This window comes from Camelus ferus, chromosome 8, assembly GCF_009834535.1.
Source record: "Camelus ferus isolate YT-003-E chromosome 8, BCGSAC_Cfer_1.0, whole genome shotgun sequence".
Taxonomy (NCBI): domain Eukaryota; kingdom Metazoa; phylum Chordata; class Mammalia; order Artiodactyla; family Camelidae; genus Camelus; species Camelus ferus.
The window spans coordinates 19,752,062-20,040,419 of NC_045703.1; the positions used below are offsets into that span (position 1 = coordinate 19,752,062).

At 39.3% G+C, this 288,358-nt stretch overlaps 1 protein-coding gene and 1 long non-coding RNA gene across 3 annotated transcripts; one reads left to right on the forward strand and one right to left on the reverse strand.

Annotated features, from left to right (window-relative positions):
- Positions 1-2,961: 2,961 nt before the first annotated feature.
- On the reverse strand, positions 2,962-10,075 carry TENT5A (terminal nucleotidyltransferase 5A). 2 transcript variants are annotated; one of them, XM_032484511.1, is made up of 3 exons: positions 9,645-10,075; positions 8,834-9,395; positions 2,962-7,712 (listed from the first exon to the last, which is right to left on the reverse strand). In XM_032484511.1, the coding sequence occupies exons 2-3, from the start codon at positions 9,356-9,358 to the stop codon at positions 6,936-6,938; spliced, it is 1,302 nt and encodes a 433-aa protein (XP_032340402.1). In that variant the 5' UTR covers positions 9,359-9,395; positions 9,645-10,075; the 3' UTR covers positions 2,962-6,935. The 2 variants fall into 2 exon arrangements, with proteins under 2 accessions (XP_032340402.1, XP_032340401.1); XM_032484510.1 differs by having other exon boundaries at positions 9,590-9,928.
- A 155-nt stretch (positions 10,076-10,230) lies between these two features.
- LOC116665284 lies at positions 10,231-243,273 on the forward strand. Its single transcript, XR_004321820.1, has 4 exons — positions 10,231-10,792; positions 17,346-17,418; positions 103,325-103,480; positions 242,916-243,273. It is a non-coding gene; the product is annotated as an uncharacterized LOC116665284 (long non-coding RNA).
- The last annotated feature ends 45,085 nt before the right edge of the window (positions 243,274-288,358 follow it).

The following is a 288,358-nucleotide window of genomic DNA, read 5'->3' on the forward strand; positions in this document are numbered from 1 at the left end:
GATAAATTGTGGAAGTGGCTATTTATATTAAATAATAATTCATTTCGACATTCCACAAAATATTAGCTTCCCCCAGCATTTAGGAAAAAATTCTATCATTTACTCCCTCGCAAGATGTGCCTAAACAACTTCCCATGGTTTTCTGTATATTTGAGCGATGAAATTTTAGTCCTTTGCTTATTTTAGAATTCCGTGTTTATGAATATCTACACTATGGTCTGTAGTTACATTTCACATTCCCCCTCCTTAAAATTCTAAGGTAATGTGAATTCCTCCTGCTAATCTACAGGAAAACACTTGCCTATATAACTCAGCTCTCTCTAAACTGCTTTCCTTTTCCCTAAAACTTGCAGATAAAGCTTCACTAACCCTGTGGAATAAAACACATCATCTTAGTTTCACTCTTCTACATGCTCTTCTAACACTTTAAGTACAGTAGACATTAGAAAATAACACTCAGCATTCACTATGATTTTTACAAATGGAGTCGCTTCCCTAGAAATAGCAAAGAAAGATCATTCAGTCTTCATTTTTTAAATAAATGTTTTATTGGAGAATAGTTTAAGATCTATATAAAAACTGTGAAGATAATACAGAGTTCCCATAGATCCCACACCCACTTTCCCCCTTGTTAATGTCCCACATTAGCGTGGTACCTTTGTCATAACTAATGAACTAATATTTGTGGTATTTGTGGTACCTTTGTCATAACTAATGAAATAATATTATTATTTCAGTAATACAGTACTTCATGCAGATTCCCTTAGGTTTTACCTCATGTCCCTTTCTGTCCCAGATCTCATCCAAGACACAATACATGTAGTTGTCATGTCTCCTTAGGCTCCTGTTGGCTGTGGCAGTTTTCAGATTTTCCTTGTTTTGATGATTTAAGGACTACTAGTCTGATAATATACAGCATGCCCCTCAATTTAAGTTTGCCTGATGCTTTTCTCATAATAAGACATTGTGGGTTTGGGGACAAAGATGTCAGAGGTAAGTGTTATTTTCATCACATCATGGCAAAGGTATCTCACATCATCATGATTTATCACTGGTGATGGGGACCATGATCACCTGGCTTAAGACAGTTGCTCTTTCATCACCCTTTTCAGTATGGTTCACTTTGGAAGGAAGTCACTATGCACAGCTCACTCTTAAGAGGTAGGGAGTTAAGTGCCACCTCCTTGAGCGGGTGGTCTCTACCTGGATTACTTGGAAATCTGCCCAGGAAATTTGTCTTCTTGCCTTCACTTATTTATTTATTCAATCATCTATTCCCATGCATGTGGACTCATGGATATTTTATTCTTTGGGTCATAATCCAAACACTATTTATCCACTTTGTTGCTCAAATTGTCCAAGCTTTGGCCACTGGAGTTCTTTCAGATGGCCCCTATGTCCTTTTGACATGCCCCTATCATTGTGGCGTTTTGTTTTGTTTTTTCCCACATCCTTGCTTTCTGGAACTGCAAGATGCTCCATGAGGTTCCTCCAGGATATTCTGCTCCAGCCCTTGATCCAGCCGTTTGTCAAAGGAGACCTGGTTCTGTTTTTTGGAGCATGGCATTAGAAACCAAGCCCTGGGCCTTGCTGGGTGAAAGTCATTGTCATTTTAAAATAATTTCTCCTCCCCCTTTTCCTACCTGACTGTATTTGCTATTAGACTAAAGGACATTCATATTGTTTATTTCAAACTTGGTTCTCAGAAGGAAATTACAGTTTAATTTCTGAGGTATTTGATGATTTTAACAGTTCTTATTCTACTTTATATTTAAAAACTATGATTTTAATTTCCTTTTTTTTTTTTGCTTTTCTGAGTATTTTCTTTTCTTTTTGCCTTTTGTTTTCCTTCTTAAAGGAATTGAACGTTAAAGGAATAAGATTCCTAAGGAAAGAAAGAGTGGGTTTCTTCTCTCCAGGCTTAGTTAGCTTGGTACAGCATGCTGATCCAACTAGAAATAGCAGGGTGTACCAAAGTCCAGGAGGAGCTTAACATATACTGTCCTTATTCAACCTTCACTTAAAAAGAATTATGTGATGACCACAGACATGTGAGGGATGGTTGTAGAAGAATGAAGAGGTTGCAACAAAGGAAGAGAATAACACACAAATACCACCACCAAACCAAATAACCACTTTGCATTTTTATGATGTATATGTGAGGGCAGCTGGCTCTTAATATCAGAAGTGGTTCTTTCGTAAATGTAGTGTCAAGCATACATTCTGTCCAACATCAGGACTTTGAATGGTTTTAAAAACCACAAGTATGGCCTGTAATAGTCTAGGCTTACCAAATTCTCATGCGACTAGTATTGAGAAAGTCTCCAAAACTACACACAAACACAAATTAATAAATACATGTACACTCCCTGGCGATGTGAACAGGTGAGATGACATTCAGTGCTCGTCAAAAGGGCCAATTCTTTGCACCCAGCACATGCATGAACACAGAGTACATTTGAGATCCTGTGATCACTCTCCCTTCCCCATCCCCTTCCAGTTATTGGCTCCCCAAATGTATTCCCTTCCTCCAGATGCAAACACTCTGAATAACACTACAGAGCCTCAAACAGATGATGTACGTATATAAAAACAGATGACTGAATCACAGCACTTGGGCTACTAGCGAAAACCAAGGCCCACTCAGGGCTACTGCAGCCCGGCTGCTCAGAGCCATAAGTCTCTACTGATAACTGGAAAACAGCTCTGACTGGGTAGCTTAACACAGCTAAGTTAATGGCCAGATTGAAAATGCCAGCAGCCATCACCTAGGTTATTTTACAGCTCACTGAGCCAGTCAGAGATGGGCTGGTGGAAAGCTGGGCATTTTAATGAGTTATATTCCAATCAGAAGTTGATGAAGGTTGGTCTTCCCCAAATCCTGCCTTGTCTTTTCTCACAGACACGGGTTGTATTCAGATGATACAGTCTAGCCAGCACAGACACAAGTCAACACACAGATCAATAGAAAAAAATAACTTCTTTTTATTTACAAAAAAAAAAAAATCCAAATATTGGATGCTGTAAACAAAATTCACAATCTGTTCCCTCTAGCACTGATTCGAACATGTCAGTTTCTAAGAGTCCATTCTCCGTCAACTCCTTTTCTGCCTGTGACACAGTCTAAAGTGAAAATATTCCGGGTGCAGCTTGCTGCAATGGGACATCTCAGAGCAGGCAATGGTTGGAGAGAGGTTGGACAGAGAGACAGCCGGCGGGCAGAGCCATCTCCATTCTGCAAGGATTTGCAGCAAGTCTCGCCAAGTTACTTGACATCTTCCAACTTTGTATTTTGACCATGTACTTCATGAGCAAGCCGTTATTACAACAAAATATTACATAAAGATTCTCAGCACTGAAAAGGCTATGCTATAAGAGATCATAAAGAAAGATTATATTCAAATAGGTGCTATATATGAAAGTACTTTTTTTTGGCTTTTTGGTTTCATCTAACATATTTTGTCTTCAAACAACAACAAAAAAAGCTTATTTTTGAACTGCTGACAGCTTTCAACATAATACGTTTCATTTACAGAAGAGTTCACAATATTTATTTGACAAGCATTGCGTTGAAAACAACTTTATGCACAATAAGGCAACCAACGATAAGCAAACAGAGAGGGGTGGTAAGAACAGTAGGTTCACTTTTCTTTGCGTTTCCTCCTTGGCCTGGCTTACAGACATCCTCCCATCCTTGCATTTCTTTTGGAGCCACGTTCAAACAGTCCACCGAATACCAAAGTAAGCAGATACTTGATCTCATTTCTGGACGGGAAAAGTCCAGCTTGATGTAGGACTTCTCGAGGCAACTCAATTTTTGCTGCAAATGAAGTAAATGTGGTAAAAGGGCACTATCACAGGTGAGGTGTTTCCTGATGTGCCAGACTCAACAGGTGAGAAGAGCCTCGAGACAGTAAAACTTCTTCCTGTTTTAAAGTCACAGCACGCTAGGCCAGATAAACACAAAGGTAAGCACATCACAGGCACTAATCAGGAGTTGAGAGCTGTTCTTTTCTCTGACCTATTACACATGGCTCTCTCTCACCAGACATTCAAATTTTTAGGCCACACATCCACAAAGAGAGACAAAAATTCCACTGTTTGTTCAACTACATATGCACAAGACTATAGTACAGACAAAAGAGAAATAAATTATATAAGTCTTAAAGTAAACGCAGAAGGTTGTCTTGAATACAGCCTGTTCTATCTGAATGGCAGTCCAACTATGCTACCAACCCTGGAGTAAGCAAGAAGAGAACATAAATATCTGAGAAAACAAATGAAAAGTGTATTTTCAAATAAGGCCCCTCCCAAAAAAACCTGTGTCATAAAATAACAGCAGGTTGCGGCTGTGGCAGAGCAGAGACCTCCAGATTCTTCCAAAATAGTGGACGACTCATTGGCCAAGAGTCAGGATGAGAAGGAAGAAGGCAGATCACCAGCTGCTCCCCCTGTGTTCCCGAGGGATCCCTTAGCTTTCTGTTAGAAAACCTCCAAACAGGTAAGTAGGCGGAGCTCTGGTTTCTGACAGTTCAGTATCCAGCTTAAATCTGCAAATGGAGTATTTCCTGGGAATTTCACAACTAATTTTTCAAACCCAGGGCTGGAGTGAGGGAGTCTGAGCCAACACAGGAGAAGAAAGAGTTCCCTCGGAAACAGTGAGTGGCAGTGCAGTAGCTGTTACAGCTTGGACAGAATTCACAGGGACGCTGCTACAGCAAACCCATCAAGTTCCTGTTAAGGCTTCAAAGAAACTGTGCAAGAAAGGTAGTTCGGATGGACTAAACTAGCCTCAAGCATCTGAGTGATGCTCAGGGAACAAATTACACTGCCAGTAGGATGATGCTACTTCCTTCCCCAATCCCTCTTTAACCGATGACAGAAATCTGGTTGACTCCTCAGAGGAATTACCATAGTAAGTAGTCATCCACTAGAGTTGGTGGGGATTATGTGGCTGTTTCACAACACAAAGGGAAGGTTTTCAGGTGTTAGTTTTGTTTGTAACAAATGCATTTTCAGAGACCAGTGTCCAAAGGGATTAAGGGCTGAGAGAAGGGACAGGTTTAGGATTAGCTGTCACTGAACTGAAGTAGTAATGCCAGTTCATTTCACAAAGGTGTAACTGGTCTCTTGGGAAACAGAAAATAAAAGTTGGATTTGATTCAATGCAAAGTGACTGAATTTAAAGTACAGTACTAAATATTTAAATGCAGTGTGACAACCAGATCAAAGATGCTTCATATTGGTGTGAATTTATAAAATTTCATATATAATATACATCTCATATATAAATTTTAAGCAATTGTGCAAATACTCTTTAAAAAGGGTCATTTCACATTTATTAAATTCTAGTGGTCCTGGAATGCAGAAGGCATTCATTTAAAAATTCATTTAAATATTCGTAAGTAGTGTTCAGATCACCAGAAATTCTTTTTAGCAGTCAGGGATTTAAATAGACTATCACTGATCCATTATCCATTGGATTATACACCATGGAGGTATGCAAGTATTACAAAAACTTAAACGGTTCAAACTGTCAAAACGGCAGTTCTGTACAAAGAGTGCTCTGCCAAACAAATATTCTCCCATTTGTGGAATTCCATGCCTCACAAAAAAAGGAAAAAAAAAAAAAACTCACTAAAAAATGTATAATCTCTGCTCTTCCTATCAAATATATTAACTGTTTTCCTCCTTCATTTGCTTTTAATTTTTTTAGATGTGGGTTTTAACTCATAACTGCAATATGCCCACGTCTCATGTCATCCTGTTGAAAACATAAAAGCACACAGTATTTAAACATTTCCTATTTGCTACAATATTCTAGACCATAGCCAATGTATTGTGTGTATATACACATATCACAAATATGTATATATATACACATAATATGCACTCACATACACATGTAGCTATAATATCACACCAACAATGTTAACTTTATACAAGTATTTGCCAAGAAAAAAAATAGGGCATTTCCTCCATCATTCACAAGCTTATGTGTTATTTTCTTCTTGAGTCCCTGATAAAATAAAAGTCATTAAACCACAAAATTTTTCCACTTCAAATTTTCAGAAGGCAACAGGCACTTTGATGTGTACTGGTGTGTAACAAATATAGTAACTCTTTATATATTCTACTATATCTCTTCTACTTGGGTATTTTTATCTGTTAAATCTTTGGTCCTTGAGCATACTTTCTTTGCTACAGCTGTTTTTGCTTGCATTTTCACATTTAAAAAATGCGAGCTATGCACGCAGCTGGAAATAATGGATTGTGTCATCATAAGTTCTGCTGTTTGTTATGAGAACTTCACCAACCTACTACTGTTCATTCGGAGCAAGCCGTTTTATCAGCGCAAGAGGAGAATTCCACAGAAAGCACTTGCTGCAAGTCTCAGATAGTAATTCCAATGTTGGAATTCCCTTTCTTCCTCTATTACTGTTACTATCTTAACTCCTGAATTGATAATTAAGTTGGAGTGAGACCTTTTTTCCTCTGTGTTTTCCCTTTTGTGAATTCCATCTTACAAGAAAGTCTACACTTTTCTTTTTTTCCTATGGCAAAGCTATGGGAGCAGGTAGTGCAAACCCATATTGTCATCAAGCATTTTCTTTCTTTCCCTTGTTATTTTAGGCAAACCTGGTTGCTTTTAATGACAGGTCTCTTTTGTTTCAGGATAGAATCCAATGGGGCAGGAGGATCAGGTTAGGAGGGTTGATGGTAGGGGGGAAGGGGAGGGTGGTCATTTTGAGATCATGCTCCCATACCTATGAAAAGATCCAAAGCTTTGCCAAGTTTAAAACCAGGAGCAGATCATCATTGCACAAAACACATCCCTAATCAGGGCTGGGTCACTCAGCCCTTTTTATTCTTTTCTATTTTTTTTCCCTATCTTGTCTGAAATGGCTTCCCCACTGGACATTTTTAAATGATTCTTAATTGCAGGGTAGCCAAGTGGAGTATGTCTGTTGTTGGCATGTGAATACCGGCTGGACCTGTGCAATGTAGTAATTGCTAAAGTTGGCATCTGCTACATAGGGGGCTGGCTGGTAATAGCAAGTGACATTTGCCACATTGGGGATGACATTTTGGTCAGCTAGCACCCGGATAGCCAGCATTGTGATCAGGTTTAAAGTCTGTCTTCTCTCATGTCCCATCAGGCACACCGTACTCTCATTCACCACTCCATGAAGGGTCATGAGATAGTCATACTTGCGGTCTTCCAATCCCACGAAGTGGTTCTGCAAATAGGACTCCAGTTTTCTCTGCTGCTCTCCAATGTCTGAGAAGTCAATGAAGAACCTGGAACACATATACCTCTGAAGGGTCTTGATCTCATCAGAGGCGGGCCTAAAGCCCCTCACTAAGAGGTTGCAGTACTTAAGCAGGCCTCCCCCCCTGATTTCTTCTGGGTTCCTGGTAGCAATGATCTTGTTACAAAGGTGATCAAAGGCTTCGTGGAAATCCCCGTAGACACTCTCCCCGATTATCGTGGGGTGAAACGTTTCAGTCATTGGGTTCTCTGAACATTCATAAAAGAGGAGAAGAGAGTCTAATTTGATTTGAAAAGAATCTACACTAAATTCAAACTGCCTCCGGAGGGAATCCACAAATTTCAGTTCCACATTTTTGCCACTGTTGTTTGACAGGGATATGAGACTCCATCGGTCAGAGTCATTGCACACTTTAACCATTTTCTGCACATAAGCTTCCTACAATTTAAAAGATAAAACAAGAAGATGAGCACACCTAGAAAAAATAATATATAGATAAATAAATAAATGCATCCTCGGCACAACTGAGAATTACTCCTTCCCTTTTGCTTTGTCAAGTTTCAGCAAAACACTACCCTACAGGTTTAAACATTAGTCTTTTTGAAAACAAAACAAAAAAAATTTAACGAGTGGTTTTGCCGTCGGGGAAAGAGGCTAGAAGTAATAGTTTGAGGCTTTTGGCAGACGGAGGATAGCACCAAGAGCTTCTGTTGTCATGTCTGACTTTGAAATGTTATTTTTTGAAAACAGTCTTCTAGGTACAACAGTCACACACTACCACCACAATACTCAAAAATCAGAATAGAAGGGCATACAGTGAAAAGTTGATCTCACCCTTGTCCCCAGTCACCCAGTACTCCCCCGCCCCCGAAGCAACTGATTTAATCAGTATCTTTCAGGTCCCTTCAGGGATTCTGCAGTTAGTATCAAATATGAACTAAATCCAGACATTCGGGGACGCTGGTTCCCCACACAGTTTTAACTAACTGTATAAACCGCGCTTTGAACCAAAGTGAGGAGGTGGGGACTCATTATATCCTGAACAGATGAACCAACTCGGAGAAGCACCGAATATATCCTTAACACACGGAGTCAGCTGAATTCAGCTAGGGAATCTAGTCACACTTTCCAATACAATAATAAGCCCATTAACTCGACTCTCCTGCAGGCTGCTCTTTTCCCAAAGACTAAATCACCAAATGACTCAAGAGAAAAACAAAAGAAAAGGAAAAAACGATTTACATCATTTCACTCTTCCACTTAACAGAATCTACTCTGGACACGACTCAAGCAAGGGAAGCCAAGGGTTAAGAAATAAGGAGAAGGAAGAGCAGAGGAGGAAGCAGAAAGCTTGCGGCGCTGAAGCAGCAAGTAAACTAGAACGCTCCACACGGTCCACGCACCTCGGTTTACTCATTAAAAACCTCAAAAGCAAAACAGGCAAGGGCGCCCACACCAGTCAGGGCGGCAGATCGAGCCCCTCTGCCCACTGCACCGTACCCGCCCCCGAGCGCGGCCCGGTGCGGCCCCCGGCCCATTCCGGGGTTGGGGGGCTTTACCTTGAGCGTGAGTGGTGTGATCTTCTCCTTGTTCACCCCTTCGGGTAAGAAGTCCAACAGGCAGTCCAGCACGACGTCCTTCACAGTCTGAAACTCCTCTTCCCCGCGCAAGTCGGCGCAGAAGATGAGGTCCAGGTCCTTGTAACCCAGGCCGCTGTCCTGGTGCAGGACGTGGCTGGCGGCCGAGCCGTTGAGGCGCACGTCGCGGACGCCGATGCGCTTCTCGGCCAGGCGCCGCCGCACCACCTTCACGATCAGGCTGGGCTGCAGCTCGAGCGTGGGGAAGTTGCCGCGCCCGTGGATCGGGATGGTCTCGCTCAGGATGCCGTCCAGCCGCTGCACTTGCTCCCAGTTCAGCACGTTGCAGTGCGCCGTGGGACTTTCGCAATAGTCCAAGCAGGGCCCGCCGAAGCCGCCGCCGCCGCCGCCGAAGTCGCCGCCGCTGAAGTCGCCGGCCAGGGGGATGTAGGCGCCTCCGGCCAGCTCGTCCTCGGCCATGGCAAAGTACCCTTCGCCTTCCGCCATGAAGTGCCCGCCGAACGCCACTGGGCCCTGGTCGGTCCTAGAAGAAAACGGGGAAGGAGAGCGGTGAGGACGCGCGGCGGCGGCGGCGGCGGGGCGGCGGGGGGCCCGCGGAGGAAAGAGCGCGCCCCCTCAGTTTTGGCCCCCGCCTCAGGGGCTCCCCGGAGACTCTCCCTCCCCAGGCCCCCGCGGTCCCCAGCCACGCGCCCCGCGCCCCGCAGAGCAGCCCCGCACCAAAAGTATCTCTGATGCATCTGGAAAGCGCAAGCGGGAGTCCCGTCTGTGTCACCTGGAGGCGGCCGCCCCTTCTAGGAGCGCGGCGAGTAAGGAAGTGCGAGGCGACAACACTTTCAGGAGCTGCGACTGCGCTCCCGGCAGCGGCGAGTGACTGAGTCTTTCCCCGACCCCGGCCGCCTGCGCTGGACACTCCCGCCCCTCACCCCCGCCCGCGCTGCGCCGCCTCAGCCGCGGTGGTCCCGGAGGTGGCGGCTCCTGCTGCTGCCGCCGCCGCCGCCGCCGCCGCACACGCTCCCGTCTCTGGAGCTTTAGCAGTTGTGTGAGGGAAATGTCCTCAGTACTTTTTTTATACCGGGGCTTCTCAGCGCTTCCGGGGCCCGGCGCCACACGCTCGCCACACCCTCCTCATCTGCATAGGGCGCCGCCCCCGCCCGCCCCGCGGCCGGAGTCTGGCGGAGCCGAGCGCTGCGGCGAGCGGTCCCCGGAGCGGGAGGCCGGCGGCGGTCCGTGTGTGCACATATAGGCATGGACATATATTTGATGTATGCCCGGCCCCCCTCCCCAGCCCCCGCCTCTCTAGTTTTTCCGCAAGGAGGAGACACTTCAGATGCCTCAGGAGTCTTAAGTGGCCCCCAAACACCGGGTCGCGGCTTAAGTCGCGCAACTGCAGAAACTTCCCAAACAGAAAATTCTCGTCAGACACAGCGCGGCATGATAGCTTAGTGATGGGGCTCCAAAGGTTCTTCCCGACCTCTTCTTAAGCAGTGTATGGTGTAGAATTAGACCGTTGACCCCATTAATAAACCGGGTCTCGGTGTGAACGAAGGAGTCCACTTCCCGGTGCCAGTCCGTCTCGGCGTGCAAGGGGCAGGGCTCGCTCTCTGGGTTTCGATTCTTGAAACCGCGGGTGACAGGGGAGCTCGGGGCGAGCCCGCGGAGCGCCGCGGCGGCGGCGGCGGGGGCGGGGCCGAGCGTGCGTCCGTCTCCCGCGCGCGAGCGGCTCGGGGACGACGGGAGCGCGGCGCGGGCCAGCGCGCGTCCTCGAGCGGACGCCCCGGAGGGTCGGGCGACAGGACTGGCGAGTGGCCAATGGCCGAGGACGGGGCGGGGCCGGAGCGCGGCGCGGGGCGGAACGCTTGGCGGCGCGTTCTCTGGCCGAGAACCTGAGGAGGCGAAGCGCGTTCGTCGCCTGGCGCTAAGGTTTGGCTTTTTCAAATGAATGTAAATGTCAGCGTGAAATGAGCTAGTTTGCCACGAGCCGTGAAAGTACAAGTTCAAAGGATACAAGAGTGCCTCCCCCAGCCCTCAACTTCGGTCGCCTTATCGGATGAAGTGTAGCGTTATCTCCGTGCGCGCCCGCGCTCACACTTCAGTCTTTGCTAGAAAGCGCCCCCCCCCTTGCTTCTGGCCGTCGATTCTGGCCGCTTGCTGCCTCTTTACAAACTGAGAGTAACTTGCCTTCACTTGGTGGTCGCGGGAGGCTGAGGTGGGAGCAAAGGGGGGGGGGCGCGCCTGGAGAGCCGAATCCCCCGCCCGTGGCCCGGTGCCACCCCAGCTCCCCAACCTGGGAGGAAGACCCACCCTCCCTCCAAATTGGGGGAGCTCCGGCCCAGTCACCAAAGCTGTGCGCCTGGGGGTGTGAGGGGGGCGGGGATGGGGGGGGGACGGTCGCCCGCGGAGCATCCGGCTGCGTGGCAACGCCGCCCCCTGCCGGTGACCTGCGGAGCTGAGTCCCAAAGCGGAGGAACCGTTCGGAACTCAGATGGAGGCAGTTATCCTTAAGCGCCTGCCTCACGGTGGGCGGGGGTGTCGGGGAAGGGACCCTAGGACAAGCACACAGCTCTCATAGGCCCATCGCTTCCCCGAAAGCACGCTCGTGTATCCAGCCATCCATGCGTGAATGCATCCATTTTACTCAGGCATTCCGAAAAATAATGTGTGTGTATGTATAATGTATATATGATTTGACTACGTGTTATGTGCCAGGCACCAAGCTAAATGCTAAGGATTTAAGAATTACAGCGTTTTACACAGTCTAGTGGGCATGACAGGCCAAGTACGTAATTATGGTTCATGTACATGTATTATGAGCAAGGAATGTTACAACAGAGAGAAGCGGTGGGCTGACTGGGACCAGGGGAACTGGGAGAGAAGACCAGAGGAGAGATGTCCTTTCGATTGGATCTTGAAAAGTAGATTTTCCTTGGTAGTTGAGGACAAAGGAGGTAGGTGCTATCAGCAAAGGGAAAAGTATAAGAGATTATTAGAATTAGAGTTTGAGAAAGGATATATAGGCCACCATGGTGAGGACTGAGATTGGTGATGAATTTGGATAAAGTTCGGGGAGGTTCCCAGAACTTACTGAACACCTCTGGGCTGTCCTCTGCTTAGCTCTTGACACATAAAACCTCATTTAATCGTCAGTTGAGAAGATACTCTATGTCACAGGGATTTGGAAACAGGAACTGATAGGTAAAGAGACTCGTTCAAGTTTCATGGCTAATAAGTGGTGAGGTCAGGCCCTGAACCCAAACCAGTTCTCTGTTCTATTTAGCTGTCATTTTCAGGAATGGGATACCTGTAGCTTACCAGTACCTCCTTATTGGAAAGCAAGACAAAAACAGCAGGAAAAACGGTAAGAAAGAAAAAGAAAAGCCCTGTTTCTCTCAAAAACGTTTCTCTCAAAGGCTAGTATGAATTCTGCCCCTTAAAACAAGGGCAGAGGAATAGATTGTGTATTAGGTGTACCGCATGGAAAAAATCAAGGGTTTATAGCCCCACGGCCATTATTTTGATCTTTATTTTAACACATTTTCGGAAGAGGTGAAAAAATACACCTGAAGCTAACTCAACATTATAAATTAACTATATATACTTCGATTTTCAAAAATGGTTTTAAAAAAAAGCAGAAGAGTCTCAGAGCTGGTGAGTACCCGTGCTTCATGCATGCCTGCAGTTTTGTTCTGTGGGACAAAAGGAATCTGCATTTTACTGAGTCTTTCATGTGATCCTGACACAAGGACCCAGCCACACTTCACACCGCACTGACAAGGGCCACTGCAATCTGGTTCTCTGGGTGGGGACCCTCTCCACGGCAGAGGCTGCTCTCCTCGGCCCAGCTGCTCCCATGGCCTCTCCTGAGAATGGAGGGCATGGACAAGAGGGAAAAGTGGAGCAAGAAGCCAGGCACGGGGGACCTGCGATGCATCAGACCCTGTGCTGGGGAAAAGATGAGTCTCAGTGGCAGTAGGGAAAGACTCCTTTTCCCAAGCTGCCAGGACTTTGTGGCTGATACTTCCCCGACCACAAAGCCTTCCCCGACCACAAAGCCTTCCCCCTCCCAGCTGGGTTCTCCCTTTACAGCATCCTTCCAAATCCCCATCATCCAGACCCACTACCTCCTGCAATAGGACATCTGGGAGATCTTACTCTTGGCAGCACTTGATGGTGCTTTGACTGTATTCATATGTGCCTGACTCGTAGTGGCCATTGGATACATACTGTTGAACGAAAGCATCTATTGTTCTTTGTCCCTCTTCTCCCTATCTTCAAACTGAGATAATAATTTACACATTCAGGGGTGGGGGGAAATATTCATCCTTACATGAAATTGCAAATTTTACAACTGCAAGCATTTTTTTCCCCTAGATACCCAGAGTAATTATCAAATGAGAAAGTCTATACTTTCAGACACATTCACGGCCAAGATCATCTCTCATTGCAGTTATCCTCAGATTAAATGTAGATGCAGAGTTGCCATATATGTGTGTAGGTATATATTTATTTTAGGCTTAACTTCTGAATCTATTTGGTAAATAATTTACCTTTCCTCATTTTAAAAGGGAAAAAAAGATCTGTGGCAATATGATGCTATGTGTCTCTACCTGTAATTCTTAAAAGAAAGCTTTACATACATTTTTAAAGAAAGAAACACTGTGATTAGTTGACCTTGATTTAAAAGGTACAGTAACAATCAATCTGGATTTAGTACAATAAGAAGAAATTAAGTTTTGGCCTGAATAGTAGTTACCATTATTGAGTCGGTTATAATGTGCCAGACAGTATGCTTAGTATTTCATATACATCATTTCCTTTAAACTTTTCAAATATCAGAGCTTTACATAACATGTCTCTGTTTTCCAGATAGGGAAAATGAGGCAGAGGAAGGCTCAGTAACTTACAGAAGTGGCAGAACTTTGGTTCAGAGCCAAGCGTGTGGCTACTCTCAGTCCCTTTCCTCCTGAGAGCCTGTCTTCTCCCTGTCTTAGACTGAAAACTTACTGGAACTGCCCTCTGCTCCTTCTCTCTTTCCAAGTTCTTTATGTTCAGATTGAACACAACATCAAAGACCAAGCTGTTTTATCCTGAAACGGCTTCTGGGGCCTGAATGCACAGGGACCTGCAATTCCTGAAATTTCTGATGGGAATTTCTTCATCGGTCAGGAAGGGCCTGCTTCCATGGCAAGGTGGACGGAGCAAGCTAGCAGCCTCCAGAGAGCCTGCGAGAAGCTCCCACCCACGCTGAAACACAGTGGGAGGTTTGGAGCCTGCCCCAAGTTCACTAAGCTGTCATGCTTCCTTTCCCACTTTGCTTTGTCTGCTTCATGTCTTTTCAGAAGGTTTCAGAAGATAAGAAGCAAACAAATACGCAGTGATTCCCCCAAGCTCTTACCCAGAAGGAGAGAGAGAAGAGCTCAGAAAAGTGCTCTTAGGCTGACTTCTTTTGCCCCATATTCTTTGTCTTGCTCTGGGTCTTTTCACACCAGCCCTTTCCACACCCTCCATTGATTTTTCCACCTTCCACTGCTTCTGCTCTTTGATCTTTTCCACCAAAAGTGTCAGGACCCCATAGAAACACATCGCCCCCCCCCCGCCCTACCCCCCAGGGAAGAGCAGTGACAAGGTGAAGAATTTGTGCCACTCCCTATCCCCTTGCTGCTCACTGCCTTCATAAGGCAAAGCCCAGTGATTCCCAGGCCACTGAGGGACAGACAGGCGTCCTTTCTCAAGCATGCACGTGCAGAAGTCCACATTGCAGAGCAAACTGGCACTCTCTCTGCTGTCCAGTTAGCATTAGTAGGACAGCAGCCAATCACAGCACTTCATGTAAAAATCAGAACTCACTTGGGAAACTAAATTACCTGTTTTCCCAGGAAACGGTGCTTGTGAAACAACTTTCTCCATATTTTCAGGGAAATAAATGTTTAACCAGGGCCTATTGAAGGCCAGAAACATCGTAAGTCATACAATGTCTAGATTAGTTTGGGAATAGCTGTCCAACTTTTAATTACTTGTATGGTTATTAGCAATCAACAGGTTAACTTCTGTAATTTAGACTTTTCAACTCTTTTCAATCTATATTATTTTATCTTCAAAATTATTCTGACCAATGTGCAGTCCTAATTTTAAAGATGAAGAAAGACTAGGTGGTTTTCACAAGTTTACATAGCTAGTTATAGAAAAATGAAAGTTACACTTAGTTGCTCTCAGTCATGGGCCAGCACTCCTTTCTGGTGACCACAATGTTTAATCTTATATCTGTAAATATATTTAAATGATTGGTAACAAATCCTTCAGTTTGAAGGGATCCTCTAGCTACACAGAGAGTCATTTGTGTGGCCTACATTCTCACCTGTGAACATCTTACAAAGAATCCTTACTCTACTGTTGAGCATCTTTTAAGTGTAATTTCCTAAGGTTATTTTTAAGGGTATTTATTTGAAGTGTATGACCACATAAAAATAGTTCTGTGTTCAGTCACGGATCAGTGAGCTTAGGAAATTCAGTATGCAAGCAATAAATACAGTGGACAGTCCTGCATCGTCACTCTTAAAGTCAGACTCAATATAGATTGTCCTCTAATAGAATTCTTCATCAGAAAGACTAGCCGGTATTTTCTTGTGCTACTACCAGTGCCAGTTACGCCAGAACATCTTCCTGTTTTGACATCTTGGTGAAACACTTGTCGTTTCAATCCATGTTGCAAGTCCCGTGGATCAGACAGTTTTCTTTACCCCAGCAAAAGAGACATTCAAAAGTCACATTCATTTGGAAAGATGGAAACTAGAAATATACATATATTTTCAAAACCTACCAAATATGAATAAGTAAACTGCTTTTCCCCAAAGTAATATTTATATTACGAGTTTTTCCTTCTGCAAGTTTGTACTAGGAGAATGTTTAACTTCTCTGAGGAAAATGTTGATGTTTACCTGTGTTTATAAAGCTTTGAGAGGATACAAGGGGGATATAATGAATTATTCCTCTTTTCTAAAAGGAATTTGGCCGAAATATTTGTGTACCTTGTGAAAGGAAAAAAAAAAAAAAAAAAAAAAAAAGACCGTCTTCTGTGGGTATACCCAGCTCGTTTTGATATATTTTCAGCCAATTCTTACTATGTACCTATGTTGATATATTTATTGGCCACTGATAGTTGATTTATATGAGCTTTCAACATTTCAGCGATAATTAAACATGGTATATATTCATTTTATTAGCACCACTTTGATATGCTAGATTCAGAAATTGCATAACTAACATATGAATTTGTAGCAGCTGCAAAAAGTACATTTGCTCACTTGTTTAAACTATGCGCTGATTCAATAATACATTTACTTCCTTATTTGAAAGGATTATTTTTTAATATATCTACTATCATTTTCTTTTTAAGTCTTTTCCTCTTAACTTCCTTCCCTTCCCTTAAAATCAGCTGCTGCAAAGAAAGAAAGAACAAAGTAAATAGAACAACAAATGTTATCTTGATATTTGGGAGAAATTACTATGGAATACTGTAAGCAACCAAAAAACACATTTTCTTAGAACGTCTGAGAAACTCAACACAACAAATAATACTTAAAAGGAAGGTTTTTTTTTTTTTTCCTGAAGCTATTAGGATGATGAACATTTTTAAAAGACAGGTTTTTGAGTTTTTTTAACTGTTCAAATCAGACTCTGGAAAGATCAGTTTAACTACCTTGAAAATCCTGAACTCCTTAAGTATGAACGAGGAAACTGGCTATAGACTCCATGTCAGAGGAGCCCTAAGACACCTGGATTTATTCTAGCAATAGGGGATAAAAGAGATTCAAGTGTAACTGTCTAATAAGAAGAAAGACTTCAGGATGCTAGTGGATTAGGCATTACTTAAGAAGGTGTGGGAGAAAAAAAAAAGAGCTATTGAAGTTATTAATATAGGAACCATGGAAGCTTCTGACTGGAGATTGATTTGTAAGAAGCCACAACTCCAGCAGGGGTCCTAGGGATTAAAAGGGAATTTGGACTAATACATAATTAAGTAGCCACAGTTTAGATAAGATATCTCTAAAGGGCAGTAAACTAACTGCCCTCCAGCTTTTGAAATTTGTAATTATTCAATGAAGTGATTGCTTGGCATAAAAGAGGTGACATTCTTAATTTTTCTTTGCAGAAAGCCATTTTAGAATATTAAAAAGAAAAAAAAATATATGGCAACTGAGAGTCTTTGCCCCACAGCCTCGCCCTGGTTTCCGTTAAATTCTGAAGATACTCATTTTTTTCTTCACTGGCATTAATTTGGCAACCAGACTCACCCCGTCTACTTCATATGAGTTCTCTGTGAGCAGTAATTCAACATAATTGCACTAACCAGGAATATATAGCTTTTCTGTGTGTTAAAAATAAATGCTTCTTGCATGTACCTGTGACTTTATTTTATTCTAGTCTTCTACTCCTGACATGTGGTGGACCATTATCTCTGTCCTTCTGTGTGTTACAGGGCTTGTTGAGAAGGTCACCATTAACAGGCACATGGACCTTGAACTCTCCGGAGCACCGAAAACACCTGCAAGGTTAGTCCATTTCATGCTCAAGAGTAGCACACCTATATTTTTAATTCATTATTTGGAAAATAAAATTAGTAATCATAAAAATATAACCTGAAGAACAGTCATTATATTTCACTTTAAATTTTATTATAACATGATATATTTAGTAGTACTTTGAAATGTTTTCTGTTTTATTTGTTATAATTCTAGACCAACTGCAGAGATGACTTCAGAATATTTCTAACATGAAAGCAGTTACCCTTTGCGCATTGGACAGGTCATTATTTTGAGTCACACTGTCTTCATAAATCAAAGAAATTGAGTTATCATGACTAATTCTTAATCCACTTTGTGTCTAAAGATAGCAAACATTTGGATTAAAAAACTGAAAAACAGGCTAATTATTTAGATGTTTTATCTATGTGATATTAGACAGCCTGATGTCTGGTTAAACTTCTTGTTTTTAATAGAGCAAAATGGAAATTTCAGTTGTCTTCTAAATTTAATTAAAGACCAATTTGATAAAAACATTTACTCTGGAACTTGCATTATTGATTTTGAATGCCTGTATTGATCAAATTAAACCAGAGGCTTTACAGATTACATTTTAAGCTGCACTAAAACCTGGGTATCCCTAGCCTTCAGCTCCCCTTAAATCCTAATGCAGTGCCCAATCCCTGAATCGTTAAGTCTCAATATGTGTGTGTGTGTGTGTGTGTGTATTGCAGGAGGGGTTTGGTCACAGCTGCAGTGGTGAGAGTATGGTTAAACACAGGTGCTTATATCTTCCCTAATTTTTTCTCTGGATATTTGTTCTCTCACACATCCTTTCTCATTTCCTGTTCATGAATACAGATAAATGGCTATTGAATCAATCTTGTGCTATCAGCTGCTATTAACCTTTTGAAAATCCTTAAGGTCTGATCACTATGGTTACCTAAAAATCACCTGGCAAATAATCTAGATTAAGTAGCTTAAATCTGTGTGTTGCTAGTAAAATTTTTCTACTTAGGAAGATAATGGTTTCAGTTGGAATATGGTCAACTTTAAAGTTTTAATAAATGTCCTCAATGCTATTATAAAGCAAAGTTTCCAATTTTATGATCGTTTGATAACACATTTTTCTGAAGCCCCAGTTAGGTATGATTAATGGTATTTTACTGCAGATTTAACTTTTCTCTCTTGTTTATTTTTCAATGCTTCTGGGAATACTTCAGAAGTTTTCACCACTGTTCTCTTTTTTAATCAAGTGATAAATCAAGAATAATCAGTTTTCAATTTCAAATTATGCTTTCATACATGAGATATAAAATTTAAAATATAGCATTTACTTATATGAGGACATTATGTTACTACTTATTCAAATTCTATGTAATAAGCATTTTGTTTAAAACTTTTGCTCTTTTTATATTCTTAGAACGTTTAAGTGTAGTGACTATATATCTCAAAAGAAAATGATGTGGCCTGAAAATACTAATATGCTTATGAGGACAAAGGACTAGTGCATTTTAAATCTGTTTAGTTCTTCAAAAATCTAAGATTTGATGGTCATCCAACCCGCTAATAGGATTCTGATTATGCCGTCAGTTCATTCCTCGCTGGCAGCAGCGTTTCATATCATCTATTGGTTATTGTTAAGTTACAGCAGAAATGAAATATAGGGGATTCAATTCCACATTCACAAACCCATAGAGATATCGCCATACTCTTCCACTTAAAGACTTTTATGCACCTAACTGAAAACTCACCACAAATACCAGTTTTGTGAAATTGAAATGTAAGTTATTCTCCCAAAGCTTGTAGACAAATGTGATGTCTCACTGAAGAGCACTGGAGTCTTCTCAAATGCGGGGGGCCCAGTTTTATGTCTCTTGCTGTGACTTTTTGGCTGTCCATAAGGCTCCCTTCACCTTTGGCCTCAGCCAAGTTTGCTTTCATTTGGGGCCAATACCACTTTGTTTTTTTAAATCCAATTTTGGCTAATAAATGTCTATAATATATCTTATTATATTAAATTGTGCTCGGAAATTGAACTTTGATTACAATCAAGTAGAACATATCAAATATGATATCATTATAGCATAAGTTGTTTCAGCATCTGTGCTAGATTACATTATCCACACACATGAAACAGTCAGATTTCTGACTGGACCATCCCCTGCAGGCAATGACCTGCTGCTTCTTGCCAGTTAAATTCTGTTTTCCTTTAGTGCTCTCACTGTTAGTGGATTATCCTCATAATTCCATAAATGCTGTTGAACTCCCAGTGGTTTCTTCTTATCTGTTACATTATTCCAGTATAAGATACCACTTTAAGAAGGGAGGGAGGGAGGAAAGAAGGAAGGAAGAAAGGAAGAAGGAAAAAGGAGACAAAGTCTGCTCTTACAGAACCTCACAAACCATTTTCAATCAGGACTTAGGTAATACCTCAAACCCTAACCCAAAAATAGCCAGTTCATGTTGTTTTTAATAAATTTTAATTCAAAGCATCTTAGCCCTAGGAAGAAACTATGTTTGACTGCCTTAGTTAATGCCACATCTTATTATTCGTTGTTTGGGAAAAGTCAACAGCTGTCTCAGAAATAGCCGAGTGCATTATTCTAAAATGAAGTGATTAAATCATGAGGTTGAGGGTCGGTTACAGGAACCAGGGGATGGATATTTTTTCCCAGTTTTTTCACATAGGTTTTTTACAACAACAATTATTCCCTTTAAAGAGAGCCCATACTTCATTTGATGTGGTCGAAGTAAACTCTCTTCAAGGTTGAGCCTCAGGGGGAGGGAGAAGGAGTAAAATAGTTAACACTAATCTTTGTTGGGGGATTATAGGGGCCCAGAGAGATGTGGCCTGTAACACCCACCATACATGCACATTTATGTCATAGCTTTGGAGAAATGATCCCCTAGTGCTGAGCTGAAGAGGAATAAACACAAGCTTGTAATGGTTGGCCAAGCTGGAAGAGCAGACTGGGCGATGTTAAATGAGAGAATACAAGTCAGTGGATCTTAGAGTGTGCCTGGGATTTTGTAGGCTAACTCTTCTGCAGGAGCTGGAGTGGAGCCTAAGGCCTAGCGGTAGAAACCCACGATGGCAAAGGGAGGGGCCGCGAGCCAGGTGGCATCAAGCCCTGGGAAATGGGAGTTCAAAGGATGCTCCTGACCTCAGGCTTCAGGGAATTCTCTCTCAGAGCATTCATCTTGAAGGCCAGCCTAAATGTAGCTGATTCCAGGTCCCACCTGAACTCCAAAGAAGGTATATCCTGATCTCTATCTTCCAACTGGCTGCTGGTAAAGCATTACACCATGTACAAAATCTGCTTGTAGATCTGGGACTACTGAGATAGAAATAGGGACTTTTATGTATGGAGGTTCCTTAAAAAGCTAAAAACAGAGTTACCATGTGATCCAGCAATCCCATTCTTGGGCATATATGCAGAGAAAACTCTAATTTGAAAAGATACATGCACCCCAATGTTCATAGCAGCACTATTTACAATAGACAAAACATGGAAGCAACCTAAATGTCCACTGACAGATGATTGGATAAAGAAGATGTGGTGTGTGTATATGCAATGGAATATTACTCGGCCATGAAAATGAAATAATGCCATTTGCAGCAACATGGATGGACCCAGAGATTATCATACTAAGTGAAGTAAATCAGAGAAAGACAAATATCATATGATACCACTTATATGTGGAATCTAAAACAATGGCACAACTTATTTACAGAGTAGAAACAGACTTACTTATATAGGAAACAAACTTATGATTACCAAAGGGGAAAGGAAGGAAGGAATAAATTAGGAATTTGGGATTTGCAGATACTGACTACTATATGTAAAATAGATAAACAACAAGGTCCTACTGTAGAGCACAGGGAACTATATTCAATACCTTGTAATAACCTATAATGAAAAATATATATGAAAAAGAATAGATATATATATGTATAAATGAATCACTATGTTGTACACCAGGAACTAACACCACATTGTAAATCAACTGTACTTCTAAAAAAAAAAAAGTTAAAGAAATAAATAGGGGCTTTTAGTCCCTAGGACAGAACTTTTACAGTACTTCTTCAATAGGACTGCCTGTGTACTAAGCTGGCGCGTTATCCATGGTATCAGTGACAGGAAGGATTTCCAAAGTTAGAGAAGTGGTTGTTCAAGGCTGGAAACATCTTCCATATTAAAGCACCACATAAAACCCTCTAATTAAGTTCTGAGTCAAGAAGAGATCTTAAAGAGAACCACCAGCTGGCAGGAGCTGGTCTTACCAACAGCCTCTGACCCTTTCACCTGAGCACTGTCTTTCTGTACGGTCTGTCACTTTGATTACATCTGTCACCACTAATTCTGGGACCTGAGAGCCTCTCTTTAAATTGTTGGCCTATGTGTAACTCCCCCCTTCCTTTTCTTCATTCTTCTTGTGCAACAGAGACGTGTTGCATTTTCTATATCAACGTGATTCAGTACCAAACTCAGATGAAAAGGCATTCATTACAGGCAAGATGCCTTGCATAAAGTCACATTTCCAAAGTCCAAATTCTTGATCCTAAGATGAATATGATGCAGCCCCTAGAACTGTGTGATCTCCTGCTCTGTGTCCTCCCACCACCCCATCCCTATGTGGTAATCAGTCAAAGTTTTCTACCTGTCATATTTTAATTCATGTTTCCAGCATGTTAGATATTCACACAATAGGCTGAAATAGGTAGTAAGAAGGGATGATTTATTCCAACTAGGTTGGTCAAGAAAGGCCTCTCTGTAGAGAGAATAATTAAGCCAAGAACTACAGGAGAAGCCGCTGCTAACCATGACGAGTTGGGGAAAGAGTGTTCCTTGCAGATGGAGCAGCCTGTACCCAGGCAGCAAGTAATCTGGTATTCCAGAGGTAAAGACACAAGTTCTGGAGGACCAGAGTATATTAAGGAAGGGAGAGAGGGCATGAGATGAGGCTATAGAGAAAGTCAAGGGCTCGATCATGTAAGCCATGGTGAAGAGTTTGGACTTTATTATTAATGCAAGAAGCCACTCAAGGCTTTAAGCAGGGGAGGGAGTGTCGTGTTCTGATGTACCTTTTGAGATCCTTTTTGCTACTCTGTGGAATAGGGAATCCAAGAGGAAAGAAGTAGAAAAAGAGAAACTAGTTAATAGACTGCTGCAGATATCCAGGAGACGATGATGTATCTTTGACTACTGTTTTTTTGTCTGTGGGTCACACAATCATTTTGGTGGTCTGGACCAGCAATATCAGTGAAAAAGAATGATGTGCAGTAGAAGATATCAGAGGCCATCATATCACTTCATGGTATTTTCTTTCAGTTTCTTATGCATATAGTTTTACATAATACAGGTAGTGGATTGTGCTGTGAAGTGAATTTTTATCAACTCTGCATGGTGATCAAAGAAGCCACTGGCCAATACCAAGATGGTAATAGTGGAGGCTGGAAAGAAGAGGATATTTTTCAAAATATAGATGTCTTCAAATACATAGAGATGGAAGAGATCACCTTAGAAAGGACATAGAGAGTAGACAGAGTTCTGTGATACATTTTTCTTCCTTTTAAGCATTACATTCTTACATTTACTCCCTGCCTATTCTTTAAAAAAAACATGTATAATAACTTATGGAGAGTAATAATATACTAAGATTGTACCATTTGATAATAGGAAGATGACAGATAACCAGCCATTGTTTTCAAAAGGATGCATTTAAAAAGAATTGGAACATAACCTGGTGGTCACCAGTAGGTCTCTCTCTCACCTTTCAGTTGGGCATTACTTTTCTGGATCATTGATGGATCCTTAGCAGAATTTACCAACAAATTCAGAATATTTACCAAAAAAAAAAAGCTACATGAAGAGGAGGAAATATTAAACTCTGTGTCTAGTCAGTCTCATTTCTTCTGAGAGAGAGTGTCCCTTGGTCTCCTGGGATAACAATACTAGCTTTGCTGAGCTGCTTCAGAATGCACTCTGACTTCTGCTTGGTCTAATGTACAAAGTCACCACCTTACAACTAACTGTTCAAAAACTTGCATCATCACCACAGTGAGTAATAAAAAATGTATTGTGCCTTGGGTCAAATGCCATGTTTATGGTTTCACTTTGCCTAGTGTAGGATATAATGACCTCTCATAGAGAAGGTGATCTCAGTGAGTCTATCCGTATCTACTTGTGCGGCTTGGATTTCATCTGCTCTTTGGGAGAGTCTAACTTGATGAGAAATAGATTTATAATAAATCGTCACTGAAATTCAGAGACTTGCCTTGAAAAGAAAGAGTACATGCCATGGGCAATTAACAAATGCAGAAATCCTTTAATTATAAATTATGCTCTTGCCTGAGGACTTTGTACTATGCTGACGAGAGGCGGAATCTAATAGTAAGCCTTTTCATTTTACGTACACATACACACACACCCACAATCTAGGAACATGTTAAGACCTATCTGTTCAAACAACCCATTTACAAATTGCTAGATGAGACCAGCATTAACCTCTACTCCCTCTGCCATTTAAAGAAACCAAGCTTACTGTCTCATCATGTTTCTTCTTCCTTGGATCCTCTCCATCCGTTGTGAAAATATGCCTCTCTCCCCTCCTCCTATCATACACTTGTCTTGCTTTGGAGTAGGTGACAACCAAAGACTGCAACTGTATTTTAATAGCAGACTCTTAAAGATTTCCTAGTCAAAGGAATGAGTCTCTAATTGTAGGAAATTAACTTCCCCTGGGAACTTTATTAGTTGCTATTTGAGATGCCTTCCCCATAGCTTCTCAAATTGGACCACCCAGGTAACTAACTGCATACGCTGAATGTCCACACATTTTGATAAAGCCACCCAGAGAGCCTCTCCTGACCCAAGTGGTTGTGCTGCTACTGACTACTGTAAAGCCATTCCTGTGCCAAATGAACCACAGACTTTCAGCAAGTAAGGAGATGAAGAAAGGGCAGCAGCATCATTTTCAATCTGTTTTTTTAATCTCAAACCTCACAATGCTGGACCTTTCTGCAGAATTTCAGTTTGATTTGTATTATCCACTGAGGAAGTCTGGTGCATGTAACAGCTTCCTCTTAGCATAGATAAGACCAGCAGGCTAACAGTTCTTTGAAAAAGTAGGATTAATTATCAGGAAGCTGTTGATAGTTCATTACTAACCTGTAAAAACCTAGCAAGAATAAGGTCAGCTAAAATAATGGGTCCATTTAAAGTTTGGGTCATATAAGACGTCATTAAGGATCACATTATTTCAGCAAAGAAAATATTCCAGAGAGCTCTTTTCTTAAAAGAAAATAGTTTTTCTGCTGGAGAGCTTCCAAACCGCACCATTGCAAAACCTAAACACTTCAAACCATTGAAAGCTAATGTTTAACTGTCTGGTTCTAGTTGTCTTGAAAACCCTTTCCCCCTTGGTAATTGATTTTTGTTGAAATCCAGGTGTCCTTTGGCTTTTAATCCCAATTATGTTCCTTATGCTAGATGAACATACTTTCATTGCCCAGGGGTTATTTTTTTACATCCTGTGTGATGTTAGGGTGTATTCTGCCCTGCTCTGTGTGATTAGGAGGAGTAGCAATCAGCATTTTACTAGAGTTGGGGAAAAACAGTAAAAAGCAGGGCTGGCCCAAGGCATGATTGTGAAATGCCTGAAATGTTTTAAGCCCTTGTCTTCCAGTTTGTCATTTAACTCCTTTTGTGCCCTAATCTCTGGGAATCTTGTTCAGCCAGGATTTGGTGGCAGCCCTAAGCACCTTCTGTTGGAGGATGGACTGAGACCAGGCATAATACAATGTGCAATGTCCTGATACCTATTAGATGTTCAGAAATTAGTCAGTCAGCATCCTCCCCAGAAGCATCTCCTAAGCCTCAGGACTAAGGGCTACTTAATACTGATTTACAACGAAACTGCTTGTGAGAACGTTTGCTTTTAATAACTTCATTCTTGAAGACTGAATAACTTTCTGAACCCAAAGGAATGTGTCTGTGATTCTGACATTTTAGGCCTCGTAGGAGGTAGAGAAGAGACGTGGTAGTGGTTTGGGGAAGACTTCACTCCTCTGAAGTGATGACAGCTTCCTGTTCATTAGACCCGCCTTGCTGGAAAAAATGTGATCATGGAAACCAGGCATCGTGTGGGACCTGATCACTCACACCAGAGCCAGAGAGCCCCAGTCCCAGCTCAGTGCCAAGACCACTCCCCTGGTAGCCCACAGGTCTGGATTCTCCCATCTTTTCCCTGCCACCAACCATTCATGAAGGGTCTGAATAGTTAGTGCATTTTTAAGTGCCAGTATGACAGAGGTAGATATAGGATTTGCAGAATCTGAAGCCTATACAATTACAGGAGCCCTCTTTAATAGAAAGAGCACTAAGTAATAAATAATAGGTACAAATGTGACTATTTAATTAGAATATGAAAAGAAATCACCACGAAGTATACATTTAGAAAGCCAACAAATACATCACAAAATGGATAAAAATAATCTTTTTTTTCATTACCTTCCTGATATACCCAATAGTATGTTAGTATATTTTTCCTACTTTTTCCCCCCCTTGGTTGCATACTCTGATTGCTCCCTCATGAATCTCTTGATAGGGGAGAACTTCTGAGTTAATTAACCATTGGATGCCTCTAGTTTTTCATGTAGGATGATTTGAAGAACTTTCCACAAATGGGCTTCGGGCTCTGAACATTTCAAACCTTCTTTATACTCTGTATCCACATACTTCTGGCATTGTAGGGACATGCTCAGCTCACATTACAACCTCTAACCCTTTGTCTTCATTCCTTGACCCCCAAATGAGTAGACAGCAGGAGTATTTCTGAACGTACTCCTGCATGAGGACAGGTAGCAAAACTTAGCTATCCCTGGAAGTGACTGCAATCCACAAAATACATCCTACCAGACCCAAACTAAAAGGATCCCCAATTCAATTTGCCATTAGCCAAATAGCCAAAATGTCCATAGCCAGTCTGACACCACCCAACGTGAAGGTATTGTGGTTAAAATATTTTACTTTTTTCAAATTTTACAAAAGCATATGCCTGAACTAAGGAGAGTCCCTGAACATTTAAACTTCTTTAGCTTCACAGGAGATGAACCTCTGCACAGAGGGGATACCCCAACACAGAATTCTAAGAAAGAGAGGTCCTACTCTCCCCCTTTATGGAAAGAACTCTTTTATGCTGAAGTTCTTGGTAACCTATAAAACTTACATATATGTCATAAAAATAATATCAGTGTTATTACTGAAGTCCTTTTGGCTCAAGCGTAAGACAATCTCAGAGGCAGAAATCATGATATCTGGCTCCCTGGATAATGGAAGGGGAATCTTCCTATACTGAGAAGAACCTGGTTTCACTTCCCCCTCCTTCAGCACTGCCCAAGGCAAGCTGAAGCAACTTAAATTATGTTAAGAAATTTTTAAATCTAGTTTAATAATTGGAATTATCTGATTCTTAAAATCCTAACTCTACCTTGCCACTAAGAAGCTGTGTGAGCTTGGACAAATTAGTTCACCTCTCTAAGCGTTTGTTTTTTCTCATCTCCAAAATGGCAATAATACTACTTGCAGAATTGTGGAAAGAATTGAATGAATAGCACAGGTAGACTGCTTGGTACCTAACAGATGACTAAGACATTGTAGTTATGGTACTTAACTGTCCACATTTCAAGTGATAACTATAAGGGAAGAACCAAGAAGAGGATGTCAGACAGCCCGGGGCCCAAGGACTCCAGATGTACCAACATGGCGCAGAAGGTCAAACTCTATAAATACTAAGGGGTGAAGCTCTCAGTGTCAGCTTCTTCACTTTGCCCCGGGGCCCAGTGACAACCCAGTGAAAGTGGCCATGGCAGCAGGACAGCCACAGCACTCTTATGAACAGAGTTTGTCAATCAGCGTGAGGCTCCTGGGAGGCAAGAGTAATTCGGATCAGGCTCAGATCATCCTCGTGAGGTGGGGGTCTGACTCTGAAATTGCATGAGATTTGGGGCATGTTCTAGCCTCAGATAGTTTGATATTTGAACAAGAACAGCAAATAGCCGCAGTAATGGCTGCAAAGAACTGACCCAGTGCACCTACCAGGCAGTGAGGGCTCTGTAAAGGTTTTTTCAATCCACCTGAAGTGATCTCTCCTCAGAGGGCCTGGGCACTGCTACTTGGACACAGCACAGGCTCTGAGTAGCCTGAGACATCAGGTGGTTTGAGGCAAGAGAGCTCTGTCACTAGTGATCGACTCTGAAGCCGGAACACACTGGGACCCAAATCCCAGCTGCAGAACTTAACATCTTTACCACCTTGGGCAAAGTTACTTAGATTCTTTGTGTTCTGGTCCCTCAGTCCAGTGAGGCTAATAAAGCATTTACCTCATCGGGTTAAAGTGAGTATCAAAATGAGTATTATACGAGATAATGTTTTTCTAAGGCTTCACATTGCACATTGCAAGTCCTGGCCCCCTGCAAGTACTCGGCAATGGCTAGATCACCTATTAAATGGGAGATCTGGTAGAGGTGTCCAGCTGGTCTTTGTTTTGTAGATCTGGCACTTGGAAAAGAAGTAGTAATTACGGACATAGAGTTTAGATTTTCTTGTTGTATTAGTTTCCTGAGCTGCTTTTTAACTTGGAGTTTAATTCAACAGAGATTTGTTCTCCCACAGTTCCGGAGGCCAGAAGTCCAAAATCAGTATCACTAGGCCAAAGTCATGGTGCTGGCAGGCCAGGCTCCCTCCCTCCACAGACTCTAGGGGAGGGTCTGTTTCTTCTTCTTCCAGCTTCTGATGGCCGCTGGTATTTCTTGTACTGCAAACTCATCATTCCAGTCTCTGCCTCATGTTGTCTTCTCCTCTGCTGTCTGTATCAAATATGCATCTCCCTCTCTCTCTTATAAAGACACAGGTGTTGTCATTGAGGGCCCACCTGGATAATCCAGAATAATCTCCCCATCTGAAGACCACTATCTTAATCATATCTACGAGGTAACATCTATAGTTCCAGGAATTAAGACCTGATATCTTGGGAGGCCATTATTTAGCCTGCTTCACTAGGGAGTATATGGTACTATAAAACATGGATGAAAATGAAATGATGAGAAGAAAAGAGATCTAAATATAGAACACTGGGAACCATAAATATGCAACAGCAAAGAAAGAGGAGCCACTACAGGGAATTGAGCAGAAGAGAGGAACAGGGGAAGGAGATAACTGTGGAGGGGAAGGGGGCGTGTTTTAGATTCCAAGGACGTAGTACTTTCACAAACGACAGCATGCTGGAAACGCTGCAGGAAACAAAGGGAGGGCTGAAAAGGAATCATTGGGTTTGACTATTAGGAAGAATACCCATAAATTTAGCCAAAGTGGATTTATTGACATGGGAGAGAGAAAACCAAGTTGTGGTGGACTGAGTATGGAGTTGCTTACCTCTGCGGTATACTTTGTGCGCAGGCAGAGTTGGAAGGGAAGACGGTACAAACACACGTCTTGACAAGCCACTCTTCCACCTCATCTCAGTAGTATTTTCTTTGGATTCCCAACAGCAAAAGCTCAAAGGCCCTAAACTTGCCAAGGAAGAAATGACCCATATTAAAAGGAGAAGACAATGCCTCCTTCCCATATAAATATGTTTGCTCTTCAGCTGAAGAGAGGTCAATGACAAAGTCTTATTCATCTTTATAATTGTTCAGCCGACTCTCTCTCTAGGGTGTTAATGGCTAGACTAGTCAAGTAGTGACATTTTTAATTGTTATACTCTTTTACAATATCTTCAAAAGGATCCTAAATAGTTTAAATTTTTTTCTATTATATAAACATGATTTAGTCACTCAACAATCTTACAGATCTCAAACAATGGACTAAGCATCATATTAGAGATAATATAAATATTTTAGGGCTACTAAAAGGTTAAGATAATATTAATAGCTAACATTCTAGTGCTTTGTATGCAACAGACACTGATCTAAGTGTCTAAGTGACACTTATTTCAATAATTTGATGAGAAAGGAGATAATAGTGTTGCTGCCCTTATTTTACAGAAGAGGGGACTAAGGTACAGAGATAAGAAGAAGTCACGACTAGGAAGTGTGAAGTGAGGATTATCTGGGCCTATTCTCTGAACCACTAAGACATGCATTTTTTTCAACATCTGCAAGAAAACATCTCTCATACAAATAAGCATTATTTCAAAGTGCTTTAACAAAAATTAGTTTTTGATTTTAAGAAAAACCTCATAATCCTGCAAATTCTTATCCATTAACATTTTCATACTTACAGAGTATCTACAATGTACTAGGCACTGTTCTAGAAACTGAACTTTCAAAAATGAACAAAACCCCTGCCCTTCTGGTTAAGATGGACCTGGCGCCATCTTTCAGTGTCACGCAGTAATCAGCGCTGCCACCCTCATCCCGAGCTGAGATGAAGCCAGCTCTCCCCTCACGGTGTGTAAGAGATAGCATTGAATCATCAGAAGGAGAATTACATCGTATAACAGAAACTACCACTACCCACTTCTGAAATCATCCTTCTGGAGGAAATTGTGCTATCCTGAACAAAAGGTGAAAAATTACAGAGGGAAACAATGGAAAATCATACATAGAGAATTGTTTTCCTTGCAGTTCACTGACCTTTCAGGCATCTAAATCAATAATCCAGGTTCATCAAGGCACTGTCTCCACAGTATTGAGCAATTCATTTGACGCTGTGGGGTCTGTTTCTTGAGGATAGTCTAACCTGACATCTAAGATCATTGTCAGTCTGACTTTCTATGACCCTCAAGCAATAAATATCAGGAGTTACAAGGAAGCTGAGCACCACGTGTCCCACTTCCCACCCACTCAAAGGCAGGAGTCTAGGGAAATTCAGAACCTCAGTTCTCAGAGTGAGGTAGCGTGGTCCAGGCCTCTCCAGCAGTGCAGACGGAGCTCCACACCTGAGCCCCTCCCCATCAGAATTTACCATTGAGACTCATTTGTCCTTTATCCCAAAAGAAAACTCTGGACTCCCTCTTTAGCCCTCATCCCCTGGCATGGTTGCCAGATAAAATACAGGATGTCAAGTTGAATTTAACTAGACATCCTGTATTTTTATTAGCTAAGTCTGGCAACCTAAACCAGGTCTTTCAGCCCCTTAGGAGAACAGGCCACTGTATGCAGGAAGACTTCCCTGATCACCCAGCCTATGTTGAACTGCAGTCTCTCCTTCCTCAGTACTCCCTGTTTTTCTCCTGTGTTAATTTTCCGCATAGCGTTTATCATCATCTGACATATGATACATTTTGTTTGATTGTGTTTTGTTTTCTTACTCTCTGTTCTCCCCACCTCCCACCAGGATGAAAGTCCCCGGAGGCTATATGTATTTATCTCCTGTGTTTATGCTATGTATCTTCAGTACCTACAGTAATGCCTGGCATAGAGTAAATGTTTGGTAAATATTTGTGAATGAATTTGTTAAATGTCTATTCATTTGATGTCAAAAATGATATTACTGTTATGATAAATATCATAGGTAAATTGAATAATAATAACAAACCATACAAAGAGATGATATTTACTCAGCATATACTATTTACCAGGCAGAATGCTAAGCAGTTAATGTGGTTTAACTCACTCACTGCTCACAAAAATCCAGTGAGGTAGGAATTGTTATCCCCAGTCTACAGCTGAGCTAACTGATACTAAAAAAAATAAAGTCAGGGGAGGGTGTAGCTCAGTGGCAGAGTGCATGCTGTCCTGGGTTAAATCCCCAGTACCTCAATTAAAAAATAAATAAATAAACCTAATTACCTCCCCCACAACAAAATTTTAAAAATAAATAAATTAAATTAAATTAAAATAAATAACATTTAAAAAGAAAAAGAAAGTGATTGCCCAAGGGCTCACAGGGTAATATTGAGATTCAAACTGAGCTCTCTGAGCTCTGTCCCTGAATCCTGTCCTTGAAAAGAATGCTTTCCCCTAGAGACACTAAAAATATGAAAAAGAGGTTAAATGCTCACATAAACTATTAAAGGCTTTTGAATGAATAAATTACTGCCCTAGGCCAAAGAATTTTGTTTAATTGATTGATGTATGTGAAATAGAACCTGGATTTGGACAAATGAAGACCTCCTTATGTAACAGACTTCAGTAATAGAACTTTTGGCCAGAGGAGATGAGGGAGTGGGTCATGGCTGCTCATCTTTTTCCCTCACTTTGAAGTTCAAAATCTTGACTCCAGTCAGCACCAACTTATCACTGGCCAAGATACCATATATACTTAAGAAGTTTCTTAGGACTTTATAAAGATGGGAAAGGGATTTGTAGGTAAGAACCAAAGCCATCACAGATCCTAGAATGAAAATGATATTCATTTTACTAACAATTATTTTGAACACAAATATGTACGATTCTGGTAGGACCTGCTTTAAACTTCTGGTTCCTCCTCACTAAGGAACCGGCTGTATATAATCCCTACCACTTGTACAGAGGGAATCCCCTCTACTCTTAGGCTTTTCTTCCCCCTTCTGTGTTGCTGTTTCTATTTCACACTGCTCTGTGCTGGGTTCCTTTCTCGTATCAAGATACATACTGTCATTTTCACATTACTCTGAATCTCTGCTAAAAGATCCCAAGTTGATGTCAAGGACTCCCTATTATTTGATTTGAAGACTAGTGCACTATACCAGTACCAGGAAACGATGTGTGGAAAGCAGTACCCAAGGGCTGTTACTGGTTAACTATCACATGCTCTTTTATGGGCAATGCTTTGCTTGTCTTCTGAGCATTCATCCCAAAGATCAGCAATCTATAGCCAGCGGGCAAAATCCAGCCAACAGCCTGTTTTTGTATAGCGCCAGTAGCTAAGAATGATTTTTACAGAAGAACATTTGCAATCAATTGGATGATAAGGGAACACTAAGGCTGAACCTCTATTAAGTAAAATGAGTTAAGTAACAAAAAAAAAAATCCATTCCTTTCATTAGTAGACTTTTATTACAAAAAATTGTACTCAGTTATTATTATTAGGTATTTAATTTTGTCAATAAAAATTGTGGAAATTTGTTTTCTATTTTCTATATAGGTACCAACTTATTATACTCAGTTTGGTCTCTTCGCCCACAAAGGCTAAATTATTTACAATCTGGTCTTTTACAGAAAAAGTTTGTTGATCCCTGATCTGATATTTGATGTTGAGCAGTATGATTCAAAAAAAAGATCAATTGGTAATTATTTTTAAAAAGAGAGCAATTATAGTTTCGCCAATTCCAACTTTCTTTATATATAATTCAAGTATACTGTTTTGTGGTATCACTTTCAGAATTCATATTTATTTGCCACACTCAGGGTTTGTTTTTTTGGGGGGTGGGGGGGTTGTTCTTGTTTTTCATTTTCAAAAGATGCTCAAATTTTCAGCCTGTTTGTCACATTCACATTGTCACAATTAACTAATTGTTACTAAAACATTCCATTTGATGGCTTGTTTTTAGTGGGTGCCAAATTATACACAGAGCAGTGTGAAAAGATAATTCAGATCATGTAAAAATACGTTTCCATAAGCGCACAATCTAGAAAGGCTTTTGGTTTGGGATCATCTCTTCCTACATCAGCATCAACAAAGATGGTAATAATTTTTTTTTTCAATTGACTACCATCTCATTTTGGGGAAAAAAATTTTTTAAGAGAATCTCCTGAAGAAAACTGAAAATTGTATGAATAGCCACTCTTACATATGACAAGGTTATGATTTGCTCCATATTAAACATTTTTTTTAAGCTGCTCCTTTTTTTCTCGGTGGACCTTGAATCAACAAGGGCAGGAGCACGTAGGAGTAACTGCGTCTCTGAAGCTCACTCTAAAGGCCATCATTGGATTTAGCCTGACTGTTTAGTCTTCATTTACTAATCCACTCAACACACCTTTACAGAGAACTCACTGTGAGCACTAGGACAACAGTTTCTGCTTCAGAGGAATTCATAGTTAATTTAATCCTGTTCTGCCAGGGTAACCCTAGGACAAACTGTAGTTTGAGTAAATATAATTAGCTGTCTCACTTTGTTTATACTGCCTTCACCCTTGAAAGTTACCAATATTATTACCCTAAGATACCAAAGATATGTAACCCAGCCCTGCCATTTCTGCCTTAGGTTCTGGAAGTCAGAACCTCCTCTCTGACACCACCTTCTCAGCCTTCCCTAAGGCTCAGATCTCCAAGCCATCCCCACAGCACCCAAAGCCAAGATTCCCCTTTTACTGCCCTATTTTACCTCTTTCCCATCTCATTCCTTCAGGAAAAGATTGATTCTAAAAAGTCAACTACCGCTTTAGAAAGTGGATTAACTGCAGATTTTTAGATGAGAATAGCACTTAATGTCAATCAGATCTGAACAATACACTTACATATTCTGTTCTATTCACTTTACCCGAATTAACTCACTTTCCTCCCACAGTAACCTAATGGTGTAAGCACTCCTATTATTCCGCTTTTTGAAGATGAGGAGACGGCACAAAAAAATTCAGTAATTTGTTCAAGTCTGTCTGCTGAGAAGTACAAGGCCTGGATACAAAGTCAGGCAGGCTGCCCCGAAGCCTCTGTTGTTTCTAACTTGTAGATTGTACATAGATTTTAAGCATTGATTAGCCGGAGGCAGTCTTCTAAATTTAACTTAACCCCAGAAAGGACTCTGAGGAGAGGATTTTTGAGCTGAGCCCTAGGAAATAGGCAGGCTTTCTTCGGGGGAAGGTGATTTCAGTAAAAGGTCATCCTCCAGTGGTTGGTGTCTGACCTGGAAGCCTGGCAGGAAAAGTTTCCCTTCAGAAGATATGTCTGTTTCTTGAAAAGTCAGAAACACTCAACCTTTTAGGCTTCAGTGTCCTGACCTGGCTCACCTTGTTCTTGTGGGTAATCCTCCCTCTTGGGCCTACCTAGGGTGGCTTGTTCACGCAGCAACAGGGTGAACCTAAGGCCAGGTTGTGGCCAGGACAAGGAGTTATCAAGTCCAACAACGGCTTGACGCACCCACTCCAGTCGGAGGCCAAGGCCGTCAGAGAAATCCATTCCTTTGTCACATGGGGAGTTAGAGGCTGGAGCCAGATGGCCAGCTGTCAAGGTTTCTGAGCTGCAAAACCCTTCAAGTGTGGGACACGTTATGTCAGAGTGGGTCACTGAGAATGAATACATGAATAAGCTAAAACTGCCAGAATGAGTTTTGAGTTTTGACTTTTGTGTATGTGCCTGTCCTCCAAAAGCTGTGTAGAATGTGTCAAAAGAAGCTTTCTGTTGTGAGTTCATACCAGAATAAGTGACAGCAGGGCAAGTTGTAAGAACAGCTTCCACATGGGCAGACCTGGAGATTATCAGACTGAAGTAAGTCAGACAGAGAAAGACAAATACCATATGATATCACTTATATGTGGAATCTGAAAAAAAAATGACACAAATGAACTTATTCACAAAACAGAAACACTCAAGGACATAGAAAACAAACTGTGGTTAACAAAGGAGAAAGACGAGTGGGGAGGGATAAATTGGGAGTTCTGGATTAACAGATGTACACTACCATATATAAAATAGGTAAACAACAAGGACCTATTGTATAGCACAGGGAACTATAGTCAATATCTTGTAACAACCCAAAATGGGAAAGAATCTGAAAAAGAATATATATGTGTGTGTATGAGTGTGTGTATATATATTTATTTATATTCAAATCACTTTGCTGTACACTTGAAACTAACACAATATTATTAATCAACTATACTTCAATTAAAAGAAGAAAAAGAAAAATTCAAGAAACTCAAGAAAACAAACAAAAAAACAGCCCCCACAGCATTCCTAAGCTTTGTGGCATCCCACTTCCTCCAATGGACTCTGGGGCTGACTAGCTTAGATTCTGGACAACAGAGAAAACCCAGCCGCAGGTGCTTGAAATGACAAAAATCTATGCCCCACAGCAATGTGGTGAGGATGAAGATAGGGTGAATTCAGTTACTGTAAGAACAATGTCAGTCATCCTTACCTCTTTTGCAAGGAGAGCTTTAACTCCAGGGCTGGCTGTTCAGTTGACCTCTCAGCTCACACATAATTCTTTACTACCTGCCCTCTTGCTTTGGACTGATATTTGACGTTTAACTTGGATAAGTGAGGTTGCAGGCTCCTAAAGTGACTGCCAGAGAGGTTGGCATGTTTGTTTGTTTGTTTGTTTGTTTGTTTTCTGTTTGCAAACACCAGGCTCCATTCCCCATAAATAAAATAATTTGGAGATTATTTGAAATAGATTTTCCAGGACATTAGAAGTGGCAAGAATCTTTCAGAATTCTCAGATATTCTGTGAAAATGTGCTTTATGTTCCAATGCACAGAACCAAATCCACCAGGATGCCCAAAGGCACATATTCTACACTGGCCTGTAGGATAGAGCTTGACCCTCTAATAACTGGAAAAGAGCAGAACAGAGAGACTGCAGAGGGGGTAATGAATCCTGGGTCAGGCTTACAGGAATGCACGGACAGTACAGCTTCCTAGAAGTCCATTGTTTCTTTCTTCCCTTCATTCCTTCCTTCCTCCCTCCCTCCCTCCCTCCACTTTTACTGTTTCTTATTGTGGAAAGAGTAAAAGATTTGAAGTTTGAGTTTAAAATCTTGGCTTTACCTTTTCCTATTTGCTAGGGTCTTTCTCATATGTCAAATGGAAATGATACCTCACAGGTAATTGTGAGGATGACAGGAGAGAACATTCAGGGAGTTGAGAATAAGAGCCTGATGCATAGGAAACACTCAACAGTTAGAGTCACTTTTTCCTCACATGTTCAGATGATACTAGAAACCCTTTAATTCTGAAGAAAAAGCCTTTCGATTAGAGATAAGAATTGGTAACAATTCAAGTCGATATATTAATAGCGTCTACACCAGATTTGGATGGAGAGGAGCAAAGGCCCATCTGTCTTAGAGATCTCTAACTGGAAGATGCCACACTTGATGCTTTACATTTCACCAGACTTCTTTAGGGAACTCAGTTGCGGAAATAGGAAGATAATTCAGTCGGTTGGGTTAGTTCCATCTAAAGAGGTAATCAAGCCAGGGTTTTCTTCTTTGACCATCTATATTTTTAAGAAATAAAGATAACAGATTAATGTAGTCTTTTAAAGTGTATTATTATTTTTAAAAAGTTATGTTCTCTCATTAGTAAATAGTAAATTACCAGAAATCAAAGGAAGAAATGTTAAGGCAATAACTAATTGCCAATTTTTACTGAGTTCTTATCCTTGCCAAACACTATTCTAAATGTTTTTTAAGTGTGAATCTGTTCCATCTCACAACAGTATCCTGTTAAATACCCTTATTGTTTCAGCTATATGGGCAAGGAAACTGATTTGCCCAAGGTCACAAAGCTAGTAAATAGTAGGTCTGGATTCAAGCCCAGGCCTTCCAGCCCCAGAGCTCACACTCTTAATCACCCCACTGCCTGCCTGGTCTTTGATTGTAAAATATTGACTAAACAGATGGAATAGTTATCCCAGGAGCATTTTATTCAACTTAATAGGCATCCTTTTATAACCAACAGGCTTTAGATTTAGGTCTATACTGCATCGTGTGAAAAGGGGAGTTGGTAATTGTCTTGTTTATTCATGGTCATATAATTTTAAAGCTCAAAAAGATAGGGACCGTCTAACCAACTCTCTAATTTTACTGATAGAGAAATTAAGAGATTTGACTATAGTTATACAGTTAATTAGTAGTAGGTCTGATACTAAATTTTAGACCTTCTAACTTCCTATTTTTCAGCTCAGGGCTCTCCTACTCTGTTCTACTGTATTATTTTATTTTATTTTTATGTCCTTTTACCAACCTCTCCCTATTGTTCCCATCCCACAGCAGCCCCTGGCAACCATTTTGAATTCTTTGTAAAAATGAGCTTGACTTTTTTTTGTATTTGTTTTTCTCTGTCTGGCTTACTTCAATTAGCATATTGCCCATTAATATTGTTGTAAATGGCAGGATTTCCTTCTTTCTCATGGATGAAAAATACATATATCACATATTCTTTATCCATTCATCCATCAGCAGACACTTTAGGTTGTTCCCATATTTTGCCGTTGTGACTAACGCTGCAGTGAACATGGGAATACAGATGTCTTCAATATCTTGTTTTCATTTCCTTTGGATGTACACCCAGAAGTGGGATTACTGAATCATATGATAGTTCTATTTTTAATTTTTTGAGGAACCTCCATTCTGTTTTCCATAGTGGCTGCACCAGTTTACATTCCCACCAGCAGTGCATGAGGGTTCCCTGTTCTCTGCATCCTTACCAATGCTTGTTATCTTTTATCTTTTTGATGATAGTCATTCTAACAGGTGTGAGGTGATACCTCATTATGGTATTGAGTTGATTTTTCTGATGATTGGGGATGTTGGGCACCTTTTCACGTACGTGTTGGGTATTTGTATTTCTTCTTTGGAAAAATGTCTGTTCAGATCCTTTGCCTGTTTCTTTAACTGTGTTAGTTTTTTTGCTATTAGTTATATGAGTTCCTTATAAATTTTGGATATTAACCCCTTATTGGATATATGATTTGCAAATACTTTCTCTTATTCTTTAGGTTTCCTTTTCATTTTGTTAATGGCCTTGTTTGCTGTGCAGAAGCTTTTTAGCTTGATGTAGCCCAACTTGTTGATTTTTCTTTTGTTGCCTTTGCTTTTGGTGTCATATCCAGAAAATCATTGCCAAGACTGATGTCAAGGAACTCACCCTCTATGTTTTCTTCTAGGAGTCATATGGCTTCAGATATTAAGTTCAAGTATTTATCCATTTTAAGTTGATTTTTGTGTGTGCTGTAAGATAGTGGTCCTGTTTCATTCTTTTGTGTGTGGTCGTGCAGTTTTCCAGCACTAGTTATTAAAGAGACTATCCTTCCTCCATTGTGTATTCTTGGCTCCTTTGTCATAAATTAATTGACCATATATGCATGAGTTTATTTCTGGGCTTTCCATGCTGTTCCATTGATCAATATGTCTGTTTTTATGCCAGTATCGTGCTGTTTTGATTACTATGCCTTTGTAATATAATTTGAAATTAGGAGGTGTGATGCCTCCAGCTTTGTTGTTTTCTTTCAATATTGCTTTGGCTATTTGGGGTCTTTCATGGTTCCATATAAATTTTAGGTTTTTTTTTTAAATTTCTGTGAAAAATGTCATTGGAATTCTAATAGAGATTGCATTGAACCTATAGATTGTTTTGGATGGTATGGACATTTTAATAATATTAATTCTTCCAATCCATGAGCATGTAATACGTTTTCATTTATTTATGTCTTCTTCAATTTCTTTTATCAATGTCTTACAGTTTTCAGTGTGCAGATCTTTCTCCTCCATGGTTAAATTTATCATAGATATTTTATTCTTTTTGATGCAATTATAAATAGGATTGTTTCCTTAATTTCTCTTTCTGATAGTCCCTTATTAGTGTATAGAAATGCAACAGATTTTTGTATATTGATTTTATATTCTGAAACTTTACTGAATTTGTTTATTAGTTCTAATGGTTTTTTGGTGGACTTTCTAGGATTTTCTACAGATAATATCATGTCATCTGCAAATAGAGACAGTTTTACATCTTTCTTTCAGATTTGTGTGCTTTTTATATCTTTTTCCTGCCAATATGCCCTGGCTAGTATTTCCAGTTGTATATTGAATAAAAGTGGTGACACTGGGCATCTTCATATTGTTCCCAATCTTAGAGGAAAAGCTTTCAGATGATATTAGCTGTGGACATGTCATATATGGCTTTTATTATGTTGAGGTACATTTCCTCTATACCCAGTTTGTTGATATTCTACTATATTCTAATAATAACAACAGTGAGGGCTTGCTGTGTGTTATGCCATTGCTTTATGTTTTCTATTTAATCTTCCCCCAAGTCCTACTAGCATTCATTTATAGACGAGGAACTATACAGCCTATGTGTATAAGACCCAAAGGCCATGCTATTAACCTCTGCTTTAGTAGCATCATACATACTAGATTTATTAGTTAATTGAAATAACTGGAGGCCTGAAAGACTTTTGTTGTTTTACTTCAGGTTGTTTGAGGTAGCTGTCTCTTCAATTTGCTGGTAGTAGCACATCTCTCTGTAACACTAAATTGAGAACATTAGTACTCTATGCTACCTGTTGGTCTTTCTTGTTTATGTAAGAAAAAAGAATGAAGTAAAAGGTTCCACAAGCCCAAAAGCTTTTCTTATAAGTGAAAATCCTTTTGAAAGGTACTCGAACCTATTTTTAGTTTCATGACTCATTTCAAGAGCCTTTGTTATTTAGAAAGCAAATGTTAGGAGCAGAGTGGAATGTCTTCTTACATGTGCAGTAAAATCCAGCCCATATCGGTGTGCTTTTCAAACACGTGAATTTGGCCACCTTTCTAGAGGAAGCAGGAAATCTTTCAGTGTGTTTTGGTTGCTGTATGAAGAGGAATTAAATACCAGCCAGAATTAAGAAGCAGTGCAGAATTCTGATCTCTTTTGCGAATAACGCAGGCTTATTTGTTTTTATTTTTGATTTTGTATTTTGTTGTTGTTCTTGTTGTTTTCTATTATCTCCATTCTCAATGATCAGTTCAATTAACTGCCCATCAAATCATCCGTGATGAGGCATATCAAAAGGTGCTTTCCACTTAGAACACAAGAGAAAATCATGGACTCATATACTGATTTGAGGATTAACCCATGTTAAACATAAATTAAAATGAAATCCCTGTTAACTATTCAATAGGTAATAAATAATTAAATCAATTATAGATGAAAATAATTATTTGTGCTAATAAATCATCTGAGCAACTGAAATTCTGAAGAGGAGGTGCAAAAGGAACAGTGCAAACTGAACATTTAAACCAACTTTACATTGACAATTCCTTATTATTATTTAAGAAAAAAAATCCACACACACAAAAATCAGCAGTCTTTCATTTCCAGAAGTCCATATTTACTAGGCACCCTTTAGGTCAATTATACTTTTTTGACCAAAGTCCAATGTTGCTTTAACCTTCATGACATTTCATTGTCTATGTATAGCTTCACTGCCCCTCTAAAAAAGCAAATATAGGATAATCATTTTAAATAAATTACGTCTTATAAGGTATTTTAATGCTTATTACAAATCATCCATTAGCCTCAAACCAACACATATCACACATCTTCACAGTCACATTGTATAAATTGTTAATTGATGTTCAAAGGCCTTTACTTCAATGAAAAAAAAATTAACTACATCTGGAAAAAGATTTACCAGTCAGCTTCGAACATTTGCCTCTTAGAAATTAGGAACATACTTCTAATGGTTAACTAAAAATAAGCAAACAACAACAATGACAAAAACCAAACCTGGAAGTACTCTGTGCTGTGTGATTCAGCTCTGTGACCAGCATACTGGATTTATGATTGTTTCCTTAGCATGTGGGCAGCTTTTTAAACACTTAAATTACAGTTTGCATTTTAAACTACATATCCCTTAATAATGGCTATTAATGCAATTCCTGAGTATAACATATTTGCTTAATTTTAAAATTTGAAGGTCTCTTCGGAAGACCTATAATCTGTCTTACATCAAAGACTTTACTTAAACTTCAGAAATGTCTAAATCTGAAGGAAATTTCATAACTTTGTTGGTCTGTGATGGTGACAAGTTGTAGAAGATTGTATTTTCCAGGAAGACTGCCATGGGAGCCCCGATCCCACGTGCTCTCCTACAGTGTGCCCCTCCTCTTGTGTCTATGCTGGTTTATGACTCATTGGGAATTAGCAGAATGTAGCAAAAGTGATGCGTATGACTTCCACAGCCAAGTCAGAAAGCCAATGCAGCTTTTGCCTTGCACTCTGGAAAACGGACTTTTGGAGCCTTCAGTTGCCATACAAAATTTTCAACTGCCTGAGATTGGCATATTATGGAGAAGCCATAAATGACATGAAGAAACCACAAGCAGGTGTTCTGGTCAGTTGCCCAGCTGAGATGCCAGTCAACAGCCAGCATTAACTAACATACACATGAGATCAATGATGTCCAGTAAGAATATGAACTACATATAAAATTTTAAATTTTCTATTAGCCACATTTTAAAAATTAAAAAGAAACAAGTGAAATTAATGTTAATATATTTTATTTCACCAGAATAATATCCAGTATCACTAATAATATCCAGATACTATTATTTCAATGTGTAATCAATATACAAATTATTAATGATAGTTTCAACTCCTTATTTTTAATTCTAAGGTTTTGGAATATTATATGTATATATGTGTTTGTATATGTGTATGTGTATGTATTTCACTTAGAACACAACTCAGTTCAGGCTAGACACATTTCAAGTAGCTGATAACCACATGAGGTTAGTGCCTACTGTGTTGGACAGCATAGTTGCAGATGATTCCAATCTCCAGGCATCATGAACCCCCTCACCTACTTCTCCCAGCTACCGACTCTTCCCAGCTGAGCACCAGACAATGTGGAGGTCTCCCCACAGCCCTGACTCTCATGACACCTATTTTAATCCACTAAGTTTGGGGGTAATATGGCGAGCACTGATAGTACAGCATAGGTACCACTAGAAACAAGCGTTATGGAAACAGATGTGTTTTTGCCCTCTTTTCAAGCTTAATTATTTTAGAGAAAAATTAAATCATAGAATCTTAGAGGCCCTGAAAAAGCCCTTAGAGAGCATTTATTTCAACCTCCTACCCAGTGCCAAAATCATGATTCTGTCACTCACATCATTGGGTCTGCTTATCATTGCTTGATTATTTACAAGTTATACCTCACAAGGGAATGTGCTGAAGTTTTGAACAACCTTGACTTTTTGAAATTTTTCTTTATAAAGAAAAAATGACCTAATTCCTCTGATGTAACAGCCACTCAAAGCTTCGGAGACAATGAGCAAACACTTTCCCTGCCAATATCACTCTACCCCCCACCACTACCAATATTCCTTTCTCCAGGCTGATCATCTCAAATTCTTTTGATTATTCCTTATTTTAAAAGGCATAGTTTCCAGAACTCTAGTCACTTGACAAATTCCTGGCTGTTCTTTACTTTATGACTTTTCATAATTCTCAAACCTTCCATAGGATTCTCAGAATAGAATATATGCTCCAGATATGGCCTGACCAAAACACCCAGTTCAATAAGAATGTTAGTCTTGTCCTGTGTGTTGTATTTTTATGAAGGCAAGTTAAGATAGCTATTCACCAGAGGTGTTTTGATGAAGACAGGACCCCCCTATTGTTCATACATGGTCCGTTAGCTGCACACAGCACCTTAATGTATCTTAGGAGGAGCCTGAAACTTAAAAACACCTAATCTTGAGTTCGGTCAGCAGTTTACTAAATGTGTGACTTTGGGAAAGTTGTTTTTATTTATATCACAGTTACACTGTCTGTATTTATTAAAAAGTGATAATATAGGACCATAGTATTTTTGGTAGGTATTGAATGGAATAAGTATGTGTACATGATTTGTAATCTGTCAAAATCTATACAAACATAAGGTCCTGTTATTATTAATATCAACTTAAGAAAAGGACTTGATTTCCATTAAACTTGAGCTTCCTGGTGTGGGCTCACCATCACTGCTTGTGGAGAACTTCCTTTAAAATGTCACTCTGTCTGGTTTAGTAATTCAGTAAACATTTATGAAGCATTTATTCTGTGTAAGACAGAGCATGATCAGCTCTCCTCAAGGCCTTAGAAAGTCTACCAAGCTTTCAGACTCCCTAGGTCATCCATCAACTGCCCTCAGGTATCAGAGTCTTTTGTCAAAAGAAGTGATTTAAGACTCAAGATTCTGTTCTTTGCACTTGCTGATCTGGAATCCTGAGTCAGGCTGCCCAGAACAGCAGCAGCAGCAGCAGCAGGAACAGGTAAACCCAGGTTCACTTTAGGGGCTGGTACAAGAAGGCCACCTGCATAGTTTCCTTCTTCGTTCCAAAGCTCCAGAAGTCAGAGCCAGCCAAACCGTTGGCAGAATAGAAGACCCTTTTTCGTTACTGGAGATTCGGACTTATGCCAGTCCACAGTATACCCCCATGGGAAAAAAACCAAGAGAGAAGCACATTTGTCATCCTCTTTTCTTCTACTTTATTTTATTTTCCTGTCTCACGCAATAACATCTATATAAAGTAAAGCAACTTTAACTTCCCTGTAAGTGGTATGGCAGAGAATGGCGAGCTAGTTTTCAAATACAATATGGCATAGATAAATGACTGATTTCTCCTTTCCTATAGGTCACGTATACTTGCAGGGACCTTATGGGTCATTGGCCTTATGGGCTTGTTTGACGCACTCATTTTACAGGAGAAGACTGGCCTGCAGTTGGTGGTATAAGATTCACAGCAAATGAGCAACAGCACAGACTACAATTTTCTGCCTAATGAATTTCCTCTCTGCCCCACTGAGTAAGCAGTTAGGGAGTTAAGCAGCTGAGACGATCACAAACACACATACATACACGCACGCACGCATGCACACACACGTTAAGTTGGAGTGACCTTCACATTTAATCTGATTCACAGCAGTTTCTCCTCATGAATGGGAACTGGGTGGACCGGTTATATATTTCTGGGTTTTTGTTGTTTTTTTAAAGCAACAAGGAACTGACTGAAAATTATTTAATTTATTTGATTTAATAGGTCCACTGTTATTATGCAGACCCAGTCCTAGTTTCAGGTAGTGTCCTAAAACTCTATCAACATCTTACAGGTTCTTGCATGAGTCTTTTAAATGAGGGGTTGAAAATAAAATCAACAAGGAAGCATGGGAGTCGATCATGGAAGGTTTTACAGAAGAGGTAGATCTTACAGAGGGTAAGAGTAATGCATTACTCTCGAGAAAGGAGGACAACAAGTGAAATGATTTTTTCACCATTTAAAAATATAGGAGAGGACGCAATCAAGTGGTGTGAGGGGAGATGGCAGGCAAATAGTCTTGCCTGAAGTTGGGGGGTGCAGATCTGTGGAGAGCCAGTGGACTAGGGTGTGAAAAGGTGGTCTGGTTGTGTCTTGACACCATCTGGATACACCAGTGTGAACAAGCCACCTCTACTGCTTGTTGTACAGGCAGTAATTCCTGGGTGAAAACTGGAGAACACTTTGTATTTGTAGTATCTTGCGAGGTAGGTTTCAGAGTTAAATGCATGCTTCCCAAATGTGGACTTGATTAGGACTAATTAACACCAGTTCTGTTGCACAAAATGAGAGAGCAGAAGTACTCACACCTCACTGTTTTTCCATCAAAATCACTTTGTAAATCAAAGCAAGTCCTTAATTTGAATTACTGTCGGTAACTTTATGTACTGTGCATTTATTAGCATTTCACGGTTTACTAAGTACGTTCACAGATATGTTTTATTTGACTGTCTCAACAATCCTGTGAGTTAGGCTATCATTACTCACATCTCAAGCTGAGTCTTGCGAAGTTCAGTGAATTGCCTGAGCTCATTCAGCGGGTAGGTCAGCGCTGGAGCTCAAACCCAGGTTCTGAATCCAAGTCAAGTTCTCTTTCAACTTAGCCATTGCAGAGAATAATGATAGATATCTCTTTGGGTCCATCACCTATTGGAACAAAGTCTTCCTGGCAGAAGAAATTTCTATTTAGGTGGTAGAGACATTCCCTAGCCACTCTAAAGAGTTAAGTATTAGACCAGAGCCTCCTTCTCTGAAGGGCACTTTTTAATATCCTTAAATGTTGCACTTGCTCACATGGGAAAGTCAACCATAAACATCAGGGCAGTGGATTGTGTGACTGCAGATTTTATGTATATGGGAATTGGGAATTTCTGTGATTCTCTGAGTGGACTGAAAATGGGAACTTGAAGCATTGGTGTAATATGACACACACAGATTTTGAGCTTTATATTTTCTGGGGAAGATGAGTAATGGTAGTAACAGAATATTTGGATTTACTTTCTAATTGGCTTTTCTAGAATAATTAACCCCCCCCCTTTGCATTTAATCTTCAGAAATCACTCTGTTGCTTATATTTTTATGGTTTTATATTTTCTGAGGCAGAGACATTATTAAAATGTCCACCGCTGGTTTATATTTACCTCAAAGAATCAGGACTGACTAGACATATTACTTAGCAGGAAAAGAAAATGGTCATCTTTAACTGTTTTTAAAGCACCAATAAATTGCATTATTGGCAGCTAAGGAGAAATCTGTTAATGATGACGTTAACAAACCTGGAATAGTGCCCTTTGACACCACTACTAGACAGACGTAAGTATTACTCAGTCCCAGAAACTGCAACTCTCAGGTTGAATCTGAAAATAAAAATCCAAAAGGTCTGTTTAGTTTTATTTTCCCAATTCTCAGGCTGATATTTAAAAAACATTGAAAGATCAATCATATAGTTCCACTTAGGGAAATATGATGCCCTGAGGGCAAAACTTTGGCACAGAGATTAGCTATTTAAGGTATGTAATATCATGCATTTAGAGAGCATGTTTTAATTTACAAATATTAATTTGATACTGGCAGCAACCTTAAGAAGTTTGCAGACAGCACACACTATTCATCCTAGTTTAGAGCTGAGAGAGACGGAGGTCAGAGGGTCTGAACAATTTGCCAGAGGACAGACAGCTAACGAGAGGGAGATCCAAGCCTCCGAATTCCTACTCTATGTTATTTCTACTATTTGGGCTCAATCATTTTTAAATTACTGATTCGACCAATCCAAAGGGCAAATGCATATGGTCTCTCAAGTGTGTTTCCTGCAATGAACACTATTTGTTGTCGATTTTTTATTGGGGGAGAGGGGCTGGGGGAAACAGAGAAGGAAGAAACAGGTTTGAATTTTGTATAGTTGCTAATTAGTTTGAAAATATTGGGCAACCACTACGTAACTTAATTTAACGTGCTTTTCCTCCTACAAAGCAGGAGTTCAATTAATTACTTGTGATAATTATTAAAACTGAGAAATTACTATTTCCATAAGTAAGCTCTGGATGTTTACAGCATGTGTGCTGGGTTTTAGCTCCACAATAATAGAGAGTAAAGTGTTTCCATGAACGTCCAGCCTCAAGCAGATCAGCATCTTTCTGACCCATATATCCCTGACTATGCCCAGCTCTCCGTCTTTCTGAGTATCAGTAGGTACCACTTCAGAAAACATCAGAGAAGCGGTTCATTTGTCACTTCTAGATAGAGTCGATCTGAAATGTGATTGTGACAGAGTAAAAGCATCTCTTTTGTGGCCAAACTTTATTATCAAAGTAGTTGATCCTGTGCCAGAAAGTTCCAAAACTTATAAATATATCGGGTTTAAAAAATGGGGATAAGGAAGAAACCTCATTCTATCACCAACCTGTGTTACCCAATGAAATATTTCATCCAAATTCCCACTTTGTACTCTGATCTTCCCGAAGACAATTTATCTCTTTTTACATCTGAGAGTCTACATTCTTCTGGACCCTTTCTCTGATTGATTTTAAAAGAAATTTCAGTAGTGATCAGAATAGAAAGCCAATAACTCAAACTTAATGGAATTGAGAAGGGGAAAGTGGAAAGAGTTGTAGTCTAGGAAATTGTCCCCATTCAGTCAGGAAATAGAGAGCTCTTGACCTAAAGGGGATGCTTGCTCCCAGTCGGGTGAGAGAGATGTTGCTGCTCTGTTGCATGTGACTCTCCCGGAGCAGAACCTTAGCCCAACTGCCATCTCTGGCTTCAGAGAGCTGCTTACATAAAATACTCTGGCCTGCATGGAGAAGCAGAGAAGTCATTCCTCTTTAATCAATTATTTAGTGTGTCATGCTCCCAGACCAGCAGGATCCACACACTCTCCACTCCCTTAATGCCAGGAAGATATCTTTATTCATAAACAACATGTTCCAGGAAGCTCCATACACCTGCCATCAATAAAGTACTGCTCCGCACCTCGGAAGCTGGTGACTCAACGGTGTTTATTCTGTTTCTTTCCTGGCCATTTATGGAGGGTCACTGTACAAAGAAAATGAAAGCCTAAAAAAGCAAGATGGCCAGTTCTGCCAAAACTACATTGATGAAAACTGCACTACCGAGTCCTCTTGGCCACACAGTTCACCCTGGATTCCTAACTATTCTGCCTCAGTGGAGACTCTGATTTGATGTTTGGAGGGATAAATTGTGACTCCTGGCCAGAGCAGGAAGAATAGTGTTCATGGTTAGAAGCGAGGGTTTGGGAGTAGACCACCTGTGTTGGGATCCTAACTCCACAACTTACTAACCACCTGATGCTGGGCAGGTTCCCTAACATCTATAAATGAGGATGATAACAGTATCTACTCAATCGGGGTTATGTGTGGATAGTATAGATTAATACATGGTAAGCTCAAAATAGTGCATAATGCAGGGAAAGTACCCAACATGGACCTTCCGCTGTCGTAAGTTCAGGTGCCCAACCATCCCAGTGATAACACATTCATCTGCAGAGAGGCAACATCTCTGTGTAACCACACTGCCTCCCATGATGACGCCAGAGAGTGTATAAATCAAAGATCACCTCAGTTCCTCATTCAGATGTAGGCAGGCCAGTGTGCTAAATATAGCTCTACTTGGGAAAGGACAAGACTCAGATTTCAGTCCATGTTTGCTGCAAGCTTGACATGAACTCAGGCAGGTTACTTTACCTTTTGCCCCAGCTTTTTGAACTATAAAATACTTCCTCAAGGCCTATCCAGACTTATAATGACTTGACCTTTGTAGGGTAAAGGGAAAACCTGAGTGGTTGGGTAAACTGGAAATAATGTATTCAGTGAACATTTGTGTGCCACGTACAGTTGAGGGTCCTGGAGTCTGGTCTTGAACAAGACAGGCAAGGTCGCTACCCTCTGGGAGTATACATTCTAGAGAAGAGACTCCATCAATCAATGACAGACTAACAGATAAACAAGAATATCCCAGACTGGCCAATAAGTGCTCTCAGGAGACTCACACAGTGGAGGGATTTGGAGGGAGGGTTACTTTAGCTAAAGTTATCTTCAAGATGTCATTTAAGTGGAGAGTGGAAAGACAAGAAGAAATCAGCTTTGTAAGGAGTAAGCCAAGAGTATTTCTAGCAGAGGGAATAATGGTTTGAGTCCGGAGGCAGGGTCTAGTTTGGTGTATTTGGAAACAAGAGGAAGACAGAGAACCTGGGCAAGGGGAGAGAGAGACGAGCCCCAACAGTCAGGGCTGACCCCTGCAGTCCTCACAGCCCTGACGAGGAGTTAGGTGGTATTCTGAAGGTGATGGGAGCCCCTGGGCAGTTTCACACAGGGGGATTGATGACTTATTCTGACACATGGCTTATAGGATCTATTTTAAACTGAGGACTGATTCTAGAAACTTCATTGAAGGAGGCAGTTATAATTTTCTGACAACATGGATGAGTTGGTTACTGTTAATTCAGTGGTTCTACATTCTTGTCTCAATTTAGCTCTTAATCAGGAGGGCATTTGGGCAAGTCATATCACTCATAATTGCTTCCTTTGGCATCAGAAAAATAAGAATCAAAATGTTTTCTCACCGTAAGTTTTGAGATGTGACAAGGAGAACTGGGATTACAGCTATGAGAACCCTTTGGGTTGCCTTAAGGTTAATGTGTCTTACACATTTCCTATTCACTAGTTTAAAGTGGTCTGTATTCCTCTGGGAAATGTGGAGAAAAAGGCAAGAAGGGGACATAGAGTGGACATATGCAGTAGCAGGTCATTAGAAATACAGTTTCAGGAGCCAATACCAAGTCAGTATTCCTGTAACCTTGAAAAGGTTACTTAACCTCTTGTGTAAAATAGGAATAATAATAGTGACAATAACACTTAAATGACAGAGTTATTGTGACTCTTAAATTAAATAACGCCCATATAAAGTGCTTAGAACAGCACCTTGTACTTATTAAGAACACAGTCAGTAACCACTACCCCTTTGGGCTCCCACCATGCCTGCTCCATTCCTATTTCGGAGATCCCATAGTGCTGTGTTACGAGTGCCTGGCCATCCACTTGGAAGCTGAAGACACCCTCTGGCAGCCAAGTGCCTATAACCTAATGTGGACCAATCCGAGTTAATGTGATACAAAGACAGTGGGGTTACTAGATTTTTCTCATGTTCAGGCAGTGTTTGCTGAATGAGAGGTTGTGTACCCTCTTGCATCATTACCATCACCACTCCCGCTGCCTCAGGGTGCTTAGTTCCTATCCGTGTTTTCCAAATGTAGCCCTCCTGCCTGCCCCTGACCCTGTGAACCCCTAATAACCCACCACTTCATCCCACTTGGCTTTAGAGAGCCAGGGTTAGTTTTAGTCAGCTGCAGATAAGCCACTCCTAATGAGTATGGGCTAGAACCTTCCTTCTGGCTCTCCCCCCAGCGCCTTCCTCTTATTCCCTAGATTACATCTTCTAACGTGGTTGGGTGGATGGATGACAGCTTGTGATTCTACCTGAGCTGCCCAGAAGGCTGTAGAGAGAAAGTTCTTCCTTTCACTAAGGACACCTTCACTAAATCCCTCCTCCTTCAAGGAGCAGAAGGACAGATCCTTCCCACCTTCACACACACCCCACCACCACCACCACACACAGTTAGGATGTCAAGGAAAGCACTGACCACACTTTGTTTTTCATCAGAATTATTAGAGTACATAAGCTAGATTGTTGGCCCCTAGAAAGCAGGAATTACACATTGCTTACTTTTAAATTAATGTTTAATATACATTTAATTTATTAATGTAATCTCCTGTAAGAATTAAAACATGGTAGGTAATAGCTAAAGCTCCTTTTGATGATTATCTTTAATCTTGGTCCCCTTCACTCCCTGAAATTAACCAGAGTCATCAGGTTAGTGTAGGGCCATCAGGGATGCTACTGCACTGTTACCAGATAACCCATCTCCAATGTGAATAGCACTCTGGACACCGTGCAGCAGGAGGACCTACTTTGAAGGACATTTTCCCAGAGTTGTTTGCTATGCATCTGATGATTAAGGAGAAAAATATGGTATTGTGTGTGTTTCCATAGAGGTTCCTACGGGATAAAGCACTTTGTAGAGTTAGTTATTCTCTAACATCAAATGCCTTAGACACCTTTACACATGTAAACCTACCCAATTCTTTACAAATGATGGACTTTACAAATGATCCACTGTGTGGATATCTCATAGTTCATTTTGCCAGTCTCTTATTGATAGGCATTTGGGTCATTTCTGAATTTTCACTATTGTAAACAATACTTCAGTGAACATTTTGGCACCTGCCCCCTTGGGTTCCAGTGCACTTTCTAAGCTAGATAAGATAAGAATCACTGGCTTTTTCATTCATGCTGTTCCCTCATCACATGGTCTAGTCCAAAGTCTGGCTTGCAGTTAGCCCTTAATGGATAGTTTTTAGACTGAGCTAAATGATTCCAGCTCATGTCACCCCATCTAGCTCCTGTTCCCAAAATGAGAAATCCAATCCAGAGACAAAGTGAGCTGAGACCCATACTGCTTTTGCTGAGAACTGAGGCACCTCCTCAATTCTAGGGAAAATGTGGGAAGTCTCTCTCAACTAGAGGACATGACCAGATCTAACACTAATCATTGTTTTTAAAAGACCCTATTGAAATAGGCAGAAAACAAAATTTAAATTAGCCTCAAAGAAGTATGACTTCTATAGAAACAATTAGAGCCATTTCTTTTTCCAGCAACCTAATGTGCCAACAGTTCCTTTTCTGCAGCCCAAATGCCTCCTGTTTTCAGATGAGAAAATTATTGTTGTCTGCATTGTGAGCACTAAATGATATTTATGTAATGCCCATCTGCTCCACAACTTCCACACGCTTCATGTGACTCCATTCACTCACAGCAGAGGCATCTTAATAGCAAATGCTGAATAATGAATTATTTCTCACGGGAAAGATAGTTAATTTCACTGACCCCCATGTGTCACGATTCAATGCCTCAGCCTGTATGAGGAAGCAGACCTGTGGAGAGGAAACCATAAAAAAAAAAGACAAATCAATGCAAAACTCTGTGATGCAAAGCTAAGGTCATTTTTAATGGAATAAAAAGGCACTCCAGGGCTTTAGTTATTATACCACAATCATATGCCACTGTGCCCTTAACTGTAATTAGAGCACAATAATATGCATCCTAGGATGTTTTCTTTAAGCGGGGCTGAACTGAGGGAGGGATAAAAAACAACTATTTGTCAAGTAAGTACTAAGATTAAAAAAAAAAGAACAGTAAATGCAACATTAATAGAAAAAATCCATTTTGTTTTTTCCATTGCAGTTTCTAATTTTACTGCTGGTCCTTACCTCTGCTGGTCACCAGGTACAAGGCATCCTTGCCCTAAATGACGTTGGTATTAATGAGCTTATCTCTGCAAGGTTTCAGACAGTTAGCAATCATAAGGCCATTCCTTATTTTAGAGATTGTGTAGTTTGACTGCAGGCTTCTTACTGGTACTGGTAGGGATCGTATGGTGCATTTCTTGGGAGGGACAGCAGGGGAGGTGTTGATAGGAACTGGGTCCCTAACTCAAGGTAGGAAGCATTTCTGGGAGGAGAGGAGAGCAATGCGTGCAAAGAGTTCTACTGCTTCAGGCCCTGGCGGTGGTCTAGTTCTGCTGCTGTGTGCGTCCTTTGTTAAACATCTTTTCTTGCAGTGACTTGAGTCAGTTTGTTTCCCTTGTATCCCAAAGGCCCCAGCTTGCAGAGTAGTAAAGTGTCAAGCTGTGTTATAAACTATCAAAAAGAGTACACAAGTACATCCCTTAGACCATGGTCCTCTTCGTGAATACAGCTTCTGTGAGTTAGCCAGGAGCCCTATTTTCATTTTTATTTCCAAGTTACTTGCTTCTGTAAAGTACAAGTGAAACACTATACTTGGACCTATTTTACAAGTACAAGTCCCTAACTCAAGATAGGAACCATTTCTGTCTAGAAATACATATCGTAATTCTTAAGCTAAACATAATTGAGGCTAGAAAGCAGGAGAGCATCCACAGAAAGATACTTCTCATAAGTGCTCTTATTCGCCTTGGCCTCCATCTAATAGGCAACGTTACTTCTGACATATACAAAGGTTCCTGTTGAGCCAGACTGTGCAGTTCTCAGAAATCACAGTCTGCCTCTTCATGGGAATCATGATTCTGCTTAGGTGGTGATTCTGCTCAGGTGGTGAGGAATAAGGTAACCAAAGTATTTGGGAATATGTTATTCAGCAGAGAGGAGGGGGAAAAATGCTAGATATAATTCAGATTAAAGGGAACTAGTGGAGAGAGGATGTAAAAGAGACCACACTCAAGAGAGAAAAAGAAGTGTGTGAAAATAGATATGAGTTAAATGTTCCCTCTTTGGGGGAAAATGAGGAAATGGGTTAGAAAAAAAAAGAAAAAAATTTTCACTAAGCTTAAGGAAAATGTATTTTAATGTTTACTTCTAATTGCATAATACTACAGTCAGAATTAAATTAGTAGCTCTATTGTTTTATTAAAAATATAAATTACTAAATCAAAAATAGAATACTTTTACACTTCTATGATAATACATTTGATAATCTTAGGGAAAATGGATTATTTTCTAAGAAAATGTATGTCAGCAAAACAGCAAAGCAGATTAAGGAAGATTGGAAGTTCCAAGAAACGATTAATTATATAGTAAATGAAGAGAGTTATCAAGGAAGACTCTCCCTTTTCATTAGCTACCTGACCCAGTTGGATGTGTGAATGTATTCTTTCCTCCAAATATTCCCTAAACAAATAATTCTCATGCTACCCCAATGGTTTTAGAGGGTAGAGAATGGAGGAAAGCTTTATAGGTTATTTATATACAATTAGCAAACCCCCACTGTAGCACAGTCTCACATATTAATTCATGGAAAAATAATAAAAATATTAGCATAACATATCAAAATGAAATAATATGTCACTCTGTATTCATTCTCTGAATGCAAGGATAGTATAATATGAGGACATTTGTTAACATAAATATGATTTATATATATATTATTTCTCTTACTTAACATTGTTCTAGATATGATTGCCAGTGCATTCAGAGAATATGAAATAGGAGGTATAAGTATTGGAAAAATGATGACAAAATTATTGGCATTTGCATATAGGATGATTCTTTTACCTTTCTAGAAAACCCAAATGAATTGGCTTTAAAAAAATGTTAGAACTAGTAAGAAAATTCAGTAAGGTGATTTGTTACAAACGTAATACATTTTCCCACATTCTAATGGTAACCAGATAGAAAACATAACATGAAAATTGATCAGTTCATAATAACACCTCCAAATAAAATAACCTAGGTGTGAATTTAGCAAGTAATGTGAAATATTTCTTTACTCAGATCGACTGAATGAAATGTTTCCATATTGAAAAGAAGTTAATCATTTCCAAATATAACTAAACATTTTACTAACTGCAATAAAAGCCCACATATCCCAGCATGACTTTTTGATACTTGATCAGGTAATGGTGGTTATCTTAACTTGTAGATTATAAAATGTATCACAAAGCCAATATTGAATAAAACATAATAATATTGGTTCAGGAGAAGAAAAAGAGACCAATGAAAGAGAAACATACATTCAGAAATATGCTTAAATAAGTACAGAATTTAGTATATGACAGAGATAGAACTTTAAATCAGTGGAAAAGACAAAATATTCTTTTAATCATCTTAGGGCCACTGGCTAAAGTTGGAAAAAATAAGATTAGTTCTTTACTTCACCTGTTTTTGTCCTTTGAAATAAATTCCAGATATCACAATGATGTATATTTAAAATAAAAAGAAAGCATAAAATTACTACACAAAAACCCTGATAAATCATTATGTAATCTTTATGTGGAGAAAGCTTTTCTAAGCATAATATTCAGTGCAAAAACCATAAAGAAAAAAGGTTTTATATTTGCCTATTTAACAGCTTGAAATGTGTGTCAAAAAAGCATTTTTAAAAAGATGAAAAGGCACACCACAAACTGAAAATATTAGCAACACAATGACACAATGGCAATATTACTTTATTTGTATAAATACACACATAAATATTTCAAACCTGTAAGAAAAAAATGGAAAATCTGCAAACAAAAGTTGGGCAAAAGACATACATAGGAAGATCCCCCCTAAAATGCACATATGCAATAGAAATGCTCTCCTCATAAGCAGTCAAAATGCAAGTTAAAACACAATACCAATTTTGGACTTTCAGGTTGGCAATATGTTAAAAAGATAATACTCATGTCATTTCAAGATTGAAGAATGGATCTGTTTGCATATTTCTGGTGGTAATGATTGGAAATTACCATGACTTTTCTTGAGAATAAAATATGTATTAAAAATATTTAAAAGGTGTATATTCCCTTGGCACAGCAATTCTAATTCTTACTCAAATAATTAAGAAAATTCACAAATCATGCCTATACAAGAATGTTTATAGTGTTTAAGAACTAAATTTATTAAAATCACACCTCTAAACATGCCCCATGCACTTTTGGATGTGTTTTTCCTGCAGAAATAAAAACTTACTTTTTCACACAAATTCATTCACAAAAAGCTGTATACATTCATAGCAGCTTTATTTGTAATAACCCAGTAGTGAAAATAGCCCCCAGTTTTTTTCAGCTGGTAAAAAGATGAATAAACTGTGGTACATCCATTCATTGGAATACTATTCAGCAACTAAAAGGAATGAGCTATTGATACATGCAACAATTTAGGTAGATCTTATGCTCTTAAGGGTATTACCCCAAATGAAAAAAGCAAACACAAAAGATTGCATATTGTTTGACTCTATTTATATAATATTCTTGAACTGCCAAACTAAAGTGATGAACAGGTCATTGATTTCCAGGGGTTAGAAGTGAAGGGAAGAGTGTGACTGTTAAGGGGTAACATGAGAGATTTTTTTGTGTGTGTGTGATGGTGGGGTAGGTCTATGTCCTGACTATGGTAATGGTTACACAAATCTATACGTGTGATAAAATTTCATAGAAGTACATATAAATACACACACACACACAAATGAGTGCATGTAAAAACTGGTGAAATCCTGATAAGGTCTGCAGTTTAGTTAACGGTATTGTTCAAATGTCAGTTTCCTTGTTTTGATAATAATATACTGTGATTATGTGAGGTATTATCGGTAGGGAAAGCTGCATGAAAGGCACACAAGAACTCTGTACTGCTTTTGCCCTTTTAAAATTACTATAAAAAAGTAAAAACAAAAACATACGTGCATGCATGCATGTATACATACATGCTACCAAAACTTCCAGTCCCTTACCCATTGGTCTCACTTATGTAAACCTTCCCTGTCACTTGGCCCATTTTCACCTTTTATATTCTGATTTAATCTCCTCTCCCTTTCTCTTCCCTCTCCTTTGAAGCACTTCATTCCTCTTGTAAGGTGCTTATAATATTCAATTTTGTAGTTAGTATGCTTTTGTCTTACTACCCTACTAGATTTTAAAGTTTTTGAGACTATAGACTATACTGTTTGCATCTTAATATCTCTACGTATTTGCCATTTACACTGAATTTGAACAACACCCTCTCCAGCATAGTTTGTAGTCAATGTTTGATTAATTAATTTCATTTAATTAAAATTCTCAGAATTCCTCTTCGTTGGAGGAGAGTAAAAGGAGCTAAAATACTTCTTCAACTACTTCCAGTTTGGTGAATGCCTTAATACCTGAGTATATAAAATAAAGATAAAAGCATTGAAATATACATAAAACATTTAACATGTTGTAAGGTTCTCAATAATAATTGTCACTGGATTAAACTAAATGTAGTATTCACTTTTTATAAGGAAGAGGAATAGAAATATGATTTTCTTTTTAAAAATTTTTTAGAACTTTTTTGTACAATTCATTTTATTTATTTTGGTGATGGTGGGGGAAGGGTAATTAGGTTTAGTTATTTATTTTTTTTAGCAGAGGTACTAGGGATTGAACCCAGGACCTCATGCATGCTAAGCATATGTTCTACCACTGAGCTATATCCAACCCCCTGGAAATAAGATTTTCCACATAAAATCCATGTAAAATTTCTCTGGATTCTTGAACTGTTGATATTATAAATAGGTTTATTATATAAATTGAATTTTGTTGATGAATATTGGTATTTTTTGTTACAGCAGCTCCAAAATTTAAGAGAATCAAATTTCCAAGTTTCTAAATGCTGTACTGTAATTGCATTGATTTTTGAGGCACAAGATGCAAAATGATCTTCTCTGAACCTTTCCATCATATACAGCCTCGTTAAGAGTTTCTCAGGAGGAAGTTAAGGAAGTAAAAGTTTCCCAGTGCTTCCTAAACCTGGTAGTGCATTGGGATGGATGTGAAAGTTCCATGCTGCCATCTTCTCACATCCTTAGTAAGAAATTGTCCATCACACTTAGCTATTTGGATGGATTAGGAGAAAAAAAGTTCTCTTACTTACAGTTAAAATAAACAATGATTTTCTTTCATCTGGAAAAAGAGGCAAATTTTATAGTTTTTTTTTTTGTCAGAAGGCCTTTTAGGAGAGATCATGTACGTTCATATTAGTAGCATTTCATACAACTGCACTGAATTTGATCCCCAATATATTCAACATTCTATGACAAGTGAGTGGCAAAGAGCATAATTTCATTGTGCTCCATCTTAGAGTGTGTGTGGATGAAACTGAATTACTGTTGGTAAGTTACTGGCAGGGCTAAATCCAACCATGCTTTAAAAACCCATGCTATAAAGATAAAAAGATTCTCCTGCAATCTAGCTTCCTTTTACACTGCATGTTGTGTTCTTTTTAGGAAAAATAACCATGAGGAACATAAAAATCTGGGTTCTCCCATTTGTCATCCTGGAGGTTTTGACTGGTTTTCTGTTGGATAGCAGAAATGGAGAGTTCTGGAATTGATGGCTGAAGATCAGTGGTCTGTGACTTTTGCCTTATTTTGCTGATATAAAATACCATATGGGTGTAGCTGTATGGAAAGTGTGCCTAGATGGGATACCAAAAATCCTATACTCTGGGTCCTGTTAATATCAACTGTGGAGCAAAACAAGGACAATTGATTCCTGGTTAGATGATACGATTTTAGTCATGCATGGGATGCTTGATGCCAATTTTACTTTTCCATTATTGCCTCGTTGACAAGGCAGGCTAATGTTTCATACATTCAGGATACTTACCTAATATCACTGAAGAATAAGCATGCAGTGGTATTTCTCACAACTTTACTGATGTAATGGTGAAAAAGTAGGGGGGAAACACTGACAACAATTAAGTATACTGAGTAATTCCCAGTCCAGATATACTTTCCACCCTTCTCCACCCACTTCTCTTCCCAGGGCAGCAGCTGACCCCTGTGGACTCGACATCAGCAGATCCCCTTGCCCTGTGAGTTCCCATTGGGTTGGCCAGCGGTAAGGAGGTGGGGAGGCAGTAAAAGAGAGAAATTAGAGTATTTATTTCACAAGCCTTGGCTGGGCTTGCGTTGGGAGCAGCTGTGTGCCCTACCAAAGCTCTTATCTGGAGATCCTCTCTGACGGCTACAGCTTTCCAGATTCTGGTACCCATTCTTCCCCTTCCCTGTGCAGGTTGGTGTGGTAATGGCTCCCAGATACTTGACCATCCTCAGTGTTCCTGGACCTGCCCACACCCTTGCAAATCATCCCTTTATTAACTAACTCCTGCCGGTTGTGTCAGTGGAGTGGGTCACCTGTTTGCTGTCAGGACCCTGACTGACTAAATATTTTAATACAGACATATGATGACAATTATGTAATCATTAAATATCATTTTTAAAAATAATACTTAATATCATGAGAAAATGCTGAGAATGGGTTAAAAAGGGTATAAAATGATGGCAAGAGTATGGGTATGATCTCAATTTTGAAAAGAGAAGTGTATGGGGTGTTCATGGATATAAGCAAAAATTGAAAAGACTGGAAGAAAATATACTGAAATATTAATTAAGGACTTTTTTAATCGATGAATTTTAAAAATGTAGAATGTTTTCTTACTTATACTTTTTTTTTTGTTTTCCAAATTACCCATCATGAGGTTACATTATTTTATATTCAAATTTAAAAACCAACTCTTATTTATATAAATATATATGTCTGTCTATATGTGTGTATATATATATATTTTCTTCATCTAACACAAGAATTGTAGGTATAGGATAAGCCCTACCATTGTCTTTAAAGTAAATTTTACCTAAGAAAATTATTTTTTTTGTCTTATAATGTCATATGGTTTCTAAGCACAAAACTGTCATAGGAAGCTGAATGAAAAATATCATTTATATTAAGTGAAGATTTTACAGAAGAAAGAAATTATATAAAATTCTATAAAATTGGAATTTTTCAAGACTTTAAATATAAGGCAATCCTTATTGAAATAGAACAGTAATTATTAAAGTAGTAACAATGACCCCTATTATTTCTATAGTACTTTTCATTTCCAAATCCCTTGTGCATACAATAGTCTATTTTCTTTTCCTAATGACCCAAGGAGAGCTCTGTATCCCCCCAGGAAAATTTTAGCACCATGCAACACTCTGAATTATTGTGTGGAATCTACTTGCACATGTCCATTTTCAGGGCTGACTAAACGTGATTTAAAGTTACAGGCTATGATTAATTGAATATTGTTCAGAAAAACTTTAACTATGTAAAGAGAAGCATTGTGATATCAATGTCCAGGCTGTTTCATAGTCTAATCCATTTTCAGTAAGACAGGAGATTTCATTCATTGCTGCACATTGAAAGAGTACGTTATCAAATAATTAGAAATAAGGAGGGATTGGACAAGAAATCAGAAAATAAAAGAATAAAAGATAAGCAAGAGTTAGTCATCATGGCCCAAGTTCATATGGTGCTGATTCCTGGGATTTAACTATTGTATGATCAATGATCAGCAAGTAGAACAGATATTTTTCCCAGGTTTTGTTTTGTTTTAATTTTTAATCTATAGTTTTATTTCAAGGTAAGTTTATTGTAGGATGAGATAAAATAGAATATTCTGCCCTAGGCAGCTGATAAGGGCAATTTAGGAACAGAATACCTGACAATTTCTCCAGCTCTACAGGTCTCACACACTGCTTTTTAGGTACCTGGTTCACATCTTTAACTTTTGTTTCAGTGAAATAAATATTCATTGTAAAGAGTAAAAAGGAAAACAGTTGGAGTAAGTAAGAAAGTAAAAACTCTCCCATTTCCCCACACCAAACCTACGCCTCTGGTGTAACTACTTTTAAAAAACAGTTTCGGACATGCAGGAGGCCGGTGGTGGGGGCCTCGGGGCCCACGCGCCCAGAGTCGGGGTATCGAGTGTCGTGGGCTACAGGGAGCTGGAGACCAGGCCTGGGGTGACGGGTACAGAGGACCCGGGTCTGCGGGAGTCTTGGGAGCGAAGGTCACAGGAGCTGAGGGCTTGGGTCCCCAGGGGCTGGGAGAGGAGCTAGGGGCTAATGGGGATACGAGGGTTCCCAGAGGGCCACGGGTACTGGGGGGCAGGGGCGGTGCCAGAGAGGCGGAGGGACAGTGGTTGGAAGTAATGAGGCTATACGCAGGGGGAGTGGGGTGGTACCGAGGTTAATGAGGGTGTACCGGTGTATTGGGATAACAGGGGGGCCTCTGGAGAGAGGGTAGGGCAGAGCTGAGGGCAGGGAAGCTGGAGGGAGCAGAAGTAGTACTGGGGGCTGCCAGGAGTACCGGGGCAGCAAGGGGCTGGGGGTCATGCCCAGGATACAAGGGCAGCCAGATGACCAGGGCAGCCCGGATTCCTAGCAGGTAGTGGGGCTGCCAGGTTTCCGGCTCGGGCACCCACTGTGGACCTCGGGGTCCTGGGGGAAGGTTTCTGGTCTCAGCCCAGGCCAGAGCCCCTCTCCCAGCTGTCCAGTGCCCAAGACCTGCCCAGGTGACTCTTCCTTCCAGCTGGGAAATGCCCTCCATGCTCCCACCGCCTTGGGGCTCCAAAAAAGAAAAAAAAAAAAAAAAGAGAGAGAGAGAGAGAGAGAGAGAGGGAGAGAGAGACAGAGAGAGAAAGAAAGAAAGAAAGAAGAAAGAGAAAGAGAGAAAGAAAGAAAAATTCTTTTCATGTGTGTTGCTTCACATGGTTGTATGTGGGCATTTGTGTGTGTGTCTTTGTTCCTTTTTGCAATTGATCATACTCTTCATACAATTCTGTAATCCAGGTTTTTAAAAATTTAAATATAGGGGGAGGGTATAGCTCAATGGTAGAGTGTGTGCTTAGCATGCATGAGGTCCTGGATTCAATCTCCAGTACCTTCATTAAGAAAAATAATTAATAAATTAATTAAAATTTAAATATAAATGATAGACATCTTTGCTTAACAGAACATGTGAATCTACTTCATTTTCCTTTTCCCACCAAACTTATCTATCATTTTATTTTATTATTTTTATCAAAGTATAGTTGATACACAATATTATTTAAGTTACAGGTATACAATATAGTGATTCACAAATTTAAAGGTTACACTCCATTTATAGTTATTATAAAATATTGGCTACATTCCCCATGTCGTACAGTACATCCTTGAGCCTGTCTTACATCCAGTAGTTTGTACCTTCCACTCCCCAACTCCTATATTGCCCCTCCCACCTTCCTTACTGGTAACCACTAGTTCGTTCTCTGTATCTCAGTCTGCTTCTTTTGTGTTATATTCCCTAGTTTGTTGTATTTTTTTGATTCCACATGTAAGTGATATACAGTATTTGTCTTTCTCTGTCTGATTTATTTCACTTAATATAATCTCCTGTATTTCCATGCACATTGCTGCTGATGGCAACATTTCGTTCTTTTTGTGGCTGAGTAGTATTCCATTGTATATATGGATAAATAGATAAATGGATAAATGTATCTATCATTTTAAATTACATAAATATCCATAAATACATTCTTCATGTAACATCTATTCAGTTTTCACTGCCATCTATTCAGGACTCACATGAGGAAAGATTGTATCATCAAAGACTCCATCCTGTGACCCACCCCATTTCCCCTCCTTCCTCTACTCGCCCTCCATCCCCCTGCCCTGTGCTGCCTCCTCCCATTTTATACCACATTCCAGCACAGCAGGACAGTGCAGAGGCACAGCATGACTAGCCCTGAAGAGGATGGATTTCTAGACGTAAACAAGGCGCTGTTCAGGCTGTCTCAGCCACAGTGCCACATGACGTTGTTTGATGAGTATAGATACAAAGCAGTCTGAGGGCTGCCCCGTCTCCTACCATGTGTCCTCATTCATGTTTCTCCTCACAACCATCTCATCAAAATTACATCAGAGCTAGAGCAAACTTTTTAGTTAGAACCCTTAACCACAGAAAAGGGCATGGGACTGCACTTCTCTATCTTGCAACTAAAAATAGAGCAAAAAGAAACCAGTAAATAAATTTTTTTTCTGAATTTGTAACACTTATAGTACTTTTCTGCTTTTAAGAATTTGTGACTTATCATGACTTATTTTTTAATTCTAAAGAAATTCCCTTTTATATCTAATTTTATATATACTTACAGCAAATACATTTTATATCTAATTTTGTATTCATGATTTTGTCTTCTTTTCGTTAAAGTAAGCCCCAAGAACTCCATAAAACTGGGATATGTCTCTGACTTCGGTTTTTCTCATACCTATACATATTTTATAATTATTTCCAGATATATTTAATATTTATTAAAATAATAAGATTTTTTTTAAAAAGGAAAAAGCAAAGATTTTTTGCCTTAGAAGGGCTGATCTGCTCTGCTGTCAATTTCAATTCCATTTCCAATTCTAGGTTTACATTTTCCTCCTGGTGCCTCAGTTCTTTTATTAATACTTAATTCTGGTATCTGTTTCTGTCTTAACTTCTCCTTCTTGTGCTTCACCCATTACTCCATCACACCTTCCAATACATAATCCTTCATCTATTCCCTTAAGTCCCAATTTTCTCTTCCTCTGGAAAACCATCTTTCATTAATATTTTATTCCTACCTGTTTCTGAAAGCTTGGTTGCTGTTTGACTTCTGGACACTTTGTTCGCAGCCTGGATCTCTCTGTTGCCTTCTTGCAGGCATTACACTCATCACCTTCCAGGGCTGACCGATACCCGAACTCTCTGCCATATTGCGCATTGCCCATCACTCACCTGACCACTGGTCTCACCCCAGTCTGGTCCCTGCAACTTTTACCAGAGCTTGCCTGTGACTGGCTTGGTCTTGGGGAGAAGACCAGTCCCTCCCAGAGTCAATAATACAACGGAGAGTTTACCTGCCCCTCTCCTACAGCCTATTTTCCATGAATACTAGTGGTATCATCTGCTTTCTCAGGCTATAAACCCAGAGTCCACTTTGACGTTGCCTTTTCTTTTGCTTCTTACTTCCAGACTAGTCATACCAATTCTTCATTTTTCCTTCCACTCAGTTTTATCTCCACTTCCATTATTTGTTTTCAAACATTTCTTGCCAAGAGTATAATGGTGATCATTTATTATATTATAAGTTTCTCTGGTCTAGACACTGTGCTAAGTGTTTTGCCTTCATATTTCATGTAATTGTCACAAAAACATGATGAGAAAGATGCTATTATTATCCTTTATTTATTTATTTATTTATTTATTTATTTATTTATTTATTTATTTACTTTGTTTGAGATATTCAGCTTTAGAGCTATGAGTAATGGCCTGGCCAAAGGTCATTCAGCTTATAAATGGCAGAGCCAAACATCAAATTCACAATATTTGGCAAGAGTGTCCTAACTGCAACTGTGCAGTCACTCCACTGTTTGCTTGATCTGTCTGAATGGTCACTTGCATGTTTCTACATATTAACTCTTCAATGGCTTTTTAGTTTGGACAGAATAAAGTCCAGACTTCATTACATTAACCCTAGAGCTAAACTCTCTTTATGTATTTTGTATCCTTATGCCCCCCTCCTTTGTCTAACCACATTAGGTTCCCATCTATCCTTCAAAGAATTTCTCATTTCTCACCTCTGTGAGGCCATTCCAAAGCCCCTACCCCACAAACATCTCTTCAGTTTTTTAATAGTAATTGTCATGTTTCTTTCTTTCTCTCTCTCTCTTTCTTTCTTTCTCTTCCTTTCTTCCTTTCTTTCTTTTTATTATTTTTTTTCCTTCTTAACATGATCAGTTTTTCCTCTTCATTTAGTCTAAAACATCTCTAAAGGCAAATATATGACTTTTATTTCCATTTCTTAAAAAAAATCAATTATAGCCACCTGGAGCTTCTTTACTTTTTAATTCTCACCTCAAAAGTTTAATTCTCTGCCCATAGCTTTCTATATTGACTCCCACTCCTATATTCTTATTGTCTTAGGATCTTCCAGGGAGACACAATCAATAGAATGTGTGAATGGATAGAGAGATAGATAGAAAGATAGATAGATCTATTTTAAGGAATTGGCTCATGCAATTGTGGAGGCTGGCAAGTCCAAAAACTGAAGAGTAGGTGTCCTAGTCCATTTAAGTTGCTCTAACAAAATACAACAGACTGGGTAGCTTGTAAATAACAAAAATGTATTTCTCACAGTTCTGGAGGCTGGGAGCCCAAGATCAGGGTGCCAGCATGGTCATGTCCTTGCAGAGGCCCTCTTCCTGATTCATAGCTAATGCCTTCTCAGTGTGTCCTCACATAGTAGAATCTCTGGGGGGTCTTTTTTATAACCCCATCCATAAGGGCTCCACCCTCATGGTTTAAGCACCTCCCAAAGTCTCCACCTCCTATTACCATCATCTTTGAGGACTAGGATTTCAGCATATGAATTTGAGGGATTCACAGACATTCAGACCAAAGGAGTCTGACTGGAGGCCCAGGAAAAAGTCTGACAGCAGTTTGCTGGCAGAATTCCCTCCCCCTTGGGGAAGATCAGTCTTTTTCTTAGGGCCTTGAACTGATTGGATGAAACCCATCTACATTATTATTATAGAGGGCAATCTACTCTACTCCGAGTCTACTGATTTAACGGTTAATGCCATCCCCCCAAAAATACTCTTCACAGAAGTGTCTAGAATAACGTTTGACTACATATCTGGATACCTTGGCCTAGCCAAGTTAACACATAAAAGTAACCATCTCACACACACCAAAGTCTGCCCTTTGAACTGAGCAAGCCTCCTGGTGTCCCAAGAACTTCTGTTGATCTGTTCCATCCTGGCTTTGCTTCTTTTCCTTTCTTATCTACACGTGTCCCCTTTGTGATTACTCTCAAGACCCTTATGTCAGGCTTTCTGCCTTTTCTGCTCCACATTAACTCCCCGTCTTCACTACTGTCACTTGCTCAGACTCACCTCCACTCCACCCACACCAAACAACTCACCCTTCCATGCACATACAAACTTCACACACCTCGTTGCCTGCAATGCCTTCTTACCGTAACTACCCATTGTCATTCAGCTGATATAACTCAGCAAAGACTTCAGCAAACCCCCGTTCTCCCTCCCCAGGCACCATTTATGCCTCCCTCTCTTAAACAGCCTTGGATCTATAGTCACACTGCCAGTAAAGCTGTTGTTCTCATTGCTAAATTCTGAGCCTCATCCAGATATTGATTTAATCTTTATTGGTGTAATAAATTTGTGATAAGATGTATCTGTCTTTAGGAAAGGCAGTTATAGTTTTATGAACTTAGACAAACTAAGTAGCCTCCATTGGTTCCACTGCTCCATCTGTAAATTAGATGTGAATAATAAATACCTGCCTCCTAGAGCTATTGTGAGGAAGGAATGCTATTGTGACTCTAACGTATGTAGAACAAAACCTGGGATCTAGTGAGCACTAGATACATGGAAGCTACAATTACTTTAACTAGAACCATCACGTGTTTCCAGAACCCTTCAACAGGGGTGAGCTGGAGCTGGCTCATTTGATTGTTTATATTTTTAGGAATTTAGAGAATTAGTTGTTAAACATGCCTACCATTATAAATTAAATTTTATAAATGTACAATTTGATAAATTATATCAAAAGTAAAGTCATAAATGCTCAAAACTCATAACATCCCACTTATTTCGTTCTACTTTAATATGATCTGTGCTCCTGTGATTACGGACCTCTGTGGTAGCGCGGTGGACGTACCACATGATGGCGTGCTGAGGTGCATCTCTTCCCAACTCCCTTTCAGGAATGTCTCATTGGTAACTTGAAAATGGTCACAGCAGCAGTGTCTCACCACAGAAAGGAGCTCACACTACAAATCAGGCTCTGATTTATTGCTTATTGATTGTTTAGACTAAAGAAAGTACTAGAGAACGTGTTAATGCAAATTATGCTTCACAGCGTGTTGTATCTAGTGCTGAAGATGAAAGAGGTTTCAATTTAATGAATATAACTGCTGTACAAGGGCTACAACTAGTTTAAGAATAAATGATATATCAGATTTAATAACAAACAATTTACTGGGAAAAGAGGTAGCAGATTGGGACGTAACTTGATCAAGTCATAGTTGAATTGCATGTAAGTTCTGCAAAAACTAACAGAAGCATTCAGTGAGAATCAATTAGATATGTGGAATTTACAAAAGAGCATTGTACATTTTTTATTATTTATAAATTGTGTGCTCCACCTTCTTTACATGTGTAAAATTTATAATAAATTTAGTATATATGTACATATCTGTAAACACACTTTTTTTGCTAAGAATTTTGTTACAAAGCATTTACCAGCACGCCACTACCTTCAGATTTTTGTACCAACCAAAGGATAAAAATAGTTTTACTAAGGCTGGAAGTCAGAAAGTAGAGGGTAAAACCATTCAAATGAGAATATTTGTAATTATTATTAAATAATAATTTACCTCAAAGTCAGCTTAAAATAATGAGGGTTTTTTTTAAGTTGTTCATAAGAATACACTTCAGCTGTGTAATTCTGATCATCTGATCCAGGTTTGGCTGTGCTAACTCATGCATCTGCAACAGCTGGGGTGTCCCTGAGACTTAGCTGGTCAAGAATGGCTTCCCTCATGTCTGACAATGGTCTGGCTTTTGGCTGGGATGATAGGGGTAATGGGGCTCTGTGACTCCGTCTACCAGCTGGGTAACCCCAGCTTATTTTCAAAGCATCTGGACAGGATTAACACAAGACCTAGACTCAAAAGTGGCATAACCTCACTTCCTCCTCATCCTCTGGTGAAAACAAGTCAGAAACCTAGCTCAGAGTTGGGAGCAAGAGGAATAAATCCCACCTTTTAATGGGAGTCTGTGAAGTCACATTGCAAAGATGCTGGATATAGATAGGCGTGAACAATTGGGGTCATCAGTCTCCCACGATGTTTTCTGCCATCTCCGTACACTCATCTCAGGATAGAGCTGAAACACTGTTTACCTTGGTTCAGCAGACTGCCCCAAAATGGGGTCAGGCCAGCTGTAAACAAACAAACAAAAATCCTCTTTGTCTCTGAATTCTGATCCTGCTCTCCTTCCCCATTTTCTGAATATTAGCAAAATATCTAAACCCATGCTAGATATGGATAAAAGAGCCAGAATTTATAGCCGTGGTTCCTCCATTCTCACAAAAAAAGTCCATATAATGTAAATAAGGAAGTAGAATCAAGTTATAGAGGAAGAATTTTAAAAAGATACAGTAGAATTAAGGAAGTCAAATGAAATGTAAAGTCCCAAACACAAGGAAAAATATGCTTCAAAAAATGCTGTGAATTTACAAAGGAGAGGTAGATACCCAAAATAAATAGGTAAAAGGGGAAAAAAAAAATGTAAGGGGGAAAAATGTTTTGCTTTATTTCCAGATACAAAGCCTAAGGTTAAAAAGGAACTACCCTGTAATAAAACCCTTTCTCTTCCCTGAATGCCCTGACCAAAATTTGTAAGTTATATATGTATTTATTGGCTGGTGGTTTTGTTGATTCCTGTATGCATGGCACCCGACATAGTATCTAGCGCTGCAGATACTTATATATTGAAGTAATGCCTGACTGAATGAGATGGCAATGATGTTCACAGAAAAATTAAAAGCAGGTATGCATTTCAGTAACATTTTCCTTCTTAGAATCATTTCCTTCATAGTCTTCAGAAGTAAGACAGAAGAGTGAGGAGGGTATAGCTCAGTGGTAGAGTACATGCTTAGCATGCATGAGGTTCTGGGTTCAATTCACAGTACCTCCATTAAAATAAATAAGTAAACAAATAAACTTCATTACCTCCCCCCAAAACAAAAACAAAAAATACATCAAATTAAATATTTTTTTATTAAGTAAGACAGAAGAAAGAAAGGCCCCCTCCTACATACTGGAAAATATTTGAAGATGGCTAAGTTTCTCTCCTTCGGAAGTCTGCAGAGTTCCAGAACCAGACTAACTTTCACATTTATTCAAGCTGTTCCCTCAGCACAGCAGTGTCATCTGCACAAATACTACTCATGCACCGGCTGATAATGCAGCTATGTGCAGATCACACTCACCTGGTTGGTTTTCCATCACAGCAGTGACTATCTCTCAAGTAATTTAGTCAGTCATGTAAAATGCTCCTGCCCACTGATTCAGAATAGAGTTAGAGAAGAAAGGAGAAAGATGACATTTTAATATTCATTGAGTGATTAAATGCCAGGACCTATCCTAGGGACCATGAATACATTATCTCGTTTGCTTCTCTAAAACAATTCTTCAAGATAAATAGTATCATCCCCATTTTACAGATAAGAAAACTGAGGCTCAAAGAGGTCAAGTAATTTGGTCATGTTTACAGTTCATAAGTGGCAGATGTGGGATTTGAACTTTAGGATGTCTCTCTGACACTAAAGCTCTCATTCTTTCTACTCTCTAACTGTGCAATTTCATCTGTTCTATCTTCCTCAATCAAGATGAGTCCACTTTCTTTATTTTTAATTGGAAAGAAGCTTTAAAATTTATTAGTGGAAACAATATTAGAAAAGAAAAAAATAATTCCTAAGCATCTCCCTCCATTGATGGTGCTCTGGAAAACACCATCAGCCAAGAGCGTGCCATGTTTCAGCCCTCAAAAATGAACATTCTCACCAATTATGGTTCATGCTGAAGTGGAATTCTGCATTACCCATGACTAAAATAGGTCCCTCCTTCTGCTAATGAAGATCTGAGTCTTGCTTTACCACTAGCATCATTCATCCGATTCTGGCTGGCACTGGTCCTTGGCTGCACTCCCAGAATCAGTACATTCTCAAGCCAAACCAGTCTTCTATTTCATATTATGTCTGTTTTTCATGGTGGGAGTCTCAGAGGAAAAGGAAACAGATATAGGCTGTGTAAATAGAGCATATTGTAGGTTGGGAGTGAAGTAATTTTAGAGGAAGTTTGAAATTTTGCTAAGTAATAGCAATTATGAAGTTAAAGCACAATTACGTGTAACCACCATACATAATATGAAAGAGAAAGATACTATAAACAAGTGGTAAGAGAAAACAGAGGTGGACATCAGTGTGCACGCAGGGATAAGAAAAAAGCTCTCCAAGGATTAATATAATTTCTCTCGGAGGCAAGCACGAGGCATTTTAATTCCACCCACTCTTCTATTTACGAACTTATTTTTGTGATCTATGCTGTTCCTACCCAAGTGTTCTCTAATCTAGAGCTTCTCCAACTTGAGTGCGTGAAAATCATCCAGAGAGTTTATTAAAATGCAGATTCAGATCCAGTAGCTCTGGGGTGGGGTCTGAGATTCTTCATTTCTAACAAGCTCCCAGGTGGTATCCAAGCTGCTGACTTGGAAACTCACTTTGAGTAGCAAGGCTTTTGTGCTTAAGACACTCTACTGGGGGGTGTAGGCGAGGTGAGGAAGTAAGATCTAGTCCCTTAGAAAATGAGGTCAAAAAGAACATTTGTACTTTATATTTTTAAAAAATTCTCCACTTTGGACCATGAGCATTTGACGTTCTGTAAAAGACTGATTTCAGAAACCTATCATGCTTATCTTTTAAAAATAATACCTATTTATTTGGCTGGCTTATGGGGTTTCAAAGCAGTTAGTTCCTCAAATGTTAGGTCTGTGTTTATGTAACTGAAAATGAATCTAGACTTTTACTTTCAAGAGTCCAGTAAGATTACTATTTTTTATATGGATGAATTTATGAAACCACAAAAATAAATATCAGTTTCATTCATTTTGTATGGGTGCACATATGTCATCTAAATCAAAATTGTGGCTTTTAAGGTAAAAATACATAGAACACAGTTTTGGGGGTTTCTTTTTGACAAGCAGTAATAATTTCAGTATAGCCAGGGATAACCTAGTCTAAGAAAAGACTTCACAAATATATGAGGGACACAGATTTTCTCCCTCCTTATAGAAGCTCTAGACTAGAAAGAAGAAATCTGGAATTTGATTTCTACTTGTAAAATAAAGCAGTGTCTTCATCCATGAAGTAGTCACTTTTGATGCTTCTTACTTCCCAGTTTGGAAAAACAAGGCACAGAGAGATTAGTCAAGCTGTTCAAGATGGCACAGTCATCAGCTCCAGAGGAGACATGAGGTTGAAAGTCCCCCACCGACTGGCGCACCCACCTCCAATCACACTGCAGGCACAATTAACGTTTACCCAGCGTGGCTTTCCCGTCTCCCGACTTCTTGCCCTCACACATGTCGTTGGCCCCTTGGCGATTCTTTTATCATTGATGTGCTGTAATCTTCCCAGGCAGTCTCTGACTCACCTTGCCAATGAGATGTTAAGATTTGGATTTCAGGACGAGTACCTATCCTATTTCTCGACGAGTACCTATCCTATTTCTCATCAATATTTTCCCCCTGATCCACTGGTGTCCATAGTAAAATTCACTAGCTTCTTCTACCACTCCTGTCATCTGTAAGGAGGATTAAGAAACTTCCATTCTACCCCTCCCACCCCAGCTCACCTCCACTCCTTTCTTGTGGCTATTCCCAGCCCCAGCTCCTGGAAGCACATGATTCTGCCACTCACCCAGGTCAGCTACTCAGAGTCAAGAAGGAAAGAAAAACTGGAACCCTTTTATTCTGGAGAAGCTTCTCCCTTTACAACAAAAACATTTGCTTTGCCCCTCACAGCTAGAATGATCAAGCAACTAATAGTCTAAATCATAACACTTTTGAAAATGAAAGGGGTTAGATTAAAATCAGGCCCAGATTATCAGGGTCAGTTGGAACTGTCCTGGGTACACAACAACATATGGCTGCCCTCTCTGGCTCGCCTGGGTCCTTTTTACATGGACTCATCTTGGAGAACACTGGAAAAGGTCTTAAATGCCAGGAGGTTGGGAGGACCATAGTAACCATCTGAGTGGTTACTATGAGTGAAATGTGGGCTTGAGCTTCTAGAAGTTCCATCACATTATAACCTTCAGGTTCCAATTGATTTACTAGCTTTTAAAAACTTAAATTATAAAGAACCCATGCAGAGATATGCATAAAACAATGGCTTGAAAGAAGAGCTAAGATTTCTTTTCATTTTATTTTTTTCTTCTTGTTCTTGCTTACAGTTGATTGAAAACCTCTCACTGTTAGATGTAAAACATTCTTATGTTTGCTGAGCACGTCCATCAGAAACCAATGTCGATCAAGAGAAGAAAACCAGAAAAGTTTATATTTAACTACCTTTGGCTCTCTACTCCCATTCTTTGTTTAAGAGCCAAACTTGTGTTTAATTTAAAAAGGCAACAAGATTCAGAAGTGATTAAATTATACTATCCAAGTAGGTGTTAAAATGCTTTTCATTTACAACCCAGTTTAAAATATGAAGTTCCCCTGTTGAGTGACATCTAATCACCTCAGGGACAAATACAACAACACAGAGGAATGGAATGGTGTATCAGTTTAAGCTGCATTATGGATTCCATTTCTAAAATATTTTCCTCTCTCCTCCACAACTCCAATCTTTGTTTCCAATAGTCTCGTCACTCTTAATCCTCTTGGATTCAACTGCAACTCCTGCTATCTTTCGCAAATGCTATTCTGAACCTGTAACTCTAGATCCTCTCAAGGACATCTCTTGAAATTCCAAGATCTTGAATCCAATTTACAAACCCCTGCATCATCTCCACTACCAGACTTATCACTGAGCAAGTAATTTGCTCTCTTTTGTCCAATGTTTACAACCAAAGATAAAAAGTCATGCCCATGTCTCTCCCTCAAAGGGCTTCCTCTCTTGGGACAGGTAATCGCCCTGCTGGTGGTCAGATGAACTGAGGCTTCCCAAAATCTAGTTTGAGAACAGTTTTTATATTTGTTTTTGCTGAACTTGGTGGTAACGGGGATGTAGCTAGGAGGAACCGAGAGGGGACAGAAAGTGATTTAGTCTAGAAAGCAGGTGGAGGAACTGGCTCCTGCACTGCAGAGAAGAGATGAAAACTGCAGAAGAGAGGGACGTGGTAAGGGAAGGGAGAAGAGAGAATGGAGAACTTTTTGAACTAGTTCTAAATCTCTTTCAGGTGGTAAGAGCTCATTCAAACAAGAGAAGGTATATGTGTTGTGCCATAGATGTGAACACTCTGACTCAGAGATGGCCCAATCTTGGCTGCACGTGAAAATAATGAGGGGTTCTTTAAAGTGCTAAAGCCTAGGATTCATCTCCAGATATTCTGATATGTCAGGTGGGGCTGAGAAGCAGTGTTTAAAAGCCCCAGGTGGTTCTTGTGAAGATTAAATGAAATTACACATGTGAATGCACTTTGCACAGTGCTTTCAAAAGGTTAGCTCTTATTGATGGGATTACTAAATCAATAGCCACTGAATTTCCAAGCAAAGGGGAGAAACAACACAGTGATGGACACTGCTAGGGCCTAAGCTCAGTTCGAATAAGTCTTCGTACTGAATCTTGAAGCCAAGTTAGGCAAAGAAGGGGGGAGTCCATGCAGCCCAGGAGAAGGAAGAGCAATATGAGAAGCAGAAAGGTGAGAAATATTCTATGCAGGATACAAGTTTTATTTTCTGATTGATTCAGCAGTCATTTATTGCATACTTCGCCCATGCTTTACACTGTTCAGGGGCACATAAAGGTAACTCTCATGAAATTCACAGACTAAGGCTGTCTTCCCCTCTGTGGTAATTAGAAGGGTGGGTTGGTCAAATTGAACTTTAAAAGCTCTTTTAGGAGCAAGTAGGAGGCAGGAATGGCTTCTGATAGTGAAATTCTCATGCATCAATGGGCTAGCTAACTCATAGTCAAAGAGATGGATGTCAGGAAGAAAGAACTTAAAAGTTCCAGCGTGATCAGGCCTCAAGACTGAAGTGGGTCACACATGATGGAATGTTATGTCCAGCCTCCTCGAACCTGAAATAACATTAATATTATTATTATTATTATTATTGACTCTTCAGAATGACTGTTAACAAATTATTGAGGGGGAAAAACTTTTTAAAATGTCTAGTAAACATTAATTTCACAGAAGCCTATAGAATGCATTTAATATTTAATGTATTAAAACTGAAACATTTGTTCAGATCTTCAGATGTGAAGTTAGCCAGCTCTCCCAAATTTAACGTTACCGCAAATCCTTTGTAGAAAGATACATAAATTCACAAACATATGCACAGACTTATAGAAATCGCAGCTCATCCCAAACATTTTCCCCCCCAGGAATTTCCATTTTCCTAAGGAGATATGTGTTTGAATCAAGGGCAAATACATGTATGAATCCTTCCTCAGCCCAGATAGAACCAGGAGTGAGGGCCAGGCACCCCTGCGCACTGATGCTGTTCCAAAAGGCAGTCAAGAATCCACAGGGGAAGTTGGAGACCCGAGGAAAAGCAACTGCAGCACATACCATCCTGGGAGCAGCTGCAACAGCATCACCTGGACCGTCATGGAAATGCAGATTCTCAGTCCACGCTCAGGAGGTGCTAAATCAGAAACTGACGGTTGGATTCAGCAACCTGTGTTTTAACAAGCCCTCCAGGTGATTTGATGAGTGCAAAACTTTCAGAACCAGATTAGTGGTTCCCACTCCTTGGCCACTCATTGAATCTATTTAAGGACTGTATTTGTTTGCTAGGGCTGCTGTAACAAATACTGCAGACTGAGTGGCTTAAATAGCAAAATTATTTTCTCACAGTTCTGGAGGCTCGATGTCTGAGGTCAGGGTGTCAGGAGGATTGTTTTTTTTCTGAGGCCTCTCTCCTTGGCTAGTAGATGGCTTTCTTCTCCCTGTGTCTTCACCTGGTCTTCCCTCTGTGTATGTCTGTGTCCTAATTTCCTCTTCTTATAAGGACACCAGTCATAGTAGACTCTGACCCTGACCCAGACTAATGACCTCATTAAAACTAATTACTTATTTAAAGACCTGATTTCCATGTTAGCTATCTTGATTATGGTTATGGTTTCATAGGTGTATACATCTCTCAAAATTCATCAAATTATACATCTGAAATATGTATAATTCACTGTATAGGAATTATGCCACAATAAAGTTGTTTTAAAATTTTTTTAATATATATATTAAAATAAATAAAGTCCCAATTTCCAAATATAGTCATATTTGAGGTACTGGGGGTTAGGACTTTAACATACGAATCGGGGGTTGGGGGAACACAATTCAGCCCGTACCAAGAAAGTTTAGTTTAAAAAAAAAATTAATATTCCCCATGAAACCAACTAAATCCAAATTCCTAGGAGTGGGTCCCAGACACAAGTATAAAAGTTCACTTGTGGTTCACATGTTTAGCCAGGACTAAGCACCAGGCTATAACAGATTAAAGCCCAAACAAGTGGGTACACGTCACGGGATCTGATCACATACTGCGCAATCAGGCCAGCAGGCCCCGGCAAAGAGAGTGGGTGTCAGGAGGTATCAGGAACTCCTCTGTAGGAAGTCTGGCTTAGGGAAGCATATCTGGGTAAGCCCTGGGGCAAAAGCGGGCAGGTTGAGGATTTAGGTAATAGAATTAAAGTACGGGTGAGGGCCAGTTCATAAGAAAGCAGTAACAGAACAGGTGTCAAAGATTAGAACTCACCAGTGAACTACACAGGTGATTTGACTCTGGGAGCACAGGGTTCTGACCAGGGACCCCCTCCAGGAAGTTGTTCCCAGGGCCAGAGGATGTAGCTGCAGGGACCCAAGAGATGGCAGCGAAAGAAGTCATTCGGCATGTGAGGTTTCTGCAACACATCCTGCCTTTTAATGTCTCTAATACCTCTCTTTAGAGGATTTATAGAAAAAGAAAGCAAGACAAACAGCAAGAACAACCATCAAACCACTGAGCTGAAAATATGTGTGCATGGACTTCAGATGTTGTATAAAGAGGTATATGATTCTAGTCAGTTCCTGGACTTTATTTCATGTGGATGACAGGGCATCTCATAGTGGTTGATTAAGTTTCCAACCACCTTTGTCAAAGCCAATAATCTCTGCTTTGTTCTCCCTCACGTAGAGGAAGCCAATCTTGTTCAAACTGTCATCATTAGCTCTATTTCCAACACCACAAAATTAAAGGACTGTTTCAAAAAATAATGGAATCCAGGAAGAACCACAATCTCTTTGAAAGAGCTCACCTCTTCACCTGCATCCACCCACCTGGTCCAGAGATGGGAGAATTACAGGGAACCCAGCTGAGTAATAACGTTATTGATTCCTCGCTAATCGGATTTTTCTCAAGTTCGGCAACAGTCAAGTGTTTACAAGACTTCTCTTTTCAAAACAATTCAAAAGTCATTCCCAGCAGAGAAGCTAGAAACCAGAAAATCAATAATACAGGAACTGCTACAAAGGATTTTCATCTACCCAAAGAGGAGGATATTTATTTATAGAAAAACTGGCCACTCCAGTTTAGTGTGGTAATGACATGGTGCAGCTAGTTCAAAGAGTGCCATGGTTGAACATAGCCTGGTATTATGCCCACTGTAAATGGTCTCTATGAGGAAAAGCCTATAATTTAGAGAGATTTGCCATGAATGATAAAGCCCGGGTCATTGTAACAGATACTTTTTACCAGCTCTATTTGTGGAGAGGACATGTAAAAAGGAAGGAAAAAGGTTATCTTCAGGAAACCTAGAAGGGGAAAGTGAGCCTCGTTTGGTTTTACCTACGTTAGAGCTACATTACGCCCAACTTGGACCTTTGGTGGTTGAAGATTTATTTATTACAAAGGCATAAAATTTTTTTAAGTGGAATATATATCTTTTGCTCTCTAAAGAATCATGTCTCCACTGTCCCACTTATACTTTGTCTCTCTTTATATGCTCCTTGAAATCTGGGGAAAACTATGTACTCTTTCCAACTGCATTTTTATTATAGGGTTTATCATTGGGTGGAAGTCGGGAAACACTGATTCGAAATGTGAAGCTATTTTCCAGAGAACTCCTTGGAGCATGGTTCTGTTGACCTTCCATGGTGCATCCCATCAGTCTGTAGTTGCTGCTGGAAAAGCAGGAGGTGCAAATTGCAGTTGTGTCTTCTCCAAAGCCAGTCTCTGAAAATCCATGCAGCAATTCCTTAGACTTATTTTTTTAAAAATCACCAAGTAAATATTTTGTCAGGAATTAGGGAATAGTGATCTGAACTTTAATCTGTACATGTCTGTCTGCCATTGTCACGTCCAGTTTCTATCAGACACTTGTGATGTGTTCCCAAGGATGACATTAGCATAGTGGTGTGCAGATAAAGGTTTAAAACTGGCTTTCTAGGGAAAACAGTCCTGATTTGTATTTCCCTGATATAAATAGTGCCACAGGGCCTATTTAAAGCTACCAGCATCTCAGAAAGCACAGTTAGGAAGAGAATACACTACTTTGTAGTATTTCCAGAATACAGATACAATTGACATCAAAACAAAACAAAACAAAAACTCAGACGCACACAGAAAAACAAAATGTAGTAAAATAATTAGGAAGTGATGTTTTAAATATTTCTGTTTACATAATTTAATATTGGCTGTGTTTATTATCTAGCTTGCAAAATTTCAGAAAATCTAAAATTGGTTCTTGTAAGTCAGTGGAAGCTATTCCTAGCATCCCACTGGTCCTCCAGTGAAGCCTGGATTTATGAATTAAAGGAGGACCCAGGCCCACAACATCAAGCACTCGGTACTGTGCAAAACCTGAGCTTGTGAGCAGAGATGAGACTAGTTCAATGGTATGACAGAGGTGGGGGTGGGGAGGTGGTGAACCCCAAAACGACTTTCCAGATTCCTGACTGTAAGGCAGAGGTCACCAACAAAGGATCCAGAGATATGTTTTGTCAGGGAATTCTGGCGCCCCTGGGCCGGCTTATACGTTTTTCATGGCAGAAAGCAGCTGGATCTGAAAGGTGGCTGCCACCTGTGGGCAAGATTTGTGAATTCCAATTTACTGCTGTCCAAACCACTCCCATGATCTCTTTTGCACGGCTTGTTTCACCGGTGGACATATGTACTTCTGAGGGTTCGAGCACTTCAGAACCAGCACTTTGCTAAATACACACTCCTAAGAGGCTTCTGCCTCGTGGCCTTAAGTGACATCTACATGCTGATGACTCTGACATTTATGTCGTCAGTCTGGACTTCTCTCAACTGCAGACTCTCATGTCTTGCTCCCTACTCACCAACTCTACTTGGATGTTAACAGGCATCTCAAACCTAACATGTCCAAAACTGAATTCCTCCTGCCACAGTCCAAAGGATTTACCAGCTCAGAAAATGACTAGTCCATCCTTCCAGCTTCCTGCCCAAAACTCATAGCCTTATCTCTGACTCCTCTGTTTCTCTCTCTCCCACATCCTATCTATAAGCAAATCTTGTCAGCTTCAAAATACATCCAGAAACTGATTTTTTTTATACCACATCCAACAGCTTCCATAATCTCTCACCCCGCATTATTGCCTGCTAACTGGTCTCCTGCTACAGTCTATTTGCACAGAAGCCAGCGTGAGCTTTTTACAACTTAATTGGAGTCATGTATTTTTTTCTGCTGAAAAACCTATCTTCGCATTTCACTTAGAGTAATAGCCAGAGTCCTCAAGGCTTTCTTTGCCTCTGCTCTCCCCTAACTGGATATCCTTTCTGCAGATGTCCCCACAGCGCTTTTCCCCATTCCCTAGCCTTTTTCCAAATGTGATCTCCTGACCTCTCTGTTTAAAATTGCAACCTCCATCAGAATTCCGCCTTATAACTTTTTATCCATAGCACTTACCACCAGCTGATAGATGATACATTTTACTTACTTGTTTTCTCTCAGCTAAAATGTAAGCTTCCTGCAGACAGAGATTTGTGTCTGTTTTGTTCACTGCCAAATCCCCAGCACCTAGAAACAATGCCTACCAGGGTAGGAATTCAATGAATCTAAGCTGAGGGAGTGGATATCCTGCCAATTGGCAGTAGAGCTATTTCAGCACAATTATGGAGGAGTTGGAGAGGGGAGGGTTGGGGGGAGGAGTCAGTAAGGAGAGGGAAGCTGGGGGAGAAGTAGGGAAATAGATCTTTTCTTTGGGCAGCCGAGCCTAGCCTCTTCAGCAGAGGCTGTGGAACTCTGGACACTCTAACTCTCGTGGTGTGGAGAAGGGACGACTCTAAGGAAAGGCTGTGTGCTCTCCCAGAAGGACCACTGCTGGTGAAGTCAAGTGAACGCCGTTGCTGCTCTTAACCGTCCTTATTTTCTTGGGTACACGGCTTCATCCCCCCAGCCTCTTCTAGTTCTCCTTTCTTTGAAAGCTCCTCTTTCTTCTCAGCAGTTGGCCTCTGTGGCATCTTTTAACCCTTTGGTCTCTGGAATGCTCTGTCCAGTATCCTCTCCACCACCCTCTTCTCTTCTGACTTGAGCCTGATTGGACCACTGTTTACAACTCTGTGATTTTGCTTAGGCTGTCCCCTCAGCCTGAAGAAATCAGACAATACAGATTCACCCTTCCCCTCTTTTCAGATCCAACTGCCTGTGTGTTTCCAGGCTTCTTCCTCACCCATCTCTCATAACGGCAAGATGTCATGGAGAAGTGTAAGACTTAGAGCGCTGAGTTCCACACAGGATCCTCATTTTCTAGCCATGTTAACCTGAATCAGTCCTTTCCACTTTCTAAGCTTGAGTTTTCTCATGTGAAAAACCGGCAGGTAGCAAGACCTAGTGATGCTAGCAGCAGATTCTTAGGTCATACTGCGCCCCTACTACTTCTAGCTATGGAGAAGAGCAAATTAATATCGCTGAGCCTTGGTGTCTTCCTTGAGAAAAGGGTGAATAAGAATACCCACCACACGGGGTTGTTGTGAAGGCTTAATAAGGTCTAAAGCACTGATCTACCACCTGACATATGGTAAGCATTCAATCCAGGTTAGTTATTATCATTATTATTATATGGCTGTTGTAAAGACCCAGGAGCTATGTATCTGTCTATTTGCCTCTTTAGGTCTCCTCCCCACCGTTCTGCATCCTACTCTGGGCCACACAAGGCTGAGCTGGAGGGCTTCTGTCAAGGGCATCTTTGTCCTCTGGCTCCGGTCAAGCTAGTGGAGGCACTAGCAGGAGATTGGCTATCTCTGTGGGAAGGCTCCTGTCATCATCTCTCTCTCCTAAAGGCCACGGCTCCTGTCCGATGCTTCTCTTCGCAGAGAGACTACTTCCTCTCTGGGAACCAGTAACCGCTGTCTCCTCTTGATAATGACTTCCTGCTATTATGAGCCCTGCAGTACTATATTATCTTGATTTTCCTTCACCCTGTCTGCTCCTTTGTAAATAGCCCCCTTATCAAACTCTACTCAATTTGAGCACACTACTGCTTCCTGCTTGAAACCCAGCTGATAAAGCGTACATCAGAGTGCTTCGTGAAGTTCGAACACATGTCTTTAGCCTACATGCTTATCTTTCCCTGCATCCCTAGCAACTAGCAGTGTTAAACATTTGAAAGAATTTTTTAAAAAGAATTCATTGTTCCAGATTAAAAAAAAAAATCTACTGCCTACCAAACATCTCTTAGCTCCTCCATAGGAACCTCCCAGTCAGCGTGTCTGTTACTGACCCGTCCGCCCCCTCGTCAACCCGCTTCTCCCTTTGTACTCCTGAACACTTGTCAAGAGCGTCGCCACCATTCCGACTGCCTGTGGGAAGACCTCTAATCCTGTTGACCTCACCCGAGGCCCTGATCCCCAATCTGTGTAAGGAGAACAAGGAGTGAGGCAAACATCAAAGAAGCCGGACAGAGTAAGGGGCATTGATCTGGGGCCCCTTCACTCCTTCACTGCTGTTTCCTTTGTGACACTTTCCAACAGCCTCCACAGCTCTGGTCACAAATTGCTACCATCTGGTAAATATCCTACAACTCTGTTTTATCCCCACAGACAATGACGGGTAAAGATACACCCATCAGAAGAGAAAAATTTTTGAGGGTAAAAATGTGTCTTATTCATGGTTTATTCTGAGCACTCAGCAGTGCTCCTGGCATGTAGTAGATGTTCAATAAATGAATGAACAAAGGCGAGATATGTAGAAAAAAATTAATTCTTACTGGAAAAAAAAAAGGCAGTTTCTTTTTCTGACTCTCTGTGACACAAAATGTGCTAAGTGTCTCTGCAAAGGGAGCACCTTAGAGCCAGTGGAGAATCGAGGATACCTGTGTTGCTCCACGAGCCTTTGCCTCTGGGATTTCCCTCCATCACCCACAGTCTCAGCTCTTTCTCTAAGCTTCCAGGTTAAAGCCCCTTTGCTGTATTCACTTGTTTGCTCGAACCATAGTTGTTTCCAGCTGTGAGCCGTAGTGCAGTAACCATTTAAAGGCCTAGCACACTTCTGCCTAGAGATTATTGATGCTAATGAGGCATGAAAGAATCCATTTGAACAACTGGTATAAGAGTTTCAGGGTTTTTGTGGCCTGGAAAAATAAAACCCCCAAACTTGATTACGTGTGAAAGTAAGCCATTTCAATGAAAGGAACTGATTTTTAAAAATAATCTTTTGTCAGTAAACTTCCGAGCAGAGAAGGTGGTTGGGCCAAGGCAGCATAATTGAGATTCATGTTTATTATTCCCTCAGTCCTGCCCTAATGGGTTCATAAGAATTGACTAGAATGAACAAACAATGGTTCTGATGAGTGAGTTTATTGGTTAATTCATGAAACATATGGCAGGTTTCCTCTGCCAGAAGTATTTGGACAAAGAAAAGCAAATGAAAACCATGAATTAATAAATGACATGACATAAAAAACAATGTTTTGAAGCAGACCAGAAAGGTCAGCTAATTAGGGTTTTATTGATCTGGAAATGAGGAAATCCCCTTTCTATTCTATGAACATTTGTGCAAAGCTCAGTTTCTAATTAGAGATGAAGACTGTGTTGCGTTAAAACCTAATGGATGCAGTCCCTAGTCTCAAACCCTTCTATATGTTATCACAGTTTTGCTCTATCAAATTCATACTGCAAAGTTAATGAATGCTGTACACAAGGAGCAGTGACCATCCTCATATTAGTCTGGATAGATAAGCCTTTGCTGTTCTACCAAACAACTCCAAAGTCACAGTGGCTTAGCACCAAACGTTTATTTCTGCCTCACACAAAGTGTGAGGCAGTTCTCCAATCTTGTGCTACTTTCATTTCAACATGTACTTCCCAAGATGGTTGATCGTGTCAGCAGAGAAGAGGGTGCTGAAGGATCTTCTACCAACAATTGCAACTCCAGCCAGAAAGTGTCACATACTGTCCTGAAGTCCAAGAAGGAACTCAGAATCATTACCATAACACAGAAGTGCTATAGAGCTGCAATCAGTTCTGCCTCAATTCCCTCATCTACTATAGTCAAGCCTCCTCTTGGCTGGTGTCTCCTCTACCATTTAGAGGATGATATACTTTCACCAGAAAAAGATCAGGAGCAACCCCAGTTTGCCTCCTGGCTTCAGTAATTCCAAGGTGAGTGACTTTGGACAAATTATTGAACTTCTCTAACTTACTTTCCTCATTTGTCAGATGGGGATAATTGCATCTATCTCATAGCATTGTGACTTTAAAAGCAATAATATGTAAAAAGTGGCTGGCACTGAATAAAGAACTCAGGAAATGCTTGGCCATCTCAGAAAGTGCAGTCAAATCTGCAATTCCTACCAGTATTATGCCTCCCCCAACTACTCAGAAATGTCTGTGAAAGAAAGAGATTAAGCAGCACTGACTAGAGAAGACTGAACCAAGGGACAAGCAAAAATCTGAATCTAAAATTTCTGTGTAGAGACTATGAAATGTCTATGTCACTAGAATAAGAGTTGTCTCTGATCCCTGTAAATGCCACACTATGAATGACCTTCACCTGAGAACTTTACAAATTCTTTGGAAATGATGGTGATAGACAACAGGCAACCAGTTCTCTGGAACCAATTCAAAGCTGACTTAAGCTTACTTTGAAGTATAAACAATGGTCTTTGTTAGCTTTGTAGATAAAACCTACACAGGACTTTACCCAAAAGTACACTTTGCCTTCTTGAATGTTAACAGGCATCTCAAACCTAACATGTCCAAAACTGATTTCCTCCTGCCACAGTCCAGAGGACTTACCAACTCCAACCTTCCAGCTTCCTGCCCAAAACTCATAGCCTCATCTCTGACTCCTCTTAGGAAACCTATGGAAAAATCTAAAAAGAAAATCAAATTAATCAATAACTTTATGACCTGGGGACAAGCACCACTAACATTTTTTTTAATATTCTATTTCAATCTCTATGTATATACATATTTTATTAAGTTCACATATATATAAACACATTTTATTATACATATTTTATTACATATTTTATATATCTGTATATATAAAATTTTCGCCCACTAGCATTATATTGTGAGTTTTTTTTTTAAGAACAAAAATTAAGAAATGTTTTAAGGAACCCTTTATCTGAAAAGTAGACTAATCTTGTCCCAGTATTTCAGTTCAAGCTCATCTACTGCCTGAGCAAATGTAAGAAAATGCTTTCTAGGGGCAGGCCCTCACCTTGAAATGATTTTGAAGAATAATGAAATTGAAAGTCGAGATTTATTTATTTACTAAGTACTAAGATGTTGTAGAAAAATGATTCAACATGGTATATTTGCAAAACTTTTTTTTCTCCCTCTACATCCCACCGACATAAATATTCTTATTTTTGAGTATAGGTCTATAGTCAAAGACTATATGCTAGCTAATGATTAACCAGCTGTCCCGATTATTTGCCAAGCTAATGTTGTACAGGAATACTACATGTTGAATGATAAAAACCTTGGCTGCCACACATTAACTCTGCTACAATATGTATTCTAAATGTCCCCCATTTGAGTAGGAAAGTTCAGTACATTTTCAGTGTTTGTGGGGGTTTTTTCCTGTTTGCATTTCACTCAGAGACAAAAACAACACACCATCTCTTCTAAGTGCACAAACAGTTCCAATGTCCTAATTTAGTAATAAAAATTAGAAATAGATTAAGACACCAAATTAACATACAAAAGTACTATGATCCTTCCTGGGCACTGAAACGATACAAAAGATTTTTGAGGCAAAGCAATGTCTCTTGTAAAATAGACCCTCTCTATATAGTATATGGAAGTGTTTCACAAGATGGATTAGGTTAAATATGTTACAGATGATAGCTGTTAGAAAGCATTCACATAACACTTTGTTTGCTAGGTCCTTGGCAGTGATAAATGTATTATCTATTCAGCATCATAACGGCCTATTTTTTAGAAAAGGCAATTGAGATGCTCAAAACCACCCAGCAACCCAATTGCATCCTGAAAAGTCTTACTTCTTTAACTCCCAGGCCTGGTTCTGATGCTGCTGGGTCACAAAGCCTTTATAATAGAACCCATAAAAGCACATTTTATGTGAGGCAACCAGTTAGAAAAAATATGACCTTTTAAACTATATCAGCCATTTTCCACATAAAAGCCTCAGCCAAACTCTTAATTCATATAACCTTTGGAAGCCATAAAATCACTTCCCAGGGAAAGCTGATGTAGATTTGACTGGGGGCCTGAACCTGTTCTTCTGACGCAGAGTGGGTGGGAGCCAGCCACCCATAGAACAGCCCGGGAAATATCAAAATCCGCTCAGCACAGGGAGAAGTTTGCTGCCTGAGGAAGACTCGTCTGAGCCCCGCAATGGACTTCCTAAAGACAGAGTTGGTTATGCTGGTTAAAGATTTAATCTTTATCTCTTAATTGCAAAGCAAAGAAAGCCTTTAGACTTACCAAATGCCTAGAGAGGAATGTTTCAGAAATGGTAACAAATACAGGATCCAGTAAATGGAAATACTAAGGGTATTTATGCATAAAATTGGAAGTCATCATAAGAGAAAATGCTGCCTGATGGAAAATTGGTATATTTAATGGAATTTCTTTCTTCTAATATAGTACTTTTACTTTAGGATTTGGTGAATAGCTGGTGAAACAGGAAAGAGCAGGGGGCTTAGAAATCTTATATTTTAATATTTTAAAAAAAGTATCCTATTTTTAATATAAAGCCTTTTTTCTACTATAACTGCATTACAGGAAATACTAAAGAGTTGGATGAGTGGAAAACTATGACTAAAATTTTTTAAAATTATGTTCAGTATTTTTTTTAGCATTTAGATTTATATATACAGGTGAGATCTTATTTTGTATATGTATTTTTAATCTGCTTTTTTTCACTGAACCTTGTAGTATAGCATTTCCCCCATGTGATTACAAACTCTAGGAGAAATAGAATCATTTTAAACTATTCTTTAATATTCCAGCATGTTCCATACCATAATTTATTGAAATATGGCATTATTGATGAACATTTAGGCAGTTTTCAATTTTTGTATTTTTGTACTTATTTGTAATTTTGTGTTTTGTTCCTGGATTTGTATAACAATCCAGGAACAATCCAGGAACATTTTTGTGGATAAAAGACTTTTATGCATTTCATTGCCTGTCTTTTGGAATAGACAAACTGCTAATGTGTTAAATCATCATCATCGTTAAAGATGAAAGTTACCAACAGCCTTTCTTTCTTCTTTACGTATATTGCAGTCTTCTTTATGCAGTTATAATCACTGAATTTGGACAATAAGCCAAGGAACCAGGTTCAGTACAGCATTTTTACCTGTGTGCTGCTGATATTCCACAGATTTCTTGGATGATAATCACTCTGCTTTGAATAATACCACAAACTCACTTAGGCTATGAAAGCGAACCTTGAACAAGAGAACTAGAAGATTTATATAAGAAAAGAGGCAGGATAAGTAGTAATCTCAGCTCTGATGGTTTTCAAACAGCTCTGAAAATCTTTTTATCTCGTTTTATTGCCATTACAACTTAACCCCCCTTGGGCCTGAAGGGACAGTTTTTCAAGCATGTTTTTTCTTGTACAGCTTCCCCCTAGAAACACCTAGAGTTCTCTAAATTACATTTGAAAACTCAAGGGTTTGGGGCAAGTAACATAGCAGATGCACTTTCTTTCCTGGGTGAACAAACAGTTCTTTTCAGTTTCAGGGCAATTTTTAAATGCAAAGTAAAGCTTGCCCTCCTGGGAGGCAACGTTGGCATCCTGTGATCATTTCGGCCATCTGAGTCCCGAGTGTTTGGCCAACAGCTGTGGGCAAAATGGATAATTGCGCCTGGTTAAATTTAGTTCTCTCTGACATCACACATCATAGAGGAAAGCAGCCCCACACATCTTTCTTCAAAGAGGGTGGAAGATTCACACAGATGATTCAGAATCAAGGAATGAAAATGACAACCGACATTCAAACGCAACACTGAAAACAAAAATCTCTCCGAGTTTGCTGGCTGAAGAGACAGAAAATTCCTGAGTGGAACCAAGAGATGTGACTTCCATGGTGAGTGGCAAGGAGCCACTTGCGCCCCACCAGGAAGTCAAGGGGAGGCAACAGAGCACGGCCCTGTAACGTCTGTTTGCTGAGCTCCGTAGGCCTCCCCAACTATCATGCAGCCTTTTTGTGGAAACCAAATAAACCACATGCGTCATCGCGGCTATTTCACTCTATCAGAGGAGCAGGAGGAAGAGTTCTGTGAATTGCAGATACCGTGCAAGCGCATGGGTCACTCCAAGCAATTATAATACAAAAGAAGAAAGAAATTGAAATGTATTCTGCCAAAGATGGATTTTTTTAAAAAACAAAATCAAACAAAAATATTCTTAAACATACAGATGTTTATCAACTGTTCCCAGAGGCATCCACGTGGGAGTGACACCCTCTCCTGTCAGCCCTTCATGTTTGGCATTTTCCAGGCCAGAGACCAGACATCTACTTCCTATGCCCAACTCAGAGACACTTCTAGAAACTCTAGTCATCCAGGATTAATAATGTCTCCACCTCCATCCCACACCACAGCCTTGTGCTGCGGGCATCTCAGGGAGAGAGCAAAGCAGGATGAGAACTTCTGCCCTCGCCTGCTGTTCTCCACCTTTCTCTCATCTTTGCTTATTAGCATTTTTTTAATCGAAGTATAGTCGGTTTACAATGTTGTGTCAATTTCTGGTGTACAGCATCATGTTTCAGTAGTACATATACAAACATACATTCCTTTTCATATTCTGTTTCATTATAAGTTACTACAAGATATTGAATATAGTTCCCTGGGCTACACAGTAGAAAGTTGTTTATCTATTTTATATATAGCAGTTAGTATCTGCAAATCTTGAACTCACATTTTACCCCTTCCCATCCTCTTTTCCCCTAGTAACCATGAGTTTGCTTTCTATGTCCGTGAGTCTGTTTCTATTTTGTAAATAAATTCATTTGTGTCTTTTTTTTTTTAAGATTCTACACATGAGTTATATCATATGGTATTTTTCTCTCTCTTTCTGGCTTACTTCACTTAGAATGATGATCTCTAGGTCCAACCATGTTGCTGCAAATGGCATTATTCTATTCTTTTTTGTGGCTAAGTAGTATTCCATTATAGTATTCCATTATATATATATATATACACCACAACTTCTTTATCCATTCATCTGTTGATGGGCATTTAGGTTGCTTGCATGTTTTGGCTATTGTAAATAGTGCTGCTATGAACATTGGGGTGCCTGTACCTTTTTGAATTAGAGATTTCTCTGGATATATGCCCAGGTTTGGGTTTGCCTCTTTCTTGAACTAAGTTTTGATGGATACTTACCCTTTCTTCTCATCCTCTCTTCTTTGTGACCTTTAATTATTTAGCAAGACCCTTCCCTGAGGGGTCTAGGGTGTACATGGAGGGACACAATGGGGTGTACATATGGTGGAACAAACCTATGCACTATTTGACTTCTCAGTTAGTCTTACCTAACTAGTGTATTTAATTTAGAAGGCATTATCTGGCTTAGAAGAATTCTGGTAGAAGTCCAACCTTCCTTCTCTCTCTCATCCCTGTTTTCTCCTATTCCCTTCCTATGCTGGTTTTTTTTGGGGGGGGTTGTTTTGGTGTGTTTTTGCTTCCAAGCAAGACCCCTATGACTTCTCCCCACCTCTCCATTTGTCCCAGACTCTGACAAGAGAAAATTGTTGACTTAAGAGTGCTGTCCAGGGAGGGAGAAAACTCCAGGGCAGGAACCACAGTATAACAATGGAAAGGAAAATGTATTTGGAGTCAGTCAGAACTGGGTCTATTATCCTGGCTGCATCGTTTACATTGATAGACAACTCCTTTAACCTTGATGAAGGTCAGTTTTCTCATCTTTAAAATGCAGCTGGTAGCACTCACTTCAAGGAACTTCTGAATATACCAAATAAACTAGTGTATGTGAAATGACTAGTGGATTATAGAGGATCAGGGTCCCTTTCCTACCCTCTCCTCCTTAGTTTCATTCCTCCTGTCCTCCCAGGCCCTCTCTCATTCTGTATCTGACAGATGGACAGAATTCAATAAAGAGCTGTTGACTAAATGAACTGGTGTGACCATGCTGGTAAGTAGGCCATATCTGCAAAATGTGTACAGTGAAATCCCCTGAGTGGCCAGCCAAGATTCTTGCTGTATAAGCATAGGGACTTCCTTAGGGCTCCAGAATTCCCTGATGGACAGTGAGAGGGACACAAGGGAAAGGAATGCTGTCATTGTTTTCTGTTTGTTTGCTTTTTGGTTTTGGGTTTTTTGTTTGTTTGTTTATTATTGAAGTATAGTTGACTCACAATGTTGTGCTAGTTTCTGATGTATGGCCATACCATCCTGAATGTGCCCAGTCTCATCTGTCATGGTTTTTTATGTGCATCAATATATATCTGCATATCAACTAGATTCTTACATTGGGTAGATTTGTACAAGTTGTCTATTTCTAGTAAAGTTTCCCACATTATACTCTCTTCTGTGCTTACCAGGAAGGCCTTAAATAGTGTTGGCTCTGCCAGCCTCTCCATCTCATTGCTCGCCACCCACCTCCCTTCCAGGACTCCAGCACTTTCTTAATTATATTTTAAGTATTCAGGAGGACTGCTACCTCCTCAGTGCCTCTGCACAAGTCATTCCCTTCATTGGATTCATCCTTCCCTTGATCCCTCAGTCCACTATCTAATAACTAATCCTTTAGCTCCATTGTTACTATTTCTGGGAAGCCTTTCCTAACACCACTCCCTCTTCTCATGGTTGTCTGGACTTTTCCTTTTCCACCCACCACGTTTATAATTTTGTCTTCTGCTAGTTTGGTTACTGACTTCCCCCCTAAATTCTCATCCTCATGGGAGCTGAGTCACATCTCTTGTGCCTTCTCTGTGTTCCTATGGAACACCACAGTTCCTGGCACATAGTAGATGCTGAAAAATATGTGTTGAAGGGACAAGTGAGGAGGTGAACTTACTTTACAAATTCATATTTGCTCCTCTTCAATCAGTACTCCTCTCAGTAGGAAATGCTTGGGTGTATTTCCCACAAGGTCATTTTATATGATTTGGACAACTTGAAAGATGATGTTATTTCTATCAGAATCACTAGTATTCAATGTTGTTAAAAAAAAAAAAAAGTTTCTTATAATAAAATACAAACGAACTTCCAGTGGACAAATAAAGGAACTGCAGGAAGAAATACTCTTTTTTAAAAAACAAGCAAGATGTGTGGTTCATTCACTTCTGATGAGCAGCAGAACCAATTTTATTTATTATCTCCAATCCCATTAACATCTCCCCATGATTTTTCAATAAGGAGGCAACCATGTACTTCTAACTTCCTTCCTAGAACCTCTGTGATGTTGTAGATGTAGGTATATTCCTTCAGTAAGTACAAAATGATTCGTAAGGTATATAACATCACAGAAAGTTTGGCAGAGAAAATAAAGGGTAACTAGAGTACATTGCTTGACTGGTGTTACTAGGTCACTATCCAGTAAACCTCCCACTTATCTTGGGCTTCTGATGTTTTCAATTCCATTTAACAAGGGTTAGAGCTACCTTGATGTGTCTAGCCCTGTAATTTATTAAGAGTCTGGCCAGAAAGGTGGCTGTTCATAATAACAGGAAGCTGAGGGTTTAAAAAAACAAAAAACAAAAAACAAAACAAAACCCTACAGCTAGAGAAATGGACCAAACTATCAGGAAAGATAGAGGCAGGAAGCTTTGACTGACTCATTTTGATTAAAATTCCTTTTCTTAGTATCTGACTGCATGTAACTTCTCACAAGTTATCCTACCAATAAAAAATTGGTAAGTCAGTGCTGACTCATGGTATTAACATTTTGACCTGCTGGACACATATTCTGCCCTTAAATGTTGTCTTTTTGCACAGGTGGGAAAAAATTGGTTGAATAGTATGGCTTTGATTGTTTAAGTTTGCCATTCCCCATTTATGAAAAATGGAATAATGGCTCAGAAAAATTTTAGTGGAGGTCCAATCTTCCCTCTCTCTCACCCCTGTTCTACCCTGCTCCCATCCTATGCTGATTTTTTCCCCCGAAAATGTAAGAAGAATTATCCACAGACTGTCATAAAATACAAACATTGAGTGATATAAATGGGACATAAGAGGCAGTTGTGGACCTTAATCTCCATTTAAGCAATCTGACTAACAGAGTTGTCAGAAAAAAAAAAAAAGAAAAGAAACTCAATAAGTCATTCATTCATTCATTCATTCAAGCAGAAAATTCTCATAGATGTTTAAAGCAGCTCATATGAGCAAGGGGTAGTTCTGGAAGCAAAGGCAGAGAGGAACTAAAGCCATGATTTATAGACAAGGTGCTGAACTCTGAGAGTGAAAACTCCCAAATTAAATACTTAGAAATAATTTTGGGCAAGTGCTTTCATATAGAAGCTAAGTACCGAGAGCACACAAAGAGGAAGTTCTCATACTTCCTGGGGGAGTTCAGAGAGACTTCAGAGAGGAGGTAGACATTGAACAAGCATTCACAGATGGATGGAAATGTCCCCCTCAAAAAAATCTTCATCGGGTTCTGAGGCAATCCACTGCACTGCTGAGCAGAATGTTTGCAAAGGAAAGTTAGACCTATCAAACACGTAGGATAGATGGCTAGTCTTTTCTATTCATTGCTACTGTGAATTACCTTTAAAAACAAAAGCCCTTCACAGTTGATATTAGGTTCACACAACTCCAAGATAATATTAGCAGCCACAACCGTTTCTACTACTGTTATTACTAACATTTTATTCACAATCTTTTACTTTAAATGATCATTTATTAAATATTAAGAATCTATAACACTTCATGTTAGGCACTAATCTCATTAAATTTCCACAGCCAAAGGGTGAAAATAGTATCCTCACTTGACAGATGAAAAATTTAGGATGTAAGAGATTAAGTTAGGTAAGGTTGTGCAGTCAGGAGCGGTGGAGTGAGGATTCAAAATAGAATCTGTCTGACTTCAAGGTGTGTGTTTCTACTCTCTCCCAATCCAGAGGAATATTTGCAAAATAAATTAAAGTTTTATCTGTCTGAGACAGACAAGTTGACAAGTTTTCTTCAATTAGCAGTGAAAATATGTGATTCACTGAAGCAAGAGGCAGAAGTAGAATGCATAGTAGTAAACGTGATTCTTTTATTCTGGAAAATTTCAAACATTAAAAAAATGCATAAACTAATAAAATAAACCCATGCACTCATCACCTGCTTTCAATTGTCAGCATTTTGCCAACTGTGTTTCCTTCCTCCCTTTCTTTTTTTTCACTTGACTATTTTAAATGCAAACCCCACATATCCAATCTTTTCTTTTTTCTTTTGTAAATACTTCAATATGCATCTCTGTCTAATAAGGATGTTTTCCCTCTTTCCTCATCATAGCCATATTGGAAAAGCATTATTCTCTTTAAATAGAAGGTAGGATACTACTATTGAATGTTTTCAAAATGAAAATGTAGCTTCTCTAGGAATAAAACAACAACAACAAGAATTCAGGTCTATTATTAAACATTTAAAGTTATGCTGACTTCATTAATCAAATCACATGCAAATAAAATGATTCTGAATGATCAGTTTTTGATCATTTTAGACACAGAGTAGAATCTATAAGTGAAAGGGAGCAGAAATCCTTCAATGGCTCAAGATGAATGAGGAAAGGTATTAGACAGTGAGATACAGATATAAAATGTGTCTCATGTGAAAATACCTGGGACAGAATTTTAAAATCCTGCTCTTTAAATCCACCAGACGAGAAGAAAGTGGATAAACACAAATAAATTGTCAGCAAACATAGATATGAGTATTCGTTCAGCAATATATTTTAGAGAAATTAAAGTTTGAATAAACTTAGACACTGATTTTTGTCAATATCTATATTGAGTATCCATGTGTCATTTTGGAAAGCAAGTTGCCTTTTTTCTTCTTTCAGAACTCTTCAGCTAGAATACCTATTTTCACCCACACCCCTATTGTCTAGACCGAAGTCTCAAGTCATTAATGTTAATCCAGAAGCCAAGCTCTAACAAATACATGTTTTCCTGAATCTGAAAGTTGAACATGTCTATGAAACCTTTCCTAAGGCGGAATGGCGTAAAGGGAAGAATCAATTACCTACGAACATATCTTGCTAATGGATACGCAAAATAAATTGAGATAAAGCAGCGGTATTCACAGACATCATTCAAAGCTATGGTGGTCTGATGCTGAGATGCTGGGTGTAGTCCCCAGCGAAGGAGCTTGGCGGTGCCACTCTGGCTGCTGGGGTGCGTGCTGCCTCTGTAACTGCTCACTGCAAAACGAATACTGAAGATTACTTTCCCTTTTCACCTTTTTTTCGCAAAAGCAAAAATCGCCTTCAGAGTAGCAAAAATGAAACCAAGTCCCCCTTACATGAACTTCCTGTGCTGAGTTTATGATTAACCTCTTTATACGAAACTGTATTCCCTTTCTTGTCCCACACCTGTTCCCCCTCAAATTGAGGACTATCAAAAAAAAAGGGGTGGGGGGATTGTAACTGAGCAGGACCCTATGAGGCCTTCCCACCATGTCCTCTTGTTTATAGAAAACCGTTAACCTCCTAGGCCTTCCCTGAGTTCTAAAGAGCATATTTAATTAGAAAAGTGAGAAAATGCAGAAACAAAGGAAAACAGTAAAGCAAGACAAAATAATAATGGTTTAGCCATAAAACAGAGTCAAGGACCTTTTGTTCTTTTTTCAAGGGCTATAGACAATATCCTGAGCCATATCCTTGAGACACTAAAACCCCCACTAGGTAGAAAATGTTAACTACATGCTGACCACAAGCACACAGACCCCAGACCCGTTGGAACCAGAAGGTTGATGGTGTTGACTCCCAATTACCTCACCATCAACCACTCAGGAGAATGTCCACCGGCCAGTCATGCACCGTGCATCCCCTCTCCCTCACCCTGTCTTTACGCCTCCCTGAAAGTCGCTGGGGAGTTTGGGTCTTTAAAGCATTGGCTACTGGTGCACCTTGCTTGGCATCCACAATAAACACTGCACTTTCCTTCGCTACAACCTGGTGTCAGTAGATTGGCTTTACTATGGGCTGGTGAGCAGACCCAAGTTTGATTTGGTAACAAAAATAGGTGCTAATGTAGGTCTTTCATAAAAGTGAAGTGGCATAAGGTGGACTTTCAAAAAACAGGGGACACCTGTGTAACAGAGTCATGGTAAAAATGATACTTGGTTAAGTGGGCCAATTACCATCCAATTTCAGCACAAAGAAAGTTAGGCACAAAGTATAACTTTGCCAGAATATTATGATGGAAACTTCACAAAAGATGTTGAGGTTGGGTCTACAAAAATTTAGCTGTGTTGGGCTGGAAAGGAAACAAAACTTTTCAACAAAAACAAAACAAGAAAATTGCATGTCTGATCAGACATAGCTTGCCGATAGCTCCACCAGCAGCTAGAACCCCAGGATTTTTTTCTTTCGTGGATCCTGAAGCCACCTTCTCAAATCATCCTGCTCCCAAGAGGCCGCAGTGAGAGTCAGCCGCCCTGTGCTGACTCAGTGGAGGCAGAGGGCCAGCCAAGTGCCCCCGAAAGCTCAGCTTGTAGAAGGAGGCGTAAACTGGTCTGTTCACCTCTGATGTGAGAGAAAGAACAGTCTGCTCCTCCTCTAATTAGATGCTAGCCACCTAAATGAGTAGATCCATAGGAGGAGGCTATCATTTTACCACCTGGATGAGAAAAACGAGAGATGTCAGAGATATGATTCTTCAGCAAATTGACTACAGCTGCCAAATTGCAGATTTGGGCAGCCCACGACAGCAACTATATCACAGAATCTGTGTTAGACCTAAAATTTTCCTAAGACATGTTTTTATATGTCTCATGTCCATCATCAGGTGTGTTGGGGTATATGCGAAGAAGTGTAGGTTAGACGTCAGTTTATCTTTCTAACTGGACTGAGCTAATGAAAGAGCAGGGAAAGGATGGATTCATTTGAGGTTCATGATTGATTTCTTTTTGCAACAATTTATTCAACTGTAAAATAAAGAAGAGAGACTAACATCCATCTACAGATACCTCCTAGTAATGAGTTGAAAATAACCTAAATAATAGCTTATATCAACCATTCATTAAAAATAAATTTAAAAATAACATAATAAGAATTGTCTAGATCTAGATCTAGATCTAGATTTTGTGCATCCATTAGCAAGATATAATTGATTCTTCCCTTTAAGCCATTTTGGCTTAGTGACGGGTTCATAGACACATTCAACTTTCAGATACAGAAAAATGTATATTTGTTAGAGCTTGGCTCGTGGATTAACATAATGACTTGGGACTTTGGTCTAGACAACTGGGGTTGGGGTGTGGGTGAGCTATACTCAAGCTGAAGAGTTTGAAACAGGAAAAAAGGCAATTAAAGGTCATTAAAGGCAAAAAAAGGCAATTTAAAAAGAATATAAATAAGAAAATGCACTTCAGAAACTAAAAAGTTAACAATGCAAAGTATAATTTTTATTATGGATAATTTTTCTCAAGGTTTTTTGTTTTTAATAAGTCTTATTTTCTTTGTATTTTGTTCCTACCTTTGAAGTATGGGAATGCTTAATATTTATAAACTCAAAGGAAAATGGGCCAGATCTAATAGTAAAAACAGAATGAGATTAATCTACAAAAGTGCTTACCTCCTCTAGATCAACAATATTCTACATAACAGCCTCAAAGAGAACATGAAATTAATGAACAAAATAAACTTTAATTTCAAAAAATAAATAACTTGCAACCTTCTTGGGTCTAGTATTTGTAAACTTCTCTGTGGACTTCAGGAAAAGGATGCAGCATAAGAAATTATTGTTGTACACATCCCATGTTGATTTTAGACTCCACTGAAGAATATGATAGAGTTTGGCTCACAAATTGTTGACAGAAACATTTTCATGTTTTATTTGGTAATTTTCATTGCATGAAAAGTTTATGGAGGTAAGAAAGATTAATGTCCTTTTTGTCATTTATAGTCTATTCCTCCCCATCTGTCCCTTATACATGCTCTAAGGGAGGATAAGTGAAGAGGGGGAAAGCTTTATTAAAAGAGGACTATTTTTCCTGGCCAGTTTCCAATCTAAATCTAAATCCCTAAGAAAAAAAGACAAGTCTTCCGTGGAACTGCTACTTAGCAGACATTAGTTTTTGCTGCATTTGTAGAATAACACAGTGATTTATTGCATCCAGTCTGAAATCAGACTTTCTGAGTTGGGACCTCTGCTGGGTTATTTACTAGTTATGGGACAGAGGACAACTTATTTAACTGTTCTGTCTTCATGATCTGATTCTTTGAGTGGAAATCAATGCACAGTTGTTGATATAAAATGCTTAGAACAGAATAGTTGCTCAATAAGCTTTACTTGTGACTTCCAGATATATTGTACATCAAACAAACAAAAGAAAAACCTCTTTGTTTTCTGTGAAAGGTACTTTAACCTTCTTTGCTATATTTGAAAACAAGATGCTTAAATATAAAGAAAAAGAGAGAGAGAGAGAATTCTACTAACTGCAGAAGAAACAGATTTCAAATCTGATTTAAAATGAAATGGAAGACTCCTGATCAGAAAAGAGCCAGTCAGGCCAGAAGAAAGACTAGCCCTTGAAAAATGAACTCCTGCTAGCAGGGGCCACCATCGGAAAGCAGGATCCTACACGCATTGCTGGAGACACGATCCTTCTGGGGGACAGCCCAGGGATACAGACCAAAACTATCCAGCTTTCATTCTCTGTAACTCAGGGAGCTCTTCTTGAGAAAATAACTGCTAAAAAATTAGCAAAGAGGAGGAATAACAAAGAGGAGGAATAACCTCATATTCATAAAAATGGCCACTATAGTATTGTGTATAATCACAAAAAAGTAAGAAATGACCTGAATGTGTCATGGGGTGATGTCTAGTGGATGGAAATATTATACCATTACTAAAATCATATCTATAACAATTAGCAATATGGAAAATAATGTTTAAGATTAAGAGAAAAAAAGACTTGAAAGTGTATTTATCTTATTACTTCAACTTTGTGCCAACACATATTTATAAATATTTTATGTAATGACAATAAGGAAACTGGGAAAAAAACAACTGGGTCTTGTCCAAAGCAATCATGAGTAAAATTTCTTTGTAATGTTCTCTGTTGATGCTTAAAGAATAAATACAAAATTAAAATGCAAACACATGTGAAATATAATGCTGAAAATGAGCAAGCAACTTATGTTTTAGCAAACTAAGAGTTTAAATTACTTCTGGATTTTATTAATTCTCAGAGGAGTTTTTACCAGCTTTCCACTGCTACTGACACAACTACTAAAACAATGTACCTTTCAAATGTGTGGTGGGAAACCTGTATGTTATGACTTGGCAGGTTTGAAGTGAGAAAACATTTTGTTGATTTTTTTTTCCATTTAAGAAGTAAATGGAAAACAGTTAGTTATCAAACAGTAGATTACTATAAAGAGTAAGTGGCACCAGCATGTACTGAACACCTACCATGCAGTACGTAGCTTTTTTAAAAATACATGGCTTCTCACTGAAAAGACTGGAAAAAAATTATGATTCATACTACCAAAGGAGAAAAATTTACCCAATACCGCTCTGGTCAGGCACCGTGCTAACCTCCACAAATTCCATAAACCACAAATGTAGACTGGAAAGGATGTGTGTCCAGCCATGAGTAGATCAAGTGTTCCTTTGCTCCTGACTTTAAGAGCAGACTTCAACCTCCTGCTCAGAAACGTGACCCTATAAAGCACACCTGAGCTGGGTGGACCCAAGGGTTAGACCAGCCACCCCATCACAGAAACCAGCAAAAGACCAACATGAGACCACAGGACTCCTCCAAACGCCAAGAGGAATCGTAAGAACAGACAGCATCTTGGGAAGGAAGGAGAGAAAGGCCAGCAGGATAAGGACTGAAACTTAGAATTCATGGGAATATTGACCTCAGAAAGAGATCTAAAATCAAAAAAGACTGTTTAAACTGGAGAAGGCAGAGAACCCATTTGTTAGCAATACATATCTTTTTCCTTGCTACCCAGAGGAGTTAGATGGGGTGGGGAGAGGAGAGTTTGAGGTTATAGGAACAATGGATAGGTGATAGAAAACGAAGCTAATCTTCTTTGTTTATCTAAGCAGTATTTGAATACCTTTCTACATTGTGGGCTCCCTTAAAGCATAAATTACATCTTCTACTTATCCCCCATTAGAAATTAACACAGTTGCCCTTGATAGATATACCAGAAGTGGCGCTGAATGAATAAATCATAAGAGTTGAAAGGATTAGAGAAGTGTGCTAATCCATCATTCCAATCTCAGGCAGACTCACATAATTCAGCACAGAAACCTTTTTCTTGGGTACCTGGAGATTTATAATGGGATTTGCTCTTGGCCTGTAGAGAAGGAAGACAGTCATTCCCCTCCAGACCTACCTACACGTCTTTTCCTTTCATTTCAACTTGCAGGGTATTTTTTTTTACTTACTATTAATAAATGTCTGCCCTTCCTCTCCCCACCCTTCATATCAGTTTACACTTCCAACTGAGAAAACACCAGTCTTGTTGACCCATTTAGAACAAACGTTAGAGCAAAACAGCAAAAGAATTTTTTCATCAAGGAAACATTTATTATAAGGAAGTTAAATTATCACCACCCTTGATTATTTGGATTTGTCAGAAGAACTTTAAATTTTTGTTTCTCTAATAAGACATGCCTCCAGATTACCTTCTGGGTATTTGAATCTTCCTGATAGATGAACACAATCAATTTTATATATTGATCAAACTATAAACCACACCATATACACAATTTTCCAGCTTCACCAAATACTGTTTTGCTTCTTTTCTCTTTGGTCTTATTTATCTTCTGAGTGTTTTTGTTTGTTTCTCCTTTTTCCTTTAAAGAGAAAGAAGAGCCTTTCCTAGTTACGTCTACTCTGGGGACATTTATTTGGAATGAAATAAGAATGACTTGTAATTATAGTTTAATGCCTCAAAACAGAAAACGGTGCCAAGTTGCTTAACCAAATGCAGATTTGGTTGGGATTCTGAAGTTACTTCTAAGTCAAGGCCTTGGGAAGTCTGAACCATTGCTTATCTTTAATTTATGGTTCTCTCCTAAGGGCAGCACTGAGCTGATTGCTCACCAGGTTAAAATTTTGGCTTACAAAAGTTGTGCATCACAGAACAGACTTCAAGACAGACTCACATTGCGTTCTTTTTCTCAGTTGTCGCATCTATTCTTCTTAGCTAAATACTCCCTCATTTATGTGTATCACATCCCGAAGAACAGAGCTGTCTACAGAAGTGGTCCAAGATAAGGCAGAGTGTTGGATGAGCTCTCCTGAGATTTCTGAGCTCTTTCATTTCCTTCTTTCTTATTTTGGCCTCATAAAATATTGTCTGTGGCCTCTCGCCAGTAGTGATCTGGAACATTTCAGCATTCTAGTCTGCACAATTTAAAAGTTTAGAGTTAAATATTCTGATATAGAATTATGTTTTTCTTGAGTTTTCTGAAATTTCTAGACCTTTGGCATATTAAGTAGAGATCATTACAAAATGAAATTATCTCTTTGTACCTGGATTTGTATGTGGAGCAACTGAGCTCAGTCTTCCGGGGACCCAGAAGATGACCAAGGTGACATTGAGGTCACTGTGGGTTCATTCCAACATTCAGCGAGGTGCTCCCCTGTGGTGAAACACATTACACAGGGTCCTGGCAAGAAAGGTGTGGTACATTCAAATTGAGTCCTTTGAGGGGAGTTTAGTAGAGGTACTGTCTGCTGAAGGTGGCGAGGAAACCACAAACACCTGGAGACTAGAAAGAGCAGTGTCAGGGGAGAGATTGATGCCACCTTGGACCTGAGAGGCAAAGGGAGGAAGCAGTTCCCAGAACTTAAAGACAAAGGGCAGAGACAGTGAGACACATGTGGTGAAGGCCGTTGGCAAGAGCTTGGCCTACAGTGGAGGGATGTAGCCGGCCCACAGTTAATGTATCCTTGAGCTCAACAACTGGGATCAGAGCAGAGGGTGTCTGTTGATGCAGGTCAAATTCTTAGAGAAATAGCAGGGTAGATCCTGGATCTGAAGGAGCAAATAGACAAGACACAAAAATAGCAGGGGTTGATCCCTCAAATCCAGGGTCATGGCCACTCCTGAACCATGGTTACCTCTGTGTGAAATGGAAAAAATATAAATTGCCATAGATAGGTAGACAAAGACCTATTAGAGAATGGGACAATTAAATAAAATGACTGTCCTTTTTCCAAGCAATACAGCCCAACACCAGAGTGCACAACTTAGAAAACAGACAGTGGGCTGTATTCCCATACCCAGTGACCTGCTTGACTAAGCAACCTGACCAAGACTACCAGGAGTGGACTCTGATCTGAGTAAATTGAAGTAATGGAATCTCCTTGTCAAAAAGATTGGTTCAGTGACCAGCCCACACCAGTCATCATCTGACTATCCCCTGGTCGTAGCCAGTGGTTCAAGGGCAGGTACATAGCTGACGTTAGTCCTGACAGAAGGGAAGTTCAGGACTTTTGGTCTATGACTGCTAAAGAAGAAGGTCTTTCCTGTGCCCCAGAAATAGATGAGGAAGCATGTGGTCCTGGGAAGTTCTAGCATTTGTCACAAGGGAAGCCAGCTTAAAAATGAGCCTGATGCCCAGAGGGGGAAAATCATCCACAACAGCATCACGAGTGTCAGAGTCAAATTCTGCCTGAAGTCTGTCCTGTCTCTGTATTTTTCAATTACACATTAGTCAATAAATTTCCTTTAGTTTTTAAGCTGGATAGAGTTGAGTTTTCTGTCACTTACAAACAGGGACTTATTCTAGTTCTTCTTGCCCTCTCAATTATAGACAACTTAGGGTTTTTTAGCTTCTTCATTATCCCAACCATGTGGAGCTAGAAAAAAAAAATATGTTCAACCCAAACTACATCTTCAGTTCAAACCAGATTGATTTTCAGTCATTGCTGTATGCTTGTCCTTCTTGGTGTTCACTTAGAAGTAAAAGCACCTGCAGAATTCTTTTACACACTCCAAGTCATGTTTTCTTTCTGATAGCATCTTTAGCATAATTGCTGTGGTAATATCTTTGATCATATATTACAACAATTGTATTTGCACTTGTGCACACTGCCTCCTCTCAGTGGACACCTACCCAAGGTATCCTTTTCATGCCCACAGTTGGATTTTCTGGTTATTTGTATATTATTTTCTGGATTTGGGGGTTGTTTGTATGTTTTGCTTTTAACTTGCTTGCACACAAGTGTGAAGGTAAAACTTAACTGAGGAGGGACATTGCTGTAAGAAGGAATCAAAAAACAGATAATGAAGTTTAGCAACTCAGGAATTCACTTAGTTTTAACTATCAGGAGCTAGAGTTCACAAGTAGATTGAAATGTGGCAGCCCTAATCTCCATAATAATGAGAGCTTGTCTGAACTAATTCTTACAAGTTTTTTTTGTTTTGTTTTGTTTTGTTTTTTTTAATGATTGTACTGGGGATTGAACCCAGGACCTTGTGCATGCCAGGCATGCATGCAGTCTACCATTGAGCTATACCCTCCCCACCACACTTAAAATAGTGTTTTAACCAGCTTCCCCATATGTAATCTTGACTTCTTTAAAACTAGCTTCCATACAACCCCTCAGAGGTGACGGTCACTCTCTCGACTGGAGAGAGACTGACACATAAGCCTCATAGACATTGGTGAGGTCCCTGCATCACAGAATTGTGTTCAGTGTCCTTAAGAAGGGAGGTTAAGTCTTCAGGGTCTTGCTTGGTTTCCAACCAGTCTCTCTGGTTTCCTCCATTTCTCTTCCATGCCCTATAATTTACTTTCCAGCATCTTCTTTACACAGTTGTTTTTCCTATCTGTGTCCTTCCTACATTGTTCCCCTCTGCTTGGAATGTTTTCTTAGTCTCTCCTCCATAAGCTTCCCAGCGTTACCTGGCCAACTCCTACCCATGCTTAAAGGTTTGTTACCTGACCCATCTTTCACCCTTCTAGTAGCTCCTCTTCCTTTGTGCTCTCTCTTTATTTCTGTGCCTGCAGTCTGCCAGAATGTATCTTTGTGTGCAGACGCCCACTAGATTGAACTTCATGACAACAGGGACAATGTCTTATTTTCCTTTGTTTCCCAGTGACCATCAGAAAGACAGCCAAGCACTTAAGGAAATCCAAATACAAAAGAACATTTTTATCTCCTAATCCAGGTAAGAAACTCCAAAAACCACTAGATTTAATCTCACCAAATGTGGCTGAGTTAATTAAGAAAACAATTTGCATTCAAGATAGACACTGAATTGAAATTCTCTATGAACTGTGAATAGACTTGACAAATTTAAATTCAAATAAGATTTCCAACTAACATTTAAAACTGGAAGTAGCATATTGTTTTCCTGGATACCATCATAAACAGTTTTTTCCAATAGCTCACAAATCAGATTCCAAATACTTCGGGCTAACGCTGTGATGGTACCTTCAAAAAAACAACAGCAAAGACAAAAACAAAAACAACTATTACAAAGCATACTTTAAAAATCTGTCATACAAAAAAAAATTGTTGGCGAAAAAAGGTTAATTCTACATTCTGACAGGCTGATTCCATCTGTTTGGCTGTCATCTCTGTTGGGCAGATATTATAAGGGAAATATAAAAGTGGAATTAAAAGGCAGTCTGATTATTCTTAGGATGAAGTTTTTTAAATTGAAACCTGTCAAGAAACTCTTTCTTTTTGAAACCACGGAATGAGTATACTGTGCTTGTCCGAAGTTTTGACCCAGCAGGCAAGGAGACGTCCTATCACTGTAGACTCTTAGTGGCAGTAGAGCAGACGTGGGCGCCGGATCAGAGTGAGTGTCCACTGCGAGGCCAGCCTTGAGGTCTGTGTAGGCTCTCTGTGGAGACTGTGCAGAACAGCAGACAGGCAGGGCAACAGCTCAACTAAGGAAATACGGCCAGGGGGCTGTTACCTCACAGGCAAGGCTGGGATCACCTCATGGTTAGGAAATCCATTGCTGGCCTTAGGGTGCAGGTGGCCCTGGATGTGGGTGAAGAGCTCAGGCTCTGACTGAGACCAAGTAACGCAGTGGTGGCTGCGGCAGAGAACATTTTTAGGGGTAAAGACAGTCAACCTTGTTTCTTATAAATAAGCTAGACTCTGGGACGAAAGGTGGCAGAATTTGCCTAGAGTGCCAGTTTGATTCTTTTCAATTAATTACCCTTTTATTTCTAAAATCCGATAAGAAAGGTGCTAGAAACTGTTCTTTAAGAGAGAGGAAAAATCTGCCAATTTAATTCTGATCTGTTGTCAATTGTAAGATGCAAACTGATTATAGAGATTTTTAAAAAAGAATGTCTTATACAAAACAAACATAGTTACCAAAGGGAAAGGAGGGGAGGAATAAATTAGGAGTTTAATATTAGCAGATACAAACTACTATATATAAAATAAATAAGCAACAAGGACCTACAGTATAGAACAGGGAACTACATTCAATATCTTGTAATAGCCTATAATGAAAAAGAACATGAAAAGGAATATATGTATGTATACCTGAATCACTATGCTGTACACCAGAAACTAACACATTGTAAATCAACTATACTTCAATAATCATAAAGAGAAGAATGTCTTAGACCCTATAAACTATTGTACCTGGACTCTGTCAGTTCATTTTGACACTAATGTTTGGATGAGTATTAACCTGAATGAGTTGTCTAGGATGCCGTGTCCCCTAGAAGTGCTCCTTGCTGATGCCTAAACAGGTATCAATCCAGATTGGACATTGTCATACCAGTAAGGTATCTAAAATGATGCCAAACAGACAAAACCCTTTTTAAAATGAGCATGTGATGTATTTTTATTCAGATATCAAACAGTGTTTAATCCTTACCCCTAGGTAATATCAAACATGGGAAAACAAAATTTCAGTCTCTTACAGTTGCTTACAGTCTAGGCCAATGGTTCCCAACCTGACTGCAGATCAGAAACTGGGAAACTTAAAAAAATTCCTAAAATTCAAAAGCTTGATAACGTACTCTGTTGGCCACAAGACTAAGAGTCTGGAGAGAGTCTTAGGGAGAAAGACTGTCAAATGTTGCTGGTCGGAATGCAAGAAATCATACAGCCCCTGTGGAGGAGAGTTTGGCGATATCTTTCAAAATGACTTATGACCCAGAAGTCCCACATTTAAGCACTTACCCCAAGGGATAAACAGATACAAACAAGCAAAAAGGAAAAGAAAAATCACATTAAAAAAGGTTATTCACTGTGGCACTATTTGTCATGCAAATTTTGGAAACCAACCACCCAGGTCTATCCGCAGGAGGCTGATTGAAGAAACTCTGCTACATCCACGCAGTGGAGTACTGTTTTACAGGAGAGCTATAAAAAAAGAATGAGAATCATCTCTGAGAATAGATATGCAGTGAAAAAAAGCAAAGTGCAAAATAGTCTGCTGTTGGGTGAGGGTATAGCTCAGTGTTAGAGCGCATGCTTAGCATGCACAAGGTCCTGGGTTCAATTCCCAGTACCTCCCTTAAAAAATTTTTTAAATAAATAAATAAACCTAATTACCTCCTCCCCTCTCCCCAAAAACAATAGCAGTAGAAAAGTCTGCTACCATTTTTATATATCAATACCTACACAGATAGAGTTATCTTTCTTTATATATATATATTTTTTTTGACAAAAAATAGGAAGATTAAACTAGAAATGATTCCCTACATGGACTCAGAAGGAGGAACAGAGTGGTGGCAGGAACTGGAAAGCATATGAGGCTTTTCTGAGTACAACATTTTTATAATTGGGGGAAGTTTTTAGCCATGTAAATATGCACATATTCAAAAATAAAATTATATCAACAAGGACATAAAAACCCTAAACTTTAGTTCAATCTGAAAAAAACGAACCCAATTTTATGACAATGACAACCCAAGAACTCGTTTTTCAAAAGGATTATTCAATCACTCTTGAACATGTTTCTCTAACTATATACCTTTGGTGAGATACTTTTCTCAGGATAAAAAGAACACCAAAAATATCATAAACATTACTTAGCAGGTTTGTTGTTGCTTCTTAAAACTGTGTCTGTATATGTGTGTGTTGTAGGATAAAGCAAGTTAGTAAATATATTGATGGTACTAAGTAAGATTCAAGGTTCTTGATGTGGGAAAAGCCATGTATAAATATGGAATGGGAATGGTCAGGGTGACCACTGTCAGCATGAACTCATGATTTTAAAAATATATACATTCCCAGCTCTGTCCACTGAAGAGGCCCAGAAGCAATGTCACCCAGAGGAAATGAACACTCTAGTGCCAAGATCTTGGTTTCAAAGTATTGTTCACCACTGAGAGGAAAGACCATTCCCTGGAGAAATGGCTGATTTCAGATCAGAGACAGAGCATGTGTAAGGTAAGCCTGGAACATCTTATATCAGAAAGCAAAGAAAGTGTGCAGAGGATGGTAAGTACAGGCCAAAGGGAAAAGTAGCAAGTGTGAAGGGCCAAATATGGGACAATTGGGGAATTTAGAAAATTGAAAACAAATAAATCGAATTTTTGAAAGTCTATGATTCCATAGAGACACTAAAGAAGAGGGCTTTTTCTTCATGAAAGAATGTGAGCTAATAAATGGAGAGGAATAATACAATTAGGAAATCATTATTTTGCAGTCTTCAGTGTGGCTCAGACAAGGATCACCAATGTGTGCTGAAACTACTGAGTGAAAGTGTGCTGGGGAATGTAATATTCACATAGTACCAAAATGTTATCCAGAGATTACCTATTGATTATTAAGAAAAAGCATACCTTTAAAATGAAAGAAAAAAAAAGTTGGCAGACGTCATCTTAACCAGGTAACCAAAGTTAGCACAAAACTAGCAGACTGCCTCTCCTGAAGTGATGAGATGGGCTGTACCCAATAGCACCTGTGTGGTGTTTTTACTAAAATGTTTAACCTGAATCTCCTTGTGAGGACATAAACAGATTGAGAAACATTCCACAAAACAGTTATCCTGAACTCTTCAAAATTGGCAATTTTGTGACAGGCAAAAAAAAAGGTAGGACATGCTTTGAGCTAAAGAAGTCTAAAAAATCAAGACTAAATATAAAGTGTATAAGCTTTGATTGGATCCCAGAGATTTTTTAAATAAGTTAAAATATGTTTTACTAAAAAAACAAAAAAACAAAAAATAACTGGAATAATTGGAATAATTTAAATATGGACTGGTCATCTTATCACTGTTTTAAATCTATTTCAGTAGCTCAAATGATATGATTTGTAAGCAATGGGTGTCAAAATTTCAATTATCAAACATTATTAATGTTTAAACATACAGGTCATTTTTTTTCTTTTCCATTATGATTACTGGATATTGAATATAGTTCTCTGTGCTGCACAGTAGGGCCTTATTGTTTATCTGTTTTATATATAGTAGTGTGTATATGTTAACCCCAAAATCCTAATTTATCCCTCCCCCCAACACTTTCCCCTTTGATAACCATAAATTTGTTTTCTATGTCTCATACAGGTCTTCTAAAACATTTCATTTAATCCTTTTTAAACTGGTTAGAGTATTTTATTTATTTATTTATTTTAATTTTTTATTTTCACACAATTTAAAAGGTTGATTTCCATTTAGTTACTACAAAATTTTTGTTATATTCCCTGTGTTGTACAACACAACCTTGAGCCTATCTTACACTCAATAGTTTGTACCTCCCTCTCCACAATCTCCCCACCCAACTAGTAACCACTAGTTTGTTTTCTATATCTGTGAGTCTGCTTCTTTTATGCTATATTCACTAGTTTGTTGTATTTTTTAGATTCCACATATAAGTGATATCATACAGTATTTATCTTTTTCTGTCTGACATACTTCACTTAGCATAATGCCCTCCAGGTCCATCCATGTTGCTGCAAATGGCAAAATTTTTGTTCTTTTTTATGGCTGAGTAGTATTCCATTATATACATATTCACTAAATCTTGTTTATCCATTCACCTGTTAATGGGCACTTAGGTTGTTTCCATGTCATGGAAATTGTAAATAATTCTACAATGAACATTGAGGGGAATGTTATCTTTCCAAATTACTGTTTTTGTTTTTTTGGCTATATACCCAGGAGTGGAATTGCTGGGTCATATGATAGTTCTATTTTTAGTTTTTTTAGGAACCTCCATACTGTTTTCCACAGTGGCTATACCAATTTACAGTCCCACCAACAGTGTACAAGGGTTCCCTATTCTCTACATTTTTGCCAACATTTGTTATTTGTGGTCTTTTGGATGGTAGCCATTCTGACAGGTGTGAGGTGATATCTCATTGTGGTTTTGATTTGCATTTCCCTAATGATTTGCAATGTTGAACATCTTTTCATGCATCTGTTGGCCATCTGCATTTTCTCTTTGGAAAAATGGTTGTTGAGTTGCATAAGCTGTTTATGTATGTTGGGTCTTAATCCCTTATAGGTCATATCATTTGCAAATATTTTCTCCCATTCAGTATGTTGTTTGTTTGTTTTGTCAATGGTTTGCTTTGTTGGGTGAAAGCTTTTAAGCTTAATTAGGTCCCAGAGTATTTTATTTCATAATGAATATACTGTTTCAAATGTAGAGATTGTTTTACATTTTGTAAAGATAAAGGCTGTGGCTTTTATGAATTTTCTTTTTCTCTCTCTGCCCAACCAACTTACAATAATGGTTTTACAGGTAGCCAACCACATAAAAATCCACTGCATAAAGCAAATTGAAAAGTAGCCACAATAAATAAACCAAAGAAGAAAGCACACTGAAAAAATTCATGCACATCGACAAGGACCTTCAATTTTTTTGTCTTTTTTCTCACATAATAATTAGCACAAGGACTTTAAAAAAAAAATTGGGGGAGAGAGGTAATTATATTTATTTATTTAATTTTTAACATTGGTACTGGGGATTGAACCCAGGACCTCGTGCATGCTAAGCACACACTCTACTACTGAGCTCTACCCTAGCTCCCCTACCCCTAGCACAAGGACTTTTATATGACAGGGGCTTGTCATAGCTTAAGACCAGACAGGTAACTACAAGTAACTAAGATTGACTCAAGAATAGGGCACAATATGGGAATAAAGTTCCCAGAACATGGAACAAGACAGAAAAGCACTTGATAATTAGGGCTAGAATTCCTAATTAGGAATAGAGCTCCCAGTGACAGATGGTACATATCCCAAAGTGTGGGCCAGCAGTGAGGATGATAAATCCCTGGGGTCATGCTGCTCCTCTTGTTTCTACACCCTCAGCAGACACTAGTTTTTATTACCATATTTTTCCCCATTAGGTTGAAACAGGTTGGAATTCTGTCTCAACCCAGTGCTCAAAGTCACCACCAACAATCAATTGAACATGTATTTCACATGAATAAGAACTACAGTTTTTAAATTCTTCTTGTTTCAAATTAAGGCTAGAGTTGCAAGCAGAGGAAAGGCCATATTCCTATGGCTTTGGGAGGAAGCTGGCCAGTCTGGCAACTGGGCAGGCGTGAACAGTGCTCAGTAACTGTTAAATTAGAAAGTGAACTAAAGTATGAAGGAGCAGCAAAAAATGATTCCCTTCTACATTGCCGCTGGTAGCATGTATGTCAAGTACACAGGCTGCAAACTAAGCAGGAGCAAGAGGGCTGCCCCGCTTCCTAGAGGCAAGATGCTGATGGAGATATCAGAAAGCAAGTCTGAACCAGATGGCCACAAAGGTGTTATTTCAGGGTTTTCGTGAGGCTGGTGGGATCTGCTAACCTGTGGTGTTTGAGATAAATTCAAGAGAATTCTTGATTACGGTTTCCCTCCCTGACTCTTTTATAAATAACACCCATGCTTTTCCACTCTTTGAAATTCCACCGTTATCCATTTTTTTTTTCAAAACTAGGCTTTTAGGCAAAAAAGAAAAAAGGATATACCATAAAGTGGCTTGAAATTATATGTAAAATAACATGTTTTTGAGAAATGTTTGTGCAGCACTTTTTGTTTGCAGAATATTTTTTATTGCAAACATCCTAGCTAATTATCTTTCCTAGTCATTCAGGGGTTGGCTTACCCTTCTATTACATATGTGAGAAACGAGACAGAGAGATAAGTTCAACTTGAGTTAACTAAAATGTGCATACTTCTTAGCCAATGGAAATCAAAATAACTTGCCCAAATTATACAGTAAATCAATCATCTGGCCATGATGAAAACCTTCAGCCTCCGAAGCTGCAGATCAGTTCACTGAACCATTCTGTCTTTCATAAGGATTTTATTACTTTGTAATATATTGATTTTTTTCCTAGAAAGATTAAACTCTCCCTTTCAACTTCCATAGTAAAGTGTATATTTATCAAAACTGTGACGGTTGACTATTCAGGAAATAAGGGCGCCACTTATTTGTTCTGTATCTCTGTCTTCTATGTTCCCAACATGGCCATCGCTTTCTCCACAGCTTATAAACATAAACGTGCCCCAAAATCTTCAACTTTATAAAATCTCCTGGCTCTATGACCCCGCCGATATATTATTTTACTACTTTCTCTTTTCAGTCAAACTTTGTGACAGAATGGTCTGTACTCACTGTCTTCCTTTTGGCACTACTCAGTCACTCTTCAATCACTGAAGTTTACTCTGCTGCAGCCGGTCAACTGATATGTTCTTTGAAGTGTATCAATAGAGCTTATTCATGTTGTATAACTGAAATTTATACCAATTTCTGTACAGTATAACACCTGTTGTATGGTGCTGTAATGTGCACTTAAAATGTTGATAATAGAGCTGATCTCATGGTAAGTATTTTTACTACAGAAAATTAAATTAAAAAGGACACAAGGAAACTTTTGGAGATGACAGATAAGTCTATTACCTCAATAGTAGCAATGGCTTCACAGGTGTATGTTATGGCCAAACCCATCAAATTGTATACATGAACTATGTGAAATTTTTTATATATCAATTATACTTCAATACAGTTTTTTAAAAGTATATCAATAGCCTCAATTATTCCCAACTCCAAAGGGCACTTTAAGAATTTATCTTTCAGGATCAACTGATGCATCTGACTTTGTCAAGTTCTCTCTCTCATTACTTTCTATTTTTGCCCCCGTCCATTCTTTCTTTATCTCTTTTATGAACTCATCCTGCTTTAACTCTCTTCTAAACGTTGGAATTTCTGAGTTCCATCCTTCGTCCACTGTTTTACTCATGATAGAGTTTCTCTTTGGACTTTCAGTTACTCTCAGAATTTTAACTCTCTCTGTATCCTAGTGAATTCCAAAACTAAATCTCTATCCATGACCTTTTCTCCAGATTTCAGGCTCCCATTTACAAATACCTGTTACACATTTCCAATTTTGTGAGATCCACAGGCTAATATTCAAAGAACATTTTTACCCTCTATCCTGTTCCTTTTATATTCCCTATGTCATTTAATGAATCAACATCCCCCAAATCTTAAAACTAAGAGTTTGCTGGTCTTCCATATTCCATTAATCAGCAAGCTCCTTCAGTTATACCTCCTAAACATTAATTAATCTTATCTTCTCTGGATCTACTATCTCCAACATAGTGTAGTCTCTGCCCATTTTAATTTTGTTCTAATTGAGTTTCTCGTTTCTAGTCTTGACTTCTTCAGATTTATCCATTGGACCAAAGCCATAATACCTGTGTAAAATAAAATCTGACAATCATTCTTCTTAACAGCCCCCTAAATTTCCCTATGGCAGAAAAAACTCCAAGCTTATAGAAGCGACTACAAGGACTTCATAACCTGGCTTTCATTACTAAAATATTTATAGGTTCCTTTTTACACAGAACTTTATCAAGCCTTGACTGTGGGCTCTGTCTGGAACAGTCTTCTGGTCTCTCCCCTATGGCAGTTATTAGTACTATTCACCACTGTTTCTAAATATTCTCCTCTTGGTCCACAGTAGGATAGCACTTCCCACACCCTTGAAATTAACCATGGTCATGTGACTTGCTTTGACCAAGGAAAGGTGAGTAAAAGTAATGTGTGTCACATCCAAGCAGAAGCTTTTAGGAGCAGATGTCTGACTTTCCATCTTCCCTCCTTCTGCTATGGCAACTAGCAACATCCCAGATGGTAGAGTATGTGTCAGCTTTAGTCCCTGAGTTGGGGCAATATCCTGAGATGGACATGAAGCATAAAGGAGCAATACACCTGTGTTGTTTCTTCTAAGCCCTTAAGAATGTTGAGGTGTTTATTACCACAGCGTATTCTAACCCATTCTGACCCACACACCTTAATTCTAATCTTTTTATCTGGCTAATTATTACTTATGCTTCCAATTTTACTTGGTTATTGCCTCCTTTCAGAAAGCTTTTTTTTTTTTTTTAATTTCTAGGGTATTTCCTCAACTATAAAATGGGGATAATAGGGCTGCAGTAGGATTTAGAAGATTAATTTATATAGAATACTTAAAATGGTAAGTATCTAGATTTTAGCTTAATAAAATGTGCCTTTTTATTTGGGAGCTATTATAATATCACTGTGTCAATTAATTAATTCCCTTCTCTTTCCATTTTGCATTTAATTTGTATGTATACCTCTTACATCCTTTATAAAAGATCAAGCTAGCCAATATATTTCCCCAAATAGCTCTCTTAATCCAAATGCCAACATTATAATTGCCAGTCTGGGGACTGGAAATGACCAAAATAAAAAAAAGGAGGGCATGCAGACACCATAGTCAGGCTTCAGTTATAGTGAGTGGTCAGGTTTTGCTCATGTGATTAACATCTCTGAGCTTCATTTTCCTCAACTACAGTATAAAAATAATAATACGTAAAGTTTGGTTTGTTTGGTTTGGTTTGGGGTTTTTTTTGTTTGGTTGGTTGGGTTTTTTGTTTTGTTTTTTTTTTGGGGGGGGGTTGAAGTAAACAACATAGAGAAAGTGATAAAGAGCTTAGCATCCTACTGGCAGAGAGACATGTCACCATGTGTGGTTCTCAATCCCAGTTGCTATTATGCTCATCATCTATCGTCGTGAGTCTTTAAGAAAGTCTGTCTGTCATCCTGGGACTGTGAAAGGTCATACCTTTGCCTTGCCCCTGCTACAGTTTACAGGACTAGAAGCTCCCTAAGGGCAGGTATCCCCACTGCGTTACATTTCTCTAGAATGCCAAAAATAGTGCTCAGGAAATATTTATTGATTTCAGCTGAAGTTTTCATCAAATGTCTTGCTTAATAACCCAAACCTATATGATGAGTCATTGCACTGAGGACAGAGTTAAGGTTGCACTTGGAGAGGATACAAACCCCAGTCCTCTCGCCTTGTGGGGAGCAGGCTGTTTGTCTAGGAACTTGCCCTTCCATCTGAACTGCAGGAGTTGCCACCTATGATGTTGGTGATTATTCGCAAATACTAAGTGCACATCCGTATCAAAAGAAGGATAGGTGTGTCTTCTGGACAGTGAGATACCAGGTAATCTGCAAGCTTCAGTTGCCTGGACAATTCAAAGCACCTGGGGGTTGAAATCTCTGCTCCTGTTGTGTGGCAGCTGCAACAATGCAAGAGGTAGCCACATACACACACTGCTGGGAAGTAATTTGTCGAGCTCTGCAGGAAGGCATCCAGCACAATGACTGACAAAAGACTATATTATAAAATGAGAAATTCTGTCACTCACTACAGTCAACCTCATGGAAACAATTAGCATTGAAATTTGATAATTTGGGAATCTGGCTATACAAGCATAATATATTTGGTCTGTATTTCATGCTTTGATCAACATTCAGCAGAGAATGGGAGCCCGGGAGCTCTAAAACAATCTATAGAAACATGATAACCTGCAAAACAACCACACTAGGAAGGGAAAAAAAAGAGAAAAGAAAATTTATCAGAATATTGGATACAGTTCACTAAGTCACACAGAAAAACTCATCAGGAGGTTCTGATGAACTATCATTAAACAAAGAGAATTCATTTTTTTCTCAGCCACATGGTTCCAATAAAGTAACCCCTAGGACTAAGTATCATGACAGTCAACTGGGAAATAGACCATCTGTCCTTTTTGATGTGATACCTGACTTGTTGAAGTTTGCCCTGTAGATGCAGTAATCATTCCAGGTATCTCTAATGACCACAAGATCGGAAAACCAACAGCCTTCATCCTACACAGGAAATATATACTGTGTGGCAGGACACTGGCCCCTCAGGCCACATGAGCATTTTCAGCCTGTGACCACCAATGCCAGCGCTGTTGGCAACAAGCAGCCCAGTATCATCCAGTCCCAAGGAGTCCACATGAGCTTCGTGGTTTGCTTTCTTAAGTGAAATGCGTTAGTCTCGTTCCTACCTGATCACACGCAGGTTCCAATTAAAGTAACTGAAATGAAGACTTTGGATTTTATGGAAATGTTTTTATTAGCCAAAACAAATACATTCATACAGTAATTTTTTTAAAGTACATTATTCTTTGTCAAGTTTGCATTTTGCTTATTTTGTCAGGCACAGGAAAAATTCTTTGTGGCCAAAAAGAGAAGTATTCAGAAAGAAAACATGGAGGAAAAAGAAACAGTTGCTAGAACATTTTATTCAGACCTCTTCCTGAAACTTTATCTGGAAACGCATATTTTAGAAAACATAACACATAATCTACTAAAAATTTAAAAATGACTGGGAATTTTTATTATCAATCCCAATGTTCTGACCAAAACTTTCTCTTTTAGCTCTAATGGCCAAAATCTGAATTGACAAATGCTTTTCTTGCCACAGCCTCTCTGGATTTCATGGTGGATAAAGTTATTCCAAGACTTTAGTAATTGGATGACTTTTTGGTTCATAATGATTTTATGAGAAGTGGTATTCTGTGAAGAATTTCTCCAGTGACTTTTTTTTTTCTGGCCCAAATAATTAAATTTTATTGGCACCATAAAATGCTGGTTGCTTACCTGTATTCCTTAGTGTGGCAGAATGGACAAAGATGACAAAAAGCTGGGCTTGGAAATTAAACTGGGATTTAACTGAGCTCTAACTCAGCCTCTTATCAATTGCATGAAAGCCATGTAACAACCCTAAAATCTAGTTTCCTCTCCTTTTCTCCCCTCCTTTCCCTTTCCCCTCTCTTGCTTTTCCTTCCTCTTTCCATTCCTTTTCCTTCCTTCCTTCATTCCCTCCTGCCTTTGTCCTCTCTTTATCTCTCCCTCTCTCCTTTTCTTTCCTCCTTCCTCTTTCTCTCTCCTTCCCTCTCTGTCCAGCTGTTTATCTATTATCTAGCATCTATTTAAGTTATCTAGAACTATCTACATCAAAGGATCACTGGGAGGAATAAGCGTATGAGCCCTTTGAACCAGTGCCTGGAACATACTGGAACATGCCATAAACTTCAGTTTCTGTTCATGTCACCACTTGGCCATCTGAGTGACCCCAGTGTGCTGATGTGCAGAACATCTAAGTAGCCTCCTCACACCTTGGCGTGTATCAGAATCACCTAGAAATCTCACTAAACATGGATTCCTGGACCCCACCCCTAGAAATCCTGATTCAGCTGGTCTTGGGGTAGGCCTGAGAATCTGTACTTCTGACCAATGCCCAGGTGACAATGCCCAGGTGATGCTGATGTTGCCAGTCCGTGGACACATTTTGAGTGTCGTCATTCATGCAGATGGCAAACAAGTTTCTTCTGGAAACTGTGGGTCAAATCCATTTCACCTGCCTTTACTCATCAAGGTAGTTTTAAGACTTTCATGTCCACCAAGCAGCATGTGGCCTAAACAATAAGGTGTTTGCACCAGTTGTTGTCCAGGAACTTGGAATCAACTGTGCCTAGTTGGAGCGGAGCTGGTTAAGACTGAATAGGACCACCCCCTCCTCCTACTGGGCGTGCGAGTGTGTCCAGAGCCCTCACACTGCCCTGGTTCTTTGTTCTTTATCCCATAAATACCTCCAGCCCCTCGGCTTCAGGAGGGGGGTTTGAAATTCGTTCTCCCATCTCCCCATTTGGCTACCCTATGAGTGAACCCTCTCTTTGCTGCAAACGTCAGCATCTCTGCATTTTGGCTGGCTGTACATCAGCGAAAGGAATCTGGTTCGGTAAGAATCTCTTGGGCTAACTCCAGTTGAGTGGTGTGCCCTGTTAGAAGGCCATGTCAAGTGTGGGTGAGTTTGTGTTGTTGTTTTAGGGGGACCTAATTAGGTTTATTTGTTTTTTAGTGGAGGCACTGGGGATTGAACCCAGGACTTCATGCATACTGAGCATGCACTTTACCACTGAGCTATACCCTCCCCAACTCGATTGTGTTTTTGAAGTGCTGAGTATGTAACATCTCTATACTCCCTGAGATAACTTTTGTTCTTATTTCTGACCATCTGCCCATCTCAGTTAAAATGCTAAATCAATGTCAAATTCCAGCAACCTCATACATGATCAAGACAGTGCAGAATTGCTCCATCCCCTTCCCAGTACCAGACCCCTTCGACCCCAAAGATACCTGTGGGAGAGTCAGGGATGAATGCCCAGACATGTCCATCAGCCACAGAGAACTCACAAAGTCCAAAAAAAACAAGTTATAATAACAACAGCTTATCTGAGTATGTGTGGGACCTTGAGATACATGCTTTAATATAAATTATTTTATTTAATTCTCCCAACAAGCCTAGGAGAAAAGTATTTGTCTCCCCAGTTTAGAAATATAGAAATGATGCTTAGGAGAGTTTTCCCAAGGTTATCCAGAAAGTGTATAAATATTTCTAATCCCAAAGGTTTTAATCCCTATAGAAGTAGGAGATGGGAAACATTTTCTTTAGTTCTTAGGAATAAATCTGTTCCTTTTGATGTTAGGACTTGTTTCTGTTCCTTCATAAAATGGATGAAAACCATCATTCTCACAGGTCAAATTCAAGTGAAGTACTGAACATTCATATAAATAGAGTTCTATGTCATCGTAGTCGCCTCTCCTTAATTTATATTTACACGGTCTGGCTTAGTATTCTTCAATACATTGTTATCAGCTGTTCTTACTACAAAAGTACCTCATGTAAAAAGCAACACATCTTAACTCAGGTCTGATGATTCTTTCTCATTACCAGGTTTTAAATTGAATGCATATCCAATGCATTGCTAGGTTTCAATATTAGACGTCCTCGCTTTTGACTTGTAAGGTGGCAAGGTCATTTTTTATTACAGATTTCTTGCTTCTGCATGTTCATTATGAAATGAATTTAATTTATGTATATTCATGCATGATCCACTCCTTTAATTTTCAGAAAAAGCGTATTTTAAAGTGGGTCAGTTCATTGGTGAATTACATGGATGTTGGGAATAATTCAATATGACTGCTTAGTAAAGAAAGGACTACTATGGAAGTCATTCTCTCAAAAGTCTAGAGAATTTAATTGATGGTAAAAGCAGAAGTTATCCCTCCTGCCCCCACCCAGGGTGAGGTTATGTTTATGAAAATGGATAATCAAAGCCATTTTGAAGTGTCATTCATTCTGTTCCTTTCATGTGTGGGAAGTTTCTTCTTTGAAATAAAATAACATGTTTGTGTTGATAGAAATTAATTTGGCAGTTGTAAATGTTGCTTCAAGGATAGTACTGTTGGTTGTTTTTAAGCTTATTCTCTTGGACCACTCATATTGTCATGAGCACCATGGAGGGAAATCGCCCTGGTATTTGTTTTGCTCTGCACCTTACAGTGCTGTCTTTGAGATCAAAGAGATTCCTGTGTGAGAAGGAGGTCCATGGAGTACAGGCGAACAGGCAACTGATGCCAAACAGGCAGGGGGTGTCTGATTGTGGAGACCAACTTCCAAGACACCAAAAATACCATCAGCTGACTTACAGAAACAAGAATCACAGGATGATAGCATTTTAAAGCCCAGTGGTACATTAGAGGAAACCTAGCCTGACATTTTTATTCCACAACTAGTTCTACTGAGGGAGAGAGAGCATATCAAGGTCACAAAGCCAATTGCCAAAAAAAAAAAACTTTATTAAAATAATCATAAATAGTGTACCAGAAACCCCCAGAGTTCTGGTCCAAGCCAGAGTTTTCTAGATTGAGAATCAAGTGACACATTCACCTTTAAGCAGCCAAATACAGGTGGGGAAGCTTTGAGATGCTATGTGAAGGAATAAAACTGAGAGCCATGAGTCCTTTGCAAAAAAATGGGAATGAAATTTATCACCATACTGCTTTTACTTATGTCTACACATATGTTAAGAAGGAATTGGAGAAACAGTCACTGAAAAGGTGAAAAAGCCCTTTCTACTGGGACATCTTTCATTCTCTTTAGGAACAACTTTGACCAAAGTGTGTCTTCTTTTCCGTGGTGACTTCCAGGTAGTTAGATTCAACAAAGGACCTAGGAATAGGTGATTCTGATCACCAGGAGGGGGAAAAAAAACACGTTAAGATAATTCTTTATAAAAAGACTGGGATAACACAAAGGAGAAATTTTCCCAGCTTTATACTCTGGTCCATGGTGTGGTATTCAGCACTAACTGTGGTACCATACCTGGCTTAACCACAAGACTTAGGAAGTTGAGACTATGATTCTAAAATAGACCTTATCCAAGCAAATCTACTATAGAATGTGGGTCTTTGAATTAGGATAAACATAGTAAAACCATGTAAAGCTACAAGTTAACACATAACACAAACAAATAATGCCCCCAGAATTAACTCAAAGCTCTACAAGAGGAAACTTAAAGAGTCATATTTTTCCAGTATGCTGAGTAAATATTTGCCTTCTTTGCCAATTGGTGATGTTGGTCCTTGAACTGTGCAGGTACCTGTTTACTTATAAGGCTGGCATTGATTCCCTGGTTGCTATGAGAGATGGTTAAAGTTGATTTCTAACCAAAAGGCTCATATTTCTACTCTGGGAGGAGTGGATGGCTTGTATTACTGAAAACCAGGGCGTTCTCTATGTGATCAGGCCCCGCTGGTGTTGGTTTGAATCATTTCTAACAAAGTTAGTGTTACTTTAGGTAATTAGGAATTATTTTCTTCTTTGGGTATCATACAGTTACACTGGCATGTACACCAGTAGTCAAGAGGAGGAAATAATAATATAAAATTAGCAACTAGGTGTATGTACCTAGGTATGTATCCTAATGGACTATTCACTGTTCCTTAAACTCCCATGCTCTTTCACTCCGCTGTTAATTACTCCATCATAGCTGCTTGGAATACCCATTCTTTTCCCAACAATGTAGTCTTGTTTACCCCTGAAGACTGAGGGTCCTTTATCTTTCCTTTAGTATTAGAGAATACTGTATGTATAGCATTACAAATTGCTTTTTTTAATTGAACAAAATATTTCAGAGATTATTCCATACTCCCATCATTCTATATCAGCATATAGTATTTTTAATGCACTATGGGATTTCCATCGAATAATTCTCTTATTGAAGGAAATTACTTGTGTCCACTGTTTACACAATTATGCAAAATGCTGAAAAGATTGTGAGTTTGTGGGTTTGTGGGTATGTGTCTCTGAACACATGTGAAAGGACAGCTAGAAATTGCTGGGTTAAAGAGCATATTTATTCTAAAGTTTGGTAACAATTTCCAAATTGCTCTATCAAGCACTTGCCACAGTAGGAATGAGGATTTAAGAGTGCCCGTTTGCCCCCCCTGCCAGAACCAACCCCCCACTGTCAAACCCTGTTTATTGCCGCCTATCTGACAAGTGACAAATAGTTTCTTCTTCTTCCTTTAGTTTACATTTCTTTGAATATGAGTGAAGTTTAACTTCATTTGACAGACTTTGTAAGGCCTTTTTATTGTCTTATTTTGAATTTCTCCAAATCCATTTTTTTTAACTCCATGTAGAGATGGAGAGTACAAATATATTTTTTAACAATAATCTAAAATACCATCAGAATTTTACTTTGTTTTCTTTTATTATTTCCCTCCTTCTCCCTCTCCCTGCCCACCCCCACCCTGGATGCATCTTTTATATTTATCCCTGTTAATCTTCATCTTGTTCGTTTCAACCATTCGTCCAGCTGGTTCCACGATGCTGTCTTTCCCTGCAGCGTTGGGTTTGCGTCCTTCCGTAAGCACAGCAGCTGTTTTCATTCAGGTTTCCAGTCACAAAGTGCAGTGGCCAGAGCCTGTCCATTTCAGGTCCAGGGGCCCCGTCCATTCTGTCAGAAGATCCCATGTGGTCTCTTAGTCCTGGGCTTCCTGCCTCTGTGCTTTCAAACGTGCTTGGGAGAACTCCCCTGCCCGGGAGCAATAAATGGGATGCCTCCGTCCTCTTTAAATGAGTGTTGTTCACCCCCGCCTCCCACCACTTATCCTGCCTTTGCATGGTTGTTTTTGTCAGCTGTATAATCAGTCCTGGTGAGTCATATCTTAACTACGGAGGGAAAGGAGATGAAGGAAAAGCTGAGGGAAACAGGTTCCTGATTTCGTTTATAAAACCCACTGACCAAATGAACAGAAATTCTGGGTTTGTTTTTCCACCAATTGATGCATGAATGTCATGGAGTCATTTGATTTATCAAATACTGTCACAAAACATTTCTTTTTTCATTTCCCTTAAAGCAGTAACTTTATTTATTGAAAAATGGACCAATTAAATGAACTTAACTCAATCCCCTTTACCTTTCTCTTCATTCCTTATTATAGTCATCTGATTTGCATCTTTAGATGATTCAAATGTATTCCTTATTTGAATTTAATTCCCTAGTATATTCTTTCAAATCGTTTCCCCAAATCTTTTTAATTAGGATGTGCTGCCTAGGCATACCCGCAGAGTTATGTCCCAGGGCACCAGAGATGTCCAAACCTCTCCCCAGAGGGCAAAAGGGTGGGGTAGGCAGGAAGGGATAGACTTCTTTAAAATCACAGCATGTCTAGACTTATGCCCAAACACATCGGTTCATGATAAAGTAGTAAGTAGGACTTTTATGGAAAAATATATGGTAGAGAAAACAACACAGAAGCTTACATCCTTTGAAAATTGGACATAGCATTGGGTTCAGGAATTGTCTGGCCACAGGTTGTTTACATGTGGTCTGAACATTTTCTTAATGTGATCCTGTACTTAAGTGGATATAGGTTCAGCCAGAAAAGAGAAAGATGAACATCAAAGTTGTTGCAATGCCAGAAGAAAATTATAGGGTGTTTCCATGTTTGAAAGATCACTAGTTTTCACTATTGGTTTGGGGCAATGAATTATCCATAAATAAAAACCTTAGAGACCTCTGACCAAAAACATATACTGTGTTTACAGAAAGTACAAGTTCAATGGGTAGCCGCTCCTATCGCAAAAGATCAAGTGTACTCAATTAGGAAAAAGAGTCAGAGGAACTAAAGGCATGAATTAGTTCTGGAAACGTTTTTCCAACACATTCTAGTTTCCTTTCTAAAACTGATCTATTTCTGTTACAAAAAGAAAAAAAAAAAACAGGAAAAAGCCTTTAATGACTAAAGTTACTTAGAAAGGCCTATAAATAATAATGACCTTCCTTTATTGCTGAGCACTATGCTAGGACGTTTACCTGCATCATCCCATAGGATCCTCACAATAATCCTGTTCATTGATCGGCACAGGCCCTGCAGCTATAACAAACAAACCTGGACATCTCAGCGCAATTAACACAAAAAGTTCGTTCTGATCTGTTGTGGGGCAGGTAAATCTCCAGAATGGTCATTCTCAGCTTCTAGGCCACTCTGACAGGGGACTGCTAAAGATGACACAGCAGCTAGAAAATTCTTTGGAGTAGACATGACACATAACCACTGGCCAGAATTAGTCATATATCTAGGCATGTCTACAAAGGAGCTTGGAAATGTGAAGAAACATGAATATTTAGTGAGCAGTAAATGTCTTTTCCATATTCTGTAGAGTAGACGTTAGATTCTAAGCTCAAGAGAAGTAAATCTGGAATTCAAACCGTAAACTCCAAATCACTGTTCAAATCTAGGTGCCGTCTTTGTTTTGTGAATGGTGGTAATGGTACCATATTCATCTTTTTATTTTATATAATAAATTCTGTGTAGTAAGGGAACGGCAAATGAAATGAATATAGGTTGAATATGGCTTTTTTTCATGAATTAAGTCATGTGATTATTTCTTAATTCCTCAATTAGGTTTTAACTGACAGAGCCCCATACTTCTTATTCCTACAATCCCAGAGCAGAATAAATGCTCAATAAACATGTTAGTTGATTGACTGAAATACTGATTTGTATTTTTACCTTCTGGTAGCAGATGGAGAGAGAAAATATCTTAAAGTACTTTCCAGAAAAAGAAGACATTTATTTTCATTTTTCTAGGCTGGTTTGATGATTTTCAATTTAGGTAAAGAAAGCAACATTTTAAAATTATTGAAGGCTGACTCATATGAGCAAAAAAGGAAACATTGCTACCAGTCAATCATCATGACTTTATATGTTTTGGCTATTGTGTTCTTTATTATTATTATTATTATTATTATTACATTATTATTTTCAGTTTCCAAGATAGTTTTAATTTGGCATGAATTTTTTTATTAGATTTCTTCCCTGCCTTTGCATATTTTTATGTTCTATTCTTTATCATATTGTTCTATCCTCTTATTTTGCTTTTTTACTTCTTCAACTCTCTTACATATTATTTTTTATCTTTTAAAATCATGTTCAATCTGGCATGTATACAGTTCTGTTGGTTTTTTTCATAATTGTTCCTTTTTTCTCAGTTGTCAAGATGTTTTCGCCTTTCACCGTTAGCTAGGCCTCTCAGTACCCTCAACGTCCCTGACAATATTCTAAGTACCAACACGTACTTAAGTGATACTTATGGATTTGGAGGGTGGCAGCATCAACTCTTTATAACCTTACTGCAATCTATGTTCATTTAAAATTTTTTTCCAGTTTCTATGATAATGTGTTTTTTCCTGTCCTTTCCTTTCTTCTGTCCTTCCAAAGAAATCAAATGTTTCCTTTCATAGCTCATCTTTAATTATGTAATGCCTTCAGTACCCTGTTTGTGATACGTCTTTACTACTCACTTTCTACAGAATTTCTATATAATTATGTGTTAGTGAACAGATATTCTTAATTGCTTTTCCAATTATGTCTCTTTGTATAAATTCATCTATTGATACTTAAGCACTTTGAATAAAATGACCAGGTAAATCTACTTGAGCATAAGTTGTTTTGTTGTAGTTGTTTCTACGTTCAAGCAGGAATAAAATTGAAGACATTAATAATGTCACGATCTCATGATGTCTTTTTAACTAATAAGTTACTTCCTCTAAATTGTTAAACTAATTATCTGGAACCTCAACACTGCCGTTTGTAGTGGTTGCCATAAAAATCTTTGTTTTAAAAAAATTTAACAAACATTTAGTGGGTGCTTACCAAGCCCCAGGCAATGTGTCGGATACTCAACTCACATCAGAGAAGAACCTAGACAACATGCAGACCCTCAGAGAGCTTACATTTTGATCAGGGAGAAAGAAAATCAGAATAAAGCAAATAGAGCTCTAAAAGATTGTAGATCACAAAGTTCTGTGATTTAGAAAAAAACAAAGAAAGAAAGAAACTTAAGGTATCTGTACTCTCAAGAGTGGAGTCAGTAAAGGGTCCCCTGAGGCAGTCACATTTAAGCAGCTGTCCCGTAAAACAGAAGGCACTTTCTTGAAGCAGGCACAGCATGGGATCTTGAGGAAGAAAAGAACTTAGTGTGTTTGTATTGAGAGGGGTTTGAATTTATTATGACAGAAATAGGAAGCCCTCTGAGTTTTAAGCAGGGAAGTAGCATGATTCTATGTATGTTTGCATCAGTATGTATTCATTAAGCGCCTACTATGTGTCAATCACTGCTCTAGGCATTGGTGATACAGCAGTAAACAAAATAGATACAAATATCTGGCGGTACAGAGATTTCATTCTACTGTTTAAAAAATAGCCTAGTGATTGCTGGGTAGAGAAGGGAGTAGGGCTGACAAGGGTGTGAGGAGACCAGTATGAAACCTATCACAGGAGTCCAATGGAGAAAGATTGAATGTGGGAGTCCAGTTGAAAGACTCACCTACCCTGAGATAATTTTATGAATATTATGATTTGAATACATATCCCATCTTTTAGAATTAAACCAAGGCAAAACTGAAAAGTATAAAGGTACAAAGTCATATACAACAAATAATGTACACTAATCATTAAATCAAGATATATTGCATGCAAATATATATCCCAGATGGATTAAAGATCTTAACATAGAGAAATAAAATCATAAAATACAGTATAGAGGAGTATTTTCCTAATTCTGGGATGGGGGAAGCCTTTCTAAGCATAATATGAAACACAGAAACAACACAGGAAAAGAATGAAAGGTTTGACTACATCAAAATTAAAAAAAAGAAAAAAACTTTTTTAAGCACAAACACCACAACAACGCAGGGGTAGGGAGGAATGATGCCAACACACAAACTGTTAAAAGATAATACAGAAAGACCACCCCCAAAATCAATACAAAGCATTTTTAGAAACATTTTAATTTCTGTCAATGTTAGCAGGATACAGTCCATCTAACTTGAATGCTTGCTACTGTGCTCATTCAACTAAATTCAACAAATATTTATTTAATACCTAATATGTGCTAAGTACTAAAGAGATCAATGTGGACAAAACAGATGTGTACCACTCGCATGTGGCTTAGAGTTTAGATTTGATATCAGTATGATAAAAGCATTTAATAATAATCAGATGCTGTTGGATCATCTCTCTCCATCCCCAATAAGTAATCTCAGTATCTTTGCTTCTCTTTTCTCCCAGTCCCATAATTGTTTCCATTGTTCTTTGGAAGTATACTTATCATACTATGGAGTTCCAAAATGGGGTTATGGATATTTTTTTGAAGGAATTCTTCCTATTTTCTAATTAATCATCCCTTCAACAAATGTACTGAGCTCGCACTCCGCAGCAGGCTGTAATATATGCTAGGACCAAAGGTCAGTCAACATGGTTCTTGCACCCAAGGAAGGTACAGCTCTGGGGAAACACAGACAAGTAAACCAACACATGTGGACGGATAGGTACACACTGTGGTAGAGAAACATGTGGGATTTCATGGGTGTGTAGAGAAGGACATCCAAATCAGGCTCAGGAGTAAGAAGAAAGTCCCTGGGGGCTTCTGGGTTGATGGTAGTAGAGTTGAATCAAAATTCTGAAAGCTATTTCAAGTGATGAAAGGGAGGGGACATTCTCAGCAGAAGGACGAGAGTGTGCAGAGGCTCACACTAGTGAAAAAACATGATGTGTTTGGGAAACTGCTAAAGAGTACATTGTTAATGACAGTGAGGGCAGTAAATGAGGTTAAAAGAGAGACAGAGAAGCTGTGCTGAGGATTTTTTAAAGTATTCTGAAAGCTGTGAAGAAATTTAAGCTGGAGTTTGACAAGCTCCATTTAAATTTAATAATGATTATCCTGGAAGTAGTGTGGAAGGCTAATTATGTGGAAGTTGCATAAATCCATGTCAGAACTAATGGAAACTGAATGGAAAGAAGGCTGGATCAGCTGTGATGAATGCGAGAAAAATCTTAAAACATAGTTTATAATCTATTGGAGGGGAAGGATGGAAGGCTAAAGTTCATAATCTATTGGAGGGGGAGGATGGAAGGATAAAGTTAATAACCTATTGGAGGGGAGAGAGAAGGTTTATAACCTATTGGAGGGGTGGGATAGCCTTGATGCTGTAGTGAATAAGGGTTCCCATTCATGAAGATAAGGCAGATAAGAAGAGCAAGTTTGGAAGTAAAGAAGATAAATTCTATTTGATTACTTTGGATTTATGGTAATTTGACTGTCTAACTGAATATATCCAAGAGGTTTTGAGTATTTGAGTCTGGAGCTCAGGAAAGATGACTGGACTGAACATCCAAATTTGTTACCATAAAAATACCATTCATACAGGGACGAATATGTTGAGTGAGAAGAGTGGGTATATGAAAACAGAGTCCTGAGAAGCCAATTTGGAGTGACTGATGGAAAGGGGACTGAGAAAGAGTAGCCAGAGGGATATGAGAAGAATCAGAAACCTATAATGATACCAGAGCCAATGGAAGGGTTTTAGGATGTGTCACTGATAGATTACCATGTAAATGAAAATAGAAATTTGTCTCTTCTTCATGCTACGTGCTTAGTCCCAAAGCATCTACAAAACAATCTGTCTTAGTAATAAGACTGTGGACTCACTCAAGAGCAAGTTTGCCCTCTTTTGATCCTTATTCCTTCACTTAATACTATATAGAGCTTAGCTCAATTATTCAGCCTTTCTATACTTTTGTTTCTTATCTATATAAAGGGTATAATAATAATAATACCTAATTCACAGGATTGTAATGAGGATAAGATGAATTAATACGTGCAAAGTGATTAAAACAGTGCCTGGCACAGAATGAGCATGCAATAATTATGTCCACAACTCAACATATCAACTTTTCTCTGAAACTTTATATTTCTCTATTTACTCTCTATATAAATGGCTTCACCCTCTTCTACTCACTCTGGTTGCAGGCTTGGTGTCATCCAGTGAAATGAGAGCTCTGTGAGAGATGGGGGTGGACCTGCCTTGCCCACTGCTCTGTTGGCAGCATCTCGAATGTGCCTCACCCTGAGTGCTCAGGGAATATCTGTTGAGTGAATGAATCACTCATAATTATTCCTCCTCTCCATTACTCTTAACTCTGCAGCTGTTAAAACCTACTGATTCTGCTTTTATAATATCATTCACTTTTATATCTTCTTTCTTGCCCATGATCTTGACTCTAATTCAGATTTTTATAACTTTACGTTGACTTCTATAAAGCTTTCAAACCTAGATTTCCTGTGTCTGTTCTCCCTCTGACCCAGGCCCCCCTTCTTCCTTTTCACCCTTCTCTTTCTCTCTCTGTCTCCCTCTCTGTCTCTCTCTCTCTCTCTCACACACACACACAGACACCCCTCCATGGAACACATTGCCACTAGATTAACATTCTTAAAACAGTTCTGATTCAAATACAAACTTGTTACCCTAGAATTCAAGGCCTTTTATAATCATCACTTTAATCTACTTCCCAGTCTTGGGTCCTGATTAGATCACAGAACTAAAATGGAAATAAATAACAAATATTCATTGCAGTGTATGTTAAAGAGCAATAAGAAGTAGTAAAGAAGGTAAGTATTATTCTATTTTATGGGAGAGATTCCTGTGGATTGGTGCCACTGGGGAATGTTTATAATAAAAGGTAGTTCTGGACTGAGCCTTTAGAAAAGAGTAGAACCCAGATAAGCAGAACACGAAGAGAAGGGTATTCCAGGAAGATACACAGAGTTTGCAGATACAGGAATACCTAGGGCATGTGCATGGACCAGTAGATTTGAGATATTTAAAGAAGGCAAGGTTAAGAAGCATGGGGTCTGAACTGTGATGATGGAGTTCAGATGGGGAGGTAACTGAAGAATCAAGTAACATCAGAGAAAGAACTCATTGATCTTAGTGGTGTATCTAATGTCAATAAAAGGTAAAAGAGAAATCTTCAATGATTTTGAGTTATTGGAAGTATTGATAAATACAGGGCCATCTTGAGAGAAAGCTATATGGAGGCAAAAGAAGATAAGCACAGATTCAGAACTGTTAAGTTCTAAGAGAGAAAGGCCCTGATGGAGGTATCCACTGGAGAAGGGCTTTAGCTCAAGTGAATATTTTGGGCTGCAATGGAAATTTTGAAGGCATCTAAACATAAAGGTTTCTTGTAACCATGAAAACAGATGAGATCCCTGAGAAAGAAAATAAGTAGAAACTTGTAGCAAAAGGTATGCTCACTTTGAAGACTTGAAGCACAAAAGGAGTCTATTGTGGAGGACAAATTCATAGCGCTAGAGAGAGAAAACCAAGACAGCAGTTTCATCTATATGAGTGGAGAAAAAGAGATTTTAAAGGAATCAACAGTGTCAAAATCATTGTCTAGAGGTGGAAGAGAGTAAGCACTGGATAGGTCATGCATTAAGAGCCTAATGGTAATCTTGAAGAGAACAGCATACACAGAAAGTGAATCACATTCATTTTTTCCCTAAATAACTATTGAGCATTTACTAAGTGCAAGACTCACAGAGCTAAATCCTAGAATCGTAACAGGGAACAGAATAGATGAGGTCCCTCCCTAACTTTAGAATCTAATCTTATGTTTTAGATGGTGAAATAAACGGACAAGTAACCAGAAAATTAAAATAAAATGTGATTGGTAGGGATTAAGGTCGGGGTAAGTCCACACCTCTGAGAGCCCACAGCCTTCTGTGGGTAAATTGTTCAGTTGTTCAAATTGCGCAGGGAAATTGTTGGTGATGATGGTGGTGGTTTGTTTTGTTTTTTGGAGAAAGTGATGTCCATGCCACACAGTAGAGGATTAATTGGAGTGATTTAAATGCCATGTTGATGGAAGAGAGAAAAAAGTAATCTAGAAAGAAGGAGAATATGTTCAGAGACCCTGAGACATGATGGGACATGATGAAAACACAGAGTGGAGAAATGGGGCATTAGTTGAGATCAGATTTGGCAGGGCCTTGTGAACTGAGTTGGGGATTTTCATAAGACTTTATCATAAGACTAATGAAGAGCCATTAAGAGAGAAGATGGGCATGAATCGACTTGGGGTTCAGGAATACTCCTCAAGATGCAGTGTGGCAGAAAGTTTGTGGAAGAGTAAGGACTGGACAGGATGGGAGGGTGAGTGTAAGGAAAGACCACTGACTGAGGCAGACATCGGATTGGATTGAGAATAGGAGAAGTGCGTGTCCTAAAGACTAAAAGTTTCAAATGGTGATGGTGGCAAGACCATTATGCTGTCAAGAAAGGTGAACATGGATTTTGTTCTGCTCAGTAAGAGCCCAACTAGTGTTAGGTAACCTGAATATACAATGGAGTAAGTAAACAAATGTTATGAAACTTTATCCAGCAAGGCCAGGTGACCTAGGAGGAGTAAGGCTTTAAGCCTGCTCTGGGGCCAGACATTAGTACAATAGTCAGAGTGGAAGGTAATGAATACTCAAAGATAAATAATTACGGTGGAACTGCCCACCTTTGGCTTCCATCGTTCAAAAATGGGTCATCTAATAGCTTTTACCTGGAATAAAGGTCAAAAGCTGGTTTAGCAGAGAGGAGAGAAGAGCCAGAGTAGAACTAAGAACCCTAGAGTTTCAGGATGGAAATGGAGGTAGACAAGTAGGACAGAACATTGACCATCAGAGGCTGATCAATTGAATGCATAGAAGATTCTACAATATAAACTGATATATCTAGAAATATCATATACATGCAAAATATGATGATGATGATGGCAGGGAATTTTGTGTGTTTTGTTCACTGATCTATCCTTGGAGCAGTGGTGGTACAAAGTAGGTTATAATAATATTGATTGAATGATGACAGAATATATTGATAACACTTGACAGAACATACCCAGGGAAAGGAGCAAAATTACTGAAAAAAAAAAAGATGCAGAAGGAGGAAATACTTCTTTAGCTTTAATTTAGAAAGTTAGTGTTATGGAACTTAACTAACAAATGAAGATCTAGTACAGAGAATGGGTCCAAAAGGAAAAGACTTTTTTGAAATAATAATAATACACAGAATATGAATGTATTCCAAAAGCCCACAGTTAGTTAGCACATCTTCCCTGGTCTGTTATGTCAGTGCCCAATATTGACTAAATTTAATCTGAAAGGCATAGAGCAAACCAGAATCTCTTCCTCTGCAGTATCGTGCATAACAGTAGACTCTGGGTTTAATCCTTAGCTGTGTATTTTAGCGTATAAGACCTGCTAGGGGACATTTGACCACATACAGCCCAACAAAGTCTTAATAGTTTTGATACCATCTAAATATTAGGAGAGGTCAGCATGGAGAGTCATCTACATTTCTTTAACCCATTACATTCACAGATCCTCTTCTGTTACTTCATTTGCCGGTTGAAACAACTCCCCATGTAGGCAAGACAGAGGTACTATATAGACCAGTAGTGATTGCTCAGGAAGTTTACAGGATTTACTCTCTGGGCCCCCTGATTAGTGGCCGAGCTGGGACTAGAATTTCATGTGTTCAGCCTAAACCAGTGTTCTTTCCAGTACCCAACACAGTGAAATCTCAAACCACAGCTGAATCACAGTTGAGAGCCTGGCTATGGCCCATGGTGCACAAGCCTTCAGTCTGGTGGTTTAAAGGCCAGTTGGCTTCAGAGCATAGCTTCAGCCTAGTGACCCAGTGTCGAGTCTCAGAGTACACTGGAAATCTGGGGATGAATTCTGCGGCAAACGTTGACTGTTTCCAGAACAGTAGGCACTGGCATCCCTTTGTGTGCATTTTGTTCAAAGAACATAATTGCTCTGAGGTCAAGGCAGAGCATCTAAGCCATAGGCTTCTACCAGCTTTCTTTCATAGCCCTTATTCTGGGAAGGATCACTGAATGACACCAAGCACTTCACCTTTAAGGTGAATAACTTTAGTATAAAAAACTGAAAGTCCAAAATTACTTTATGAAGGATTCCAAAATTATTTTATGAAGGGCTTAAAAATTACTATGATTCAAAAATAAACTCATTTTTCTATCCTTCTGTTATATATCCCAGAAAACACATTCAGTGTGATTTTATAAAGAAAAGCACATTTTCTCAAGACCAGGTTTGGTTTTCAGTTCTCCTTTGTCAGCTTTGATCAGGCACATGTGCTTCAGGAAACTGAGCCTCAGTTTCCTTGTAAGCTAAAAAGGAAAAAAAAGGATCTCTTCCAGCTCTATGATATCATCATTTGTATTTCTGAAATATTGAGATTTGACTGAGGTGTGTTTTAAAACTTTAACACTAAAAATATATAGAGCACAAAAAGAAGTCAGAAACACTGAATCATGTTAATACTTGTCAAAACTAGGGGTTAGCAGAAATATATTTGGAGGTATGACTTCTCATATCTTTTTTTTTCCCCTCCACTCTGAGGTTTCTTGAGTCCTTATTCATTTACCCAGGAAAGCTTAATTTAGAATTGGCCTGATTCAGAGTCTTTAAGATTGGTTAAGAGAATCTTAAGTGCCACTTAAATGCCACCTTCCATTTCCTGGGCAAGAGGGTCTGGGCTGGCACAACCCCACAGCCCAGCAGGGCAGCGGTGGCTGTGGTAGGCGCTGCAGAGGGGTTGCTGTTTCAGCCCCTGAAATTAGTGCCTGGAGAGCTGGAAATTCCAGTAGTCTCTGATCAGATGGTCCGGAACTGGAAATAACAGGAGTGAGGAGTTCATGAAAGAGAAGGCTACAATCCCAAGGGAAATTTGCTCAAGTGCTGCACACTGCTTTCAGCAGAAAGGCTTTTTCTTCCCTCCTCCCTGGCTCTCTCCCTCTGGATCTCCTATCTTCTCCCGTCCATGGGTATTTAAGACTAAATCCCATGCTACCTACAGCTAGACCCTGTGAGAACTCAGACCTAACCTCGCCCCATCTCTTCTGCCTCCTTTTTCTTCTCTCTCATCTCCTTTTTCTCTGTTTTTCTTTGTCACCACCCCTTCTCCGTGCTTGCGATTCTTCTAACACCTGATATACTCCAGCAATTTTTGCGTACTTTTTAAAAGAAATACAGAACAAAATGCACAAATGAAATCTTTAGTTTCTACATTGTCGGAGAAGGGGGTGTGATTTTGCACAGCAGTTGTCAGTATGCCATCCCCTATTAAGACCCAATGGCGTAGCAGGTAGGGCAGCCAGGTGGCCTTAAAGTGGCCTTAAAGTGGCCTTAAAAGCCACATAAGATTTCTCTCCCAGGCCCTGACATCTCATGATCTTGCCTTCAGTGACTGATTAGGTGACTTGTAAAAGTGTAATCTTATATATATATGTAATATATATACTATGTGTCAGTATCAACAGTCAGTTTTTGCTAAAATTACCTTTTTTTGGAAAATAAATTACAGATCTTTAAATTGGTGTTCAAAACTGGCACAACCAACTCTATGTAAGAACTGGCAGCTAGTGATTCCTGATAGTGAGGCAGGGAGCTGCTACAAACGGGGGAGACGTTGATGGTCTGATTCCTCAGCCACCGAATTGACAAGTAGGAGGAAGGCCTAGGGGTATCTACATCAGGATAAACAGCTTGAGGTGGAGATTAACCAGAGTCAGTGTCTGAGAAGGGGAACAGCGGTTAACTGACTTTCTTAACTGTTTTGAGACTGTTGGTACTAAGCAAAGGACTGTAGGTATATCCATTCTTACCAATCTTCAAGTTGTGCCTATACATTCAGTAAAGCAGAATAATCTATCATTATTTACATGACAGTGGGAAGCTAGTCCAATATTTTAGACTCCCTAGCCGTATATATTCCACTCCAACCATATGAATTCTTACCTTTTTCAAACCAGCCTGGGCTACTCATAGCCAATAAACACTGGAATGACTTGTTACCTTCACCATCTGAATTGCCCCTCTCCCCTCCAGGTTCTGGTGAGCTGTTACCCATTCTTCAAAATCAACTTAAATGTCCTTCATGAAGCCTTTTTTCCAATAGACACCCCTAAGCAGAGCTAGAAAATTTTTCATGGGGGTGTCCCATCAAAATTGATTTCTCTCCTCTTAGAGAATTAAGCACATTACATTGTAACTAAGTTTGCACAGGTCATCCCTTCCCATGCCCTCCCTCCCCACATGACCCTTGAACCTGAGTTTAATTGCAGCAGAGCCATCTCCTAGTTATCTTTTTTTTATTGAAGTACAGTTGATTTATAATGTTGTTAGTTTTGTCTGTATAGCAAAGCGATTCAATTGTACTATATATATTCTTTTTCAGATTCTTTTCCATGATAGGTCATACAAGATATTTAATATAGTACCCTGTACTATATACAGTAGGTCTTTGTTGTTTATCTGTTTTGTATATAGCAGTGTAGATAGGTTAACCCCAAACTCCTAATTTATCCCTCTCCCCCTTCCCCCTTTGGTAATGATAGTTTATTTTCTATGTCTGTGAGTCTATTTCTGGTTTATAAATAAGTTCATTTGTGTCATTTTTTTAAAGTTTCCACATGTAAGAGATATCATATGATACTTGTCTTTGTCTAACTTACTTCACTTAATATGATAATCTCTAGGTCCATCCATGTTGTTGCAAATGACATTATTTCATTCTCTTTTATGGCTGAGTAATATTCTATTTTATACACACACACACACACACACACACACAAACACACACATACACACACACACACACCACATCTTCTTTATCTGTTCATCTGTCAATGGTCTTAGTTATCTCTTTGTCCCTAGCACAGGTCTGACCCCTAGTTAGTGCTCAATAGATACTGAAGACTGGGTTGAGAATGCAGTTGAAGTCCAGTTAGATGTGGGGTTGGAGAGACCAGGGGCCCAGCAAGTAAATTAACAAAAGCTCATAGAGTGGGGAGGCCTTGGTGAAAGCTCTCGTCTCTCTGCAGTATATTAGACAGTACCTAAGAGGTAAGCAAATTGTATGTATGTGCTTTGAAACCTTGAAAACCATTGTATTCAGCACAATTGGACGAATTTTCTAACTGTTTAGAAAAATAAGGGCAGGGAGCCATTCTTGAACACGCTTCAATGATAAGAAAAGAAAAAATTCACTGTCTGAAGTCTCAGATAAGGACTAATTCCTAGGAGTGAATGCTGAATTAACTCAAACTTCCAAGTTTCCAAAATTCAGGAGTAGAATATTGTGAAGGAAAAAATTAATTGGTAGCTGTAAGTAGAGCAGTGTGAGGATCTCACAAACATGAAAGGATTGTAATCTCTAGTTTTCTGTCTTTTAAAAGAAAGCTTATAAATGCTTCCATCCTGCATAATTAATGCTATGATAGGAAAAGCTGTCCCTTCTAACTTCTCATAATTGACCAGAAAGGGAGTCATCCAGGAAGGCTGGGTGAAGCTTGCTGTTGCCTCCCAGATTCAGGGAAGAGATCTCTCTAATCTGTGTGACTCATGCACGTTGGACTTGAGTCTGAAGAAAAGCCCGAGACAATTTCACAAGAAATGAAACTTAGAATTTCTCAAAGAGAAAAGAAAACATCATACATGTCTGGACATGAGCACTGAGGCAGGCTCAACGTGCATTTGTGAATGTGGTTGTGAGGACTTAACACCTATTTGGAGAAGGCAGAAATATATTTCTTTTTCTTTGCAGTTGTCTGCGTGTGTTTTGTTTGGTTGGTTGGTTTTTTCTTTTTTTTTTTTTTTTTTTTTTTTGGCGGTACAGGAATTTGTGAGCTCTGACACAGAAGTAAAAAAAAAGAAAAGACTTCAAGAAGTCAGCAAAATGACACCACAGTCACGGCTGGAGTGGATTGTGGATGTGGATGGACCACTGAGCTGAGTTATCCACAGAGGGGCCCAGGCCTGGCTCTCTGCTCAGCCCAGCCTCACTAATAGGCACCAAGGCAGAACCTGAGGACAGATATCAGACGTCCCATTCAGAAATCCTGGGAAGACACAGCTGCAAAGACTGCTGGTTCATCAGAGGACACGAGGAACAGTGGCTTTGACAGGAACGGCCTTCGCGCTGCTGACAGTTGTGTTGTGCTCTGGGCTGCGGCAAGGCTATCGGGGAGGCAGGACAAAAGGGCATTGATGCTCTTTGGCACCATCTAAATGAGAGCACGTTGTGTAAGGGGCCAGCAGGCGGGGAGAATGAATGGCATCATTTAGAGCCAGAAGTCCAGCAGGAGGGATGGGGCAGGAACGTTTTCGTTCGATGTTCCATCCACACAGTCCCTAGAATTGTTCCCTGTAGACTTGGGAACCCAGTCAATAAGAATTAGGAAGAAGGGAAAAGCACACTTAGAAGCATGAAGGACCATTGAAAAAGGCTGGATGTGGAAAGAAAGAGAGACAAGGAAAAAAATGGGAAAGCAGACTCTTTTTGAAAGTTGGGGTCAAATATGTCAGTTTTCAGCCCAATTGCAGAGTTGAATCCAAGCTTCTGGTATAAATCCTGTCTTAAGATCTTAAAGCAGACAGGACTGAATCAGTGACAGCAGCAAAGAAAAGTTCTCTTTGGCCTGCTTGTTTTTGTTTGTTTGTTTGTTTTCTCATGGAAGGAAGGGGAAAAGATAAGGTCCAGAGAATTCTATGTTATTAATGAACCGGGGCCCTGAAAAGCCAGAAGCTCATTAGTGGCTTCAGTGGAGAAGTCTGGGGCACTCGATGCTAGAAGGAAACGGAAAAACTGCCAGTGAACAGCAGGAACGTCTAAATCATCACACTTAGGAGGAGAACTGGAAAAACAAGACAGCATTTTGCCCTCCACCGAAAAATAGTAGTGAAAGAAAGCCTTCATTGAGTGTATACACGGAATGTCTTAAGTCAGGCTGCTAAGTAAATAGCTGCTGTTGATGAAGGCCAGAAGATAAACAGGCATTCAGAGTGGTCAGAAGGCCAGGGAGCCTTGGCTGCGGGGCAGAGAGCACCTTCAGTTCGAGATCACTGAATCTAACAAACCCCGGGGTAGGACTGACTCAGAACCAACCAGCTGATAGTCCCTCAGCCTATGGCAAATACCAGGTTCAGCCTGAAAAGATGTGACACAGCGTGGTGGTCTCGGTTCTATCACACAATCAACCAATGCTTATTAAACATCTACCGTGTGCTGGGTACTCTGCTAGTCACTGTGTGTGCAGATGGTGGGGCTGGGGGATGGAGGATGGGACAGGGGAGCGGGCAGCATCCCTCTTCTCAGAGCGTCTGCAGAAACAGGATCTAAATACACCAAGGATTCCCAGCAGTACAGTTCCTAGCACAGCACTGAATGGCCTAATTATGATAAACATTCCAGGCGTTAAAAGGAAGGCAGAATTGCTGGGGTGTAAGGTGTTTCAGTGGACTGCTCAGAGACTAAAGTCCATTTAAGCTGAAAGGGAGTTTAGAAAGCAATGCAGTGCAAAGCTTTTCAGAAATCAGAAAATGAAAATCCTAAGAAGTTATAGTTTGTCCACAGTACCACGGTATCTAGGAGTCTTTCAGAGGGATTTAGTGTTGGAATCCCAGCTCTACCGTGTGTTTCTGGCAAGTTATTTAACCTATCTGCACTCAGCTCCTGAATCAAACAGGAATAATTATACCCAACACAAAATGAAGACTACAATAACTATTATTATTATTACAATTATTATTCAGCCACAATGTTCTTTCCCTCTGATCCAAACTCAGGCTCAGAACCCTTCTCAACACAGCACCAGGCATTCAGCTATTCCTAATTGAACAGTTTCAGTGATACTAAACACATTTTTTCCATATATCAGTGAAGTTTTTACTGCTATTGATGACAACAGTCTATAGATGGATTAAACAAAATTTTTTTAAGTTTACCATCTAACTGCTTTTCTTAAATCTACATTATTTCTTGGTTGATTTGCAGCTTTTAAGCCCCACTGGATCATGTCCATTAGTCCAAACCAACTACTCAGAGATTCTCCAAAATACCTGATTGTTCCCATAGAGTATGCTTCAAAATGCAATTTACATTTTCGTTTTCAGGTTTGTCAGGCAGCGGTGGGGTGGGAGTAGATTGTGTAGCATGTCATGAAGTGGGCGTTCATTAGTTTTCTTGTCCCAAGGAAAACTGAGTTCCGCCTCTTCTGCCTTTCGGATGAGGAGGTGAGGCCAGTTATGGTCTCCCCCAGTGGCTTTAGATGCTCCCTTCCACTAACATTTAGCTACTTTTCATTGAATGGGTGGAATCAGTGTAGGAGTCACCATGTTCCATGTTCCATGTAGGAAGGGACCTCAGAAGGATTTAGTTCACACTCCCAGCTCATGCACGGCTCCCTGTCACTGAAGATTATCTTCTGAGGCAAAATGGAAGTTACCCATCCTGTTTATTCGGCAGGATTGAATGAAAGACATGTTCATCGCATGAAGCCAAGTCAAAACAGCTGGAACGGGGGCACCTGTGAAACAGGGAGAACCCACCTAATCAGTGATCTCCCATAGAGAGGCCATCAGCTGCCTGCCCAGCTCAGCGCACTGTTATATGCATGTCCAAAACTCTCGTTCTCCAAGAGGCAGGACTGAGGAAACTCTAATTCTGAGGGATCAACAATGTCCTAAGTAAAAGGAAGGAGAGATGTGAAAATAGTTGAGACTAAACATGCTTGTCCTGCATGGTTCAAAGGGCATGTTTGCAGCGCAGGAACACCCAACTCCAGAAATGGGAAGATGCCGGGAGGGGAGCAGGCGTGGATGATGGTTCCCTCCAGACTGGTTAATGGGAAGATTATGTGTTGCATCCACCAGCTTCATCATTCAGGGAATCTGAGGGCTTGCCAATGAGATGCTGATGAAGTGCTGGGCTGCAGACCATTATTTACCTCCTTTGATTCGCTAAAGTATAAATAATCAAAATGATACATAAATTTAATTGCCGGTGTCGTGTAGTTATTTTTGAGGAATGGCCACAAATCTGAGATCTGGTATTTAACAAACAACTCCGGCTACCTACTCAGACTAAACACATAGTGTGTTTTCCAGGCTGTAATTTTATAAAAACAAAATGTCTTGAGAGAGAGAACAAGCTAGTACTATTGCTTTAAAAATCACTTTAGGAAAAGTTTCCTCACGAAACTAAAATAAAACGTAGACGATCTAATCCGTTTTGCTGGCTGGCCCTGATCCGCCCTGTTGTGCCATGTTATTACCTTCGTTTCATTGACATCTCACTCGACTTCCCTCCGACAGTCACTCAGAGCAAACTCCTCTCTCTCAGGGGGCTCTGTTTCTCCAAGAGCAGAAGTTTGCAGACATTTGGTTCTAGACTCCTTTCCACCCTTAAAAATCATGGAGGTTCTAAAAATCTTTTATTATTATGTGTGTTATATCTATCGTTATTTAATGCGTTGGAAATTAAAACATTTTTATAAAAATAATCATGTTTCAAAGCAAAATTTAGTGAGAAAAGTGTCATTGTTTCACATTTTCGCAAATCTCTTTAACATCTAGAATACCAGGAAAAAGCTGGATTCTTATAATTACATCTGTGTTCCATCTCCTGGGATATATTATTTTGGCTGAAGTATCTGAGAAAATCCAGCCTCATACAGATATGTAGATTGAAAAGGGAAAAGTATTCTAATAGCCTTTTTCAAAGAATTAGGAATAGTGTACCATTCTACGCAAATGCAGCTGGTAGTAACTTCTTAAAGATTGCAATGTGGAATCTGAAATATTATCAATGAACTTTTCATATTTTACTACACTAAAAGCCATCAGTCTATCTTGTGCTTTGAATGGATCTTTTACTCATGTCTGATTTTATAAAATCATGCATTCGTCATTTACGGTTGTTATTTTACAATATCTAAAAATCAGATGCATCAGTGAGATCACAACCTCACAGAAAAGACTTCAGGTCTTAGGAAGCATTCAAGCTCATGGTGATGGATGTAATTTCCCAAATTCTGGATTTTGCTTTAAAACTTGCATTTTATCATTGACAACAAGTAATGGTGATGATTTTCCTTGAAGAGACAGTCTCATTCTGTTCATCTTTGAGAAAATATGTACCCAAGTCTGCATAATCAAGGTTTATCTACCAAACAATCTTTCAGATAAAAATGGTATTCCATGAAAACAGTGGCTCGGTCAGCTCACACCAAAATAACTGTGCAAGTACTTTCCCTGGAAATAACCACCATACTTTGATAGGCAGCAGAAGTGATTGACATATACTTCCCATAGAATATTAAAAACGTGTAGTCAAGGGTCAAAAACAATAGGTTTAGCCATTCCTACTGCTTCAGCGAGGACAATTTAGGTGAAGCTTTTTAAAAAAATATTTATTATTATTATTATTTATCACAATATGATAATATATTATTTACTGACTATTTGGTGGTAAGGAATGCAATGACCACTAGTACCTTTGGAGCCACTGCCTTGATTTGTGCTAAGGCATTAGCAGTGTTACTCACCAGTGTGTTCACCCCATCAGTGCCAGTATAACACAGTGAAAACTACAAATAATAATCTTAATATTGTTATGAAAACAATTTTGACCCAGCAGACACCCTTGAAGTGTCTCAAGGACCCTCAGGGGGCCGAGGAACAAAGTTTAAAAATTCCTGTCCTTGATTACTTCAACAAATTTTGCAAGCAAACATCATTAACTTTAAAAGGAAGAATATCCAAATGGATAACAATCATTTTAAAAATGTCTTCAAACATGCTTTATAGTAAAGCCAATGAGACTCTCAAGATACCAGAATGTTATGTTCTCAAAACAAAACCTGTTCTTCTTACCCCACAATTTTGGCCCATAACTCTTGATTCATTTATCTGTGTCTCAGATCTTGCAACTGTAAAATGGAAATAATAATAGCACTTATCTCACATTATTGTTTGAAAGATGAGATATTTTCCAAGTCAGAAGGTACTGAGCACAGGGCCTGGCATGTAATAAGTGCCAAATAAATGTTCTTGGCAGCAATTGTTTCTATAGTCTTTCATTAACCTAATGTCTCCTATTGTTCAAAATGAATATCTTCCTTTATGCACATAACAGACATGTCTTGCTTTCACAATTGCAAGTACTTCGTTAAGGACATCTCTGACTCATGAGTGTGAAGTTATTTACAATACTTTTCTGTGATAAAAATATAACTACTCCTTATCATGTCTCTGCATCACAATGCTGTTTGATAGTTTCTTCCTGAAAGATTGTTAAAAATAAACTTAACACTGCCAAAGCAAAATTTGAAACTAAATGTGAAGAACCAATACAATTACTACCTAGAATATTTTATCTAAAAGCATGGGACACAGGGAAGCTCTCAGCCCTTTTACAGTATGATTGTGAACTCAGATCCTAATTAGTTATAGTGAAGGAGTTTGGGAATTTAATTACACAGCTCAAGATTTTAATGGCCGAATGGCATAAAATATCACTCTTGACATGACATTTTCCTCCACTAAAAAATATTTTTAAATAACTAAGGAACAACACCATTAGAAAAAATATTTAATTTTGCAGAATATTACCCTGGGTGCCGGCTGGCAAAGGATGAGACATAGTGCTCGGTACAAATTCCTCAGGCTGAATGAGGGCTTTGAATCTGAATGAAGGTTCACAGACTTCACAAAAATGTTGCCTTCCTTCTGGCGCAGACTTTGAGAAATACCTCTGTCAGTGTTTACACAGTTTTAGGAGGGCTCCATGGTTTATGATCAGATTAGCCTATTTTCCTCCTAGTGCCGGGCTCCCAAGTCCACATGTGGAAGTGTTTCTCCGAGAGCAGTAATAGGTTAAGCCTGTTCTCCAAGAGTTCCTGCCGTCATGAATAATCAAGGTCTACTAAAGGCCATCAGTACGAGCAATATTCGACTTCACATGGGATCTCATTTTAGCCAGCTAGATGAGAGGGAGAAAGACTCGGCTTCTTAAACAATATTTGAAAATAAATCCTCCTTACCCTACTCCCGTGAAAACCAAGAAAACATCTAGATGACTTTTAGGCAGCTACTGCCATGTTGAAAATGAAAGCCAGCTCTAGCACTGGGGCAATGCAAAAAGCGGCTAAATCACTGTCTATGTCTCTGCTGTCCGCTTCTGATCTGCTTCTAGCCTTGAAATGGGCAAAACTAAGAAAGGACCCCAGAGGCTGAGTGGCTGTGGTCACGTACGACCACATGGACATGTTTTCTCAGCAGTTCTTGGATGTTGAGCCAATGAGGAGCACCTTTGATAGGGCACTTTGAAGAAGGGCTATACATCATGGAGATCGATGGCTAGAAAACAGTAATAGGAACACATCTAAGCACAGCCTATCAGTCAGAAAGCCTTAACATGCCCTTGGCTGTGTTCAGTGCCCTTCTGCTCTGATCACTGGATGGTCATGTTCATTTCACCATCAATGCTTTGTGCAGACCATGAGGCAAAGAGGAAGCCACCACGCGGGGCAACATGTACGACAGGACGAGTGATCAATGGGCAAGATGCTTTTGGCTACAGGAAAAAAAAGATTCTGAAGCTTTGCCGTCCACCTTAGCAGCAGCAACATGTCTTCAAATGTATACACGAAGGCGAGTGAGTGAGTGAGTGAAGGAGTAGATAAATAGACAAAGGGATCACGAGTAATCCATCAGAAGAAAGCCCAGGAGTCTTCAGCGACTTGAATAGGTTCTATAATGAATAATTCACTTTCTTACTCACTTTCTGCAGTCCCTGAGCTCAACTTAATCCTTGCATAAAGTGACAGCTGGAAGTAGTATTTCACTTTTATAACTTTCAGAACATTTCTTGCAGTCAAGTATTTGATCTTGTGCCCATGTTTGTTTTTGCACCTCCTTGTGCTACACAGCAACCCAGCCTTCTCGCAGCCAAGGCCAGAGTCTGGGAGGCAGGTTCCAAATGGCTGACAGCGCCAGGTTTCAGATACAAGAAGGCATCTCTCCTCTGTCTCTCTTTTTCCTGGTGACAGGGTGAGTGATTTCTCTGCAATGTGACATTTGAAATATGCCCAGTTTTTGCTACAGATAAGCAAGCTGCCAGCCTTGAGAGAACTGGGAGCTCACAGGATTCAAGAGCCCAAGAAGTGTCAGGAGACTTACTGCTCACCCATTTGTCTGGTTCTGGGAAGAGCCGACCATCTCAGTCACCATCCATCTCTCCATTTCCAGGACCTCTGGATATTCCAGTGAGGGGGAAAAAAAGGCAGAAATAAAATAAAATAGTTGAGGGTTGTTGATTGAGTAAGAGAAGTAGTTAGACTTTCCACTAAAGAGGATAGGAAAGAAATCCGAAGACATATTAACTTCAGGCTAAGTATCTTAGATCGTTTCACAGATGTCAAAGTTAAGGCAACGTTAGTGTTAAAACAAAACTGTGGGAGACTTCGTTACGATTGAAATTTAAGCCTAAATGTTTACCTTTCCAAATGGGTTTGTTTCTCTTCTGTTGAATTTACAAAGTAGTTAATAATTCTGCTTCAACTCTTTATAGCCACCTTAAACTTAGTAGGTGTGAGTTACAGTGGGAATTATAAAAAAAAAAAAAATAGAAAGAAATTCTGGGGAATCAAAAGTCACAGTCCTACAGCTTCTCATTTCCCCCCCATTCTTACCATCAGCAACAGACTTCACACTATCTCTGGAAAATTTCCAGTGCTTATTCCTTTCCATTCGAATTACCCTCTGCAAGTATCCTTTGGACATCGTCACCTTCTTAAATGTCTGTAATGACTCTGCAAAGTTCCTCAGTTAAAACCAAAGCTCACAATCATGGCCTTCCAGATCCATCAGCTGTTAGTTCATCCATCAAACATTTATTGCATACCTAGTTTGAGAGGTGTGGGGAATATGGAGATGAAAGATGGGCTTCTAATGTTGAGCAACACACAGTCTAGCAGGAGTAACTGATATGTAAATGGCCTTCCACCAGTCAGTGTATGAGTGCTCTGGGACCACGGAGACAAGACCTTGAAAACCCAGAGCTGGAAAGTATGGGAGGCTTTCTGGGAGAGATGATGATTAGATGGCTTTTAAAATAAAAAATACATATGACCCAGGGGGATAACTTCCACATCCAGGGGAAAGAACTGGTTCATAGAACTGAAAGAGGATCTCATGGCTACAGTGTAAAGCATATGCAGCAGGTGATGAAACCGGTCAGCTGGGTAGGGAGCAGCTCACTAAGAGCCCTGCAGAGACGGTGGATTTCAACTCTAATGTAATGAAGTGGTATCAAAAGTTTTAAATAAGAGGACATAAACATGATTTTTGCATTGGAAGATTTCTCCAAAACTTCCATGGAAAATGGATTGATGTAGGAAGACCAATCCAGAAGCTATTAAGGAACCTAGTAGATAAATAATGAAGACTTGATTTATAGCATTGATGATAGAGAGCATAGAAAGAAAATATGGGAAGATGCAATTTAGAAACAGGACTGATAACATCTGGTCACAAATTGTATTGGGAAGCTATCGTGAAAGGAGAGAAGAAATCCAGTAATATTCCCAGGTAACCAGTTTGTGACTTTGAAGAATGATCAGGTCTAGGAGGAGAGATAGACTCAATTGTAGGCATGTTGTTTTTGAAGGATCTTTGTGTGTACAAGTCTATGCTGTTGGGCATGTACTGGAGCAGGAGGTCCATATTTAGGAGTCTCTAGCATATGAGCTACATACACATTAATTAAAAACTGGGAGAGTAGATGAGATTTATTTGGGTTTTATACCTAAAACACATAATCAGTGGTCTAAAAGGTGAGTTAAAAGAGTGATGTCATGGAATTCAAAGGGGAAAAAAAAAGTTTTAAGAAAGAAGTGGTCCACAGTATTAAATACAGCAAAGGTGTCCTGTAAGATAAAGCCCCAAACTATCATTGTACATGGCAACTCCATGACATTCCCACAACAGTTTCATTTAAATGTTAGAGATAGAAATCAGAGTGCAGAGAGCTGAGAAGTGAAAGACAGGCCAGGCACAGAGAAAATATAATCAAATCATCCAAGAAGGAAAAGGTTATGCTACAGGAACAAACAACTCTCAAATCAGTGGCTTCACACAATGAAAGTTGATTTTCACTGTGCTGTATGTCCAATGCAGGTCATTCAGGAGACTCTGCTCAACACAGGAGGTGCCACTCAACACATGCATTTACAGTTGTTGCCACAAGAAAAAATTGCTGGGTCTCATAATGCCAATGAAGCGCTTTCTCCTGGAAGCAATACCTGACACTTCATTCCTATTTCACGGGCCAAGGCAAGTCACATGGCCACACAGGGCAGGGAAGTACGATGCTACCATATGTCCAAAGAGAGGAGAACTGGGTTCTCTGTGTATAGTCTTCAGGAGGGGGTTAGGGTACCACTAGCCACACAGGGCTCTTATGTTTGAGGAGAGATTTGGGTCTGGTTGGTTTTTAAGGTGGAACGGGGATGATGGCTCTGGTGAAATGTGTGTCCACAGCTCATACTTTGTGCTCTCGTGTGCAACCCACCCAGTAAACACCATCTGCAGGATGGATATTCCTCTCTGCAGGAATATCCTTCCTACCCTACTGTTTGGGGTTTATCTTCAAAATTCTGCTCAAGAATCACTTCATTCATGAAACTGTCCATTGATAATCTTGACCTTTATCATTGATAAACTTGGTTACTTGTGTTCAAGTTTATCTAAGTAAGTATATTTTGTTATGTTTCCATTGTGGACTTATTTGTATTTTTTTTCACACATTCTGGAGTCCTTTTCCCCAACCCTCTGAAAGATAAGAATGCTCACTTTTGTTCCCTTTCATTCATTGGAGTAACTGGCCACATGTTATAACCTCAATCCATGATGTTGGCTAAACAACTGGTTTCTCCATGACCAGAGAAGACCTTTCTGCGAAGTTCTTTGGAACCAGTCACCCTTGAGCACATCAAGTCATTTATACAATGGTTTACGAAGAAAAGTGCAGCTTGTTTTTTTCCATGGCTGAAGAGGCAGGAAATGGAGCGGCAGTATCCTAACCCTTCTGGAAAATCCACCCCGTGTGCTGGCACCATAGTAATTTTGCTTAGTCTGCTTTCTGGGACTAGCCCAAACCTGTCAAGTTCTCACTTTAAAAACTTGCAGATGCATTCGCCACATATTTATGCACTCAAATTTATATGCAAAGGATTTGCTACTGAGCGGAGACACCTCATCAAGAAGGCTCACAAATGAGTTGTTTTTATCATGACAGATTTATTCAGATTTGCCTTCACTGTCTCATCAGGTCCTCCCGGACGGTGGTCATACACGTGCAGGGCACAGATCTGGGTTCAGAATACAGTCTGATCTGTGGGATGTGTGCTCCCTGGCCCCTACGCCGCAAAACCATAACCTCGGCCTCATTAGCACAACCCAAGCTACTGAGCTAAATGACCACAGATAAGCAAACTCAGGAGGACTTTGGAAGTGAAACAGGTGCGCATGCATTTGGGTAAGGATTTCCATTATGCTCAGAGCTGAAAATTTAGATTCAGTCATTAAATTTTGGAGCCAGGAGGAGTCACAGAAACCACCCACACACGAAATAAATAGGTCAATACATAACCCAGACAGACCAGAAGAGGCTTTTAAAAGAAAAGGGAAAATTTGTCATAAAGTGTGTTTCATGGGAGGATGAGGTAGGCAGCGAAGACAGTGTTTGACTGGGGAAAAGCTAAGCAACAGCTATTTGGATGTATCCTGAGGACAAGTATCTATTGTGATCCAATGAGGCTACCAAATATCTTTTCCACCGAAGTGGGAAAATGCAATTTTGGGTCTTGCTAATTTCAGATCTTGATTCAGGGTAGCAGAAATCCTACAGAAGCCTTGCTTGCAGCCAACTTGTAATCATAAATAATCTTCCTCTCAAGTGGGTGGACTCCAGTTGGCACTTATCAGCTTACATACAGGTCAGCACAAATATTTTTCTAATGAGCCATAAGAGGGGAAAGTATAGTCTAGACTGGCAGTCAGAAATCACGCTGCTTTCTCTCAGCACCTCGACTGACGGCTCTGGGTAACTGGCCCAACCTGATACTATCAGCTCCCTGACACTTTGCACGGAGACAGGATTTCACCTTTCAAGCGATGCAAAACGTTGTAACAGTGGGCGACATGCACTTCAGGGCCGGGTTGTCTAGGCTGTTGGGTGGCCCTCAGCACAATGCCTGGTCTGCCTCCCTCTCCCCACCTCTGCTCACTAAGCACACATTTTTTTTTGTTTGTTTATTTTTTAATTTTTTTTATTGAAGTGTAGTTGATTTACAATGTTAGTTTCAGGTATACAGCAAAGTGTTTCAGTTATACATATACATACATATATATATGTATATGTATGCATATATTTTCAGATTCTTTTCCATGATAGCTTATTACAGAAAACTGAGTATAGTTCCCTGTGCTATCCAGTAGGTCCTTGTTGTTTATCTGTTTTATATAATAGTGTGTATCTGTTAATCCCAAACTCCTAATTTATCTGTCCCCCCTTTCCTCCTTGGTAACCATAGTTTGTCTTCTATGTCCATGAGTCTATTTCTGCTTTGTAAATAGAATTTGTATCATTTTTTTTTAGATTCCATATATAAGTTATATCATATATTTGTCCTTTTCTGACTGACTTTACTTAATATGATAATCTCTAGGTCCATCCATGTTGCTGCAAATGGCATTATTTTATTCTGTTTTATGGCTGAGTAGTATTCCATTGTATCTATACACCACATCTTTATCCGGTCATCTGTTGATAGACAGGTTGCTTCCATGTCTTGACTGTTGTAAATAGTGGTACTAAGCACACATTTCTTTTTACTCTTTTTTCCCCTTCACTCCCACCTACTCGTATTATTCTCATTTTTGCCATTGTTCTCCATCCTGATACTGATGTACTGGCACAGCCTGATGCTTTAGTCCTGTGAGTGGCACCCACTATCAAGCTTCATGGAAGGGTTGAAGAGGCTACTATCCCCTATGTATGAAGATGGTGCTATAACTGTAGCTCCATGAGGTCAAAAGTCATGTCTGCCTTGTACAGACGAGGCACTTAATAAATATAGAAGTTTAGTATGTGATATATTTTCAGTAATTAAAACATATTTCTCTTACATTTCTGATGAAAACATGCATGAATATTGTGGAGGTACTATATCCCATCCCCATTCCCCAAGTATCCTGAAGCACAAGGAGCAGAAAGTGGCTTGTTATGGATTGAATGTTTATCTCTCCCCCCACCCCAAGTTCATATGTTGAAATCTAATCACCCTTATGATGGTTTTAGGAGGTAGGGCTTTGTGGGAAGGTGTGATTGGGTCGTGAGAGTGAAGCCCTCATGAATGGGATTGGTGTCCTCATTAAGAAGAGGTCAGAGAGCCAGCTGACGTTCCTTCTACCATGTGAGGGTGTGAGAAGTTAGCAGTCTGCATCCTGGAATAAGGCTTTTGCCAAAACCTGACCATGGGGGCACCTTGATCTTAGACTTCAGCCTCTAGAACTGAGAGAAGTAAATTTCTGTTGTTTAGAAACCAGCCAGTCTACAGTACTTCATTATAACAGCCTGAACAGACTGAGGGACTGTTTATGGAGTATCCAGTCTCAGAATATTGCCAGCCAGTCTCAATCAGTGGTTCTATTTCAGTAAAAGCAGAAGAATAAAAATGGAAATAGAACCAGGAAATAGCTGGGATGTCCCAAACTCATATGCTCATTTAGAAACAGACTTCATTAGGATTTTGGAAACTCATATTGTCACTGTTGTCTTCTAACATTTTCCCCAGCGGCTAAGAATCTCAAGTCATTTAAAGAAAAGTGGTTGGGTTGGGTAACTGCAGTATGAAGTCTGTAGGAAACTCTGAGAAATGTGAGCATTTTATCAGAGAAATGCTGGATTAGAGCTCAGCAGACTTGCTGAAAGAGGGTAGGTCCAAACTATAATAATAGAATGAAGCAGGCAATGTTCAGCACTTCTGGGCTATTAAACAAGGGGGGTTTTTTTTTGTTTTTTTTTTTTTATTCTTCCATCAACGAGTGTCCTGACCCATGCCTCTAAATTCCATTGACTGGTAACCAGCACAGGCCAGTTAACAACTGCTTACTAAGTACTGCTGTGACCAATGAAGCCCTCCACATCATGTGACTTGTTTATTCCATGACAAATTTTGAATTTAGAAACTAAAATACTAAAATCACCTACTGTATACTCAGACTGCTATTTTTTATTTTTATTTTTTTACTTTACTTTTTTATAGAAGTATAGTTAATTTGCCATATTGTATTCATTTCAGGTGTACAGCAAAGTGATATGTGTATATATCTATATTCTTTTTTTCCTATTCTCTTCCATTATAGTTTTTTACAAGATATTGAATATAGTTCCCTGTGCTACATAGTAATCCTTGTTTTCTATCTGTTTTTATATATGGTAGTGTGTATTTGTTAATCCCATACTCCCAACTTATCCCTCCCTCACCCTCTTTCCCCTTTGGTAACCATAAGTTTGTTTTCTATGTCTGTGAGTCTGTTTCGGTTTTGTAAAAAAAGTTCTTGTTCTGTTTTTTAGATTCCACATGTAAGTGACATTATATGATATTTTTCTTTCTGTCTGAGTTACTTCACGTAGTACGACAGTCTCTTGGTCCATCTGTGTTGCTGCAAATGGTGTTATTTCATTGTTTCTTATGGCTGAGTAGTATTCCATTGTGTGTGTGTGTGTGTGTGTGTGTGTGTGTGTGTGTGTGTGTATCACATTTTTTTTAATTCATTCATCTACTGATGGACAATTAGGTTGCTTTCATGTGTTGGCTATTGTAAATAATGCTGCTAAGAACATTAGGATGTGTGTATCTTTCTGAATTAAAGCTTTCATCTTTTCTGGATATGTGCCCAGGAATAGGATTGCTGAATTATATGGTAACTTTATTTTTAGGTTTTTTTGTTTGTTAGTTTGTTTTTAGTTTTTTAAGTCACCTCTATACTGTTCTCCATATTGGCTGCACCAATTTACATTCCTACCAACTGTGTAGGAAGTTTCCCTTTTCTCCACACCCTCTCCAGGATTTATTATTTGTAGACTCTTTGATGATAGCCATTCTGACCAGTGATTATAGTTTTGATTTGCATTTCAGACTATTATGTTAAATTTAAGGCAATGTTTGGCAAGGCAAACAGAAATATAGAGTATATCACCACTAGGACAATCAGCATTCTGCCTTCCAAATCATCTTTAGGAAAACTAGCATTCCTCGACCTTGCTATTCTTTGAGAACAGAAACACAAATTACTTTTACCTAGGAGGGTCTTTGCAGATATGTGCCCATCCCTACAATTTGAATCTAAACAGAAAGAAATAACTTAAGAAATACAAAGATCTGTAATATCTTATAGACCAACTAGGTGAAACTGAGTCACTCCATTTACCAATGGGATGACAAAATATTTTAGCTTAATATCACAATTTGATTTTGTGACATACATTTACCTCCTATATATTAACACTGGTGGTCCAGTGGTGCTTTTCGCAGTTCCTGTGCTAACCCAGGAATGCCCATCAGAGCCTATCCCTCAGGGAGGGAAGCTAGTATTTTCTTAGAAAATAGAGCCCAACAGAACGATGTTGTGATAATGTTACCAAATTGAACTTGGGTCGGCCTGACTGAAATGCAGCAAAGCCGATCTACGGGCACCAGGTTGTGGTGAAGGAAAGTACAGTATTTATAGCACAACCCAGCAAGAAGAATGGGTGGCTTGTGCTCAGAAGACCTGAACTCCCAATAACTTTCAGGGAAGGGTTTTTAAAGACAGGGTGAGGGAGAAGGTCACAGGGTATGTGATCAACTTGTGCACAAGTTGATTGGTTCTCTGATTGGTTCATGGTGAAGTAACAGGGTGATGTTTTAGAATCTCAGTCACCAACCTTCTGATTCCAACCAGTCTGGGGTCTGCATGCTGTTGGTCAGCATGCAGTTTACCTCTTCTGTCCGGTAGGAGTTTCAGTGTCTGCAAAACAACTCAAGGATGTGGCTCAGGATATTATCTATAGGCCTCGAGGAAAAACTGAAGGTCCTTTACTTTGTTTTATGGTTAAACTGCTATTAATTTGTCTTGCCTGACTGCTTTCTTTTGTTTCTGCATTTGCTCACTTCTCTGATTAAATTTGCTCTTTGGAACTTGGGGAAGGCTTAGGAAGATAAAGCTTTTCTATAAACATGAGGTGAGGAACATGGTGGGGGTGGGGTCTGTTCCTGGGAAGGCCTCACAGGGTCCTACTTGGTTTCAGTAACTTCACCCAATCCCAACATGCCCCACTTTTCAACATTAGATAAGCCTTTTAAATCTAGAAATGTCATGGCCACCTCGTACCTTAGCATATTCAGGAATCCCTAAATCCCAGGAGCTAAAATTACAAGGCAAAAGTAATTTTTAGTACAATAATTTGAAACCAAATTTTATCTCCTTTCAAGCACTATAATTTGAAAAGTAAAAAAACCTTGAAAAGTGATGAAAAACTCTTGATCTACAGATAAAATATCCCCTAAATCATTAGACTTTTTTTACAAGTAGACATAGCATACCCTGAACAATAGAACTACAAAAGAAATTTATTTTTAAAAAACAGATAAATGGATTTTTTTTTTTTTTTTGGCAATCAGACCATTCACTCTGAGAAAGAATATGGAAACGCCACTTTCAATTTTTAAAAAAAATGAGTTCTCTGATTTGGGCAACATGGAAAATCCCACCTCTCTTTCCTAAAAAAATAAATAAATAAACTTTGCTTATTGTCTTGAATATTAAAAAATTATTATTTTTATTATTAAAATACTTTATTATCATCAGTAGATGGAATAAAGTACATGTGAAATTATTCTTAAAATTTTTAAGGAAAAAAAATAAATCCTGAGAAGATGGAGTACACAAGTCTTCTTCCATTCCTCCCACTAAGTACAACTAAAACCATGGATATTATACATAAAACAAGCATAAGAAAACTCTGAAAGATGAAGAGCATAAGGCAGACTGGCTATGGAAATCAGAACCCAAGGAACAACACAGCATTGAGTTCTCTGGGTTTTCTGTATTCTTCCTATATCCCAAAGTGAAAGCTGGAAAAGTTAATAACCCTGAAATGCCAATGGGTTCAGATTAAAAGAAAAAAAAACCCAAATTTTGCTGTCTCTCTGGCCAAATGATCATAGAAAGAAAGGAAGGAAGGAAGATTGTAAAGAAAGAAAACGGTTACACATCTGCTCTATCCCAGCCAAACATCAAAGAAAGAACTTTAGCACCGCCTCACCATGCCAGCAAAGGTTAAGTGGGAGCCTAGACTTCCACAAAGCTGTAATAAGGCAGGCAGCTCAACACCCTAACCAGGATGTTTTCAGGCTAAATATGGACCTGGGGTTTTCATCCCCACCTTCCAGTAATAAGCTATTAAGCCCATACAGTGTCTGTGGAGACCATGTGGGAAGTGTAGACCGCCACCCTCACCCAGCAGAATGAAGTGCTCCCTCCCCATTGAGGTGGTGTCAGAGGAGGCATCATGAAGAGTCATAGTCCTTCCAGGGGTGCCAAAGCCACCAAGAGTTAACAAAACACTGAGTTGTCAGTGGAGACCTCATGGGAAGCTAAAACTCCTATCTCCATCCAGATGTAATGAGGAGCCCCTCTTCCCTTTCCCCCTAGTTCAAGAAAGGATGATTGGGAAATCTGGACTTTTACCTCCACCTGACAGTACCAAAGTGAGGTTCCCTGCTAGACCAGTGTCACAGAAGCAAGCAAACAAATAAACAAAACGAGCTAAAACAAAGTGATCCAGAGTCTCAGAACATAATTCCAAAAATATCCAGGTTCCAATCAAAAAACATTCAATATATCAATAACCAAGAATATTTCACACTAAGTTTTAAAAAATCAGTCGATGCTAATACCAACAAGATAGAGATGTTAGAGTTACTTGACAAAGATTTTAAAGCAACTGTGATAAAAATGCTTTAATTAGCGATTACAAACATGTTTGAAACAAATGAAGAATTAGAAAACCTCAGCAAAGAAACAGAAAGTCTCAGCAAAGAAATGGGAGATATAAAGAAGAACTAAATGTAAATTTTAGAAATGGAAAATAAATAACTGAAATAAAAAAGCTTGGTAGATGGGTTCAACAGAAAGATAGAAGAAGGAAGGAAAGAACTAATGAACAAGAAGATAGAACAATAGAAATAACTCAATATGAGTAACCAAGAGGAAAATATGCTTTAAAAAAAAAAAAAAAGGAACAGAGGTTCAAGGGCCTTTGAGACTATAACAGAAGATCCAACATTTGTGTCACTGGCATCCTGGAAGAGGAGAAGCAAGAGGGTGGTGCTGGAAAAGTACTCCAAGTAATAATGGTTGACAAGTTCCCAAATGTGACAAGGGACATAAACTAACAGATTCAAGAAGCTCAGCAATTCATAAACAGAATAAAGCCAAAGAATCCACTCCAAGACACATCATAATTAAACTTTAAGTGGCACAATATTTTTGAAGTGCTGAAAGAAAATATTTGTCAACCTTGAATCCTATGCCCAGGAAAAAAATATCCTTCAAGGGATGAAAGGGAAATTAAGACATTCTCAGAGAAAGGAAAACAGAGTTTGTTATCAGCAGACCTACCCTAAAAGTATAGCTAAGTAAAGTTGTCTAAGAAGAAAGGAAATAATAAAACAAGGAACCTTGGAACATCAGAAAGGCAGAAAGAGTACAACAAGTAGAAGTACAGGTTTAAAAAAAAAAAAAGACCTTCTCTCTCCTTTTGAATTTTCTAAAGACGTTCGATGCCTGAAGCATAAGTAACACTGTATGATGTGCTTCTAAATGAATGTATAGAGGAAATATCTAAGACAATTATAGAAGTAAGGTTTCTATACGTCCCCCAAACTGGTAAAATGACATCAGCAGACTATGATGTTGCACATATATAATAAAATATCTACAGTTATATGAAAAGGATTGTTTTAAATTACACAAAGAGATACACTCAAAACACAATAGATAAATAAAAATAGAATTCTAAAAAATATTCAAGTAACACACAGGAAGGTAAGGAAAAAAAGACAAATGAAAAGTTGAGAGAACAAATAGAAAACAAAAAATGAAATGGCACACCTAAGTCTTCACATATTAATAATTATATTAAATACAAATTTACCAATTAAAAGAGGAAACAAAATTCATAATTTTAAAGCTCCTAAAAAGGAAATCCCCATGCTTAGATTTTTTTCACTAGAGAATTCTACCAAATATATATATGTAAGAATTAAAACCAATTCTACACAATCTCTTGCAGAAAATAGAAGAGAAATGAATACTTCCCAATTCATTTTATAAAACAAAACCATCCAAAACCAGGACAAAAAATAAAACTACAGACTAATATTGCTAATGAATATAAAGGCAAAAATACTTAACAAAATATTGCCAAATAGAATTCAGCAACATATAAAAAATTTTACGTTATAACTAAGTGGCATTTATTCCATGGATGCAAGTTTTATTCAGTATTCAAAAATCAATCACTGTACTCTCCCATGTTAACAGGCCAAAGATGAAAAATCACATAATCATATCAACTGACATAGAAAAAGCATTCAACAAAATTCAATACCCATTCATGATTTAAAAAAACTCTTATAAAAGTAGAAATAGAGACCTTCCTCAACTTGATAAAAAGTATCAACCAAAAATTTATAGCTAATATTATACTTAATGGCAAAACACTGAATGCTTTCCCCCTAATTTGAAGAACAAGGCAAGGATGTCCACTCTCACTACTCTTATTCAGCATAGTGCTGGAAGTTCTAGCCAATAAGGCAAGAAGAAATAAAAGGCATACACATCAAGAATGAAGAAATAAAAAAGAAAAATGAAGAAATAAAATCTACAAAAAGACTACAAGACTGCTGAGTCCAGCAAGGTCACAAATACAAGGCAAATATACAAAAATCAATTGTACTTCTATATATTGGGAGAGAACACATGGACCCCTAACTTAAAAACACAGTACAATTTATAATTGCTCAAAAAATGAAATACTCAGGCATAAATCTAGCAATACATGCTTAGGATTTATGTACTGAAAACTATACAATGCTGATGAAAGAAATCAAAGATTTAAACAAATGAGGTGACATACCATGTTCATGGATTAGAAAACTAAACATGATTGAGATGTCAGTGCTCTCCAAAATGGATATATATATGTCTAATATCATTTCTAACAAAATCCTACCAACATTTTTTGGTGGATATAGACAAAAGAATTTTAAAATTAATGTGGAAAGGCAAAAGAACTGGAACAGCTAAGACAGTTTGGAACAAGAACAAAATAGGAGGAGGAAGTCTACTTGTTTTCAAAACTTATTACATTATTACGTAGCTAGAGTAATCAACCCTGTGGTATTTGTATAGGAACAGATATACAGATCATTAGAACAGAACCCAAAATAGACCCCTGCAAATACACCAAACTGATTTTTGATAAAGCTACAAAAACAATCCAATAGACAAAAGACAGCTTTCCAACAAATGGTATTGAAGTAATTGGGCACTCATAGGGAGAAAGAGACAGATGGGGTAGGGGAGGGAGGAAGAGGAGGAAGGGAAGAGGAACTTAGTCCTGGATCTCTACACCTTATACAGAAGTTAAATAAAATGAGATCACAGGCTTAAATGTAAACATGAAACTTATAAAATTAAAAAAAAAATCGGAGAAAATCTTCAGGATCTAGGGTTAGGCAAAGAGTTCTTAGACATGACACCAAACATTCAATCTATTTTTAAAAATTGCTAAACTGCACTTCATCAAAATTAAAAACCTTTGCTCCACTCTAGACTCTGTTAAGAGGATGAAAAGACAAGCTACAAACAGGGAGGAAATATATGCAAACCATGTATCTAACTAGGTAACTAGTATCAAGAATATATAAAAACTCAAAACACAGCCACAAAACCCCAAATGATCCTTTTAGAAAACGGGCAAAGGACAGGAAGAGATATTTTATCAAGGAGAATATACAGATGACAAATAAGTACATTAAAAAAATGTTCAACATCGTCAGCCACTAGAGAAATACAAATTAAAACCACAATGAGGTATCACTTCACATCTCTGAGAATAGCTAAAATTAAAAAGTGACGATATCAAATGCTGGCAAGGAGTCAAGAGAAACTGGATTGTGCATACATTGCAGCTGAGAATGTAAAACTGCAGCCGCTCTGCAAAACAGTTTGGCATTTTCTTTAAAAAAAAAAAAATTAAATTGGCAACTACCATATGGCCCAGCAATTGTACTCCTGGGTACAATTTTTTCCCCCCAGAGAGAAAAGGTGTGTTCACACAAAAACCTGTACACACATTTTTTATAAAGGCTTTGTTTGTAAAAGCTTCAAACAGGAAGCACCACAGAAGTCTTTCAACAGGTGAATGATTAAACAAACCATGATACATCCGTAAAATGAGGTGTTACTCAGCAATAAAACAAACTATTGCTATGCAGGACAATTTGGGTGAATCTCCAGGGAATTATGTTGTATGGAAAAAGCCAGTCAGAAATAGTTGCATACTGCACAATTCCATTTTCACATTCTTCAAATGACAAAATTAAGGAGATGAAGAACAGATAAGTGGTTCCCAGGGGTAACAGGAAGGATAGGGCAGGTAAGAAGTGGGTGTGGATATGAAGGGTAACAGGAAGGATTCTTGTGGTCATGGGAAAGTTCTGTATCTTGACTGTATCCTTGTCAACACCCTGGTTGTGAGATTGTACTCTAGTCCTGCAAGATGTGACCATTGGGAGAAACTGAGGAATGGATACAGGAATATCTAATATTTCTCACAATTGTATGTGAATCTACAGTTTTCTCAAAATCAAAAGTTTAATTTAAAAAATACCCAAAAGTCTCCAAAGAAAATAAACAGAGGTTATTCAGAAGAAAAAAAATGTACATTTTGAGTTGTACCTCTATGCCATTTGACATCTTCTAGCAGATATTTGGAAACTGCGAGAAATTTGATCACGGAGATTAATAAATGGCTTGCAAGAGGGATGACAGAATGGAACTCAGAGCCATTCTTGACAGGAAGTGCTACGGTGAAAAAGCGAAGTCTGTCGTGGACGTTGGAGGTGGGGGTTGGGAAGAGCCAATGTGCCATGTAATTGCCCTTACTGACTTGGAGATATAACCTAAAGGTTTATCGGTAGGACCTCTGACAGCTCGGGAGCTCCAGAGACTGGAACTTTCCAAAACAGCACCCATCTTACTTTCATTCAAGACCCCCGAGTTTCAAAGCAAGCGTCTAAATCCCCTGGGCTGTGGTTCTGGCTGTGCCCAGTGAAAACCTGGGCCGCAGAGTTGGCTGGGCTGCAGAGTTGGCTGTTTAGCTGATGTTCCATGATGATCATTTGCTGGCCCCCAAATACATTATGCAGTCCATTGCTCAGGAAAATTTTCTCTTTGTTTGAGTTACAGGGATTAAAAGCATTACAGTTTAATCCCTTTGATGCATCCAGGCCATTTTGAAATTGACTGTTTTTCTATTAACTCTCCTGCTGGGAACCCATTCACTGCCACTGTAGCAGCAGAGCCAGGCAATCCTGATTAATTACAGAATTTCTGCCCTTCCGCCCACCGTGAGTCTTTCTAAAATATCTAATAACAAAAGCACTTAAATAAATCTATGGGGTTAATCAATGTGTCATGCAATTTGGAATAAGAAATTTCAAAGCATTTCTCAATAAAAAGAGTAGGGAAAGGAGATGAGAACATGTAGATTAAAGAAACCAGAGTTTAACAAGTTTCTGCTGCATAGCACAGGGAACTACATTCAATATCTTGTAGTAACGTATAATGAATAAGCATATGAAAAGGAATATATGTATGTATATGTATGACTGAAACATTGTGCTGTACACCAGAAATTGACACATTGTTAACTGACCATACTAAGATTAAAAAAAAAAGAAAAGAAAAGAAACCATTGTTTGAAAACTCATATATGTTAAAGGCTCAAGCCACGTCAACTCTCAGACTAACCAAAAAACGAATCCATGTTAGAAAACCAGCATATACTTGGTTTATTACAGTTCTTGAAATGGAGAACATGAGTTTATAAATTAAGTCATACATTTAATTCATAGGCTTTAATGCTGCTGTCAGGTTTATAGCCTCCAGTTTATGGAGGCCAATAATAAACCATCAGGGAGGGAGGCTGGCTGCCCTTCAGATGTGCTTTCAATAGACAGATTAGACTGAGCGTCCTCGCTATTCCCCCACGAGATAAAGGAAGACCTCGACTTTGCTTCCCTTGGTCAGTGGTGCCTGTGGCAAGAACTCTATAGGGAGAACACGTCTGCTGTTGAAAAATGAATATTTAATACTTCACTTTATGCACTGCAGAAGATGCAAGACAGCAGTAGGGGAAAATTTAAGCATCCCAATGTAGGCGAGCACATGTCGAGAAAGAAATCTGCCCACTGAATAATTAAGGAAAAAATGGTGACCTTAGAAGAATTAGCATCACGGGGAAATCACAGGAGGGAATGTGAACCAGAATTTGTACAAACTTAAAATTCACGACCATTTCAACATTATTCCTCACTGGCATCCTTGTTACTATCTGGCAAAATATTTATTTCATATGTCAACAAGGATCCCCTCTACACAGGATGGTTTTTCACTGTATTATCTTGTTTTCTTACACTCAAAGATAGGACTCATTTCCTGAGGCCTACTTTATAGATTTATGCTAAAGATGAACAGCAATGCTGGGAAATCATTCAGAGTTGCTTTAGGACAAAGCCCTGTGCTAAATAAATTGTGAAATTATTACACAGTACCCACAGACACAGAGTCCGTTAGAAATGAGTTTAGCCACTTTTATGTGTGCAGTGAGATATGCCTCTTTGAAATTTGAAAGGTGAAATTCCTTTAAGAGGTGTTGCCACTCGTCATTCTCATAAGAAAATCATCACCTCTGCTTCTCCCTAAATATTTTCCTGGGTGTCATACTCTTTTCTCAAGATGGTCGGTGCCCTCAAACGTGGTAAAATTCATTTCTTTTACTTAGCAAAATTGACTCATTGGGGTATCATAGGTTTACCATTTTTATTTTCTAACAAATAGTTTCTTTCCCTTTCTCTTCTGTATTTGCTGTTTACCTTCATCATCGTTACCAGTAGTGTCGAGCATCTGTATTTCCACAAGGCGTTATGCTAGATGCTGGAAGGGATACGTGGTCATCATTCCTGGTTTCTGCCATCCAGGCAGCTTGCATTCTAGTGGGAGTAAAAGGCACAAAAAACAAACCTAGAGGGAACACAGTGGAGAGACTTGCTGCTCAGAGGGCGGTTCTCAGACAAGAATTCTCATCTGGGAGTTTGTTAGAAAAGCAGAGTCTGAGCCCCCCTCCCCCATCCTGTTGAAGCAGAGCTGCCTTTTAACCAAATTCCCAGCTGATTAGAATTCTCAGTACAGTACAAGGACTGGGCAGTAGGGATGGTGCTGAATGTGACTTGAATAAGCTAAAAACACAGCCTCTCTGTCCCACATAGAAGAATGGGCAGAACAGTTTTAGAACTGCTTCTCAGTCATTTTCTACTGTTATATATATATTTTTAATTGAAGTAGAGTCAGTTTACAATGTTGTGTCAGTTTCTGGTGTACAGCATAATGTTCCAGTCATACATATACATACACATATTCCTTTTCATATTCTTTTTCATTATAGGTGACTACAAGACACCTACTGTTAAAAGATGCCCCAGTTCTGCTTGTAATTTTATGTATCTGATCTTTTAATGTAATTCAGAATTCTGACATCACTAGCTTACGAGTGAAAAGCAGGTCAGATTTGCTTTAATACTCAAATTACATAGATTTCTAGCTCCCTTGTGATCAGAGGAGGAATAAATGCAGTTATTCACCAACCCAACCTCTAACACCTTACTTTAAAAAAATTGTTTACTGTTGTAAAATATAGACAAAATTAAATTTACCGTTTTAGCCATTTTGAAATATATGATCCAGTAGCATTATGTACATTCACATTGTTGCGAAACCATCACCACTATCCACTTCCAGAACTTTTTTTTAATCACTTCAAACAGAACCTCAGTACCCATTAAGCAATAATTTCCTCTTGCCCCTTGCCCCCGGCCCCTGGCAACCATCATTCTGCTTTCTGTTGCTATGAATTTGACTACTCTAGGTACCGCATATAAATGGGATCATACAGTATTTGTCCTTTTGTGACTGGATCATTTCACATATGATAATGTCTACAAGGCTCATCCATGTTGTAGCGTGTTTCAGAATTTCACTCCTTTTAAGGGCTTTGTTGTCTGTACATAACACATTCTGTTTATCCACTCATCTGTTGATGGACCTTTGAGCTGTTTCCACTTTTGGCTAGTGTAAATAATGCGGCTATACCAGCGTACTATGTTATGTCCTTGAATGTAAAGCTATTGAAGCCACCTGTGCCTCACTATAAGGCTGGACAGTTTAGGCACCATCCACGGAGGGCACTGCCACGTGCGTAATGGAGCCCTTTCCCCTCCATTACTGCTGAGGTGCAGCATCGCTGCCAAAACCAAGGCACTCTGCTGAAATTTCTAACCACCATTGCTGCTGATACTTACACCAAAACAGAGCTCCTAATGGGAAGGAGGGCACTCTAGTGCAGCTTTGCTAGCCATGGCCTTTGCTTACGGGGACTGTGGCAAGAGAGTAGAAAATGACACATGCTACGGTGCATGCTATAAGTTCTGTGCCTGATCACGTGTGAGAAACTCCTGGGGATGCACCTCAGTTAGGGTGAGATGAAATTAACTTCTGCTGTCCAAGGGCTCCCATTGCTTCTGCCATGGATTTCCTTGGACTTAGAAGGCACACGGCCCCTCAAATTAGGTACATACATGCAAATTTGAGGGTGTTTCTTTAGGATATTCGGAGAATCAGATTTTCACTTCTTACCTCACTTCCTAGACAGGATTTTTTTTTCCACTATGACTTTGTTTCTAATAGTGTCTTTTATGGTTTTTACGAGTGGGGAATATTTAAGCATTCTCTGCCTTTCAGCTTCTTATTACGTAGGAAAGAGGTCACAACTTCAAGGACAATGGGCTGATCAAACAGGTAAACATGTGAATGTGTGACGTGATGACTCTAAGGCAATAGTGGATGGAGAACATGCAGTCCCCACCTAGAGACACACTACTTCACCTAAAACAAAACCAAAACCAGAAACTCTTCTGGGCCAAACAAAACCTGTCTTTGGGCCAATTTAAGCCAAGAGGCCACGAGGATCACCACTCTATTCATGTTTTCCTAATCCTCATCACATGGACAATTGATCTCGCTCTCACATAGTTGGAATAAACCATCTGAAGATGGTGAACATGGGTGAAAACCAACAGAAGCACATTATAGTCATCCCTCCAATTATCCCAGGAGCAGGCAAAAGCAGGGACCCTACTGCTTTATCTTTATATTCTATGTACCAAACCCATTTGCAAATACTAGGCATCAATGATCTCATGGGGAAACCACGTCAGACAAATGGGAGTGATAATATTTAACAATCACTAAGGGCTCATTCCTTGCTAGGCACTCTACTGAGAGTTTTCCATCTGATATTTCATTTGCTTGCTCTTCCCAACTCACCTGTGACGTAAGTACTATCATTATCCCAATTTTATGGGTGAGGGAACTGAGGCTAGAGTCATACAAGTGGCGGAGGGGAGATTCTATGATTCCAAAGTCCACGATTTGAACCAAAATGTAAATACTTACGATAAAGCAAGAGTGAGTCAGCCGTTCCATGATTGTGCAATCGGGTGGAGGGAAGAAACTGACCGTAGGTAATATTTAACAGGGAGTTTCTGTTTGCAGATATAGGCCCTGGGAGCATTCTAGAGAGGATAAGAGCAGTGGGTCCAGGGAAGTTTGGTGGTGGGAGAGATGGGTGGTGAGGGGTGGAGGGTGGTCTGACCATGGGTGGGTTGGTTTGTATCATGATGTTTTCCTTGGAGGAGGGGATCAGAAGAGACCCGAAAGAGTGAACCCCAGCCCACAAAGGAGCCTAGAGAGGCAAAGCCAAGTGCCACTTTGCCTGTGTCTGCCCACTGTGTTGGGGTGGAGTTCTAGTGCTAATATTTCTAACCACAAACAGAATCTTCCCTCGCTTCCTAATGTCCCTCTGTCATGGTTAATTTTAAGTGTCACCGTGGCTAGGCTACAGTGCCCATATATATGGTGAAACATTAGTCTAGATGTTTCTGTCAAGGTATTTTTTTAGATGAGATTAACACTGAATTCAGTAGACTTTGAGTAGAGCAGATTGCTCTTCATAATGTGGGGGATGTGTGGATCTCGTTCAATCAGTTGAAGGCCTTAATAGAAAAAGACTGCCCTCCCTGGAAGGGGAGGGAATTCTGCTAGAAGACTACCTTTGAACTTGACCTGTAACTCTTGTAACTCTTCCCTGGGTCTGCAGTCTGCCAGCCTACTCACAGATTTTGGACTCTCTAAGCCTCTACAATTGTGTAAGCTGATTTCTTAAAATCAGTCTCTCTCTCTCTCCACACACACACATATACATATAACACATATAATATATACATTATACACAAATATTGCAAATATCCTGTTGGTTTTCTGTTTTTCTGGAGAACCTTGACTAATACACACCCTATTTTATCAATTCTAAGATGTACATTTTTTTCACTTTTTAACATCTCTTAAATCAAAAAGATATATATATATATTTTAATTTTATTGAAGTATATAGTTGCTTTACAATGTTAGTGTCAGGTGTACACCAAAATGATTCAGTTATACGTATACATACATTATTTTTTCTTTTTAGATTCTTTTCCATTATATGTTATTACAAGAAATTGAATATAGTTCCCTGTGCTATACAGTAGGTCCTTATTGTTTATCTATTTATATGTAGTAATGTGTGTCTGTTAATCCCCAACACCTAACTTACCTTTCCCCGCCCTTTCCCCTTTTGTAACTATAGTTTGTTTTCTATGTCCATGAGTCTGTTTTTGGTTTGTAAATAGAATTTGTATCGCTTTTTTATAGTCCACATATAAGTGGTATCATGTGATATTTGTCTTTCTCTGTCTGACTTAACTTCATTCAGTATAATAATCTCTAGATCCATCCATGTTGCTGCAAATGGTATTATATCATTCTTTTTTATAGCTGAGTAATATTCCATTATATATGTATATACACGTCTTCTTTATCTAGTCCTCTGTTGATGGACATTTAAGTTGTTTCCATGTCTTGGCTATTGTAAATAGTGCTGCTATGAACATTGTGGTGCATGTGTCTTTTTGAATTATAGTTTTCTCTGGATATGTCCCAAGAGTGGGATTGTTGGATCATATGATAATTCTTCTTTTAGTTTTTTAAGGAAGCTCCAGATTGTCCTCCATAGTGGCTGCACCAATGTACATTCCCACCAACAGTGCAGAATGGTTCCTTTTTCTCTACACCCTCTCTAGCACTCTGAAATCATAAGATATCTTAAGTTTATTTTGTTTTAAGTGAAATGTGACTCTTAATATTTGACAGAGTGCTGAACATTCCCCCAACTAGATCTAAATTTTGGAACATGATTTGGGTAGCCAGGCAGTGAATTCTCTCTAAGGATCTAGGAACTCTATGCAGTTTTAACACATTATTTTCCATATTTCTCCTCAAATAAGCCTCATTGCACTACTTAAGCCCCACTTTCCTCTCCACCCAGGTTGACAGCATTCTATCCAATAACTGTGCCATCTTTATTCTGTTGCAAGTGGCATTTTGTTTTTCTATGTGGCACATTTTCATAAAAACTAAAAAATTGGCCAATGTGCTACAGCACTTTTTTGACATATCCATTTCTCACACAAAATGAAGAGCTCCTTGAAGGTAGGACTAGATGTTAGGTGTGCATGTGTCTCTAGTTCTCAGCATGTCCACACGGAGGACAGGGACAGTTGTCAGTACACGCAGCCCATCCAATGTGTGGCCTACAATGTGAAGTGTTGGCAAGTGTGCAGGTGCCCAAGGGAGCCCTCAGAATCTAGGTACTCAAGTCAGAGTATTTGTCTTTCTTATATATATATCACATTCTCCCTCATATCCTAGGTGAATGTGTGTGTGTGTGTGTGTGTGTGTGTGTGTGTGTAAAAGAGAGAGAGAGAGATTGGAGTTGAGCCAGTAAGACAGATTATCTCTTCTAGGTTGTAAATACCTTGAAGGTGATTTACTCAAAATAGCACAGGTGTGGTGCCATCAAAACACTGGTTTGAATACTGTTTCTGCCACATACAGGCTGTGTGACTTTGGACCTGTTACTTCACTTTTCTGATCTTTAGCTTCTGTGCTTGGAAAATGAACATTATAATATCCACATTGAAGAGTTTTGTGAGGCTTAAAGGTAACTTGTGAAAGAAACAAGCACATGATAACTCTCGTAGAAATGCTAGGTCTTGTTCTGTCCCCATCTCCCTCTGTTCCTGCTAGAGCACTAGCTCTAGCTGCATCATGTTTGTTGAATGAATCACAAAGAAGTGTTTTAAAAACACACACACACTCTTTTTTGGCTCTTTATGCCACATGCGATAAATTTTTCAGCCTGACTCTTACAGATACAAAGAAAAGAATCATTCATGATGAGATTCTTTTTCCCCCCAATTTTCAGTATTTTCAACTGAGGAATCATCAGCGTCCTTGTATTTTTCATGTTCTAATCGCTCTCTCATTTGTAAATATCATCTTCATTTAAATGAAAACAGCCACTCACCAACCAACAAACCAAATCCAGATACTATAGTTAAACCACAGAACTTACCTCAAGTTTATGGTTTTACTGGTTTGAATTTTCACATGGGGAACCAAAATGCTTAGAGCTAGTTTTTAAGAAATAATCTCAACACAGACATCCTAGTGTCAAAATTATTTCCTCTCCCATTTTTTTCTTTCCTTTCTTTTTCTCCTGTCTTCTCCTCTACCCACTGTCTCTTTGTATGGGAGCTCAGTGAATGAATCATCCAATAGGGGAACAAACTCTGGATGACATGTTACATTAAGCCACACCTGAAATGAATTGGAAGTTGAAAAGGCTACATAACATTAATCGGTGTACGTTCTCTTCTTGCTGAAAGATGGGTCAGACACCAGAAGGATCTATTGTAACACCCTTTCCTGGGAACCATCATTTCCAGCATCCACAGGTAGATTCCATCTGTGAAGCATTGGCACCGTTTTGCACTTACTGCTGTTCCGCCATCACTCTTCCTCAGATTCATGATCCACCACGTTATGCAGCTTTAGGTCGGAGAATCAAAACTAACGGCTGGAAGGAAATGTCAAAACCAAGTTTCAGGTAGCAACGGGAAGAGCCAAGCCTAGACTGGAAGCTGACAGCAGACAGATGGAAGGAAGATCGGAGGGAAGGAAGTGGAGGTTGGTAGATGGATTTAGGGCCAGATTAGTCCAAAAGCCTGAGTCAGACTTCAACTCTAAGCTGTGGAAATGGAGTAGATGCTGGAATCCAAGCAGAAACTTCACTTATCCAGTGGAATCATCTAACAAACCCTCTGTGTCAGGAGATGTTCTAGACACTGGGGATGTATCACCAAACAAAACAGAAATCTGTGAACTCAGAGATTTTATTCTGGTGGGGAAAGATACAAAAAACAATTAATGTAACTATAAATCAGTTATAAAGTATGTTGAAAGAGAAAAAGAAGTTATATAGAGGACAAAAAAAATCAGAGTAAAGAGGACTGTAACTACCAGAGTGCCAAAGTGGAATTTTCCCTTGAAATGATGTAGTCTTAACATGAAGATTACTAAAATAGCAATTATTCACCAGAAAATGGCAAAATCACAGAAGTAAAAGGAAAACATTTTGTAACATGACACAGAGAGAATTTTATGACACACATTAAAAAAGGAAAGAGCTCACAATTTTCATCAAACTTACATAAAATCCATACTATGCATGTTAATACCAGAGAAGCTTTGAAAACATTCCAGAGATAGATGCTTGTCCAGGTTCCTTTTTAATAAAACCCTGTACTAGTAAAACAAAGAACACAACAAGTATGTGGATTTTCCCTACTGACAAGAGTAAAGTCCTTTAAAACCAGTTTCATCTCATCATTGTCCACATGACTGATACTTTTCATCCCTATTTTACAGGTGGGGACATTGAGGTCCAAAGGATGTTTATGACTAAACACAATGAGTCAGTGGTAAGGATTATGGAACAGGCATGTCCTAAGCAGCATGCAAATGACTTCACCTTATGTGGCTTTGGCCATGTAAGAAGTTAAATTATCTCTGCAGTTTTGCGAACATGACTTTCTTCATGATTATCCCTCTTCCTGTCCCTATCCCCAACACCTAATTATTGAGTAAAGCTCTCTGAGAGCTAAGGGTGGGTACACATGTCTGAGAAACACCATAACAATATGCAAATGCATTATGTTATGTTACAGAGTTTCTCTAATGAAGGAATTCAGGAAAAGACTAAATACTGCCAAAAAGTTTAAGTTCCAAAGGTTTTTTTTTTTTTCCTCCTAGGAAAGTGCCTTTTTGGCTGTCGCTTCATAGGAAAATGACAGAAGTTTTACAGTAAGTCCCTTATCTCCTTCCACTTTTTAAATCTTTGGTTCATACCATGTATTTGTGGTTCGCTGATTACACTTGGCAAGTGACGTCAATGGCTGCAGCCCCACAAAACTTAGGCAAGAATGATGATTTTTTTTTTTAAATTTGGAATTCAAGATACAATTGGGAAATTCGTCAAGGATGAGTAAGCTTTTTAGGTTGTCCTATCACATAATTTGAAATTTGTGGCCAAGAGAATGCAGCTAAACAGTATTTATTTTATATAACTTGATCATTTTGAAAGTGTTCCAAGTAACTGCAGACTAAACTTCAAGCAGGATATTGTGTTAATCAACTCTCAAATATGAACATGGCCCTGCCAAACTGGTTTCCTTGAAATGCTTTCCTATGGGTTCCCCTCCTATTTTCTCATGTTAGAGATGAAGAGAGATGTGCAGTGCTGTTAACCCATTTTGCTACTTGGAGTATAACATGCACACATTTACACACACACACACACACAGAGGGAGTGCCTAATTATCTAGGGAAAAGGCCACTAAGTATTCAAACTGTTTTACCCAAGGCTCTTGGATTCATCTGCCTGTCACTCCATTAGTGGCCATTTCCCTTCCCTTGAAAGGTGTAAGGATGAAAACCCCAGGAATTCCAAAATAAACAACTCCTCCCTCCCTCTGTCACCTTGCCCTGCTGCGTCTGCCCTTTACCCTAAAACCTAGTCAGTGGCCTCATCAGAGCCAGTCAAGCTGACCTGGATTAAGGTGGATCTAATGAGAACTTGAGTGTGGCATTGGGTGTGTGAATTTCCCCCCTTTCTGGAAAGAGAACAGCATCATGAGGATGGAGCAGCCTGCTTCAGAGAAATCAGCTGGCTTCCCAGTGACCACTGTGACGTCTTAGAGTCTGATCTCTCCACTTGATTACAGCTCGGTGCCCTCCATGGGGCTCCTCTCAAGAGCCACACAAGGCTACCAGGGGGAACCTTGAACTGCTGAGAAGGCGGTGACTGCTGGAGCTGCAGCTGTGCAGGGTGACCCGAGCCAGGCTCCAGAAGGGCCAAGGACTTCCATTTGGCTTCCAGGAACAATTCAAGGTGTTAATTCTGATTTATAAAACTGTCTGTGTTTTGGATTCCAGTTACCTTAGAAATCAGCTCTAACGTTATGGTTGAAGAGTTCCCACATTTACACTTCAGACACCCAGAAGCAACATTGTTCCAGGAAGAGCCAAGATGGCTAGAATTAATGACCACCTTAATCGGACAGAGTCCCACTTTGTAAACACAAATATTCCCAGCTTCCTTCACTGAGTAGAAATGTGGACGTGGAGGGGGGACCACTTTAAACATTTTGCCGTTAACAGCTTCATATTGCTGGGTGTTAAGACCTTTGAAGTCCAGTTTTAAAAGAGCATATCAACAAATCCCAGTGTATATTTTAATAAGAGTCCTGTTTATGACTCCCTACCACATATTCATTTGTATTAGATCATATATTTAAACCATTATCTTCTCACTGGCAAGCACATATTCCCACAAGCAATAAGATTTGAATAAATTAGGTGTCATCCTCCATAAATACATTTTTGAAAACTGCCTTTTCTTTATACTAAGGTTTTAAGCAGATCTGGAAGATTTTTTTTTTCTTAACCCCTTTGTAAGATTTAATTAACCTGCATACACGTATACCGTTTCTACTATATCCTAATTACTCAACCATCATCTTATTTTTCCAAGACGTGCTGAATATTCTTTGAATGATCCAGTGAACTGTTGAAGTTGTCCGGTAATTTACCTTAAAGATTCCCTGGAACTGGCAGCATCTCCTTGAAGAAAGCTTTTGTGTGTGTGTGTGTGTGTGTGTGTGCGTATGTGTGAATTTCAACTCATTTACTCTATATACTATCCGCAGACAATCAGTCTCAAGACAGACTGCTCTGGCCATCCTGTTAAAAAATGAAAATGGAGCACACACATATAAGAAATAAGTAGAGTGAGAGCCCATTCAACATTTACGTGTGAGTAAAAGCACATAACTGAAATGACATACAACTGAGGGTGTTAGACAGTGAAATTAGACAGTGAGGTACAGCCTCAAATACTCCTGCACTGATGTCAAAGCAGAGAGCTGCTGTGCTGAAACACTGGGAAGACCCAGAGTTACTCATTACCTCTCACAAACTCATCAGTACATTCACTAGCCTAAAAAGTAAGGATGGTTAGCAATGCCCAACCACCTAGTTGCCCAAGTAACCGTCTTTTCTCTTATGCGCCTTGATGTCTTGGGCATGAAGGAAGTGGCAAACCAGTAGGACTGTAATCTATTATCTGTTACCACTGACAGCAGTGATGTGTTGTGACACCAAGAGAAAAAGGCCAGGGAGACAGACATAGGGGAGACTCATCCGATAAAGGCCATACTAGACACTGTCTTCATCTTTCTTCAGATGACTCACTTATAACCCTGGGTCCACTGGGTGTGTGGGGGCAGAGGCGGGGAAGGAAAAGAGAGAGATTTAATAGAAAAGTTTGAATAAGGTGGGCAACGGATAACTACACCCAGTGGAGGTCCTCTCCTGGTCCTGGTTCACATGTCTATGAATCAGTCACACAGACACAACCCATGAATTAGTTATCCCTACAGATTTTTTCCCATTTTCCACACCTTCACTGAAGAATGATTTACATATAATAAAATGCACCCTTTCTAAGTACAGAGTTCAACGAGTTTGGACAAATGTATACATCTAGGTAACCACAACCACACTTAAGATATAGACTATTTCCATCACCCCAAAAAGTTCTCTCAGGCCACTTTGCAGTCACTCCTACCAGCCACAACACTGGGCAAACGCTGATCTCTTTTCTATCATTATAAATTAGTTTTGCTTGTTTTAGAATTCTCTCTAAATGGATGTCTTCTTTTGCTTAGTAAAATGTTTTTGAAATGTATTACATTGCATGTAACAGGAACAAAATAGTCTCTTTCTAATGTTGAGTAGTCGGGAGTCGTGCATTGACTGGATGTTTCACACTCTGGTTATCCAGTCACTCACTGATGAATAGCTGAGTCGTTTTCCAGTTGTTTTTTGGGGTTTTTTTGTTTGTTTTTTAGGGGTTTTTTTTGGCTATTATGAATAAATCTGCTATGGGTTTTCTTATAGGGTAGACATATAACTTAATTACTCTTAGATTTTTGGGTCATATGATGGATAGATATTTAACTTCATAAGCATCTGCCAAACTGCTTCGCAAAGTAGTTGCACCGTTCTACTGGCCCAGCAACATTGTGTGAGATTCCCACTTGCTCTAGTCTTTTTATTTGTAGCCGTTCTAATGGATTTGCAATGGTATCTTAATGTGGTTTAAATTTGCATTTTCCTGTGGACTAATGTAGTTATGCATTTTTGCTGTACTTAGTGGTCATGGCTGTATCTTTGTTTATAAAGTGTCTCTTCAAATATTTTTTTCCTTTTTTTTTTTAACTGAAGTATAGTTGCTGTACAATGTTACATGAGTTTCAGGTGTCCCTACGGATGATTGAATGGAGAGGCCCAGACACTGGGTGGCGGAACACATGTTGAATTCACACGCCAGGACCCTTGGACAGGGCATGCAATGGACACTGGATACCGCATATCAAAGGCACACTCGGTTTGGTTGCTAGAAAGCACACAAATACAAGTAAACGTAAAAGGAGCTGCAATTGTAGCACTGTTTTACTAAAGCTCATCTGGCTGCCAAGTATAATCAACAGAGATTTTGTTTGCTTGTTTTAAGCCCTAGAGCTTGTAGCTGTTGGCTTTTATGATTAAGACATCAATTTTGAGAAAATCCTATAATTGCTAAGCTTTTTAAACCTTAATGCCTGGATACCACTGTAAAGGCTTCCTGGCCTCCCTTCTGTCCTACTCTTGAAAACCTCAGTCACACTATTCCTTCAGGACCAGTGGAAAGCTGGCCAGAAAGATCATGAAGCTAGAAGATCAAAAAATTAAATAAAATAGTTGTTTCTTTCCCATGAACTAGAAACTATCATAAACTTTTAGATAGCTCAAAATTAAAGATAAACTTCAATTAATCCTAAAATCAGCCAATACGAATGATAGGATCATAGCAATGATGAAATCTTGTTTCTATAAACATTTTCATGCACTAGAAAAAATTTTTTAAACATTCTTAATGAGATGTTTCAAGATCCCAGTTTGGAAGAAAGAGAAAAAATTTACTTAAAGTATTAATATCAAGTCTGGTTGAATTATTTTGGCATAAATTAGAAATTAAATACAGATTGATATTAGATATTAAAATAATAGATATCAATTAGCTAGAAAATGCTATGTAATGTAAACATATTCTGATTGGACCCCAGAAGGTCCGTAGATGGACTTCAGAGTTAGCATAGCCTGTAAAATTGTATGAAAACTTGTGTATCTGTGTGAAGATGTCTTCCTTCCAAATCTCAAATGGGTCCACGGCATATATAAGAAAGCTTTAAAACCATTGACCCAAAGGATATAGTCTACACAATTCAAGTCATTTTAGTAACCAGTAGTGCTTTGCTTTTCTCAATGGTTCTTCCAACTTAAAGTTGTTATACTTACTCAACTAGTAAGGCATTACCTCAAACATTTTGTGATGTTTGGTCTGTGCACTCATTGCAAAATGCAAATTCCTTTTCATCATCTACGCTATGCAGAGAAGAGGAAAGAAGAGCCTAATAAAGATGATCATAAACTAATAACAGTGGTTTTAGAAACTTAGAGGACTTATTTTAAAACCAAAATGTTTGTACTTTAATGTACGTGGTAGGTTAGTTAAATTTCTTCACCTTGGAGAAAGGGCCCTCTGTAGGAGACACCCTGTGTGTCTCAGCAGTGCACTCCCCTCTTGTTATCCCTCCTCTATGCTCTAGGAGTTCCCCCTATGAGGGCTACGTGGGTCCTTCTCTTGTGGCGGGCTGAATATGTGGGTGGTCTGCTAGGCTTGGTTGGCCCCTAGTCAGGTTGCTAGGCCCTGCCTTGTGCAGATGCTGCTGGCTGCTGCTTAGTGGACCTGGTCACCAGGCAGCTGGTTTTGGAATCCTAGGGGTCCCTGGGCCTAGTGCTGGCTCACTGGAGGGCGGAGTCAGGGTCCTGAAGACTGAGGCTGTTGACCCACTGGCAGGTGAAGCCAGATCCTGGGGCTAGTGCCGGACTACTGGCAGGCAAAGCTGGTTCCTGGAATCTGGCTTCAGGGCTCTGGGATCCCAGAGCTCATTTCAGATCATTGGTCAGGGAAACCGGTTCCTGAAACAGATGGGTATAGGGTCCAGGGTGTCCTGAAGGTTGCGTTGGCCTGCTAGTGGTCAGAGACAGTGCCCAGCTGGTCCCAGGGTAGGGTCTGGCCTGCATTGCGAGCTTGTAGTTTTTCTTGCTTCTGGATTCTGCCCCTTGATGTGTAAGGCTGGACTAGAGGCTCGTGCAGGTTTCCTGCTGGGAGTGGCCGGTGCCTGCCCACTGGTGGGTCCAGAGGAGCTGGGTCCTGGTCCTCTGGTGGGCAGGGCCGGTCTAGGAGCCTGTCTAGAGGTGGCTGTGGGCTCTTTAGTCTCTGGGCAGCCTGTCTGATGATGGGTGGAGCTTCATCCCCACCCAGTTAGTCGTTTGGCTCAAGACATCCCAACACTGGCTCCACAGGCTGTTGGGTGGGGCCAGGTCTGGTGCTAATGATCCAGGATGGCAGCTGCCAGGAGTGTTCACGTGGTTGAATGTTCCCCAGTGAGGCTGCTGCCAAAGTATGTGTCCTAAGGGTGAGCTGCAGCCACCCCCTGCCTCTCCAGGAGGCTCTCTCCAAGGCCAGCAGGTAGGTCTGGCCCAGGCTCCTATCAGATTAGTGCTTTTGGCCTGGGTCCCACTGCACATGAGATTTTGTGTGTGCTCTTTAAGAGTGAGTCTCTATTTCCCCCAGTCCTGCCGGGCTCCTGCTGTTAAGCCTGGCTGTGCATCAAAGCCAAGTCCCCTGGGGGCTCGTCCTCCTGGTGCAAGACCCCCGAGCTGGGGAACCTAATGTGCGGATCAGAACTCTCACTCCTGTGGGAGAACCTCTACAATGCAATTATTCTCCGGTGTGTGGGTCACCCACCCCTGGGATCAGGGATTTGATTATATCATGAGTCCTCCCCTCCCACCCATCTCACTGTGGTTCCTTCTTTATGTCTTCAGTTATAGAGGATCTTTTCTGGATAGGTCTTAGTTTTTTTCATCAATGTTTTTTCTGCAGATGTGATTTTGGTGTGCTTGTGAGAGGAGGTGAGCTATAACTGAATCACTTTGCTGTACACCTGAAACATTGTAAATCAAGTCTACTTCAATCAAAAAACTTAAAAACAAAAACACATCTACTACCCAATTTCACTATCCATAAGTTACAAAGCAGTCTTATTTTTTTAAATTATCTTTCAGAGAGAGAAAACACTTTCTTCTCTGCATGTTAAATGTATTCATAGGCACTGTAATTATCTTATGTAAGATTATTTGGCAATATGTTTAATGCTTTGAATACCAAATGGTAACATTTACACAGCACAGACTTTCTTTACTTAAACAAATAAGCAGTCTTTCATTTCCAGAAAAATCTCATGAAAAATTGAATAGCTTTTCTTCTTAACTGTCCAGGAGAAATGAGTAAAAAGGCCAGGACATTTTTTCATCCAAAAAATGTATTTTTCTTCTTCTCCAGACTTCTGTGTGTCAAAAGCTCCCTGACTTGGTGGGGGGGAGACAAAAAAGTTTTCACAAAGCTGATAGACTGTGCAGAGTTCGCTGTAATGGCAAACAGCTTGTCAACACAATTGGTGCTCAACTGTTGTCAATCTGTATCATGCAGATGAAAGGAGTGCATGGATCTTTGACAGTTTGTTTCAGCCTGTTTTATTAATTTTATATAAACACAGTTCAAGAGATATTTTGAAGAAGCCATAGATTCCCAAGTATTGAAGCTTTACCTTAATGTACATTCTGATTAAGTATCATCAAGTTTTGAATGTTGAATACAGACTTACCCAAATCCTAAGGCATGATATCAAACTTTTGTAACATACAGTCTCTGCACATATTTTGTCCCAGTTAGTCATGCATGGACCCTAAATCAAAAGGAAAAAAAATCATAGGAGGAAAGGAAAAGATGTTTGGGCGTTTCACTTTTTGGTCAAGTTTTCAGGAGTTTAGTTATTGATTTTCTATATAATATGACTCTGCAGGACAACATCTGAACTCCTTATTCTCGACATTAAAGTTTTAATAACTTTAACCTAGAATTACATGTCTAGATTTGCTTGCCAGTTTAGCAATGTGCTTAAGGTCATGGGCTTTGGAACCAGACGAACTTGAATTCCAGCCCCAGCTCCACCCTCTACAGGCGGAGGGACTTCAGTCACTTATTTCATGTCTCTAAGCCTTGCTCGTCTTGTTTATGAAATGTGTATTCTCACTTAATGCTCAAACAACCTGACTCATAGTTCTTCCCTGAAGATCAAAAGCGCTCATCTATATAACTGCACAGTGTCTGGCGCAGAGTAACTGCCCAGTGACCATCAGCCACTGTTAGGAAAATGCATCTTTACAGGATGTTCTGCTCCTGCCTTGTGATTTACTCACTCATTGTATGCTAAGGTGTCTCCTGCCTCCTCTCCATGTCTTCTCAGAGGATGCCCCTCTTCCAAATGCCACTCGTACATCAGGTCTCTCTGATATACCTCCTCGTAAAATCTTCTGCAAGAATTTGTTCTTGTCAGGTAATTCTTAACTACACCTGTCACTTGATAATTAATTCTTTATTGACTATCTGCTATCTGTATTTTCCTAAACTATTATTTATAATAAAATTTCAATGTTTGTGGTTTATGATGTCAAGGATTTACATTCAGTATCCCAAACTAATCTGTAGATTCTATAATAGAAAGCATAATCTTTTTCTGTTTTTCATAATACCTAGTGGAATGACTTGTCTTCATAGCTATGATATAGTGTTGATTTAATTGTTAAGTCTGTAGCTGTGAGAGAGAGGGAGACTGTCTAAAATTATCTCAAATATATTTACTTCTACAAAAACCCCAGGCCTACAGCTCTGAGCTACATGAGCGGATTTGGAGGCCTGAGAAATGATTGTATCCAGTGGTATTCTGGAGCTAGACTGTACTATTGCAAGGGCCAATGGTGTTCATCTCTTTCTCAACTCTGAATGCAGTGACATCTCCTCGGTAGTTTTAAACAGGCCATGCTGGGGGTATTTATACCGTGGGAATTGGCAAACACTGCAAATCAGGGCTTTCTCCTTCTCGTCTCTTTAGTTCTTCTCTTTCATTCTCTTTCTTCCTCCCTTCCTTCCTTCCTCCCTTTACTCCTTCCTTCCCTGCCTACATCCCCCACTCTCCTCCTCCTTCTCCTCCTCCTCCTTACTCTTCTTTTTCTTTCTCTCTCTCTCATTTCTTTCTTTCTTTCTTGGAGACGAAGTTTTTGTATATTTACCAGCACACCACTGGTTAGAATCCACAAAGAGATTGACAGCCATCCATAGGATGGGTATAGATTTAAATACATCTTTATTGCGCAAACTCAGATAATCTCCGTTTCTTTGCCAAAATCAGAGGGCATTCTGTGCACATAGAAATAACATATTCGTACTGTTAGTGGAGAGGACCTATAGTTACCATTCAAACATGAATTTCCTTTGGAAATGACCCTGATATTTGGCAGAGAGGCCATATATTTGTATAGTGCCGCTCTGGCCTAGGAGTTATTTTCCAGGGGTTGGTCATTTGTATAACTTGTGATCCCTCCTAACTGTGAGCTCCCCAGAGGAATTTACTAGATTAAAGACAAGTGTCAGTCAAGGGCTATACTAATGATTGTGCTGGGCTCAGAGTAGTCACACAGAAAAAAAAAAATATATATATATATATATATATATATATCCATTTATTACTTAATTTTAAAATCTAACATATCTGAAGAGGAGAAGGAATTTAAGAGAAAAAGAATATGTTCTAGAAACTAAACAGTGATGACTGCACAAGTACATTCTTAGCCTTGGAGGTGTAGAGATTGCAGCAGCTTTTTTTTAATGTGTCTCTTTTTGTCATTTATTCTGTAATTCAAGCTTTAGATTTTTTTTGGGGGGGGGAAGTATTTAAGTTTATTTATTTTTAGAGAAGGTTTTGGGGATTGAACCCAGGTCCTTGTGCCCGTTAAGCATACCCTCTACCACTTGAGCTATACCCTCCCCCTTCAAGCTTTAGGTTTTAAAAGTTTCCATTGTGTGCATTAGGTCAGCAATAAAATCCTTGAGAAGCTTGTATTTGTTTTTTAAAACCATGAGCCTGACTTGTTTTTTTAAAGCATCTCCAGGCCAGCTCCTGCAGTCAGTTCTGAGCCCCTGGGCATTACATCCAAGTGAAGCATTATTTAGGTCACTATGAAGAGGAAAGAGGAACAAGAGGAGGGCATATTCGCACAGTCTTGATTTATGCGGGATACATTTTTCTGCCATGAATAGATTTTTTATGAAGGCAGATAGAAAACACCCCTGAAGTTGTGTAATAGCATCATCCCATACCAGATTCTCATACTGGAAATCCAGTGACTCATTAGTCACACTCACGTCAAGACTTTATTGTATATAAGCCTGGAAATTCATCTCGTATTTTAGGAAAACCAGAAACTTTCTCTTACCACAGACTCACTGCAGCACATCACCTTAACCAAGAAACCCAGAGGAGAGCTGAATCCCCAGGACACAAGTGCAACAGACCAGGGGTTCTAACTCCCTTGGGATAAATGAAACTTTAATGATGGGATTTCCTCATTTTTGCAACTTCCCCATTCTGCCAGTGCTGGATTTGTGTCCTGGAAGGCTCCCCTCCTCCCTGCAGACAGACCAAGTCTAGGGCCCCCCTTCTCTGTTAAAATGGGGACCAGCAAGTGTTACAGATTTAGCATTTAGGTGAGGATTTCACACAGACATTCACAGAAGAAATCAAGCAACATTTTTGGACAGAAATTGCGCATCTCTGGAATACATTTTTGTGACAGGAACAAACATTCCAAGTACTTGCCTTTTGTGGGACTGTTTGAACCTCCATGTTCACAGTCTAAATGAGGAGAGCGTCCACTACGGGACGTCTAAATAGAGACCCAAGATTATGGTGCTTCTAGGGCCCAGCAGCAAGGAAAAACATCCAAACTGAAAAGGCAGCTTCCTCTGTAAACAGTAATTTTCAATTGACATTTGACTTCACATAAGTTGAAACATCTGAGCCCGAGCGAGTCCTGTGCCAAATTAAGACATACGTAAAACCATGCTCTGGGGTTACAGAGCTTTCATAGACAGAGGGGCAATGTGAGTATGTTCCTTACACAGACCTGTTCCTAATCACATCCCTTCTGTGCTTAAAATGGTTCAGTCATTTCCCATCGCACCGCAGGATCAAGTCCAGTGCCTCAGAATGGCGTGCAAAGCCCTAATGGCCCAGCTCCTCCTGCCTGGCTGGTGGCTCCTAGTGCCCTCCCCAAATGTTCTCTGTGCCAGTCACATTGCATTTCTTTCCATCATCTTGTTTTCAGGCCTTTACACAAGCTGTTCTGTACCCCAAGCTCTGGCTGATTCCTACATGTTTTGGAGAGGGGGGGTGGTTCTAAGCTTGGACCTTTTTCCTTCTGGGAAACCATTGCTGACACCTAAAGGCATGGTTAGATGCCCCCCCCCCCCGTTTTCCCCACATCCTGGGGCTTCCTCATGTGACACACCACTGTATCTAGCAGTCCATTTACTCGTCTCTCTATACTAATAGGCAGTCTGCTCCCCAAGGGCAGCAACTGTTCATTTTGTTCATGCTGTCTCCTCCGAGTACTGCCTGCCTGTTGGTAATCATTTACTTACTTAATGAATCAATTAGGCTCTTGTAACATTATTCTATAACAATTAGTGACTGCAAGTACCTGCGTGGTTACGGTCATTGAAGGGAAATTCACAGGAGAACTTGTCCTGTCCACCATTGAATCTCCAGCCCAGCATCACGGCTGACACAGCAGGTGCTTAACAAATATTTATTGAACAAAAAATTCTGGAATACTGAGTAACATTTTAAGTGTAATACATTGCCCTTGACATGGTGGTTAACATGATGTTAATATTAGTATCTCTAATAAGAATGCCAAACATTTTCAGATCTGGTAAAATCGTAATAACCCGGGGTGGGGGGAGTTGCAATTCTTGTTACAGCAAATCATTGCTACTGTCAATATTAATAACTTTGCCTATTGCAGATCAAGAGTTTTTTCCTCTCTTCAGCATTATCCTAAATAAGTACTTCCTAGTCTATTGAGTAGTGTTTTCAGATTCGCATCTTTCAGTTTCATTAAATCTAGTCCCCTTGAAATAGGTTATTTTTCCACGACTTAAAAGTGTTTCCTGATTCCCACAAGAAACACATGGTCGGGCTTCTGTATTCCTCAAAGAGGAAGGCAAATGAGAGAAGGTATTTGTACACATCTTCACCTACACAGCTTTTGGAAAAAATCAAAACATCTAACTAGAAAGGTATCTGATCAGGCTCAGAACCACACTTAAGAATGATTTCTTCCTCCTTTTAAAAGGAAGAAGATGACAACTGTTATTTGACTAGTCTGCTCCAAATAGTTGAATAGATTTTCTTAAAAATAACACTAGTCCACACACATATACACACACATCACTGACAGTCATTAGCTCTGTGCATAGTGCAAACAATCTGCATAACTAGTATAAGTGATGGAAACACTCTTGCATACCTACCTGACCAAGGAGAATGGAGCTGAGTATGCACAGACTCGTAATCACATCACAACCACACAAACGGTACCTGCCACCACTCCGCATCCTTCTCCCTACTGTTTTAGGGGAGCAGTCTCTTTTTTTTCAGTCCTTAGTCAAGAAAATATACTGAGTCAGACTGAATATTGTGCTACTAATTATATCACTATGAAAATGTGCACCTATTTTATTTTTAATAAAGTAAAAGAAACACACCAAAAATAATTTGGAATTCATTTTATATTAGAGAAGTTGAGCCTCCTTTGTTGAGAAAAATTAGCAAATTACAAAGCTGGAAAAGACGGCTTATTTCCAATCTTTCCCACATAGCACTGCACCACCTCCCTAGCTCCTCATTTGCACCTGACTTTTAAAAACTTTCTTTTCTCTGTTTCAACTCAGGAATCATCAGAGAAAGCCTCTAACATCAGAGGTGTCCTCTGAGTGGCTCAGATTTGAGAAAACCCACCCTGTTGTAGGCAGAGAGTGACCATGTCTGGCTAGAGGGGCCCACGTGGTGGCCTGGAGAAGATGGCATTTCTATTCATTGTCCCAGCACCAGGAGAAGCAGGATGAGAGGGTGAGAGCAGGGCACCTTAAGCAGGTGGCAAAAGAAGAGTTTCAGGAAAAGCAGGGTGGGTGATACTGGCTGTCCAGGTAGGCTTCTCATCAGATGATGTGCCAGGAGCCTAAACTCCCATTCGAAGTCAGGGACTCAGGAGAACAGACAGAATAAGGCAGGGCCCAGGGCTAAGGGTACCAGAAAGATTCCGAGAATAAAGCCATGAATACAAAGATGAAGGCAGGAACAGGTTGCCAAGCTGAGCTTGGATCAATACTGGGTGACTGTGGACTCGATGCTGGCCCACGAGTGTTGGTCTAACTGGCTCATGAAGACCCTGGAAAAGGTGTGCTGGGCCTTGAGGTAGGTTTAGAGGCACCAGACTTGCAAAGGAGGGGGAGGTAGAGGCTTGGAAGTGATTTCAGGACCTTTCTCTAATTTCATGATGCCCATTAGAATTTCCTGCCCTGACCTCAAGGCTTTTCCTTTCTGTACAAATTAATCCTTTATATTTATTCAGTCTTAGCTAAAGGATAGTTTACTGGTTAAGATCGTCCCTTTCCCCATCTTCAGAAGAACCTCAAAAAGTCAAAATGGAAGCAAATGCTTGGCAAAATTAGCCCCATGAGCAGAGGAAAATATCGAAGCTGTTTTGCCTCTGCTCCTCAATTTTGATCTCATACAGGGTGGCAGCCAGGTTAGAAAAGTGCACTCAAGGAGAGAACACACTGCACTGATAAAAGGTAAAAACGCCTGACTAAATGTGCCCGGGGCAGGAATAAGCAGGGCTGACCACGAGTCAACAACTGTGCATCACTGTCGCTAAAAATAATCTGTCACCCCCGGTCCCTCTTCCCTCTGAGCTGCCTCCCTCCTCCATCAGGCCTTGTTATTGCTAAGTCGCATTCTTAGAGTGCTCTCTGAGTGGGTCCCATAGCAACTGATTTTCCCTGCTCCAATCTCATCTATACATCAAAGCCTCTGGGATTTTTGCCAACTCTGCTCTTCCATCTATTTCAGTGGTTCCACATAACTCACTGAATGAAGTTAACTTTTTTTGATCTGAACATGTTTCCAATTATTTCCTTTCACCATCCAACCTGCCCCAAAGAATCTGTGAACTTTGATTATTCCTGGCTTGCTGAATACCTTTATTGCTTTCTCACTCTGGGCCTTAGTCTTCGCCGTTTCCTACTGGGCATGTCCTACCTTCATCTCTGCTTGACAAAGTCCTACCCATTCTTCTCGATGCCACTTGAATGTGTAAAGTATTTCCTTTCAAGCACAGAGGTTTCCTCACCTCTTCAATTTGCTATCGCTCCCTAACTCTCGTCCTTACTATATTCACATTCTGCATTGGTTAAAAGTGTTAGGTGCATGGTTACAGGGCTTGTTCCCAATGATCCTTTACTAAATATTTATTGAATTTAAAAGCAGTAAGCATGATTCTTGTATATACAGACACACACACACGTGCACACATACGAGTGACAAACAACACTATTGTATAATAAATAAATAAATTCCGAATTCAAACAAGTTATGATGCTCATACACTAAGACTCTATAGAGAAAGAACAGAGATTCAGATCTCATGGAGACATAGTCACCATATAAAGTGTATTTTCAGTCTTCTAAAATTGGGCTTTAACCACTATCTTCTTGTAAAGACTCATATCTGAAAAATGCTTTCAAAATCTATATGAAAACCACCATGTATCAAAATGAGAGAAGAGAACTGAGCTAATCAGGAAGTCCTATAAAAATCATAGTTTGGCCATTCCATCATTCTGGTGAAGTCTCCTGACACTGAACATAGTAGCCAGGGGCTTTTGTAGCTTTATTAAATCACTCAGTTAATTCCAAAGCAAATCTCCATGGCAAAGTTTGTTTTATTTCCTTAGTAGTGGTTTTGGATAACTTAAAGTGCTGGCTCAGGATGGGGGTAAGAGTTAAAGCTTTCTAGTTTAGAAACTCTGGCCTCTGGTTTCTTGGTATCCAAATAGTGCTGGGGGCGGGATGACATATTCCACATGGCTCTGAAAGTAAACATGATTGGTACCCTCAAGCCCAACCTGACATGGCTTTGACATGGCTTTCAATGTTTAATGAAACCATTATAGACCTTTTTTTTAAAATCATACATGACCCTTTCCCCACAAAAACAAAATACCCACTCAAACCACTAACCAGGATTCTGCCTGAGCAAAACAAGTTTCGTAGTGAAAAGAGGAGAGTAAACACCTCACCATTGCAATCCTCCATCTTCAGTCTATCAAACAAGGAAATAATACTGTTGCCTCACGTATTTCACGATGAGGACTGAGTGAAATAAACCAAAGGAAAGCACTTTGTAAATTGATAAACAGCAAAAGCTCTGATGGCTGCTGCTGAGAATTCCCATGGACCCTCCACCACTCTCCATCCAGCCCCTCTGCATTTGCCTTCCTGTACACTTCACTTGCAAGCCCTCCAGATTCTGTGGTTTTCAGGTTGCTCATACTTGCGAATGCCTCTGGCTCTTCCCGTCTGCTCATCTGAGTCTTGTACTTCCTTCAGAGACTTCATTCCCCCATGAAACTTTGACCCCTAATCAACCTGCCAGGATCTTTGTTTTCAGAATTCTTTTCACACTTATAACCTCAGATAAGCATTAGCTTATGACTTTATGTACTCTGGTTATTACAATTTTGCAAAGCTTCACTAGAGTGTGAATTTCTATTAAAGATCACCTCGTCTACCTCTTTGAGATCACTCAGCGTGCCTATCTCAGGGCTGGGCACGCAGCTTCTGTAAAGGATGAACTACTTATTTGCCAACTTCCTTCTCCCAGAATTATTGACTAAAGGGCACCTTGACCCTGCTAATTTCTGACATCTAATCAATCATAAAGTTCCTCTGTTTTACCTTCAAAATAAAGTCTCAGATCTGCCCCCTTCGCTCGCTCTCTCCCCTCACACCAGAATCTGGCCTGCAGCACTTCAGTAACTGCTAACTGCACACCCTCTTCAGCAACTGCTTTACTATCTACTCAGCTAACACACGTGGCCAGAAAAATGTACTTTTAAAAATCCACTTATGCCAGCTTCCTGCTTAGAATTCTTAAACAACTTCTGGTGACACTTTGAATAAAATCCCAGTGCCCAACGGTGTGATCCAGCCCCCATCAACCTCCCCAACCTCATACTGCGGGCCGCTCTGCCCCACCTCCCCCTCTCCAGCCACACGGCCTCCTTCAGGCCTGTCCGATCAGGACACCCAGGATGGCTGCTCTCTTGCTCTCTGCACATCCCTTGCTCGACCAGTGCCTGCTTCACCTGCACCTACTCACATGCCTGACCTTCCTACGTACTTGCTCCGCCCCAGCTGGTGGTGGTTCTAATTATAGATCAGAACTCTCCACCAGGATAGCTTATCCAAGGAGCGTGAAGGGCGTGCCCTTGCTGGTTTCCCTGGTAACCGATGAGCCCACCTGATGTCAATTCCCCAATAATTGCTAACCTTCCCCGCCTCCCCCGACCCCCACCCCAGCAAGGGCAGCCCGCCGCCATTTCCTGCCCACCCGCCACCCACCATGGGGTGTCGCTCCAGGACCCTGCTGCATCCAGGTAAACTCCCCCATCCGTTAAACCGCTGATGTCTCTGACGCTGACTCCGGGCTCGCTCTTCGGTCTTAAAGCTGGGCGAGTACAGGCCTTGCCGCAACTCCCCACCCTACACCGTGCAGTCCAGCAATTAGGCCCAGGAGACCGAGGAAACTCCCGGGAGCGCCGAGATATCGGGAAATAAGGACTAAGGACAGACACTGGAAAGTTGTGGGGGCCACCTATCAGCATGTGAGGCCCGAAAATTTCAGGGGTGATCCCGAAAGTACCTGGGGTCATCTTGGGAAGGCTGTCCCAAAACTCCCAGGGGCGATCCCAGAAGTTGCAGGGGAAATGCTGGTGTGGCCGTCCACTAGTATGTGGGTCCCCGAAGTGTCTGTCCTTGATGAACAGGGGCCACTAAGAGAGTAGGGAGAACTCATAGACCTAAGGCAGAGATACTGGTCACCATTACAGGAAAAAAGGGTTTAGACCATAAGGCGGTGGCCATAGCTGTGGGCTGGCTGTTGCTTTTTTTTTTTTTTTCTTGAAGTATAGTTCATTTACCAGGTTGTGTTAGTTTCTGGTGTACAGCATAGTGATTCAGCTATACATATATATATTCTCCATATTCTTTATCATTATAGGTTATTACAAGACATTGAAAATAATCCCCTGTGCTATACAGTAGGACCTTGTTGTCGATCTGTTTTATATATAGCAAGTTAGTATCTGCAAATTCCAAACTCCTAATTTATCCCTACCCTGAACCCTGTTTTCCCCCCAGTAACCATAAGTTTGCTTTCTATGTCTGTGAGTCAGTTTCTGTTTTGTAAATAAGTTCATTTGCGCCATATTTTTAGATTCCATACGTAAGTCATACCATTAAGAAAGGCTGCAGAGGCTGAGCTCACAGCAGAGGCCAAAGTTACCCTGAATGCCAGGCCTCTAGAATGTTTCTTTTAGAGCTGGGCCTTCCCCACCCCATGGGGGTAGCTCTGGGTTTGTGCCAACCAGGGGTGGCCTTACTGTCCTTATAACTGGTCAGTCCCTATAGCTGCTGCCATCGACTTCCCTCTCCACTGACCCAGTAAGCACGTGGCTCCAAAATTTGCCCCCAGCTTGGTGAGTGACTCTTCTTGGCATACGAGGCATCTCACTCTTGATACTCTTTGGCTGCTGCTGTCAGTATTGTATTTGTGGTATCTCGTTGCAGTGCCCCCTATATACCTGACCCCAGGGATATGGCGGAAGAGGGGTAAACCAAGCCTGAAAAGGCCGTGCAGGGTGTGTAGGGGTGGAGCATATAGTCAGAACACCCAGGATGGCTATTCTTTTGCTCTCTGGACACCGCCTGCTCGACCGGTGCCTTCTTCACCTACACCCTACTCACATGCCTGACCTTCCTACCTACTTTGTTGGGTACAGCACAACAAAGATCCTCTCAGAGACCATGGTCATTCGCCTCAGGACCTTTGCACATACTATTTTCCCTGCCCAAAGTGTTTCTTCCCTGTCACTTTGCCTAATCAGTTCCTTCTCTCCATATATAGAAACATCTTGCTTTTTTTTTTTTTTTCCGAATTCCTTCTCCTCTTCAGAGGGACTGTTTAAGCAATTCCATTTCTGTACCCTGTGTTTCCTTCATCTTATGTATCATGATGGGTAATTAATAGTTATTTTCTGGTTTACAATGTTGTGTTAGTAAATAACTCCAGGCCTCTGCCCCTTAGCTAGCATCTCTTCCTAACTCCATGTTCAGTGATGTCTTGTGAGTGGTTTGAATTTGGCCATAGTGAGAGTATTTACACAAGGCTCCTACCCCTGCATGAGAGTCAGTTTATAAGAGTATTACTCCAGATGGAAAAATGCATAATTATATGTATTTTGTACATAATATCTGTAAAATGTTATGGGAATTTTCAACAAACAGTGCTGGGAAAACTGTCAAAAGGGTAAAGCTGGATCCATACCTTATACCATATGCAAAAATTAATGTAGTATCGATCCAAAATCCAAATATGAGAACTAAAATTATAAAACACTTAGAAGAAAACATTGGGGAAAGGCTTCATGCCATCAGATTTGTTAATGACTTCTTGGATATGACACCAAACGCACAGGCAATGGAAGTAAAAATAGATAAATTTAACTACATCATAATTTAAAACTTTTATGCATCAAAATATACTAACAGAAGGATGAAAAGGCAATCCACAGCATGGGAGAGGATATTTGCAAATCATATATCTGTTAAGGTGTTAATATCCAGAATATATAAAAACTCCTACAACTAAAAAAAAAGAGAAGAGAAACCACTTAAAACATAGGCAAAGGACTTAAACTGACATTTCTCCAAAGAAGATATACAAATAGCTAATAAGTACATGAAAAAAATGCTCAACATCACTAATCATTAGAAAAATGTAAATCAAACTTACAGTGATAACCACTTCACACAAATTACAGTGGTTATTATTTTTAAAAAAGTGTTGGCAAACATATGAAGGATGTGGAGAAATTAGAACCCTTATGCAGTGTTGTTGGGAATGTAAAATGGAGCAGCTACTATGGGAAACAGTATGGCAGTTCCTCAAAAACTTAAAAATTGAATTATTATAATATGTGGAAATTTCATTTCTGGATATGTATTCAAAATAATAAAAAGCATGGACTTGAGAAGATGGTTGTACACCCACATTAATAGCAGCACTATCCCAACAGCCACAAGGCAAAAGCAGCACAAGTGTCTGCCAGTGGATGAGTGGGTAAGCAAAATGGATGTAAAAACATGCAATGGAATGTTATTCATCCTTGAAATGGAAGAAGATTCTGACCCATGCTACAACATGGATGAATCTTGAGGACATTATGCTAAGTGAAATAAGCCAGTCACAAAAGCACAAATGGTGTATGACTGCACTATACGTAGTACCTAGAGTAGTCAGACTTATAGTGACAGAAGGTAGAGTGGTGATTGCTGAGGGCTAGGAGAAGGGGAGCATGGGGAGTTACTGTTTAATGGGTATGAAGTTTCAGTTTAGGAGGAAGGAGAAGTGCTGGAGATGGATGGTTGTGATAGTTGCACAACAGTGTAAGTGTGCTTAATGCTACTCAACTGTACCTTTAAAAATGGTTAAAGTGGTAAAATGTATAAGTATTTATCTTATCACAATAAAGATAGTTACAAAAATGTTATGGTACTATAAAAGAGCAAATAGCTGGATTGGGAGAGATTGTGGTGAGGGAACTAAGGACTTTTCAGAAGAGGTCACTTCTCAACAGAAAGAAGGGAGAAGATATTTCTGGACAACAGGTAGAGCATATACAAAGGAAATTATGAGTATAGAGTATGTTCATGGGAATGGGATGACAGTTCGTGAAAGCTGGCGTTAAGTCTGAGTTATAACCATCAAAAGGTCCCAACAGCTCTGAATCAAAGATTCAGATTTAAAGTGACCTTGTTTTTATTTGAAACTTGACAGCCTACCTATGTTGTGTTTGGTTACTCACCAGACTATGTAATAAGTTAAAATACCCATTTTCCCATTCTCACCAGATTTCAGACAGCTGGTTCAATTCAACAGTGAACTTGAAGGTGAGAATTTTGCCCCAGAACTAAAGAACCATGTTTTATGAGATGCATCCTCTTTACATCAAGTCTGAATCCAGATTTCAATTTCCAAAAGCTAGAGCAAGTACTGATACCAGCACATTCCCAGAGCCAACACATATAGCCTAAGCCTGGGGAGAAGTCTTAATTCTCCACTTTAAGACGCTTTTGAGAGTCATTAAAAAATCTCATTATGCGTTTTTCTCACTAATCTAAAAAAAAAAAAATGTTGTTTTAAGCCTAAGGTTAATGCTTCATCTTGCATGATTAATTGTGCAAGTCTATTATAAAGTAGCCAAATACATCTCACCTGCTGTTTCCACTCTGGCATCTAAGGAGTTGACTATGGTAAAAAGAAGTGAAAATCGTAATACTCTGTCAATATGACGCATCATGGGTTATATCAATGCTATAAAAGTGTGAAACAGTGTTTCCAACACCAAAAGCAATTGTAGTGAAGCCTAGGAAAACCTGCTTCAATTCAGAGATGAACTGGGATGATTCACACATCTCTCAGAGACCCGTCCTAAGGTCCAAAGAGTCTCCCATATATGAACTCAACAAGATAGGGTCTCCTGCACCAAAGGATCTAAATGAAGGAAGGAGGGAATGATCAAAGGGAAGGATTAAACAAAAAGGAATTTGATATATATATATAACTGAGGTGCTTTGCTATATACCTGAAACTAACATGTAAATCAACTACACTTCAATAAAAAATAAAATAAAATAACATAAAATAAAATAAAATAAAATAAAATAAAATAAAATAAAATAAAATAAAATGAAAAGTTTTTTTAAAAAAGGAGTTTGAGACAGTAGAACCTCTTTTGTCTGTTTCACTGCATTAAATATGTGTTGAATGCCTTCTGAAAAGGTAGTTACAGGCCTTCAAGTGAAAGATAAAGGTGTTTCTCCTGGACAAAAGAGTTGTCGGTTTTGATCATTTTTCTTCCTTTCATATGTCATCTCACTCGGCCCTGTTTTGTTCTTTTTTTTTTCCTCTACTCCATTATAATCTGCATGGGAACCTCATTTAGTTAAACATTCCTCCAGCCAGTGCCTCAGGAGAATGGGGGTCACTTCTGTCTTTTGGGTTTGGTTTTTCCCGTAAGTATGTTGTAAAAGCTATATTCTTCCTTCATATCATAACCCATGCAGGTTTTTTTTTTTTCTAATTTTAGTTTCCCCCTGTGAACAGCAACCTGCAATCAAAACTTTGGCAGATAAATATATTACAGGGCTTCTCACTTTATGAGAGCTGCTGTTGAACTTGGGCATATAATATGGGAGGTTAAAGAACATTTTCCATGACAACCATTAATCTCCTTCACCTCCACTTTGCTCCTATTATACTGTAAGCCCACCTCTATTATTGCATATACCAATTCCCGTGTGTTCAGTATATAGCGTGTTCTCCAGGAGGGTGAGAGTAAATTTAATTCACTCTTTCATTCAACAAGCATTTACTGAGTGGCAGCTGTGGGCCAGGCACTAGACTATTGGTTGAAGATTTAAAGAGAAATCAGAGTCCCTCTCCTCAGGGAGCTCACTTTTTTTTCTATTTCATCTCATGTACTGTGTATATATTTGTTGAATTAAACTAAATTGCTAGATAATGCCTCAGCTTGAAGAGGATAAGGGACTTTTTTGCCTGGTTAAACCATCAAATGTTTCTCTAACGTTCTCACCATATGACATCACACATGTTTTCTTTCAAGGGTCTCCAATAGCACATATTAAAGGAACTGTGGCCACACAGATGGCAGAGGAAGGGAAGGGAGAGGTCTTTCCAGGCAGTCCTGGAGGGGAAGGAAGAGCCCAAGGGAAGTGGATAGCAGCAATGGACCATGTCCTTTTGCATATGTCTGTAGTAAAGGGCAGCTTTGTCAGCCTTGGATGGTTCTACTTCATACAGGGTTTTTCTACTTTTTTGAACTTGTCCACACTCAGAATCCCAAAGAAGCTGAAGTGGAGCTCATAATTCAAACTTTGCACAAAGTTTGGGCAAGTTATCTTAAATGTCTCTTTTATGTCTTCATATGGTGACCTGTGAGCAGACATACCATAGACACAGGTGTCTAGACCGAGGTGAAGAAAGAGACTAAGTGCTAAGACCACACTAGCCAGTTAATATCACAACAAATAATCTATGGGTAAGGAGACTTTGACTCTCCACAGGCCTCATAAAGTTTATGTGCATTCTTGGTTGTTTTACAGATTAAGCCAAGTTTCTTTTTCCATGAGTTTCTGTTTAAGAAATCCTTTCTAGTATATAATAGCTTTCACCATTTATTCAATGGCTATGGCATGCCATCCCATGCCAGACCCTGTGGTGGGGGCCGCAGGCACAAAGGTAACTGTGACACACTCTCGAGAAGCTTCCAGGCCAGTGGAGGAACAAACAATTAAACCAAAGAGCCGGGGGACCAGATTTTTAACCCCTCTTCTGCTCACAATTGCTTGAGTCAATTGAGTTGTATAGCTTCCTCCAAACTAAGAGAGTATTTACTAATTTGATTGCTTAACCTTTTGAGATACAAATTAGAAAAACTTTAATGAAAAAGAATATGAAAACGAATATATGTATGTATATGCATGAATGGGACGTTGTGCTGCACACAAGAAATTGACACATTATAACTGACTATACTTCAATTGAAAAAAAAAAGCAAAGAATGGAAAACAGGGAGAAAGGAGAGACAGAAAATGGTAACCAGGGATGAAAGGGATGAAGAGGCTAAATCAGACTGCTAGCAAGAGAGGATGAAGTGGGGAGATAAAAAGAAAAGTCACCCAGAGCTGCAATTGAAGAGAGCATTTTGGAGGTGGGTATGTGAGTGACTCCGGCATGTGAGTGTTTATAGCGCAGAGGGTAAGAAAACGAAAGAATGGAGAAAATAATGCTGAGAAGAGTTGTTCTGAGGTGGGAGTCACACCTCCTTTGTTGTTTGTTTGAGAGAGAAAAGGAAAGTTAGAAGATATTATGAAATCGTTTTTGGCTAAAGCAGCTGGGTTGGTTTCTGTGTGATTCTTTACAGAGACTGAGCCACGTGGGGCCCCAAGGTTTAGTGAGCATTGGGAATCAGGCTCCAGGATGGGAGTGCAGAAAGGAGCCTGAACGCTGAGTTTCACAGTTGGGAAACGCCAGTGTTGTCTGGCTAAGAACTGTTCTCAGGCCAAAGGGTTCCGGATGGGTGATTTATGTCAATGTAGCGTTATCTTGCAACGCCAGTGAAAACTCCAGGAAGCAGGTGACACATGAATGAGCAGCATTAGGTAGGTGTTCAACAGTAAAAAGATGGAAACGGGATGGAGAGAAAGAGCAGAGCAGAAATTCAGCAGGTGCATGAGGGTGAGGAGGAGGGGGGAACACGGGCCTGTGAGCCGACGTTTGTCTGCATTTCTATCCAGTACTCCAGTCCTACTGACACTGGGCAGAATTGGGCTTTCTCTTTTGATGAAGAATAGGTGACTTTTCACCTAGGACATTAAAAAAAAAAAAAAGATCTGTCATGTTTTCAACAAATATAGGATTGGTTTTTTGTTTGTTTGTTTGTTTTCCCTTGAGGGGAAAACATGTTGCTACCTTCCTCCCTTCTCTGGTGATACAATATTACGGGAGTAAAGAATTCTAGACCAAAGGCAGGTCAACGTGAAATATCACGGCATGTGCTAGAAACTGCAGGCTGTTTCTCGGAGCTGGAGCAGGAGGTGGAGGGACATGAATGGAACATTTACTCTGGGCCATGGTTCTAGGATGAGTCCTTTACTGGAACCATTTCATCATCCTAACAACAATCTTAAATTAGGTGCTGTTATAATCCCAATTTGATAAACTCAGAGGGATGAAGTAACTTGCCCAAGATCACACAGTTAGCAAATGACAGAATAGGTATTCAAATCAACAACTAAATCCCGGAGCCAGTATTTCCGGTCATGTGACCTTCTGCCCCCTGGTGTTGTGTGGGGAGGACTGCACCTTGTCCTCTAGGTCTGGGCCTCTCTAACTGGGGCATGTGTTCAGGGGTGCGTAAAGCCGGAAGATGTATGTGATCATTCACCTAGTAAATCAATTGTATTCAGCGGTCTGGGAGAGAAAATTCTCAGGTGAGAAAATGTGAGAATTTTAAAACATAGGAAAAGGAAATAAAAACATATTGTGGATTAGTACGCAGATTTTTATGAATTATAAGGTAATTCATGAGAGTTTGGAAAAAGCCTCATGCTTGCGACCATTTTAGCCTAGATTGCCTTTCCTCCAGGCTTCCTTGTTGTCACTCTTGTTTTAGGGCTTTCAAAAAGATTTTTGTGAAATACTGCTATTGGCATGAGAGCCACGGAGAGTTTCAGTGGCATTGTGGTCGAGTTTACCTTGGAAGGCTGTTCACATGTGAGGGAGGAATATACAGAATCAGGCTTCACTGGGAGGATGGGAAGCGTGGATTAGAGGACAGTAAGCTCACATTTAGACAGTGAGTCTTAGGAGCCTGGGGAACCTCCAAGTGGGCATATCTATGGTGCGGTCAGGTGTATATGAGTCTGGACCTCAGGAGAGATCTTCCACAAAGACCTGTTGCCACCTTGTACTACCAGCATTCAAGGTGGGGTTCCCACCTAGTGCCCAAAACAGTGGCACAGAGCAGGCACTTGAAAACTATTTGTTGAATGAAGGAAGTGGGAAAAAGAGTGTCTATACTAATAATGGCTTTGATAAGAGAGTCTGTTTTATGTTAAATTATGAAAATGTTCAGAATTAAAGGACCTTTTATATCTTTATATGTATTTATTAAATTTATACATACTTTATAAGGTTCATATGGTCAAATATTTATCCCTCTTGTAAACCACTTTCAAGAGTGCAAAGTTTCCATGTAGTACTACATCTGGCATTATAAAAAAGAAGCTTTGACTTTCAAATTGCCAGTTGTTTGATGTTTCTGTAGTGCAGAGATGTTACTAAAGGTAAATGTTTAAAAAGAGCTTCTGAATAAGCTTTTCCATCAGAGAATAGGAACTGTCTTTTGTAATCTCTGAGAGGATTCTTGGCTGCCACCACGTGCTCTGCCAAGTTCAGCCCTTCTAAAACAGCAAGTGGATGTATACACATGATTTCTCATCTGTAGGATATACATATGATACATACATGTCTATATATGTGCATATGTATATACTTGGATCTAACTTTATATTATATGTGTATATATGTATCTATCACTGAGTACCATTTCCTATTTTCCAACCTGATCTGCGCCATACAACAAGTCATTCGAATGTTTATTTTACCCTCAGATTTTTCTCTCAGTGCCTTCGTTACTTTTCTATTTTTTTTTAATCTCTATAGCCACATTTCCTAAGAGACTTATTTTGAGTTTCCTAGTTATAGCTTTATAGATTGCTAGGAGTTCTGGGGCCTTTTGTTACTGTGAGATTGAGTTCCAGGTTTATGACTCACTTTCTGGGAATCAGTTTTCTCAGCCCAGCGTCCACTTAATTTCACTGGCCGTGATAATTTCGAAATAGACTCATGGGTGTCCATAGATGGTACTTTGGAAACTATTATCATCTTGGCTTTTACATTGAATTCCATTTTAATGTTCACATTGGGTTTTATAGTATTTGCTTCCTTTAAGTGCATTTTTAGTGGGAAAATAAAATTTTATTTTGTAGTAAATTTGTCATAAAATGATGCTGGTATATGTATGACTGAACATTGCTACTGTTAAGTCTTAACGGTTTTAGTCTGCTTTTCTCCTCCTATAACAGTCATTAAGCAGCCATGTGTGGTTAGAGATCATAAACTAGCCTAACATCACTTCCCTCTGAAGCAATCAATTAGAGATGTGTGTTATGATAGTGTTCTGTGACCCCAACTTTTATCCATCCTCCCGTTTGTGTGTTTTCATTATACTTCGTGGAGCCCTCAATCTCTGGCCCTGCCATTGAACTCACTCCAGCTTCTTTCCTTTATTAAAGCCACATTCTACCTTGGGACACTCACTGGTTCCCCAGAAGTCTGCTCAAGTGGACCCTTGGTGTCTCAGAGTGAGAAAGCAGAGCTCAGGTCCTTTGCATCCAGTGGTGCTTCAAACCAATCCTTGAGCCAAATTCCCCTCTCCTTGCAGGTCCAAGTTTTCCAGCCATATCACACATTCCATCCTCCCTTGTGCTTGGGGTACCAGTGGATTCCATAGGCAATTCTCCCATATTCAGTAAACAGTTTAGCACCTTACTGTGGTCTTCCCTTCCATGCCAATTTCTGCCATCATTTTGAGTGACAGCCTGCCCATACAAATATCCAAGGTTCACAATTTCTTGACCTTCTCGTGTTCAGTTACCTTCTTTTCCACTTTATCTCAGCCACCCTCTGTCATGGCAAACCTGATTGTAACATCACCACTCTACCTCTGAAAACCTAAATTCAAGCCTCTCATTTTCTGACCACAACTTCTTACCCTTTTTCTCCAGCTCCCTCACTTAGTGACTCCTCCATGCATGTTCTTTTTGTTCACTGAGTTCTCTAACCCCTTGATGACTCTCCTTTCTCCCTATCTGTACCTTTCAGTCTTCACTTCCTCCCATAACCATCTAGAATCCATAGTTCATTACATCAACATTTTCTTGCCAATGTTCTCAATAACATTAACCCACTGTTCTTCCAGTTGCTCTGGGCTAGCAAAACCCAATCCTGGACTCATCCATGTGTCTACCCTATCTATGTTCTAAGGCTGGACAAAATCGTGAAAACACATCCATTGACGCCAGTACAAATTGATGGTCTTCAACCCCGACCAACCCCACAGTGCTGCCTGGCAATCCTTCCATGCTCTTCCTATCAAATCTTTCTCCCATTCCCCACAGTAGGTTTCAAATCCTTGCTGCTCTCCTAAAACCTCCTATCCCACCACATCACCCCCTCACCATTAGCAGATGGGCTCATCTTCTACTTCAAAGAGAAAACAGGAGCCATCTGTCAAGAAGTCTTGGAGCTTCCTTCCCCAGACCCATACATTTACCTATATTTGTCCCTGTCCTTTCAGCATTTCCTCCTACTTCAAAAGAGGAGGTTTTCATTCTCCTGTTTAAGGCTAAAGCCTCTACCTAAATGCGGGATCCTGTTCTTCTCGGGCCCTCAGGAACTTGCTGTATCCATTATTCCCTTTCTCTTTTATTTTAATCTTTCCCTATCACTCGTTCCTTCCCACCAATATTAAATACACACAAGCTTTTCACAATTAAAAAAATTTTTTTCTTCATTGACCTCATGTTCCCCTCCAATTTAGTCTAGCACCACAGGGTTCTTCTTTGACTTCTCCATTACATATATGGTTGACCCTTGACGAACTCAGGCTTGAACTGTACGGGTCAACTTATACACAGATGTTTTTCAGTAGTAAATACCACAATACTACTTGGTCAGAGGTTGGTTGAATCACAGATGTGCAACCGTGAATATGGAGAAACTATGTATATGGAGGACTGACTGTAAGTTATACACTCAGATTTTCAATGATGTGGAGGTAGGTACTCTAAGCACTTGCCTTGTTCGAGAGTCAACTGCATGTGCAGAGAATTCTCACTCTTAACCACAGGAGCAATATGCTTAATCATTTGCTTTATCTTACAATATATACAAATTGTTTTAGATTACTAAAATCTCATGACCAACAACAAACTTACCATGTGAAATTTAATATTTCTTTGCAACTCTTTTTGTCTTTAGAATATATCTAATTGAAAGTATATAGGGTGCTGGATTCAAGATTACCTGGATTGATTTTTTTTTTGTATGTATGGTAACTTTGACAAAAGGCTAATTCATTTCTGCTTGTATCAATTTGAGGGGTTTTTTTTTCATTTTTTAACAAATTTTGTTTTACTTTTCATATATGTACAAACTTTTACATGGTTCAAATTAAAAGGTAGACTCAAAGAAATCTCTCTCCAATCCTATCCATCCCATCCCATTCCCACCCATCTCTGATGAGTAACTATTTTTTTAGGTGCTGGTATTTTTTTTTTTTTTTGTAAAAATTACATATGTCTATTCTTTTTTCATTCATATTTCTTTACAAATGCTACCATGTTATATACATTTCTTAAAACTTGCTTTTTCCACTTCACAATATATCCGGGTTCAAATCTGTAATGCCATTTTATGTTATATTTACTATATTAGTTATATTTATCATTTTTCTTTCTCTATGTAATATTTTTCTGCTCCTTTTAAACTATTTGTTTTGGTATTTAGAAAGGCTTTGCTTTTCTTTTAGGCTTATAGTTTTTCTAACATCTTTGCAAAAAAAACAGAATTCACTTTTCCCTTTCTGAGGCTTCTACCATTTGGCTTGTCAACTCTAAATGATATATTTTGACTGCACATGTTACCTGTACAGCAATGAATTTGTTCTACTTTTACTTTTTTGTGAGGGACTCGTTTATGTCTATCTCATCAGAGCATATAATGCTTACTCTTCTTCTATTCTTTGTTTTAATCTTAGGTCTACATTGAAACTTATTCAATATATACCATCAGTCCTTGTGCCAGGGTTTCTCCAGTCTTCTTTTGGTTGGACTACAGCTCACTCTCTAGTTATATTTGTGAATACAGTACTCCTTGAGTTCTGACATTTTTGAAACAGTTTTTATAAAGCCTTAGAACTTGAAGGACAATTTGTCTAGATATAAAATCTTTGATTCATACTTTCTGTTCTTTCTTTTAAAAGTGTTTGCTCCAAAGTTTCCCTGCTTTCTATCTTGCTCTCACAACCTCTGGGTTCAATTTGATTTTATTCCCTTGTGAGTTAGTTGGTCTTTTTGCCAGAGGGTGTTTTTGTCTTTATGGTTAAAGTCTAAGAGTTTTACAGAATATGTCTCTGAGTTGACCATCTGGAAAGTTTTTTGAATGATCACTTTAAATAATATTTCTATTCCATCACTTTGTTTTCCTTATTCAAGGACTCCAATTATATGTATGTGAGATCATCTTTGCCTGTCTTCTACAGCTATCACTTTCTCAGATTGTTTTTGTTTTATTTTCATGTTCTTGACTATTTTACTCAATACCCCTTCTTATATTTTTCATTAATCCTTTTCTCTCTTCGCCACTTTGTAGTTCAATCTTCATTTATGACATAATCTTTTCTTCTGTTTCTTTCTGGAGTTTGCTTAGCTCTCATATTCCTCCTCCTTCTGAATTTTTGAGTTTCTGATTGGGCTGAGATTTTTTAATACATGCAAATGCTTATTTAATGATACTTAAATTTAGTTTTTTTTTTTTTTTTACTTTTTCGCTCTTCAAGATTTATAGAATTTTCAACAGAAATGTTTTCTTACTGTTTTGCCTTAGAGTTTTTGTGGTTGTAAACTGTTTTCAATATCTTATATTTTGTTGGATTAGCAAAAAGAAACAATTCTATGTAGACAGGTGTTGGTATTTTGTTACTTTCTAGTTTTCTTAGTTCAAGAGCACCCTCTTCTGTTGGTATAATAAACTATAATTTCTTTAATAAATGGCACCCTTGGTAAAGAGAAGAGGTGGTTTGTCTTTAGTTATGAATCTCTTTTATTTATTTGAATTTTTATTTGTCAGTGTTTTTTTTTCTTTTTCTTTTTTTCCTCACCATCAAGTTCTTTCAATTTCTCACAAGTGGAACCCTCTCAAGATTTTCATCTTAGGTCCCCTACACTTTTAAGACACTTTCTTTTGACTTTCAGGAGTTAGGATTCTGATACAAAAGGTGACTTTTTTAAAAATCTACTTTCCAGCATCCCTAGACTAACTGCCTTCTCTTTTTCATGAAGTCTCCACCTGACTCTCTACTTTGAGTGTGCTCCAGAGTTGCCTTTGCAACTATTATTTATTTCCCTCCGTCTATGAAAATGAATTTATGATATTCTTTATCTCTTAATTATGTTGTGAGTGTGGGTCTGTGTTGTTTACTTACTCTCCGTATCTGTATAGCTTTTGGGAGACGTGTAATTTTGAATTCAGGTGGCTGTGATTCTCCTTAAGTTGTTATGCTTCTCAGGGTCCTATCCTATTCGCTTTTTACTTTTCACAAACTCTTGAGTGACCTCAGCCACTTCTATTCCTTTAATTAAGACTTACAGGCTAATGACTATCAAACTTTATTTTATTTTATTGCTGGACTCCACATCTTTTGTTGATGACCAGTAAGATATCTCAATGAGTCACACCACAGTTATCCATCCCCCACTTAACAAATACAAAACCAAATGATGTTTTATTCTCCATGCATCCCCATATCTGCCTGCTTCTCCTCCTGTGTGCCTCATCTTGGCAAATGGTACCACTCCCCAGTGTGCCCTGTCATCATCATGTAAGACAGAAAGCTTCCTGTCATTCCTGACCCCAGTCATTCTCTGAGTACTAACAATTCTACCTCCTAAAGATCTCAAAGCTGTGTTGCACCACTCTCCAAATTCTGTAGTTTAGGGCAGCATCACTTCTTGACTGCATTACTAAAATGGCCTCCTAACTGGAGTTCCTTCTTCCACTTTTGCTTCTTCCACTCTATAGCCCACATAATTTTGATAAAACTTTAATTTGATTATGTCACCCACCTCTTCAAAATGCTATGTTGCCTTCACTCTACTAGGTTTAAATGACCAGTCATAATCTGATGACTGCTTACCTCCCTAGACTTCTCTCTCACCAGGCTCTGCTCTCTCCTCTCCTCTTCCCCTATGAAACATAAGAAATAGAAACACTGTGGAAGATTCTAGCCTCCAAATAGACCACAGCACTTATTCTAGTCCCACATGCTGTTCCAGAAGCATACAGCTCCCTATCAAGAGATGAAGTCTAATTTCCCTCCCCCTGAATATGATCTAGCCTTAGTGACTCCTAATAAATGAAATACTGTGGAAATGCAACTTCATGACTTCCAATATTAGATCATAAAGTCAGCACAGCTTCAGCCTGGAACCCTCTTATACATTTAGAGCCCTAAGTGACTAAGTAAGAAGCCCAGCTACCATACTAGAGATACCATGTTGAGAAGCCACTTAGAGATAGAGATGCACAAGGACCCCAGCTTTTCCAGCCTCAGCAATTTGTCTCTTCCCAGTCTGGGCACCATACATATGAGTAAATGAAACTTCAGATGATTCCAGCTCCAATGCCTGGAGCCAAACCTACGGTGAATGGAGAAGATACAGATCGCCTCACTAAGCCCTGCCTGGACTGCAGATTCATGAGTAAACCAAATGTTATTATTTAAGGCTTAAAATTAAGCCCATTAATCCATGAAGTATGGGGTGGTTTGTTACACAGCAATAGAGAAATAGAACAAGCGATCATACACACCTCAGCTGATTTAAATTATTTTCAATTCACAGATTTTCCTTGGTCTATCTTAATATGCCCTGTACGTAAAATATTCCCATTTGTCCTCCCACACCTTATCCCTTCAGCTACATAATGCTTACTTTTCCTTCAGGATTTAGTGTAGGAATTGCTTTGGAAGCCTTTCCTAATTCTACGAGACCATGTTGGATATCTTCATGTGCCTCCAGAGCATCTATATTTACCTCAAACATTAATTATAACTTTAAATTACATTTAAATTGTTTTTATTCCTTATATATCTATACAAACCATGAAGTCAGGGACACCACTGTATCTCTAGAATGTAGCTCAGCATCAGACTGAAATTATTGTAGCATAAATAAATGAAAATTAATTGGATGCAAAATTGAGTCAAGAAATTCAAATCATGCTTGTCTCAGTGGGGGAGGGTGTAGCTCAGTGGCAGAGTGCATGCTTAGCATGCATGAGATCCTGGGTTCAATCCCCAGTATCTCCATTTAAAAAAAAAAAACTAATTGCCTCCTCCTCCAATAAATAAATAAACAAACAAACAAACAAATCATGCTTGTCTCAATAGCAGGGTGAAAACTATTGCATAAAATTAATAATAACTGTTATCATCATTGGAACACCTAATATATGTCAATTGCTCTGCAAAGCAAAAGTTAATAACAGCTGGTATTAGCAGCTGAACACTCACTACATGTTAATTGTCATGCATAGCACTTAATAAGTACTATCTTATTTAAGTTGCAATTCAACCCTATAAGAAGAGACAGGGTTACAAGTACAGTCTTTGTTATCTTGGTTTAAATCCCAGCTTCACTCAACTTTTCTAGCTGTGAAGCATTAATCAAGTCAGTTGAACTCTCTGAGCATCAGTTTAGTCATCTGCAAAACAAAGATAAAATAATTTTGATATGAGGACTAAATGAAATTATGTATATATTATGCCTGCTATATGATAGGTATGCCATAGATTATTTTTACTACTGTTTTCCTTTTTCAGATGAAGAAACTGAGATGTGTAAAGATATGTAGGAAGTCAGATATCTATCCCAAGGTCACATGGCCAGTAAGAATAGGCATAGCTGGAATTCCATACTAAATCTGTCAGTCCTGAGCCCATGCCCTGAACCAGTATGTTCTACACTCAACTCATCCTTTTCTTATGTCACTCTTTGGCATTCACCCATTACATACTTTTTTCAGTAATTCACACTTTTAGATGACAATGTAATTGAAATTCAAGGAGAGAATAAAGCAAATGAAGAGAAAGATGCTGTCATAGACACATTAACTCACTGAGTGAGGAACTATAAATGAAACCTCATAGTACTATATAGTATACCTGTTGGTTGAACAGTAAACAGTATTTTGATATTATAAAAATTTAAACACTGACTTGATCTAACCAAAATTCTGATGTTGCTATGTTGAGGGGGAGATGGTGTTGAGGGGAATGAGAAGTACTTTGAAACAGTAAGCTCTCATCTGCCATGGTATGACCCAGAAATCAATTTCAAGAAGGAAAATTCACAAATACGTGAAGATTAAACAACACACTACTGAACAAGCAGTGAATCAAAGAAGAAATCAAAAAATATCTTGAGATAAATCAAAATGGAAATACAGCATATCGAAACTTATAGGATAGAGCAAAAACAGTTCTAACTGGGAAGTTCACAGTGATAAATGCCTACATTAAGAAAAAAGAAAGATCTCAAATAAACAACCTAACTTCGCACCTCAAAGAACTAGAAGAAGAAGAACAAACTAAGCCCAAAGTTAGCAGACAGAAGGAAATAACAAAGATCAGAGAGGAGATAAATGTAAGAGATCAGAAAGACAATAGAAAAGACCAATGAAACTAAGAGCTCGTTTGGTTTTTTTTTTAGAAGATAAACAAAATAGACAAACCTTTAACTGGACTTACCAGGAAAAAATGAGAGGACTCAAAGTTAGAAATGAAAGAGGAGACATTACAACTGATACTACACATGTATGAAGAATCATAAAGACTACTGTGACCAATTATTTGCCAACAAATTGGACAACCTAAAGGAATTGGGTAACATTCTAGTAACATACAAACTACCAAGACTGAAACATGAAGAAAAAGGAAATCTGGACATACCAGTAAGATTGACCCAGTAATCAGAAACCTCTCAACAAACAAAAGTCCAGGACCAAATGTCTCATTTAAAAAAACATTTAAAAAATTAATACCAATCCTTCTCAAACTCTTCAAAAATACTGAAGAGGAGGAACACTTCAAACTCACTTCATGTAGTCAGCATTATCCTGATACTAAAACCAGACAAGGACTCTAAAAGAACAGAAAATTATAAGTCAATATCCCTGACGAACAGAGGTGCAAAAATCATCAACAAAATATTAGCAAACTGAATTCAACAATACATTCAAAGAATCATACACCTTGATCAAGTGGGGCTATTTCCAGGGGTACAAAATAGTTCAACATGCACCAATCAATTAATGCAATTTATCACCTAAGAAAAATAAAGGATAAAAATCATATGATCATTTCCAAAAAATAATTTGACAAAATTCAGTATTCACTCATGATAAAACTCTCAACAAAGTGGTGTGTAGAGGGAACACACCTCAACATGATAAAATAAATATATTTTATTTATTAAATAATAAATAATAAAACATAATAAAATCTATATATGACAAACCCACTGCTAACATCATACTTAATGGTGAAAATCTGAAAGCTTTTCCTCTAAGATCAGGCACAAGGCAAGGATGCTCTCTCTTACCATTTTTATTCAACACAGTATTGGAGCCAGAGCAATTAGGCAAGAAAAAGAAAGAAAAGACATCCAGTTAGAAAAGAGGAAAGGTAAAAATGTTTCTATTTGCAGATGACATGATAGTATACCTAGAAAACCCAAAGACTCTACACACACACACACACACACACACACACACACACACACACACAAAGCCTGTTAGAACTAATGAAGTTAGTAAAATTGCAAGATATAAAATCAATGTAAAAAATCAGTTGCATTTCTATACACTAATAATGAACTATTAGAAGGAGAAATTAAGAAAATAATCCCATTTACAATCACATCAAAAAAGAATAAAATACCTAAGAATAAATCTAAGCAAGGAGGCAGGAGACCTGTACACTGAAATGTAAGACATTGATGAGAGGAATTGAGGAGGACACAATAAAGGAAAGATACTCTGTCTTCATAGGTTGGAAGAATTAATATTGTTTAAATGGCCATACTACCTAAAGTAATTTACAGATTTAATGCAATCCCTATCAAAATTCCAATGACATTTTTCACAGAAAAAGAATAAACAATCCCAAAAGTTTTTCTGGAACCACAGAAAACCCAAATAACCAAAGAAACTTGAGAAAAAGCAAAGCTGAAGTCATCATACGTCCTGATTTCAAACTAATATAACAAAGCCATTGTTATCAAACAATATGATATTAGTATAAAAACAAACACATAGATCAATGGAACAGAATAGTGAGCCCAGAAATAAACCCATGCATATAAGGTCCATTATTTTATGACAAAGGAGCCAAGAATATACAATGGGGAAAGAACAATCTCTTCAATAAACGGTGTTAGGAAAACTGGACAGCCACGTGCAAAAGAATGAAACTGGTCCACTATTTCATACCATAAACAAAAATCAACTCAAAATGTATTAGAGATTTGAACATAAAACCTGAAACCATATAAGTCACAGGAAAAAAAATTGGGGATAAATTCCTTGACATTGGCCTTGGTAATGATTTTTTTTAATTTGACACCAAAAGCAAAAAGACAACAAAAGCAGGATAAACAAGTGGGACTATATCAAACCTAAATGTTTCTGCTTAACAAAGGAAACCATCAACAAAATGAAAAGGCAGCCTACAGAGTGGGAGAAAATATTTGCAAATCATATATCTGGTAGGAGTTAATATCTAAAATATATTAAAAAAAAACTTATAAAACTCAATAGCTAAAAAACAAAGTCTTATTTTAAAAAGGGCTGAGGAGCTGAATGGACATTTTTTTCAAAGAAGACATGCAAATGACCAACAGGTGTATTAGAAAGGTACTAAACATTACTAATCATCGGGGAAAGGCAAATCAAAACCACAGTGAGATTTCACCTTACCCCTGTTAGAATGGTTATCATCAAAAAGATAAGAGATAACAAGCATTGGCAAGAATGTGGAAAAAAGAGAATGCTTGTGCACTGTTTGGTAGGAATGACTGAAATTGGTGCAGCCACTATGGAAAACAGCATGGAGTTTCCTCAAAAAAATTAAAAATAGAATTACCATATGATCCAGCAATTCCACTTCTAGGTACTTCTGAAGGAAATGAAATCACTATGTCAAAGAGATAGTTGCACCCCCACATTCATCGCAGCATTATTTATAATACTCAAGACATGGACAACCTAAGTGTCCATTGAGGAATGAATGGATAAAGAAAATGTGATAGATAAAATGTAATACTCTTCATCTGTAAAAAATAAGGAAATCCTGCTGTTTGTCCCAGCATGGATGGATCTTCAGGGCATTATGCTAAGTGAAGTAAGTCAGACAGAGAAAGCCAAATACTGTATGATTTCACTTATATATGGAATCGAAAGAAAGAAAGAAAGAAAGAAAAGAAAGAAAGAAGGAAAGAAGGAAAAAGAAAGAAAGAAAGAAAGAAAGAAAGAAAGAAAGAAAGAAAGAAAGAAAGAAAGAAAGAAAGAAAGACAGACAAGACAAGAAAACAAAAGAAAAAAAAGAAAAGAAAGAAACTCAAACTCATAGAAGCAGAACAGATTGGTGGTTGCCAGAGGCAGGAAGGGGTCAGGAGAGGGCAAAATGGGTAAAGGTGATCAAAAGGCACAAACTTCCAGTTATAAAATAAAGAAGCCCCTGGGATGTAACATACGGCACGGTGACTATAGTTAACAATAATGTATTGTATATTTGAAAGTTGCTAAGAGAATAGATCTTAAAAGTTCTCACCACAAGGAAAAAATTTGTAACTATATGAGGTGATGGATGTTAACTAAACTGATTGTGCTGATCATTTCACAATATATACATATATTAAATTCTGTTGTACATCCTAAATAAATACAATGTTGTATGTCAATCTAAGTCTAAGCATAGTTGAAATTCTTGAAGATGGATGACTGTGAGTAAGAGGACTTGAGGAGGGCAGAAAAGAGGAGGAGTAAAGGACTAATATTTCCATTATAAACACTGAAGAAATAGTTGACTTCATAAATATGAGTATGTGTTTGATTTAAAATAATTAAAATAGATTTTTTTTCTCCATCTGGAATTTATACTGGTGAGTGGAGTGAGATAGAGATCTAACATCAGAGTTTTCCAACTGCCTGTCCAGTTGTTATCTAGGCCAATTTTAATTACGGAAAAAAGAACTCCCCTTTCTCTTTTTTCCCTTCTCCTTCTCTTCTCCTTTTCGTTCTCCCATTATTGTTTTCCATGGAGAACCAAGAAACAAAGAAATAAGTGTCATACACACTTCCTATCCTTCTCACTCTTCAAGGCCAATGCCATGTCCTTAGATAATTTATACCTACTAGTATCCAAGTCACACAGGGGATAAGCAGAGATCAGAAACATCAGGTGCCATATCAGAACTAGGCTTTTAGAGGATTTCAGTGACGGACACATTGGAAACATTTGCTTCACATCATTAGTTCCTGGGGCACTCCAGGTGCTTATTTCAAATAGTCTAGCACACGAACACCCAATAAGTGCATGCAAAAGTATTCTATGTTATTAGGGGGAAATGCAGATTAAAACCACAGTGAGCTACCACTAGGCACCTAGCTGAATGACTAAAAGACCAATAACACCAAATGTTAATAAGGATTTGTAGCAACCAGAATTCTCATAAATTGATAGTAGGAATGTAAAATGGTACAACGTCTGGAAGAATTTCTGGAAGTTTCAAATGAAATGAAACACTCATCAATTCCTATAACCAGCACTTTCACTCCTAGATCTTGAGTCAGGATAAATTAAAATGTAAGTTTGCAAAAAGACTTGTACAGTAATGTTCAAGTTGCTTTACTCATAATAGCCCCAAACCAGAAGCAGCCCAAGTGTCCATTAGTAGAGTAAATAAACTATGGTATATATTCATATGATGAAATACTACTCAGAAGTGAAAAAGAACCAACTCCCTTGTACAAACAACATGGGTGACTCTCAAAAACATTTTGATGATTTTTTTAAAAAGCTGCTATGGGCTGACTTGAGCCCCTCCCACCCCCAAAATTCACATATTGAGATCCTGTTAGTTTTAATACCTCAGGATGTGACTGTCTTTGGATATAGGGCCTTTCAAGAAGTAAGCAAGGTAAAGTGAGGTCACATGGGTGGGCCTTCATGCAATATGCTCATCCTTTATAAGAAGTGGAAATTAGGACACACAACACAGAGACAGAAGGACAGCCACGTGAGGACGCAGCAAGTACGTAGTCATTTGCAAGCCAAAGAAAGAGGCCTCAGAAGAAACCAAATCTGCCAACATCTTGATCTTGGACTTTTAGCCTCCAGAATTGTGAGAAATTACATTTCTGTTGTTTACAACATCAGTCTGTGGTAATTTTTATGGCAGCCCTAGTAAACTAATACAGGACTCTTACACAAAAGAATACATATAATATTATTCCAATTATAGAGAACTCTAAACAGACAAAACTATTTTATGGTGGAAAAAACAATCAGCAGTAGTTGCCTCTGAAGGATGAAGCACTAACTGATTGGGAAGGGACATGCCAGAAGTTTCTGGGGTGATGATAAGAGGTTTGGGTTGCACAAGCACAAGCATTTGTCAAAACTCATGAATGTTCACTGAAGACTTGTGCATCTCACTACCTGTAAGCAATCTGTCAAAAGAGAATAACCATAAATTACCAACGGGCCCCACCTCTGACATGAGAAACCATGATGTTCCCATTTCTTCCTTTCCACTGCAGTCACAGACCTAAGCACCCGTGGTGCTATTGTGTTTAGCTTTGCGTTTTTTACTTGGATGTTTGCTAAAAGCCATCGAGATGAAATTCCCTGGCTGACATGCCTCTGTAGTGCTCATCAGCCAAGAGAGATTAGTTGAAGAATGAAGCTGAGTTGAGAAGAGACTTAACTTACTATTCCTTGAGTAGAAAAAAAGGCCCAGTTGTACAACTGGCCAAAAGACTTTTTTGATCCTCAGTCCAAGTAAATATGATGGATTGAAAAACATATATCTATAATATTCAGGGCCCTGAGATGAACGTGATTGGACTGAGAGGGGCCAATTCTCAAAATTATTTGAGGAGCAAAGAAACAGACATTCGCAAGAGACTGGGTGATGGCAACTGGACCTGTTCATGATACATGGTTCTGGCTTCCTTAAGGTGGAAAATGAGGAAGCCTCTGGATTTTAGTTCAAAGCTCAAATACATTTTGCTTAAAGGGGAAGGAAAACTCCAGTGTTCTATTCTTTGTCTTCTTGCCTGTGAGTTGACTAGCCTGTAACCTGGACATTGATATTCTACTTGAGAATTTCTACCCTTTGTATCTTTTGGGAGATCTCTATTAATTTCTCAAATCACCTTAGGGCATAAGCTACATCATCTCCTTTGCATTTTGACTCTTGTTGACTGAGATATCAAATTCATTTGCCTCTCAGTGAGTCAAATCATTTTTACATCACGAAGCCATCTCATTCAACCAGAAGGAAATGGATGGGAAGCTGTGGCTAGGGTAGCCCACAGATTTATGGCTCACAAATCTGATCTGTTAGATTTGGGATGAGGCACAACGTAGGGTCTTTATTTCTATTACTAGAATTCTTCTCCCAATTGTCAGCTTTTGGAATAAAACTGAAAAAAAAAATTGTTAGCTTGCAACATTATAGCACTTCTGAGGAAATCACTTAATTATCTGAACTCCTCACTTTTCTCCTATTTATTCTCCTGTAAATAAAAAAGACATTGCTTCGAATTGGCTAGAACTTCAGTGTGGTCTTTAGGATGAAGGCTGCTCTAAGTCTGTGGAGTTATCCCAAGCTCTATCTGCAAGAGTCCACCACTGGCCATGAAACCAGTATCTAGTTATAATTCCAAAGACTCTTTATGAGCCTCCTCCCCTAAAATGCAAATCCTCATTTTTCTAGGCCCTATTTTACGGAGAAGTATATTCTGAATCCGTTTTATGTCTTTCTAAGAATAGTAATCCAGAAATATATAAATAGATCCTTAAATAAATAAATCCCTTAAAAGCCTTACAAAACTGACCTGTATGTAACATCTAAGTCAGAAAAGTTATGTGAACATTGTAAGTATTGCTCCCTGAAGTTTCTGATCAGTATGTTATACTGTCCTGTTTTATTTGAGCACACACTGGATTGGGACTTTTGCTCCATTTGTCTACTCTGATGTAACAGAACTTCAAAGACAATCTATTCCTCCATGTATTTTTTTAATCGAGTTTCTTTCTGATTGGTCATTCTCTACTTCACATAGACTTTCATTAAACATCTTTCTCCCAAGTATAGATGATAACGAGTTGATACGTCAGCTAACCTCTTTTCAAATCTGTCTATTGCTTAGATGCAATGAAATATGAAGCCCATTAATTCCCCTGATAAAATAACTATGCTATGATGCTTTATCTCAGCTCAATCAACAGGGTCTGGAAAGTTCCAGAAATAATAATGACCCAATCAATAAAGTAGGACTTTATAATGTAAGCCCCAAGAAGTAAATAAATGAATATTCTTTGTGCCTGATTATATTCTTGATCACATTTTCACTGACTAAATATTGTTTCTCAGGATATGGCAGTATTGAAAGTAAATGAAAAATGTCCATGAAAACAATTCTTCCAAGTTCAATCTCTCAGACCCTTTTAACTCCAAGCTAATGGAAGGATAATAATTTGATACACACCAAATTTCAGTTGACCTCACAAAGGGAGATCTTGAGCTATTGAATCAATATAATAAGACTACACACTTCTCAATCCAATTTCCAGGAAACATTAATGTGATAAGTCCCAATGAGTGTATGCTGATTGACAAGATACAATTCCTTTTTGTGTGGAATCAATTTAATAGATAACTGAAGATTATGTTCTCTGAATATTCATTAGATAATACCGCAATGCTGGTAGGTGATGCAAGCTATGTCCATAGTGCATCCAAGTTTTCATCTAGTAGGAAATCTAAATTTGTTAGATCACCCTGCACATCTCCTCAGGCCTTTCTCTGCAGAGTTGGATGATAAAGGAACATAGGATGTTAAACTCATTCATCCTCATAACTTCACAATAATAACTTCACAAGTGTTAATCTCTGTTACATAATGATGAACGTTAAACTCATACATCATTATAACTTCACAGTAACTTCACAAATGCAATCTCTGTGATAAATCTAAATGTAATTTCACATAGATTTTTAAGGGGTCAATATTTTTAAATATTCAAGAGCAGTACATTGCAGTATCCTCTCCTGGAAGTGCTAAACTGTCAAATGATTTTCTTCTAAAACTTCATCAGAACTTCATCAACACTGCTGAAACTGTGTCACCACAGAGTTATTAGAGCAAGCAATAGAACAGGTATAAGCTGGTTAGGGTGGAATGGCAATTTCTACCACTAAAGATTAACAACAAGACAGCATTTTATTCCAAATTGGGAGGGGAAAGGCTTTTTTAAAAAATACACATGTAAGATAGAAGATATGGTCAATCTTGACCATAACCATTCTAGGGGAATCACATTGGCTATTCTGTCTTGATTTAAGAATACTTATCAGGAAAAACACAGTCTCCCCTTTTCCCTTGAGCTTCTCCCCTAAAGCTATTAAATTTATTTTTACCCAATGACTCATAAAGTAAATAATCTATTTCTAAAAGATCTCAAAGAAAGCTCAATAGTGACTACAATAGGTAAAAATATTTGAGGAAATTATTGCCCACGGTAAGATTTTTGAAAAAGACTGATAAAAGCATAAATATCCATTGAAAACTAGACAGCCTTGGGATATCACAGCCTGAGCACAAGGATGACAAACACGACAAGCAGTAAGAAAACCAAAACAGTCGTCATTAGCTGTGTGATGGACTGATAGAGCTTATATATAGATGAACATACAACAATAAAAATCTCTCATTATTTCAAATACTCCAAAGACACTTAGGAGAAACTTACCAATCTGGCAGTGTTATTATTTCTAACAGCTTTACTGAGGTGTAATTGATATAAAAAAGTTCACATATTTGACATATACAATTTGACGGGGTTGAAAAATATGCATACATCCATGAAATCAAGGTAATCACCATAATCAAGGTAATAAACATATCCATCACCTCTGAACGTTTCCTCCTGCCAACCTGATAATTTTAAACACCAAAAATGTAATTACCTTGGGGAATTCAGCACTAACACTAAAGGGAGTGTTAGCATTTGTATGGCTTCATAGCACAGGACAAATTGCTTATATTTTATAGATTCCAGAAACCCCCTCCATTGAGAAGAGGGGGAAATGTACAACTATAAGGTATGGTCGATGTCAAACAAAGATGTCCCCAGGAAGAGATCTTTTGATAGAGATATGTTTAGCATCTGCTTAAGATAGGAAAGTGAAGCATTGCCAAGCTGGTTTATACAACTAATTGTAAAGAGACTACAATTTCCTGATTGATAACCAAAAAGTGAATTCCTTTATTGTCTCAAGTTTAAAAATGTTCAATCTATAAACCTTCTGTGAAGAAACAGTCAGTCTGTGAACACAGATTGTCACAATTTTAATTTGATCATATAATATGTATGAAAACATTTGTTAAAAAAAGAAAACATACCCAGACAATAAAAACCAAGATTGCTGATTTACCTGTTGCCTTTGTATATGAGGAACTTTAACTAATTGCAAAGACAGTGGAGCTAAGTTCAGAAACAAGCACTTGCCTATTCACATTTTACTTCATTAAACAGAATGAACCTGCCAACTTAGAAGCAGGCAGAAAAGAGACTTTGACATGCACCATTTTCTGTCCCCCAGCTCAGAGAAGCACACACTCCACCAGCCTGAGAAGTGATCAGGGCTTCTCCATCAGTGTCCAGAACAAATCTCAGAATCAGCCAAAATATGAATTCCCATCCCTTTCCATGAGCCCAATCAGTAAGTCTATAAAAATACTTAGATATTATAATGTACATCAGAGAAATAAACTCTGAAACAGAAAAAGGTTCCATCTCATGCCAACAGAGCCTCCCTAGAAAACTGCTTTTGGGCTGGGCATTCTGCATATCACATTATACTGTATCTGGAGATCTAAGAAGCTACAGCTCCCCAGTGGACAGTGAGTATCACACACAGGGTGTTGGCAAGAAAAGAAAAAAAAGAAAGAAAGAAAAGAAAAAAGGATGAGGAGAAAAAGGAGAAGGAGAGGAAGAGGATGAAGAAAAAGAAAAAGAAAAACATACAGACGCTTGGAGCTCGAATTAATGAAATCTCATCCTCCCAAGTCCTGAAATAAGCAAACTTTGGAAACCATGTTATAACCAAAAAAAAAAAAAGGCAGAAATTTTTACAAAACTGCTTGGAGTCCTCAACAAGAAGAAAGGGGACATGGTTTTAATGATAAAGGAGCAGAAAGGAATATGAAGAATAGACTAGGATTGAAAGATAACAAGATAAGAGAGTAAGGTAAGGATGCAGCAGGTTCCAGTAAGAACACAATATGCAATAAATAAAAAAGTAGAGGCAGAAAAAGACCCAGAATCTACACAGTTTAAATTCAGTAATTGATGAGAATCGATTTGAGAACTTATTTCATAATGCAGAAGAGAAGAGTAAATATATAAAAATTGAATCTATATGGAAAGAAAAAAATGTATCCATTATAAGAGTAGATGTTCATAAGGAAGATACAAGAAGAGTATGAAGAAACAAGAAGTTAGAAACAAAGCAACAACCAAAAGTATAGTGAAAAAACAGTCTTCCCAAATTCAAACAATATGTGAACAGACATTTATTATATACACATACAAGTCATTATTGGTGTCTCATTCTACAAATACACATAAATGAAGCAAGGATAAATGAAACAAAAAGGGACATCCGCCATACCCTTGCCTTTGTGGGTGACTGGAGAAACTGACAACTAACCCCATGAATAATACAAAATCACAACCAGGGCAAGAGAGCAGATGGTGTTATGAGAGCATGTGATGGGGGATTTGACCTAGTCAGGAGGTCAGAGAAGGTTTCCCTAAGGAAGTCATATTTCATATGAGGTCTGAGGAACAGCGGGAGTTGACCGAAACTGGAGAGTCCCAGGCAGAGAGAAGAGCACAGACAAAGCCCTTTAGTAAAAGTGAGCGCAGCATGGTCGAGGATCTGTAAGAAGGTCAGTAGAACTGGGGCAGAGAGAGTTAAGAGGAACATGTACAGATGACAGTGGGGAGGTAGTGAGGGACTAGACCATACTGGGCCGTAGGTCAGAGACGTCAATCATTTTTTTTTCACCACAACCTTCAGTAAGAAATACTTTGTACATTATAGCCCAGTACACATACCCATATGTACATATATAGAAATCAATTTGCTAGATCATGAAAGAGTATTTTAACAACCATGAAATAGAACAGAACAATAGGACCTATCAGAGTGCTTTCCTCATTGTAAGAGTAGGCAAGAGTTTGTGAAGTCTGTTTAGATTAATGTAGAGATCCGGGCCAAGACAGCAGAGTAGAAGGATGACTAGCTCACCCTCCCCCATGAACACAGCGAAAACGACAGCTACATACGGAACAAATCACACGTGCACATACACACATGTGCACATGTGTATACTTCACCTGTATGATGATTTTTAATGCTTTTATGATTCAACAAATTGGTTTCATGACTCATCAATGGATCTCCACCTAGTATTTGAAAAATTCTGTGGTAAACCCATGTTACAGATTTTGCTCTTTATCTAAAAGCCACTGAGGCAATTTAAGCAGGTACATGAGGTGAACAAAATTTGAATTTGGGGGTGGGGAGGTCATTCCTCTGGCTACAGTGTACAGGTTTGTAAAGGAGGAAGTCAGAGGCTCTTGTGTAAGGTGAGAGTCCAGGTAAGAAATAACATGACTTGACCTTGGATGGTAGCAGAGGAAGGTAATAAACATTCCTGAGATGATTAGGAGGTAAAAAATTAACAGGACTTTGGGATAAGATAAATATGGACACAGTTGTCAAAGATGACTCTTAGGTTGAAAGGAGCCTGGAGTAAATTATTGAAAAGAAACCCAAGAGTGACAAAATTTTGGGCTTACAAGAATAAACAAAACCATGTAACAAGAAATCCTCCAGAAAACACACGTTACTAACAGAAAAATCAAAATCGGGTTGGCTTCAAACTATTCTTTTGCAATGTAAAATGCCAAGAGGCAATAAAAAAATAAACCACAGAATATTGATGGAAAAAAGTTGGTGAGCTAAAGATACTATGCTAAGCCAACTTGCCACTCAGGCATGAAGGAGACAGAAAGTTATTATAAAATACAGACATATTGAGAAAAATATGTCATCGACAGTCTGGGAAAAAATTACTTGAAGATATGCTACTACCAAGAGATAAATCCAAAGGTAAAAATCAAGAACAGGAAGATCATGGAAAGGAAGGAAGAAAAATTAACAGTTGACACTGAAACTAATTAAAATAGAATTGAGTTTAAATGATTATTCAAACTAAGATTAAACTGAATGAGAAAAAAAAATCTCTGAAAGAAAAGAAATGTATAATATAAAAAATAGTGAAATTACAACAATGAGGGAATGAAACACAAATTATATTAAAAGGAAAGAGGATTAAAAGCATGCTAAATTCCTCACCTAACACAGGGAAAGAATGACTCAAAAGATACAATTGCACTAAATTCTGATTAGGAGAGAAAATATGGAGTATATTTTTGAATAAATATAAATATAGCCAGAAGTCAAGTGTAAAATACAATATAAATCTTCAAAATCATTGAATTTTATGATTCACCATAATATCAAAAACAGTTCAAATTGTAAAAACCAGAAAAAGAATAAGTGCACAAAAAAGCAAATAAGGGGAAAACAAAGCAAAAACAGAACTAAAGACAAGATAGAAAACATCAACTATATCACTTACGAAAATAAGAAAGTTAAAGCCTCCATTTCAAAGACGAGGAATCTTAGATTGTTTTAAATTCAATTATAAACTCCTTACAAACTAAAATAAATGAAAGTTTAAAAAATTACTTTCTAACAATGACTTAGGTCCAGTTTATGAGTCAGTAAACTTTCAAGTATTAAAGTTATAAAGATCAGCTAATTCTCACATTACACATATTACTTTACTGTATTAAGAAAATAAAAACCATTTCAATAAATTTTCTGAAGCCAACACAATTCTTCTGACATGGTTCAGTGTATCAGCATTTTTCAATGTGTCAGACACATCGCTTGCAAAACACTGATTTAGAAAATAATGAGGATAAAAAGAAAAATAGAAACTTTGGGAAAATGACCAAATTTATTTATGAAAACAGTCTTCAAGCTTTTACTTAATTCCAAAAAGTCAGAAGAAGAATAAGACAGATGCTAAGGAAAGTTAGATAAAGAAAATTTAAAATAATTAAAATAATTGAATAAATGTGAAAATAATAGAAATTGCTTTAAAATTTCAAAAATTGATTCTTTGTAAAAAAGTACCTTTTGAAAAATTTAATAGAAGAGAGAAAACACAAACATAATTAGTAATGAGAAAGCATATACGATAAACATGGGAATATTTTAAATTATGAGAGAATACTTTGCACAAATACTCTACACAAATTTTTATTAAAATATTTTTAAAATATAAAAATTATAAATATTTTATATAGTGGACAGTTTATAATAAAATATAAATGATCAAGATGATTCAATCAGAATAAAATATCAATATCTTAATAAGTCCATAGCTATGGACTTTGAAGAATTGTCTTCAAGAAAGAGTCTAGAATCCAAAAGTCAGATAAATGAGATCTTTCAAGTGTCAAGGAACAGATACTTCCCATGCGCTATAAAGCATTTTAGAGAATTTTAAAATGTGGAATGATAGTTTTAAAACATTTAATGAAAACAATAAATTCCCAATATTAAAATTTCAACAAAGTGTAACAGACAAAGATGGAAAGAGAAAGCTACACAATTTCAGTTACAGATACTGGGTCGAGGGTGAGGAGGGGAATCTTAACCTGAATGTTAACAGAACTTTAGCAAATCCCTCTTCAGGTCAGTGGGAGAAAGATGATTTCTTAATAAATAATTTTGAGACTCAGACTCATTTTAAAACAAAATAGATTTGATCTCAGTGTACAGCAAGTTAAACACTCTACATAGATAAAATTTAAGTGTAAGAGATGAAACTATAAAAGAACTAGAAGAAAATTTAGAAGCACATTCACGAAATTTTGGAGTAGGGAAAGCATTTGTAAGTATATTGGCAAAGAAGAAAACGTAAAGGGAAAAGTCTTACTAGTAAGACTTGGTACTTTATTCTTTTGGTCATATTTTTCCTCTTCACTAAAGTTATATCCTTCTGACTGGGACTGTTATTCTTATTAAAAATAATAATGTGCCTAAGTCTAGGATTTAGTAAGAATAATCACTGCCCTAATTAAACTTCAGCTTTCCAAAGCTGAATAAATAACTGAATTTGAGAGAAAGATTTTCTAGGTAAAAAAGCAAGAACAAAATCAGAAGAGAGCAGATAGACTAAATAAAAATTAGAGCTTCCAACACCAAAGATTAAATTAAAAGACAAATCACAAACTATGCAAATATTTGTTACAAATATCACAAAGTGAAAATATCCTCAATAAACTAAAATCCCATATAAATTTTCCAACAAAGAAATGAATTATGACTTATTCACAAAAAGAATTATTAGCTGTTAAAACAGTTCTTATAGGGAAATGGTCATGATTTAGTACTATATGGAAAACTAACACAAAACTATATATCAATAAACAGTTATAAACATAAATGCAGCTCAATTCTGAAACTTTATATATGCTATCTATACTCATATTTATACATACATACCTCTGTGTATTACACATAAATTTATATCCATATATTTAAACGAAAAGCCTTCAAAAAAATGGTAAGCTGGTGATGGCAGAAAGCTGTGACATTCACGAAGTCTTCATTTTGTCATTAGCTTGCAGTTAGCTTATTAATGTTGACCTTCTGGTTGAAAACGTTGCCTTCATGTCTTCAATGGTGGATGCCACACCAGATCACTTCTTAAAGAGTTACTCCAAAAGTATGTACAATAAAGTCATGATCCCCACAACTGAAAAATCCATATTCTATTCCATATTCCCACTGGCAGTGGGAATAGCTGGTGAGCAACAGAGGCCATGGGAGAGCCTCGTCCAGCAGTTCTGTCCTCTGGGACAGCTCTGAGCCTGACCTTTGATTTTCCTCTACCATGTCTTTCTCTCTGTATCATGCTGATGACTAAATTCTGGATCTCACAGAAATCAGATTTCCGATTATTCCCTAAAGCAGTCTGCCAACCTTGCAGTAAGAGCAATTAAAGCCGTCAGGAAAGTAGAATGCCACTTTGATTTCATTAGCAGGATAGTATTTTATTAGATTCTCTGGACAAAGTACAAAAACCCCATTGGGTCGTTTTGATTTCACTTTAAAGATTTCACACTGAAACTTTGACAATTTCTATTGTTTTCATTTCTCGCTACCCGTCCATCCCTTAACCCAAAGGGTTCAGCTCCCGCTGCTTAGCTGAAACTGCATTCCCTGGAACCACAAGTCAGCCCCTCATTGCCATCCTCAAAGGCCCTGGTTTTGGCACTCTTTCTCCTTGCATCCCCTGTTTCCTCTTGAAGTAATTCTCTGTCTACCTTTTTGATGAAGCAGCATTATCAGATGCTCATCCTCCTCCCTCTCTCTGGTGTCGCTCTTGCCAGTTCTTTCCCCTCAACATAGACTTTTCACAAAGTTGCAACCACTGCCCCTTCTCCCAGCTACGAATACTTTCTCTGCTGGAAAACTCAACAATTCTTATTAATCCTTCAACCCTCATTTCTACAAGGATGACTCCAAATCATTAGCTATCATTAACTCCCCTCTTGAGATGCAGGCCCCCATCTCCCAGTGGATGGTGCACGTGAACATCCCGCCATTGCATCAAGTGCAACAGACTGAAAATGAGATCCCCCATCTCCCCTGGACAGCAGCCCACTCACCTGCCTCCGTGCAAGTCCACAGGCCTCCCAGCCACCCAGGCCTGAGTCATCTCAGAAACTGCTATTCAGACCTTCAGGTCTGGCTCTTCTCCTTTGGATTAGTCAGCTTAGTTATGTGAGTGTTCTTAGACTTGATGTTCTCACCTGTGAAATGGGGGTAAGGTGAAGCTCATTTGAGAAGGTGAGATCATGAATGTGACTGTGATCTGGAAACCTAGACGGCTCTGGACAGATCAGGTAGAATTTTTTTTTCACTCAGTCTAGGACATGGCATGTAATAGACACTCAGGAAATATCTACTGAAACATGAATGAACAGATGGTTGATTTAATGTAAACCGTGCTTCTTTTGAATGCCTGTATGTATGCAGTGTCGTCCATCTGGCTCAGGCTGTCTTTTTGTATTATACGTTTTACTATATGTGTCCTGACTTTTAAAACACACATTCGGATTCTTGGGAAGAAATGCATTCCTTATGCTTCCCTGCGTTACTCCCAGAGTCCAGCAAAGTCCTTGTCTCCAGTAGGTATGCACTAGTATTTGACTTTGTATGCTGCTTTTAAGTCCTAAGTGTAGCTCCACTAAAATTTTCCATTAAAGGGAATCAATGCAGGTTATTTTGCAAGCCTATATTGTTGAGGCTTTATTTATTCACTTTTTTAAATCATGACTCACATCTTGTTGGTCCAGAAACTAACATCAGACTGTGATTTTCATGACATGGTAAAAAGGAATTTAGTCAAGCCTCTCACCTTTCAGATTTGCTTCAGTTCAGCTGTAAAATTCATTCCCTGTTGAATTTCAATGGCCAAGGGCATCTTCACGCTGATATATGTGATTTCATCAATCCGCTTCTGCCTGCGTTAAACTAAACTATGGTGTGGAACTGCAACTACAGATTGCACCAGAAATTGGGGCATTTTTAAAATTTCTTTATTCATGATGGCATTTCTACGCTCCAGCAAACAACAATTTTGCCATCTTTCCTCCTCCTTTCTTAGAAAAACTTGCTCCCAGAGGAAGAAGCAAAGCAAAGAAACAGTCCCCACACGCTAGCCGGCATAGCAATGATGATGAAAGAGGAAATAGATACGTGCCAGACGACACTGCCTTTGGGTTATCTGGTCTCTTGGAAGAGGGCTTTTCTGTTGGATTTGAGTGGGTGAAATTGCTGCATTGCCCACAGAAATATTTTCATTACCAATTTCCCAGCAGACTTTTACTCATAGCTCTCTCCTTTTCACTCTGCATATTGGCACATTAAATGCTCTAAGGTTTAACAAAATAAAAATGAATGAGTGATGGACACTTGCCTGTCATGTCTGAGCCCAACGGGGTTTTACTTCTCACAAGTTACAGGTAACTGCCACGAGGCAGACACATCAAATACAGAGAAGACACGTTGAATACGGATGTTCGAAGCCAAAAGTCTCAGTGTATTTATTAGTCTGAGCAACTCTTTCATTTCCCCTTCTGGAAAAATCTCCAGGGACATGGCCTAGGCAAGTTGTGTTCCCTCATAACTTATTTTTAAACATCAGCCAATCTAGAACTTTCAACACAGAGGGCTTAAGAGGATGAAGATGAAAAGTACGGATTCGTAAGAAATATCCCTGTGCTGGTTTTCCAGGGTGCCTGTAACGAAGTACTGCAAATGGACTGGCTTAAACAGTAGAAACTGATTGTCTCAGCTCTGGAGGCCAGAAGTCCAGGATCAAGGTGTGGGTAGGGCCATGCTCTTTCTGAAAACACTAGGGGAGGATTGGTTCTGGGTCCTGTCTCCCATCTTCTGGCATTTCCCTTGCTTCGTGTCCAAGTCTTCACACAGTGTTCTCCCTGTGTGCGTGTGTCTCTGTGTCCAAATTGCCCCTTTTATAAGGACAGTAATAACCTCATCTTAAGTTGATCATCTACAAAGACCATATTTCCCAATAGAGTCACACTCATAGGTCCTAGTAGTTAGGACTTAAACATCTTTTGTGGGGACGCAATTCAACTTATAACAGCCCCACGTGGTCACCGCAGTAGATGCTCAGATGTGGGGCGGAGCAACAAAAGTCGGAGTGAACATCACCGGTAACCTGGCAACCCTGGTATCTGAAGCCACATGAACGGCAATGTCTTCTGCTCTTCTGAATCACAATTTCTAGTTTTATGTTTGATCACATTTGATTTATTTTCTTTCTAAAAAGGAAGCCAAACTGTCCAGAATAGAGAAATGCTGATCCTTAAATAACCATACAAACTAGATTTTCCCATAAGAATCACCACAAGAAGAAAGATTTGGGCATTACTAGCTATACCTGAAGGCTACTGGACATTTTAGACATTAAAGTAAACAGAGAAGATGCAGCCTTCACCTGACATTATTTTTTAGGGGGAAGGGGACATCGCCTTTTAAGCTGACAGAAAACACACCAAAGTAATAAAGAACAACGTTTTGAGAATGGGCTTTCGATATCTCATAAGAATAGGCTTAATGCTTAAAACCGTGCAAGATTTCTCCTTTGAAACCTGTAGGTAGAACAATTTATTACTTTTTTACTTTTGGATGTTCTCCAGAACATTGGATTCGATTCTAATACCATAACGTGATTCAAGTTGCTCCTCAAACTAAGTGCATTTATGTTAATACACACAATAATACCAAATCGAATGATAACTCACATTTCGTTCTTCCTCCATGCCATGCTGCATCTTGAGTGCTTTGCAAGAATTAACTCACTTGGTCCTCACAGCAGCCACACGTATGAGGCATCCTTATTTATCACCATCAGGGGCACTGAGAGCTAACTTGCCGAAAGCAACCTCGCTGCTAAGAAGTGGAAGCGAAACGTGAACGCAGAAAGGCTGGCTCTGGAGCCTGTGTTTTATAATATGAACTTCCAAATCTATTATTTTAAAATGTTGCAGGAAGCCAAACTACAGAAACAAAAGGTCTCCTTTTCATTAGACTTTTGAAGTCCTCCAACGTATTACTGCCGCTGAGACCAAGTTGTTTACTGAAACCAACACCCATCACTTTTCTCTCTCCACAAGGATAAGCTCTCCATTTATCTTTACTGATTTTGTTTTGCTTTGGGCTTTATTGTGCTCTTTCTTGGGTAGACCTGACTGGTTTGGGGAGTCCAGTTACCCGTACAATCCTCTAGTTTTGAGATAGATATATAGATAGATAGATATAGATATATATATATATCAAGATTCAATCAGAGAAGCAGAATATACACGTGTATGTGTGTGTGTGTGTGTACACATACATATGTACATTTATACATATACACATATATACATACATAAATACATATATACATATGCATATATATATTAAGAAGTGTATTACAAAGAACTGACTTTTGTGATCATGGGTGCTGACTGAGCAAGTTCAAAATACGTCAGCCTGGGTATCAGGAAGGCAGATCACAGAAAGGGTGGAACTCAGCCTCAGGTGGGACCTACTGTCCACAGGCAGAATTCTTTTCCTCAGGGAACCCTCAGCTCTACTTTTAAGGCCTTTCAGGCAGATTGTCTAGCATAATCACTCAGTTAACGTCAACTGATTATGGACCTTAATTACACCTGCAAACTCCCTTCATAGCAACACCTAGGTTCATGTTTGATTAAAAAGCTGGGGACTGTAGCCTAAAGTTAATGCATCAACACACACACACATTTTTTACACATTTTTTTGTATATATACATACACATCTCTGTATGTATATGTAGATACAGAGAGAGAAAGCAAGATTGCATTTTCCATTTGGAATTAGGTTCTTGGACAACATAATCAGTAATACAAAAAGACAGCTTTGGCCTTGTCAAGTGGAACCAATTCTTAATGAGAAAAGGGCCTTTTTCCCCCTTTGAAAAAGTTTCCAAAAGAGTAACTTTTATCCAAAACTTTGTTTTCCAATGAAAGTATTCAGATGAGGGCAACTTAGTTGCAAATTTCTCTAAGAGAATTATAAAAAATATATATACAAATAAGCTTCTCATATAGTCCTACTTACAAAATCTTTCCAGGAAAGTATCCTATAACACAGATTCAAGTGTTAGCAGTTTATGGAATCGTCTGAATTTTGTGGGGCTCTGAGAGAAAACAACTTTTCTTTCACACAGCCCTCCAAACCGTTTTTTTTTTCCAGATCTCTCTTCTGCTCTGTGGGTGACATGTCAGGCAGAGCCATAGCTTTTCCAGTGCCTTGCAGTCCCATTTTCCACTCCAACCTCACGTCCTCTCAGTTGCCAGCTGCCTCTGACAGCCCCTGGCTGGGAGAGGGGAGAGAGAGGGGAGGTCGGAGGTGCTGGCACTGTTCCCAGCAGATACCCAGATGCTAACTCTTCCTCTCTCTCAAGATCTCTCAGTGGGTCCCTCAGAGACCTCCTTCCTCCTGGGGAATACTCCTTCCTCTTTCCTCCTGGGGACTTCCGATGCTGTGCTCTCCCAGGTCCCAGCCTGCACTCTTGGGCTGGTGGGCTTGACTCTCCCTCTCTTCTGCTCTGAATGATGTAAACTCTCTCTGTGGGGGTTGTCACCCCTCACCTGGCAGTGCTCTAAGAAGGCATCCTATCAAAATCGCTTTGGTCCAGCCAACTTTCATGAGCTCTACCTAGCTCGTGGGAACATTTAGTGTCAGAGGTAACACACCATCTCTAAGGCAGCCCTTTGTCCTTGCTTTGCCTTTAGGGGCAGCTCCAGACAACCCCTGGTCAGTAGGATACTACAGACAAGTCACAGGCACCAGACACTCCAAATTCTAGGGCACAAGATTCGGCCCTCCCGTAAGTTTCCAAAAGCATCTTCCTACTTGCTGTTAAGCCCAGAAAGAGGCTCACCTAGACATGACTTCATCAGGTGTTGAGCCATTGCCTCCTTTTTGATAGACGTCTCTATGCATGGTGTCTGAGTGGGGGGTGATAAGCACAGACCTTCCTACCAAGCCCATACCTTTCTTCCAGGAAATTCTCCCCTCGTCCATCACCTCCATTTCATCCCTTTTCTTATCATTAAACTGGAAGTGAATGATAGGTCACAGAGCCACTGTCACCACTTCTTAGCAAGTCCTGCACAGATGGTCCAGCATCACTGTAGAATGCTTGGATGCTCAGCACCATTGCCACTTGCTTGGAGCCCCAGCCAGGACTATGGACTATGGGACATTCCCACCTAACATCCTTCTACAACAATTTAAGGAAGCAAGTATATTTTGGATAATAAAAAATACTCCTTTACCCATTAATTTTTGATTTATCAATATTTGTTGTATCTGTAAGCACAGCTCTGAAGTAGAAGCTCCCTTCATTATATTATAAGAAGAAGCTTCTATCTATTCTTTAGGAATAAAATCTGTTCATGCTTTGGGGATTTGTTATGAGACCTCTGCATCTAGGGCTTGTTATGAACTGAATGTGGGTTCACCCTAAACTCCATATGTTAAAGCGCTGACCCACAGTGCGGCTGTATTTGGAGATGGGGTCTCTAAGGAGGGACGTAGGTTAAATGAGGTCATAAACATGGGGCCCTGAACTGATTAGATTAGTGTCCTTATAAGAAGAGCCATCAGAGAGCTTGCTTGCCTCTTCTCCCTCCCTGTGAACACACGAGAAGAGGTCACGGGAGCACGCAGTGAGACGGTGACCACCTATATGCCAGGAGAAGAGGGCTCAGAGTGAAACCGACCCTGCTGGCACCTTGATCTTGGATTTCCCAGCTTCCAGAATTGTGAGAAATAAATTTCTATTATTTAAGCCCCCCAGTCTGTGGTGTTTCGTGACGGCAGCCCTGGAAGACTCAGACGGGGCAATTCGTATCCCCGCTTGTCCATGCCTGTGTTCTTTCTACAACTGTGTCTCTGGCATCACTCTATAACGAGGGCTCCATTACCACATGAAGCCCATTCCTACATGTCTGTCCTGCAAATACAATCTTTGATGACACATCATCTGTTTCAAAACAAAACAAAAACAAACAAAAAAAACCACATATTGCAGCAAGAGGATCAAGAGTCATTTCAGCAAGTAACTCACCAGCCATTCAACCTAAGTTTCCTACCAGCTTATGAAAAAAAACAGACTTGATATGGGAGCAGAGAAATAGAGGCATTAAGAAGGGCCACTAGTCACTGGGCATCATCTCTGTGTGAAATGAAAAAGACAACCCTTCCTTGAGTTAAAAAAAAAAAAGTAATTTATCATTGCACAGTCAGACCCGTGGCATGTGGTGTAGGGAAAAGAGGAATGAAGGTAGCTGCCTCCCTTGGCATCGCTGGTGATCCCGGCCAAGGGGGATGATGGCTGGTTATCTCACGTCATTATTTCTCTTCATCAAAATTAATCCCATGCGTGGTCCATCACCCTGGACGGTGATCCTAAAAGATGCTGTCAAAAGAGAAACTCCTCTATGGCTCGTTGAGAATACTGCTCATCCTTTCTAGTTCCTCCATGCCAGATCAATTCTGGTTCAAGACCAAAGCTAATATTAGAAGGAAAAGAAAGTTTTCAAATGTTTGTTTATTTTAAAAGAACAAAATCTCCCCTAGGGAATAGTGGAAAGTGTAATCCTTCTTCCCACCGGGGTGTGGTTGGAGTGTTATATGAGGCCAGGCCTGAGAGAGAAGACAAGGAAAGGGTTTTTTGGTTTGTTTAGTTTGGGGTTTTTTGTGTGTTTTTTTGTATTTTTTTCTCCTAGTTTTCAGACCAACCATCTGTGACTTAAAAATAAAAGAGTAAAAAAAAAAAAAGTCTTGGGGAACCGTTGGCTTCTCTTCTGCCAATATCTCTGAGAGTTCACTTTCTGTTCAGAATGTGAAAGGGACATAATTATTTCCATGTCTGACTAATACGTGCTTGTTTGTGAAGGGCCATAATCCCACAGCCCATGTGGGTCCCGATCCTGGTGTGTCCTGAAAGTCAAAAATGAGGGCTGTTTTCATCCCGGCTCCTCTGCGGACTGAGTCACCATGTCCTTGGGCAAGTTATTGCCTCCCTTGTACTCACTTTTCAAAACAGAGATAATAGTGTTCCTGACTACCTTCCCCCACTGGGTTGTTGTCAGCCTTAGTGCGCAATAGACCCCACTTTTTAGAGAAAGGAAGAAAACAGCTGAAATTTAAAAATAGTTTCCCTCCCCTAGGTCTGTGTCATACATCTTAAAATCCCTAAGTGGAGGACGGCGCATCAAAGGGGCCTTGAGGTCTCACAGAGGCCAGGTTATCGTTTTCTTGGTGGGGCACATCTCTGGAATCCTTCAGTGTCCTGTGAGAAAGACAGAGATCGATGATCAGTGACATTGATTTATTGCGGGGGGGGGGACTTTTTACAGAAAGTCAGTTACCAAACAAATCACAGAATGAAGTAATAAGAAAAAAATGATTGCACTTTAGTGAAAATAACACTGAACTGAGAGTTGGGGGTGGAATCTAGATTCTAGACCTGGATTACCAACCTACTTAAGTCAGCTCAGCCTCTCTAAGCCTCAGTTTATTAGTCTGAAAAATGCGAGCAGATGGTCCTAGTTATCGCGTCTAGAGTATGAAGTTGACTAAGATTCAAAAGAAATAATATATGTAAATAGTCCTGGAAATTGTAAAACACTGTGCAAACACTGGGATTTGTTGCCTCTGCTGCCCCAACCAGCCCATCTCTCTGGTCACCATGACATCACCTCATCGGCTCCAAGGACAGTGGTTACACCGATTTTCTTGGACATGAAAACAGTGCCAGCATGTTCCACATAATTAGAGCTCCCACCCAGACGTTTTTCACTTGGACAGGGAGTGGAAAAAAAAAAAAAAAAAAAAAAAAAAGGAAGGGAAGGGCTGTGTTCCCTGGTGAGGCCAGCCTTCGATTCAGATTTGAAGTGAGAGCTTCGAGGCCGAGGCCAGGGGTCTGCGCTGACTAGGAAGCGGGTTGTCTCCTTCTCAGGAGGCTGAAGCGTCCCCTCCTCCAGGGGGTGTCAGCAGAGACACACACAGACAGTGAGTCTTCCCTGCAGTTCAGTGTGGAGTGTTGCCAACCTCGTCCAAGGCAGAGGAAGGGTGAGTGGAAGAGGCTTTCAGCATTTTCCAACATTGGATGGCGAGAGAGTGTCTTTTCAAGATGGCATCTCAGGTCTCATTCTGTGAATCAGCAAACTCAGAACGTTTCAGGACAGACATACAGTCTCCATGACTCCTTCGTCGTCATCTGATTGAGACCCAACCGTTCTGAGTCATCTCAGAAAATCACCTATGTTTTCAACTTCCTGGAATTTGTCGGCCACCCAGAGCCACTCCAGGCCATCCTTAGAATTTTTTTTTTTTCTTCTTAATTTGAAGTATAGTCAGTTACAGTGTGTTGACTTCTGGTGTACAAAATAACCATGTTCAATATCTTGTAATAGCCTTCGATGAGAATTCTTTGTTCTTTATAGCCATTCCTCCCAATTGCGCCCTTAATTATCTCTTTTCCCATGTCATTGTCTGTTAGTCCATAAGGACCTGTCTCTACAACCAGATTACAAAGTCTATGGCTGGAGATACCACGCCTCTAGCTTTGCATGTCAGTCTGTAACCTAACTTCCCCGAGCCTCACGCTTGGTGGAATCAGCCATTCAAGGGCAGCTATTTGTATGTTTGTACCTTTGTCTCATTAGCCTTGAACGTCACTCCCAGTGACTTGGCAGCCACAGCATTTCCTCCTGATGCTCTTTTCTGCATCTCCCTTCCCTCCTCCTGACTCTGGGTTTCCAGACACCTTGGTCACATCCACAGACGATGGGCAGAAACGACCTCTGAGAAGTGAGCCCTGAGGTCCTGGCCATGGTAGGCCTATCTGCTACAGAAAGACTAAAAAAGACTCAGTGTGGGGGAAATTTTGCAGCAACCACTCCATGGTGAAAATAAATCCTGGCAATGGATGTTAGAAGGGAGGGAAAAGGAGAGACTCATTTCTCATGACTGAATATCAAGTGACGACTGTAAATTATTTTAACTATGGAGTGATTCCAAGAGCAAACGTGAAGTAGAGAACTTTTAGAAGCTAGGATCCTGCCCTCTCCCCCGTTTTGCCTGGCTCCTGTCTACATGTGCTTCACAGTCTTCAGAGTAGAGGAGATCACCGGTTCAAAGAAGCTTTGGTAGAGGATGGGAAATGGGAAGAAAAGGAGAAGCAGAAAAGAAAGAAAGATCAGACACTCTGACCTGTTCAGAACACAGTGTATATCTTCCCGCCACGGGGGCCAGGAAAATGGTTACTGAAGTATTATAAAAAGTCAATAATTTCAGCCTCCTGGGTGGAATACTGCAGATTAATAGCTCAGCTTTGTGTACTGGTTACTGAGTCCAGGCAACTGGAATCTAGGGCCAAGGACTGACTTGGGACCCGGATGTGGTAAACTGATGCCCTGTATCCCCGCCCTTTGCCATGTGCCTCTGTAATTCCCCCCTTACTAGGTGAGGTCTGGTGTAATCCTCCCAAATCTGGGCTGGCTTTGTGACTTGCTCTGGCCAATCAAATGCAACTGAAGTGACAGCATGTTAGTTCTAAGCCCAGACCTCAAGAGGCCAGGAGTGCTTTATCCTCTCTTTCTTGGAATCAGCCTACCAGTGTGATAAATTGGGCTAGCCTGCTGGATGAGAAAAAAACACACAGCCCCGTCTTCCACATCCCCAAACTCCTCACCAGCCACTTGAGACCCTCCAAAAAGGGCCTGCTCCTTGCCAGCCCACAGACTCAGGAGCAATAATAAAGGCAGCAAAGAGAACTGACACAGAGTCCTTCAATCAAGTTAGGCAGGCATTTTGCCTTCGAGAAGTGGCACGTACACAAACCTGGGGCTAGCCCGGAGCCCAGAGCCAGGGGATTTCAGACTTTGTGCTCCGAGTTACAGTGAGTCCAGAATGAGTTGTTCCAAAAGCAGGCTCAAAGCCCCAGAGAACGTTCTTAGTAAGAATGATCATCTTAGAAGCTAACATATGTGAAGTACTTATTTCAAAACCACCATCTTCTCTAGTTTCTACAAACAGGAGGTGCTATTACTCATGGAGCCAAAGCTGAGGGTAAGAGAAGTTAGGTCAGTACCAAGAGCTAAGAGAGAAACCTGAATTGGGTCTGAGGTCAAAGCCCAGGTGATGAACACACACAGGGATGAACACACACAAGGATAAACACACACACAGGGAATGAACACATACAGGGGATGAACACACATAGGAATGAACACACACAGGGATGAACACACACAGGGATGAACACACACACACACAGGGATGAACACACAGGGATGGTCACACACAGAGATGAACACACACAGGGATGAACACACACAGGAATGAACACACACAGGGATGAACACACACAGGGATGAACACACACGGGGATGAACACACACAGGGATGAACACACACACAGGGATGAACACACAGGGATGGTCACACACAGGAATGAACACACACAGGGATGAACACACATAAGAATGAACACACACAGGAATGAACACTGCACAACAGTCACGCCAGGAAGTGGCACTATCATCAGAGCCGGCAACCAAGGACCAAGGTGTGAGGCAACTCCCCTATCCGCAGTGGGAATGGGGTTTGGGGTCACTCTCTAGGCTTATTAGGAGAAAAAGAAGGCAAGGTGGCATCAAGGTGGAAGGCAGCTTCCTGCCACCGGTCAGGTATCACTGCAGTGGTAAGCAACCCCAGCAAATCCTGCTTCCCTCCCAAGAACATTTGTCTCCCTGGTGAAATAATGCAAAACTGGGCAAGAGGCATTCACAACCTGGGAGGAGGGGGGCTCAAGGTCACAGAGGCTTAGCACATTGTCTCTGCTCTCCACCCCTGACTCATCCATCCTGGAGGAGTTAAGCGCTTGCCTAAGGGCTCTCCCGATCACCTCAACTGGCAGCAGGTGAGGGGTCAAAGCTGGTAGAATCTCATTCCATTATAAATCTCTCAGGTTTGACTGGGGATTTCTCAGTCTCCCCTGGGATAATGGCACAATATTTTTACCCATTCTGTATATAGTTAACCCACCCAATATTCATGACAATGACCATTTTGAGTGCTCTGAAAATATCCTGTTTTCAAAAATCAAGTTATAAATTAATCCCTTTGTATAGAATTAATAGCTGATTTCCCTTTCATAGCAACTATGATGTAGGTATTAGTATTCCCATGTTACAGATGAAAAAATTGAAGTTTGAAGAAGGAGTAAGCAACTTACCAAAAATCACAGAGCTGAGCCTCAGTCAAACCTCGGTTGACAACCATCAGTCCCAACCTTTCAACCATTCTCCATTAACTAGTGACTAGTATCCTAATAGAACTTTTTTTTAAGTAAATATTCTGGATGTCAGAGTCAAGGATAAGACTCAGTTTGAACTCTTGCTTATCTACTCTTTAACTAACAACTTGGAAATGGCACTAAAGGAAGAATTCCACAGTTGTCAACACCTGATGGGTAAATCCTGTGTATCTTAAGAATTCTCTCCCTTCCAACAATATCACACTTCCAGATTCCTTACAGCAAATTTCACCTCTCTGAAACTTAACAGCAAAATCATCAGACTTTTCTTTGGTGTTTATTTTTCAAAATGAACCCAGCTCTTAGTTTCTGAATCAACCCTACTAATGTTTCTTTGAGCTATATTGGAGGTCTGGGATATGTTCCCACCCAACTAGTCTGCTGTGGTTTGGGACATGGGGACAAGGACACACTCAGCAAAAGGGTGCATCTGGAGGGGAGAGGTAGTCAAGAGACTGAGGATGCTTTATAAATTATTTTCTTAAACTCAATTCTTTTATGGTGAGTTTTTATGTGTCATACCTGGATGACAGGTGGGGGATACGAATGCCAGATCTCCAGAAATCTCATCATTTTCTTATCATTTCCTCCTTTCTATGCCTTTGCGCGTTCAGACAAGAGTATTTAGAAGTTCAAGTCTCCATCCATCACAATTCTCATTGTATATGACCACAGCATAGTGGACCAGGTCCTCCATTTCAACCTTCCCCAATGCCTGGAATCCATCTACTGCACTCTCTTAGGGGATATATAACTTCTGTTTGAATACTTCCAGTGACAGACAGCTCATTAACTCTCAGGAAAGCCTAATTAGTTCTTTGAATAGTTCAATTTCCCAGTGCAACAGACAGGTATTAAAGGTCTTCTCTATATGTCAGTCATTACTTAGAGATGATAAAGCATCCTACTCTCAAGAAACTGACCGTTCAACACTAAAACCGTAATCAGCCTCTCTTTAGCATCTAACCTTTGTTTCTCAGTTGTCTCTTTTAAAGTGTCACAGAGTAAGTTGAGTTTTAGACACCCATCCCTGGAAAGCAATGATTCTTAGGAAATGCCCCTGGGAGGAAAGCAATGTGAAGTTGCTAATTGGTCAAGTACCTTTTACTGACAGGGAGTTGTAAGGCCTTTCCTTTTGACCAGAGGGAACAGGAGAGCAGTTTCTAATCAAGGAAAAACAGAAAGTTCCATTAGTGCTGGAAAATGTTTATGTGTGACTGGGCGTCATTGATTCAGCATCAGTACTGACTGTGCTAATGAAAGTGACAAGCATGCAGGGTTGTTAACAGCCCACCCTAGATGCTGATGACCAACTTTTCAGCTTCTATGGCTTCCATTGCCCACCTTCGACTTCTTAAAACTTCCTCTTCCTTTGCCTCTATAATTGTTCCTTTTCAACTGGCTTCACTGGCTTTTCCCCTATTCTAGGTACTCTAAATGTTAGTAGTCTCCAGTGTCTGAGTTTCATCCCTGTCTTTTTTTATGCTTTGAGTTCTCTCCTATGGCTCCCCTGGCTTCCACCAAATCTCAAAGCTGACCACCCACTTCCTCAGTCTGTATCTCCAGTCCTCCTCTCTCTCGTGGGTTCCAGAGCTATATTGCCAGTTTCATAATCACATGCTTCCTTTAGGCACATCAATTATTTGCCTTCCAAACTTCTATCTCCTCCCATATTCCTTATATCTGTTATCATGTCACATTCCACCTCACCAACAAGCCACCAAATCCTATCTGTTACTTCAGACCTGTTTCCCACTCCCAGCCCCAGCTGTAGCAATGAAATACTAGCTTGTTTCTCTGCCCCTGTTTCTTTCCATCTTCTTCATTGCTCTCATAATTTTGCTGCTAAAATAAATAAATGAATGGATAAGTAAATACATCCAATCATATCAATACCCTCCCCCATAACCTTTTCTGGCACCCATGTCTTCAGCAAAAGAATTTAAAATCATTACACAACAAGGACATCCTTCACTATCTGTCTCCAACTATACGTCTTCAACCTAAACCCACTCCCAGGCACCCACTCCCAGGCCATTCCCACAATCCACGTGCATAAGCTCTGCTCCAACCACCATAAACCTCTTACTTGATCTTTCCCTTAAACATAGACTATAGTGATTCTGTCTCTTTGAATATGCTGGTCTGTTTTCCTGGATGCCTGTCCCCTTTTCTATCTGGCAAGCTCATATCCATCCTTCAAAATTTTATCCAAAAGTTATCTTTTCTGGGAGACATTTTCTGACTCACCCAAGCAGTATTATTAATTTCTTCCCATGCCCTGGTGAATGGTCAAAAGTATTACTGTGCATCAGATACCAGACATGCTGGATGCTGTGCTGGATGATGAGTGTACCATGATTAAGAAGATAGAGAGCCTTTACTCTGTGGGACATAAAATCCAGTCAGTAAGGTAGACAGAGGCTGTACCTGTAATTCAAGTACACTGACTGTTATGAAAGAAGCTACGTGTTATGGATATCTGTAGTCTAGCCAATGCTGTCCAACAGAACATTCTCTACCTGCAAAACATTCTCTATATGTCCAACATGATAGCCCCTAGCCACATACGGCTATTAAGTAGTTGAAATACGGCTAGTGCAACTGAGGCTTTACAATTTTCATTCTGTTTAATTTTAATTGGTTTAAATTTAAATATTCAGCTAGTGGCATCTTTATTGGGCAGCATAGTTCTAGACAGTAAGGAAGTCTTCTCTGAGAGAGTGAGATTTACTTTTGGATCTGAAGGATGAATAAGTCTGCAGGGCAGGTGAAAAGATTATTAATGAATATAGCATTGTAAAGGGCCAGCTTCACAAGAGGGCTTTCCTTTATTGATCCTACACCTCCCTTAACTCTGGTAAGCTTAGGATAGTATGATAGTGCCACACATAGTAACTGGTCAATGTATATTCACCATTATTATTATAAACAAGTTTGCTCTGGTTTATAGACTTCCTCTTGAGCTTTAAACCATTTCACATATGTGTAACTTCAGCCTCTATCAATTTCATAATTTGAACTGTCTCAAGTTCTTTTCTATTCTGCCACAGAATCCCAAAGAGGGCTGCGCAGATAGATTCACTCTTCACCTGAAACATTCTACACTTTATGGAAATTAAAAATCAGGGAGGACAGAAACAGTCAGGTGATGGTCATCTCAGTTCATTGTGGTCTGAGCCTTACAGCTCCCAACATCGGAGCATGGAGTTTAACTATTCTGAGAATTTTCAGTTTGTGCTACACTAAGTCCTCCATTGTCCTGGATTCATCTCCAGTCACTTTCTGGTGAGAATTTGGCTGCTTACATGGTTATAATCCCAGCTCAAACCCATCTTCACATTGTCATCAGTGGGAAGGCATTCCCATCTTTTCTCTAGTCAGACCAGATGAGCTTGTTGCAATGTGCTATGATACACCACATGGGAAAGGTGTGGGCAAGGGAAGTGCTCCTTTGGAATGCATGCTTAGCAACACTTAACAGGTGTGCTGGCAAGACCACAAGGAGCTGTTTTAAACATAAAATGGCAAAGCCCTGGGAGGATCTGACAGAGCCGATGATACAGGCAGTCCAACAATCTGAGCTGCTGACTCCACAACCTCACCCCCAAATCTACAAAGGGGCTTCAGTTCAGTTGTAAACAGCATACACCATCCAGATACCTGAATAAAGGATGAGGAGCTAGGAGCAGATGATAAGACTTTGGCCATGCAGACCTGAGCAAGGGGACTACGCAGGAGCTCTAGGTTCACAGAAGAAGAGAGAAGCAGAAAATGACTAAGACCAACGTAGGCTCCTTCTCACTGTCAAGTCTGATTCTGCCAGTTTATGATCAAGAGAGCCTTCTCCCCAAATTTTACCCAGTGTTCAAGACTTCATTCAAACCCCATTGCCCTGCAGATCTATGATGCCTTGTTATTGCTGAAACCCTAGAGTATTTGTCTGTAATTCATAAGATAGCACTTAATTATATATTGTCTCATATGGTATTCATTAAAAATTTTGTGTGCGCGGGTTTTATCTTCCCAACCAAGGATGTAAGTTTCACAGGGTGGAACACCTGTGACGTAACTGTCTTGAATTCCCAACGTCCTTGCACGGAGCAGGGCACCTCATGGAGCCCTTGATAAATATCTTCTGATTTATTCAATAACGTGCTAGAGGAAGGACCACTGCCAGGTAGTGAGATAAAGAGAAGTAAGGGGAAAAGCCGACAGGATGCAGGATTGTACCCCAGTGAAGGCAGGAGGATTTCCAGAGGTGACTCGTACCACAGGGATGGCATACTGATGAGCGCAGTAGAGTAGATGGCTTGGACACCTGAACTCTGATGTTTTGTTATCATTGGCTGACGTATGGTTTTCATCTTCCCCCTGACAGTGTGTAAGGGGCCAAGTTCTTTGGAACAGGAACTCCTATTTTGCATGTTAAGAAAAAAGTCTACACACAAGAATTTCCTACTCCAGAGGTGTGTGAAAATTCCTCATCAGACAAATCACCTGAACTCTGTCCCAGAATATTAAAACTGGAAGGAGATTCAGATACCCTCTGATCCCAGAACCATTTTCCAGTTAAGGAAACTGAAGCCCAGTGGCATGAAATGACTCGTTCAGTGCAATGTACCTGGTTTGTGGCAGAGCCGAATCTAGAGCCCAGGCAGAGCTCTGGTTCCTAAGGCCAGGTGGTCTTCCCATATCAATTTCATGCGAGGTAACAGAATTCTATGGCTTAGTCAGTGAAAACTACCAACACCTAGTCTGTTTTCCTTCTCACTTGATTTCTCTCTTTCATCAGCCTGGACCCCAACTACTGGAGCTATTCTCCCACCAAAACTGGATTTCAAATTCCTCATCTATGTGTCCCACTGTCCCTGCCCTAAAAATCCTAAATACAGAGTGAACGCAATAATCTACCTTCTCCAGTCCTCCCCTAGGCTGCTGACAGTAAATGGAGAAAAATTATTCAAGCATATAAAAAAATATGATTCTCACTTCCCACGCCCCCAACAACAAGCAGCATTCCTTTTACTACATTGATCACCCCCTCTTTTAGCCTCTCAGCCATCCTGCCCAGCATCCAGCTCTCTCCTCAGTTTCACAAACCCCACTCTCATGGACAGCCAGCGTCCACTATGTCACAGAAGAAATAAATGCTCTTTGTGTAAACTTTCTCAAACTTGCACCCAATCTACAAAGTTACATTCATTTCCACTCAACCTTACTTCCTTCCCTCCATTTTCCTCTTTACTTTTTCAGGGTCTGTTCTATCAACTCCCTTTTTCTGCTATAGAAAACCTCTCTCCTCCTCCTGGCTTCTCTTTAGCACATAAATATGCCCAAACATTTCAGTTCATCTTCAAGAAACTCTGTCTTGACTCTGCATTATCCCTGCAGCTGTCACCCAAGCCATGCTTCTCGTTAGAACCAAACTTCTTTGGAGGAGGCTATTCTTTTCTTTTTTTTTTTAATTCACCCTTTTTTATTTGGGGGGTAATTAGGTTATTTATTTATTTATTTATTTATTTATTTATTTATTTATTTATCTATTTATTTTTATTTAAATGTAAGTTCTGGGGTTCGAACCCACAACTTCGTGCGTGCTAAGCACGCACTCTACAACTGAGCTCTACCCTCTCCCAGAGGAGGCTATTCTTGATGACTCTAAGTCCTCGCTTCCCATTTTCCCCATAGCACAATGTAAACTGGTGATTCTTGACCTTACATCCTGAAACTGACCAAAAAAGTTCCTCTGTGACATCTTAGCACACGATGGTCATTTTTGCGTGTATTTTTTTTATTGTGGTAAATATGTGTAACATAAAATTTGCCATTTTAATCATGATCATATTTAAGGGTACACTTCTGTGGCATTAAGTTCATTCACAACTTTGTGCAAGTATCATTATTATCCATTTCCAGAACATTTTCATCATCACAAACAGAAACTCTATTCGTTACACAATAACTCCCCATTTTCCCTGACCTTAGCCCCTGCTAACTGCTATTCCACTTTCTGTCTCTATGAATTTAGCTATTCTAATAGTTCATATAAGTACAGTCATACAGTATTTGTTCTTTTGTGTCTGGTTTATTTCACTTAGCATAAGGTTTTCAAGGTATATCCATGTTGTAGCAGGTATAAGAATGCCATTCCTTTTCAAGACTGGATAATATTCCATTATATGTATATAATGGCACACTGTAAACTTGTGATAAACACATTTTGTTTATCCATTTGTTGGTTGATGGACACTTGAGTTGTTTCTACTTTCTGACTATTGTGACTAGTGCTGCCATGAACACTGGTACATGAGTATCTGTTTGTTCCACTTTCAGTTCTCTGGGGTACATACCCAGAAGCGGAGTTGCTAGATCATGAGGTCATTCTATGTTTAACTCTTTTAGAAACTGCCAAACTGTTTTCGCTTCGCTGTTTAATTCAGACCACCAACACATACAAGTTCCAGTTTCTCCACATCCTCGCCAACATTTGTTATTTTCTTTTTTTTGGATAGGAGCCATCCTGGTGGGGGTGAAGTGTTCTTATTGTAGTTTTGATTTGCATTCCTCTGTGGATAATGAGTGATGCTGGACAGCCTTCCATGTGGTTAGTGGCCAATTGTATATATCCTTTGGAGAAATATTTAATTAGTCCCTTTACCCATTTTTGAATTGTGTTGTTTGGTTTTGTTGTTGTTGTTGCTAACAATTGTCATGTTTAGCCTTATCTTATTTGATTTCTTTGTAGCGTTTGCCTCTATTCTAAGTGGAATTTTCATCCCCTCTGACTACGTGACTTCACTCTTTGCTGTTCCTTTCCTCCCTACTCTGATCTCTCAATACTCATATCCTCACTATCTCTAGAAACATTTAATCCCCACCCTGACTCTAACATTCACTGAGCACTTTGTGTGTTCCAGTCACCATGTGGAGTGTTTGATGTGCGTTCTCGCCTTCATTATTAAAACCAAGGACTAAGTAGGTGGAATTATTAGAAACGCCATGCTACAGATATGAACACTGAAGTTCACAAAAATAAAGTACTTTGCTTTAAGTTTGCTAAAGGAATTAGTGAAAAAGCTATCATTTAAACTCAGGAAACCAAATCCAGAGTTTGTGCTCTTAAGAGTTTCCAATCTAGTATAGCATTAACTACTAAATTAAGCTAATATAACCCTGTAGAGTAAGCTATATAATTGGATTATATGGGTACAAGCAATGGAAACTGGGTTTGACAACTTAAACTGGAAAGGAATTTGTGACAAGGCTAAGAAGTAATTCCCATAATTGAAAGGAAAGCTGGAGAATTGGGCTTAAAATGGGAGAGTTCTAGATACATCGCAGCCCCAAGGTTGTAAGTACAGAGGTACAGCCTCAAGGCCCAGCCATTGAATGAAGTTGCTGCCAATTGTTTTAGGAACTTGGTCAAGACTGAAATTCCAGAGAGGGAGCATCATATTGGTCTGGCTGGGACATATGCCAACCCCATTGGTAGAGAAGACAAGAATAGAATATGGTGATTGGCAATCCAAACTTGGCTGTATCCAAGGGGAAAAGGTTCACACCCCCAGGGCAAAAGAAGAAACAGTGAACAAGTGGATGCAAAATGACACGTCTGCTATGCTCCCAATCATTCACTTCAGCCCAGACCTCTCATCAGCTCCAACCCAAAATATTCAATGACTAAGTACTTCTACTTAAAGTCCTTAGCACACTGGCAAGCACTTGCTTCTCTTTAATTGGGTGGAAGTCCACCTTACAGATACCTCTCCTGCTGCATTGCTCACTCTGGACCAGAAATAGGCATCAGTCTCTCTCCGTCATGAAACTATGAACACCTCCTCTATATGGTATTCTTCTTTATACCTTCTAGCATTAAGCACAATGTCATGCATGCAGCCAGTGCTCAATAAGTGTTTGCTGCCTGATGAATGAACCAAAATTAGATTTGAGGGGAAATACAGTGTCAGACATTCCTGCAACAAAAGATCTTGAAGGAAAAAAAGACCTTGATGTTTTAATTGAATGCAGGTATAATATGAGCCTAAAGTGTTTTATAAGCTGTCAGAGTGAAGGTAATCATAACTGGGTTAATAAAAGTATGCAAAAAAAAATTAGGTCTATGGTACCTGATACTGATCAGACCACATCTGGAGTATTATCACTATTCTGGTCACCACATTACAAGAAGGAGATTGAAAAACTTGAAATGTTTGAGAACTACATCAAATGAAAAAATTAACTGAATAGAAAATATTTATAATGGAAAAGAAAAGAATTAGGAGGTTTGATCATTATAATTATTCAAGAGGTCCATGAAAAACAGAAAATTGGACTTATTTTGTGTAACACAGAGTCAAGATGAATAGGTAGAAAAATATTTTCAAATAGTTATTCATAAATGGAATAATCTGTTCTGCAACATAAGACCCCTATGACTGGAAATGCTCAGAAGTTATGATAACCAACTTAAGGTACTGGTGATAACTTTATAGCTTAGTACACTGACTGGATTAGATGTCACAAACTCAGATATCTTTAGGAACAAGGTAGTAATTCATCAGCATGAATGAAATAGTTTGGGTACGGACAGTAGAAGATGGTGAGGACTATCATGGAGATTAGAGAATGTGCCTGCCTGAAGCTATTTGAAGTTAGACATGTCTATAACATGATGCAGATCAAATAAAACAAACCTGAGAGCTAAATTCTGTACTTGGACTGCCAATTTGTACTCCATGGTAAAAGATTTTAAGGTAGTTTCTAACTTGGAGACTCAACCCTAAATGGGTAATATGCTTCTTAAACAGATTATTACTGATGTTCACATTTGCAAAGAGTTGTGAGAAAGATAACACCATCAAGAAACTTAGTAGTTACAGTGGAATATTACTCAGCCATAAAAAAGAATGACATTTTTTCATTTGCGACAATGTGAATGGCATTATGTTAAGTGAAAGAAGTCATCCAGAGAAAGACAAATACTGTATGTTATCACTTACATGTGGAATCTAAAAACAAAAACAAACTAGTGAATATAACGAAAAAGAAACAAACTCTCAGCTATAGAGAGCAATCTAGTGGTTACCAGTAGGGAGAGGGAAGAAGGGAGGCGCAAGATAGGGGTAGGGGATTAAGAGGTACAAACTACTATGTATAAAATAAATAAGCTACAAAGATATATTGTACAACGTGGAGAATAGGCAATATTTTATAATAACTATAAATGGAGTATAACCTTTAAAAATTGTGAATCACTATGTTGTACACCTGAAGCTTATATAATATTGCAAATCAACTACACCTCAATTTAAAAAATAGTAATTTTTAAAAGAAACTTAGTAGTGAATAAAAAAAGTTATTAGGACCAATATCGATTCTGACAAAATTACTAAGAATTAGGTAGATCTAAAGATGCTGTGGTAGGCAAAAAAAAAAAAAAAAGGCAGTCCGTGAATATGTTACTTTAGCTAGCATAAAAGGACTTTGCAGATGTGAATAATTTGCATCTGAAATAATTTGCAGTTGATTTATTTAAGTGGCTGGAACTTGCAGTAAGGAGGTTATCTCGGACTCCCCAAGGGAGCCCAATCTAATCGCATGAGTTCTTAAAAGTGGAAAAACTGCCAGCTATGATCAGTAAAAGGGAGACATGAGCAGAGAATAGTGGTCAGAGAGATGCAGCATTGCTGCCTTTGAGGTGGAGGAAGGGCTGACAAGCCAGGGGAGGGGGAACCCCTGGAAGTTGGAAAAGGCACATAAGAAGATTCCCCAGGAGTCTCTAGAAATGAATGCCTCCCTGTCAAAGCTTTGATTTTCGCTTGATGAGACCTGTGTGAGACTCTCACCCACAGAACTCTAAGTTAATAAATGTGTATTGCTTTAAGCCACTAAGTTTGTAGGAATTTGTTACAGAAGCAGTCGAAACCTAATAAAGAAGCTTAAAAGGCTAATGTGAGAAAAAGAATCACTCGCTGTATTGCACAAATGCCTGGCAAAGAACAAGATTTCTTGTTATATTTAATAAACTGTCTTTAAGTAATTCATTTGGTAGTGGAGACCTACACTATGATTGGCTTTATACATCTAGTTGTCCAGAAAAAATTTTTTAAAGAAATTAAAAGGAATATAAAGCATGACATATGCACTCCCAAAGGGCAAAGTTTTAGATTCTAGAAGATCGGAACAGAATACAGTCAAGGGTCAAAATATCTATCAGAGCAAAAAAAGAAAGTCATGTGATTATTTCATATGTCAGGTTTTCCAGCCTTAGATAAATTTCAGATATCCTGATTGGCTGTGGATATAACCATAAAAATGACTAGAAATTCCCCCATTTTCGATCTAAACTTTATATCCTGCTCTGGAAATGACAAATCATTTATCAGATAACATGTCCAGCTGTTTGGCTTAGAAGCTGTAATCATCATGATGATAGGAAATTGGGAGTGAGTGAAGTTTAATAGGACTAGAGATGTAATAAGGGTGTATGTATATGCATATGTGTGTGAGTGTGCAAAACAATAGAACTTCAGTGAAAATTAAAAATTAATGTTCTGGAGTAGAAAGTATACCTCCTTGCCTGAAACTTTAGGAAACAGTTGCTTTAAATGGTATAAATGGAAGGTGGAGTTTAAGTGAGGAGACACCTGGTACAGTTCAGTGAGCCAAGAAATAATAACTAAATAATAAATAGTGTCTGTGAATTTGCAATAGATTACATTTTGTATTTATGAAATATTAGGTATCCTAGGTTGTGAGTCTATAGGAGTGAAGTTTTGAAACAGCTGGTCTGGATTTTTTAAGGTTTTTTTATATTTACATTTTTAAGAATTTTATTTATTTTTTAAGCTTATCTAATTTGACTTTTTTTTTTTTTTTTTTTTTGATGGAGGTACTGAACCCTGGACCTCGTGCATGCTAAATAAGCCCTCTACCACTGAGCTATACCCTCCCTCCTTGGTTTGGGTTTTTGATAGGGGAACAGTGAATTTGAAAAGTGTGGAAGCAAAATAATGTAAATCTGTAATGGGAGAAGCCAGCTGATATTACATATCGTAAGTTTCCCAAAGAGAAGTGAACTTCTCTGGTTGAAGTTTCCAATGTAATAGCCAAAAAAGAAGAAGGCAGCCCAAAGCTATGGAGAGGACCACACTGACAGAGCTGATGCTCACCCAGAGAGAGCAGATGGCAGACATTATGGAGGGCATACTGGCCCAAACTTGGGAAACCAAACAGCAGCTGTGAGTCCTGTGATCTCTAAAAACTAATTTGAGAGGAGAGAGTTTAGTCCGGTCAAGGCTGTTAAGATGGACAGGGCAGCAGAGGACAATTTCCTTCACTTTAAGGCTGAGATTCTGCAAGTACTTGCTATGACTTCAGAATTCTCTTCTTTTCAGTTCACTGATCGTTTATGTCTGTTTAATGCCCATGAAAGATGGGAGCATGAGATGACCAGCCAAGAACTATTTACCTTGGCTTTCCACTGTGTCTCCAGCTCTTTTTTGGGGGGAGTCTAGCAATGATAACTCAGCTGCACATCCCTGAATCAAGAAATCTAATATTCTGGGCTGCTGTTGATCCCTCCTCCCTCACGGTTACACCTGGTCCTCCCCAGGTCCTTGTTACTGAATTACTTCTCCTCCAGGACATTTGATGCACCACTACTGCACATACTGCCTTCTGCCCCACTGTTCATCTCAACAGCCATGATCTGGGTGAACTTCTCCTCTGAAATTGGTTTTGAGAGATCACAGGGCTGGGGAAGAGCTTGAAGTGAATGAAAATGCTCCAGTTGACCCTGCATGAAAAAGGTGTGGGCTCAGAGTCAGAGAATTTCCTTGAATTAATCTGAACTTAATACAGTTGGAAAGCTTTTTCAAAAGTACCATCCTACTCAACCTTCTAAAAGTATTTTTTCCTTCTTAATGGAAAATTCAGATATGATTGAAAAGATGGAACATAGCATTCTCAGTTTAATGTTTCCCAGAGAAGCTTGTCATTCACTGGATCATATGCTTAATAGAAATTGAAAACACAGACTTTTGGATCATTTATTTCCAGAGAGAAATATAATTCTATATGAATTAAGAACAAACTAATACTGTCAGCTGTCCTTTGGAGCACAATTTAAGGGATCACTCAACATACATCTGTTGAGCACTTTCAATGTGCAAAACACTATCTTGGGAACTGAAAATATAGACAAAGATGTTTATAACGTGGCTTCTTCCTTCAAGAAGTTCAGACTAATAAGAAAGATGAACACACAAATATCCTATTGTGCTTTTTATTGCAGCAAATGTCAAAAGAAATATTTAAAAATTAGCATCAGGAACTTGGAGAATGATGCAGTCCTCCTCTGGGTGATAAGATCAAGAACTTTTTGGAAGAGCGTATTTGGCTAATTTTAAAGGATAAAATAGCTAGGGATAGAAAGGGAGAAGAGAAGAGAAGGGAGGGAGGTCATATGAAGAAGAGCCATTGGAAAAGCAAAGACAAAGAGGAAAACACCATGGAGTGTTTTCATGAACTAGCAAGTAGGACAGTTTAGTTAAAGAACATGATCCCAAGTAGGGAGAATGGAGAAATGAGACTTAAAACACCAAATCACAGGGGGTCTTGAATGCTAGGAGTTACTGAAGGTGTTTTTAAAAGACAGTGACATGATTTAAAAAAAAAAAAGGCAATGACATGATTTTAAAAAAAGTCAGTGACATGATTTAAAAAAAAAAAAGACAATGACATGCTTAGCTCTGTTTTATCAAGACAAACCTGGAGTTAGTATAGAGAATAGAGCGTGGAGGTGATCGAGATAGTTCAGGAGAGTTAATAAGGGCCTTAATTCTCAAGAGCTTCATGTCCTAATGTGTAACATCTCTTGATGCTGTGTGTTGCCTAAGCGCCTGCCCTCTCTCTGTATACCACTCTGTACTTGCCTGGCTGGACTTTTCCCCATGGTCTACTTACTGCTGGATCTGTCCCTTGGAGCCTGGTGCTCGGTGAAAATGTATAATTTAAGGTGTCAATTCTTCCCAGTCTTCATCCTTCTGCTGCAGTTAACAGAGCCATGGCCGGCAATGTAGCAAAAGAATCACATACAGGAATGGAGGCTGTATCTACCTATAAGGGACAAAAACTGGTGGAGAGGTCTAACCACCCACGAAAGAAACACAGAAGGAGTGCCTCCAAGAGGTCAGAACAAACCTAGTGCAACACCACAGAATCTGTAAGTCAGTGTGCAAAAAGAGCAGAATATTCAACACCGTCTTCTTCAGCAGAAATAAATGAAAAGGCTACACTATCTGGGAGTCACCATATCTTGTACGTGCCACATCTGTTCTAATAGTTACACTGCAGGCCAAATGTCCTCCAAAGGCATGGATGGGAGCCTTACCCTCAACCTCCCATAGTGCAAAACAGAGAAAAGTAACCAAGTGATTGTATCTTAAATAAGTGAATTTGTCAGTGGGTTGTCAGTCATTCAGTATTACCTTCCAAGGAAAAATATTGCTAATTACGAGGTTAGGGAGGAAGTTACAAAGTGAGTGGTAAGGAACGGAAGCAAACAATGCAAGCTGAACTGTTCTGAAGGGAAACAATGAGATAAACTAATAAATAGCACAAGAAGTTAGCAGGGTTTTTGTTTTTGTTTTTGTTTTTAGTTCTGTCTTAATGGTTTTTGATGTCACCATTGTCTGCTTTTGCCTCTTGTTTTTAAGGAGATTCGAGCCTCTGTAGAGGTTGTGGAGAAAAAACAATTAAAGGGTGATAAAAATCAAAGTCAGAGGAGAGAGCATGGTTTATGGAAACAAATGTCCAAAGAAGATCAGAGGACATGGGATAGAGAGAGCAAACCTCAGAAAGTAAAAAGTGAGACTTATTCTAAGAGAGGGAGAAAGGAGACAGTCTGTTATATAAGAATTAATAGATTTTTGGAGCATCAATCTTGAACTGGATACAGAAATTCTGAACTGAAGAATTATGTTGTCCTTGACATCTCATGAAAGAAGAGGGTAGGAGATGGTACAGAGTGGTGGATTGATAAGGATAGTGGGAAAGGTTTAGGAAGAGCAGCCTTAGAAACACATTTAAGAGACATAATACCAAGTTCTTAGCGCGAGGGTCCCAGGTGGTGGCAGAGGGCTTTGTGAATTGGAGGAGGTTTAATCAGTTTGGTTTGTGACTTCCTCCATCCAACAGCTAAAGGATTTATTAGACGGTCCCAGCAAAGGTCACAGAGCGAGGGACTTCAGAGCATCAGTGAGAAAAACCCAGTTGGTAACAAGCAAGAGGCAGAATTTCTTATAAATTAGTTTTCATAATTAGTGGTTTAGCAACTGCCTCTCCCACTTAAGCGTAAGCCCCTTGAGGACAGAGTTCAGTGACCAACGCAGTCAGAATTGCCCCTTAATAAATAGTTACTGAAGCATAGAAAGGAGAAAGGGAGGAAGGAGAAGAGAGGGAAAAAAGACGGGAGGGTGGTAGGGCTTTTAGAGCTTTTGTTTAGAACCAACAGTAATGTTGTCCTTCGTGTTATTTGAAAGAACGTTCCCCTTTATTAAAGGATAAACACCCACCCCACATTTACAGTACAAAATGATGTGCTGTGGACTGTTTTCCAATCTCCCATTTACTTAAAAGGATGTTTAAAAACACATGGATTGTGTGTTAACTACAGAAAAATCATAAAAGGCCGTCAATAAAGGGTCCATGAAGTTTTCGTTCTTAAGAGGATGTGAAGTCTATTTCTGACAGCAACATCAGATTAATCAAGAAGTCTGTTAGCAAAAAATGATTAGAAAAATGGCACAATTTACTATCATTACCAAGATGTTCAAAAATAAATCTATCTCACCAGATCTTTGGGAGATGTCTGACAGCTACTAAAGCAATCTCACGTACTGGAGAAAGTGTAGTTCTGCCTATCACATGTGTTCTGAGATAGTTCTTCAGAGGAAAATGGTGTTTGTTATTCAAATGACAGACCATCTGCATAAAGGGAGAGCCCAGTGAGTGATTTTTTTTTTATGCCCTTTAGCCAAGTTTGTGACAATAAAAGAAATTTTAAAATAATCACAAGTTATATCAATACTCAAAGGCTGGTCCAGACCAGCGGGCTCCTGGTCAATAGGAAAGGGGTCTAGGAATAACTGTGATCATAGGATTGGGGACATCATGAGGCAACTTCAGAGTTTTATTGGGTGCCTGCATTTCCAAAGGTTAACATCTTGCTGAGTTTTCTGTACGCCAAATGTTACCTCTTTTGATTTATCCCCTAGTTCTAGAGTCTCCTGGAAGGATCTATGGAATACACAACTCTAATGAGTAGCAATGAGCCGCCTAGCCCACAATTTGATGCTAACAGATGCAAGAGAAATAATTTAAATAATCCATAGTGACTTAGAAAACACCAACAGGCTCAATTCTGCCCCATTTCCTAGGTGAAGAAATCCAGAAACAACCCTGACCTCCCTCGTCATCTTGTCTTTCCTACCACATGGCACCTTCATCCAGTCTGGCCAGAATTAAAATACAGACGCTCTGCCCAGCACGCTAGTCACAGTCAAACTTGGGCTATGGGAATGGAAGGCTGACCCCTAAGTGTCTGCCGTGCTGCTTAAGCCACATCCTTGCTCATCTGCTAACACCCTGCCGCTGAGCTCCCCTTCCGGAGCTCCCCCCATGTGACCGCTTCAGTAGTTACTCTGATACCCTCCTGGGATCCTAGCTCCCCTGAATGGTCTATGGTCGTGCCTTTATCTTTCCAAGACTGCATCTCGGGGAATAAAGATCTGACGCTAAACACCAGCCAAGTGACTGCATTACAGACTGCCTACCTAGATTGCCCACAATTAGCATAGCGTCTGGCACAAAGTAGCTGTGTAATATACATTTATTGACTTAAAGCATGACTTGGTCTGGGTTCCCTGGTACCGACACCAGCCATTTGCCTGAAGAGTGTTTGAGGACTGCATCTTCCCACCCACCCTCTGTACTGTTCCCTACTTCCTCAACTGCAGCTCCAGTGGGGAACAGCCTACTGTCAGGATTTCATCCTCTGGCTCTCAGGTCCTACTTGAAGTAACAGGCAGACCTGGCTAATAATTTCCGAAATATGATAAGGACACTCTACTCCTGGGTCCAGGGCCTCTTATAGATGCCTTGCCATTGACAAAGTGTCTATTTTGAACTTGATTTCCTAAGTCAACTCAAATTTTATGTGATGCTCCTTAAACAGTTAAGCCCTGGGTATTTTGTCATATTATATATGAAATTCACTTTATCTAGTGTGGTATGCAGTCTTATAAACAATGCATATAACTCATATTTTGGTATTGACCTACATTCTGCCTTCTTGTTAGTTTGTTTTTTAATTGAAATGTAGTTGATTTACAATGTTGTGTTAGTTTCAGGTGTAAGGCAAAGTGATTCAGTTATATGTTTATATCCTTTTCCAGATTCTTTTCCATTATAGGTTATCACAAAACATTGACTGTAGTTCCCTGTGCTATACAATATAACCTTGCTGTTTATCTGTTTTGTATATAGTAGTTTGTAAATGTTAATCCCAAACTCCTAATTTATCCCTCCTTTCTACCCCTTTCCCCTTCGGTAACCATAATTTGTTTTCTATGTCTGTTGAGTCTATTTCTAGTTTGTAAATAAGTTTATTTCTATCATTTTTCTTAGATTCCACATATAAGTGATATCATATGATATTTCTTTCTCTGTCTGACTTACTTCTCTTCATATGATCATCTCTAAGTCCATCTATGTTGCTGCAAATGGCATTATTTTATTCTTTTTTATGGCTGAGTAATATTCTGTTATATATATAATATATATATACACCACTTCTTCTTTATCTTTTCATCTGTCAATGGGCATTCAGGTGGCTTCCGTGTCTTGGCTATTGTAAATAGTGCTGCTATAAACAGTGAGGGGCATGTATTTTTTGAATTAATGTTTCCACTGGATACATGCCTAGGAATGGGATTGCTGGATCATATGCTGGGACAGTAAGGGACCTCTATACTGTTCTCTATAGTGGCTGCACCAATGTACATTTCTACTAATAGTGTAGTAGTAGAATACCTTTTCTCCACACCCTCTCCAGCATTAATTATTTGTAGGCTTTTTGATGATGGCCATTCTGACTGGTGTGAGGTGATATCTCATTGTAGTTTTGATTTGCATTTATCTAATAATTAGTGATATTTAGCATATTTTCATGTGCCTATTGGCACATGTATGTCTTCTTTGAAGAAAAGTCTATTTCTGCTCTCTTCTAAAATTATCTAGTTGAAATGCACGAGGCTGTTCCAGGATATTCTGAAACTTTATCAAGTAGAAACAAATTCATTATTTCTTGGCAAGAGAAATTGTAGTCAACCTAGAGAAAAAGATGCTTAGAGAAAATATTCAGTGATTGATCCTTGTGTCAGGTAAAAATTCAAGAAATCATATGTAATAATGATAGCTGCTCACCTGCAGAATGGAGTATGTATCAAAATGCTTTTACTGTTCTACAGTGTAAGAACTTTAAGATGTAATTATTATCAGATGTTTGTATATGCATAGGACTTTAGTTGAAACTCATGTCTTTCATCTTCTCTGTCAAGAAGAACAATCTTCAGAAAGCTTAGAAGAAATAAAGATAAGAGAGAACCAAAACCAAGATAAATGTAGAGATTATAGGAGTGTAATTATAAAAGAACTCAAGTCTTATGATCTGGACAAAATACATATGAATATTTCAGGAGGGCTAGGTTGGATGAATATTTTGGGAGAGCGTGGGGGATGAAATGAGTTCTCTGAATTGAATTTTTGAAGAGCCAGAGAAAACAGAAGAGGAACCACTGTGGTTCACATTTCCAAAGAGGAGAGATAGATTCCACAAAACAAACCAAAAGATTTGATAAGTGTTTCAGGCAAGATTATTGACTGAATTATTAAAAACTTGATTTAAGTTGACTTAGAAAATCAAGTTCAAAATGAAAAGAAAAGTAGGGATAATAAGGAATAAATCATCCCAGATTAAACTAATTGTCGGTAGAGCTACTAAATTGGCAAGAAAGAATGATATAAAATGACATATCATGATTGCAGCAAGATGTTAGACATTGTCTTTTATAGTATTTTGTCTTGTATTCAAAACAGAGAATTATAAATTGGATCAAGGAAGTTATTTGGGTTTAAAACAGGTTGAACAACTGTGGTAAAAAAAAAAAAAAAAAAGTGTTGACCAAAAGGGAATTCCAGGAGCATCTGTTGTATCTCATTCAGTGCTTTTACCAGTGATTTGAATAGGGACTACGAGCCACTCTAGTAGAAGATTCTAAGCTGAGACATATTAAATACCCACGTGATGGAAACAGGACATAAAAGATCTCAACTGGCTTAAACAATGAGCCAAGTCAAACAAAAATGAAACAAAATAAAGAGGTTTTTTTTTTTAATTTTACATGGATTGCCAGAATTTTGTTCGAGAAAAGGGAAAGAAAGATTACAGAACGGGGAGTAAAAAGCAGGGAGCTTTGGTGAAAGGACAGTATGTCATCTTCCCAGGACTGCCGTAACCATGGAACAAGAACTGAGTGATTTAGAACAGCAGAAATGTGCTGTCTCTCAGTTCTGGAAGCCAGAAATCTGAAATCAAGGTGTTGGCAGGGCAGGCTCTCTCTGATGGCTCTAAGGGAGAATCTTTCCTCATACCTGGTAGCTTCTGGTGTTTGCCAAAAATCCTTAGCGTTCCCTGGCTTGTGGATACATCACTGCAGTCCCATGGCCATCTTCTCCCCTTGTCTACACATCATCTCCCCGCTGTGCGTGTCTGTCTCAGTGTCCTAATTTCCCCTTTTCATAAGGATACCAGTCACGTTGGATTAGGGCCCGCCCTAATAAGCTTGTTTTACTAAATTACCTCTGTAAAATCCTGTTTTACAAACAATTCCACATTCTGAGGTACGAGGGGTTAGAACTTCAACCTTTCTTTTGAGGGGAACACAACTCACCCCGTAACAAGCCACTCAGTGCGAATGGGCAGGAACGAGCCACTCATGAAAGGCGTGGCCACATTAGATCAGGGATATGGGGACCCCTGCCCCTCTGGTCAGAGTACAGAGTACACCTGGGGAACAGCAGGCAGCCCTGGGCCTGTAACAGGCAATCAGGAAGATGGGGGAATTTAAAACCGAAGTATTGGACTGCAGTTTGGAGGAAATGGAACTTTTAGCCTGAGGAAGAACAGGCACGGGGGGAAATGAAAGCTGCTTTCAAACACACGATCAGCTGGCTGAAAGTCGAACAAGAGTTGTTTTTAATGGCTCTGAAATCAGAATTATATTACTGAGAGAGAATGATTCAACTGGATTGAAGAGAAGATTTTAAAAGATAGAGTGTCCAGAGACAGTTGGAATTTCTTCAAAATACTGAGTTCCCTATCTTTGGATGTCTTCAAGCAAAGGCTTAACACAGAGTGGGGGTGTTTTAAAGGGAATGGAAGCTTTGGAAATTAGCTTGGATCATGAGTCTTCTGACCCTGATATTCAAGATTTCTGTGAAAGGAGTTCTTCTTTTAACTGAAGAGCATTAATATACAAAGTAACCCATAGTATTTTATAAGGAAATGGTATGTACTAACTGAAATTTTGGAATGCTTTTCATTAAGGAAAATGTGAAGGGCAGAAAAATGAAAAGGATCACATATTTTAACCCAGACAAATAAAAAACAGGATGTCTAAATAATCATAAAATATACTCAGTAAAGATATCAGAAAAACCATCAAATCAAGTAAGGGGAGAGCAAAAAACCTTATCCAAGTCACAGGAATTTTAAAATAAAAGTAGCATTTCAACTTTTGGAGAAGTAATATGAAATGATGAGATCTAGCATAGGAAACAGAAAATTCAGTAAGGACCAACTTTTTCCCTCATAATTCCCAGAAGCCTAGAGGAAACAGGAAGAACAGATACTGTCTGAAGAACTGAACTGATTTCTCTGAAAGAGGTTGGAGGAAGGGAGAGAGCTGTGAAGAAGTCAATCAGAGGAGACCACCAGGGTGGGGGCAAGGACACCGGTTTGGAAGGAGGTCTCAAGACCAGGTGGTCTTGGCTCGGCCACCAACCAGCTGAGCAAGGTCACACAAAACACTTCTCTGTTTCTCAGTTTGCTCTGTTATTTAAAAAAAAAAAAAAAGGAATCAGATCATGTTCTAACAATTCCATCCAACTGTAAAATTGTGACTCTGATGAATGTCCACCAGTAGGGAATGAGGAAATACTTCAATACAATAAAGGCATAGGAATGTTGAACTTGAAAAGACAAAAAGTGAGAAACAGCCATTGTAAGTGCTTCAAAGACTAGAGCTAAACATAATGGATTAAAACAATAATAATAAGTACTGTCAGTGGAGATGTGCTAATAAGCCACAGGTCTACATACAATTGTTTGAGTTTCATGAAAAATACAAGGAAAGTCATTAAGTGATTAGCATATTAATAACTATACATGAAGTGTTAGTTTTGTATTACCAATGAAATTATGAGCACCTGTTAGGCAGCTATTTACAAATATTTCTGTAAACTCACTCTTATCTAGTATGTTGCATGGTACAATCTGAGATGTAATGTACCCCTAAGCATGAGGCTATGCTTGGCTTCCAAGTCCAGTAATGTCACCTTCTAGGCAACATGATTTAGGATTAAGCTCTCAGGTACTTTTTCTGCAGTAGTGATTTCATAAAAATTGTTCACCATATTCCATTCAATTACTAGAAACCATGTCAGATAATTTTTAAATCTAAGGAAAAACATACACAAATGAACCATCATTTATTCATAATACAGAGTAATACAATAAAATAAGAAGATTCATCATACAGAAAAAGGTTTAAAGAGGCAGAGTGATGCCTTAGTAGGATTTTGAAAGATAAGTAGGAGTTTACACAAAAATGGAGAAACATTCTGAGCATTCAAAGGCATGGAGGCAAGAAACAAAATGAAAGATTTGGAAGATTACAGTTGGTTAAGTATTTCTGAAACACAGTGCCAAGAGCAGATAATAACAAGAGGTGAAACAGAGGGAGGAGACAGTTAGCTCACAAAGGGCTTTCTGGGTCATTCTAGTAGCAAAGTCCTTTTCTTCTGGGAAATAAAAAGCTTCTGAGAGATTTTGAGCACTTAGCTGATACACTCAAATTGTCATTTCAGAGAGATGGTCCCAGCTGCAGCGTGGAGATGGGAACATGAGCTGGAGAAGTGAGAAGATGGGCAGGAAAAGAGATGGGAAAGAACTGAATTAAAGCCATGGCAGAGGAGATGGGACGGAGACATTTAAGATATGGAAATGGTGGGATTTTGGTAACCAGTGAGGTCATTTGGTCCTGCTGTAGAGCCAATCACAGAGAAAGACCACAGAAGGATAAACAAGTTTAGGGATGGAAGGTCCATTTTGGACCATATGAAGTTTGAGACATTCAGAAGGCAAGTTAACCCACCCCTGTATCATCTTGTTCCTTTCTAGCCCGCCCACTTAAAAAGCCTATTTTTAAAGAATAAAAAACTTCATATCTGGGTTCTTATTTTGTAAACCTTTTTTTATTGAGTTATAGTCATTTTACAATGCTGTGTTGAATTCCATTGTAGAGCACAATTTTTCAGTTATACATGAACATACATATATTCATTGTCATAGTTTTTTTGCTGTGAGCTACCACAAGATCTTGTATGTATTTCCCTGTGCTATACAGTATAATCTTGTTTATCTATTCTATATATGCCTGTCAGTATCTATAAATTTTGAACTCCCAGTCTGTCCCTTCCCACCCCACTCCCTCCGGCAACCACAAGTTTGTATTCTACATCTATGAGTCTGTTTCTGTTTTGTATTTATATTCTCTCTTTTTTTTTTTTAAGATTCCACATATAAGCGATCTCATATGGTATTTTTCTTTCTCTTTCTGGCTTACTTCACTTAGAATGACATTCTCCAGGAGCATCCGTGTTGCTGCAAATGGCATTATGTTGTCGGTTTTAATGACTGAATAGTATTCCATTGTATAAATATACCACACCTTCTTTATCCAGTCATCTGTTAATGGACATTATGGCTGTTTCCATGTCTTGGATATTGTAAATAGTGCTGCTGTGAACATTGGGGTGCAGGTGTCTTTTTGAAGTAGGGTTCTTTCTGGATATATGCCTAGGAGCAGGATTACTGGGTCATACGGTAAGTCTATTCCTAGTCTTTTGAGGAATCTCCTTACTGTTTTCTACAGTGGCTGCACCAAACTGCATTCCCACCAGCAGTGTAGGAGGGTTCCCTTTTCTTCACAGCCTCTCCAGCATTTGTCATTTGTGGACTTTTGAATGATGGCCATTCTGACTGGTGTGAGGTGATACCTCATTGTAGTTTTGATTTGCATTTCTCTGTTAGTGATATTGAGCATTTTTTCATGTGCCTATTGATCATTTGTATGTCTTCCTTGGAGAATTGCTTGTTTAGGTCTTCTGCCCATTTTTGGATTGGGTTATTTGTTTTTTTCTTATTAAGTCATATGAGCTGCTTATATATTCTTTGTCAGTTTCAACATTTGCAAAAATTTTCTCCCATTCCGTAGGTTGTCGTTTTGTTTTACTTATGGTTTCCTTTGCTGTGCAGAAGCTTCTAAGTTTAATTAGGTCTGATTTGTTAATTCTTGCTTTTATTTCTGTTCGGTGGGTAGACTGCCCTAGGAGAACATTTTTGAGATGTATGTGAAATAATGTTTTACCTATGTTTTCTTCTAGGAAGTTTATTGTATCTTGTCTTACATTTAAGTCTTTGATCCATTTTGAGTTTATTTTTGTGTATGGTGTAAGGGAGTGTTCTAGCTTCATTGTTTTACATGCTGCTGTCCAGTTTTCCTAACACCATTTGCTGAAGAGACTCTCTTTATTCCATTGTATATTCTTGCTTCCTTTGTTGAAGACTAGTTGACCAAAAGTTTGTGGGTTCATTTCTGGGCTCTCTATTCTGTTCCATTGGTCCATATGTCTGCTTTTGTACCAATACCATGCTGTCTTGATTACTGTAGCTCTATAGTATTGTCTGAAGTCTGGGAGAGTTATTCCTCCAGCTTCTTTCTTTTTCTTCAGTAATGCTTTGGCAATTCTAGGTCTTTTGTGGTTCCATATAAATTTTATTATGATTTGTTCTAGTTCTGTGAAATATGTCCTGGGTAATTTGATAGGGATTGCATTAAATCTGTAGATTGCCTTGGGCAGTGTCACCATTTTAACAATATTGATTCTTCCAATCTAGGAGCATGGGATATCTTTCCATTTTTTTAAGTCTTCTTTAATTTCCTTAATCAGTGTTTTATAGTTCTCCGTGTATAATTCTTTCACCTGCTTGGTTAGATTTATTCCTAGATATTTTATTACTTTTGGTGCTATTTTAAAGGGGATTGTTTCTTTGCTTTCTTTTCCTGTTGATTCATCATTAGTGTAAAGAAATGCAACTGATTTTTGTACATTAATCTTGTAACCTGCTGCCTTGCTGAATTCTTCAATTACTTCTAGTAGTTTTTGTGTGGACCTTTTAGGGTTTTCTGTATATAGTAACATGTCATTGGCATATAGTGACACTTTTACCTCTTCTTTTCCAATTTGGATCCCTTTCATTTCTCTCTCTTGCCTGATTGCTGTGCTAGGACTTCCAAGACTATGTTGAATAGGAGTGGTGATAGTGGGCAGCCTTGTCTTGTCCCAGATTTTAGTGGGAAGCTTTTGAGCTTTTCACCGTTGAGTATTATGCTGGCTGTAGGCTTGTCATATATAGCTTTTATTATGTTGAGATATGTTCCCTCTATACCCACTTTAGTGAGAGTTTTTGTCATAAATGGGTGTTGAATTTTATCAAATGCTTTTTCTGCATCTATTGAGATGATCATGTGGTTTTTGTCCTTTCTCTTGTTGATGTGATGTATTACATTGATTGATTTGCATATGTTGAACCACCCTTGTGTCCCTGGGATGAACCCCACTTGATCATGATGTATAATCTTTTTTATGTGCTGTTGTATTCTATTTGCTAGTATTTTGGTGAGGATTTTTGCATCTATGTTCATAGTGATATTGGTCTGTATTTCTCATTTTTGGTGGTGTCTTTGCCTGGTTTTGGTTTTAGGGTGATGGTGGCTTCATAGAATGAGTTTGGGAGTCTTCCCTCCTTTTCAATCTTCTGGAAGAGTTTGAGAAGGACTGGTATGAGTTCTTCTTTGTATGTTTGGTACAATTCCCTGATGAAGCCGTCCGGTCCTGGACTTTTATTTGTAGGGAGGTTTTTTATTGCTAATTTGATTTCATTTCTAGTGATCCATTTGTTCAAGTGGTCAGTTTCTTCTTGATTCAGTCTTGGTGGACTGTATGTTTCCAGAAACTTGTCCATCTCCTCTAGGTTATCCATTTTGGTTCCATATAGTTTTTCATAATATTCTTGTATGATATTCTGTATTTCTATGTTATTTGTTGTAATTTCTCCATTTTCCTTTCTTATTTTGCTTATTTGTGCTCTCTCTTTTTTCTTCTTTGTGAGTTTGGCCAGAGGTTTGTCGATTTTATTTACTCTTTCAAAAAACCAGCTTTTGGTTTGATTGATTCTTCTATTGTTTTTTTAATCTCTATTTTATTTATTTCCTCCCTGATCTTTATTATTTCCTTCCTTCTGGGTTCATGTATTAATTAAATGTCTCTTTAGGAAAATGAAAGGGAACTGTTTTCCCCCAGAGTAAAATCAAGCACCGCATCATGCTCTAAAGAATTAGTTTCTAAATCAATACCTGCCCTGATGCTATAAAAGGTATCATCCAATCAAAGAACGGTTAATCAAATGCTTTATCAGTAGAAAGTAATCGTACATATCACACCAGGATCATCAAGGTTTAAAGAATGGGCATACAAAAGATACACTTAACAGCAGACTTGCCAGGATTCAAAGACTCCTGATGCACCTTAACTGTGCTCTTCTGCCCCTCACTTAAAAATGTGCGTATATATGTAGGAATGTTCTTGCTTTTGCTGGATGCCAGGTCAACTCTCCTGCTCTGTGTAATGATCTGCACTTGGTTAAGATGGAATAATCTGAGGGGTGACAGCATCTGTAAAAAGGCAGGGGACAGTGGGCCAAGTTTGCATTCCTGTTTGGCAACATAGGGCCAGACTCATAGGAATGTGGTCAAGACAAAGCTAAGTTTCACTGATATTTAACATGTTGTAGTTAGGAAGGCCACAGAGCTGCCGCAGTGTGTGTCAATAAAGCCCTATGAGAAAAGCAGACTGTGCAAATGGGATTTCCAAAAGTCACACACTGGCAGGCAGACAGACACTAACACATTTGGGTAGCAATGGCCAATCCAAAGTTTTCTTGCTTAATTAGTAGATTTGGGACTCTTGAGAAAGGACATTTTCCATGAAGAACTTGCTTTGAAGGCAGATTTTCACTGCCAGGTCTCCGGGGAGGATCATTTTTTCCAGCTCTCACTTTTGCTATCTCTGACTCATCTCTCAAAATTTAAGGGAAAACATTCTTCTGGGGGGACTTTCTGGGGGTCAAGTTGGAAATATTTGAGTGTCTCCAAATATCCCCTGTGATCAGAGCTTCACATAAAAGTTTGTGAAAGCTCCAGTGTGATGACCCCAGCTCTGGGCTCCATCCTGGAGATGGGGAGACCAGGTGAGCCATGGGGGCAGCCTGATGTGCAGAGAAAGTGCTCCGTGTAACACGCCGGTGGTCCCTGAGGTCAGAAACCCTGTCCTTTTTGGGAGGAAGGAATGATTTACTCTTGAGAGAGGAAGTAGGGATAGAGTTGTGGACAATGTAGGGTGGGGAGGAGTGAGAGGAAGAAGGGAAGCTTATCTTTCTTTGTTTAAGAAATTGCTAAGAAAAAAAAAAAAAAAGCTTGGGTGGCTTTCCTAAGCCCCTGCAAAAATAATCCCCACTAAATTGGCTAATGATGAAATAAATGTCATCAAAAAGAACAGTCTCTGATTGGCTTGGCCTCTGGGATTTGAAAAGCATTTGGGGAAAGCAAATTGACCCCCTGATGCTGCAGCGATAAACTACGGCATCATCTCTGACTTCTTGTTGCAACTGGTTGATCTTTCCAATTCTTTCTCCTCTTTAACTGACTCCTCAGGATTAAGTTGATCAAAGCATGGCTGGGTGGGATGGGAGTACAGTTACTGGCAGCTACTTTTTGTCTGGTTTGTTAACCACACTTCTAACCAGTGGATGCTGCTTCGTACTCTGAGCAGTGCATTCTCGGAATCTCAGTTCAATTTGTAAGTCGAGGATGATTCCCTTTCACCAAGCGCAGGGAGGGAATCAGAGCTATCTCCGGCAGGTGAGTTTAGCAGATGCCTGGGCACTGACGCTGCAGCCCGCCTCTGCCTCTGAAGATCCGTCCCCAGGATGCATGCAGCTCTGTACGGCGTAAAATCACATAGAAAAAAAATCATGGTTTCTCCTTTGACGGGAGAGGGGGGCAATGCGGAGCTGAGACTTTCTGAATTTTTTTTTTAACATTTTACTATTCTATAAACAGTCTCCTATGGCCCTGGTTTTATTTTAATTACATGTATCCATCTTTAATTCTTTTCCTCTTCCAAACCTGGACAGTAAAGTACTGCACATTTAAAAGAAACCATATACAGAAAGAAACCACATTCTTGGAATGAAGTCCCCTGAAGTAACATCTGCATGTTTCTTTGGACTGATGTCGATGGCTTGCATATAGGTTTAGAATTACTCTCAGTGACTGGGCAGCTTTGAGGGGATTTGTAGGAGCGCCTGGCCTTCTTCTGAGGGGTCTGACAGGTTTCTGATCTATGATCTGTGAGCAAGGCAGCCTCTAGGAAACTCTGCTTGGAAGTTCTGCTTTACTTCCTACCAAAATAGAAAAGATTCTGATAGCAAGTTTGTTAGTCATAAGAAGATGCATTTTCTTATTGGGAGCCAGTTTCCAATTACGGGATAAAAGGCTCTGCCCCCTTGAGTTTGATTTTAGGTGTGAAAATGTATAAAATCAAATACATACAAACACGTAAGTACAGATACATATATTTGCTTTATGCTCCCTTTTTGTTAGATTTTAAAGTCTTAACTCCTCAAAGGCAGCTGTAATAACTATTTGATGAACATATTATTGTTTCTTAAATATGTTTTTATTGAAGTACAATCAGTTTACAATGTTGTACAATGTTTGTGTCAATTTCTGGTGTACAGCACAATATTTCAGTCATATAGGAACATGCATATATTTGTTTTCATATTCTTTTTAACCATAAGTTACTACAAGATATTGAATATAGTTCCCTGTGCTATACAGTATAAACTTGTTGTTTATCTGATGACCTTATTATTGTTCCAATAAAAAAATGTACATTTGAAATCAGATGATCCTCTTAGGGTAACTCCTTTGGAACAGAACAGCAAGTGCAGGGTAGAGGACTTCCATTGATACTGAGGACAAAAGCCTTGGAGAACCACATCCCAGAGGGTTGCAGCAGACAACTATGGGAAGCCCAAAGAAGCAAAACCCTCCAGGTAAAACACAGCACCAGGGTCATAGGTCAGAGTAACCCTTTATCCTCCCAAATGGCTCTAGAAGCACGGACAACTTTGTGCTGTGACACGGTTGCACCTCTGGCGAGATGCCATCTCTAAGTGATAGCCACCGCCCTTCCACAAGAGACAGCCTGTGTCTCCCAGACCACCGCAATTATGCCTCTTCTCTCCTGGCCTCTGCCCGCAGCGTGGGTCACGATGCCGCTACCCACTTAGAGCACTCGCTCGTTTAGAGTCCCAAGGGGATGGTCAATACCACATATGCGAATTCTGGCGACAAGCACCAGGGGAAAAAAAACCCGACATGATTCAGAAATAGCACGCCAGTAAAACTCAATGTATAGTCATTATTTCTCAAGGGTTCTGTATCTGTGAATGTTCCAGAAGAACAGAGCTCATTTTTTAAGTATCCACATGCTTTTCCATATGACTGATTTGAGCAAATGAAATCTAAATTACTCTTACCCTCTTCCTTTCCTTCTCAATTTCTGAACATAACTTTACCATCTTTAACAAAGTGGCATCGCAATTTTCTACTCAAGAGCATCCCTGATCTGGTGCCATGTGTCCTCCCTTTGGACCTCCTACCCTGTCCTCAGACATCCTGAGCTTTTGCCAAAATGGGCTGTTCCCCAGTCCCCTTCCACCCCTCACTTTGGGCACCTGCAGCCTTGATTTGGGCATGTTTGTTGACTGAATGACTGACTCTCTCTGGTCCCTGTTTTTTGCAGCGCAAGCTCATCCCATCTTTCCTGACCCAGCGGCACTAGGTGGCCCCCCAAATCCCCTTTCTCGCTCAGCTACTGCAAATGACATTTCTGTAATGGATCGTTAATCTTTTGAATTTTCCCTTTGACATTTATCACTCATTCTGATTCTTTGTACACTTATGTAGGTGAATAGAAATTGTTGAGCGCAATAGAGAGCATATTTTATATATCTTAGTTTCCCACGTTGTGCCTTAAAACAAAGCCTGGCACAAACAGATATTTTTCTACAAACACTTTTAAGGCATTTATTGAATGAATTAGTAGAAAGGGTCCTGGCTAGCTAAAACTGAAATCCGATACAGCTGGGAAGTGAAGCTAAGTGAATCATCCCCAACTCCCAGCCTGAAATCCTTTATCTGATCTACAGTCACGGGTCTACATTGGGGTTGAGAGTCTCCAAGAGAAAAACACTCTAACCCTGCCTGCAACCGGGACCCATGCCTTACTTTGAGTGCATGAGCTAAACTAGGCTCACAGCAGGTGTTCAATAAATAAATTCTGTGATCTATCCAAGCCTCACTTAACTTCTTCTTGACTTGTTTTAACAGGAGCATGTCACCTCATCTCAGAGCAGCCTTTAGTCCCCAGCGTCAGGAGCAGTAAGGATACTGGCGATGGCAGAGATTAACAAATTGCTGAGTGGTGGAGCCTGGGAGAGACAATGCTGCTGTGTGCCCTCACTCCTGGGGCAGCCAGTGCATTTGGCCCCTCAGGCTTGAGCTCGGGGAGATAAAGGCACTTGTGCAAGAGGATTCCCAGCTTTGTAGAGGCTAGAGGAGCAGTGCTGCAGCATCTCAGACTCACTCTATGCCTGGAATATCCGTGGGGGCTGGAAGTGATTCCCAGGAATTCTGGACTCACAGAAGACACCTCTCAGTGTGTCCTAGAAAATATGTCCGTGAGGTTTGCAAGGGAATGGAATTCCTGCATAAAAAAGATGGCTGTTGTTAGCTGGTAACATTTGGTTTTACTATTGAATGTGACATCATCATTTTGTCCTAGGGTGGGTGTGGAACCCTTGGGAGATGAATGAATGAATGATCACACCTAGTAAAATGAGATTCTTAGAAAAGAGATTTTTCCCCTATAAGATGTCAATTGTTTTAGTGAATCCTAATAGAAAAAGATTATTTTAAATTAAAGAATGTCAGAACTAATGCAGAGCTTTGCAACTAACCGGTCTGAACCCTTTGCCTCGCTGATGAGAGAACTTCCCAGTCCTGGGGCTTGTTGTGGACAGAAATGGGACCAGTCACCAGGCTTGCTGAGGCCCGGGATGGGAGCTGTCTCTGGACCAGGAGAGATGCTCCCTAAAGAATGATATGGGAGCCAGTTCTGCTGGGAGACAAACTAGAGCAAGGAAAGATGTCTGTACCGACGAGAGCTGGGCTCTGAGCCCATCATGTCTAGGTCAGACCAGTTAGCAGTAATGGCTTCTGCTAACCAACAGCCAGCTATTTTCCATTCCCATTAAAAGAAAGTTAGACCTACACAGTATCTCAGAAATGGGATCTTTTCTTTCATAAAAGCCACCGCAAAGAGCATACTTTCCTTGAACCATCACATCTCGAAGCAAAGTGACTTTGAATTGCATGGACTCGGAGAGGCATTTATTTCCATGGTTGTTTTTCATTCGGGGAGAAAAAAAAAACAAGGGAAAAAGAGAGCAAAGAAAATGCATGGCTAGCAATAGAGTAAGGATAAGTGTATCTAGAAATTTTCATTTGGCAGCTGAAATCCTGCTGAGAAATTCTACCCACAAAGTCTGTTTAGTGGGAGGGCTACACAGCCTCTCATCCATTCAACAAATAGTTATTAAGGGCCAACATCCTGTTGAGAATTATGCTAGAGATAGAAAAATCACAAGGACCTGGTAGACCTAAGCGCAGGGCATCAGGAGGTGGAGCGCGTGGAGGACGTCCTGGAGGAGCAGAGGCTGACAAGCAATAGTTGTTTACTGCGTGAGGCCTGGGGAAGGACGCTGCAGACACGGTCAGGAGAGCGAGCCTGGTGTTCCAGGAACAGAAGGCCACTCAGCCTGCAGTGCTGAGTGTGGGAACAGGTGCAGTGACAGAGCAGGCTGGAGGGACAGGAAAGACCACCCCGGGAGTCTGAGCTGTATCTCTATATCGCAAAGCTGACGGGAGCCATCAGACATCTGAAGAATGTGTTGTATGATCTGATTCATATTTAGAACCCTGTCACTCTTTTTCAATATATATTTTTATAGAACTACAGTCTGTTTACAATGTTGTATCAATTTCTGGTGTACAGCACAATACTTCAGTCATATAGGAACATACATATGTTCATTTTCATATTCTTTTTTACCCATAAGTTACTACAAAATATTGAATATAGTTCCCTGTGCTATATAGTATAAACTTATTGTTTATCTATTTTATGTATATTAGTTAGTATCCGAAAATCTAGAACTCCTAATTTATCCCTTCCCACCTTCCCCCCTGATAACCATAAGTTTGTTTTCTATGTCTGTGAGTCTATTTCTGTTTTGTAAATAAATGTTTGTCTTTTTTTTTTTTTTTTTTTAGATTCCACATATAAGTGGTATCATATGGTATTTTTCTTTCTCTTTCTGGCTGGCTTCACTTATAATGACATTCTCCAGGTCCATCCATGTTGCTGCAAATGGCATTATTTTATTCTTTGTTATGGCTGAGTAGTATTCTGTTGTATAAATATACCATAGCTCCTTTATCCAGTCATCTGTCAATGGACATCTGGGTTATTTCCATATCTTGGCTATTGTAAATAGTGCTGCTATGAACATTGGGGTGCATGTATCTTTTTGAATGAAGGTTCCCTCTGGATATATGCCCAGGAGTGGGATTGTTGGATCATACAGTAAGTCTATTTTTAGTTTAGAACATGGTCACTCTTAAATGGCTCTTAAACATAAGAAAATGTGCTCCATTAAAACTCAGAGATACTGCTTTGTATCTATTAGATTAGCAAAAAGTTTGAGCAGGGCAGAGAAACAAGCATTTACCCACTTTTCTGGCAGGAGTGATAACAACTGGACAACATATATTAGAATTGCAAACGCATCTACCTGGGACCCGGCAATTCCAATTCTCAGACTGTCCTACAATTACTCTCACAGCAGTATGTGGTGACATATGGACACCTTTCTTCATTGCAGCATTATTTGTAATAGCAAAATATCAAAAACTAGTGAAATGTCCATTAAAAGCAGACTGGCTAAATATGTTTTATTAGCTGGATCTGATGGACATCTTGCACTTAAAAAAAATGACTTCCTTATATGGAAAGATTACCAAGATACTTTGCTTATTTAAAAAGTAAGTCTGAAACAGTGTGTCCAGCATAGTTTTTTTGTGTAATGGGGCATATTGAAAGGTATATTAGTATGTTTTATTGTTTATGTATACAATATCGCCAGAATAACATGCAAAAATATTCCTCCTGCCATGATTGTCTGTGTGGAAGGGAACTGGGTGGCTGGAGATGGGGACAGGAGGGACTGTTTCCAATGGATGACATCTTTGGTGACCTTGGCCCAAAGGGTTTCATGGAGTGGTGTGGGCAGAACCCAAAGTGTAATTGAGGACTGGATGGATGAGGAGTGACAGACATGAGACTGCTTTCAAGAAGTCTGGTTGTGCAGGGGGAAAGCGATAGGGCAGGGTTCGGGGTAGCGGAGAAGGAGCAATGTCAGATCAAGAAAAGTCTCTTTTGAACTGGGAAACAGACTCGAGCTTGTTTTCAAATACAGACATGGAGACCGAAAGATGAAAAATTTAGAGGCGATATTGATGAAGTGAGACAAGGGTAGAAATGAAAATACTACAAATTTCCAAAGAAGATTTAAAACTGCAAGTCCAAGGGTTACATTTTTTATAACATTTTTTATTGATTTATAATCATTTTACAATGGTTACATTTTTTTCTCTCTCTTTTTCTTTCTTTTCTATCTGTCCCCTGTTGTCTTTAGAACCATGGTTTGTACCAAGCAAGACTCACTCAGTGTTAATTTGCCATCTGATGTCATGGTGTCTGAGCTCATATTTTGAAGAATCTCCCCTCACTGAACGTTACCTCAGGATCAAAGTGGTGTGCACCTACGAGAGAAGGTACGTGCAGGAGCCCCACCAACCCCACATCCCTCCCTGTCCCGGGAAGAGTAAGGAAGGGGGCTCCTCCCACCCCCACCCCCACCCCCACCCCTCAGCCTCCACCATCAGCCGGGCCTAGAGTTCCCGGCTGCAGACGAGTCCTGCACCAGCGGCTGTGCCCCCAGCAGGTCCAGACCCACACTCAGTGTAAGAGCCAGGACACGGCCCCATAAATTCCTTCCTAAGTTTTTTAGTGTGTTCTATGTCCCGGCATTCCATCTCCCCTTTCTGGCATTTTCCAAGTGAAAAATATGACTCACACTCCCCCTAGTGGCGGCCCCAGGAATGCTTTTCAGGGACTAAACCCTACCTCGTCGGTAACAGAGAAGCCGCCAGTCCTAGACGGGCACCTTCACTTCCCCATCTCCCCCGACTCCCCGGCAACTTTGCTGGTGTTGCTGTCTGTGATTAGGAAGAAATATTCGGCCATGTGGATATCTAGAAATTAACAGATTAGAGGGACTGAGTTTCAGCCACAGGGTAATGAAGACATCTCCAGATCTTCCTTGTTTCATGAGGAGGAAAACGTTAGAAGCAGGAAGCCTTTAGACACATAAAAGGGAGGAAAGAGGAACATAGACTACTCTAGATGTGTCCCCGGCTGCACTGGGGCTCCCAAAGTCGAGGCAGGATGATCACTGCCACATTTAAGAAGACAGAAACCCAAAAGGGTGAATGCACTGAGGACATGTAACCTGTGAGAAAGATGGCTTTAAGGGACAGTGATAGCAGTGATTAAATATTTGCAGGGCTGACATGCGGAAGATTAAGTTTCCTTGATCAGAACAACTCCAAATTGGTGGTTCCGAACCATCAGAGGGTCAGTCTGAGAACTGATGAATATATAGACTTTCTCTCCTGAATAATTTACTTTCACATTTCACAGAGTCACTGAAAAAAATTAATGGCTAATAATACAGAAAAAGCTCCTCAACACCACTTAAAAATTTAGACCAAAGTATGCTATTTTTTTACCTGTCAATTTGGAAAAGCTCAAATAATTTGGTAACACAAAGTGGTGCAGTCAAAGGTGTGAAGAAACAGGCACTCTTGCACAACTGATGCGTTATGAGCTGGTGCTATCTTTTTTGGAAGGTGCTCTGTCTGTTAAGTGACCCCCTCCCCATGCCATAGTTTCACTTCCCATCTCCAGGACTAGGATCCTCTAATGTATATGCCCCATCCAGCTCAGACCTCTTTGAACTTTAAACATGAATAATCAGCTGTCTTCACTTGATTGTCTTGAAGGTTCTGCAAATCTACCATGTGCAAGACAGCACATAAAACAACCCCTCCACACACACAGATCTAGCCCCTGATAGTGTTCACTGCTGGGGTACAGCACCCCCATCCATTCCTCTGTGTCCATCGGAAATCTCAGAGGCATTCTTGGTGTTTCCCTCTAACGGCTTCTCCCCATTTCCGTGTCACCACAGAGTTTACGTCGTCATCAGATCCCACCTGGACGACTGTAGTAATCTCCTAACGTGTGTCCTCACACTGGCTCTGCTTCTCTGGCAGCCTATCCTCACTGTAGTCAGGGTAACTCTTTAAAAACTTAAATTGAATCATGTCAATCCCCCTGCTTAAATTCTTGCGATTGCTTTTAAAAGAAACACAAAAATCTTAAATGCCACCTGCAGACTCTACACCATCTAACTACCTTCCCAGGCCCCTCTACCCCATTCTCTCCTTCATTCTCACACTCCAGCCTCTGGCTTCTTTCTCCTTCTTTAAAGTCATTTTTCTCTCCTGCCACAGGGCTCTCTCTCTACATATGTATATTTCTCCTCTCTCAAATTATCGTCTCCCTCTCTTCACCTTAAGTCCTACTCATGACATAATCTGAAGTCCTAAGGATTCATCCCTGTCACCCCAGTTAAGCTCAGTTTTCTTTTGTTACTTGGTATATGAAAGCATAGGACTATGTCTTTTTTTCTTCCTGGATTATAGCAATTTGTAATTATGCCCTAATCTACGTGATTGTTTTAGTTCTATCTTTTCCTGCTACTAGACTATAATCTTCATGACAGCAGAAACCTGGTCTTTCCCAAAGTGTGCTAGTGTGTCTTAAAAAGCAAGGAGTAGGCACTCTGTGTGTGTGTGTGTGTGTGTGTGTGTGTGTGTGTTAGAAAATGTGAGGAAGAAAATACACAAAAATGTTAACAGTAGTTATTTATTATATAAGGTAATGAACTTATGCATGTTTGTTTTTCTTTCCTTTATTTTCCTGTATTTTATATTATTTTATATAATGGGTATGCATTTATTTATAGCCAGATAAAAATCACTGTGTTATGTTATTAACACCTAATCAACTGAATTTCAGAGGAAATGGCTGCCAGCCACCTATGCCAAATATGAATGGACCACAGAAGATTACCAGAAAAGGTAAGGAAAACTAAGAGCATTAAAATAAGAGTCTAAAATGAAATTATAAAATAACTAACCGTGGAGTAAACAACAGAACAGAGAGCTTTTTTTAAAAATCTGAATGAGCATCTTCAGAGACATTGGGGAATACTATTATCATGACAAACTGCTATGAAAAAGAGAGCAATCAGAGAACAAGAAAGAGATTTATATAATTAAAAATATATTTGCAAAAAGGCAGTGAAAGAGCTGCATAATAAAATACACACAGAGATAAATCAAGGCAGTCGCCCTAAAGAGGAAATTCAAAGAATGGAAAATATAAGAGAGAAGTTAAAAGACATGGCATGTAATCTAGGTGATCCAACCCATGTCCAAAAGGTGTTTGAGAAAGAGATTGCAGGGACTACCCGGAAGATGCGGGGAAAAAGAAAAGAAATGGGAAAAGAAAATTTTGTCTGAGCTAGAGACAAAACAGGTCATCAAATATGAAAGACTCACCAATAGCCAACTGGGGGAAAAGGGGACTTTAAGACATAAATCTAGACACATACTTAGGAAATCAATTTAAAAAGCTATAAAGAAAATCCTAAAGCTTCTAGTTGGGAATACAAATTATCTCAAAAAATAAGAGTTTTCTGCAACAATGAATAGACAAGACAAAAAATCCTTTCCCACAACGAGGTCACATTCTAGTAAGAGGGGAAAAGATGAGGAACAAGATAAGTAAGTTACATATTCAGACTGTTAGACAGTAACCTGCAGGGACGGGGAATGTTGCAGGGGTGCAACTTTAAACTGTTATCAGGGCAGCCTCACTTCTAAAGCAACATCTGAGGCAAGACCTGGGAGAGGTGAGGGGTTAGCTGTTAAGATGTCTGGGGCAGAGCATCCTGGGAGGAGGCGGGTGTTCATCATATGCAAAGGCCTTGAGGCAAAAGCATGCTTGTTGTGTTCTGGGAACACCAAGGATGCCATTGTGGCTGGAGCAGAGTAACCAAGGAGGAGAAGTCATAGGAGACAGATTACATGGGACCTTTTAGGCCACTGGTAAACACCAGTTTTTACTCAGAGTGAAATAGGAAGTAACTGAAGAGTTTCTGGCAGAGGAGTGACAACATCTGTCACTTGAGCTGCTGTACTGGAAATAAACTGAAGAGGGTGAAGGGAAGATTCAGGGAAACTGGGTGAAAATGTATTATAGTAATTCAGGCAAGAGATGTATGAGAGAAGGTCAGAGCAGGATGGTAGCAGACGAGGGGATGAAAAGGGTTCATATTCCAGGTACACTGGGGAAGTAAAGCTAACAGGAATCGAGTGTGACTCCAACATTTTTGACCTGAGAAACTAGAAGATAGAACTACTGTTGCCTAGAAGGCTGCAAGAAGCAGGCGGGAGGGGAGGACCAAGGTTCCACCGTGGGTGTGTTGTATTTGAAAAGCCTATTGGACATCCACCTAGAGTAGTAAAGTAGGAAGTTGTATGAACAAACATCTATAAATATATACATACATACATATAAATAATCAAGGTAGAGATGCTGATTAAAAACACGAGGCTGAGTAAGGTTCCAAAGAAGTGAGTGAAGATGTCAGAAGGGAAGAGATCAAAGAACTGGGTTCTAGGATGTACCAGCACTTAGAGGTCAGAGAGATGAGAAGAAAGGAGGAATCAAAACTGAGAAGTAGCAACCACAGAAATAAGCAGAAAATAAAGGGAGCATCGTGTCCCAGAAGCCAAAGGAAGAACACGTGTCAAGGAAGAGAGAGTGATAAAAACTGCTGACTGTGTGATGGGTACAGGGAGGCACATTACATTATTTTGCCTACGTTAAAATGTCTCCATAATCCAAAGTTAAAAAAAAATAAAAACAAACTGCTGACGGAACAAGTAATATGACCACTGGAATTGACAACATGAATGTCCTCAGTGATCTAGATTAGAGGGGTTCTGGGGCAATGAGGGATGACACTGGGGACAGTGAGTATAAGTAAGTCTTTGGAGTTTTCTTACTATAACAGGAAGGAAGACGTGGAGGGTAGCTGGGGGCGGGGTGGGGAATGAGGTCAAGAAAGAAGTTTTTGTTAGGTTGTGAAATATAACACCCTCTTTGGAGATTAATGGAAAGATCCAGAAGAGGGAGGAGATTAAACTTTCATTCCTGATGAAGCAGGAATGAAAAGAGGAATTGCTGGAGCAATGTCCTTGCAAAAGGAGGTGGGACTGGAGGCAGAATGAGAAGAGCTGGACTTGGCAAGAAGCGTAGGGAATCAAGCTGAGATCAAAGGAGCAAACGCTACTTAAGTGGGTGGAGATGCAGGGAGTGAGTAGATGCGGTGACCGGGGCTTGTGGACGTCTTCAGACTGTGATTTTCTCACTACCATCTACTTGAGAATGGGATGAAAGTGAAGAAAAGAGGGAAGAGTCACATGTATGTACAGACCAAGAAAAGCCCAAAGCTAGAAAGAAAATCAATTTAACCTTGATGCTTAAAATAATCTCCTGTAATGAGCTCAGTTGGGAGGCTGTTGTTTGTTTAAAGACTTACATTTCCTTTTCTGTGGGTTTAATCACATGCTATGCTTCCAAAATGACACAGTACACATGTGGTGATATAGCGATATATATAGTAATATGTATACATGTATAATTTAATATATATGTTAAATGTTATCCATCAGTTTCAACATTTAGAAACCATATATAAAAAACTGAAGACAAATGATCAAAGAACATAATGGAAATATTATTAACCTCGACAGTGTAAAAACAATATAATAAATATAATCAGGGAAGGGAATGAGGTGGAAGTGTGCAAAAAGTCTCCTCTGTGTGCAGTTAACAGGTGCTAAGTAGAATTTATATATTAAAACACAATCCTAAAGGCAAGTACCAGAAAAAAACTACAAATAATAATATAACTAACACATTTAGGAAACAGAAGTAAAGATAGATGGGTTAAAGTTCTTTTAAACTCTCATAAATCACTGGGTTAATAGATACAGGCTAAAGCTGATAATTCAAGAAATTAAAGTGTAATTTGAAACTATATTAAAGTCAATTCCAAACGAAGTAAACAGCAATGTGACTACTAAGTGGAGAGGAGGTGGTGAGGGAAGTTCCTTACATGTTTCAGGATCATTTGATTTACCTGTCATGTGTACATATGTATTATTTTCAAAATGTTAAAAAAAAAAACTTAAGTAATTTAAGAAGCAATGAATACTATTTTGTGAGTGTGTGTATATATATATATATATATATATTTTAACTGAAGTATAGTCAGTTTACAGTGTTATGGTAATTTCTGGTGTACAGCATAATGCTTCAGTCATACATGAACAGTACTATTTTTGAATCAAGTAGGACCTCCAAAAGATTATATAATTAAGCACTTGGTGAAGTCTAGCTTTTTTCAGAATGACTTCACTAAGTGTTAACATGAATGTGGTAGCTTTCCTCAAAGGCTGCTTTGAGAAATAATCATAAAAAAAAAAGTATTTCCTTGTTTACTCTGGACCTGTTGTTGAGGACATTGATTATTACATGACAGCATTAACGATTCAGTCTTTGAGCGAGCTTCTTTATCTCAGTACTAAACAAAGCTTTGCTTCTGCTGAAGAACTGTTTGCTTCCTCTTCTCTAAGAGAACCGTTCATTGGTTACATTCACCTTTTTTGACCATGGGTCAAACTCAAAGCCCTTTCCTAGCTATTGTCTTACCCTGTGTGGATGGCAGAGTTGTATTTTCCCTCTCCTTGGTCCTCAGTTTCTATTTCTGTTTTTATTTTATCATTTAATTTTACCTATTTGTGATATGAACTGTGATGTAAAATCATTTGTAAATAGAGGTGGGACATAAATAGGTAAAGTTTGTTATTTAGCAAAATATACTATTTATGACCAGTTATAAAATGGATAATCCTTCTATTTTCCCAAGCTGTCAAATCTTACTCAAGATCTCCCTTTCCCATCACCTTAGGGGTTCTATCAGCCAAATTTAGATGCAGACCAGAATGTCCTCAAAGTTTCTCAAATAAGCTGGGCAAAAAGTTTCAGACATACAAAAGGAAAATTTGAATACAACAAATGTAAATACCAAGTGTAAAGGAACGTTTCCCAGTAGTTGGAACAGTCCAAAGATAGGAACGGGCTGCCCTAAACCCAGGAGTTGGTCCTCCGTGGGACTCTAGACAGCTTTCTCACGGAGGCAAAGGAGACAGACATGTGTTCAGTTTTCCTCACCAGTAATACTGCCCAGTATCCTTGCCTATGACCTTCCCACTGTTAGAAAACATCACTGGATGATATGGCAAATGCTCAAGGTGGGAGACGTGTTGCCTAGGTCTCTCCCTCACCCCTTCCTGATTCCCACATTGAAGGTAAGCATCAGTCTCATTGGCTGTTAGCTCTATCAGTCTCAGCTGTCATGGAGGAAGGTTGCCTCCACCTAGAGTCTTGGACTCTTAGGCAACAGTTTCTTTTTTGGCCTTCACCCGTTACATGGATTAGTAAGAAGATGCCTGCAAAGGACAAAGAGTGCTAAGTCAACAGCCCTATGTATAAAGAAATCTTGGAAGCACAAAGAAATTATGTACATCATTAAAATTGGCTTATGGTTCTCCATGAGCTCACCTCAATGTCCGATTCAGCTGCAGATCAGAAACCTAATACTGATTCCAGCTGTTTTGCAAGCAAGTCTTGGCAATCATCTACTACTTATGACCACTGGAACAACGTGTAACCTTCTATCTTCATAAATTTTGGAATTATTCACAGTACCCATTTTTCTATTATTTAGGGGTTATCCTTAGTTAAGCAGACATGGTTACTCAGCATTACAGACCAGCATCTCTTCTGAGGTTTTAAATAAGTTGGGAAACACTCAATGAAGACATTTCAGAAGACTTGAATCACTAAAAGAAGCATGCAGAGCAACGCCATATAAGGTCATAGAAGAGAGAGCAACTAGCCCATGGGTGACTTTAATTATCTGAGGGTGGAAACTGTAATGACTCATTCAGACCAAAAGGGGTTCCAGAGTCTGATGTCCACAATACCCACTCAGAACTCGAATTGCAACCCTGTCCTTGGGGAAGAGGAGTGGGGAGCCAAGGGAGGAAGGAAGACCAGCTCTGAGACTGAAGTAAGGGAGGGAAACTGAGAACTGAACTACCCATAAACTCACCCCCCAAACCTGTCTCACACCTCGAGCTGCGATCAGACTGCATCAGAAAACTGCCATTTGTAAAACTTCATCCTTTCCCATGGTTTTGCTGTTTTTCAGTTTTTCCTTAGGTCTCTGTGGAAAGGTCATGGTTAAAAAAAAAACTCAAAAATTATAGATATTACTTAAATGATATATTGGAAGGTGGTTCTCCATTGTACAAAAGGATTCTGGGCTTCACAAAAGAAAGAGGCAGAGCATTTTAAAAAGGGTAGTGTCCATTTTTTACACCTAAAATATGATATCATTTTGTATTAGTCAAGGTCCCAGCAGGAAACACCACATTCAAACCAGGATAATTCATTATGCAAAATCTCTGTAGCCCAAGGTCAGTTCATCATTAACTAAGGTCTTTACCTAGAATAGGCTCGATGCTATGTTAGCTGCTGGAGGAGTTTCAGCAGATAAGCTATTCCTTTCTTGATGCAGCTTAAAGTTTTAACGAAGCTTAAGGTTTTGTGAGAAAGACAAGACCTGCATATGAAGCAGCATCAAGCACCAAAACCAGAATTTGTTTCAAATTTGGTGGTGTGTTTTGCAAAAGCTTTAGGTGACTGCAGGAGTAATGATGGTTTAAACGGTCTAGGGATACCTCACGGCAAAAGTAGGGAGTGAATAAGCAGGATAGGACAATTTTTCCAGATGGAGAGAAGAAATGGACAGTAGGTACACTGGGAACAGGTACAGAGGCTAACAATACAGTCTGTAGACGGAAAATGTAATTTCCAGAATACAAGGCTGGTGCCTCTGTTTAAAAATAATGGGCAATATTTTAGATCTAAGCTATGGCTTACATCTAAGTAGATGGAAGCATGTTGAGGTGACCATCCCTTCGACCTCTGCTCACTCGCACAGACCTCCTCCAACACTTCTGAAATCAGATAGATGAAGACAGAAATTTAGAAAGAAATTAACTGATAGCGACTGGTAGTAAATAGGATAAGACTTCACCTATTGTCCAGACAGATGCAAAAAGTGGTCTCCCTCTTCACAAGTTACATGGTGGTCTTCCTTTTTCCCACTAGCAACCAACTCAACCCCAGTGGCAGTTTACAGCAAGTTTCTTGGTGACAGTTCACAACGGTTAACTTTAAAGGTTTTTAATTTGATTGTGTGTGGGTTGAAGAGACCCTGGATTTGGAAATCCATAAAATTGTTTTCCATTCCCTAAAACATCAGTTTAATACTGATTACAATTTAATACCAAGGAATTTTTTTAAAATTACATCATCAAAGTTGAAAAGTCATGGTGAAAAAAATGGCTCATGGTCCCATTAAAAAAAAAAAACCCTCTGTGTGGAGAAAAAGGAACCCCTCCTATTCTGTTGGTGGGAATGTAAATTGGTACAGCCACTATGGAGGACAGTACGGAGGTTCCTTTAAAAACTAAAAATAGACTTACCATATGATCCAGCAATCCCACTCTGGGCATATATCCAGAGAAAAACACAATTCAAACAGATACATCCACCTCAATGTTCACAGCAGCACTGTTTACAATAGCCAAGAAAACATTGAAACAACCTAAATGTCCATTGACAGATGACTGGATAAAGAAGCTGTGGTATATTATACAATGGAATACTACTCAACCATAAAAAAATAATAAAATAATGCCATTTGCAGCAACATGGATGGACCTGGAGATCATCATTCTAAGTGAAGTAAGCCAGAAAAAGAAAGAAAAATGCCATGTGATATTGCTTATATGTGGAATCTAAAAAAAAAAAAAAAAAGAACACAAATGAACTTATTTACTAAACAGAAACAGACTCACAGACATAGAGAACAAACTTATGGTTACCAGAGGGTAAAGCAGGGTGGGAAGGGATAAATTGGGAATTCGAAAATTGCACCTCTTGGAGAGTGATAGAAATGTTAGCTTTCCTGATTGTGGTCGTGGTTTCATGGGTGTATAATCTATCAAAATTCATCAAAGTGTACATCTGAAATACGTGTAGTTTACTGTACAGGAACCATACCACAATAAAGGTGTTTTTTTAAAAAACCCTCTGATGCTTTCCTGCTCTCAATGCTCTACGTAAAAAAGTGAAGAGAACATTTTGACCCGAAAGTCAGAAATATACAAGCCGAACCAATATACAAAGACGATGCAACAAGGTAATTTAGTCACTGTCTTTCTCCTTCCTTGCCTCGCTCATGCACTTTTTTCTTAAAGTGTTTATGCAATTGCCAGTAAAAGGAGGGATGACCTAGAAATCATTTTGTGGTATTTCCAATTACCGACCTCTCTGAAAGGGAGTAGGTGGGAACACCACAAAATGGTTAAAGGAGCACCTAATTCTAAAGGCATTTAGTCCTCTCCAAAATGGAAGTTTCCCTGACTCACCAGGGTAAAGATCAAACCTCTAGCCGATGTAGTCACTTAGGAAACTGGCTGGAACTAAAAACCCAGATAGGACAGATATTTTGATATTTTCTGTAGCAAGGTAAGATCTTGAATATTAATGAATTTGTGTGCTTGGCTTTCTGTCCTGAAATCTCTATTGTTTTTTATTCCTGTAGTTTTGATTCAACCTAGCTGCACAAAAGAATCATCTGGGAAGCTTTAAAAAAAATGCTAATTCCTGCAGCCCACCCCAGACCAATGAAATGGGAATCTCTACAGAGGAGCCCATGCACTATTAGGTGCACAAGTTCTCCAGGGGATTCCAAGATTTAATCAGTGTTAAGTACCAGTGTAGTTGGAGGCACTCACTTGGCTTAAATGTGAATCACTTGGTCTGGGTTGGAAGGTGAAAATGAAAGTGTCCTTGTTTTGTGGTTGAAGCAGAGAGCGAGCTGGCGTATCAGGAGGATACCTGAGGTTGTGATTGATTCTAGAAGAAACATAGAGACTCAGTCTAATTATAATCCTTGGACAGCCATACAATTTGATGCTGTCATGAACCACCGTTTTTCTTTATATTTACTAGCCAGCATTCTATTCTTACCAAGACTTTTCCCATCTACCTTATTTACTTAATTAGCTATTTGTTACCAGTATGGTCTCAGGGATTCTTGATTTATTCAGTGAGTTATAATCCACTGATGCTCAGATTGCCCCAGATTTGGCTCCCACTGGCTCATGTGTCTTTTGGGACGTGACCCCATCATTTTATTCTGACTTTGTTACTTTCAGTTACTCTAAGATGCTCCAGGTTCATCTTGAATTCTCCTTGTCCCAGCCCTGGACTCAGCCATTCAACCATTTCTCCAAACAGCCTAAGTTCCTTTTAGTAGAAAATGATATGAAAATGACATTTAGAAACCAGGACCTGTGATCACGGTTTGTTCATTGCAACTGTGGTGTCATTGCTTCTAAGTAGATGTAGATACAGATGTAGGCATAGATATATAGTCAGGCCACTCAGGATGGCTGTAGTCTTGCTCTCTGTACATCCCCTGCTCAACCAATCCCTGCTTCACTCATGAGTAGTCAGTCCTCTTAATCACAGGGCTTAATCAGTAACTGCCTACATGCTTGCCCCTTGCCCCAGCCGCTGGCTTCCCTGGTAACTGATGAGCCAACCTGATGTCAATTCCCCCTGCAAGTAGTAGCCTCCTTCTCCTCCTCCCCCAAGTAGTGAAGATTATTGTCATGGCCTGTCTGTCATTGACCAGAGATGGTGAGGTGATGCTCCAGTACCTTTGCCTCTGACTTGTAAGAGTCCCTGTCCAATAACTCATAGCTGTCTCTGTCACTGACTCTGGACTCTCTTCGGTCTGGAGGCTGGGTGACCACAAGGGTGCAAACCTGTGGGGTGCAGCCCCACCACATATATACATAAAATCAGGAGTTTATATAAATAGCCTTAATTCCAGTGCAACCCTACCCATTGACTCTCAACAACCTCAACATGTTTGCTCCTTTTCTCAGTCCTACAATACTATCAGATGAGTTTCAGAATTGCCATATTCATACCGCTATTTTTAAAATCTTTTTTAAAAGACAAAGCTTTGTTCCCAATTCTTTTTCTTTTTCCTTAAGACTGAGGGTCTGTGTAAGTCAAAGTAGTGGGTTCATTTGATTGTTATTTATTTGAAATGCAGGGGGGATCACTTGTTTCTGTTTACATTGTCTTAGGATTTTTTTCTCCCATGCTTATTGATTTATTTGTTGAATATGCAATATATTAGTATGATTCCAATGTCAAAATTATATAAAGTAGTATATTCAGAAGTTTTCCTTCCTCCTGTATCTCCATTCCCCCATACTCCACCCCTTGAAGGTAAGCAATTTCATTCTTCTGGTTTGTACTTCCCGTGTTCTCTTTTGCAAAAACAAATTTGTGTATTTTTAGTTCTCCTTTTTTAACCAAAAAATAACATAGCACATTTTTGTATTTATTTTATTAAGACTTTGTGAAGAGACATTGGATGTCATTCTCACCTTTATCCATATATTAGGTGTTTTACTCTCTAGCTTCTTTCAGGTTTATATTTTCTTTATTTTTGATTTTCTATAGTTTGAAAAATCATAGGCCTAGGTGTAGTCTTTGGGGAATTTATCCTGCTTGGTGTTCTGTAAACTTCTTAGATTTGTTGTTAGGTGTCTGGCATTGATTTAGGAAATTTTCAGTCATTAATGTTTTAAATATTTCTTGTTTTCAATATTTGTTCTTTCCTTTCTTCTCCTTCTAGTACTCCCATTACACATGTTACACATTCCTTAGTTTTTCCACAGATCTTGAATATTCTGTTTTCTCCTGGTGTTTGTTCTCTTTGCTTTTCGGTTGTTGTGGATTCTGTCAGTGTATCCTGTAGCTCACAGATCCTCTCCTCAGCCATGTCCAGTCTACTAATAAGCCCATCAGAGGCATTTTTCATTTCTGTTAAAGTGGGTTTTGTTCTCTGACATTTCTTCTTGGTTCTTTCTTAAGATTTCCATCTCTCTGCTTACTGTTCTTGTAGGCTGTCCACTTGATCCATTAGAGACCTTAGCATACTAAATTTTAATTTACATTAAACTTTAAACGGTCAAAATTCCTACTGTGGTAATTCCAACATCCCTGCTGTGTTTGGTTCTGATGCTTGCTCTGTCTCTTCAAATTGTGTGTTTGTACTTCCGGTGGGCCTTAACAACTGTCTGATAGCCAGACAGCATGCACCAGGTTAAAGGGACTGCTGTGAACAGGCCTCTAGTAAAGTAAGAAGTGGCGGAGAGGGGAGAAGTTCTTTAGTATTCTCATTAGGTCTCAGTCTTTTTTGTGAGCCTACAAGACTCTGAGCTGTGAACTTCACAAGAGTTTCTCAGTTTTTTCTACCCCTCTGGTATTTCCCTTTTCCCCCACTACCCCAGGTCAGTTAGGCTCTGATAATATCCAGAAATTAGGCTCTGGCTAGTTTCACCTGAGAGCAAACCTTGTGATGAACAAACTCCTCTGGTGTATTTCAAAATGATTGTTCTTCCCCTCCTCCTGCAGGAAGCTCACAGGGATTTTTCTCCAGTATTTACTGTGGGAATCAGGTCAGCCTCCTGGAGGTGAATTTCACAACATGTGGGAGCCCCTCATGACTGAGTCCCCTGAGTTTTGATTGAATTGTCACACTGAGCCTCCAGGAATTCATCTTTACAGTTCAGCTTTTCCACCTCAGCGCTGATTCCCTCAGCCCTTTTCACTCATGAGCATCTGCTCTGGGAAAGCTGTGATGCCTGTGTTGCCCTGTCTCTCCAAATTTCGGGGGAAGCAGCTCGTCCTGTGTCCTCACCTCTCTTGTGGATCCAGAGAGTGTTCTTAATTCTTCGATCTATTCAGCATTTTACTTTTTGTTAAGATGGAGTGGTGATTCCAAGCTCCTTGCGTGCAGAACCTGAAACCAGAAGGCTATTTGGGATTTTTTTCTTTTAATGTAACAATATATCTTGGAAATCACTCTATATCATAGAGATCTTTATTTTTTAAAGCTGCACAGTGTTCAATTATGTACATGTACCATACTTTATTTAGTCAATTTCCTATAGCTGAGCATTTAGGTCATTTCCAATATTTTGCTTTTGTAACTAATGCTGCAATGAATAACCTATTCTCTATGTATTTTTGTATTATTGGAGGTACGTCTTATGGATATTGCCTATCTGAGTGTATCCCCCCAAATTCAAATGTTAGAGTTCATGAGATTAGAGCTTCATGAATGGGGTTAGTATTCTAATAAATAAAAAAAAAAAAATCCCACAGAGCTCTATAGCCCCTTCCACCAAGTGAGGATCCAAGAAGTACACCTTCACTTGAGCATCCTGGCACCCTGATCTTGGACTACTGGTCTCCAGAACTGTGAGAATGGAAACGTCCATTATTTATAAGCCACCCAGTCTGTGGTACTTTGTTGAGGCAGCCTAGCCTAAGATACATTGCTAGATAGGGAACCCCCATAAGGCTCTCAGCAGATTTCTCTACACAAACACTACAGGCCAGAAGGGAGTGGCAAGATATATTCAAAGTCCTGAATGAAAAAAAGATGCAGCCTAGGATACTTTATCCAGCAAGGCTATCCTTTAGAATAGAAGGAGAGATAAAGAATTTCAGAGACAGGCAAAAACTAGAAGAGTTTAGCAACACTAAACTCATGCTAAAATAAATATTGACAGTTCTGCTCTAAATAGAAAAGAAGCAGGATGCTACAAAAATGCAAAACTCATAGCTGGAAAGGTGATAACTATCATGAATTACAAATAGAATAAACACAAAATTGTAAAAGAAGACATCTAAATCATTAAGAGTGGGAGAGGGAAGCAAGAAAATACAGAGTATTTTTTTTTTTTGTTTTTTAAATTTTTGTTCTCGGTAGGATGGATTTGAGCTTATATTACTATGTGTTTAATAACAAACATTGCAGGAAGTGAGAGTGCTAGATTAAAGGGTAAATGCACTCTTGTTAGATATTGTCAAATTCCTCACCATAACAATGTATAAAAATGACTGGTATCCCACACACTTACTGTCAGAGTATAATATCAAGACTTTAAATGTTTGCCAAGCTGATAAATGAGAAACAGCTCAGTGAAATTTTACTTTGCACTTCTCTTACGATGGTTAAATACCTTTCTTGTGAATTGTCCATGGGTTTTTTTTCACTTTTTTTCATATTTTCATAGAATTTTTGTCTTTATTCTTTTATTTTCTTTAATTGAGATAAAATTTACATCCAGTTAAATGCATAGGCCTTGGTGCATACCTCAGTGAGGTTTCAAAAATATATACATCTGTATCATTACAACCCCAATCAAAACATGGAAAAATTCTATCACCTCAGAAAATATTCCTTACCCATCAATGCCCACATCCCATCAGCATGAGTTTGACTTAAATCATATGGTACAACCACATTAAAGAATAAAATATCTAGGAATAAACCTGCCTACCAAAGATCTACACTCCAAAACCTATGACACTGATGAAAAGATTGAAGACAACACAAAGATATACCATGTTCTTGGTTTGGAAGAATCAATGTTGTTAAAATCACCATAGTACCCAAAGCAATCTACAGATTCAATGAGATTCAGTGAAATCCCTAACAAAATACCAATAGCATTTTTCACAAAACTAGAACAAATAACTTTAAAATTTATGTGGAACCACAGAAGACCCCAAATAGCCAAAACAATCTTGAGGAAGAACAGAGCTAGAGGAATCACATTCCCTGACTTCAGACTTTACTACAAAGCTACACTAATCAAAACAGTATAGTACTGGCACAAAAAGAAACATATAGATCAATGGAACAAGATAAAAAGCCCAGAAATAAACCCATGCACTTATAGTCAACCTACAACATAAGAGGTCTATATACAGTACAGAACAGACAATTTCTTCTGAAAGTGGTGCTGGGAAAACTGGACAGCTACATGTAAAAGATTAGAATTAGAATATTTTCTAACACAGTTTGTGGAAATAAACTCAAAATGGGTCAAAGACCTAAATGTAAGACTGGATACTATAAAACTCTTACAGGAAAAAATAAGCAGAACATTCTTTGACATAAATCAAAGCAATATATTTTTTGGATTCATCTCCTAAAATAAATAAAGCAAATATAAACAAGTGGGACCTAATTAAACTTGAAAGCCTTTGCACAGCAAAGAAAGCCATTGACAAAACAAAAAGACAATCTACTGAATGGGAGAAAATACTTGCAAATGATATGATTGATAAGGGATTAGTATCCAACATATATATATATACAGCTCATACAACTCAACATCAAAAATCAAACAATCCAATTAAAAAATGAGCAGAAGAACTGAATAGACATTTGTCTAAAAAGGAAATGCAGATGGCCAATAGGCACCATGAAAAGATGCTCAACATCACTAATCATCAAGGAATTGCAAGTCAAAACCATAACAATATATCACCACACACTTGTCAGAATGACTATCATCTAAAAGATGTGGGAAAAAGGGAACCCTTATACACTGTTCGTGGGAATATAAATTGGCACAGCCACTGTGGCAAACAATATTGAGGTTTCTCAAAAGACTAAAAATAGAACCACTACATGACCAAGCAATTCTACTCCTGTGCATATGTCTGAATAAAACCAAAACACTATTTGGAAAAGACACATGCATGCCAAATTTCATAGCAGCATTATTTACAATACCTAAGATATGGAAGCAATCTAAGTGTCCATCAGCAGATGAATGGATAAAGAAGATGCCGTGTATGTGTGTGTGTATATATATATTCCTTGGATGTGCATCTTAACTATCTAGAATTAGTACCCAAAGCACAGAATGCTTCCTGTTTTTCTCCATCCTGAGTTCCCCTCAGGGCATACTGTCAGGGGGTGCCTGCAGTGTTTAATGGTTTGATCCTTGTAGAACTGGGATGGTGGGCAACATTATTTATTTCCTGAAATGGCAGGCAGTATTCCTTGTTCATAGTAACTCTGTTGGTCATAAATTTGTACAAGGTTTGGGAGGTATTTCATGACCAATTTGTCCCATGGCTTTGGGAGGTTTTATTCCTAAATCAGATGAGGATTTCCACTGATATGCCACCCATGTGCTACTTTTGGATTAGGCCCTATTAATAACCTAAAATTCTCTAGACTGTATTTTACTAGTCTGTTATGATCCAGGAAATGTTCTCTCTTGTTCCTTCTCATATCTAGAGTTGCACTATTACAATTCTATGTAGAGTTATATATGTGATCAATTGCTTCGAGACGTTTAGCCATCAATAATTTTGTTGAAGGCCAGGTTACACATTGGGTAATGCAAGAGATAACAATCTTATAAAATAGATAGTAATACAGCTAGTAACGTTAATAAGGTACAGCAGAAGACCCAAAGCATAAACAGTTGGAAAACAACAAAGGAAAAATTAAAACAATGGTTAGTATAACTAGTTATAGGTTGGATCACAACAAGCCATCAAGGCCAGGGGGGAGCCAACTGGAGAAGACGATCTCTACCTGACCTACAGGGGTCAGGTAGAGAGAAAAAATTAATGTTTCATCTTTGTTTACAAAGATATACTGTATCAACCTGTTGCAGGTCATAGTTAGCATAAGAGGAAAGGTTTTCTGGAAAGTAAAGATTAAAAAAGCCAGTAATATTTCTGACAAGAAGTCACAAAAGTATAAATCATATTTTTCAGTTCATTTAGCCCCATGTCGTTAATTCCTGTTGATCTGGATTAAGCCGTCAGGTTTTCCATTACAGTTTTATAGTTTCTTACCCAATTCAGTGAAGATCTAAAAGTCATCAGAAACTTTGTTTACAAAGTCCTTTTATCAACTCTTTGAAGATCTTCTTTTAGTAAAAGCATCAGAGTAGAAGTGATTGTTTATAAATGACAAAATACTGAAAACGGCATGGTTTAAGACCTGATTACAATGCAATTGACAAGAAACTTGGTTATTTCTGTGACATACAACATTTTAAGATAATAACTAGAAATGTGATTACATTATGCCAGGACATACCTGATTTTTTTAGGAATTCATGTAATTTTTAGAGTGTCTGTGTTAATGACATTTACCCACACAATGTAACCAAAGAAGGTTTATCACCACTTATTTCACAATGTTTCCCATGTAATTTAATATACCAAGTAAACTTAATTAGTTTAATAGCTCTCTTTGGGATCTTTTGGGGGCCCTTTGAAACATCCCAAAGTTAGCTAGGTCAAAATAACTTCATTTAGATTTTGACTTGGAGAAGTTTGTTAAAAACATCAAAAGTTTTTAAAAAAACACTTGGTCAAATAGGACCATAGGCCACTGTGATACAGTATTTATTCATTCAACCAAAGTGACAATGGAAGATCTTAAAGGCAAATGGAGAAAGTTATAACACATTACTTAAATGGTAAAGAAACTGTACGATCTGTTGCATAAGCAGATCAATATTCCAAGAAACTTTGTTCTCTTAACATAGATTCAAATTTTAGTTTGGCTCTAGCTTATTCTTAATGATAAAATTTATTCAATTAAATTTATTTTAATTTTAGCCAATCCTGACCGTATATAAAACTCTTTTCTCAGGGCCCCTTTCCAACAAAGTTTCTATGAATTTTTACTTTTAGATTTTGTCCTATGCTTTCTTTTTCTCTCTCCAGGACAAAATTACTTTATTTTCCTTAACGAAATATTTCCACTCCTTATACCTTTTTCCTTCCCATACAAAGATGTTGTCCTTATTTTAGCAGTCTTAATTACATATATTAATTAGAATTCTTAACTTTTAAAAAGCTTAATTTCTGGTGAAAAATAAGAAGTAAGCAATTATGAACTGTCCTTTACATTAATTAGCATTCTGTAGATTGGCAAAACTGTAAATACTATTTATGATTTTTTAAAACTTGTGCTTTTTATAGAAAAGTTTTCAGTGTGGCACCAAACATTTTTATTAATAGTCCTAAATATCTTTAGTTTCTCTATAAAAGGAAGTTTTAATGTTTTAATATCTCACTTTATTTGGGAATAATCTAGATATCTAATGAATTTTTATCATTTAACTTAGCAAAACTCTAAAACTTCAAGTTACCAAAAATCTGGAGAAACTATGCTTAAGTGGACATATCACAACACAAAACAATTATTTTTTAAAAGTTCACCTTCAAGCCCTTACCCCACTTCTATCTATTTAATTCACTTGTCCCCAACAATTATGTTTAGATTGCCCATGAAAACTCTGAGACATTAGACCAAATCAGCCATCATCCAAAGCTATTTTTCTTACTGATAAATTTTATAAGATACAATGTGGCCTTATTTGCTGTTAGTAAACTTAGGTGCAATAGAAGTAAGACATGGCTGTATTAATTAAACCAGCAAACTTGAACTTTAATTCTGAATATTAATTAATTAATATTGAATATTTCCCAGATCATGTGAACTTGAAATTCATTTGGGTTAATTTCTATTACATGTAGAAATATTTAATTTGTAAGTGCTTTTGAGTCAAGTAAATAGAGCTCTTTTATGAAGTTAATTTTGATAATACTACCCAGAGGTAGAGGCATGTATGTGTCAAGGAAAATTAATCAGTCGAATCTAAGAAGGAAATGGAAAATTTTATCCAAGCCAAATTTGAGGATTATAACCCAGGAAGAGCATCTCAGAAAGGTCTGTGAACTGCTCCACGAGGTTAGAAATCAAGGCACAGCTTTGTAAGTTTTTTGAGACAGAGGGCTCTACATCAAATGACGTATTATTGACAGTTTACATAATCCAGATCTAAGTGTCATCTTGGTGGGTAATGTGACCCCTTACAAGCTCCAGAAGGGAATGTTATCTTTTAAGGAATTGGCTTCTTGATGCCGGGAGAACGCTGCTCTTTATGGCTGAGCAGGTATCCCTGCCGACGGGGGAGGTTTGGTCGATGCCTCGCAGATTAGATACACAATGCACAGTTGGTGGAGAGGAGGCCAAAGGGCAGAGAAGAATTTTCTAGGTTTAAATTTTTCTTGTTTTGCCATAAAATATGAATTTTATTTCATATATGTATTATGTACACACAGACATATAAACAGACATAACTAGAGATCTCATGGCTTCATTTTAAACTTTGTCATGAATCAGGTTATTACAGTACGAACTTACTAGTTTATAAATAACAGTTGGAACAAGTTAAATTTATTTGCTTAGATGACTAAGACTTTTTACTATTTAAGTAAAAATAAGTAAGTAAAAAGTCTTTATGGAAACAACTTAAGATTTGTATTTGTCCTTGGTAAATCTTTAAGGAGGCTGTGAATTAGATTTGGAGTGAGGGAGCCTTTCCAACTTTTTGAGATTTAAAGGGGCTCTTTTCCCCTTTTTTTCTTTCAGTTTCAAGTTCTATCTGATTGAGCTCATTGGGCTCACTCTCAGGTCGTGGTGGATTGTATTTACACTTCTATTTGTAGAAATTTGCCAGACAAAGAAGGTTGCTTCTATTTTCCCAAAGAACTGGTTTGCCACCTAAATGATATCAAAAGATTGGTTTGCCCAACTATATATATTTTTAATTTGTTTTCACTCATCCCTGAATATTAGCCCCCAGTTTTCACTTTATATTGTGTGGGCTCAGGTAACCCTACGTTTTCCATTAGTATGTTTAACTAATATTGCCTGAGGGGCAGAGGGCAGATTTATACGCCCTGTCTTGTAATACCAGGCAGGGAAAACATTCCCCAGTGAGCCATAATAATGTCTATCCCATAACACAACTAGGCAAATGAGATGTAGCCATCTTATATAAAGCCCATTCAAATACGCCAATTTTTATAAACTTTCATATCAATTCTATCAACACTTATATATTTAATTTGAGCTTCCATTAGGACCCCGTGAACAAGTCTTGGTCTTGCAAAGAGTCCCAGAGACTTTCCTTTGGATCCCCTGACCATTTTATCCATTTTTGTGTAACAGGCTTTGGGGTCCCCAGTGTGGGGTTGGGTCAAGAGACTCAGACCCTTTTTGTCAATCTTTCAACTTGATTAATTGGCCTGTTGCCCCATGCAATTGCTGATTAGGTATTTCAGTATGACTTCCAGCCTTTTGGGGGAAAGAAAATTGTCTAGGGTAAATAGAGGACTCCTGGACTTGTTTGGAGCCCTTTAATGTTGGGGAGACCAGTAGAGGGTCCCTTTGATCCATTCAATTTTTGGTAATGTGGTATCAAAACCTTTGTTTTAGTCTCATCAATGTCCATTTTATTTATTTCATTTCTTATTAACCATCTAAAGATTTCCATCCTGTTGGGATGGTTTCCTTTAAATTTTCACCTTACTGGGGAGAAGGCTTTTGACTTCCCTCAGCTTCTTCTAATTTCCTATTGTTCAACTTAATTAATATTAATTAACCTAATGTTTTTATTAGCATTTGCAAGATCCATTGAGAAGAAGCTCAGACCACAAATAAGGCTTCCCAAACAAGATTTTTTTTTTTTCCAGCTGCCAGGGCCACTGTGGCTGTGTAGTGGTGACAGAATAGGAGTGTTCAGAAGACTTGAGCATTACACAGCCAGTGTAGGACCTGTGTTCTAACAAGCATCCTTTCAGTCAAAAGTGAGAGTTCTCCTCCAGTATTCCTGGCAGGTTGATGAAATAGATATTTTACTCTCCTCAAATCCATAAAAAGGAAAAGTCAATCCCCAAGGTCTGGATGACAGAAAAGACCAGAAACTAATCAATGGCAGGTCTGAGGTTAGAGACAGATGGTCATGCTTTTAAATGGAATTCCTTCTCAATCACCCACTCCTTGCTTCCAATGTTCCTCATCTGTCTTATGCTATTGGACAAAGCTGGGGGAGGGGTATGGTAGGAAGAGAAATAGCTTCAGATGAGGTCCCTACCAGTCAAATCTTTTCTAGGTTTTAATATTTCTTTTGACACCATATACAAGTTGAACTATCTACTCTTGAAAAGATCTCCCATTTCCACCCCCTGATTATTTCAGAGTTGGCAAATTAAAGTCAATGTATTTTTGAAGGTAGAGGGCATTCATAGACATCACTAAATCCAACCCATCTTACATATTAAGACATTGTTGCCCAGAGACTGAGCACCTTCCTACAGTTATACTTGGTCAAAAGTACAAGACAGATTTTGCTCCCTTTGCAAAAGCTAACTGTGCAACCCATCCCTCACCCAGTCCTTAGTCTCTTCACATAAAGTGAATGATGCAAATTGTAATCGGCAACCTTGACAATGAGCTGATTCTGAGATACTAGCAACATCTGAAGTTATTCATTGCATAGGAGAAGCACAAAAATGAGCAGTTATTGCCATTTTTGTAATTGATCACTGCAATTCTAGCCAAAGTAGGACTAGAACGAAGTGGGTTGGAGACCCCAGGGAATGAAGCTTTTACATCTTCTCCTTCAGAGGTCAAATCAGTAAACAAGCAGAACCTGGTATTTTTGGAGAGCTAGATGTTATATTACTAAAATGGTACAAAGAGACTCATTTCCATAAATTAAATAGCTAAGGATAAACATGTGAATAAAGGGAATAAGATTATACATATTCTTGAAAGCAGAGACTAAAACATTAACTTGTAAGATTTTGCTCTTAATCCAAGTACAAGCACTCCGATTCTTGCTTTGGCAGCTTTCCAAACTTTTTTCCCCAAATTTATATTTCAGGGCTACTCAGAGGAATTTTCAAAGATGATTCTTTACCCTCTGCCTTCTTTTACCCTCTTATCTTCACTCCACCTGCAAGGATGGGGAGAGGGCTTGAGGGTGGTTTATGATTAAGATGATTTTATAATGTAAAAGAAAACCTTCACCATCCCTTTTCTTTGTTTTTATTTTCAAGTGGCCCACCTTGAAACCGGCTTCAAATATAAACTTAATTAAAGTGAAGCATAATGTAAGAACCGCCTTTTCTTACTACAGCAGTTTTTACCATAATATTTTTTATGCTAAAAAAAATTAAGGAGACAAATTTTTTAAAAAGCAACAAAGAACCCTTATAGATTTTCATCACCTGATGATAATCACTGTGAACATTACCCAGTGGTTGAGGTGTGTGTGTGTGTGTGTGTGTGTGTCTGTGTGTTTGTGTGTTTGTGTGTTTTCAGATATCCTTATCAGTGATGGTGCCTATAAGCTCTTAGCTTCTCAGTCCTGCCCCAGCCTATTCCTGATCCCCGGGGGCGGGGGCGGGGAGGGGGGAGGTGTGGCAATACTGGTAAGATAACAGTAGACATGGCTTCCACCAGCTGGCAGGGTCTGGAACTCACTACTGTGGTTCTGTGGTGGCCCACATGAGCCTTGGCTCCATGGGTCACTGGGGCTACAGCCTTCCCTGCCCACAGTAAGTTTGTGCAATCCACAGGACCCAGTGGCTGGGCTGCCTCAGTTTCCTGATTCTGATTTGTGTGTGATTTTGTTTCCCATCCAAGACATAGAACCCCATCCCACTCAGATTCCTCAGCTGGGACCTCATACTCAGCCTAGCTCTGACAGGGGCCTCCCTTTTCTGGGCCACAGACTCCATGGGCTGCTGTGCCCATCTGCCATGTCACTTCCTGGAGATTTCAACTGCAACGACCCACCTACCAGATTAGATATCCCCTGGGTGCTGAAATTGCCACACATCTTTGACACTGGATTTGGGTCACTTTCAACAGCAATCAACCCTAGGACGCTTTGCCCTAACTGTGGGGCACTCTGGTCCTGGTTCCCCATCAGCCCACAGCAAACCCCTCAGCATCTGGCTCACTGCATATTATTTATTTCCTGTCAAATACTTAAAGCTGGCTACCCTTAACTAAGCAGGGGGTTATTTAACCTACAGTAGGATATCAATGACAACATTTTAACTAATTGCTTAGCAGTGTTGTTGCAAAGCAATGAAAGCTTATGCCCACGTGCCCCTCCTGTTGGTTCAGTACCACCTGACACAAATGAGCTCTCACTGCAGCCTTTTCCTCCTTGTCAGCAGGAAGAGCAGAAAGGGAAAAGAATAGAGAAATAACCAAAGGAGATTTATTCGCATCTTTTCCTCCTTTCCGGCTGGAGAGGCAAGATGAGCGGTACCCTTTCATCCAATAACATAAAGACATCTGCTTTCCTTCCATGAGTTTTCACGTGGATCTAAGCAAGTGTGCTGGGCTGCTTCTGGTTGCATCCATCTATCAGATGACAACCCTCTGTGATCAACAGAGTGGCAGGTCCACGGTGCTGTTTTGCTCAAAGTGATGCATATGGGGGATTATTTTAAAAGCAAAAAGACACGCTTGCCTAATAGACAACCTTGGACAAACTCAAGTGCCAGGCTTGCCTTTCCTGAAAGGGGAAACCTCAGGAAGGTGTCTTGCGGCTTGCTGAGCCATTATCCCTCACGTCATGTTTTTCCTCAAAGAGAAATAACGCTGTTTCTGAGACTGTTTAGTTCATGAACATGTTGTATTGAGGGGCAGTGAGGAGTTGCAAAGCTGTCTCCATCCCAGCTGTCAGCTCCCTGCTGGGAGGAAGCTGATGCCAAAACACCTCTCCTGGGCCAGGATGAAGACTTGGGTCCCAAGTGGGAGAAGAAACTGGGCCCTAACTATCTTGGGTTTGCTTCTATAGGTAGTAATTATGGTGGAGGAATAATTCAGAAGACATGATGGTTCAAAGAGAGATTTTAGTCACTGTCAGAACTAAGTATTCGTTCAAAGCACATGTGCCCATTTTCTGGATCATCAAGTATTTATCTGTACATAGTCCAGACCCTAGATGTAAAAAGAGTAGGTAGCTATGTATCTGTATGAATTGAAAATTATTATCCATTGCTGTCTTTCCAGAAGCTTGCAACAGTGTGGCAGGGGGCAGGGAGGGTTGGTGTTAAATTAAATCAGGGGCTGCAAACTCAGCCCCTCCAGGGCCAGGAAGGGAGTTGATGAGCACAGTGGGGATGCTGGTCACCGGGAGGGCACGCCCCTTGTCTGCTCACCTGCCAGGCCAGCTGCTGCTCAGCCCCAGCCTAGCAAGGCCATGTGGGTGTGCCAGCCCCGTGTAGACAGACACGGGGGCTTTGCAAGGGAAGACGGAAATCTGGATATTTATGAGAATTCTCCAGATTTTTAAATGTTGGCAATTGACTTAAAGGATTTTCAAACCCCCAGCAACACTACACATGTGCAGGCCAGATGCTACCCTCAGACTTCTAGCCTGTGAGCTGCATTCTAGAGCACAGGAGAGAGGAGGGCATACAGCAGGCTGGGTGCAGCCCTGCGGAGGTGACCTGCACACCCAGAGCTCGCCATCCACGAGGTGGGGAGACACAGGGGAGCAATGACGCACATTGATTAGGTCAAAATGGTCAAGATGGGCACAGCCCTTTACATTTTATACACACAGACACAAATTTAATATTTTAAATTTTACTATATACTTACATGTACAGATATATAAGCTCTTTGTATCAATGTAGATATACATACGCATTCATTGAAATGGTCTTTGATTCATTATTTATCCCTGCATACAATATCACTCACTTTATCTTGCACATAGAAAGGAGCCATTAAATATTTGTTGAAAATATACTTATTTGGCACTGAAATACTCCAGGAACTCGTCTAGGACCTTGAGATAAGTTAGTGAACAAAGCCGGCAAAGACTCTAGTCTTCAAACACGTAGAGTTCCAAAGTGGGTGGTCACATAGTCAATAATGAACATAGTAAGTAAATAGAATTTCATGGTTCAAAGTAGGAAGTTCTGCAAAAGAACTCCTCCAGGAATGTCCTTTGGAGACAGAGGTAGACAGCCCCTTTGCTCAATGTCATTTTCTAAAATTAGATGTCACAACCCCCCCAGTGATGTCAAGGAACAGCACACACTGGAGAGAGGTTTCCACCAAGAGGAGTGAGGGAAGGGTGTAGGAAGATCTTCACAGATCCATGTTTACATCATAACTCAGCGACGGCTCACCCCCCTCCCCCGGCACTCTGCTCCAAGGTGTCCTGCGGCCTTGGCTCTTCTTTGTGAGGTGGAAGCAAGTGCTGGACTGGAGGCCTTCAGGGATTCAGTTAAAATTCATTCCCCATGAAATAATCAAAAACTCATTTTTTAAATTTATTAAGGCACCAGTACATTTTATTACTTTGCTCTACTTTACTTCTCAGCACCCCCAGTGAAAGTTCTATTATGGTTGGTCTCCTTCAGTGACCCAACTCCTTCCACAATCCAAATTTCTTAAAAACGCAAACCCTGATATTTATCATTATCTACATCTCTCAATAAGAAATAATCGGCTTTAATTCCGTAGACTTTTGAAGACACACTGAGTTAGGAAGTGGTCAGGAAGGTGGTTGTAATGAGAGCTGTGCAGCTCAGATCTGGGTCTTTAAAGGATGCCGTGGGGAGGCCACCAGGGTCTGTTCCCATTTAGGACTCCTCCTTGGTGGGTATGGCTCAGTGGTAGAGTGCATGCCTGGTATCCATGAGCTCCTGGGTTCAGTCCCCAGTTGAATTAATTAATCAAACAAACAAACCTAATTACCCCCATACCAAAAAAAAAAAAAGTGTTAAAAAAGAAGTCATTTAGGACTCTTCTAGAAAGGCCAAGTATGAAAATGGATCAAGGAAACTTACCAGCCCTTGGCGACAACTCTGATTCCTAATTTCTTCCTCAAACTGTGTGGAGGTCATTGCCTTCTTGATCTGAAGAAAAAAAATTAAAAGCCTCTTTTACAGAAATGAATTCAGACGAAGCACTCAAGGCAGACATAAAAGGAACCTCCCAAATCTTTGGGGGCATTAATTATAGATAAAGAGCAAGTAATGAATAGCACAAACCAACTACAATTAGACAGAGGAACAGGGAGTTGTCCCACATGGCAGGTCCCAAGTCCTGGAGAGGATGCACTCGTCTCTGAGGGCACTTGCTTCCAGCTGGTCTGAACTCACGGGAATCAGAGAGGCCAACTAAGTAGGTGAGGATTTCAGTGCTTTTCAACCAGAGTGGTTCAGCCATTTCATTAAAATTCTTATTCAAGTCTTCAGCCATTCTTTTTGTATAGAACCCTTAGACATTTTATGCCTAACTCTTACCCTTAAAAACCCCTAAGAGCCAAAAGCGTATTATAGCTTCTGAGGTCTCGTACATAAATCACTAATATTTTTCTTCTATCTAAACTTAAATCTTTATTCAAAGAAACTACATCACCCCTCCCTCCCAAGTATTTTCTGATTTGCCACAAATGTTCTGAATCGACTTTAGGTGCACTGATGCATGATTGCTTTGCTTGCCTTTCGTGAGGAATAACAACAAAAAAAAAGAACTGGTCACATCTGCTAGGTCTATTCTTGTGGCAAAACATTAGCCTCATTAGGCCAGGGGAGATTGATGAGGAAAGCTGTTTTGTCTGGTGTTCAAGAATATTTGACATTCAAAGAAGGAAGCCCTGTACACCAAAAGGCAATTGTCCTGACGTCAACATTTACCAGAAATGTCAACAGACAAAAATGGGGGAGTAAGTTTTATTGACTTTCGGTATTATATGTACACCTGCCAAAAGTGTAGGTCACAAACCACAGTCAGTGTTTCCACTTTGTCTCTTAATTCTCATCTCGAAATCCCTCACATTATCCCATTTGCAAAGTTGTGTCCTTTACAATCCTGTAAAGGATACCTTTTTTTTTTTTACATTTTTTTCCTTTTTTTTTTTTTTTGGTGGCATGTACAAAAGAATAAAGCCTGTCATCACAGGTAATCTTCTGATGTTTCTGAAATCAGATATTTGAGAAAGAAAAAACAGGCCTGTTATTTCACTCTAAAAAAATTGACATGATTTAAAATGACTGATTATGAAGCTAAAAGATTCATCTCTTCATGTTCATTGCTCAGCCAGCCATTTGCTTAATTGTGTTTGATTAACCAAGCTGAAAGTGTTTTTTTCTTTTCTGTAGCTTTATTGTTGGGACTGACTTCCAGTTACTAAACAACATCATGGGTAAGAGAGTATCTTCATGACTACAACCTAGGCAAAGAGTTATTAATCAGAAAAAAAAACTATAAAAGAAAAAAATCAATAAATTGGAGTATATTAAAATAAAGGAAAGGTTGACAAAAGGGTACAAACTTTCAGTTATAAAAAGGATAAGTTCTGAGGATCTAATGTAGACCATGGTGACTGTAGTTGATAACACTGTGTTGTATAATTGAAATTCACTGAGAGTAGAATTTAAATGTTCTTTAAAAAAAAAAAAAAGAGGGGTAAGTATGTGCGGTGATGGTGATGGATGTGTTAACTCCACAGAGGATTGCCGGGTGGGGATCATTTTGCAGTGTGCTGTCCTTTCTCAGTATTCACAAGGGATTGGTTTCAAGACCCAGGATGGATACCAAAGTCCAGGGATGTTCAAATCCCATAGTCAGCCCTCTGTATCCACAGGTTCTGCATCTGAAGATGCAACTAAACGTGGATGGTAAACATAGCACATGATCCTCTATTCGTTGAACCTGTGGATGCCGAACATGTGGATACAGAGGGCCAGCTCTGTACCAAAAAAGAATTTGTGTTCATCAGAAGGCACAATGGGAGAGTGAATAGGAAAATTCAACTGTGAGTGGAAGAAGATATTAGCAGTTTGTGAAGAATTTCTACAAATATTCACCAAAAAAGACAACCCAGTAGAAGAATGGGTAAAAACTTGAACAGATATTGCAAAAACAGACTATCCAAATGGGGAATTAATAAATGAACAGGTGTTCAATCTCCCTAACCATTCAGGGAAATGCAAAATAAAACTGATGAGATGTGACTAGACATAAACCGGAATGACCAAAATCACCCAGGAGAATAGCAAGTGTTGGTGAAAAGGTAGCATCCTAGGAACTCATACATCCTATTGATGGAAATGTTAACTGCTTCGAAAACTGGCAGGATCTGTTAATCTGGAACATAAGCATGCTTTACCATCAACAGGAATGTGTGCATATGTTCACCAAAGACAGGACCAGAAAGTTCATCGACCTATCAACCCCACTTCTAGGTATATACCCAAGAGAAATTAAAACATAAGTCCACACAAAAACTTACACATGAGCATTCAAAGCAGCAATACTCATCATAGCCAAAAGACAGAAACAACTCTACTGTCCAAAAACTGATCAATAGATTAAAAATGGCATAATCACACAATAGAATGTTGTTCAGTGATACAAAGAACTCAATTCGTGCTATTCTCTCTCTCATCTGGTAAGCAAAGAAATGAACTACAGTACACACTACAATGTGGATAAACTTTGAAAACATTACACTAAGTGAAAGAGGCCAGTCAAAAAGGATCACATATTATAGGATTCCATTTATATGGAATGTCCAAACTAGGTGACTCTGTGTAGGCAGAAAGTAGATCTGTGGTTGTGAAGGGCTGAGAAGGGACCTGGGGGTGATGGCAAAGTGGTACTGGATTTCTTTCCAGGGTGATGAAAATGTTCTAAAATTGATTGTGGTGGGGAGAGTATAGTGCAGTGGTAGAGTGCTGGCCTAGCAAGTATAAGGTTCTGGGTTCAATTCCCAGTACCTCTGTTAAGAATAAATAAATATCTTGGCTATTGTAAATAATGCTGCTATGAACATTGGGGTGCAGGTGTCATCCTGAAGTAGGGTTCCTTCTGGATATATGCCCAGAAACAGCCAGATGACTGGGTAAGAAGATATGGTATATTTATATGATGGAATACTACTCAGCCATAAAAACCAACAACATAATGCCATCTACAGCAACATGGATGCTCCTGGAGAATGTCATTCTAAGTGAAGTAAGCCAGAAAGAGAAAGAAAAATACCATATGAGATCGCTCGTATGTGGAATCTAAAAACAAACAAACAAACAAACAAAGCATAAATACAAAACAGAAACAGACTCATAGACATAGAATACAAACTTGTGGTTGCCAAGGGGGTGGTGGTGGTGGGAAGAGTTAGACTGGGATTTCAAAATTGTAGAATAGATAGACAAGATTATACTGTATAGCACAGGGAAATATATACAAGATCTTACGGTAGCTCACAGAGAAAAAAATGTGACAATGAATATATGTATGTTCATGTATAACTGAAAAATTGTGCTCTACACTGGAGTTTGACACAACATTGTAAAATGATTATAAATCAATAAAAAATGTTAAAAAAAAAAAAGAGTAAATAAATAAACCTAATTACCCCAAAAAACAAAAAGTAAAATAAAATTGTGGTGATAGTTGCACAAAGCTCCGTGAATATAATCAAATCCATTGAAGTGATGCTTTAAATGAGTGCATTGTGTGAGTGCAGTGAGTTATATCTCAATAAAGCTGTTACCTAAAAAAAAAAAAAATCTAAAATAAATGAATAAATAAACCAAGAAAGGCAAATAACTCTCTTTAAAAAAAAGTTCATCAAAGCCCTGCTGATAATAGCTCCTAGCTGGAAATGAGTCAAATGCCCAGCAGTAATAGAATGAACAAACAAACGGTGGTATATTCACACAACAAAATACTACTCAGTCATGAGAATAATCACTCTGTGACTGTGTATAACAGTGGGATGACTCTCGTAAACAGAATATTGAGTGAAACGGGCCAGGCACATAAGAGTACATTCTGTGTTATTCCTGATACATAAAGTATAAAAATTGGCAAAACTGATGTAAACTGTTAGAAGTGGTTACTCTTGGGTATGAGGGAGGAGGCACATGAGAGGGCTTCTGAGTGCTGGTAATATTCTGATTTTTGATCTGGGTGTCGCTCACAAGAGGTGTTCATTTGGTAGGTGAAACTATTAAGTTATATACTTATAATTAGAGTGCTCTTCTGCGTTTTCACTCCTCTTCACAAAAGGGAATAAAGACCTAAGAAAATTAGACATGGTTAACTTGCATTTTCATGAAAGCACTTCAGTGTACAGAGAACACTGCATGTTATAATTGATGAAATTTTCATTTTAATTGATCTCTTGGTAATTGAGAAAGCATATTCTCTGAAGCACGTTTGCTACCACAAAGAGCCACAAATACCAAAGATTTACGACAGTACGTTTTGTACAGTACAGTATGTTTTTCTTGAAGAGGCACAATGATTTGTTTCACTAAACTAAACGCATAATATATACTAAGGTAGTTTTTTGTGCTGATAATTATAATGTTTTATATTATAATTAATAATATAATGCTTGATGCTTTATGTTTAGTAAAATACTTTCTGCTTTCACACACAGTATCTCTCCCTGAGCCAAGTCTGTTAAATAGAACAAGTATTTTTGTTATTTTTCCCATTTTATGGATAAGGTAAATGAAGCTCAGAGAGGCTGGATGTGTCCATGATCACAAGATACAGCAACTTAACCTTGCCTGGATTCAACCTTGACGGAGGATTAATGAGCGCATGTTTGTGAAATCGGGATGCCTTGTAATTGATTTGTACTCCTGCTCTCAGCAAGTCATCTTATTTTAATTTTTTCCTACACTGGTAATACTCTGCCTGGAATGGAATGATCCCCCTCGTGATTCTCTTTCCTTCCTCTTCATTTACCAAAAGCGGAAGTGCTTCTTAGTGCTGCGTAGCATAAAAGATCTATTGGAAATTGTTTTCTTTTTAAAACGCTTTCGTGATTGGTGTCAATGTTTTCTTTTTCAGCTGGAAAAGCCTACCTGAAACTCCTCAGTGTGTTTAAAACAAGTCCAGGTATGGTTGCTTGTCTGTGCTCCCAGTAGTTAAAACGACGGATGCTGCAAGGCCTGGATCACCTCTGGCTCGGTGCTTGGTGCCTTTGTCTGGCAAGCCAGAGACATCAGAAAGGGCCATGTGATGGGGTGAGTCCTCAGTGACATTCTGTGACTTTTCTATGAGTGAAAAAACTGGAAAAGGTAAGAACCAAACTTGCAGTCTGTTTACCACTCGCCCTGAATATTCCCTCTGCAACCAAATATCTTTAATAGACATTGAACTAGAAACATGAAATTTCAAAGACACGGCACTTCCTAGATAATGGAGGGGCTGGACTAGTGGATGCAAAGCAGAAGACGTGAGAAAAAAATAGATGAGTGATGAGCGTCACAAAGAGAGAAGCCTGAGTGGCAGCCCTGTTAGGTGTTCAAGGTGCTATTTCTTCCTGGTCGCAGGGGATAGAAGAGGAGAAAGGAGGTGAAGTAATATATGAGACGGTGGCTTTACTCTTGGGCTTAGACTGGCTCATGAGCCACTGAAGGCAGCTCTTCAAGGAGGCTCTCCAGTTTAACACGTTTGTCCCTAGTCTGTGGTTTAAGACTCAGCCTGTTGCCGGTAGATGTAACCAGTGCTCCAGGTTCTTGTCCCATCCCAGAAAGAATTCAGGGTCAAGACATAGAAGTTAAGAAATTTAAGTGAGGATTTATTAAAGGATGGATAGTACACTCTCAAGGGGAGAGCGGGCAGGCTCAGGTGAGCGGCTGCCCAGAGTTTCTTTGGCAAGTTGGTTACATAGGGTATAAAAATGAATGGGTGGAATATTCACTGGGGAGGGAAGGGTCTGGGGTTGTATTCCCTGATTTTCATCCCAGCTCCACCTTCCCAAAGGGAGGAGGGATTTTTGTCCTTATTTAGTCTGGGTCGGAGGTGTCATGGTATCAGTGCATGATGGGTACTTCTAATCTGCAAGGCTAATTTTATTGAAATGAGGGCATAATGAGCAAAAGGTTATATTGGGACACTGGAGATTCCTGCCTTTTCTCACCCTTCTTTGTTGACCTCCAGGCCAATCATCACCCTAAAAGGTATGACCACTTACCAGTCCAGAGGTTTCTGGTTTCTTTCTCTGTCCAGGGACCCCTGGTGCTTACATGATGTATGGTTTCCTGCCTTTTGGCCTGCATCCCCCTTTCTCTGCTCATATCTAGCTATCTGCCTGCTCTAACAAGCCGTCATTAAAGGTCCCAGCACAGTAAGAATCCTCCCCTTTTTAAAAAGAGCACTTTAGGAAAGAAAAGCAACTATTATTGTTGTTGTTGTTATTATTGTTATTATTAAAGGAATTATTTTTGAAATATATTTTAATGTAGGTTAATAATCATTATACTTTTAGGATATGCATCATATTTGTATCTTTGGCCTTTTAATGATAGAAGCAGTTCAGCTGTATCAGTTGAAAAATACTACCAAACAAATAAGACCATCACGAGAGAGGTGTGCTGTACATGTAAATGACTAGTAGATTAATAGATGATTCCTTCAGTATTGTTACTTAAAATTTCTGTAATCCTGTCTCTTCACTTAAAATATTCATTCTTCCTTCTATTGAATCATACTATTCATAAATGAAAAGGGCTTTAATTTGTAAGATGGCAAGAAATGTTAAAGTATCTTATCACCATTGAGGCGACTACATGAGTCATTGTCAAGGCTGATCACTAAGTGGACGGGCGGGAAGCCTCCGCAGTATTGGCTCTGTACCACTGTCGACTGAAAAAAATGCGTCACTTAAAAGTTGAGAACGAGGTTTTATTTGGGGCAGACTTTCTGAGGATGTCAAGCCTGAGAGCTAGCCTCTCAGATCGCTCTGGGGGACTGCTCTGAAGAGGTAAGGGAGGAGCCAGGAGGTAGAGGAGTTTTGCAACTAAGACCAGGTAGTCCACGAACATCGAAAGATTAATGTTAATTAAAGAAAACTAGATATCTCAAGTTAAGGAATTTAGTGCTTTTCTAGGTTTGGGAAGATGCAAGAATCTGGGCTCATTGAAGTCATTCCTTTGATATGCAATTTAACTATCTAGGGCCAGTATCCTGCTCTTTTCCATTCTGAGTCCCCTCAGGGTGCACCATTGAGGGTGCTTCAGTGGTAAGCAGCCCCTTTGTTTCCATCCTAAGTTCCCTCAGGGCTCACCTGAGGGGGTGGCAGAAGTGACTGATGGCTTGGTGGCTGCAGCGTCCTTTCCTTGCCAATATGGTAGCCAACATTTTTCATTTATACCACACTCTCCATGGCAATCAAATTCATAGGAACGTGAGACTTCAAGGTTCTTTCATACACTGACCAAAAAAACATAGCATTTTTCAGATGTCTCTCACCCTTGCAGATAAGCGTATGGCCTGAAGGAGTCTAAAAACAAAGTTTGTGAGCCTCTTCTTGTCAGGGCTCTAAAACCAAGGCACCACTGTCTTAAATAAGGAATATTATAGCAGAATGATGGAACTGAGTCTCTACACAACTTCTGAATCTTCCTGATGCCCCCACCAAGTTCTACCCCCTGTTTTTGAACATGACCTACCTACTCTTCCCATCCGGCCATTCTAGCTGTCAAAGTCTCTCCTGATTCACACAGAAATATAACAAAAGCCATAGTAATCACAGTGATACAATTGCTTTTAAAGAACAGAGTGCTACAGTGATTCTAAACGTGTATATGATGGTTCCAGAATAGTGGCTAAAACTGTTACCGGTGAGTAGGTTCTTGTCTTGTTGCAGAAAGAATACAGAGGTCAAGAAAGCAAAGCAAGGATGTATTACAATCTCAAAGCAAGTGATAGGACACTCTCAAGGGGAGAGTGGGCAGACTCAGGCTGGGTTTCTTTGGCAAGCTGGTTATATGGGGTATAAAAATGAATGGGCAGAATATTCATTGGG

What these genes read in the sequence shown, in the direction of transcription:
- TENT5A (XM_032484510.1), bottom strand. Translation starts at nt 9,609, where the DNA reads ATGCATCAGAGATACTTTTG. An exon ending in ATGCATCAGAGATACTTTTG is followed by an intron (nt 9,396 to 9,589) that starts GTGCGGGGCTGC and finishes GTTTTCTTCTAG; the next exon opens with GACCGACCAGGGCCCAGTGG. An exon ending in TCACACCACTCACGCTCAAG is followed by an intron (nt 7,713 to 8,833) that starts GTAAAGCCCCCC and finishes TTTAAATTGTAG; the next exon opens with GAAGCTTATGTGCAGAAAAT.